This window comes from Nasonia vitripennis, chromosome 4 (genome assembly GCF_009193385.2).
Source record: "Nasonia vitripennis strain AsymCx chromosome 4, Nvit_psr_1.1, whole genome shotgun sequence".
In the NCBI taxonomy this organism is placed as follows: Eukaryota; Metazoa; Arthropoda; class Insecta; order Hymenoptera; family Pteromalidae; genus Nasonia; species Nasonia vitripennis.
In genome coordinates this window covers 3,876,932-4,156,276 of record NC_045760.1, presented here as the reverse complement: position 1 = coordinate 4,156,276, position 279,345 = coordinate 3,876,932, and the positions used below count along the sequence as shown (strand labels likewise).

Sequence of the window (279,345 nt, the reverse complement as noted above, 5' to 3'; positions counted from 1 at the left end):
AATAATCTGTTGAGCAATTGGAGGCGACATGGCTACTGCATAAGTGTGCGCGTGACTGTATACTCTTAGATGATTAATTAAAGCCTAAATTAAAATAAAGTCGAGTTAGTTATTGCAATTATTCAAACGCAGTCTTTTTTTCGATAGATACCTTTGTTCCTGCAATGTAACCACCAGCTGAACCAAAACTCTTGGTAAATGTTCCCATGAGAATGTCGACATCACGCGGATCAACACCGTAATAATCACACACTCCTCGTCCACGTTTGCCCATTGCTCCTGTACTGTGCGCTTCGTCCAGATAAAGGTAGGCCTACAAAATAAACGTATTTATTATTAGGTATATTGCTCAACATTTATTTATTAATAGTTGATAGAAGATTTCCTCACCTTATACTTTTGCTTAAGCTTTATTATTTCTGGAAGATGTACAATAGATCCTTCCATTGAGTAAATACCTTCAACGACTATTACAATTTTTTTCCACGGCTCTCCAGTACCCGGCTGTCCGGATAAAATAGCCTTTTTCAAGCATTTTTCTAAATGCTCAACGTCTGCAATAAATCATATAACGGTTAATATTTATTGCATTTCAAAAATTACGTAAATACTTATGAACTTACTGTTGTGCTCGAAGACTCTAGTAGTAGCACCAGACAGTCGTAATCCTAGAATAAGCGAAGCGTGATTCTTTTCATCACTCAGGACGAGGCATCCTTTTGAGATTAACGACGGTAAATTTAAAGCATTCGTAGCAAAGCCCATTCCAAAAACTATGGCATCTTCTACACCCAGGAACCTGGCTGTTAACTTTTCTAATTCGTCATGTATGGGCATGTTTCCTACAAATACAATTCACGGATAAGACAGAGAAATTAATGTTAGTCTAGTTTTTGCTAAATACCAGTCGCAGATATGATTCTGAGACCTTTTACCTAATTCTAATCGGGGACTGCAACCGGCACACCCGAACTCCTTCAGAGTTTTTATGCTTTCTTGAGCGCATGCTCCCGATGACTCGGCAAATCCCAGGTAATTGTAGGAACCGAGGTTTATGCATTCCGTTGTTGTACCAGTAAATCTGTTGTCACCGTCATAAATGTTCAACGTTTACTCGTAATAAATGGAGCATTTTTTAAAGAAATAATACCCACTCAAAAGTCCATCCATAGTCATGGGTCACTCTATCTTTGAGCGTGACAGTTCCTCCAGGTACTGAACAAATTGGTCTATTCCAGCAGTCTTTCAATCTTCTGTACACATACCTCAGGTAGAACTGCTCGAAACTCTCGTAAAGCGGGGCATATCCCTAATAAAATTTCGTCAACATGAGCATTTCGTTAAGAAGAAAATAATACAATTCGCTTAATAATCTTCGACAAAGGCGCACCTTTCTCTTTCGTTCCTTGGCGACGTTCGGAGTGAAGAGCAGCTGGTTGATGAAGCCCAAGAACATAAGTATATAAAATCCAAAATGCGTGAGAGCTGCTGTTATGAATGGCACTTTTTCAAAGGACTCCTTGTACCTGGACGACTTGGGTGGCAGGTTTCTGTTGTTCTTGCCATCGCCGATAAACTGAAAGACATAATAAGAGGTCGTTTACAATTTCGCATAGACTGCGTGCGCTAATTAGGTATTATTCTGAGCTTCCATTGCATAATACGAGAGGCGCATGCTGCCAAATCGCGAGAAAATTTTGCAAGTTCGAATTAATCAAGCCGACGCTCCGGAATAAAACAGCGTCGTGCTTCGTGCACGCAACGTCCGAATTTTAAAGGCGCGCCTGAGCCGGGCCGCCGTTTGATAAATAATCAGAATCGTCCGATGTGTATACGTATTACATTACGACAGCTCGACCGGCGAGACTGTCAGCCGGTATAGCCAAGCAGCCGTAGCTCGTTAATTCTCTCTTTCGCATTCAATCAATCTGGCTCTCGAGGGTCTCTCGCTTATCAAATGAAACCAACTGGCTCGAATCGTCTTCGTGCGCCCTATAACTCTCGTACATCCGCAGCCGAGTAACCAAATTCAAGGCGAAATTCCGAAAAAGTACGACGGCCTGCTCGTAAAATCTCCCGTATCCACGTGAGTATAGCCTATACCTATACGTAATATGGTCCGCCGGTCGTTCATTTGGAAGAGGGGGCAACGCCATCAGACAACTGGTCCCTGCGCAGAGCACGCGATTCTCGCGTGAACTCTTCCTTCTCTCTTTTTCTCTCTCTCTCTCTCTCTCTCTCTTGGAATTTCTGCGCGGCAGAAACGCAGGCGTGTTCGCGGCGACCCTTTTCTCTTTCCTGATATGCGCGCCTCTGTATACTTATACTGTTACACTGACCGCGCGGTTCGAGCGAGTGCAGGTGCACCGAGGACTGCAGCGGCGCGAGCCGCAACGTGTATACGCTGCACGTCATCCTTATATCAGTTCTCTCGTCTCGCCGCACATTCGCGACGATCCTCTACCAGCGCGCTTTTCCTTCAGCACACGAGAGCACGTGTTTTTCACGCGACGAGATGGACGTAACCCACAGCTTGGATTATAAGTATAACACGAGGAGAGTAACAACAGAAGAGACACGGAAAAAGAGAGTAAGCTGAGTCGGATCGATCGATCGAACAAACAAAACGCACATGAGAGAAAGAGAGAGAGAGAGAGAGCCGAAGGTCGATGCTAGCATAGACCCATTATACTCGCGAGTCGAAATTCAAAAGAGGCACAACGGAGCCACGCAGACTTACCGACGCGTGTCCGTTGAGAGTCTTGGAGTAGCCGTTGCGACGGCGCGTCCCGCCCTCGACGTGCTGCTGCTTATTGTTCCTGTCGTCGGTCTCGGTGATGGTCGTCCCGACGCTGCAGCTCACCGTCGTCGCCATTTCTCGATCACGCACCGCACGCACTTCCTATATGTACTCGCGGCGAGGACTGCTGTAGCACACGGGGACGGTTCGGAGAGTCTGCACTGCAGAGAGAAACGGGAGGGCTCCTGTCACACGGAAAGAGCGCGCGAAAAGAGGCTCGAGCAGCGCGCCACTCTGCCCGCGCCTATAGAGTAGTGTGTTCTGCTGCTGATGTTATACTGCTGTGTGTGCTGCGGCTCCGGGGAGGGAGAACGAGTCGTCGGGTTGGACGCCTGGCTTTGTAGTAGTGTGTACGATCGGGTGGCGCGACTCTTCGACGTGCTGTGTGTGTGTGTATGTGCGTGAGCGAAAGAGAGCCTGCGCGTCGCCGCTGCTGCTGCCGGGCGGCTTTCTTCTTCTTTTTCTCTCGGCTTTTCTTCTATTTTTCTCCGACGATGCTCCTCGTCCGCGGCCTTGGCACCTGCAATGAGATAGAACTTTTGGAGAGGGGCTGATACTTTTGACTTTCTTCGTCGTGTATGTGTAGAGAGAGGGGCGCGAGCATGTGTGCGTCAAGTATGTAGTACCTGCTGTGTAACGCATACGAAGAAAGATAGAGAGAGAGAGAGAGGGGGGGGAGAACGTTTTTACGCGGAAAAGGCCGGGTTTCAGTATATTTACGATTGTTTCGCGGTACGCACTTTGGTTTTTTTTTTACGGCTCCACGTTGAACCCTCGCTACAATTTCTATTGTCGGTAATTGTTCAGCCTGCATTATTCATTTGCCGCATCGCGGAGAGCTTTTTCAACGGTTTCGCGTTTATTTTAGTTCGAAGCTTTGAATGATTCACCATTGACGCGATTAGAATCGCTTATCAGTGAGCTTCCTACGTAGGTATGCATACGCGTACGTATACTGCTGATTAATTTTCGCTTGGAATACCACCTGTGTGTAACAGTGTTTGATAGGCGTGTCTCGTGAAATATCGATTGAATTGCGACTTTTTTTACACATATGCTATTTTAAGTCTGTGAAGACGTTCCTAAAGCCGTTGGTTTCAATGCGATCAATTTTTTAAATACTTAAACTTATGTATAAAAAACTTTTAATTCAGGCATTTATAGTAGCTGCAGCATAAAGAACCGCGGGTATAGCAAAAAACTAGATCGTAAAAGTACGCACAGACAGTCGTCGACGAAAGCTCGTGCGTTCAAAGTGTCCAATTATACGGGTACATCAATAATTCATCTTTTTTCGCGGTCATTCTTACGTACCGGCAAAAAATACGTCGACGCGCAGCTATCGTCGGGTTTTCCCGCGTGTTTTCACTAGTATAATTCACCCAAACACTGTGGAAAGTAATCAGTTACAACATCGACAAACGATTCCCAGATAAAAAACATCGGGAGATCGTCGATCTTTCCTGGTACTCGTCGTCGTTATCCGACGATGAATCATACGATAGAGCCAACGAACGTACCGCTGAGATTCGCACAGCGAAAATGAGATAAGTGGCCGAGTCTATGTACTCGTACGTTGGCCGTCGTCAGCTGATCGGTATATGATTGAACCGGTATTCTAATACGCCGGCCGGCGAGAGATTCGAATCTTATTATTTTGGCTGTAATCGATTGTTTTACGATTGCGTGACTCGGAGATTCAAGCCATAGTTGGAGTTATTTCTTGCGACCGACTTTTTTTCCCTGGCCTGGACCGTTAGTTGATCTCTATCTGACGAAGACTCGAAAAACGGCACGTGCGCGACCGGAGAGGTGTTATTGATTCTGTTAAGTCGCTGAACTGTTGTAGAATTTAAATTATATAACGTTAGTGTAATGTATTATAGCGAGAACACGTGTGCACTGTAATCAATGTTAATAATCGAGCAATTGGAGCTGTTTTTATCTAGTCTCCAGTAGCTGGTCATTTGAGTTGTCGAATCGATATAGAAGCCAAATGAATATTTAGCAAAAAACTTCACCTACTTTCTCAAAAGCCAGAAAAAAAATTCCCTTTTGTGAAAGCTCGCGGCGAGTAAACATTTGAGTCCCACTGCAATCTCTATGCGGACGTTCTAGTTGTTTAGAATTCGTTCGAGAACTTCGAGATGTAGCAACTTTGTCTTTTGGAAGGTATAAAAGTTTTCTGAAATTTCACAGGTTTTCAACGAGAGTTTACTTTTCTTTGCATTCTTTAATCCCAACTTTCATTATGTATTGGTTGAAATGTAATACAACACCTCGGCAGTGTTAGGAAAAAGTATACCTATATGCACACAATAAGGTGGTCGGTAGCGTTTATTTGGTCGATATCCTATACAATTTCGCACGCTTCATTTTAGGATTTCCAAATGAAACATCTTATACGCGCATATAAATAATTCCGTTTCCTCCCAAATAATCGCGTATAAAAGTTATCGTTCGCGTCGCGCCGAGATAATAATTGCGCGCTATCTTCGCCGCTTCGACTTCCAAGCACGAATTCAAGAGCATTAAAATAGTCGTGTATACGCAGGCACAGCGAGAGAGTGCTTTACAGCCTTTACATTCGAAAGTGACCTTATTAAGCTCGGCGCGCTTCATTGCTCCAAAATGAAATGGCAAAGTGCTCGCGGCCATCCTTCGTATTATATGTACACTCGTTAATACGAGAATTGAAAGCCGCAAAAAAGCTCCTTTATTTTCGGTCTTCCCGAAGCCCATCTTTTTCGGGACTTTTTCAGAAGCCAGCCGCGGAGAGCAGCACTCCAGAGGCCGAAGAAAGCATCGCTCGTCGCTCCTTATGAAGTTCGGCCAGACAGAGTTGCGCACGAATAAGAGGGAGAGAGAGAGGGAAACACTCTCCCCTATGGCAGCCCAGACATCAGCCCCCCGCCTCCATCAGCAGCAGCAGCTGCGAGCGCACAGCACCGGAGCATGCGTAGTACACTCGCGGCTCTCCAGCAGCGAAGCTATAGCCTCGTCGTCGTCCTGCCACGTTGCGAACTCGGCTTGAGGTCCATCGCAGACACAAAGTATAGCTCGCCGTCTGCTCTCTTCTCTCTTCTCTCTCTCCGCACCACTACTCTTCCATCAGAGCTATAACGGAGCCTGTGCGCGCACATCCCCAAAGCAACGCGCCGCGAGCACGTACAAACACGCACACACCTACGCGCGGATCTTCGTATAACGCCGTCCTCTCCCTACTTCTCGCTGTCTTCGTTCGTTCGTCTTCTCTCGGCGCGGCGGACGCGACACGCACACGTCAGAAGCGTTGTATTCGCGCTTCTTCTTCAACGAGAGCCAGCCAGTGCAGCCGTCCCTCGTGTTCCGTTCGTACGTGCATACACGACACTCGGTGTATAAGTGGATTGGAGCTGCCGCGACGACGCACCTTATTCCAATAACTCGCTTGACAGCTGACTTGCAGTGCGGCAGTAGCAGCGGAGCGACAGAGAAGAGAAGAAAACACAGCGAGAGTGCGCGTGTACTTTATCTCACGCATTTGTTGTTGTGGCTTTTTTCAAATCAGCAGCCTATACACAGGCATACAGCGTCCGCAGTCTTCCGCCCCGCACCGGAGAGAAAGAGAGGCGTCGTCGTGTAGTCGTCGTGCAGTCGCCGCCACCGCCGACGACTTATTAGCGGGAGTGCGTGAATCATCGGCGTTTTTCCGAGGCGTATAGCGCGCTGCGGTAACCTTGATTCTGTCCAAGCGCGCGTGTGTGTCACTTGCGTGCTTCCGAGCTCTCTATTCAGCCGAGCAGGAGCAGCGACGACGGTCCTGCGCCGCTTTATTTTTAATACGCTCCTCCTTTTTCCCCCGACTACTTACTACTGCGTGCTTTCCACGAACAGAGGCCAAAGTTTTTAATACAACGTATTAGACCGTGTGCTCGTGTACCAGGCTTCCAAGTTTTTATCCCGGCAAGTACAAAGAGTGCCAAAGTTTCAAGTTCGACGAGTAAAGTTCTACTGTGCGCGTTCGAACGGTGCCTGTTCCCGGCGCGCGAATAGAGAGGAAAACAAAGAGTAAAACGAGAGAAAGGATGTCGGACTTTTTGGAGCAGCACCAGCCCCCGGCGCCGCTGAAGCGCGAGCACGACTCAACCGACGACTTCGAGCACCTGGAGCACGAACTCCACCAGCAGCAGCCGCAGAGCCAGAACCTCCTGGACCTGTCGAACCCGCTGGGCGACTTCGGCGAGCAGCAGCCGCATAATCTCATCGACGGACTGCCGGATCACCACTCGGCCAGGAACGACCTGCTGGACACGAGCGTGCCGGCGAGTAACAGCGCCGAGTGCGACCTGAAGCCGGTCCCGGCCACTCCGCCACCTTCCGCGGATTTCAACAAGTTCGAGGGGGGCGCGCGCCACCAAGCCGAAGTGGCCTCCTTCGGCACTGGCCAGCAGAAGGACGAGCTCGAAGCTAGGATCAGGCAGCAACTGCAGGACCCCAAAGCCGCGACGATGGCCTTTATGGAGACGGAGAAATCGCCCTACGGCTTCGCCAAGGACTTTGAGGTTAGGTCCGAGGAGGCCAACGATTTCGGCATCAAGCAGCCGATCATCAGCCGCGACGACGACATGTTCGGATTGCAGAGAGACGCGGCCGACAACGACAGTGCTGACGAGGACGACAACACCGAGCCCGAGCGCAGCGAGCCAAGCGAGCCCATTCTGCGAGCCCCTCCAGCTCCGGCAGCCAGCGATGCGGCCAAGAAGGCCGACAGCAATCTGCTCGACGACGACGACATGTTCGCGCACGAGGAGTTGAGCTCGCTGAAGGAGCGCGAGCAGCCACCGAGCAGTCTCTACGCCTTCGAGAAGGACGACTTCATGGGCGAGATCAAGTCGTCGACTCTGCCGGAGCCCGAGAAGTCGCCCGAGCTCGACTTCGTCAAGGACGAGATTATCGTGCACGAGGCCACCAAGGAGAAGCCAAAGAAGCCCGAAGACGAGCTCTGGAACGTCCTGGAGAAGAGTGGCAATGACAGGTTCGAGGAGAGGGAGGTGCTGCACGATGAGCCACCCACCAAGCCCCTGCCACCGCTGCCCAAGGGTGCTGAGCATGATGCTTTCGATGACTTTGAGAAGGACAAGGGCCACGACAAGTTTGAGATGTCCAACGAGTTCCTGTTGGCAGAGTCCAAGTCTAATAAAGCACAACTAAGCGGAGGTGAGACTGGGGATTCCGAGTTTGAATCTGAGCCAGAGCCATCGCCTGCCAAGACTGCACCCAAGCCTGCTCCTGCTAGAGCTGAACTGGGTGATGCTGCGGAGAGGAAGTTCTTCTGTCAGAAGCCGAACAAGAACAGGGACATCGATGAGATTGCACCCAAGGAGATCTGGAGACACATTGGAATAGGTGAGTCGAAGCTACGCTTTGGTGTTTTATTGCTGATCTTGGCGTGTACCAGGTAACAAAGACACTGCTTTGCAAGTTCAATTCAAACTTGTCTCTAACAATCACAATGGAACGATGATATGCACTTTTTGTTTGTTTGTATTAATGAAATAACATTTTGCATAGCACAAGGGTAAATTTCTGTAGAAAATCAATAGGATTTTAGAGTAGAATTTTCTCTACACAAGTCGAATAAGCAGAATCTCGAGGAAGAAAGCTCTTAAACAAAACAATCCGACAGCCGAATACTTTCATCTCCTTACAAAGCAAAACTAGACGAGCGCATCGCCAGTACCGAACGAAGTCCCTAACGAGCCTCTTGGAAGATTCAAACTCATCTTCATTTCCATAGTCCCGGGCGTCAAAGTCTCCCGGCCTCTGCTAAATAGCGCGTCTAATGACGCGAATTTCAAGCCTCGGCCGACTGCTCCAGCGCGTCTGAGAAACCGCCCACCATCCACAGGAAAAACACAACGCGGCATTCTTCACCGCAGCAGTAGCAGCAGCAACAGCATCCTCCTCGTGTTTTCCGGCTTCTGCTGAAAATAAACCGTCGACGAGGCGATCTCTCGTCCGTTGCACCCGTCTCAGCTTCTCCTACACATGCAGCGATATCGCGCCAATAATTTTCGACCTCGTAAAGCCCTCGAGCTTGACGGCACCGCGGAGTCGAGAGCCTCTCTAGTGCTCTCTTACTCTCTCGCACTTCTCGTTTGCCATCAGGGCAGTCTGTTGCGCAGCGCGTTGTGCCTTTTTTCCGGAGTCTAGCTTTGGCCTGGTGAAATCGTTCGCTCGTGCGCTGCTATACACGACTGCGTTCCGTCTGCAGTGTTTCGTTTTTTCCTCTCTCTCTCTCTCTCTCCTGCTCGACGCGGCTTTTTCTGTGCAGCGATAATAAAGTTAGAGCTCACTACCGTTTCCACGAGCGGACGCGGACATTCCTTTGAGATTACGGACGCGCCGACTTCGAGATTCGGTTTACGTTGGCAACTCGACAATCAAAGTTTTTCTCGCAGGATTCTGCGAAAGGCTTGAATAAATGATTGTAATAAGCTGTAAACTTTTCGCGCTCGAGTGTAAAAATTTCGCCAAATTAATAAGGCTCGCGCGTGTCGAGCATAAAAAATGCTCATCAGTCTAATGGCGCGAATATTATAATTAGAAAAATTAAATTTCATACCTTGCATTATTCAAATTAGTATATTATTCGCGGAATGCGCGCTAGTCGCGTCGTAATGCCATGTACGAATCGAGCGCCGGTACAAGGATGATTCATCGTTAGGAAGTATAGATGTACTGAGGAGAATGTATAAAGGTGCTCTTTGGTATACTTATCTCGTACGTCGAACTATCGCCTTTTGGGCTCGTGCGGGCCGGATGGCCGAATATGATCAAAATTTAAATCGTTTGAAAGTTTTAGAAGGGATCGAACGAACGCGCGGCTCTTCCTTTTTGGCTCTGTATAGCTCGGCTCTCGGACCTTTTGATAATTCCCAGCGCCCGAGTGTTATCAACGCGGGTCATGATTTGGCGATAATGAATAATGGAAAGTCTGGGGAAGCGTTTGTTTATTCGTATACTGCAGACTGAGAAGCTTAAAGGCTTGTTTTATCGCGCTATAATGTTTAATTAGCGCCGCTCGATTGTCGCCTGTAAGATTTGCGGCGCGAATTTGCGCGTCAAAATTGGATCAAGTGAGATTAAAATTTCGCAATCGGCAGGCAGATGCTGCGCATCGAATTATCGGAATATTTTATATTTTCGTTACGTAAAAATAAGTCTCTCGCGTACAATTTAAACGCGTTCCAAAATACGTTTACCGACTAATGAAAGCTTGAAACAAGATCCGCAACTATCTCGCGAGCGAAAAGGATTCCGTCAATTTCTGCAATTACACGCGTGACTCGTCTCGCAGCGTTCACAGGCTTTGAACTATTTTTACGCCGCACTATAAATAATAATGTATTTTTTTCCTCTATTTAACGCGCAGCGACTACTTTGTCTTCGACTTTCTCGCAGCAGCGCCGGTAATTCCGCTATCCACGCTGTGACGTCGTCCGTCTTTTTTTGCCATGCTAATTTAAAACCGCAACGTTCGCGAGCAAGGTTAGCGATCGCTTTTTACCCCCTTTCGGACATTCCTGCTCTCGAGCTCTTTTTCTCTTATCGATCGTCCGCAATGCACCCGATGAACCGACGATAGGAATTTTTGGAAGTCGCCGACTCTCGAAGGCACGAGGAGAATGTTTAGGCTGCTGCTGCTGCTCGTCCGTAAAAATAGAAAGTCGTTTTTTCGCGCGGATGCTGAGGTTTCTGCGGTGTGCTGCGAGCCGTCTATTAATAGAGATTAAATCACGCTGACATCGAGAAATATTCGAGTGAATCAGAGATCTGTTTCCGAGGCGACTTTATGAGATGTGTATTGCATGCATTAGTGATACGCGATACTTCGTCTATGAATCACGCGCATCTCGCGCTTTTTTAAGATCAACCGAATGATGCAACTAAATAGTAGTTGAAAAGTGGAAACTTCGACCGTTACTTCGAAATTTCCCCGAGCCGCCATATATTTCTATCATCGAGCTGTCTCCCTTGTATACAAACGTATATAGGCTTTGGCCACAGATATCGGTTAATAAAAATAAAAACACAGGTGCGCCGCGTCGCAGTCTATACATCGACACAAGTGTGTAGAAAGAGAGATGTGCCATACTCCATCGTGCGAACAAACAAAAAAAAAGTCACCAGTATCGCGTTACAGCAACCCACCTGCCCTTTTTGCCTGTCCCAGTTATCTCTTAGAAAACAGTAGACGAGGAGAAAGGCTCGAATCAAAACATAAAATTTCCCGGAGAGAAAAGTACTCGCGGCTGTTGTGTTCCAGCTCATCGATTCGCGGATCCGACGATTGTCGTCGCCGCTCTTAAACGGCTCGCTTTGAAAAAGCGGGGAATCGTCATTTCCGCAAGACAATGGAGTTTAACGATTCCTCATTCAGAAGCTGATAAAAAAACTCGTATACACAGCGACGGAGAGAGGAGGAAGTGCTGTTATAATCGGGCGAGTTCGAAATTATCGTATGGCATATATAGGTGAGCTCGGGCGTGGAAGCACATCCGCCTGGCTACAATGCGCCGAAGAAAGTATATGTGAGGGTACACGTGTACGCGGATGCTTTTTTCGATGCCATATACGCCGGGATTTATGTTGTCGTTACTGCTGACCTCAAGTCTGACGGGATTATGCATTGCTCGTGTACATGCATTGAAATCAGTATTATTCAGTATTATACAGGATTCATGTTGTCCGTGAAAATGCAGACGTTGCATAGTTCATACACAATTACACGCGTATAATGCTCTCGTATGATGATTGTTTAAATTATACCGGCTGTGTCGAGTCCGCCAAACGGGTGTGATAATTTTTCGATTTATAATCTTCATACGTATTCAAGAGTTGCATGCTTACACAATGTACCGTTATAATCGCAAGAATGAAAAAAACTTTTAAAAAATTCGACGTTATTATGCGCGTTCGTTACTCGCGTTTATTTTTAGCCTCCAACGTGATTGTTCCAATCCATTGTTATGTGAAATAGCTCAAACGGCGGTACGATGCTCTTCGCGTGTATTAATAGCTTCGCGTCGCATATTTGCCTAGCGTGGCAACGACAAACGTTTCAATTATCTCCGCAATCGCAGCGCCGAGCTAATGCTATATCATCAACGACGAGCTTTTTTTCGCACGCTCTCGTGCGGCAAACGCCGGTATTATCCGTAATAACCGTCATATCCCAGCATTCCACACCTTTGAAACGCCGAATCGAACTTTTGTAAAAAAACAGAAAGGAGAGTAGCAGAAAAAAAAGAGCAGCAGCAGAAAGTAGGACATCGAAGTGACCGAGGCTATAAGAGTAAGGGGTGTCCTCGGGGGGGGGGGGGGGATCGTCGGCACACACAACACGCACTGCGTGTAATGTACCTTTCCAAATGTATCCGCAAGCTGCCGGGGAGTGTTATATCGATCGGCGTCGCGTCGAGGGTAGGAGAGACCTTTTAAGCACAGACCCCTTCCTCCCCCGCCCCTTATACCGCTGCTTTTCACGTGGTATACACGCACACATCCGAGTGCTTTGTCTCTCGTTGTATATCATCAAGAAAGTCCCGTTATCGTCAAGGGGAGCTCGCGCGCGCACGTGTATGCACACACATAAGTTCAAGCTCATAAATATAGATGGGGGGGGGGGGCGATTTCGTGCTGCCGGTTCGATTCGCAGATGAGTCGGTTTTTTTTTTGTTTCGCGATTTTCTACGATATACTTGATCATTACGCGAGAAATAACGCTACTATTCGCGCGTTATCGTATATAACGCGGGAAGCGCGTTGCCAAGTGTCATGCCTCGTATAATGAACGTATGGAGCTTTACGAGGCAGTAAAGGCTGATTAAGCACGCGCGCGATGCGAATTTTGATAATCTCTCCTGGTATGCGGTGTATTACGCGTCGATTTCCCGTCGAGTCGCTATATCATACACACACGCGCGTAATGCTGCGCATTCTCTCGGGTAATGGGTCACACTCGGTGTTACCCTCATTTTTCTCGGTTTTCCACGCGAGGAGTCGAAGAATAGAGCGACGCGATTATAGACTGACTTTTCTCTTTCTTTTTCTCTCTTTCTCGCGGCTTTACGAGCTCATTGTATACGACGGAGCTTTAACAAGGAGGCCGACTCCATTATGCCGCGGATTTATTCTCGTGACGCGAAATTATCCTTGAGATTTTTGCATAATTGAAAATTTTTTTGCTTCTTTTTTTTGAGTGTTTCGATTAGCTCGATTTTCCAACGACGATTACCGCGCGGTTTACGCAATTCGCGATAAAATAGGGTGAACACTCGGTTTGAAATTCATCTCGGAGAATCATGTGCGACAGGGCAGTATGCACATGTCGTAGAAAGCCCATATGCGCACAACACTGCAGGGCGTATATACGTAAATTCGATTTCCTGCGAGAGAGAGAGAGAGAGAGAGAGAGAGAGAGCATGCAGGCAGTTCTGTACGGTATTATATAGGCCAGCGGACTCCTGCAGCTGAGCTTCTGCTCCAGCGAACACGTGCGCCGGGTTGCGGCTCTCGCAGGCGTGCTATAATTATAATTTTCAAAGCGCTTTCTCTCTGCTCTCCGGGAGCATTTCGAAAACGTGCCCTTTCTATGAGTGAGGATTTATTTTGAAACGTTTTAAAATGTTTTTTTCGAAGCTGTGCAAGCTCATTTACGCTGCGTTATTTTAACGCGATTAGCTGGCAAGTATGCGAATTCGAAAGGAAGCATCACGCCATAGATCATGAGATTAATAGGGAGGATTCGAGTGAACGAAGATCCACCGACCAAGTTTGAATTTTATTAGAGCGATAAAGATAAGGACTAATACGGCCTTGAAATATGTAGGAACGATAGGTCGTAATTATTAGTTCGCGCTGGATTGATCAAAGCACACTCATTACGTTTAATTCGCTTCCACTCCTCCTCGATCATTACCCGATATGTCCGCGCAATCAAAACCAAAGCCTCTACCCCACACACGACTTCATTGTTTGAATACACACGTTATTCCGCGTCCCAAAGCTCTCTCACCTCACGATTCGAAGCACTCTCGACACTTATAAAATCGTCGCATCTCGCTTCCGTACCTCAACTCTCCAGCTCTCGAGTTAATCCAACAACAACAGCGGTGACCCGAGACATCGGCGTATTATACACAGTCACAGCCCAGGGGGTGACGATCGTTATACGGCTTCCTTCCGCGACTCTGCACAGTATAGACGTCCGAGTCAAAAGTACACACAACACCACAGAGCTCGAGTCTTCGCGAGCCTGCACTCGTCGCTCCATCGAATGCACTGACTCTTGCCGGTGTACTTGCGCGAGCTTGTCCGCGAAGAGATATGCCGCGATGGCCGGTTATTATTGCGAGTACACATGAGGAGCTCGATTGGATACATGTCGCGTTCGAGTTTTTATTGGATGATGTAGAAATGAGCTGGACTGATGACAGCGTTTTTTTTTTGTCCATTACGCACTGAATGGCAGGGGATTTATCGGACGGTTATCTGCATCGAATCATACGGCTTTCCCGATGTTCCAACACATCATCTTGTATACTTATACTCTTATCGCGGCTTTTGTGGATTTTCGCTTTACGACGCTCCGTTGGATTTTTTACTCGATATTATAGAAGGATATCGCTTTCATTGCTCCGCTTTCGATTTTTTTTCCTACGAAGAAACAAGCTTTTTGAAATTTTCATTCTTACCTCGAGATATCGCACGGTCGGTATTTTAAAATTTCAAGTGCAGCGCGGCATATTCAATCGATACTTATCAATTGATACTTCGACTATATAGGTATATAAAACGCATATTACGTCATCCGGATTACACTCGCAGCGTCTTATTCAACATTCCCGCGTAGAGGAGAAACGAACGCGAATTAATTATTATATGCGACGCGCGAAAATTTACATACTAATCAACAAAAAAGTCGCTCGCTCGCGGTCAATGAATTTTCCATCGTAATAGACGCGACCGCGTTAATGTTGTTTTGCGCACGCGCGCGGTGATGCTCGCTAATTAGTTCAGCGGGTGTACATAACTACCTCGAACGTCGCCGGTAATCGTGCTAATGAGCCAAGACGCTACATAGCGAGACGCCTTGTCGACGGCCGCAGAGATTTTCCTTGTAGCGAATGGCTGTTTCTGTACAGAGGAGCTTCGGGTCGAGCTTAACTTGAATTAATCGCGAGCGCGGATAGATCGTTTCTGACCGACTTCCAGCTTCTGGGTGGGTTGCTGGACGTTTCGCTGTGATAAGATAAGTGTTCGCTGATAAGCGTTTAACCTTTCGCTGCAGACGGTGCTGCGCCATTTTTTAAGCTTCTAGAATAAAAGAAACTTATAGCGACATTTCTTATCTAGATCTATTTAAAGAACTGGTTAATGACTATACAAGCGTCGTATTCAAAGTTGCGCTTAAGGATTACCGATGAGCCAAGTGCAAAGTTAAAGTAAAACCACACCGAGACGACGCTGCAATTCGTTTTAGGTCTCGTTAGGCGGAAACTCGGAAGCTTCGAGCTTCGTTTTGCGCAGAAAGTCGCCGTGGTCTCAAAAATCCCACCGGGAAAATGTTAATAATTGGGGCAGCCTCGGCTCAGGTTGGGTCGCGCGCTCGTATAGAAACTGCGCACCATTTCGCGATAATCAAACAGACCTTATACGACCCTCGTAATTTTCCGTTTATTTCACTACGCGGTGCCGCAGAAGAGCAGACAACAATGGGTGAGAGCGTTGTAAAAGTCGATCGTTATTCTCAAGCGATTTCGATGGGATTGAAATAAAAAGTTTCTTTCAGCTCAAAGTTAATATCTATAAATCGTTCTTCATCGCGTTCCCGAGTTCCATAAAAAGCTCTCGTACACCAAAGATCATTCTTCTAAGGCGATAATTAATTTTTCGAAAAAGAGACCAAGGCGTGCAGGAATTGGACGAAGAAAGCCGTTATACGCACACCCCACACGAATAGACTAATTCGTTTGATTAATCGTCCCGCTGTAGCGAGAAGCGAAAGCTCCGCGCGAGACAGTCGTTTCGCTCGGGACGAGTGTGTTTGTGAGTATTGATCGCCACACGCGGCTACTCCGCGCTGCATCCAGTGCAGCAGTCGCTACGTTCGACGGCTCGTCACGTTTAAACGTTCGTATAAATAAAAATTTAAAAATACAATGTCGTCGGCGCGCGAAACTGCTCGCCATTGTTCCTCCGCTCTCGGAGTATATACGCGTTAAATAAATAATGCCTCGGAGCCCCTGAAGGTTGATTGAAAGTCTACCTATTAATTCAGTGTACACACGGAGTAATAAGAAGATCGCGAAAATAAAAAGGTGGATGATAAAAAAAAACTGTTCTATTATTCTGGGTTAATGATAGGTGGATTGAAATCAAGATTCGCACAATGGTATAGTAGGCTGTCGAAAACGACGCGTCAGTAATGCGACAGTCGACGGGGCCCGTTGCAGTCTTATCTTGCGCACTTAGACAAATTGGCATAGACATATTAAGGCTTGGTGCATAATTAAGCTGTTAGTTTTCTAATTATACTCGTTCGAAATTATGGTGTTGTTACGTATTCTAATAAGAGCGACGACAATGTCTCGGTTTGCGATCTCTTATGAACCAGAGTGGTCATTACCAAATGAGCTAGATTCAGCACTGCTTACGGCGCACTTTTAAATGCACGAGTTTATACTGAAATCTCATTCGCATCACGCAATGTTTACTGTTGTTATCACTCCGACTACAAAGTACTTCCTTACCGGCAACTAAATCCCGGCGCCGATAAGTTATCGGCCAGCAGTCTGCGCAGCGCTTGCGCCGTCAAAGCTCTGAAAAGATGTCGCCACACGACACTGCACCCAGTTGTTCAGCAACAATTAAAATAAAATTAACACTGAATATACACGATTGTCATCTACGATACAAAATCGACCTTGAAAATCAACTCGACTCGAAATTATTAAACGATTTTATTTTAAGATACTATATCCTTCGCAGTAGTACCAGCCTCACGGATGAAAAAAGTATTGCATTTCGAAAAGCAAACTTACGTAAGATCAGATTTTACGTAACTTTGTAGCAGCAGCAGCGGCAGAGGCGCGATCGAAGACTGCACGGGCCGATACAGAAAATTGTACTTTTTTATCGCACTGGCTCGATGTGGAAAAGCGCCAGTATGGAGACTCGCCAGTCTAAATTGTATTTAAGTCGATTGCATTATTCCCATTTGGGCTGCAAGCCAGGCCCGGTATACGATTCTCGAGTAGGACTGTGTGTGCTTGTCCGCGGCACATACAATGTCCCTGTATCGTTTTTCCTGACCCACGTATCAGTGATCGATGCGTCCTTTAAAACCAGCCATTACCCCGGGAGGAGTAAAAGTTTCCAAAGCCATATCGGCGGAAACTCGCCGATATAAATCCAATAATTATACCCCCGTAAAATGTAATTTTACGAGCTCCCATTAGCGTCCGAAGTTCACCCTCTACGCGAGTTCCCGGAAAACGCCTCGAAAATCCATAATACAGCACGGGCTGCACTGTATACGCAAATTACGCGTATGAAAAAAAAGAACAGCGTAGTTTCCCCTTCGCGGATATCGATCACGTTTTCCCTTTGTGTGTATCACAGAGCCAAGCAATGAACCCTATATGGAAGTAATACCGCGACACGCAAGTGTCTATACCCCATAGACGGACTGCACACACGAGACGCTTTATTATTACCTGCAGCTACCGCCGCGATGATATCTATAGCGCTCTGTAATGCCCGGTATCGCTGCAGCGCGCGAGGGTCGCGTGGGCGCCGTCGAGTCTGCGGCCGGCGTCTTTCTCTCCCCGAGGCTCAGGTGTGCCCGCGTAAATACGGCTATAGCACAGCAGACGCCTTTTTTCTTCAATTATTCAGATGAGCCGTGTGCGTTGGGCGGCTTTTTATTGTGTTTTTCGGGTGAAGCTGGGGTCGCGCCCCGAGGAGAGCGACTTTAAGTATTCAGTGCAGCTCGGGATTGAATTGGCAGACTGTTGGGTTGGACACGCGATTTTTTATTTCCCGAGTTGCACTGGATTAATTTAGAAGACAGGGAGTCGGAAATTGAATGGGTGTCTCGGTGAATATGTATTTTCACGCAGCTTCGAATTGTAAATTTGGAAAAATATTTTATTTCGATTGCAAAGCAGATAAGGAGCTGCGCGCGACCGGCGATGCTAAAGGTCAAAACAAAGGTCGTCTCGATTTTCTCTTAAGAGCCTCTTTCTAACTTCGCATTTTTGCAGTACTAATAAAAACGAAGCGCGCGGCGCGATTCATTGCCCTCCTGACCATGGTACACTTTTCCTACGACAATAGTTTCACAAGTCGAGGCTGAAAAAGCGCAAAAATTTATCGTCCAACAATCGATATCCAATAGCATATACCTATCATATACTCTCGGTATTAAATGTCGCGAAATATGCGCTTTTATTCAATGTCCGCGAGCAAGGTTAGACGCTTGGCGCGTTACGCAATGCGAATTCCTATTTTGTTGTACAGAGAGTCGCAGCAGGTGCCGTTCACGATTTTTTTTTTTTCGTGATCGTGCAGCTTTTCAATTGAGGCTCTCGGCTCTTTGTCATTGGATTCTTATTGCCTTTTCTTTGTCTGTTTTTCTGCTGACTTGACTTAGGCTCCCGTCTCGTAGATAGATAATTCTCGAATCAACAGTTTTTCTAGCTAACTCATATATTTTTGCTTCGAGATTCGAGCCGAATACAATGTTACTCACAGGATAGTCTGCATACGTCAGGCAGTGTTTTCCATAGCTTTCTCCCTAATATGCCTCCCACCCGATTAGTCACTGTAACGTGTTTACTCTCGACCTTTAAACGCTTTATCCGCGCTCAATAGGCAACTTAAGTGTACACAATCGGCGCTCATAGGCTCGTCTGGCTGGCTCTCTTTAGACGCGTTGCGAAACCCCACAATGCAGAGACGCTCGACTGCTTATCTCTCAGTCTACGTACAATTTCTTTTCGAATCCGCGGAAATGGAAAGTCCCTACGAAGTGACTTTTACCTTCCGAGATTTGCGAGCTTGAAAGCGTGAGCTAAGAATAACCGTTTCCTCTGGTGACAGCATCGTCTTCAATCGTTTTCAATTATTCAATTACACCGAGGTGTTAATTGATCGCAGCGAGGTTGAACTGAAAGCAATGCATAGGTATATTTTTCAGACGAGCTGTTCGCGTTTTATTGGCCGCGACGCTCTCCGCTAATTATTCCTCGATCGAGCAGCTGATGCAGTGCGCGAGCGACGACAGACTACCAGAGTCGTCCGGTCTGAGCTAATGAAAATAGCGAAGGTCCGAGCTTAGCTCCCGAACACTTTTGTCCCGAAAAAGAGGCTGCGCTAGCTGCAGTGGCCTGCCAATTTCTAAGGTGCGCCCGCTATGAGCCATTCTCCTCTGTTATGCTGTCTTCTCGCGCAGGTGTATATGTATTTATTTATAAAAAGTAGCTCGACAGCGACGACACGCCCGGAAAGTTTCCATTGATTTCTCGGATTTTTCTGTTACCACTGTTTACCTTCCATTTTCTGGTAATGCGGGTCGTACACATCGCTTCGACCTCCAAATCGCGTTTACATCGCGCCCTCCGCGAATTCAGCTTTCGGCTTTTTCCCACGTACGAGTGTGTGCGTATACACGCACATGACACACCGAGTCGGCGCATCACAAACACGCGTATTACATCGGCAATAGCGTATATCCACGTCGCAGTGCACACAACACACACACACACACACACACAGCGAGGCAACGCAGGGCCCCGTCACACAGACTGGACATAACAACAACGATGAGTCATGCGCGCAGCAGTAGCGTACCTCGGGCATCGGAGCATCAGCATCACACACAGAGCCTGAGCATCGTGTGGAGGGGAACAGCTCGTCGCTGCGATTGCCCGCACGTAGGTATAGCAAGCCGACGGCGGCGCGAGCCTTCCCCCGGGTCGATAGAGCCGCGCAGCAGTCCTCCTTTCGACGCGCCACGAGACTGCTCGCTCTTTCTCTCTCACTCGCGTGCAGCGCACACATACGCTTTTCCCCGTTTGTTGTCGCTCTCTCTCTCTCTTTCACCGCCATAGAGAACCTTTGGAAACACTACGCGTAGTAGCTTGTACCGCGGGGGAAAGTCAAGAGGCTATCGCATCAGTGCTGTGTGTGTACAGAGAGAGAGAGAGAGAGAGAGAGAGAGAGAGAGCGCACGAGTCGCTCCTGTGAACGCGTTATCAGCGAGCCGACTCTCCCTCTCTCTCGCGCGCGGTGTATCTCGTCGAGAGAAGGCTGCAGCTAGGAGAGTGAGAGAGACAGATCTCAGTCGGCAGTGGGCTTCTGCGCGGAGACGACCATCGCTCTCGCTCCTACGTACGCAGTGTGCTTCATCTCTCTCGTATATACCAAGTGCGCCGGGGGTGTGTTGTATTCACGCACGGATCAGAATAATAGTGCTGCATAGCGTTGTGTGCCAGGACGACGACGAAGACGAGGCTCGTACAAGCGTAGCATAGTATATATACCTAGTATACCCGAGATCATGGACGGACCGGCGTGCACCAAGGATGCCAACTCCTGCAAGAGGCCCGTCGGAGCCTCGCTCTGGACCATCTTCCTGCCCTGTAAGGATACCTCTACACTCATTACGATATACGCGGTGCAGTGTAACACACGTCGCAGCGATCACTCAGCGCGCGATCTCTAGCTCTCGGCGTTGACAAACGAGCGGAATATTTCGTCTTTTCGCTGCATAGAAAGCGGCTCGTTTTTGCATCGTTCGCTCGATACCGAGACTTCGTTGTAAACCCGGGCCACTTCTCCGGGTCAGGTTCATTGCGGCATCGCCGCCCGCGCATGCAAGCCGGGGGAGAGTCCATTCTCTCGTACCCGATGCGACGCGCGAAAAGCTCGACTTGCGCCTTTTCTACCTCTCGGTGTGTTTGTGCCTTTTACATCTTATTTCGACGATGGTGAAAGGGCCTCGTTTCTACTAGGTATAGAAGCGCGGAAAATACATGCTTTCCGAACGCTCGCGCGCGAGGCTTTACGCCATTCTGGATGTTGTACATGGCGGGAGGAGGAGGTGGTTGGGTTATACGCGGCGCCGCAAGTTTCGATCGTTGCGCAGAAAATATAGGTTATCCGCGACGCCGTTAGGTGTGGCTAACGTTGGCGAATACTTTTTTTTTCTCGAAATTTACGAATTTATAGTGGAAACGTTTCTGTACACCAATTCCGAGCGTAGACGAACACTGTAGATGCCGTTACGTTTGAGATTCTCTCTTTTCACGGTCGACTTGAATTAATGGCTGGACTTTAGGTATTCGATCGTAAAACTTTCCAGCGCGCCTAGGATCACTTCCACTGCTCTCTCGATCGGAAATCCACGTACTTACAAGCGTGTATGTGTGTGGGGCTTTGTTTCGTGTGATAACCGCAGACCAAAACACAACGCGCGTGTCTACGTCTCTGGAAAATTAAAATTCACGCACTACACGTAGACGCGGTACTGCAGAGCGTCGAGGGGACATTAATAAAACTCCGAGAATAGGAAAAGCGCGGCTCTATCGATTCTCGTTACTTCCACGGACAAAGAAACCAATCCATCGCGCGGCGCATCAGCAAAACGCTTATCCATCAGTGGTTTAGCTTCTGCTTGCAAATTTCTCTGCGGCAGCTTCTCTCTCTCTCTCTCTCTTTCTCTCTCGGGCTGTATAATCCGGAGATTCAGCGGTGGCAAATCGCGCGGCTGAAAATCAATAGGCTGACGCCACAGAGAGCTCGTCGTCGAAGCTTAGCTAAATAAATCGGCCCTAACGAGCTTACGAGCGCCGGCAATCGTTTCGCGCGCTCGCGGATTATGAAGAATTCAAGTGCACCGCAGCTCCTGGCTTTTCTTCTTTCTTTCGCTCTACACCTGTGTGTGTGCGGATGGAACGTGTATAGGCTTATGTAGGCATGTAAAGACGCGGAATATAGAGAGAGCTTTTTCCACGTCGAGCGACGAAGGGTCAACGACCCCCGGTCGGCCTTCCCCCGACCGCGAGAGTCGCTGCGGTTCTGTATTATAGGTATAGTGCACTAGACTACGTGACCCGGAAACTACCGGAGTCACATAGCTTCTTCCCAAGTCGGATGCGATTCAAGAGAGATGATGTTGATCGCTTTTTGAGTGGCTTTTGTTTCGTCAAGTTGGTGGAAATTTTTCTTATTTTCAATGTTTGTTGATTTCCTCTCAAGGGGATGTATGCGACTCGGATTCAGGTCGAAGCATTATATTACAGTCGCTTGAGATTTTGATCGTCCTCGGGGATTTTACGCGGGAGCTGCTGTTCTTCGTTTCGTGGTTTATTCAGTGAACAATGACTAAAACGTGGATATTACGTAATTAATGAGTCGTTACATTTTTCAGAGCGTACACTAGGGAATTACCGGTTTGAGAGTCTCGTTTCAACGTCACAGATTTTTCTTTTATCTCGCGAGTATGACTGAGATAAGGTCAGATTCGTAGACACGGAAATCTAGAATCCGTCTTTGAACCAAATTTTCTCCAAAGAATCGTAGTTCTCTTAAAATTGACCACGTTCAGTAACTCCATGAAATAAAACTTCCAGCTTACTTCTCAAGTGCTGAAGAATTATCACGGGCTGTCACACGCCGAAATTAATTTATCTTATACCTGATGTCACTCTTCGTACCGATATTCAATACTTTATCCTTTTATACGCTCGTCGAGCAGTGCGGTGCTGCCCGCTTCGATTGCGCAACACGCTTGCGCCGTGGACTTTGATTATGAATGTCATTGAACTAACGAGATAAAAAAAGGGCAACCGCATCGTCCATTCCCCTCGGTTATAGTATACTTTCGATGAGCTCCTCGCGCGTAAGTACTCGTGAAAAACTTGCTCGAACGAATGCAATTATGTCTATAGACCGTTAATTGCTTGCTAAAATAGATTCTTTGTTGCGAAATTAGCTCTTGTGCCGTTTGACGACGTCGCTGATAAGATACTTTTTTTATGTGCCAGTATTACTTGGACTTAACGTAAAAATTTTTTAACTTACATTCAGCTGAATTTATTATAATCATGAATCAAGTTGTCTCAGAACTACCGAAAGTAATCAATCATCTAGGTTTATTTCTCTTTATTATCTCCGAAAACGTATATGTCACGTAGAGCTCGCGTAATATACTAGGATCGATAGCGTATGTTTGATTTCTGCTAGACTAAGCGGTACAGGGCTTGAGCTCTCACTTCTACCGCTGACAATGGTCGGATTTTACGCCTCTTCGGAAACAGCAGAGATCATATCGGCCGACTATGGACTTTTATTTCGAGAGAATAGAAAATCGAAGTGGACCTTTGTCGAACATTATTGATGCAGAAATATTTAACGAGTGTTCGGTATTCGATAACGAATTCGGATTCTTACATTAGAAATCAGATGATGCGATAGGTTGTTGTTTAACGATCCACGTACGCATAGATATGTATCTACATCCTCAAGATGCTACAGCACTTAACCTTGAATTATGTCAAGATGCTTTTGTACATTTTTCAAAATTTTCAAGTTCTCAAATAAATAATCACATCTTTCATCCAACATGGAATTGACTAACAGAGATCCACGTGATTCACGTATGTAAAAATAAGTTGTTCCTTAAAAATGAGTGGTTGCACAACGCTGAAGTTAAGTTCATTTATTTTTCATTAAGTTAACGATTTCACTAACGAAACGTCAAATCACTCGATTACCAATCTTGAATAGGTATTATCAAAATTATTTTGCATCCGTGATATCAGAGCGGACACGATTACCACTTTCGAGGTTAGTCGATGAAAGATACGAACTTCATCCAATGATACCTTGTCAATAAATTAACATTATTTTTGAACGAGAAAAATTATTTTCAAACTGTAACATATTTTTTGGAGATTTCAACAAGCACACATTTCTGAAATATCAAGCCATTGTTGCATGCATCGCTACTGCTGCTGTTAGTCGAATCTTCATCACGCCATTTATGCAAATTCGTTCACGCAAATTATGCAAAGCATCCTCATGTCTGATCGAATCACCTCTTTTCGTTTACACTACACCGGAACCAATTTTTGCTTCTCACACTTTGCGTACAATTGAGTATTCATCAACAAACATTATTTGCCTCTACAAAAAGAAACAACTAAAATTTTGAAGATGTATCTTACGAAAGAAAAATTTGATAATTCCTGTCAATGAATATTCAAACACTGCACAAAAACCACCTCTTTTATTATCTACATGTGTAACGAAGTGAATGTCGTGAAAAATCTCATGCGTAATATTTCAAAATGAAATTATTACGATTGGCTGCTGAACAGCTATTGTACAAAGTATATCTCTAGCAGAGTACAAAGTAATGATGAAAATGACGCTAGAAATTGGCAGAGTCACTTCACGCTGCCGCCTCACGCACGCATACACGTACTCAATCTTGTACACCGACCTGCAGCATACGAACACACAACTACTGCGTACTTGACACAGTCAGTGCAGCAGTCGTGACGTCCCTGAACAATGTGAGCAGGAGAATATTGATTCCTTCTCTCTCTCTCTCTCTCTCTCTCTCTCTCTCTCTCTCTCTCTCTCTCTCGCTCCTTTTCAGCGCTTTGTCTCACTTATTCTCTTTCCTCGGATCTCCTCCCCACCAGCCTCTCGCGGTATTTAGAGCCGCCGCCTCTGCCAACATATATGTATTACGTCTATATAGGTACAAGCTTCATCTAATAGTCATCCGGCAGAGTATTTCCACGTTGTGCACTGCACCGCAACAAGCTTCAATGGATCACGGCTGTACTCATTATCTTCCGTTTTACGCTGCGAGTTCCTGGGAGAGAAAGACGAGGCTCGATCTCCGCAAAAATTAGCCGAGATGCCTGGAGAAAGATATCGAGTTTATGCGTTTTTGTTTTTGCATCTCAATTAAAAGTTTTCGCTCGAGAATCGCGTAACGAGTTCGCGAAAACTTGCTGGAGATTTCTTTTGTTGAGTCAAGGGCGTTGCATAGAGGGAAGCTTCTGAGTAATTTATTGCTCACTTCTTTTATCAAAAAATAGCCGCGCACCAAGTTTTACGCGCGATGTTATATATGGAGATATTTTGTTGCGATATAACGCGAAATTATCCATGCAGTCACTGAGTAGGGCAAAAAAAAAATTTGAACTGTTCTATTTTGGTTTTAACGATTCGCAAATATTGCTCTAATAAAGCCAGATGCGCAGACGACTTTGCTGAGGTGGAATATGTTATATAAAGAATTTTGAAATCGAAATTCAATGCAGTTTATTTATGTAACCAGATAAAGAGTTCGAGCTTTATCATTGCTGGTTACAAAACCGACTCTTTAAGATTAGTAGACTGACACACGATCGAGCTTAAGATGCCAGTGCTGCTAATCACCGCACGTGCGTCTGAAATAATTTTTACTCTCTTCGGGTACAATGTAGCTATCTATGCATGATCGAATTACTGATATACTGAACAAAGTTCTTCTCGAAACGTTTAATTTACCAATACCTTTTTCTTTTTTCTTTTTTTAACGTCCCTTTATGGCGCACTTTTTATTAAAAATTTACGAGCAAGCTTGATGTTGGTGCTGGATGTTAACACTAACTTTCTTTCTTTGTGTTCTTTACAGATGCATGGTTTAACCCAGAAAGACTGAATCCAAAAGGTGAGTCTAACGACTAATTTATTGCATTTTCACTAAAAATTAAACGAGATTTGCCTAACAAAATATAATCCAACTTGATTGGTAACGATCAGTCATCTCGTTTGATTATTAAAAGATTTGCGATGAAACGCGAATCAAACGCTCGAATCGAGTCAAAGGACGATCAGATTGTCGAACACGTTATTACTGTTTCGCACATGTACAAACAACACGCTCGCCTTGATTGTGCTTAATTCGTAGGTTATTCAAGCAATCGCGATCAATTATCTCTTGTCGCTTTCTCTTTTCCGCACTACTTGCTCTTGAACGCGCAATTTATTTAAAAAAAAAAAATGTAAAAAGTCCCATTGACCGATGCGAAACAGAACATTGTATGCACTCGAGGGAGTTTTTTCTTTTGAATCCCCTGGTACGATGAATATCTCCACGATCGGCCAGCTGACAAGCGTATTTTACAATCAGTTCCATAAACGTATCTGAACAAGCGCGATTGTAACTCTGATAAATCAAACTCCAGATATATGAGGAAGAAGATCGTTTTGAATATCAAAGAAATCATTGTCACCGTTCCTTACTAGGTCAGCGCAGAGATTATAGCACATTCAGCGCCGACTAATACCACCTGTCTCTGACGTCCGAGACCGCGTCTATTTCCATCTATCTCTTGTACTTTCTCTTTCCTCGACGCAAATTCTGCTTTCCACTCGGTTATCCTTAAAAATTCGCTAAATAAATTCGAACAGCCCCGTGCCTGCGCCTGACCTACAGTCACCCACTGGGTTTTCCCCAAGCCAACGACTCGCTTTCTTTCTTTTTCCTCGTGGCCGTATTTTCTTTGTGCCATACGCTTTCTCTCTCCTCCCCTACATTTCCCACTGGCTTATTGCGTCTCTTTAAATTTTCCGTCTCTCTCTCTCTCTCTCTCGCATCCCCGCAGCACGAAACTCTACAGGGCTTCCCTTCCCCTTGTCGCCAGGCGGGATCAGTCGGAATACGCACTCCGAAAGATCCCGCCGCCGTACACAGTGTATCCAACCTTCGAAAAAGCCCGAGAATTCTCTCTCTCCCTCTCTCCCTCTAGGCTTCTTTCATCGTCATCGTTGTCGACTCTCTTCCGCCGTTCAGTGTCTCGCAGCTACTCCCGGAGAGCGAAACTCCAGGAATCGTCGCGCAATTTATTCAGTACTTTTACAAAGACTCTCGAGGTCTTTATCGTCGCGTGTTACTACGCGTGTGTGTTAGAACACTTGCGAGCGCGTGCACTTAACTATTCACTTCCTTCCGACCCTCACGCGCCCCTTCGATCGATTCGACTGAGAAAAGAGAGTAAGGCTGGCGTATTTTTTTTTTTTTTTGTTCGTTTGGCTTTTTTCCGAGCAGAAGCAGAACCACGCGCAGTAGAGCTTGAATTTCGTTTCCATCGATGGTGGTTGTGCTTCTGCTCGGCGACTAACTCTCGAGCTGGTGTGAAAAGAACGAGGTGCGGAGAGAATTTTCGAAGCGAGTCTAAAAATACGTCATTCAGGGCGTTCCCACGTAATCTTCTCTCGAAGGATGCGCTCCATAACCTCAAAGCATCAATCACAACCCTCTCCCAAAAATATCGCTCCCCCGGCGATACATCCACAAGCCATCTCGTGAAAATCAAAGCAGTGCCTCCGTTTGAATAAAAAATACGCGCGAAGCGTTTCGCTTTTCTCGAAAATCTCCACCGAGAGAATCGAGCGAGCTCTACAACGCGTATACACCGAGATGCAGGAGGAGCCGCGCGAAACGAGAGTAATGTCCGTCTCGCCGTTGCGGCGGCGGCGGCGCACGCACTCGTCTTCCAATACTAAATATAACGTCCAGCCAGGTTCTCCTGGTGCTTTGCCAGCAAAAGAGGCGGCTCGCAGTGCCGCGAGGCGAGCAACGGCCAGTTCCTCTCTCGCTCGCTCGCCTGCGTGCGCGACCCTTGCACGCGCGCATTCTCTTTCTTCTTCCTTCTTTCTTTCTTTCTTTCTTTCTTTCTTTCTTACTTACTCTTCGCTCCTCTTTATCGACGGCATTCTTCGCCGCCTTCCTCCGCGTCTCCGGCGTACACACACTCTACGAGCGATCGTTACCCCGCACAGTTGAGTATTTTCAAGAGTATTGCGCCGATTATACAGTGAAAGTTTTCATCGCGACGGAAGTATAGCAAAATTTAACGTTTCGGAGCAGTAGCAGACGCTAATCCTACTCCGACCTTGAACCGAGCCGCGCGTGTCTTCCTTTTACGCATCGATCCTTCGACCCTACTCGGAGAGCGCACGCAAACATCACTGATGCCGCGGGATAAGTAGTCGCCTCTATTCCTGGAAAATATTCAACTGTGCGTGACGTTTCAGTATCCCTCGGACTGCAGGCTGCGAAGGAAGTGCGTATATAAGTGCGTCGCGAGCAAGAGCCGGTTCTCTTCGGTATAATAATACCTGCGCGCTTTTTCAAAAAAAGTCGCGGCATTTAACTCTGTGCAGCGTGTGCGTGGTATATAGTGCTGGTGACTGTGTTCTGCTGCTGCTACTGCTGCGAAAATGGCCATCACGAGGCAGGAACGTGAGTAGTACCGGCATCACACTACACATATCTCTGCGGCTAATTTGCGCCGCTTTGCGATGATAAAATCGCGTCGCGAGTATACGCAACGGGGAGGGATGTGCGAATTTCTTTTATTTTTGTCGCGGGAGATTGTTTGTCTGGAAAAGTGCTCTCGGAGATTGACTGCGCGCGTTAGTCATGAGAGATAAATACGCGCGGAGTGGAATCGTTTGTAGGAGGATCAGAGGACGTTTGATTTTGTACTGAAAATAATCCGAGCGCGTTCGGATCGCTGTATTTACGAGTGTTAGGAGATTATTAACGTTAATAAATGCTTCGGGACGAAAATAGCTGCTGCATATTTCGAGGTGCTCGATAAATGCTTTACCGGCAGTTTATGCATACTTCTCGACGCACTGGCGGATCGATGAGTCGATACTGTATGATATTTTTGAGCGCTTCGCGAGATTAATTCGCTTACACGGTATCTCAATGAATATTACGACGTAAACATACTCAATGGCTTTGTCTCTTCGACTGCCGAGCGTCTTGTGGTTAAAATCGATTCTGACGTTAGCCTTTGCTCACGAGAATTTCAAAGACATCCGAAGGAAGCTCTCCTTGTTATGATGCGCGTTTGCCCTTATCGTATATCAGTACGTCGAAAGTGTGTCGTCGTCGTACACTCGGCTCTACGAATTATCAATGTCAGCATTGTTTCTAGAATAACTATATAATCAAGACTAAAACTCCTCGAAATGGTCAGTACGCAGTTTAAAAAGTAACGACCCATAAAATCCTGCCGTGTTTCTAAAACCGTTCGCGCGTAAGAAATCCTTTGCATAAACGCGGGGGCAATTTGCACGTGAAAATGATTTTTAAAATACATGGAATTTTAATGAATGAAGCTCCACCTGTACGGCAATAGCCGTAACTGTCACTCGGACACTTTTCCCTCGTCGTGTATACATACTGAAGTTACAAGAGAGAATTTACTAGCACTCGCTATTACACCCCTCTCGCGATGTATAGATATTTCTTGGCAAAATCTACTGGCGCACAATCCGCATTGTCGCGCAGGAAGAAAAAATCAACAAATTTCTCCGCTTAATCTAGAGCCGACTAATGTTGTAATCCCGATCTGTCAATTATTATCCTGTACACAGACTTGGCACCGAGGATAAAGCTTCGCCCGTCGCGCATGCGCTTTCTTTTCCTTTCCGGCGTCATACGTCTCTTTGTTTACGCGGGCGCATTCGTGACACAGAGGGTGCGAGGGGGTGACTGTATAGGTGTTATGTCAGGGATGACTCACGTGTATGTGCGGCGCCCTTTCTTTCTGAGCAGTCGCCTCGCGGCCTACTGACACCGCGTTATACGCCCGCACAAAGCTCGATCCTTCCGTTTCCGTACGTGCGGCTCGGGTCTATACGATCCTTTGTGTACATCACGCGTGTCGTCGAGGATCAGCGACGAGGGTCCTGAATTCGGTCAATCGCACGAACCAGAGCTTGTGTGTAGAACGCGCTGATTTCATCCAGAGAATTTTCATTTCAATTTTTCGAAACGACATCCGATGAGAGCTGTCAACGTCTATCAAACTTATGCGAAAGCCCGGTGTGGGTCTAGAGTTCAAGATCAACACACACGTACATACGGACAAAGCATCGCCTGTTGAAGCTTCCCGAAAAACAAAGTCCAGTGCACGTCCGAACAAAGGAAAAAACCTGGCATCGGTCGAAAAAAGCTTTGAAAAATTCCGCGGAGAAGCTCTGACGTATATAGTATACAGCCGCGTCGTCGTCGGCTCTTCTGCATGCAGCGGCTTTTTTCACGGAGGCACGCTCCGTTTATTTCGGTGATCCACCGACGAGAGGGTCACACACACGCACACGCGCGCAAGCGAGATTACGTAAGACGATATAGCCGAGCTTCTTTGGCTCGGGAATCGCGCTTAATTCACTCGTGTGTCACCGCAGCGAGTGGCTCTCTCTTTCTCTGTCTTTGTCGCCGTGCAGAACTCCGAAATATACCTGCGCTCGCGGAGGTATTGTGGATTATGCATCCGCGAGAGTTATTGCTCTTGAGAGCATTGTGTGACGGAAACGAAATGCTCGCTGTGCGGAAGGTTTCTGAAAAATTGCAGGTCTTTCAGCGTTATTCGTCGTTGCATAGAAAATTTTCCTGACTACACTCAGAGTCACGACACCCAAGCTCGTATTATTGAGATGCAAAACTGGCCGTAGCCTCGAAATCTTCAATTATAAACCGGCGAAAAGCAGAATCGAATTCTCGTCTCCCTGCCAAAATAAACCGATCGATCGAACGCGTGTTAATTGCCTGCGAGGGAATAATTGATCGGCGATTATCGTCGCGCAGAATCGGCCTTGGCTGCTGCCTCCAATAATAGCCTCTCGCGCGTGTACTGCTGGACGTATCTCTGTACAACGGAAGCGAACGCATCCAACCTTGTAGCCGTAACCCGCAACCGTAACCTTCCGCAAGGTGCATTCTTTCCTATTGTCTCGCTCGCGGCCATTGTACATCTCTCTGCAGTGACGATGACGAGCAAACGACGTGTGTATACGAATTAAAATCGATCGATTCTGTCACAATGGTTCAACTGGAGCGGCGAACATTTTTCACGATTCTTCTATATCAAAGTCCGGGTCGTCTCGCGGCGATAATCACTCACTCTATCGGTTTATCTGGAGCAAAGCCAGCCGAGTGCACTTGAATGTCTATGAAATTCAGCGCGCTGTGGCTTGTAGCGCTAGTGTAGCGAGGGATGAGCCGTAATTGCGTGTATTATTAGAGAGAGAGAGAGAGAGAGAGAGAGAGAGAGAGAGAGAGAGAGAGAGAGAGAGAGAGAGAGAGAGAGGAGAGAGAGAGAGAGAGAGAGAGAGAGAGAGAGAGAGAGAGAGAGAGAGAGAGAGAGAGAGAGAGAGAGAGAGAAGAGAGAGAGAGAGAGAGAGAGAGAGAGAGAGAGAGAGAGAGAGGAGAGAGAGAGAGAGAGAGAGAGAGAGAGAGAGAGAGAGAGAGAGAGAGAGAGAGAGAGAGAGAGAGAGAGAGAGATAAGCCTGCTAGTGCAGATTCGCTCTGGAGTTATTTTTATAGGTCAGATAGTTTTTCGATACCTGCGTCATTTTCAAAGAGTAAAAACGCACAATACCCTATTTTAAAGCCTCAAAGGCCTCGCGCACGATTCTAATTAAAGCTGAAGAACCAGCCGAGTCTTAAAACTGAGCCAAAAGCCTTTCTTTTTTTCTTCCGACGTGGCAGCTGTCAAAGACAGCTTGAAACTTTTCGCGCGAGCTGAAAACTCGAGGGCGAGTTTCTCAATGTTTCGGGAGGGCGATGTACCCGGCGCGTCGTTTATCTCTCACTCTGCAGACACGGCGGGATGGCGGAGAATCGATTTTGCTGTCCCCTGAGTTCACACTGCGCCGGCTGGGCAGTAGCCGATACTCTCTCAACCCTTGCCTAATTTTCGTACACAAACACTAGCACGTGTGTGCCAAGTTTGCACTGTGTTGGTACAGGCCTGTAGAAGAAAGAGCCTGGCCTTCGCGTTGTGTTTAGATTAATTTTACGGCTTTATTGATTTTGGCTATTTTCTTAGAATGAAAATCTCAGTATTCAGTAGCAGTAAAATTATTGTTCCAATAACATATTATTCATCTCTTCCCACAGTGCAAGCAGCGAATAACTGTTTGGTCACTGTTAAGCAGCAAGTTCAACCGTTGCACGTAACTGCTCCAACGAACTCGATTACAAAGTGCATTTGGGTACAGAACACGACCGTGTATAATATCGTCTGCTCTCTGAAAGAGAAGAAAACGCGCGCGGGCGAGGGAGCAGTCAGGCTGCTCCGGAGCATGTCTGACGTGTCGAACAAAATCAATAGCTAGGAGCGTCGTTTACGTGGCCTGTACACGTTCTATACGAGCAAAGCTCTCTGCCTCTCTTTTGTTTTATTTTTTCTCCAATTACTCTTTCTATTTTAGTATCGAGCCTTATCAATGTGCTCTGAAAAAAAGATAGTCGTGTTGTGCGCAGACTGATAATGATACCCTGCGTGGAATAATTCTGTATCCGAATGCTGCATTGCTGCGAAAGATGTGCTTGCGCGCTGGCAGTCGCGATGCTAATCTATTTTTGATCGTCGACGGAATTTACCGTTATCCAGTGTATTCGAGTTCCGAGTATCTTTTATTCAGCGATTGATTGTCAAAGCTTTCAACACGCACAGCGAATAATTCAATGATGCTCTTCATCGAAAATTCAGCTTTCCTTCTTTCATTAAGTATATTACGCGATTTTCGATTCTCTTACGTGCAATACACCTTCGAATGCAAAAAGCTACAGTTTCTTTTCTCGCTAAAAACTTCGCAAGGCTCGATCGACCCAGCCCAGCTGGAATGGCGGACTTATCGCCGGGTCGTATCAGCGAAGCTCGACCCGCGCAAAAAAGCACAGCCACATACGGTAGAAGTACACCTCGTATCCGATGGTCGGGGGAACGAGCGAGCCGCACGCAACTTTACCGATATAGCCTACCGCGATGCCGCCACTCGGCGCCCACGTGTATTAACGAGAGCTGAACTCGACGACGAGCGACCAGCCCTCGGTAATGACATCACTTGCCTTCGCTATACCGCTGATGTTCGCAGGGAGGGGGGGGGGGGGATGCGGTTTATTGCGATAGGTGTGGCGTAGGGTGATGCACTACTGAAATTACTACACTCGTTTAAAGGTGTATAAATATTTATTGTGGATTATGTCCTAAAAAAGAAGAAACATTTGAACAATCGTGGTTCGATAATTGAGCGGATGTCGTAGCTTAATTACAACGGCGACAATCTGCGCCACATCGAAGCGTCATTATGCTCAATCACGCGCTTACATAATCGCCGATCAAAATGTTAATGTCTCGAAACGGCCGCGGCTTGCTGGAACAATTACAAAGGGAAGCGGCGATTAAATTCAAATGAAAAACGCTATTATTTGCCGAGCGAGCACGTCGAACGCGGAAACACTTGTCGACCGGTGCTGCCACCTCCCGACGCTGTACTCCTCTTCCGCTACTCTTTTTTTTCTCTCTCTCTCTCTCTCTCTCTCTCCACCTACACGCATACTCACAAGCTGGCTTCTCTCGGTTCTCCGAGTTTAGTCATCTTTGCGAGCGTTTAATGTCTAAAAATCTATAAATTTAGTAGGGTGACGTAACGCGAGTTGCATCGGCTCTCGGAATAATCGTTACGTCAACGGTCAACTCCCCTAGAGCAGCGTTTCAATGTCTAGGCTACTGGATCGGCAACATCCTCCTTTCCGGGAGTAACAATCTCTCTCCTATATACACAAGCGATGCACGCGCTGCAACAATGTCTCTCTCCCTCCCGTTCGCATATTCTCGGTCGACTTTCTCGCGTTCCTCTTTCCCGCTGTTCCGCCTCTGCATCAACGCGATGTTCCCTTCACTCTCCCTCGCGTCTCTCTCTCTCTCTCTCTCTCTCTCTCTTTTATCTCTTCCTACGTTTGCCACGGCTACATCTTTCTCATGGCCAGCACCTCCACTTTCCACGGCGAGATTTTTTCACCGCCGTGCACCTTCATCTCGCCGTTCGGTTCCCCTCGTGCCCTCCATATTCTCTCTTCTTCCCCTCCACTGTTGTACAACGTAGCAGCTCGTGCTTTCTCTCTCTCTCTCTCTCTCTCTCTTCGTCGGCGTCGGACGCGCCGAGAACGCGCAGGTTACAGTCGCGCTGCGCTTCCAGAGAAGACTCTCTCTCTCTCTCTCTCTCTCTCTCTCTCTCTCTATCTCCGTCGCTGTTTCTTTGCCCTCGCTCGGTTGCGCGCGTGAAAAAAAGAGCAGGTCAGTCTGTGCGCGAGTGCCGCATGTAACAACCACGCGCGCTACACGACTCTCGCTCCTCTTGTGCTTGCTATATACCTGACGGAGAGTAGACAACGATCGTCACGATGGTGCGCAGAAATAACTCGAGGCAGCCCGTCGAGGAACTGCCCGAACGGGGACCTGGTGAGTTTTCGGCTGCGCGCGGGTTATATTTACGGCTCTGGGAGTCGGATAAGCCTCGCTCGTAGTTGACGCTTTGCTGTATATAGGATAGCCGAACATATGGTTCACGCGCACGCGTTCTGTACGCGACACGTGTGGGCTCGTGGCTTTTTAAATCGACGAGACTCCGCTTCTTTTCGAGCCTTTTAAAGTTTAAATGGATGCTGATGCGCCTCGGACTCGCCATTATTATTCGCCTCGCTCCTACCCTGAACTCGAGGACTCCGAGCGCGTACGCTATGGATTTTTCATTACCCTTCCGGCTATCGATAATTCTCTTTTCGCACCTTCCGCTTTCGTGGAATATTTTTAGCATAGACTACTGACGCTTCTGCCTGTATAGGATATACCTGCACACTGTATCGCGTTAGCCGCTCGGTGATTCGATTAAAACGCAAGCGGCTTATATTTTCTCCGAGCTCGCTTCGACAGATATAGGAAAGAGAGCGTGAAACAAACTCTCCGCTGTATTCCTCTCGAAAATGCACGATCGATGCGCTATTTTTCATTCATAAACACGGCCTGTCCACGACGCAAACAAGCCACCATCTGTTCTCTCGGAAACGAAAGCTGTACGCTCCGCTCCTTCGACCAATCGACTGCTCCGATCTTCGAATCCATCATCGTCATCCACGTACACCTACTCTCGAAAAACCTGAAATCGATATCCCGACGAAAATCCAGAACGTGGCTGCTGCAGCGCATATAATCGATCCCATACGTATGTGTGCGTGCACCTACGTATACCGGTTTCTCAGATATACTCGTTTGACATCAGATATACGGCCAGAGTGAACGGGACCACTGCTGCTACTGCTATATACGTCGCTGTTCCCTTCCTTTGTTCCCTTAGGGTGTTTCTATACACGTACGCTGTTGTTGTTTCGCCATTTTCTCACGAGCTGTATTAACGGGCTGTTTTATATCACTATTTTTACTCGCAGCAGCCTCATCATCAACGAGACTCTGTATTATTAATGAACGTTTCTTTTTACACAATCGATACACGGGTCGAGAATATAGAGCTTAACTGCCGACCCACGACATTGGTTTATTCTCGTCGAGCCGATAACGTGCGTGTACCGCCTATCAATAAATAGTATATGCGTCATCGAACCTCCTGTAAAAAAAAAAAAAAAAATTCACCCGCTGCCACAAATCTGTTGGTCCCGCTAAAATCAGCCACGTGCACGATACTTCTCTATACATCCAGCCACGCATCGCGTAATCAGCGCAGGTGTTCGCGGTGGCGGCAGCGCTGCAGGGTCGACGTTCGGAAATTTTCACGCGTCGGCGCCGCGACTTTTTTTTCGTGATTTCGCGGGCGAAATATCGCAGCGTGTGCACGTATCTAAACAAGGTCGCGCTGGCGCGCGCACAGCCGGTGTAGCGTGCCACGACGACGACGTGGATGCTCCACAAGTGCTTCGTCGGTATAGTGGCTCTCAGTCTGTACGCTTTTGTTCCGATAATTTATACGTATTTGATGCTCTGAATTTTGATATTACTCGCTACAGCACACTGATTATAAATTCATAATTATAGATGAATTTGTAATCAGAGATTGGCGTTAATGTGCGAGAAGAGGCTTTAGCGATAAGGTATTGGATTTCTGCTAATAAACGTTGTTGCAACGTTATCGCTCTGCAAATATAAAAGACGTTGAATTGAGAAAAAAGTCGATAATACACTGTTGAATCACTGCTTTAATCGCGCGCGTAAAGGATTCATACTTCTTTTTCTTCATCTGCGCGAATTTCTATTCTTAGTAAGCCGGATTCGATCTTACGTGGATTCGTCCGAGTCGCTATTTGGGACGAGCGACTCCAAAACGTTAAAATAGCAATAGCCCGCGCATACGCGGCTTCTTCGTTCATAATATTCGAGCGCATTTGTTGGTTTACTTCAGCAAACAGCTTAATTGACTTGATTTCCCTTCATTTTTCACAAAATTCATTAACTAAATGGTCGCTATCTAATACAGTCATCTCCGTTGTAACATTTACCCTCCCCAGACTAAAAAGCGTTTCCACCATTAATCAAATTAAAAGAATACACACACGCGCTCGCCGCTGAAATTCGTTGGACGAAAGCGTCGTTCTGATCGAATATAAAAAGTAGGCTACTCATAACGTCATTTTTAGCTGACCCGCCTTAAGAATACCTGAATTACGAAATACAGAATCCCCCAGCCCAACTCGTGCGCATTTTTCCATCGATATATCAAATCCTTATCTCGAACTCGGCGATTCATCCGTAACCTTGCAACTCTCTAACGGCGTGTCAATGTCAATGCCCCTGTGGCGCAAAAAACCTCGGCGCATTAGCGTCACGTAGGCAAAAAATTTCGCGTTCCCTATACGCACCGGAAGCATCGCATACGGTTCTCTGAGGTAATATCGAATACGGGAGCTTATAATTTGTTACCAGGTGAGCTTTGCTCGCCGGGGCACAACGCTGATGATGTCAGCTCGACGCGATTTTCATACTAATGAATTTTTCGTGCATGCGTGCATATGGGGTTATAGCCGCCGCCTACGCCAGCCGGTCAGTCGCCTTCGAGCTTACGCAGCGTCAGGACGTTCTGATACTCTTAGGACGAGAGTTTGTTAAAAAGTAGGTTGTGGGATGAGTGCTTTTAGGACTTTCTAAAGTCGATTATAGAGGCGGTTGGCCTGTGCGAGCGTTTTGTGAAAATTAAATATAGCAGTAGAGACGATGAATATTATAGTGGTGATATTCGTGCGAAAGAGGCTAACGAAAAAATGTTTTTATTTGCAGTGGCAGCGCTGATCTACTGGCGCGATCCCAAGAAGTCGGGAATCGTCTTTGGTGCAACACTCGGAGTGCTTTTGTCGCTGGCCTACTTCAGTCTGATCAGCGTGCTGGCTTACATATCCCTCCTCACTCTAACCTTCACCGTCGCTTTCCGCATCTACAAAACTGTCCTCCAGGCCATTCAGAAGACCTCCGATGGACACCCATTCAAGTGAGTTTTCCTTTCAAGCTTTCTCTCTTTCTCTTTCATACGCTGCTGAACTCTTAAAACCGACCAGACGGCGCATATGCTCTTTCATACGCAGAGACATGTATTAAGGCATCATTTTTAATGGCTCTTGTGACCTTGCAGAGACATCCTCGAGATTGACCTGACGCTGCCCGCCGAGAAGGTGCACGAAGTCGCTGACATCGCCGTTGCGAACGCCAATGCCGCCGTCAGCGAGCTGCGCAGGCTCTTCTTGGTCGAGGACATCGTCGACTCGCTCAAGTTCGGAATCGTTCTCTGGTCTCTCACGTACCTTGGCGCATGGTTCAACGGCATGACGCTCATCATCATCGGTTGGTATCTCGCTTCTCTCTATATAACACATTACGTCTTCTCGAGCTGCGACGACTAACGATCGTTTGTTTCACAGGTGTTGTCGCCCTCTTCTCGTTGCCCAAGGTGTACGAAACGAACAAGACGCAAATCGACCAAAACCTCGCTCTGGTCCAGGCTAAACTCAACGAAATCACGGCCAAGTAAGTTTGATTCTTCGATTTTGCCGCTCTACATCTCACCAAGTGAGGTCGATTATTAATCGCATTGTTCCGTTAATTTACAGAGTAAAGGCTGCGATGCCCCTTGGCAAGAAGGCCGAGCCTGCGAAGGAAGAGTAAATGAGGGTCGAAAAGAGGCGTTTAATCGTTGCAGAGCCGTGCAGGGAAGGACGAAATGAGAGACGGAACGACGTATTCTAGAATGAGAGAAAGAGTGATGATGGCAAAAAAAAAAAAGGATATCGGGGTAGCGCGTGAGCCGAGAAGGCACAAACACATACACTGACACACATTACAGCATCGCCGACAATTAACTGAACTGACCTGATGAAAATTACGAGTTGACGAGAGAGTAACCGATACAGAGATTGTAAATAACGGACCACTGTTTTACTTCGGATAAATGTTGGATATCGATCGACTGACACGAGGCAAGCTTGGTGTGATATATGATGGTTCGCTGTGTGTCGAAATATGTATTGTAAAGACCGTGTTAGCGAGGCGGTTGACAGAATAAAAATATGATAATCGATTACGAGAGCTCGGTCTCGGGTAAAAAATCACAAAATCTCGAGGCCGAGTGATCATAAACACGCGCATCCATTATTTAAAATATATATATAAAATGAAATGAAAATCGAGATATCCTTTTGAAGTAAGAGAAATAAAAAGAATGCAGAAGTAACACTTAGCGATTAATTGTTCGTTATTGCGATACGATGATGACGAATTCATTTAGTGAGCAACAAGAGAAAGTGCGACGGAACGAAATGTTTACAGTAAAACTGGCAACAGCAAGAATATGAAGTAACTTACAACTATTAATAAAAAAAACAAAGAAAAACTTAAACTATCGTTCTGTGTTTGTCGCGCAAATTAAACGACCGAGACAATTATTATGCAATTGTCGCGACCATGACCTTGCGCACTTTGGGTGTTCCCCGATAACTGCACACACACTTAAAAGAAAGCGTGTCTATTCCCATCTTTATCCCCTTTGAAAAATGTGCAATCACATTCATAATCCTTTTTGAAATAAAAAGAAACGAAAACATACATGAAGTACATAAGGAAATGAAAAAAAAATTATTAATCCAGTAATGACGTAATATAAATGACGATGAAGAGTATCTTAGACATTAAACGCATTACACCGTTCACCCGCATTCTATCGCATCATCTCGTTTGCTACTTGATCACTCATCGTAACGAAGAGTCTATCCTTTTTTAAATGTAGAAAACGTTGTTGAGGTAATCATTAATCAATCAGGTTACGCGCGATAAATATGGCCAAGGCAATCGATGTGAAAATGTCTATTGTATGTATAGACAGTGCTTATTGAGAGTTGAGAAAAGAAGGCAAAGCGGAGAGAAGGTGAGAAGGAGGAAATGAAGGTACGAAAATGGAGCGGGTTATGCTGGAGGAAGTGCTTGTCGAAATTGTTTCTTTTTTATCGTTAGATCTTAAGATGTAATGTCTAATAACCAGCGATCCCTCGTGTTTTAGTTGTTATAATGCGGAAAATAAATATGAGAATTAATGGAGAATTAATAAAGTGATTATTACTTATTGTATCTGTCTCTTTAAACGGCGTTGAGGATTGCAAAATATTATTGCTATTACATTGATATTATTATTGTAATTATATAGCTAATATATAAAAGAAGTATATATATAAAATTATTGAAAAAATACATCGGTTTATATTACGCAAAGTTGAAAAAAAACGAAGAGAAAAATTGGCTTATGGCGATGCAATGGCAATGGATTTAAAAAATACATCACTTGATCGACTTGATCCGATAAATCAGAACATGAAGATGCAACTTAATATTATATTATACACATTCTTAATATCTATCTGTAGCTACGTGAATTCACGTGTTTTTATCTCAGAAAATGTGGTAAAAGTGTTAAGAGAATATGTGACTTGTAATACGCGTATCGCTTCTTGACGTTTTCATTATTGCATCTGCATTCGCACGATTAATTTATAAATAAACGATATCAATAAGACACAAAATGTCGATAATTCTGTTTTTATAAATGTCAATATTACGTTATTATTAGTAAGATTTTGTCTTTATTTGTCTATCTACTTTCAACATTTATTTGACGCACACTTTCTTCTTGTTCTGTGAATCGAAAAACCTTTGATCCTTTTTTTTCTCTTTCAATCCACTTTTAATTTTGTCTGATAATGTCGCGAAGCCAGTAATTTTATTTTAATTTTATTTTGGCTTCGAAAGCAGAAGAAAACTGGCACATGAGATATGAAGCGGTAAGTATAAAATCTCTGTACGCCGCGCCAGTTCAAATCGTCCCGCGCTAATAGTGATCTGACTCGTCACCGAAACCATCAGAGACCGTCGCCCTGCTTTCAATGATAATCATCCATTTCAACAACAATATGCTTTATTGAACAAATTGATCCGACCGGATAACTCGACGCGCCGCGACGACCAGTCCGTGCTTAGATTCCCAAGAATAGTAATAAATTCTGCCGACCTCGTATTCGTTTGAAAAACAGAGCTGCCAGCAATTCGTCACAAATAATCATTGCTTCGAAATAATTAAACAAAGAGCAAACCCAATGAACCCGAAAAATCCTTTGCGCCGAAGTATCATCTCTGCGCGATAATCGCGCATCTCGAGCCGATCATTCAGTGCGCACGCGTGACCTTTCCAAGGTGACAGCGGCGGCGCAGGCAGTCTGCGACGGGTCTTACTCTACCGCTGTTGCTCCCCCCTCTCCCCCCCCCCCCGCGCGAGACTACCGCGCCGACCGCTTGCTTGCCGGACTTTCGCCCGCTGCAGCATCAGTACGCACATCTCCGCCGCTCTGAGCGAGTGTCGTCGGTCCGTTTTTAATTTCTTCTTTTCTGGCATAAGTAAGAGTAGTCAACGGTACTAGATTCAGGATGTCGGTGAGCGACGCCGATCACGAGAAGAGGAAGCAGATCTCGGTGCGGGGCATCGTCGACGTCGAGAACGTCGCCAATTTCAAGAAGACCTTCAACAGGCATCTCCACTACACCCTCGTGAAAGATCGTAACGTAGCAACATCGCGCGACTACTACTTCGCCCTCGCCCACAGCGTCAAGGACAATCTCGTCTCAAGGTGGATCCGTACTCAGCAGTATTACTACGAGAATGATCCCAAGGTATGGCATACAACTTTTTCCGTCTTCTCTGAAAGTAATATACTTACCTCTATACTCGACTCGTGTATCTCTTCTTTTTTTTTCGCGTCTTCTCCGTGTTTACTTTTTCTCATTTTGCCTAACTTAATTATAGCCGCGATCGTGTTTCGTCTTCTGCATCCCATTCTTACTCCACACACACAAACACAAGTGCATTTGTTTGGAACGCGCTGCAGGTTCGAAATGGAAAAACCTAACCTTTCTTTTCCGCTCGTAGCCCCGGGTTCGATTTTGTAATGAACCCGTCGAGCGGGGCGGGGGGGGGGGGGGGGGGGGGGGGAGGGCGGATTATAACACAGCCGAGCGTCTCGGCTTGTTGATTTGGCCTTAACATTCGTTTTCTAACGAGCTGCCAATATTTTTGGCACGGCTAGTTTCTCCTCTAATTTTCGGCGTGCTCGTAGCGCTTCAGCACGTGCAAGTATTTCGGAGCGCGGTGTTTTCGTCGCTGACCGTCCCTATACTGTTACGCCAGGTATACAGTCGTATAGTTAGCGGCCGATGCAGCTGCAGTCGAACCGGCTTGGGATCGGAGGGCTGCCCTTTCATATACCTGCTCGCAAATCCCTCCCTTCCGATGACGATAACGCATCGTGTTTATTTTCGCGTATACGAGTAGTTATCAGCTGTAGAGCTCCATAATAGGCGTCGAATCTACGATTATTCGTTGAGACGTTCTAGATTTTCGACAAAAACAACTATTCGTCGTCTTTTTTCCCTTCAATTATCGACGCGTACGTATACTCTTATGTCATGCTTACGGCCGAATAAAAGTTATCTGTCTAGGCTGTTTGTCAATGCAAATAGGAGCAAGCCGCGGCCTTGCTCCCGATACCTTCAAACGCTCGAGTCAATAATTCTTTTGGCTATTTAGCGCGTGCGACGTGATCCGAAATTCGTGATGCAGAGATAGACGAACTTAGAGATTCGGGACAATCGCGAGAGTTAACGAACTTTTGGCTTCTTTTCCACGTGTTTTTGCTAATAAGTTTTTCTCAATTTTTTCATTTTCGAAATATTTGGTAGATTTATCAAGCATAAAAAAATGGCATAAAAAAATTGATAAAACGTCGTACTTATGTTTCTATTAGTGGGTATTCAACTTTCACTTGTACAAAAAATAAATATTCCGGACAGCCTTATCGCACAGCTGAAAAGAATGTGGGCTAGCGTGTAAGAAGAAAGCGAATGTGATTTCCTCGTTTCGTAGATCGATCTCTGACCAGTTGTATGAATAAAATATCGTTGGGGACATAAACATCTAATCGCATTGAATTTTATTATCGCATAAAATGTATTCAGTAGTTCTAAACAAAAGTTCATTTTTTATCACGTCTACTACCTCCGGCTGAGCGGGTTATATCTAGACACTCGAAAATATACATGTCGCACGGATTCTCGTTATTCCGTTTATTTAGTAAACGCTTAAAAATTCTGTAAGCATCGCATTATTTCACTGTTGTAAACTACTTATGGACCTAATAAATTAAAAAATTTATTCAACCTTAATACCAGCTTTTACTCGTTACAAAAAACACGTTAAAAAATCACGCGTACGAGGCTCCAGAAATAACTCCAACGCTCAACAAAATCTCGATCCTCAAAAATAACTAATTACGTGATCTCGCTTCTCATCGTCAAGTGTAAAGATAAAAAAACCCACTTCAATAGCTCTCAAAAAACTACACGATAAACTTCGCTAACTTTTGTTCTCTCTCCCGTCGCCAAAAAATCTACGTCGATCGCGAGAGCGGGGAAAGCCACTTAATTCGTGACCTCATAAAAACGGGTGGACATGTGACGAACGCGAGGCACTCGTGCATAAGTATTACAATGTACTAGCTCAAGAGGAGAAGATCCGAGAAGGAAACAAAGAGCGGGTCAGATCGAGCTGAAAATATTTTATCTCCCTCGGCCTTCATCTTATACGCACACAGTCCCCTAAGCGCTCCCTTATCTCTCGTTTATGCGGATCCGTCAGGGAATTTCGCCGACGTCGCATTGTCCCATATTAATCGCGTGGATCTTTTTCTTCTGGACTCGACGCGGAAATTTATCGCTGGAAAATTTTGTTGGTTCGCGAAAATTCGATAATTATACTCCACTTACTCGAAATTTCGATGCGAGCTGATTACAATCGCGACGAGACGGCAAAAACGTGTGTTATCGTGGCGAAACGCGCGCGACTGTCATTGAGTGAAGTAGCCGGCGCCTTCGGAGGTTACTTAGTTTGTTAAGTAATAACGCGATGCTTTTCTATAATCGAGCAGATAAGAGCCGACTTTTAATCGTTTTGTAACGATGTTACACAGACGATAACTATTTTCGTAGCCGCTAATATATACTCGGGGCGTTATTAGTCATCGTCGTACGTATAGATGCGCGATTGATTTTGGCTGCGATGTTATGCAGTGGTTTAGCGCCTTTTTTTCGCGACTAATGTCTCGCTATTATCTCTGTTTACCGGAATGATCGTTACGTCTCCAAACAGTTTTATGAATCATAATCGTAATCCGACAAAAAAACAACAACAACAAAGGACACCTTCGATATTTCTAGAATATCACGTCTCTTCGGATGCCACAGAGTTTATTAATGCTTGCTTCTCTATAATCGAGTGATACCAGCTTTTCTTTTTTAATCGTTTTGCAACGATGTTATGCGCGCAGACGATAATTATTTTCGTGGAAGTTAATACGGGAATCGTTAGTCACATAAATGCAATTTTTTTCGACAGCGTGATGAACTGTTATGTAGAGCACTATACACACTTTCCGCGATAACTGTTTACCGGAACGATCGTTACGTCTCGTTATTCCACTTACTGTCGGATGATCAGTCGTAATCTTCATATCCATCGACAAAAAACTATGTTCCTCGATCGAAGCTTCTCTTCAGAGCCGGATAGGAAACTCACTCGAGCTTCCATATCACAACTCGTCTTTCCGACTTGTAAACGACACCTCCGACATTTTTAGAATATCGCGCGTTATAAATACACACACACAAACACACAGTTTTATGATACGAATCAGCTCGAGAATATTCCGACAATCGCGTGTCCGCACTATTAATAAATCGTAATCAAAGCGTTGGATAATCCGCATTCCACGCGCGCGCATACAGGCCACATAATAAACAACAATTAAATATATACAATGTAAAAAGACAGAGTGCAGATAATGATATAGAGCAAGTGTCGAAGGACACATCCGAACGCGCTGCTAAATTTACATCTATTAAGCGACGTGAGCTCGGCTGCCTCGCGATGAAAATTCACGTGCCTAAAGGCCCAACTGTCTCGCTCATCTCTCGCTCTCGGTCAATTCGAGCTGCGATGACGAGTGGAAAAATAGTGGCCGAACCGAGCTTGATCGCCGCTCGCCTAAAGATACTTTTTATAGGAGATCCTAATTTCTTCGCTGAGAGTATAGCTTTGGAATATTAGCTTATAAGAGATCTGAACGGATTTTTGTAATTTCCCGCTTTTCCGACTACTGTCATCCGGATCTGCGCGCGACTATCCCTTGGAAGACTTCCCAAAGTCGAGAAAGCCTGGCACCAGTTCGTTTTAATACTACGCTTTGTATTTTCGAACCTTGGAGGGGATATTCTACCTTAATTACGTCTCGTTTATTTAGAATTTTTGTTCTGACAAAATACGTTACGTAAGCCCCAAATGCGGATCGTTCTAGCGACGATTCTTCGGTTTGATCCGGATTTGATGCAATTACATGCATTCCGAAATGATCGCTCGCAAGAGATAATCTATGACCTTACGATAAACAAGTAGGTTCGTGTAAGCGTTGCAGAGAAAAACTCTGCTATCGCGAGGCTCCTCGTCTATGTAAATATTTGTCTTCGGACGATTGTTTGAAACATTTTACTTATTGCGAATTTTTTTTGTTCACGTTACAGAGATGCTACTATCTGTCCCTCGAGTATTACATGGGAAGAACCCTGCAGAACACGATGATCAATTTGGGCATCCAGGGCGCCTGCGATGAAGCCATGTACCAAGTGAGTCTGCCTTATTGGATATTATTAGAAACAATAAAACGCTTTGCAAAAAGCTGCGCGATACGAGATGTGCAGAACAGCGATTCCGTCACTCCAACTGTGTCATAACAATGCTGATACACGTCGAACGAGCGTTGTTTATGCAATATGTCACTTTCTTGAGGGAGCGTGTAGATTATTTTATTGCAAAATATGAAACAATTAATCTTATTGCGAGAGAAATAAATTAGTCTGACACGACTGTTAGTCGTTCGGAACGAGCGACATGAAAATAACATTTCTTCATATCTGTAGATGGGTCTGGACATCGAGGAGCTCGAGGATCTCGAAGAGGACGCCGGTCTTGGCAACGGTGGTCTCGGTCGTCTGGCCGCCTGTTTCCTAGACAGTATGGCAACTCTGGGTCTGGCCGCCTACGGCTACGGTATCCGTTATGAATACGGTATCTTTGCGCAGAAGATCAAGAACGGCGAGCAGGTCGAGGAGCCCGACGATTGGCTCAGGTATGGCAACCCCTGGGAGAAGGCCAGGCCCGAGTTCATGCTGCCCGTTAACTTCTACGGACACGTCATCGACACACCCGAGGGCAAGAAGTGGGTCAACACGCAGGTCGTCTTCGCCATGCCCTACGACAACCCTATTCCTGGATACAAGAACAACGTTGTCAATACCCTGAGGCTCTGGTCAGCCAAGTCCCCGGTTGAGTTCAATCTCAAGTTCTGTGAGTTATCTAGCTTGTGTTATCCGTTTTTCTTATTGGAGCACTTATTTTCGAATACGTTTACTAATGGATTTGCTGGTTTTGGATTTCAGTCAACGACGGTGACTACATCCAAGCTGTGATCGATAGGAATCTCGCTGAGAACATCACCCGAGTTCTCTATCCGAACGACAACTTCTTCGAGGGCAAGGAGTTGCGCCTGAAGCAGGAATACTTCATGGTAGCCGCTACCCTTCAGGACATCATTCGTCGTTACAAGTCTAGCAAGTTTGGTTCTCGGGAGCACCACAGAACCGACTTCGACTCTTTCCCCGACAAAGTGGCTATCCAGCTCAACGATACGCATCCATCCCTCGCTATTCCTGAGCTCATGAGAATCCTTATTGATATCGAGGGTCTTTCTTGGGATAAGGTTGGTACAGCTAGCATGTGAATAATGTAACGTACTGAATTTACATTTTTCACTCTTTAATTCACTTTTTTAAGGCATGGGACATCACGGTTCGCACTTGCGCGTACACGAACCACACTGTACTGCCAGAGGCTTTGGAAAGGTGGCCAACAAGCATGTTGGACAGTATTCTGCCGAGACATCTCCAGATCATATATCACATCAACTTCCTGCATCTTAAGCAAGTCGAGGCTAAGTTCCCAGGTGATCTCGACCGACTTCGGCGTATGTCTCTGATTGAGGAAGAAGGCGAGAAGAGAGTGAACATGGCGCATTTGTCCATTGTCGGTAGCCACGCTGTCAATGGTGTTGCCAGAATTCACTCTGAAATCTTGAAAGACTCTGTGTAAGTTAACATCCAAGTATTTCAATTCAATTAAACATTCCGATAGGACGAATTATAATTTTACATTGATATGTTTGATAGCTTCCGTGATTTCTATGAACATACCCCGGAGAAATTCCAAAACAAAACAAATGGTATCACTCCTAGAAGGTGGCTGCTCTTGTGTAACCCCAACCTTTCTGATGTCATTGAAGAGGTTCGTAGACGATCTATTTTTCTAAACTACGATATTTAAAGGATTTAGTTTTAATTATCTTTCTTTAACGATAGAAAATTGGAAGCGATTGGACCGTTCACTTGGAGCAGCTCGCTCAGCTGAAGCAGTGGGCTAAGGATCCATCATTCCAACGCACCATAGTCAAAGTTAAGCAAGAGAACAAAATGAAATTGGCCGAGATTCTCGAGCGTGACTACGGTGTCAAAATCAACCCGTCGTCGATCTTCGACATCCAGGTTAAGCGTATTCACGAGTACAAGCGCCAGCTGCTCAACTGCTTGCACGTCATCACGCTCTTCAATCGCATCAAAAAGAATCCGAATGCGCCTGTGGTGCCACGTACCGTCATGATTGGTGGCAAAGCCGCGCCTGGTTATCATCTCGCTAAAAAAATCATCAAGCTCATCTGCAGCGTAGCGAACGTTGTCAACAATGATCCCATCGTAGGCGACAAGCTGAAGTTCATTTTCTTAGAAAACTACAGAGTCACTCTGGCTGAGAAGATCATTCCAGCTGCTGACCTCAGTGAGCAGATCTCAACTGCCGGTACTGAAGCGTCAGGAACCGGTAACATGAAATTCATGGTATGTATTTTCATTACAAAAATTCCTACACAAAGTGCTTCTTTCTACTAAGTATTCTATTGCAGTTGAACGGAGCATTGACCATTGGTACCCTTGACGGAGCTAATGTGGAGATGGCCGAGGAAATGGGTAATGAAAACATCTTCATTTTCGGTATGACCGTTGATGAAGTAGAAGCTTTGAAGAAGCGAGGCTACAATGCTTACGATTATTACAATAAACTGCCGGAAGCGAAACAGTGCATCGACCAAATCCAAGGAGGATTCTTCAGTCCAAACAATCCCAATGAGTTCCAAGATATCGTGGACGTTTTGATGAAGTGGGACCGATACTATCTCTTGGCTGATTATGAAAGCTACATCAACTGCCAGGATCAAGTATCCAAGACTTACTTGGTAGGTTGAACTTTTAAATTTAGCCTCCTGATATGACAGGCAAACAATATTAATGCTTTTTTCTTTATGCAGGATGAATCGAAATGGGTGGAAATGGCTATTCACAACATTGCCTCGTCTGGTAAATTCTCATCGGACAGAACGATCGCCGAATACGCTAGGGAAATTTGGGGTGTAGAGCCGAACTGGCAGAAACTCCCTGACCCTCATGAGCCCCGTGATATTTAAGTCTACTAATGATTCTCAACGTTTTAATATAAGAATTGGCGTCACTTGTCGCGCGCCAGTCAGGCGAGATGTCTCATATATATATGTAATAATGTTTCTTGAAATTCGAATCACGCAGTTACGCTTATCCATTATTCGTTTATACGTAAAAAGCGCTTGATTTTATTTCGAGTCGATTGACATCGTGATGGCATGTGCACTTTGATATTGGCAAAACTTTAATTTTTAAGTGAAAGATGTTTTAAAGAAAAAAATTAAGTGAAAAAGTCTATAGTATTAAGAAAGTGTATAAGCTGACGCGCGAGGCGTTTTTAAAAACTTTTGTTCAACTGTTTTACCACACAATCATACGCCTTTATTTGATTTAGTTTATAATCACATTTAAAGACTTTGTCATTTGAATTTTATATACGTGTACGTCTTATACTTTCTTTATTTTATTTTATTTTATTTTTTGAAACTGCTCTAGTCTGTGAAAAACGTGACAGAACTATCTTTTTTCTCGAACAAATTGTATACGTTAATTATGATCTTTTCGTTTGATACGATAGATTTCAGATTGAGAGTTAGCAAATTTTTTTAGCCTTTAGCGAACATCGACGTTTTTGTTGTTATCAAAGGCGAATTGATATTCTGCTTATACCTATTGTATAGAATTATTGTTAACAATTTTAACCTCTAGCTCGTGTGTGTTCCAAAGATTTTTCCAGAAAAAAAGTTTGCTACTGTGTTCGCTAGCGAATCGCGCCAGAGATATTTTCACGTAGCAACGATATTGGCTGCGTCCTCCAGTTCCTTCGTCAGAGCAAATCCAATGTCACGTACAAGTTCAACAAACAAAAGTTCGATAAAAAAGCCCAACGAATATCATAATCACATTTACAAACGACAATTAAACGCACAATGAAATACCTACTGTTGATAATTTTTACAAATTTTACGCAGTTTTACACGAATAATGAAAATATATACCGAGACAAGATTTTTATGAAAAGTTGTTGTACAGTTGTTGATCGTTAAAGCGTAAAAAATACTCAAACAAATAGAAGAATAAAGGCTGGCCTATTTTCGTAATAAACAAACTGAAAATTTATCTGTGTGATTCGGACTTTGTTACTTAAGCAATACGTCTCAATATCACAGCACGATGAACTGATAAATGTGAAAAAATCTATATATACATAAAAAGAAAAAAATAAAATAAAAACTCCATTGCTGTAAAAATCGACTCTCAAGACTTCTATCATTGTTCTCTCCGCTTAATATCCTATTATATTCGCGTAAATTATCATCGATCCGCGACAATGACTCACCGCTCAGTGTCCCCTCGATCATCGAGTTTAATAAACAAACAAGCGATAATAGTCATCGCCAAACTACCGCCTGCGAAAATCAGTGCCTCGCTCGCACACCGGCCAATCGTTTCTCCTTTTATACTTACATACATACACGCGCGTATAGAGAGTAGTGCGCGCGCGCGCGCGCGCTACGCAACAATACACAGCGCGCTCAGTGCGTTTTCTCCGATGACGGATCGACGACAAGACGATCATGTCTCGCGAGTGGCTGCGAGCCGTAGTGGCTCGTAGGAACGAGGCCTTCAACAACTTCCAGCACGTCGATCCCGAGGCTGTGGCGGTGGTGAGTTTTGTCTTTTCGCGCCTCGCCTTGATTCTATAGCCCGGGCCCTTGTTTGGTAACGTCTGAAATTGTTTTTTCTGCCGCGAGTGCAGATCCCAGCGGGTTTGGTTCCCGAGACGTATATATAGTCGCTGCAGTGTGTTGTGTATACTACGTGCATCGAACGCTTTCGCTGGAGGCGCGAACATTTTGAATTCGATTGAGATGCGGCTATTTTTAGAGGAGCGAGTTTCTTGTGTTTTTTTTTTTTTTTTTGGGCTTCGCAAAAGTAAACGGTTGAAATTGATAGACGCGCCAATGCCAAGAATTAACGTTCGAACTTTGGCATCCATCTATAGGGTTTGAACATTGGGTTATCGTCGTTAGGATTGCAACGTTGATAAATCAAGCTTATGAATTGCGTATTTCTGTTGCAGAATGTATCAACGATTCACAAATTGAACGAGTTAAAGCCAACATCGGCGATCATCGTAACGGGCTATATTCCAATTGAAGCCATAAGGTGATTTTAAAAATCTATTGCGATCATTAATATTCCCGATTAGTTCAACAAAAGAGTAAAACAATCCTTGGCTTCATCTTGTTTGTTTACACAAACGTCAGTTCGACGACGAACGAACTTGCAAGAACAAACGAAAGCTCTCGAGGGTCGTTGCCAAGGCCACCGCGAAATCAAAGTCTTCACCACTGGTATAAAACGCAAGTCCAGCGGTGCATTTCACTTTACACCAACAGCCTCGTCTGGATCGAAGCCTCAAAATTCGGCATCTTTATATCGGCGTCATGTCCTTGAAAATTGTCACAGGCAGTGTGTGTCTTGTTCTCCAGGTTCTCGATAAATCTGAAATGTAAGACGTCGGGAAACATCGCCCTGCACTTCAACCCTCGCCTCGACCGGGGCTACGTCGTCCGGAACAGCAAGTTCAAGGGATGCTGGGATGTCGAGGAGACCTGCTCACCAGCTGGCTCTCGGGGCTATGTCTTCCGCAGGAATTCCTTCTTTCACCTCACGATCTTCTGCACGATCAATGAATTTCAGGTAGGTCTGCTCATTGTTTTTTTCGAGTCGATAGAAATTGTCGAGGTTTGATTTATCGTGCGGCAGATTGCGATCGATGGAGAACACTTTTGTGCCTTCGCCTACCGAATGCCCCTCGAAGAGATCGTCGGCATCGAGTTCAACGACGACGTCGAGGAGCCGAAGGTCAGGCAGACGAACATTTCGATGTACCCGGATCCGCAAATCTGCAAGCCGACCAGAATACTCGAGTTGCTCGACGACAAGCCTCTGGACTCGAATCTAGTGAGTATTTTTTAATGTTTGATACGGGCGCTCTCGAAGCTCGCGGTAATTACAAAAATTATTCCAGGAGTTGCCGATCGTCGTGGACCTTCCAAAGGGTTTTGGAATCGGCGCAAAATTACTCATGAAAGGAAGATTGAAGCTTCTACCTCACTCGTGAGTCTATAACCGATTGAACGATCATTGTCCGAAAATTCACCGCTCGATTCCGCTTTCAGATTCTACATAAACCTGCAAAAGGGAAAAATGATCTATCCTCATCCAGCGATAGCGCTTCACCTGAATCCTCGCTATCACTACGGCAACCAGCCCTCCTGTTTGGTAATGAACTGCTGGAACAACGGAAAGTGGGATCGGGAGGAGCGTCACGACGGGCAGACCTGGTGCCCAGGCCGGGAATTCTTACTAACGTAAATTCTTATCTGTCTCTTACTTATATATATATATATATATTTTTATTAAAAATACACTTTTATCTCGATGCAATTTATACAACGCGTACAAGGTAAATAAATAACGTAACGCGCGCACGACTTTCAGGATCCGCTGCGAGTACGAGGGCTACGTGATCTGGCTGAACGACCGGATGATCGGCGAATTCAAGCACAGACTGCAGCCGTCCGTCATCGACACCATCCGCATCACCGGGGATCTCGTGGTATACGAGATGCTCGTCTCTTACAGCTAATCCGCCAGACGCGCCTTCCAATTATACTCGCGTACAAAGCAGCTGCCTTAGAACACGTCAAACTCGCCAACTCACATTGGGAGAGAGACACTTCCGACAAGATCATTCCGAGGGCGGTTTATCACTTCTTTTTTTTTTTTTTTTGCTTTCTCTCTCAAGTCAAGCGCCATTCAAGTTATAGTAATCTTCGCTCTGGGCGAGGGGATTTTTGTATGTATATTTTTTTTTCCTTATTATTGTGCGCGACGAATGCATCTTGTCGGAATGCCTCTCGGCGAGCTATTCGCCAACTTAGACAATACGTACTGCCTTAAATTAATCTATAGACTTGAAATTGCCAATATCTCGAAGTTTTCGTGCTAGTTTTAGTTTGTTCTTTATTTTCTTTCTTTTTTTTTTTTTTTTTTTTTTGGAAAAGTCGTCCGAGAAGAAAAACGGGTTTTCGAGTGTTTCCGCGAGACTACACGAAAATAACAAAGGATTATTTCGTATGTTTGTACAATCGCTTTATATAATAATTTGTTAGCAATATTTGTATGTACACGTAGCGTATTTATGAAACTAAACGTATGAAGGTTTGTAGCGTAAAAATGGCATTTCCAAATGTAATAAAAAGTGCTTCATACAACCCGATCGTTATTCTTTTTTCTACGTATTTTCTTCGCGAATTGGTCCTAGATTAGCACTTGTTCCGGAACTCGGAACTCTCTCGTCAAAATTCAGACAACGCCGAGGAGAGGAACCTCGCGCGTTCGAGTGAAAAATGGTCAACTATGTGTGCCAGTAGGGAATGTTGTCGCTGGAGAAGGTGAATCTCTTGATGCGGACGCAGGCTATCGCCATACCGATGAAGACGATGCAGAAGATGAAAAAGACCAGACGGTCTATCGCCGTCGCGAGAAGAGTCCACTCCAGGTTGGCGATCGTCCTACTGGACGACGGCGTTGTCAGCGTCTGTTGACTGTTGTTGAAGCTGGCGAAGGACGTCGTCGACATCGACATGTCCATCAGGTGGTTCTCGCACATCTCCTGCTCCGCCGCCGATTTCTGCGACTCGATCTGCGATTTTTCCATCGATTCGAAGTTAATATGGTTTTTAGTAATATCTGAATTTTTGTACGTCCGTTGTACCGACCTCCTGGACGATGTGGCCGAGGCCCAAGTACCTTCCGCCTCTCCCCAGCAGGAAGCGCCTTATCGGCCGGGGGATGGAAGTGTAGTAGGAGAATTTATTGATGTTTATCACGAGAATCGATATGATCATCGACAGTGTCGCCTGATAAAGGCAGCCGCTGTAGAACCTGACTGAAACAGCGTATAGTAAATGAATAGTAATTTGCATAAAATCGTGCGTCGCACGCGAACGCGCGATCGATAAATCATTGTTTCTTTGTGAATGAATTCGCCAAACGTTATCGGATGACGTGTGCGCGTTCGCCGAAAGGAGTTTTATTGGAAATTCGTATTACCGATAATAGGCATGCTGTCGAATCTTGGCGGCACTTTGTAGCCGAAGTAGATGAGGTAGAGCACGACGACGAGGACTATGCAGGCGTTTATGATGAGCTTGATCTCGCTGTGGGGCCGCAGCCAGAAGGTGATCAGCGACAGGAACACGATGGCTTGAAATATAACGATCGCGAAAAAATTTATGCTGCGGTCATTTGTAGATTGTAAGGAGCAGAGTAGGTGCGAAACACTCACGAACGGTAGGGATGAAGATGATGTGGTAGTAAAGCTCGGAGGAGCGGGAAAGCTCGAATTCAAAATCCAAGCTGACGTAGGGCTCGGGACAGCAGTCGAACACCTCCTCCCTGCGACTGGCCGTGATGTTCTGGACGATCCACTCGTTTATGGCGACGTAATCGTCTAGCTGCGAGGAAACTTGAAGTTTTAGTGTTTGAGTGACTTCTCCAAGCTATATACTGCGATTATCAATTTGATCTTTTTTTTTGTCTTTCGTTTGAATGAAAAATTCGTCAGTCGACGAAACACGTGCCGAGCAATCCTCGTACAGAGCGAGAGAGAGAGAGAGAGAGAGAGAGAGAGAGAGAGAGAGAGAGAGAGAGAGAGAGAGAGAGAGAGATCATAGGTACATAATACTCGTCGAGCAGAGCGTATACTTACATCGACGCCGGAAGTGAGCAATTTGAGGTCCACTTGCGTGCCGTCGTACGTCCAAGAGCTCAAGCTCAGCCTGCATGTGTTCATCTCGAAGGGCCAGAAGGTGAAGTCCAAGTGGCAGTAGCCGTGGAATATCGTCGGCGTGACCCACAGCACTACGCCCTGCTCGCTAACGACGCAGTGCCGGTCGCCGTAGTACTCCATGCCGTGGGCCGCGCTGCAATGCATTTTTCAAATTTTACAAATTTTTCAAATTTTTCATTACAATCGACGCGTCTTAGTGAATACAATGATATCCCGCGCACACCTGTTCAGAAGATAGATGTCGGGCAGCCAGATCTCGTGGGCGCCCAGGTTCACCTGCTTCAAGCCGCTGTACTCCGAGGAGTTCCACGTCAGCTTGTCGTCGTTCCACGTCTGCGTACATAAAAGCGAATAAATTACAATGGGAAGCTCGAGTGGCCGCGTAATAGGCTCTACAGAGTCGTCTATGTATATAGTTACCATCACAACCCAGACATTAGCAGCCATGACGTTGGTCATGTCATCCTAGAAACATACAGAATTTCCGCGCGGTAAACAACTGGGGAGTACGGTAGGTAATACAAGGTCGCTTACCACCTCGACGGTCTGAACGTTGAGCTTAACGCTGACCGTCGTGGTGTTCCAGTGCTGCGCGGGCCTCGCGAACTTGTCGTACTTGGCCAGCAGGTGCTGCTTCAGCCGATCCGTCCATGTCTCGTTCCAGGCCGGGTAATCTAGACGACAGAGAGTTCTATTTTCAAAGCATCGCTTTTCCAGCGCAGGAGGAGAGAACGACGTGACAAAGGGTCGAAAAAACGTATGGGAGCCAGTCTCGAAATGTCGAGAGATAGAGAGAGAGAGAGACTCGAAGACAAAAGTGAGGGACAGAGAGCGACAATTGTCAGCTCGGCACGCACATTGCAGATTCGAAGCGAATGGGGCCCTAAGTGGATAAACGTCTCTAATGCATTAGGTCAGCTAAGCCTGGGCATGGAAATTTAAAAATATGTATAGAGGTCAGGAAACACGCTTCTGGCTCCGTTTCCTCGCTGCGCGTGTACAGAGCGCTGCTCTTATTTGGACTTGATCGACAGCGGAATATTCGTGAATGGCCGCGCGTTCGATCGAGCGTTTCGAATAACGATTGTTTGATCAACCACCGCGAGCTTCGCGAACGATCTGCAAATATTTTATCTACACAACATTTTAAAATAACCGAACAAACGCCATCACGAATTCGCGCTACGACGACGCGAAAGCCCTCGACTGCGCAGCGCACATCGGCCTCGTTATATCCGTCCCACATACGGCAATCCGGTAAATCACACGCATGTCCCGTGCGGCAGAGCTTACGCTAAGTATAGGAGTATCGTAAAAGACGAAAACAAAAAAAAACAAAAAAAAAAAAATTGAAACAGGTCAGGCAACGACTTACTACTGCTCTTGGAGAGGGTGAGGTTGGCTGCTCGGCTCTGGGCCGCGAATAGCTGGAGCAGCGCGCACAGGCAGAGCAGCACTCGTCGCGGGATCATTGGGTGGCCGACTACTGTCCAGCAGCGCTATATGCGCTATACTGCTTGGCTTCTGATGGCGATGGTCAGTCGCGTAGATATAAGCTCAAAGTGGCGGGGATAAACTGTTGGGGATCAGAGCATGTGTGCGCGCAGAGCATGTGTGTGCTTTCGAGAAGTGCGTCTGTACGTAGAGTTTTAGGGATTCTTATGCGGTTATACGTTGGTAAATTATTTGGTTATCTATCTAAATCGTTGCAGATCTGGAATTTCCTAGTAGGCAAGCATCGATTATATATCGATATTTACCGAATGACGAAGCTTTCGCACCTGTGAATGAACTCGTCGCTTATCAACGTAAAAGGTCTGTACTGCGTATTAGCAGATCGTTAATTTCAAAGTGTTTCGATTGTACGGATACAGATAATGGAAATTAGCATTAGCAGAAATCGCAAACACCGGAGCGCGATAGATGAGCTGCTGATAAGATAAAGCACGCGCCGATCTCTTCAATTAGCAAACTCTCTCTACTTTTCGATTCTGAATCATTAACGGAAATTCTCAAGCCCCGTGATCTATCGCTTCGGCATGATGTACGGCTTGGAGTTAATTTTGAAAATCGTATCGCAATGCGTCAAAGCCTGACGGTAAGGGATCGAGCTCAAAAGATCGAACATTTTCGGTAACAAAAAGTTTATTAAAAAATCAACAACGAAACAGTTAAAAGTTCAGAGCCTACTCGATGGCGATGTCCGAGCAGGTTCTCCAGTGCTCTTGGGGTCCGCAGCCCATGCCTTCCCGGCCACCTCCGCACTGGCCCCAGTTGTTGGCGACTTTCCAGTGCCATCTGAACACGCAGTGCTCGCAGGTCAGACCCTCGGGGAGAACGAGATCGATGTTCACGTCTCCGGTGACTCCAGCCTTCAGTTGGAACTGATCCGAGCCGTCGGCAAGCTTGAGGGGGTGCTTGTCGAAGCACTCCTCGGTCTCGAGCTCGTCGGGCCTGGATAGCGGGCAGACGGAGAAGCGGAAGTAGCCCAGGTGGTTGGCGTCGATGTAGACAGTCGCGGTGAACTTCTGGCCGGACTTGTAGCTGCGGAATTCGTTAGATCGTTATAGTTTCGGGAAGGAATGTTTTAGGCTACGGGCAATGTTAAAGGAGACTCACGTCTCGACGATGGTGCCAGTTCCGTACTCTCCGCCGTTCTCGTTCGGTCTTGGTCGGTTCAGGGCGTAGTTGTCACCGCAGACGCCGCATTTGCCACCGTTTTGCTCGTGTTGTACCTGTGGAATGGAATTTCAATGTCAGTTTTTCCGTTTATTCGTGGAAAACCTTCGTTTTCGTTTTTGCTACTCACACTGATACCACCGCAGTAGATCTCGTTGTCGTCGTAGTTGACTGGCGTCTTGAATCCCTTCTTCCAGGCACTCGACCTGTTCACGGGGTCCATGACCATACCGTGACCGTAGATCACCTGCAGACCAGCCACCAAAACGGCCGAGGCCAAAAGAAGCTTGACTATTGCCATCGTTTTGCGTTGTTCTTCCGCTGTGTGTCTCGAGGAGCTTGACATCGAGTACCAAGCGTGGCTCAGTTTTTATACTCTCTCGACTAGCTGTTTGCCGTTATCAATCAAAAAAGCTTGTCTTAATTCGTTTACCCATTGACGACACAATTCGTGCAGAAGTCAAAAGGAACCAGTATAAATATTTATATCGGAATGCTGGAATCTCTTATTGGATGATCGAAGTTCATCCGATCGATAATGCGCTAATCAGCCGTTGTGAATTTGGGGGGGGAACGATGATAGTTTGGACGGGTGGATTGTCGTCATTTGAAAGCCCCGACAGACGCGCGATCAATCACTCGAGCGATTGATTTGCGCTCGAAGGCTGCGAAGGTGGAAATGAATTGTCTGTTTGAATTAGGATCATAAAGCTTCCACTTACTACGCGAACGTTGTGTCGCACTGGTGACGCTACGTGACGTATAGGAACTGCTAACTTTCGAGGCCTGCCTGCTGAATCATGATGAATTTGAAATTCGAAGGGCTGAAATTAAAGCTCTTATCAAAAATTTTTCGAGCATACTTGTAATGCTTTACGAAACGTAATTTTCCATAGATAAAATGACTTTCAAATTTGTATCTCAATACCACGAAATCTGATCTCCTTAGTATTCGTCATCGAAGACAAATACTCTTCCGCACGTCATGAAAACGTCACAAACAGGTAATTGATTAAACAGACCATTCAACTAGACTATACCTGCCTATATGAATTTTGACAACAAAGACTTTCTTTCTCGAAATACATATAATGTTGTTAAGTTAAGCAGAATCTATTATCTTGTTATTGATGCAGATCCCTGCGCTGCAACAGCATCTCATTAATAATGGTTCATTACGTTCTTTCTCAATCACAACAAAAATATATGTGCTCATCACCCTTTTCGATATTATTTTTTTCAATTTAATTTTCATAATCGTGGACATCAGCCTAAAGTTTAACTACTTAAGTTCCATTAATCCATAAAATATTGAAAGGATCATTAGAAACTTGTACGAAAAAGCAAATAAGAATTAATATTAATAGTGCGTACGTAACAATGTATCCAGTAAATCGAATATTTTCCTGAAAAAATATTTTTTTTAGAGATTATTGATTTTTAACATAATGTTTTGTTTGGTAATCGGCTGCTTCAAATTTGAGTTATGATCAGGAAACTTTGAATCTATACCAATTAGGGGGTCCCAAGTATTAGACAAATAAAGCTCTCGTCGTGATTCATCTGATGAAATTTACGAAAAATTCACACTTTTACGCCGAAAAATTGAGTCAATTGTCAATTGTCAATCGAACCAATTATGAAAAATGACAGAAAAATTTGAAAATTCAGAAAGTCTCGTGATACCATAGGATATAATCCTATAAAGATTGTAATAAGTTTTCGTTTAGATTTCGTCATGCGATCGATCATGTTGGTTTAGTTATACAAGGGAGCTCATCATACAACAAGACATACGCCAAAGATTTAACAATAAAATAATTTATTCAAATATAACATCTAACAATACAACATTTAACAAAAAACTTCAACAATTTATCGACCGATGCGGCTAAAGTCTATAGCCAAATCTTTACTGGATGGTGATGTCAGAACAGCTTCTGAAGGTTTCCTGGGGTCCACAGCCAAGCGCTCCTTTGCCGTTCTCGCACATTCCCCAGGTGTTGCCGGTACGGTAGTGCCACCTGAAGGTGCAGTGCTCGCAGGTCAGACCAGTCGGCAGAACTACGTCGATGCTGAAGTCACCGTTGACGCCACTCTTTACGGGGAACTTGTCGGAACCGTTGGCTAGCATGACTGGGTACTTGTCGAAACACTCCTCGGTCTCGATGTCGTTGGCTCCCTTGAGTGGGCAGACAGCGAACTGGAAGTAGCCCATGTGGTTGGCAGACAGGTTCACGACGATGGTTGTGCGCTGGCCCTTCTGGTAGCTGTTCGGATCGATTTGAAAATTTGGTTTTATGCACAGAGTACCGTTGTACCGAAGGTCGAGACTGATGGGATACTCACGTCTTAACGATGGTGCCAGTTCCGTAGACTCCTCCGTTCTCGTTCTTTCTCGGCTGAGGCTCGCGGTAGTTGTCTCCGCAAGGTCCGCATTTGCCTCCGTTCTGATTCTGGACCTTTAAAAGTGAAAAACCGAAAACCATTGTAAGTACACTTCACCAATAGCATTTAATAAAAATTCTCAGTGAAATCTTCACTTACTCCTAAGCCGCCGCAGAAGTTCTCGTTGTCGGTGTAGTTCGGCGGGGTCTTGTATCCCTTCCTCCAGGCGCTGGACCTGTTCACCGGCTCCATGAGCTTTCCGTGTCCGTGGATTTCTTGGAATACGACGACGAGAAGTGCCGCGCCGAGAACGAACTTGATGCCTGCCATTTTTTGTCGGAATTGCTTGATCCGTTTGTGGAACCGAAGAAGAGGCGAATGCTGCTGTTTCGCCCGATAATCCTTCTATTTATACGAAATTCCTTCAATTTGATGGTCGCCGCGAGAATAATTAATGACTTCCTAAAGTGTATCCCGAATTCCGCACATTGTAGAGGGGGAGGCTATCACGTTATCGTCGGTTGGACGCTTTGTTTCAGCCTCTTCGTTTCGTCGATACTACGTCAGTCGATGTTTGCTTTGTATTTGCCAACTTGACGTGTTTGCGGAAACGAAATTTTTTCTTTATTTGTAGATCGTCGATTGCCTGCAATTTGAGATAGTTCCAGTGTTCCAGTGAGTTGTAATTTTTTCGTTTACATTGCAACAAAACTTTTCCACTGTGGTACGAGCATGTGACCAAATCGCTATAGGCACGTTAACGATATCGAAGTTTGCTGGGACCCTAGCGACACCGTACGAAGACTAGCGCAGTTGAAATTTCCAAACGAAAACTAGCACAACTCACGATTTGCCGCGAAAAGTAGCACAGTTCAGAAATGCGGTCAAGAGTGGCACAACTCGCGAAGTTCATGAAAACCTTGGACAAAGACAGACAAACCTCAAAGTTTAAAAGGATTTCGGAAAATTTGGAAGGTTTCTATAAAAAGTGAATAATTAAAAAAAATATTTGTAAACAATTATTGTATTTGTGCGAACAATTTTAAATTCGGTAAAAAGTTGTAAATTGTGAATATTTAAAAATGTAAAGTCTTCGCGGGAAATTTTGAGTTGTGCCACTTATGACGGGAAGTTTTGCATAAATTTTAATACATTGCGTGCAGTCGCCGGAGCTTTTAGCTACGATTAATTTTTTTACATTATTGAACAAAAAAACTTGTCTATTCCTTTCATTACGACGAAATACGCACATTTTGTAAATAAAGAACTACCAGAATCGGCAATTGCGCATTTGACATTTTTTTCTATAATACACTCGAATGAACGACAAAGTGAATTTAATATCTGCGTAGTCATATTTGAAGTAGAAAATTTCTTCTTCACTGACCAATGTTTTCGTAACGAAAGTTTGAAAAACATTATGCGCAACTGGAGTGAGAAATTTCGTCTAACTTGTACCTTATCGCCTGTTATTGCAGCTTTGTACCTGACTTAATAACAACAAAATTCGTAAAAATGTATCGAGTTATCGATTTTACATAATTTTCACTCTCGAAAATTTGTTTCATACGCAATCAGCGAACAATCATTTTACAATTCGTTGATAATCGAATTTCGCGGAGAATTCCCGAGAGGATCGAAGGAGGTCGATTAAAAGCACTTTACCGAATAATTTTCATTTTGTTAAAAAATTTATTGTAAAAAATCATTCATACAAACTTAAAACAACAAGCAACAGTAACGTAAAAATAACAACGAAAAACAAGTCCAACAACTGAATTTGTCATCGGTGAATGCTAACATCGGCACAGCTACGGAACGTCTCCTGAGGTCCGCAGCCCATCCTGCCCTCGAGAGTCTTCTGATTGCAAAATCCCCAGTTGTTGCCGGCTGAGTAGTGCCACCTGAAAACGCAGCGCTCGCACTTGAGGCTCTTGGGCAGCTCTACCTCGAGCTCGATGTCACCGTTCTGGCCAGCGATAATCGGATGTCTGTCGACGAGCTCGCCGCTCTTGTCGACGATCTTCAGGGGATTCTTGTCGAAGCACTCCTCGGTCTCGACGTCGTTGTTGTTCTTCAGCTCGCAGATCGAGAACTGGAAGAAGCCCAGGTGGTTGGCGCTCAGGTCGACGACTACCTTGACGCGCTGACCGGCTTGGTATCTGCGGAAGAGATAATGTTTTCGGAGTTGGAATCTTTTTTTGGGTAATTAAAGTGATTTTTGGATGCTTACCTCCTGACGATGTGTCCTTCGCCGTAGATTCCGCCGTTCTCGTTGTTCCTTGGGACCGGATCGACGTAGTTGTCGCCGCAGGGTCCGCAGTTGCCGCCGTTTTCATTGTGCTGCACCTGAAAGAATGACAATTCTTGTTTTAGGCGTTTCCGAACCGATCACACAAGGCAAAAAAGACTCTTACCGCATAACCACCGCAGAAGTTCTCGTTGTCCTCGTTGTTAACGAGCACTTTGGCGAATCGGTTGAGCCTCCAGACGCTGGACCGGTTCATGGGATCGGTCATCTTTCCGTGTCCGTAAATCTGCTGGACGCCGACGACGAACAGCGCGATAACCAGGGCGAATCTAGCGGCGGTCATCTCGAGAGATTTCAACACGTGAACAGATTATGATTATACCGTTCTGACGAAGACGTGGTGCGATTGGTAGCGTCGATTTATTGTCTTATATATGGATCGACCTCCTATCTATACTAGTATACGCATACAACATTACAATAGAATACTTACGCTAGCACGTGTGTTTGCCCAGGTTTGTTATATTTTTTAATCGTGCATTCCGATAGAGCAGTTGGCCTGCTGAGTTTACTTTGACGTATGATACACGGCTTCCATGGGAGTCTTTCATTATTTTTTCTTCTCACTTGAATTCCAGTATAAATAATAAATCACGTCTCACGGCATAGCTGTGAATCAAACGCGAATTACGCTCTCGCTTCGGTTAACACTGTTCCTCGGATGCTTTATGGATTGCTCTTTGAAGTTGAAAGATGATGTATCGAGATTTTGAAAATCTCCAAGTATCGTGTTCGGCGGAAGATCGGTTCGATTGGAATTTGCTTCGGACGAGACCGCGACGCGCGAGATAAAAGCTCGAGAATTTTCTCGAAATTTGATGAATTATAGCAAGTCATGAATGATTGTCAATTCCCACGCTCGACGTCGCTGTTTTATCTTGAAGCTTGCTGAGCAAATTTGAATTTACAAAAGGTCTCTTGCAGAGATCACGATTCTGGTACCTCTATGTACTGCTTACACAGAACGTGCTTGTGCAAAGGTCTCAAATTATCCGGAATTTTATGATCATTTGCGATGACAATGTACAAATCGTTTATGAAATCTAAAGTAACGATTAACGCGGTTAAGAGCCTGCGACTTAACACATTTGAATGAAATTATCTAAAGAATTAGATCAGTTTTGCATTTCAAAATGAACAATTTCAATCTAGGATCAATCGCGCGTAATTTGTAACTTTGCAATTCATTCCGGTAATTAAAATTCGTTTTTACATATATAACTGTACGTTAAAATCCAAAACGCATAAATTTCACATCGAAGGGTTTAGAAAAGGCTGACGATTTCATCGTGCGATGCGCACGTCAAACAGTGAGGCATCTGTATTTGCCAAGAAGTGAACTTTATTGAATGATAATATCAAGTGGATACAGAAGACCTGCCGTTTCATTCAACAGTAACGAATACGTCAGACACGTGTTGACGAGATATTCTCATTATTGTTAGTATAATGAAAATACAATGAAGCTACGTCAAATGTACGTATCGCGCTGTGAATTATTTTCATTCAAATTATGCAAATCGCTTATTACTCCTCATTCAAATACACGTGCGTATGAAACATCGAATCTCGCGCTCCTCTGCAGAAATGTGCTTATCGCATTATTCTTGGGCTATGGTTCGACTATTTGTCATGGAGCGTGACCGTATAATGGGACAATAGTTACGTAGTTTTCCGCGCTTTTGTTTAGCATATATCGATTTTTCTTTGAATTATTCGCATATTTGAATGAGATCAATTACACTCCAAAAACCTATGACCTGATAAACATCTGTATTTATATTCTACATGATACGCGTGTCAAGGATATTTTATTATGTTTACATGTTACTATCTCATAGAATTCGAGAACATACCATTCTATTGACTTGATTGAAAATTACCCAAAGCTTAAGTGGTTTCTGCTATATCGACAGGTGAATAAAACTCTCGCTTATTTTTACCGGCAAAACTGACATTTCATAAGTATATAGGTCAGTTTGAATCTCCCGCGCAAGCACGCGGTACCGCAGTGACATCTGGAGAGCAGGACTTGCAACAACGCAGCTTATCTACTGCAGATATTATTCATATTTTTACTCCTATTATTTATTTGCAAATTCATTTTCACGAATAAACTGTGATTGCGTTCGATCGAACAAATCGAGAGCATTGACGTAGTCCACTCTATTTTCCACTATTACTTGAAAAAAATCAGAATTCAAAAATCTTCTCGCAATGAAAACTTAGTTCGATACCTCAGAAATGAAAAAACAAGCTAAATTTTACCAAACAGACTCGAAAAGAGCATTAAATGTTGAACAAATCTCTGTATCCAGACTCGAATAAATGTGCTTTTCGAATGTTGGACTACGAACTTCCACCGAGCAGCTGCGTTCCGTTGCTCCGTTCAACCCAGCCATACCCTCCTCAAAGAAAACATTATCAGACACTCGCATCAGTGTATAGTATCTCCTTAGTCCTTCGTCGCACGCGCGGAGAGTAAGTAGTGACAAATGGATAAAAATAGTTGTAAATAGCGTGTGCGCTTTAGCCGAACGTCCGGCTCTACACTTCTCTATCCCGGGGAAGATGCGGAGGATCCGTGTCTCCAGCTCCGCAGCTCTCAGATCGGAGCTACGTCACAGTTGAGGTATTTCATTGTTCGGCTTTCCCGAGTGGTCCCCTGACAGGGCCCGGAGGACACCGACGAGATGCTCTCCCGTAAGAACAAGGATCTGCGCACCATAAAGGAGGGTGTCGTTGGGAAGTATGTCAAGAAGGATACCCCGCCGGAGATGCCCAGTGAGTTTGTTGACCTGCTTGTTTGTTTTGGTTTGGAGTTTTGTTTTGATTTCTGTTTTTCAAAGTCGCGTTTTACTTGCTAATCCAGTGGGTTCATTGCTTGCGCGCTTGTCATTATTATGCGTGAGAGGAGAAAGTCGTATTCGTTTTGTATCGATACAATTCATTCGCATTCTTTTTCGCTCTGTTTGACATCTGGTGAAAGTTGTTATAATCAACGTTTGTGTAACACGCGCATGGTTACTTGCTTAATACACATTTTTTTCTTCAAAAGGCATATTTTGTGTGATAAGACTTTGAGCACCTGTTATCAAGTTTATGTAATTTTTGTTTTCATATTATATAAGTATACCTTATTTTGTTTCTCAATATTACATTTAGGATTATTCTTGATACAGATTAACACAACAAGGTGTTTTTACATTCCAGTTATCAATGTCTGGACTACAGAACCAAACAGGAGGGGGCGAAGACTAAACCAACCAGCAATCACTTCATCTATGCCCATAAGTTCACAACAACCAACTATGGTACAAAAATTTGGTAACACTAAGTCCACATTAAGTGCTGTCGGCTTGGGCAGTCATGAAGGAAAATACACGCCAAATAGTTCAGTCCCTGACTTGGCACAGAGGTATGTTCTACTCTTTTTCAAATTTGAATGAATAACAAGTTAAAAATGAATTCTAAACTAAGCGGAACATTGGATTGGTACAGATTTGCCAGCCTGTCCATGAACTCTGCTTCAAGCGATGGGATGCCTTCGCGTACAGCAACACCATTGTATCAGCCAAGTCTGTCGCCAGCTATGTCTCACACATATGTCAATCAGTATGCAGGTTCAGAATATCACTTGGATAGAGATCAACAAACACCACAATTGCCTTATTCTTATGATATTGACAGTGGATATGATGATTATAATTCACAAACTCAATATAGACAAAATCCAGGGTGCAGTAGCTATGCTTTTACATATGTATACATGTATTTAAATATTCTATCAATGGCTATAATATAAATTACACTTTTGTTTTTAAAATTTAGATATAGCCATGCAGTATCAGAAAGACCTAGCTCAAGAAATGAGCAATCAGAGGAATTACCTTTACCACTAGGTTGGTCAGTTTATTTTACTCTGCGTGGGAGAAAGTATTATGTTGACCATAATACGAGAACCACTCATTGGTCTCATCCACTGGAAAAAGAAGGATTACCGACTGGTTGGGAACGAATAGATTCACAAGAATATGGAGTGTATTATGTAAAGTGAGTGATGCAATGCTTGGAATTTTCTTTTCTGCTTTATCCGTATTCTATAAAATGACATTCTTTTTCAGTCATATAACAAGACAAGCACAGTATCAACATCCTTGCTATCCATCAGAGATGCAAGCTGTCAGAGTTGTGCCTCCACCGCAGCATACAAATTTCCATTCACACAGTGTCTTAGTACCAGCTAATCCATACATCAACGAAGAGATTCCTCGTTGGTTGTATGTTTACAGTAGAGCTTCAGTAGATTTAGATCGTAAGTTAATATGGGAAATGTTTCGTTTACCTGAACTTGAGTGTTTTAATGCAATGTTAATAAGACTGTTCACGCAAGAAGTAAGAGAAATCGTTATGCGATACGAAAAATATAGGTAAGACATAAGACTTTATTCAACATTTGAGATTATTTAGAAATTCCCTTTGTTCATTAACTGATATTTTCAGAAATGCTCTTCGATATGAGATAGAACAAAGATCAAAAGAAATGAATGAAGAAGAATCCACTAATTCAAACACAAGGGCTATTTGTACCGAGATGTTTTGAGCAGAATTAATTGACTGATGTGACTATTTTTAGACATGCATACAATTTACAAAAAATATTTTTTGTATAGACTATATTGTTAAATATTATATTATACAATATTAACAATTTTATCAATGTAAATTTTTAAACAATTATAAAAATCAATTATTTACGATTCAATCCTCTTTTTCGCTCTCTCAGCATCAACCCCTCTCCTATTCCAATAGCCAGTTGATGGCACAACACTATTTTGTGCTTTTTCTATTTTTTCTTCCATGTGTTTATAATATTCATCAAAGTCTTCGTCATTTAATTTAAGATCATATTCATCGGTTTTTTTTGTACCAGTAATTTTTATAACATGTGCTTCTGTAACTCCTAATAATTTAGCATAGTCAGAACCTAGAATAATATTGATTGAAAATTATTATCAAATTGAATCTACATTATAGATATTATGCAATAGAGATACTGTACTGGTAGGATTGTCAGGGGTATTCTGTTTCAATATTGTATACATAGCAGCTCCTAAAAGTTGCCATCCTATGAATGCATAAATGATTGAAAGCTTCGTTTTCCATTTCCAAGCCACTTCTGGCTTAATAGGAAGTGTACGTTGACGAATATAATGTCTTAGCCATTGGAACATCTTTCTGCCTAAATAACAAGCCAACAAACCTGGTATTAAAATGTGTGCGTACAAACATTTAGAATCACATCATTGAAGTAAAATACAATGAAATGTTATGTAAGAATATTATACATCCTAAAAAGCTAACTTCTGCATGTTATATCAGTTTAATGCATTTTTTATATTATTAGTATTATACATTAAATTAATGAGAATGTGATACGTACTTTTTTGGAGGAGTTATTGTTGGAAGTCTGAATGATGTTACAAATTATTTCTAAAAAATTGATGATACCGAAATTGTCATTTCATCGTTTACGTCTGTCCCGTCATCTAACGTTTCCTACAACAACATATTAATTTGAATTTTGCAGGATACTATGTCAACTTGGATTTTCAATGGAAAGTGTGTGGACTCATGCATTGGAGCATGCTTACGCGACCAGGCCGACTGGGAGGCTATAAGGAATCTAGTGATATTCTCATGATACTGGTAAAATAAGTGTAGACAACCTTATAGATACTAAACTTACTATTTACTAAGCAGCATTGCCATTAGTTGAAAAGAAGCAGTGAAACCGGTCGATTTAAAAAAACGTGAATGCTCTCGCAACATATTATTATTATTGACGGTTCTGACGAAAATAGCGTTGAAAAAATTCTCCAGAACGTGTTTTGCAAAGTGTAACTACTATTTAAAGAAAGAACGATTCTTTGCCTGAGATGGAAAATGTCGATACTTGCGTGTCGTTGCTTCGTTTTTGTTTCGGTTTACTCGAATTCATTTAGCGAGAGATTCAATCTATCGTTTGAAAAACTAAATCGAATCTTATCAGATAGCAATTAAATCTAATATCAATACTCTATACACGGCAAAGTGATTGGCTAGGCAGGGGAGGAGGAGAAATACGACAAGAATACGACGGTGCAGGAGCAGGTCGTCAGACTTCGTATCTGCTTCGCGTAAATTGACGAGTCGTTGACTGTCTTCCATTTCAACATCAACAATACTTCTGCCAAAATTATGAATATCTTCTTAAGCGATCACAATATGTTGAACGTCGAACGGCGTTGATTAAATTTTTCACAGAATATATTCATCCTGTGGCAACACTAAGCACCTGAAACGCATGATTCAGTTGGCAGATAGCGATTTTAAAAATAAGGGATCTGTTTACTGAAAGTCAGCCCATTCGCTCTCTTATAGATAATAAGCACTATTGCAACAGCAGCGTCTCCTGACCGTCACCGCGTATACGACTCCGAACCAAACCATCTCTCTTCCTTCCCCCATCCTCTTATCGCCGGCGTATAAGAGACCTCGTCTCCCGACTCCACGCACTGCACACACACACACATACGCAAAGCCCGGCATATGCAGTATGGATTCACCGGCTCACATAAACATAAGTGGCTTCTTAGGCACACGTGTGTGCGTGAGTCGAGCGAGTAGGGAGTAGTGTATACGCGCTGCAGCGGGTTCTCGCGTCGTACACCGAGTGTGCCGAGCAGAGTATTACCGGCTCTAATAGAAGCATCTTCGTCGAGAGGCTATATTCTGCACACGGAGCCGTGCGAAAATGTCCGTCATCGGAAAGGTGAGTGTGGGGCGCTCTCCGAATGCTCGCGTATGCGCTCGTGCCGGCTTTGCTCTCTTCGCGGGGATGCGGTGCGCTGTACCTATGTGACTTGTTGTATATTGCACTTACCCACTACCTATCCCCTTTTGTCTGCTGGCTTGCGCGAGGGATGGCTCTCGTTTGCCAGAGCAGTTTGCTTGTTTATCGCTGTTCGAACCTCTTTTTTATACGCGTAAAAACTCTACCCGTGCAAACATCAGGCATCAGGCTATTCACATCTCTAATCGCTAACTAAACAAACTCTGCCCGACGCCGTATGCATACTTAGGCATGCCGCGTATCAATTTTTTATGTATTGTCCGCTTTTTCGAATTTCGACGACTCAATCGCGTTGTCCGTGTAACCTGTGAACATTTTCGTAAAGAGCAGGATTTTATTGGAAGAACGCGCTCGGGGATTCGATAGATGCTGCTGATGCTGGATTCCTGCCGGGCCGGTATTCCGGTTTTTCCTGTGCTGACCTTGCGCTTACTATATTACGTATCTTTTAGATTCTAGCGCGATGAGATTCCTCTTTTTTCTCTTAGTTTTAATGCCGTCTATGATACTCGAATACCTATAGCTGATGTTTATCGATTCGGCGTAAATAATATGCTAATAGGATCTGGGGGCTTGTCGACTGGATTTATAAAACGCCTATTTCATCTATTTTGTTGATCGAACATTTCTATACTGTACTTACTTGTTTTCGGCTATTCATGCTGAATCACGACGTGGTTTTCTTTCGATCTTCTGAAATATTTTAACATTCAATTTCGACAAGTTATATTTAAAAAGAACTTTAAAATATGTTTTTTTTTATTTTCAGCCTATCTTGTATTCGTATTGGAGGAGTTCGTGTTCGTGGCGAGTTCGAATCGGTAAGGACAGACAATTACAGGGATATAAGATAGGAATAATAATAAATAACAATTTTTTTTTTGTAAAATATATATTTATATTTTATATTCAAAATAAACTTTATATTAATATATAATATACTTATATTTCCTCTTTTCATTTGTACAGCTTTGAACCTCAAGGAGATTCCGTATGACATAAAACCTATCAGCTTGGTGAAAAATGGTGGTGAACAGCATAGCAATGAATTCCGCGAGATCAATCCGATGGAACAGGTCCCGGCACTCCATATCGACAATCATACATTAATTGAATCTGTAAGAAAAATGTTTACACGTGTTTACTCAAAACCACCTCTCGTGCGCATGCTTCGTGAAATAAAAGATGCGGTGCGATGAATATGTTTTTTTTTTTCGTAAATATATATGCAGTATAAGAGAAGAAAGTATAAATGAGAAAGAAAGAAACGAGTTATACAGGTGATTTGTGTATGTGTGTGAGCGAGCGTGGATTCGGTCGATGAAATGAGATTTTTTCATGAATATTTCATACATCAGGCGTGTATACGTGAAGTAACATAAATTACGCGCATTAACGGCCAAACGAAATTTAAATTGTAAAAATGGGCGTGTATACATACATGGGTTGTTTAAAAATTAAAAAAAAAAATAGAATGCATGGCTTAGATGGGGTGCGGAGAGTTGCTCATAGTCATAACGTTAGCAAAATGTGAGGTAAAAAAAAAATCGAAAAATGTGCGCTAACTACAGAAAAAAAAGATCGTCTAATTAATGAGAAATCGTTTTGCAGCTAAATATTTTACTGTACTTGGAGGAGACGAGACCGCATCGTCCGTTAATGCCAGTAGATCCGGTGAAAAGAGCCAGAGTCAGGGAAATTTGCGAGGTGATCGCATCTGGAATCCAACCTCTACAGAACCTCATTGTTCTCATTTACGTCGGAGAGGAGCGCAAGAAAGAGTGGGCGCAACACTGGATTACTCGAGGCTTAAAGGGTACGTCTATACTCTCTCTCTCTCTCTCTCTCTCTCTCTCTCTCTCTCTCTCTCTCTCTCTCTCTCTCTATACCAATACATAAAACACAGCCATAAAAAATTAACTTTTTTCTACTCTAATATTGATCGCATGCTAAAACAACAATTTATCAACCATGATCTTTCAGCGGTGGAAAAGCTGCTGTCAGCGAGCGCCGGCAAGTACTGCGTGGGCGACGAGATTACGCTAGCCGACTGCTGCCTGGTGCCGCAGATATTCAACGCGCGAAGGTTTCACGTCGACCTGAGACCGTTTCCCACCATCTTGAGAGTCGATCGTCACCTAGAGAACCACCCGGCTTTCACCGCGGCTCACCCCAATAACCAGCCCGACTGTCCACCCGAGGCTACTAAATAGCAAGCAAGACAGACCACCCTGTTTCTATTCTAAGAGAAAACGGGCTGGTCTCAGACTGGGCTTATCGTGACCCATGCCTCTTATTTTTTTATTATTAAAATTTTTATTTTAATCAGTGTTTTAGTCCGAATTGTTGGTTAGGGGATGTCGAAGCTACATTTATATAAAGATGACTTAGTTTTATTTAAGTTTGTTGTTTTTATTCGATTATCATTGTGGTAGATCAAAATTGGACGATTTTTTTTCTTTTTAATTTATTAATCTATATTGCAAATAGGTCCTGTTATTTCAAATTCAGAATTTACTTTTTTACAATTATTGTATACACGATGATCTTTCGCGAATAGGAAGAAGATCACATTTCTGTGAACGTTATTTTTTGCAAAGAAAGAAAACTGAAAGTGAGTAATCGTTACACACAACAATAATACATAGCGTGTCTACTGACAAAAGACAGAACGCGATAACACAAACATGCTGTTCTTAAACCATGCGATGATATTCAACGGATAATAAAGAGTACAAAACAAATTGGGTTTTACATCATAATAGCGATGTAGTTCACTATACTTCCGACGATAATAAAAGAAAGAAATATTTTCAACTGATTATAAAAAATGAAAGAGTTTTATGCGTAAATCTAAGATAAATGCAAAGTATATACGTTGACACACATTACAATTTCATCGATTATCCCTTTGTTTGCGCACAAATGCTTATAATTCCAATCCTAAAAGATGCAATTTCGATTTAGGACTTTCAATGTCAAATCAAATTTCATGAAACACAGTCACTACGTATTGTACGCGATTGCTATTTTCAACCAACGATAATACATTGCAGCAGTCTATTATATAGTCTTGCGTTAGCATATAGTACCCGTCAAGTCGTAACTTATATAACAGTCATGCGATATCATTGCCAAGCAAATCATGAATTAATATTTTCCTACTATTCAGATTTTGTTCCACTTACGACTGCGTCTAGTGAAACTCGTAATAGAATCTATTAGTAAGGACAAAATAAAAAACTAACAACTACTGACAAACGATATTTTGTATGTTAGTGTAAGATATAGAATTCGCATATGCCTACTTGAAGAACTTCCAGATCGATCCTGCTCAATTTTGTGTATTTTTCAAAGAAACTATACTCGCATAGAAAGACATTATTTTTTCTGAGCTAGTTTTATACAAAGTAACTGTTTTCCAGTACATTCTTAAACAAAAAACTGTGGTATCAAACTAAAAGCGAAGCATAGACTGCTATCTGTAATGGCTTAACAAAAGAATAAGCCATTTTTCAGATTATCGAAGCGATAGCTATAACGTAAGTAGATTTTATAGATAGAAATGATCCGAATGATGATTTACGAGGATGCGCAAGAATACGTTCTAAGGAATTACGAGTAAGCTTGTACCATAAAAATATAAGTTAGCTACGAATATACTTACAAGTTTAAATGCAGTACGTTTTTATAAGCATAGATAGACATATAGATATTTTATAAGTGAAAGTGATCGTGTATGTTTATTGCTTAGAGGAAATAATAAATTTTGTGTCATACTACAGTGCCAATTCATTAAAACTGTTTTTAATTATGTTCTATTTTGACAATTGTACACATTTCTCTCTAAAATTATAGCTTTTCTAAGATTTTTCGTTATACATGTTTTTTTACAAGATTTCTGTTCCGTTTTGTATCTTTGAAAAGTGGGTTTTCTTCTAAAAATACGCCGACCTGTCACTTCATCAAAAAAGAAATACTCACCGATTGGTATTTTCTTCGATCTTCGATATTTCATTGATGAATTTACAATAAAAATATCGTCACTAACAAGCAAAAAACACCTGAAAAGTCGAGAAATAATCGAAAGTATCACTTGAAATGTCACAGTAGACTTTGAAGTTTCTCAACAGTTTTGTTTTGTTTTTAAATCATTGGCATCTCGTCGTTCGTTAAATAAATGTCTTTATTTTGAAAGTTTCTTTTGTTTTCCCTTATAAAAAATACATACACTTAGCTATATTGACTAGTCGAAAGACAGTACCTTTTGTGAAACATTATTCAATTCGGATACCGACCGAATGCAAGCTCGAACCACGAACTTGTGTGTTTGTTTATAATTATTATTTTTTATTCTCTCACTTATTTTGCTCTCACTTTGTATCTCGATTACAACAATATGTATATCTATCAACAACGCGCGAAACTTCCAATTCGCGATCGAACTCCGCTTATCAATAAATTCGTCATTTTCAGCGCCAAGAAAGATTTTTATTGATTATATTTATATACGTAGGCAAGAATCTATCGACGCGACAATTAAAAGAGAAAGGGTCGAGCTTTGCAATCGGCATCCCGATGTCGTTGGTAATTATTTATTCACTTCATCATTTATTACTAGCATATTGTATTGATAGTAGTTCAAAGGGAAGAATAAAGTCATTAAAAGTGCAGCGCGAGAAGAGCGGGAAGAAAAATCAACGCTTACGAACTAAATAATCTGTACAATATTTTGTATGCTAGTGCTCGACCCGTTGTAGGTCCTTCTTCATTTTTTCTTACATTAATTAGTAATATACTTATATACTCTTTGATCTTCGCACTTTTGTTTTTGTCACGCTTTATACTTGACACGCCTTTTACTGCCTCGTCTCGTCCAAATTGGGAATATCAGCAGTAATAGTATAATTTGCATTTGCTCATTTAGGTTCACGTTTATCACCCAAAATACGATGTATTGTACATTACTTTATAGGCCGTTTATTTTCGTTTATTTTATCTTTACTTTTGTTCGTGTTCCCAATTTGAACAAAATTCGACGCTTGACATATAATATATTTCTTTTGCAATAGAAATGAAAAATCGATAGTCTTTTTGCAGATAATACGCTTAACAGTTGAACAATAACAACGGTGACATCAACATTCCGTTTCCTCTTTTAATCTTTTCGTATATTTGCCGATAGAATAATAATAAAATTTAATGAACGAATGGTGTTGTTCACACTTTGCGGATAATGTAATATTTACAAAATGAATTGATTTTTTTTATTCTCATATAAAAAAAGAGATATAGGCAAGGCAACTCTGCTGAAAAAGTCAAGAGTTAAATATATTAAATATAATATAAAAAATATATAAAAATATATATTATTTGTACAATAATATCATAGTACACGGAAATTTAGTAAGACAATGATATGTATATAAAGCTGATAATATGTTAAACTCGATTTAACTAAACGCTAAACAAAGTAATTTGAGTATATGCAATCGTTAGTATAATTTACGCGTTTAATAAGTGTCAATGAAATAATAAAATTTACAATCATATAATTTATCTTTATGTGTCCATAAATTAAAAGAAAAAGCAGCTTTAAAAAGTCGACACTATTTTTCGAAAATATATATACTCAATTATATTATTCAATTAATACTTAAACATTTCTACTATAACTTAAGGCGATACATTAATGAAATGGATCAAGCGTTACACATGTTATTGCTTAAATGTTCTTTGCTTTTTGAGTAAAATGAGTTATGCGTGAATTATTGTTATATTTCGACAAATTTGATTTCAATTCGCATATGAAGCAGTCTATACTTGATATTTTGAAATGAGAGTGGTATCAAGTAACGTTATCCGTATAGTTTTTTGAAAAAAATGTAAAATGATTTATATACCAAATGAGTTGTCCAATGAGTTGGCAATTGATACTTTGTACAAAAAAATATAATTTAAAAAATTCCTGCTTCTTATAAAAAAAGAGTATAAAATGTTGCTTTTTTGTAAAAAAAAAACAAACATAACATTATCAAAAATAATACGTTTGCGCGGGACGCATCTCATTTTTAAACCTAAAGATTGGAACGCTATCTAAATCACGTTACAATTTCACAATCGTATCGCCTTAATTCTCAACCAAACAAACAGAGACAAACGAAAAAAGAGCTACAAAATATTGGAATCCGGTGTGTAGTACATTCAAATAATTCAAGTGTGAATTAATAGTACAGTCTCGAAGCTGTAAACGTATGCATCAGCAGAAGAGGTTCGTAGAATCGAGAAAATAATAAGAACGAATATATAAGGTGTGGATAACAAAAAATCGAAAACAGAAATTCTTGTTACTCTCAATACACGCGATGATGTCCTCGACGTTATATTATAGACTCGTGGTACTTTTCCACGACGCATTATTACGCATATCGACACGCGAGAGACTTTTCCCAGACAGAGATGTATGTATAATAATATAAGCTACTTTTTGCTTTTTTCTACTGTCTTATATACTATAAATAATTCTTAGTAATAAGAGAGGCGCGTACGTCGAATGAGCGGAGATTAATGCGCATTTACGTATGAGAGTACAAGTAACTGATGAGGCTGGTTTAAAACTATAAGATTATTTAGAAGAAGAATTATAAAGAAGTAGTAGTAGTAGTAGTAGAAGATAGAAGAGAAGAAAGGCGCGGCGAACATAATGAAGAAGAGTAGTAGTATATAGTACATAATATATATTTATATTAACTAATATACATATGGATTTCTTTATGGCATTGGATGGCTTCTGGATGGATGGACACGTTGTTGGTGTTTGTGGCCAAGGTCGTGAAATGAAGAAACAACAGAATGCATTTAATGAGCGATTGTTTATTATGCTCTTATGATCACTTGTCATACAGGTAACGATGCTTTTCTCATGAATGAAAATAGTTAATATATTATGTTTATTTTTTGTTTGTTTATAATTATTTAACATTGAAATGGAATAAAACGGATGATGAAAGAATAACAATCTGTGGATGCAAATAAATGTGGTTAGAATGTCGGATTCTCTCTATCTATCAATCAATCAATCTATATATATATATATATATATATATATATATATATATATATATGTATGTATATATATATATATATATATATATATATATATATATATATATATATATATATATATATATATATATGTATATATCAAAGACTCGTTCTTCGACTCTTTTTCCTCTCATCTTTCTCATTATACTTTTCCATCTTTCTCCGTTTTAAACGTTGTCGGATATATATAATTTACACAACTTCCTTCTATAATATACTCATTTTTTTATCCCTCACTTTTTTGTTTGTTTGTCTAATCATCGGTGCGATTCGTCTGATAAACTTTGTTTTCGTCCTCGAACGTCTTTCTTTATGTACTAATATATGGTTTATAGTTTTTGCTTTCTGTTTGCCACGCTCTCGTTAAATCCTACGGATTTATGATAAACGGTACTTTGGACTTGGTTGCTTCCCTCTCGTGTATATTTATAATCCTAACCATCCGGCGTTTGACATAATCTGACCGAGGAAAAATTCATTAAAATATAAAAGAACAGCGATTTAATGGTTGTATATTTATATATAGCGTCCCTCATCTCAAGTGTATATATAATATATATATAATTACAACAAACGAGCTTCGCTTTCGTTAAATTTTCATGTTTTCCCTCGCTCTCTATAGACGCAAATTAAAATGTTCACAATGTGTGTATAATGTGTATGTATGCGTTTGGCAGATGAAACTAACAAATATAGAGATTTTTTCCACTTTTCTTTATTATTTTTTTTTTATCTTTATCATTAATTACTCTTATAACTTTTTTTGTTAAATATCCTCTATTTATCGTATCTCCGTACGCGCGCCATCTAATAAATAGAAACTCTGTATCTTTCTTTCTCTCGCTCGCTCTCCCTCTCTTTCTTTCTCCCTAAATAGAGCCTTGTGCCGTGCGATGCATTTTTCTTTATACAGCCTTTTACAACGTGGGTGTGAGTGTCGCGTGTAGGTGTGAGTGGGTCACACTTGTTTTTTTTGTTATCGTTCGCGTGTGTGGATGCAAAATCGAGCTCCCTCTTCTAGCCTTCTCTCTCTCTCTCTCTCTCTCTCTCTCTCTCTCTCTCTCGCTCGCTCGCTCGCTTTCATCTCGAAGCAGAAAAAAAGCAGCGGCGGCGCTGCTCAAAAGTAACGAGCTCGACGCACTTCGCGCTCGCGTGGACGAGCAGGCCGAACGAACGAGGTTCTGTGCGCGGAGGGAAAAATCTCAACGGTAATTCACCCTTAAAAAACGTCGTCGCGCCAAGACAAACAAAGTGTGTCAGCGCTCGCGCGCACGACTTGAAATCTTCCGCGAGGCTAACTCCATCCTTTGCTGATGCGCGTGTGTGGTATATAAAGTGTGTACCGAACACGCGCATCAGTGAATTTCGAGTCTATTCAATTCCTAGGTAAAATAATGATGACTTTTTTTTGAAATACACCGCGCGGAAGTAAAAAGCTGAAAGCTCCGAGTCGTTGGGATTTCCCGAAGAACTTCTCGCTACCTTCTCCGCCCTTACGTGTATATAGATATCGAAAACGGCGAGGAGAGACGGAAGGCAAAAGAGGAACGTCGTCTTGACTCGCCGAGTCGGTGGCGGTCGCGGCGTGTGGTGTGTTTCGCGCGCGCGCGAAAAAAGAAGAAGAAAAAAAGGGAAGAATGGCTGAGGGTGAAAAGGTAGACGCGTGTTATTTCTCTCTTTCTTTCGCTTTTTGTTTTGCCGGTATGTGTGTGAGAAGAAAAACCAAGCTTCGTATACGGAGGGGCCAGTGGTGCGGGGGTAGTATAGTCTCTTAAACATTACGTTATAGCCAAAGGAATGTATATGGTACAATACTTCATCGTACTCCACCAGCGAAGAAAGACTATGATAATTAATTAATTAATCTGTTTGTTTATGTCATTTGCAGCCAGCTGCTTACATTTATTAGAAATATCGTGGAAGTTCCTAAGTTTTATCAACTATTCCCTCTCTCGTCCCTTTATTTCTTTCCTGTCGCATTACAACGAGCTTCCTGCCAACGATTCCTTCAATAAACAACTATTTCAACCTATGTAAAACCGCGATGGCATGTAGATAGTATGATATATGTGTATGTTGTGTAACCGTTAAACATATCCCCAACATAACGCGTCCTGATGCGAACGACGACACCTTATATGTATAATCTGTCTCTCGCGACGGCACGAAAAATCCGTCCCTTGTATCATCGATCAATCCACAGCGCATTTTTCGCGCTCGATTACTTTACCTATTAACTTTTCCGCGCGAGAATTCTCTAGGTTTTATGCTTTATACTTTATTTTGTTTGCACACAGAGGCATGAGGTCGATATTACACAAATGTCTATTCTTTGTTTATTTATAGTGTACAGTGTGTGTGTGTGTGTGTGTGTGTGTGTGAGGTGTGACTTTTTCTTTATATAACACGCTAACTGCACGCGGTGAGACGCTCGGAAAAACGCTGGCGAGAAAAGCTCGACACCCGCTGAATAATAATCTCACAACAATTTTTTCTCGCCATTAAACTATGTCAAAGTCATCGAACAGCTTTTTTTCAATATAGAATGTCGTTTACAGGTCTCTCGAAATTTCATATGTAAGCGCGCGACGTCGAGCTTTCTCTCCTTAATTATAATGGTAACGTATCTCGCTCTCCACGTTTTTCCAAGCGTCGGGTATATTTCTCTCTCTCTTTTTCTATATATAGTAATATTCACTTTGCTATATATGTAACTCCGCTTCTTTAAAATCGTAATGATGCGAGTGATCCGCGATTGACGCGCGACGACTTGGCGATAGAATTCTTTGTTTTACCTACTTATACTCAACAAGGTACTTTAATTTTCTTTCATCATTTATTTTTCCGCCCTCTCTTTTAGCTCCGGTTTCATTAGGCAGAGAGAGAGAGAGAGAGAGAGAGAGAGAGAGCCTCTCTCTCCGACTCGCTTCTTCTTGTAATATTTAATACGCTCGTTTTAATGAATACAGCACCAGAGCTTCTAGAGGAGCTTTTTCTACGTGTTTCTTTTAATCCTACCGTTTAACAACAACGAATTTTTCCTTCACCTCGTTCTCGACTCGCTCTTTGTATACTGTATACACGCGACGGCGGCGTCGTCAGCTCTCTTTTTAGCCTTTCTTTTCGAGTTTAGGACGAACGAACGAAAAATAGGACAGCGCGTTATGCTTGGAACGGCCTAATGCCTACCTACTGCTCCCTTTCTTTCTCTTCAGGCAAAAACAGCACTTTGCGCTCTTTCTTTCTTCCGCGTCTCGCGACGGCCTATACAATACGTCGCTCGCGGGATAACTATATCTGGACGAACATTCAAGCTTGCCTAAACCAAATTTCATTGATTTGCAGAATTTAGTGTCTCTAGGCGAGAGTTTATGTATATATCACTTTACTTTGTTTTTATTCCCTTTTGCCGGAATCTTCTAGGGGACCTAGAAAGATAGAAAATCATACAGCGCGGAAAGTAGAAAAAATGATTCTTTTTTTGTGAACATGTGGAGATTATGCAAACAATGATTATTGTACTCAAATGAAGTTTTACACAACAACGTGATGATTCTCGTTAAACTGGCAAAACAATAAAATATGCCAAGGCACTTGAACCTTCTCTTCCAATTTGTCTTTGAATGTTCGTGATCGAAAGATGGACAGACGTAAGCGATGAGATGCGTGCGAAAAAAGAACTTTATCGTCCGATATGAATTATATTCCAGACCCACCGACCTGATGCAAGACAACCGTGCCCGTAAAAAACGCTTCGTTTTTTTTTACCTAAATTTAATAATGTCCGATAATAATTATACACATTTCATGATTTCGACGATAATGTCACGACGAGTTAGTAGTTATGATAATATAAATGTAAACAAATGGAAAACAAGAGGAACAAAAATCGCGTCCGCCGATGAAACCGATCGGAATTTCGTCCACAGAACCGAGCACCTTTATATTCATTTTTCAAATTTGAATTACGAATGTAAATATAATATATACTTAATTTTAAAGTGTAAAATTTTTCACCCCTAACGATATATAATATTGACGTCTCATATAATTATATCATATACTTAATATACCCAAATATACTCAAACACGAGTTATAATGACCTAGCTATATAATTCACTTCTTTACCCTTCCCTGCACAACGAACACTTTTATATCGTCACAAAAATTCAACGGAGATACTCGAGGTGATCGTCGACCCGTGATATGCCACGGGAGACTTTCGGAAAAGCGCACGCGCGCGCGCGCGACTCTGGAATACAGTTCAATTCCCGTGTAATAAGAGCGACGAGATACAATCGTCAGGCGAGCGATGGTGACGAGGAACGAAACCGACGCGAAAGAACAAACGACCGACCCGACGTACGCACGTCAACCTTCTCGTTCTCTATTGTCGATCAATATATATATATATATATATATATCATACTCATATGTCTGTATATCGTACACATCTATATAATTCTCTGACGCAGTGGCATAGGACAGCAATTTGATTATTCTTTCATGTCTGTGTCTGCGAGATGTACGAGTGCGTGAAGTGCAGCGAACGAGACGCGAGTTCTCTTGTTCTCTTCCACACCACGATGAATTTCACGCCCGCGAGGCGTTCTTCGCTTACAGGGTATACTTTTGATTTGTCTCCGGCTCGTTTCTGATCTTCTCGGGTGGAGAACCTCGCGGGCGAACGCAACGATGAAAGGATATCTTTATGGCACTGTGCGAGAGCTCTTTCATCGAACGCGCGCGATTCGCACGAAAAATAACGAAAATCAGGTGTTTACAATAAAATGAGAAATTTATTTTTAGTAATATTGAAAATTAAACGCTCATCGTGGTATATAATATAATCGATTCGACGGTGCTTTGAGCACCTCGACAATCCCTCGAGTGTGGTTCGCAATAACATGATCGCACGACAACGCAGAGCGGCTGGACAGAGATGCGTGAAAAACAATGCGTATAGGGTAACTAGAGATTCGCGGAACAAAACTAGAAAAAAGAAAACAACGGCGCGTACTCGCCAGCGAACGCGTCGAACAATCGCAACAACAAACAAACGCGATCACTGCTTACTATATCACTCTCTGTTTGTATATATAATATAATATAATATATTTTTCATTTATCTATCGCGAACGTTGCGTGAAATTCCTCGTGTGAGCGTAGTGAATAATCGTACAATAATCAATCAATCAAACGATGAGAGTATAGCGAAGAGAACGCAGTTGAACAAAAAAATACGGAGAGGTGAGATGGAACGTGCCTGACGACGCTGATGATTTATAATAATTATATACGGTGAATATGCTCGTCTCTCTCTCTCTCTCTCTCTCTCTCTCTCTCTTAATAATCGCACACAGCCATCAGGTTCCGATGCGCCCTCGCGCGCGCATTCGGTAATTACAAATCTCGCGTATAACAGTGAGCTTCTGCGCCAATCGGCACGACGGTATACAATTCCTGTTTATTCCGCGCGTTTCTATGCCAGACGAGCTTGCGATTTTACAACTTCTTGACAAATATCGCTCGCGATCGTGCCTCGATTTTCTACGTACTCGCTTCTCCATATGCTCTTCTCTCGTCGAATGGCTTGAATGTGTATATGGCAATCCGCGTGAAAGCTTGCGAGATGGTATGTTTTTGAACGCTCCGCGTCTAATGTCCAATGCTTTAGAATTTCGAGCGAGTTCTCTCCGAGTGTAAATAAAAATGGAACAGAAACAAAAAAATGAGAAAAGAATAACTCGACGACTCGTAGGCATATATAGCGCGTGTGTCTTTGGCCCTGTTTTCACGTCGCAAAGAGAAGAAACGGTCGGTGCATGTAACAGCGGATCGGAGAAACAAAAAGAAAAAAAATTATGAAATAATAATAAGAACGAAAGAGAAAAGAAAATGGGTTACTCTTATGTACGGAAGGTACACGCTTTGGCAGACGTAAAAGAGGCTCGCTCTGTCTCTCGCTATACTTTGCTTTTTTTCTATATAATCCCTCTCTCACTCTTTCTCTCCTACTCTCCGCAAGCTCCTGATTAGTCCTTGCTCTTGCTCGTCGAAGCTTTCCTGGCGCCATCTCTCATCATCTTTTTCTCCTGCACAAAACAATAATAGTCCTGCATGTTTTTTTGTCTCTTTCTTTCTCTCTCTCTCTCTCTCTCTCTCTCTCTCTCTCTCTCTCTCATACTCTGTTTTAATATCGCTCGTCATCTCTCTGATCTTGGTGGGTGTGTGTGTGTGTGTATGAAACCCCCATGAGTTATTTGGTTTTTTGGCAAATCTTTGTTTTGTTTTACAAAAGTTAGACATATAATCCCCAATTAGTTTTATACACATTATTATTAATAATTATTATTCAAATGGCAGAAAAGAATCGCGACAGCGTTGACAACAATAGTTAGAAACTTGGTATGCAGTAATAAAGTAAGTATGTGTGAGTGTGTGAAATTTTTCTTTGCCGTCATTCACTTCCATTCTTTAATTCCATCACAGCTGGCGTTAAGGTACGTTATACATATTTCATATATATATATATATATGTGTATATATATATATATATATTTTTTTTTAAGGGAATGTATGTACAGAGTCGCGCGACGGCCGCGTGTCGCGCAGCCGCCGTTAGTTTGTCTCTCTCTCTCCCGATCAACCCAATTATCTCTCTGTCTCTGTCTGCGTCGTAAAAGTGCCACCCGCGAGTTTTACCACGACCTCGATCTACTTATGTCTGTGTGTATGTGTGTACGGATAAAAGAGGAGCGCGACGCGCAGCCCTGCACTCGACCCTCGAAAACGAAACGTCTGATATAAGGGCGAACGAGAGGAGACGCGCTGCAGAGCTGATGTAGAAGGCGATTCCCTAGAAAATTCCGCGGATAACCGAGGAGCTTTTATCGGGACTCCCTTCTAATTGTCCCTGATTTCTTCCCTGCAGCTATCGTCTCCTCGTCGTTCTATTCTGAGATAAATGGAAAATCCAACAACGTCTGCAATGGAGAGGATGAAAGGAGCGATAAAAGCACGATCGAAAAATTCCTATTAGGTGTGAGTCCCGCGCGAGTAGTGATGCTGATATTTTGGGTACATGAGCGATGTGCAGAGTAGTTAGAACGCGCGTCTCGATCTCGCCTCTGATTACATACTCTAACAACGGACGACAGGTGCGCGTGTGCGCGTCTCCTCTAAAACGAAACCCATTTCGATCGCTTTTTTTTAAATGGTTTTAGATTATTATTATACGTTTTGCATTATTTAGAATCGAACCTATCTTATAAGTCTTCGCCTAACGCTAGAGCTGTTCTGCGCTGATCTTTGTATGGTATCTGCCGAGACTTGCAATGTACTTTAATATTTAATATAATATAGATGTATATATCTATTTTTGTTTTCTTTACTCAATGTCAATGTGTGTGTGTGTATATGTGTGTGTATGTGTGTACGTGAGAAATGCACGCAGCTGTGTGAGTGTCGTTATGTCGTATAGGGTATATAACACGGCCGAGTTTTACTCCCGCCCCTTTCTATTATATTCTCATAAAATTTATGGATAAACGTAAAACTCCCTATCTCTCCCATCTCTCACTGTATCCTATAGCTTTCGCGGACGCAAGTGTTGTCTTGATTCATCGTAATTATAACCCCCCTTCCCAATTCATCTTTTTTTTCCTAAACTCGTACCTTTCTCTCCCTCTCTTTCTCTCGTCAACAGTATTTATATATAATATCAATCCATCTCTTAGAATTATTTATATTTATTTATAATATTTATATATATATATATATATATATATATATTATGTTTTGTTTTTCTCATTATATATACTCATATATATATATTTTATATCTCATTCTTTTTTGTTATACTCGTCGGATAATATGAATTCTCTTTTCATAATAATCTAGTTCAACGGTTCTTTCTCCACCACACATCAGCTCGGATTTATACGTGCCTCCTTTTCCGCCCCGTCACGGTGTACTTAATCGTTTGTTGTATATCTCGGCTTTTTTATTTCGACCCTCGTTTCGCTTTCCGCAGCGCTCGCGACGCTGGCACGCGAGCTCTTTTGCCCGGGTTTTCGCGCAGTCGCGGGCCGCATCGACGCGCGCATGTATGATTGTGTATATATACATCTGAATGCATATATATATATACGTGTACCATATATATTTATCTCGCGTACATATCAATTATATATATATTATCGTTAATAATATGCTATGTAATATTTATAAATATACAAGTCATTTTTTGTTTGTTTTAAAGAGCGGGGAGCCAGCGTCTCTTTAAGCTGTACTCGTTTAATTGTACTCAAGTGAAGTGGTTATAACTGAATTTCCGTTATTCATTTATTATATTTAATCGTTTTGCTGCCGTTTGGATCTTTGTTGTTTAGCAGTTATATCAACCACGTTTTAATTTAAACTTCTATGTGTTACCTCTCCGCATGCGTGTGTAAATGTACGTGTGAGCTTTTGTTAAATCGGTTATCCAGCTACTTATACGGTTCTGTTATTTATACTTATTCATACTTATAACTTTTATTTATTATACCTAGCTAAATATGTATAACGACGTATCTCTGTATATGTTGTATGTGTCCGAACGCGTCGCGCGTTCGTCATTTTCATTATTTCTTTAAATATATATCTATCTGAATCTACCCTGAACGAACAATGATTTTTGTCTTTTATTACAATATTATAGCGGGAACAATTGTCAGAAGCCCGCATCCCCGCGCTCTTATGCTTCTCGGACGAGCAAATGTGTGTATGTGTGTGTCTCTGTGGAGTGTGTTCATGTTCGCTTTCTTTCTCACAATCGAACCATGCGAAATATTCTTAATAATATATATATATATATATATATATATATATATATATATATATATATATATATATATATATATATATATATATTTATTTATTTATTTATAGTGTCCTTTGTCGTTCGTAAAAACTAGATATACAGGTATATCAATTCTGTATATAAAAAATCAAAGAAAAACTCAACATGAGAAGAAAATCTGAGACTAATAACCATGATTCGTTTATTTTGAACGCTGCGATGAACAAAAAAGTTGTTTGGATCATAATTATACGGGAGACGAAGAGCGAAAAATATCGAACAATTTCTCGCCCCATGGTTCCCTGCAAAATAAAGTAATAATGTTTATCATGTGTGTATATATATATATATAGATTTGTCTGTCTGTGTATATATAATAGATAGCTAAAACGTAACATACGTTCGAAAACAAAACCTCCTTTCCCTTTTGAACAAATCTGAGTGTCCTTCGCAGTGACTGTCACTTATAATTTTAATCGTTTTCGTCAAACATCGCGCGTGAATTTCTTAATCTATAACTCTATGCCCGCGAGCGAGCGACTGCTAATGGAAACTTGCTCGTCGCGCGCTCGCTTTTTTTTTGTATGTGTATATATATTTTTTTGTTATTCATTAGAGGAGAAAAACGAACGACGTTTCTTTCTTTGTTATCTTATATATTTTTTTGTTTGTTTTATTTTTTCAGTTTGTTTTCAGTATACGCTAGGCAAACACGACAACTTTAGGCTCTCCGTAGCGCGGATTTGATTGTTCGGCGCGAGAAGAGAGAAACTGGTTCATCATCGAACAGATTTTGGAAAATCGACTGATCATCGTTGGCAATGTCCGAGCAAGTTACAGGCAGATCGAAGAGTAAACGTATGCAACGTCGAGAGTTTACAGAGTTTACAGGAAGGATCGGGGGACTGGATGAATAACAATGATGATATAAAACTCTTTAGATATACCTCTATAAAATATACTCCAACTAAAAAGCTAGTCAAGGATTGTACAACGGTATGATAAAATATATGAGAAACGCGGGATGGTGTGTGATATAGCAAAGACGGAATGATTAGTTCTCTGGGACCGGACCAGCCAGGTCGCCACGATAGAGCGTAGAAACAATATATAATTAATAACATAAGCTTTGTAAATAAAGTGCTTTCGATCTGCGTGTTAACGAGTATATCTTTGGTATTAACGAACTGTAACCTCTGCTCTCTCGTGCGCGACGGGAAAGAAGCCCATGATTGGTAACGTTAACTCTGCTTTGCTAAACTTCGTTTTGAATCCGATCTGCAAATTTCGCGGCGCCTCATCGCGAACAGTCAAATACGATTACTTTGGCCAAAGTGTTATTTCAACAAATAAACTCCGTCAAGGTACGTCGATCGAGTACCTTCAATATTTATATATATATATATATAATTTATCTCTCTCTTGCCGCCTTCGAATCGATAATCGATCGAATTTTGATTATTCATAAACTTTGTTTCATTCAAACGTAAATATACAAATTCCTGTTGCGCGTATCCTCTGAGGAACTCGGTGGTGATAATAACCAAAGACGAGAGTCGTCTAAAGCACTGCTCTAACCAACGCTTTACTTTTCTCTATATATTATAAATTCATTATAATTCAGTTTATTTTTCCTCGGGGGAGACTGGCGCGCAGCTCGAGGCCCGAGGAGTCCTTTCGCTTGATGCATCGCTTAAAACAAGTTCAAACAATAATAGGGAAAACAACAACGTTTAAAAAGTAAATCTGCGTCCGGTCGAACGGGGAGAGCGTCGTTGAAACTCTACTGAACGATTCGCACTTAATTTCGCATTACATGACGAAAGTAAGCGCTAACACGAGTCTCGCCGCTCTTCCGATTCGGCGTCGTTTAAAATCCTCCTCTTAAAAATCCCCTCGTAAAAATCACAGGAAAGAATCGTCGAGGCCTCGAGCGACGGCTCGGCTCGCCTCCCGCGACTTCTCGACAGTTTCACTGCATCATTTCTCGAATAAACCTACTTAAATTTTCTTTAAATCCGTACAACTAGATGTATATATATATATATCGCATTAAAATGTGGCTCCAATGATTTAATGAACAAGTGTTTTTTCTCATATATATATAACGTGTTCTCGTGTGTATGTGATAAAGCCCCGTAACGTGGTGTATCACAGAACAATTGTAGTAGTTTATACTTTTCTTTCTCTCTATATAACATGTAATATTTATATATAAGAATTCTTAAAAAGTAGAATCAATCGTTTAACGAGCCGTGATGGATGAAAATGAATGGTGATGTAGATAGTAGTAGTAGTAGTAGTAGTAGTAGAAGTAGTGGTAGCAATGCAGGCGCTATAGTGATGCTGCGATAAGGTGACGACGGGTGTCGGGAATTAGCTCTTATGCTTTTTCGCACATCGTCGTCTTTTATCAAGAATTTCAAGCGGGCATATATCGAATGCGTGCGAACGAAGTGCGTGCCGTGCCGTGCCGCGAGTCAAGATTCGTCGAGCCCAGACGAACGCTTATCCGTTATATTCTTGAACACACTTTGACGGCCTCGAAAACGGCTCCTTTATCTCGTAATCGAATAAATATTTATCTGCTGCGCGCATTCGTCTGCATTCGACGGATCGACCACTCCGACGCGACAACGGTGACTTGGACTCTCCCGAGAGAATCGTCGAGACTAAAACGTGTGAAGGAGGAGTTGCATGTTCATCGATTTTTGGATGGCTCGTCCTAATATGCGTACTCGTACAATAATGTAACTCGTGTTCAACGGGGGGAGGGAGGTAATAACGAAGCTACGTGAAAGAGTATGCCTGTGTGGTGGAGGTGACGATGACATATGTGTGTGGAGAAGGTTTCAACAAATAACGAGAATAAGGCTGGCCGCTCAGAATGCTGTATAATACGACGCCGCGCACGTGTACTCGTGGTAATTGCTCGAGACGTTCGTCGTCCAGCGGCGTGCGCAGCGCCCGAACCGAATCACGCGCTCTGCCTCGTTCGCCACGTCTGCCAATGTATTGATTGTACGCGCGTTGAAGTAACGCGCGGATACTGCGGAGCAGCGGACTACCGCACGTCGTGCTCGTCATAGATACAATCGACGAGGCGCGGCTGTGACGAAGGAAGCACGATCCGAGAAGTTAAACAAGTTAGGAATGAAAAATAGAGAAAACAATTAGACGAGCAGCCAGCCCTGGTTATGAATTGTGGTGGTGGTAGTGGTGGTGGGTAATGCCGAGGAGCCCGATCAATGAATCATGCCGGTAATGGTATTGTGGCGCGCTCGCTTCGCCTCCTCCTCGCTGATCCTGTGCTCGATCAGGTAGTGAGCGGTTCTTATCGCATCGGGGAATCCCGTGATCGTGACAATGCGGTTTCTGGTACCGGGGGCGAAGATGCCCTTCTTCGAGATCTGTATGTTCGCGCCGCTGAGGTGCTGTATCTCAATGAGATTCCGACCGCCGGGTCCCAATATTGCTCCCACTATAACCTCTGCAATCTCAATGTCTTTCTTGCCCTCCTTGATGCCGGCGGCTGCGGCGGCGGCCGCGGCGCTCGCCGCGTCCACCTGGCCGGTGGGGCTCTTACTTACGAGTGACAACTGGTTCGTGCCGAGGCCGAACGAATTGTTGTTGAGGTTGATGGCGGCCGCGGCCGCAGCGGCGGCGCTGCTGTTCTGCCGGAAGGGGTCGACGAAGGGCTCGTAGCGGTCGAGGGCCGACCTGGGTGTGGGCGAGCTCGAGCCGAGGGTCGGTACGGTGCCGATGGGTCCAAAGACGCCGCCGTTGTTGTTCGAGCCGTTGGCCACCGTCGTCTGCGAGTCCATGGCGTTGCTGATGTACGAGACGGACGAGGGCATGCCGATGCCCATTCCGAGCACGTTGTACTTGACGAGGGTCGCCACTGCCTGGAGAATCTCGCTGGCGGCGGGCTCGCCAAAGCCGGTGCTGCGCAGCGACAGCTTTATGTGCTCGAGCAGTTGGCTCGTTGTTGTCCCGGGCGCCGCGCCGGCGGTCAGCGCCGCACCCAGATTTAGGTTCAGGCTCAGTCCGGCTCCATTCAGGATGCTCACTGCTTTGGACAGAAAAATGTTCAATCAGTATAACGTTCCTTTTGTTTTCTCATTTTACTTCGCAACTTGGTCAGTAGGGCAGCGGCTATCGACCGTTTCTGCTCGCGACAATGCCACCGCGTCCCGATCAAAGTTGTAAAACAAATTTAGCTCAGCGCGTGCGTTATGGGTTATTAAATTAGGAATCACTATAAATGAAAGAGAAAATAGGTTGCTGTATTTCGACTGCGACCGCGTCGACTCCATTATTCATCCGTAGTTAAAGCGAATGTGATTTGCGAGGAGAATATATACATCCGAGAAATGAATAATTAAATCACGATCGCGTTATCGGCTGAAATCCTGAAAATCCGCACGAAAATCCCGTGTGAAAAGTTGCGGCAAACGGGGCAAACGGGGAATCACAGTGACGCTGAGTGACGCGCGTTAAAATAGTTAATATCCCCACTTGACGTACGTGTATTATAGTCGCTCTAATGAAACGCACGACGCGAGGCGGTCGGGAAGTTATCCTTGACATTTCCTGATTATCGATTCAATGCATTAATTAATGCATGGTGTAGCGGCCCACCAGCAGCATAGCCTACCCATCATCGTGGATGCGAGCAGTGTATATGGGATGGCATCCAAAATGCAGAGTGTGCGAGGGGATTTGAGTTAGAAATAGGACGAAGTGTCTATTAGCGAGCCATGTACGATGGGATCGAGGGAAGTTGAATTTCTAACCAGTGTGAACGAGTATGTAATCTCGTGTAGCTTTATAAATATGCGAAATTTGTTTACACTCGTGAACAGCCGAGCGATAGGATCAAAGTGAGTTAATCGTCGTTTTTGCACGTACTATATCTCTATCGTATTAAGCTCTCGAGGCGATCGCGGCAATTTAATTTAATTCAGATCGAAATCTTATTATTCATGTTTTATGCGCGAGTCCTTGAAACTTCAGGCGTGCGCTTATACTGCAATTTAGTATAGGTATATATGAAGAAAAGAGCGAGCGTTTTTCCACTATGCGACGGCGCAAAAAAGCCAATCCATCAATTCTTTTTTTGTCTTCAATCGATCGTAATTAAATCGGCCAACTCTAAGCGCAATCCAGCGAAAGCGATGTTTACGGGCGGCTTTCATTAATTTCCCGTGCATCGACATTTCGCGTCAGCGCTCGTCAAGTCCTCATGACCGTGTAAAACAAAGAGGATGGACGAACGCGCGGAATAGCTACCTGTATTGATGCCGGCAGTGGAGGTGTAGGTTGGCGTAGTCGTGGGCGCCTGTGCATACGGGCTGCCGGTCGGGTTGTAGTTGGCTACGGGTCCGCTGACGTCGGCGTAGCTGACGTTGAGACAGGTGCCGCTCTGAGGATCGTCGGCCACCTTAGCCAGGATCATGAGCAAGGCGTTACGGTTGTTCTCCTTCTCGCCGATCACGGTTATGCAGCGTTCCTGCAGCGACACGTCCTTGGCCTTCTGCGAGATCTGCACGTACGAGCCGGACTCCTCCTTGATTTGCTTGATGTAGTTGCCGGCCTTGCCGATTATCATGCCCGCCGTGCTGTTCGGCACCAGGATTTTCACCTAGATGAAAAATCATACCGAGTTAGAGAAATGTGTTTATCATCGCGACAAGTGCCTCGGTTCTCAGCCATCTTAGAAGATGAAGAAAGAGAGGAAAAAAAAACAAACAAGAAGAAAACTCGACGCGTGCATAAATTCAAAGGCTATAGAGCAAAAACTCGCTCGCTCGGAGCGCGCGCTTTATTTCTCCACCATCGACGCGTTCTAAAAATACACCTCTCCCTCTACTCTCGCTATATAGCACGTTCGCGAGTCAGCCGCGTGAGGCTTCAACAATTAAATCACTGCTTATCGACGTGTTTGTAAGCGCATGCAGCCCCCTTCCCTGTTCCCCTCGGCAAGCACTCGCGCAAATTAAACGGCATAGAGCGGTTCTCTCTGATTGGCAATGAAACCTCTCAGCAGTCCGTGCGTAACGCGTTTCTTAAAGGGGAAGAGAGGTCAGCTCTTCTCTCGGTGCGGAGCTGAAAAGCGCATGCCAAAACGACTCGAGGGAGAGACAGATAGAGAGAGAGAGAGAGAGATCAATGCCGAGCGAGAGGAAAAATCGTGTCATAGAAGGATGGACCTTTTCCAAGCGAGCGCAAGAAATCGCTGCGAGCGCGCGCAAGCGAGCGATTCGGATCGCTAGCCATAAAGGCAGCTGCGCTGCTGCACACGCTTTCCTAACTGGGTCATTGCTAACAAGCCCCGGCCGCGAGCGAGCTATAGCCAGAGCTCACTCGGCGTTATACTGCAGTCGAGCTTAATTCGCCATGACTTTTGCATGATAAGGAAGGCGGTATAACAGCGGAGTGCAGCTATATGGATCGCGAAGCTTGCGCGACAAGCCAGAAGAATGGCTTATTGATGAGGTCGTTGCGAGACTCGCGGTATTATACAGCGAATAGCTCTCTTTCTCGCGTGGGTCGGCTCTGCGCTCTCTCTATTTCGGGAGCGAATGTGCTTTCTCGCGCGCGCTTTAGGCTTTTAAATGGGTTATGCTTTTGAGATTTTTTTTTTCACGAGGCCCTAGCTGCGCTGCTATTAATAAGAAGATTTTTTGCTCATTACGGCGAGGCGCTGGAATTTTAAATTCCGAGAGCTCTGAAGACCGAGTCGCCGGAGGTGTTCCATTAGCGCGCGGATTTTTATTAATGCACGGCCGAAAAACCGAGTTTAATTGGATTAGCTGAGAAGCGTATTTTATTCACACGGCTGAGAACACGAGAGTCTATACACACACGCCTGTGCGCGTATAAATGGGACAGCAATTTTTTTTTTCACCCGCCGATAAGGCGTGTTCGCGCGAGCGCGCGAGAAAAAAAGTTCATTAGTATACAGCCCGCTAACGTGGAAATGCTCTCTCATTATTCGCGTATCGAGTAATTATACACTTAGGAGAGCGTATAACGCGTGCGCGCGCTTCGAACCGCGCACTCTGCCCTTCGTTTATTAATAGACCTTCTGCGCAACGGAATTAGAAGCCATTAGTTTTAAAAAAAGGTTAATTCAGCGCGGATGACCTAATTAACCCACTAGGCGATTTCATTTCGCTACGCACACTGTACGTGTGTATACGCGATTTAGCTTACGTTTTTTCTCTTCCCAACGAGGGAAGTTAACGAACGCGTTAAAGTAACGCGAACGCGCGCCCTTTGTTCGGCTTGCAAAGCGGAATATAAAATGTAACGCGAGCGTATTAACCTTGTCTGCGCCGACATCGCGCTTAAAGCTACCAGTACAGCACACTTTTACAACGACGAGAAAAACAAAATCACCTGCTTGTCCCTCTCCGCGGTCGCCTTGCCGGAATCAAAGTCCACCGTCGTCTTCGTCGTGAGATCAGGCTTCTCGCGGATCTTCTCCATGATGAAGTCCATCACCGCCATTATGGCGTCGACGCTGCCCGTTATCAGGCAAACGCGCTCGGTCGTTCCTAAAAAAGCAGAGAAGAATCAAGCTCACATTCGAGAACGTAAAAAAAAAAAATCAGTCCTCCCCGCGTCATCGTGTTAGAAGCATCAGCGAGCGAGCGAGCGACAATAGAGAACAGGCTCCGGTGCATTAATTGCGAGATTACGTAAGACCTGCTCGCTGCTGCTGGAAATGACGCGCAGCCAAGGACGCCCAGAGATAAAATTACGTCACGCGAGCGTGTTTGCGTGTATCATAGGCGCAGTATACATAGCATATAGTTACCTGGATAAAAGTCGTGGGACTTGGACATTTTGACCCTCGCCCCCGTGTCTTTCTGCAGCTGGGCGATGGTCTCGCCGCCCTTGCCGATGATGGCGCCGGCAGCCACTCCGGGCACCAGAACCTTGAGGTGGTACGTGCCATCGCCTCCTGGAAAATCGAAAATAATCACACTGTTAGTTCACGTCTCAGCTGAATTTTCGCTTTCCAGCGCGGTGACGTAACACGGCCGCATGCATCGATCGCTGCAGTGTTGCGAGTTTGCGATTTCAGTATTTATCTGTGGGTAAGCCATACATCGCACTCTGGTTCTGCAATTAAAATCCACTCGACTCTCCACGTGTTACTTATAGCTAATCTTTAACATAGCCGCACACGGGTGGGGTTTAAATTATTCCGTCAGCTTTCAGGAAGCGACGAGATTATGTTACACGCGTTAGACAACTTTTTAATAAAGTGTCGAGTTTGAAGCCTATTTCATACAGTGTATGTAGTTAATTAATAAACTCGAATACATTACATGTACACTAAGAATTGCAAAGTGCGGTCGAGGCGAAGCTTTTCCGTTAACTCTCGAGAGTCATGAGATTAAGATTTCTGCGCTGTCATCGACGACGTTACAGTTCCAATTGTGTGCGCGACTCTCTAACCGCATCAAACGTGCATTTTCAAGTCTTCCGATGCATTTGTAGGAAGATTCGATCGATGCAGTCGATACGAAAATAGAGAAGGAAAATATCAGCCTGTGCCGGAGTTATCAAGAGCGCGAGAATTTCGCAACGTCTCTCGGGGGAATAATCGTCGCCTCGATTGAAGCTTTTAGCGCCTAGCGGAGAAAACAAGGCAATAGTCTATAATTTTCACGCTTTTATTTGACTCAAAACTTCGCGCGCGCGCATGTAGTTAGAGTCTAAAAAAAAACCTTAAGGCGCACTGCACGCAACCTCGCGCAGCTTGTGCAAGGTGGGGATGTAGTCGCCTTGCGAGAAGTATGCAATTGAAATCGATAAGCTAAGTCAAGGACGGGAGGTTTCGCGTTGCGGCGCATTGTTTACTCCCGGATGGGAGCAGCAGCTGTGCGTCTATTTCAGCGAGAGAACATTTAGGACCTCGCGCGAAACAATCGTTGGCGAGGAAACAAAAAACGAACGTATAATAATCACTCGCGTGAGACGCGAGATAAGTTACAGCCCTGTCATGTTATAACCTCGATAGCCGAACTTTGCACTGCATCGCTCGCTATCTCGAGAGGACGAAAATCCGCAAAGGTGAAAACATCGAATAACGTCCGATAACTGCGAGACGTATATATTTATAATTCTCGGATTACCGCAGCGCGGAAAGAGCCGGATGAGATAATGCAGTATTTTTACACCGACTACATCGGTTTCTCTCTCTCGCGCGTTCTACACACTCGCGGTTCGATACACTTTGAACTTTCACTCCTAACCAATTCCCAGTCTAATTCGTTCCAACGTACTAGCAGACGATGTTTGAAGAAGCGTTGCGTAACCTAGCCGCAACTTTCCAAATTGGAAAACGTCGAGATTCCAGACTTTCATCTGAGAGAGAGAGAGAGAGAGAGAGAGAGAGAGAGAGAGAGAGAGGAGGATCCAGCCCGGCGTCGCTGCACTTTGATCAAAAGGAGCGTTCATGAATTTCGAGGCGCGGGAGCTCGAGGAATTCAAATGCCGAATTCTCTCTCTCTCTCTCTCTCTCTCTCTCTCTCTCCCGCGGGATGTGCAGCTCTTCCGAGGGAATCGAGTTCAAAGCCAAAGCTCGCTCGCACATAAATATTTGGCCTACTTCCGAAGCTATTTCATGAGGCTCTCGCAATTATACGCGTTACGCCGCTGCTCCGAGGGATGAGAGAGAGAGAGAGAGAGAGAGAGAGAGAGAGAGAGAGAGAGAGAGAGAATCTATACACCCGCGCGTCTCCGCAAGCGATATACCTATACAACGCACACATCGAGCGTGAAAAATCCGCGAAGGAGAAACTGGGTCAAAAGCACCCCATGTCGTAGCGCGCGCTGCCGGAAGAAGAAGAAGAGCCACCCTCCCGCCCGCTCTGGTATACGTTATATACAGCTCCGCTCGATCGTCGACTAACCTCCTTCTGGAATTTCAAAGAGAACTAGAGAGAGAGAGAGAGAGAGAGAGAGAGAGAAAGAGGAAAAAAAAGGAGAGAACAGAGCGCGGCGCTCGCGTCGACGACGCCCAGAGCGAATCAGGAAATGGGCAAGGCTTCAAACAGCTGTTCGTGTTACACGTATGCGCGAGAGAGCGCGCGCTGAAGAGAGTATATTATAGAGAGCATCAGCAGGCCGGCCAAGAGCCGCAAGAGAGAAGAAGCTTCGTCTATTCTGTCGTCCGTTTCTTCTTCGTCGTCTTCTCTGGCGCATAGCAGCGGACAGCAGCGACGACCTTGACCCGCGACCTCGAGATGAGTAGGAGGAGCCGCCGAGCGAGTTAAATAAATACACCGCACACACACATACACAGAGAGGGATGCACGAAACTACTGCAGCCAGCAGCAGCTCACTCACCGACGTGCCACATCACGCGGGCAGAGATGCAGAGAAGAGCAGCGCGGGTCAGCTCGTCCTCGGCGTAAGACTGCGGGCCCGAGAGAGAGACTTTTATCCGCCTGTGCGGACAGCTACACACGTCGCCTCGCGCGCGCGCACACACACACACACACACACACACTCACGTATACACTCGCGCACACCGAGAGCAAGAGAGGCGATTTTTTTCTTCTCTCTCCTTTGCGGAGCGCGTGCAGTGGTTCCCCTCCTCCAGTTCTCCGGACGAGGACGACACTTTCCTACGCGCCACTGCCTTACCGACCATAGAGCTCCGTGCCGCGTGTGTGTGAGCTTTTTTTCGTAAACTTTTTAAAGCTCGATTAACGATGCATACGCGATAGTTTAATCCAAGCTTTAAGAGAGCGATTCCGAGCGATGCAGCGGTCCACATTTTTTTAACGATCGAACGCGTATATTTAGGTCCGAGAGCGCGGGGGGTCAACGACCTTTTGACGCGAGCGATTCGTCCGCGCAATAAAAGTCTGCGCGCGCAAAACCGGAATGCTGCAGCCCTCGCGCGCGCGTGTCTTGCGGTTTCCGTAAATACCATTGTACTTAAACGCGCGACTTCGTATAAAGGTCTCTTTCTCGAGGCGAAGCAGACCGATACTGTTGTGCTCTTTTTTCTTTTTTTGCTTCGCTCGAAATTCTTTCTTCTTCGAACCGAGAGTAGAAAGTTAAAAAGACGAGCTGTTTGTTTTGAAACAATATTACGCTGTACGTGAGCGCGCGCTCGAAAACAGTAATTTTTGCCGCGATAATACCGGGGTATTTAAGATTAGCCAGAGCGACTCGTTCCATAGGCCTTGTTACGCCTAGTTAAGCGCCCCCCGCGCGCACAGCCTTTCTTCAAAAAGAGACTGATTAAGAAAATTTCCGCATCGAGTTTCCGTACTGCGCCTTATTAATTACATACTTTAGCTGCGTTGAAGAAAAAAAAAAGCCGAAGAAGAAAAGAAAACGTCAAGCTCGACAATGGCCATTATACGAAACTGTCGAGTTCCTCCAAGGAGTCCTAGCACTCGTGAGGATCAACAGAGAGCGAGAGAGAGAGAGAGAGAGAGAAAAGTCAGCCCTCTACGTTTATTACTCCTCATCCTATAAAACACGAGCCGCGGGGTGAGAGGCAAACACGACACGCGCCGGAGATTGAAAAGTCCCTCCGCTGGAGCTTTTATCAGCCAATAAAGCCCGCGAAATCACCCGCTGCGAGACGTATAAACGAACGAAAAGCCGCGTCGAGGTGTGCAGCGATGAAAATAAAAAGGAGCTATGGCGTGTCCGCTTCGGATTCAAAAAACGCGCGCGGATGAACTTCTTTCCCACCTCTGCGCAGCTCTTTCGGCCCCGCGCGACACGTAGTAGCGCACGGGACTCCCCACCGGTGCGCTCCTCGACGACGTGGCATCAGCAGCAACAGCGAGGATGTGCTGCATAATACAAGCGCTCGAGTCTATACTCGGATATGGTCCTATTATGGCGCTGCTGAAAAGTCCACTCCAAATTCGACGGTTTAAAACGCGCGCGCGCGCGCGCAAGTGTGCATTGCCTCATGTGCGTTTTTACGACATATAATTGCACACGCGCGCAATCTCCCGAGGGGCTACACGCTAATCATGCTAATTAGCGTTCTTTTGATTTTCCGATGAGACAGGCATTCCTACCAACAGCGGCGAACGTGCGCTTTTTTTCTTCGACGCGTGCGACACGGCTTTTGATAAATCAATTCGTAACGAGTCGTACGCACGCGCTCTCGGTGCACTGTCGTACGTTTGATAGGCTGTAAAACGCGGCCCGAATCTCCGGAGAGATAAGAGCGTCGTGGATGCGTGCGTTTCTTTTTCTATCCATCCATCCATCTCTCTCTCTCTCTCTCTCTTTTGCTCCATAATAAAACGAGCCTGGCTTTATTGTCGAGTGCAACGAGAGCTTTTTCTCGCTGCGCGCGACGCGTCAATCTTGATTTTTGCACCGCAGCGAATGATGATGGACGAGCGCGTACGTGCGTGTATTTATAGAATTTTTTTTTTCAAGTAGCTGCGTGTAGGAAGAGTCGATTGTGCTCCGGCGTATATAGGTATATACCTATACAGAGAGTATCAAGCTGATGATGATGATGATGAAAAATTAGAGGTGGAAGCGGTGTAGGGGTCCGAGCGTTATTAAACTGGTCCAGTTCTCTAAGACATGATTGATCGACACAGGGTTTAATTGCTGAATCTTGTCCCGAACATCGGCTGCATATCCGATATAAATACGTAACACGGATCGTTCTCCCAGCTCTTATTGAGAAACTTTTCGCGCTGCGCCTTGTACGGAGACTTGCAAGCATGCAGAGCTTGCCACTCGAGCAATTCGCGTGGAAATAGAATTAAAACGACACTTGTAAGCGTTTTATGCTCAATTTGCCGCTATCACTGGCTGTTTGCATAACGTTCGACCATGAAAGTGTTATTGTATATGTGTATGTGTATAGGTGTACGTAGCAATTTGCCGGTATGAAATTAAAAAGCGTGACCGTAACACACAGAGACACACATCGGTTGCTAAACACGAGGAGAGGGAGACTCGTTCGCCGTTTATACGCGATAACAATGAAATCCGCCGTAACCGAATATACGATGCGGTTTCGTCAATAGATATACATAGACGTGGTGCACTTGAATTTCGAATAACAAGAGAGGATGAAATATTATTGAAAATTTGTTTTTGTCCGCAGAGGATAAGGAAGGTATGCGCCTCGGCTTGATTAATCGTCATTCGTTGAAGTATTCGCGATTGCACAAGAGCTTCGAGAAACAAAAACTACAAGCGTCGGCGGCTCACTAAAATTTTCACGACCTACTCCTATACTTTTTTGCTCTTCGCTACACCGAGCTTAGAAAAACATCGGCGTGCGGTCTAGTTCTTTATCGACGCTCGACGTGTCAATACTGCGAATTTCCAAACTCACGCACGAAAGAATTACGAGGCACTTAAAATTGATAAAACAGCTTTTGCAATCCCAAAGCAGTTTCAAAACCTGAGCCACTTTGCGAAGAATTCGGGCTGTTTGGTAAACAGCGATGGATTCCGCGAGATGCCGAATACAACAAATCGCGCAGAAATGATTAATAATGTCTCCTTGCAAGTTCGACGAGCAGAGAAAGTTCCGAAGAAGCGAGTTTCACAGTAATAACTGTAACGTAACCGTGAGGTGTACACGAAATTGCAGCCGCGTTTGCAATTATTAGGGGTTACAACATAATAATAGAACACAGCGGCGAAGAGCCAACCGACAGGAAGTCTATAGTGCCGAGCCGTTTAATTATTTTGATAATAAAGAAAGCTCGAGAGAATGCAACGAAAACAAAACTCGGGGGCGTTTACTTCTTTTTCTTTCCGATTTCTCCTCGATGAACAGACGCGAGGAGATTGCCGCGGTATTATTTATATTCAGGCATTAATTTAATTTATTTTCGCTCCAACCTACTCTCTATCTCCCGGTCTTTAATAACGCTTTTACGCTTTTAACAGTTTTACGCCACCGCGAGCGAATTCTAAATAAAAACAGGGTCGAGTTTAAATAGGAAAAAAAAGAAAGAAAGCACCTGCAGTCGATCGAGCTGCATATTATATTGCAGACGTTTATCGCAAGATCAAAGCAGCGCGTGTATGAAATAGTTACAATCGGACGGTGAATTATCGAGCAGCGGGCTGTGCAACGTTCGCGGGGAAAGCTAAAATAGACGGCCTACGCGCATCGCAGAGGCGAATATGCATATGCATACCGCGGCGGACGATTGAAAAATAAATGGTCCGCTTTATTGGCGCTAACCCCGATCCCATCTATAGAATCTTCAAAAGACTTATAAGATCCGAGGTTCGAGTTTCATTATACGAGAGACTTTCCATCCCGTCGGTATCGCGGAGATTCATCAATAACCCAGGAGCTATCGGCCTGAAAAACACACTCCCCCTCTTCACCTACAAACCCTCGAGCGCGTGCGCGCGCGCGAAAGCTCTCTCGCGCGAAAACTCGGCTACCCCACTGACCTTCATTCCGAACTTCCGACCCGCGCGCGCACTCTTAATGCACGCAGAGCATCGAGTCTATACCTATACGCCACTCGTACAGTCGTCCCCTCGCGCGCATGTACACACACACACACACACACACACGGAGAGAAAGCCCTCCCCGCGGCATTACTCTTTAGCACGAAGCTGCCGCGCGAGGAAAAAATCGATAGGACTCGCCGCGCGCTAGCTACATAATTTCGAATCTTCGCTCTCGTTCGTTCGACCAGTGCATCGTACCTACGAGTGCGATGCCTGCTGATGCACAATAGACTTCGCCGAGAGAGTCTCGAGTATGATGTCAATACACAGTCGAGCGGCAGCGAGAGAAAAAGAGAACACAGCAAAAGCCCGATGGAATAGAGAGAAAAAGGAGAGACGAAATGTCGCGCAAGGTTGTGCGCGCGCGACGTCGCGCGGGGGGGGGGGGTGAGAAGGGGGAGGCGATTCTCCGTCTCGCTCAACAGCAGCTCTCGCAATCAGCGCGACACTCACCCACATTTCCGAGCGCGCGAGACTCTTGTCCTGCTGCTGCTGCAGTGTGTATGTGTGTATATAGCAGAGTTGCTTGCTTTACGAATACACTCGGCTGCTATTAACCCGGGAATTCGTGGCTCGATTTTTCGGATCGATGGGAGATGACGACGATTCCCTCCTCTCTTATAGAATCGAGTTAGAGAGAGGGGGAGTTCACGAAGATGACGGATGATTCTCGGGCGCGCAATAAACGACGAGTTGCGCAAGAGCAAATCCGAGAGGAAAAGTGTGCGTGTGTATACATCGCATGCCTCTATACACCTCTCCGTACGCTCGTAGGGGGGGGGGGGGAGAGGCTAGATTTCATTCTCGCTGGCGAGCGCGCTCGCGCGCACGCGAGAGAGAGAGAGAGAGAGAGAGACAACTTTTTATCGGAGCGAGAGAGAAGGAAAAGAAGCAGCTTTTAGGTCGTCGTCGACGAGGCGAACGTGTCCGTCGGGCTGGTGGAGAAGTGGCCATTAGGTGGTCCTCTCCACGTACACTGGCACGAGCGAATGATAGAGAGAGGAGGCGAAATAGCCGAGAAAAAAGTGAAAACACACACTGCTCTGTCGTCGCAAAGAGACGTCTTCGTCTCGCGGATGCACCGCTGATATATCTGTACATCGCGGAGATGACAACGACGCTGCTGGAGCAGCCGTGTGTAGAAACGCGGTGGATAGAGGATAGAGAAAGAGAGAGAGAGAGAGAGAGAGAGAGAGAGAGAGAGAGAGAGAGAGAGAGAGAGAGCGAGAGGGAGGAACCACTATGCGCGCGATGCAGCAGCAGAAAACGGAGCCAGCGAGCGAAGTGGTTCGTCCCTAACCTCAAACTCTGGGGAGCAGCAGTAACGAGGCCGGGGTGAAGGACGGGGCGGATGATAGAAGCAATGCTGTATAGTGGCCTACCTGTGCCGTAGTGCGAGCGCTTGGTGGCGCCGTTCTCGACGTCGCAGTCGAGCGGTCGCTTCCTGGAGTCCGCGATCTCCGGGGAGGGACACGTCTCCATTCCCGAGTCGGCCGCCATCTTGCCCACTGGCAGCTCGCTCTCTCGCTCTGTCTCACTCGCTCGCTCTACGCCGGGGCCCGTCTCCGTGACGAGTGTGCGCGCTGCCGCGGCTATTGCTGCTCTACTGCTGCTGCTGCTGCTGCTGCTGCTGCTGCTGCTCACTGCTGCTGCTGGCACCGTCCGCTCGACTCGCTCCCTCTAGTCCGTACGGAAAGAGAGAGAGAGAGAGAGAGAGAGAGAGAGACGGAAGACTCGACTGTTTTCCTTCCTTCTGCTCGCGATGTTTCTTCGTCTGCTCCGTATCGCCGCGGCTTTTCTGCGCAGGGCCGCGCGAAAGCTCCGTTTCTTCTGCTGCCGCTGCTTCTTCGCGTTATTACGACACGCGCTGCTGCTGGCTTTCGTCGATTATGCGACACACATGCGCGTCGCTGATGCTGGCCTTTGACGTTTTCCTGTTTTCACACTTGTTCGAAGAGAAAGAGCGATACAACGGACTCACTGCTCTGCGGAGATAGAGCACACGCGCGCACTCACGACACACTGCTGCCGACGTATTACGTGCGCGCACACGCGGATCCTCGTCTTCTTCGCCGCTCGGCGACGTGTAATTCTCACTACAGCACGGCACTTGTCATGTACCACGACGATCACAGCTCGTCAAACGAACGGGAGAAATTGATAGAGAGAGAGAGAGAGTGAGAGAGGCGACGGCGGCAGGCGGATGGAAGCAGTGGTTGATGTTGTCGATGTATATATATATATCGCGAGGCTGTGTGCGTATGGCGCGAGTGTTATTATGATCGGAGAACGAGAGAGAGAGAGAGAGAGAGAGAGGGGTGACGACGCACGTGCGAAGACGAAACTGCTCGCTCCGCGAGCGCACTCAGCACTGCGGTGAGATATCTCTCGATGCTCTCTGCGCTACCTGCGCTCTTGCTTGTACAACATGGGATGCATGAGTGATGCAGCTCGCGCGACGACGAGGATGAACCGATGATGCGAAGGAGCCGCGCGCGCGCACGATATATGAGGTCGTGTTATAATAACAAGAGGCGAGCGAATGCACTGATATATCGATCTATATGTGTATTGCTATCTACGTCGTATTATTTTGTTGGAACAACAGCAATAACAACAACAACAACATGTATACTTTCGAATACGTTTCCATAGAAGACGGTGAGAGAGAGAGAGAGAGAGAGAAGAAGAGGTAGCAGGAGATCGAGCCTCTGACTGACACTTGTCGGCGATGTCCACACTAACGCGCAGCACACACTCGCTCGCTCTCCTGTGCGCGAACTGCCGCGTCTCACTGGCGACTGCTGCAGTTGCGCTAGCTGCTGCTGGTACGGGGATACACCACGTCTCTGTCTCTTTCTCTCCGATGCTGCTGTGCCCGCTCCCTTGCCAACCAGCTGCTTTTCGGGCTCTTCTGCGCAGGAGTCGCGCCGCCGCAGCCGCCGTCACCTCGTGGCAGGGCTGACTCGCTGCCTCGACCAATCGACGCTCGCCTTTGTCGCGAGTTTCTCTCTCTCTCTCTCTCTCTCTCTCTCTCTCTCTCTCTCTCTCGCGCGCGCACTCGCTCTGTGTGTGTTTGTGTGCCTGCCTCGGGTCGAGTTATTAGACGTGTACGACTCGATGTTGCTATCTGTCAGGGCCGTACAGGCCGCGACTCGGGAGCCCGGGCTTCGGATGCGCCTGGGATTTCTCTCGGATATTTCGAATTCTTTTCGCGGATGCGGCTGGTTATATTGCTGTACGAGTATGTATAGCGCGTCGCCAGTGCGGCCATTAAGGAAAGGCCGTAAAGCGAGTCAATTGATAAAACTATTGTCTGCTCCACATTATGCATTTTAAATTACCAAAGTAGTGGTGATTTCGTAATACGCATCTAATGGGCTCGCAAAGCGGACGAGGTTGTGTAATGTACAAGTACGTCGTTTACATCTAATGCTGTTGAGATGTGTGGGCGTAATCGATTTTTTATTATTTCATTGCGACGCGCGTCATACATTGTGATTGATGAAAAACATAAATATACGTTTTCCAGTTCGAGCTATACTATATATTACACTCGTTCATACAGAGAGCCAGACTGCAGTATCGCGTCTGTGTTTGTAGGGAATGGTAAACGGGTTATCTTATCTCGAGATAAGAGATGCCATCGAATCATGAGTTATATGGGATATTTTCGTTCGAGACGTACATGTAGCAACACGTTTACCAGAGCAGCGGGAAAGATAAAAATTCGACATCGATCTTCGTTCGAAAGTGAGTCGTGCTGCAGCGATGATAAATTATTTTCGGGGAATGTTATTTACTTACGCCTATACCAAATATAGTCGAGCGCACCTCGCATATTACAGAATAGAAATTGCGCAGGATTTGGAACGCTTTAAACGAGACAATTTTTCAGATGAAAATAAAGTAGGATTTAATTTAATAAGCGTTCGAGGACCCAAAGTTTCGCCAGCGAGTCCCCTATAGATCTCGTTAATAAACGTGGAATATTGAATTTTGAAATTTCCGAGGTGTATAAAACACTCCGTTAACCATGAGTCAATTTTCATCGCACTTCCCGTTACACGCAGATTTCATCGATAATAGGACGGAAAGGCATATATATATATATATATATATATATATGCCCTTCGTTCAAAAATACGCGTACAGCGGCACGTTACGTTTCAGAAGTTCGTTAAATCCTTTTTGTTTTACATTCAGCCCCGCGAAAAGTATAAAGTTGCACGCGAGTACTCCCGTTACGCCGACTTCCAGGTCTAAATCAACTCTTAAATCGCAGTCCTAGGATTTCCATACGGGCGGAAAATTAATACGAATTTAAGACAAGTTAAAAATCACATCAGCTCGCCTAATACGGCAGCGGAATCGAAAGTGACCTACAACCAGGGGCAAACAATCAATTTCCCTGCGCCGACACACACACACACAGCCTCCCCCTTTCGCGCAAGCTCTGAGCTTTCGCGCGCAGCGGCTGCATATCCGGGGGCTGCGCAGGGCCGGCTCTCGCGGACGCGTAACCTTAGCCCTCTTTCTCGCGCTCTCGCCTCGCCGTCTTCTTCCACATACGCTATACGCGTGCTATCGACGAGGCGGCTAAGTATCCTTAATGCGATTTAATGGCCTGGAATGTCAGGTGGGATTCGATTGCTCGTCGCCGGCAGTGCTGTTATACGCGAGCGAGAACACCTCGCGTGTCTCTGAATATTCGCGGCGAAGTGTATGTATGAGTTGCGCAAGCTCTTCTTTTTTTTTTTTTTCTCGTACAACCGCGCGCGGCTTTGGAGGCAGCGCGAAATACATCACCTCTATTTTCGCGAGCCGACTTGAAGAGAAACATTTTCCACGCGGGCTTCCGCGTTTTCCTCACGCGCGCACGTTCTGGCTTTATCTTTTAATACAGTGCGCCCGCGAGCGCTCTTTCAATAATTCTCGCTCTCTTTCTGGCTTTATAACGCGATAGCGGCGGTAAATTATCCGGGAAAAAAAATCGAACTTCTTTTCGTCCCAACGGTCGCGCGAGCCGAGAGGATAAAGCAGGCACGCGCGCGAGCGCGAATCTAATTACGATACAGCCATTTTATTACACAAGGATTAATCAAGTACAATGTCAAAGCGAGTCGAGCGAAATTGAAGCGCGACACTCGCATAGCGCGCGGCTAGATTCGTAATGAAAATAGCCTTCGCTATAGCGCTCTGGCGCTGAATATTTATGCATGCGCATATTTCTTTTTTGCTCTGCGGCTGCATACACGGCTCGTCTATTCTGTAGAATACGCTTTTTTTCTTTCTCACTATGCGGCGATCGTTGGCCGTATATTCGAGGAGAGAAAAATCGCGTGGGTGTGTGCAGTATATGGAACCGTTCCGAGCTCAACGATCAAATCCGAGTCGTCTTGGTGAGAGAGGGCGACCTTCGAACGATATAATTTATGTTGCTATGCGCTGGCGGATGCATCGGAATGGATGAGCGCCAGCGCAGGTCGATGCATATTTTTCTGCGCCGACGGATGATTTTCGTCGTATACGACATAAAGTGGCTTGTTGCTGTCGACGTTTAATTTTTTTTTTTTTCTTTTAAGACGACGATGATAATACTAATGAGGCGGAAAACTGGTTTTCAGAAGAGCTTATATACGCTTACGTAAGCCCTCATGCACTGCACACGATGGCGAATAATGGTACAGTCGACGACTATAATCGACGCGTGTATAACAAGACTTTCCAGGTGCCCGTCAATCTCCCGTCGCTGCGGACCTCCCGAGAGCTTGATCGAAAAAACCTCGGTCGAGCGTAGAGGGAAGAAAGTTTGGGAAAAAGTCGATATGAGGCAATGCGGGGGAATCGATTTTTTCGGCTCGACTTTATACGAACGAATTGTTTCGGATGGAGTGTCTCGGCGACGCGAGTACATGTGCGGGGCTGCGGTGTATGTATATCGCCCGCATCGCTTTTCATCCTTATATATATAGACGTACGCGCGAGTGAAACTGTACGAGGGAGAGGCAGGAAGTAGTGCGAGGAAAGAGACTGCGTTACGCGAGATAAGAAAACCGAGGAAAATGGAAACCGGCGCGCGGATTATAAGGTGGAAAAATGTGAATCAAAATTTCAAGTCCCTCTCGGCAACCAATCGAGACGAACGAGTACACACGTATAGAATCTCGAGAATAACACCCGAGCGCTGAGAAAGAGAGACTCGTAGCTAAAGCTAGATAAGAATTAGAGAGACGAGCGCACGGAGAAAGATATAGGCGCCGCATGCGGCGATAAGACGAAAAAAGGGGGATAGGGAAACGAGGCGCACAGCCGGGACGATAAAGCCCGGCTATACTGGCAGGCTCTGCAATTTCTCCGGTCGTGCAGCTGCAGTAAATAATAGCGGCTTTCACGCGCCGAGAGGAATTTTGCTCTTTGCTTTTGTGCCGCCGGGTATAATCGTCGCGAGCAAAGGGCGGCGACACTTCTGCCTTTTTCGAGAGACGCGGAACTTGTGTAATTACACGCCGATGTGTACTTTGAGCTGTCGAGGGGGCGGGTATAGAGCGAGGATTTCTATTTTCCAACGGGGAATGTCGAAAAGAGTGTCTGGATTTGTGGCCGATATGCGATGGGATTGCTTTCGGTTTTTAGCTCTTATCTGAATCAAGAGGTTGTTTTTTTTTTATCGGGAGGAGCTGTGTCTGTTAGACACAGTATACGCGAAAGAGTCTCGATGACTATTTTACGCGGAGCATTTTTTTGTCTCCGAAGCCTGCAAGAGTTACGGGAAATAAAATCGATCAAAGCTATATCGCTTGCACACGACAACAATACCGGCGCTGCGGTACTATATAGACTTCCTCTCTCCCACTTCGGAAATATCGTGATCCCAACGGTTCGTAAATTTTTTCGAACCTCACGAATAGTAAAAATAACACTATGAGAAATTCCTCTCTGAAGACGATTATACACAGTCGTATATATTTGTGTACACCTACGTAGCATAAAGGCATCATTGACTCATCGTATTCTATATCTTTCCGGAGTAGTATATACACACGACGAACTTTGTATAAATAGCGCGGCAACATTTCGGCACTATACTGCTGCCGAGCGCGTTACACATAGATTAGGCTTATCTCACGACGAGGAGCGTTTCTCTCCTTCTCCAAACGATAATACACACACAGAGCGCACATCAAGCGTTTATACGTCTATACGTGTTTGGGAAGAAGACTCGTAAATAATTACTCACCGTACGCGTCCTGCTTTTCGCCTGTGTCACTGCCTCGGACGCAGCAGAATTTACTGAACAACGGCATTTCGCGCTATTGTTCCCGCGACGCTAGTATCGCAGAGAGAGGCTTTCGAGATATGCGGAAGGAAAACGAATGACTATTGCTTTGGCTAATTTTTTTTTTTTTTTTTTTTTGCAAGGCGTGTGATTCGTCAGCGACGATCGAGGTGACACTGATTGCACGCGAAGATCCGACCCGCGGAAATTAATCGAGTCGCGAAAAACACGCTATCGCATCTCGATCCTATCCAGATACGCATTCGGAAGGTCATCGCGAAAGAACGACGACGACGACAACAACAACAACAACAACAAATCTCGGACAGACGTCGCCGAAAATAAGACTTAATACTGCGCAGGGATTACAGCACAAGCCAAGCGCTAACGACCTTACATTACCCGCGCGCTTACACCTTAATAGTGTATTCCATTCATCTCTCTCTCTCGTGCTATATACACACACAAGCGAATCGGGAAAGTCAGACCCCCGTGGGGGGGGGGGGGGGGCTCTCGTCTAATAAAATCGTCGGCTGGCATCGGACGGCCTGACTGAACGCGCGCTTGCGCTAATAACACGCGTAATTAAGGCGCGCCGGATACAGCGATTAGGGCCCCGACATCGTGCACCTATGGAAGTGCCCGTGCACGCGCTCGATATATACCTTTGTAACTTTGGTACGCGCTTGCAGGCGCGCGGTTAAGTGGCTTTTTAATGTGCGTGTACGTCACGGGCCGCTGAGGTGATAATACGATGCAGTTATGTGTGTGTATGAGTGGTTGGGCTTTTGCGAATCGCGTGATTGAAAACGATATTATGAGGGAAACTGATGCCTTGACGCGAGCGCGTCCGTTGTTGATTATAGCTGCGACATCATGGTTGTACTGCGATTTTCGTAATCACTCGATCCATTGTTGCGACGAGATTATACGCGGAAGCTTACTTACAGCCAAAACGAAAACTCGAGACTCGTCAGGCTGACTGATGTGTGGTAAAATGAATTCGGGATCCAGTTCGCTCTGAATTAACTGTTTGGTTTTGCGTTTTTCGAATTTCGTCTGATTTCGAAGACCAGCAATAATATTATCGTTGCGCAATCATCGTCAGTACTTGATTTTTCACTTGTAAGAAGAAGCCGCGGCAAAAATGTTTTGAAGAAACCGCATGAACGAGGAACAGGAAGAGATGCGACGCGATATTGGACTGCGCGTGCGCGTGATGGAAAAACAAAGAGGAAGATCGAGGCTATTAAGCGAGACTTGTGCAACGAGCAATTATGCCAATCCTCTACACACTCGCCTTGTATTCGTATATTATCGAAATGGACGCATACACGTAAATACGCCCATAATCTCGTTTCATTTCCTCTTTTTTCCTCTCTCAAAAAAATCGACAGAGTTTTCCCTCTCGATCTCGCGTATACGAGCTTCATTTTCCCAAGAGTTTTGCTTTCACTTCTATTTTTAGAGTCGACGCAGGAGAGACGACTGGCCGCCGGTACTTACTCGTCGCTTCGCACTCGGACATTATCGTTAAATATTTATCTATACATTATTTCCATATTCATGAGCATAGCCGAGCCTGAGCTGAAACTGCATGACGAGAGCATTGTTTTCGCGTCTCGTCATGACCGATTTTCGCTATTATTGAACTGTAGCGCTTCTGCTATGGTGTCGAGAAGACACCTGTTAGTCCGCGGCTATTCTCAGCGAAGGTTTGCGAGGGAATCGGCGTCGTGATGGATTGCGTAAACTTTGATGCAATAATCGCTGGCTCTGAGAATTCAACGGAGTTGTTTCAAATTACAAGCGACCCACATGAGTATTTGTTAAATTGAAAAAGTCGACACAGAGCAATCCGCCGATTTCTCACAATTATGACTTCCCCGCGCGCGAACCTGAGACACACAGAGCACAGAGGGTAGTCTACTTTCGCGTTGGAAGCCCTTTTCACTCAGCCGTTTTCTTTTCGTCCAAGTTTTTCAATTTTTCTCTCTCCCTCGACGCGAAGCCGTTTCATGATCCCTTTGTGTGCGGTGCTTCTCCTTTTTTCGCGCGCTTGGCCCACTTGACTTCGTACGAGCTTTTCTTCGTTTTCGCTGCAGCAGCGGCATTGTATGCAAGAGGTCTTCTTAGTTCGGGCGTCGAACGTTGTTTTTTCGTTGCTGAAAGAGAGTTTGGCGAGAAGAGAAAAAATTAGAAAGATCGTACGCGATGAATCATGGACCGCTTTCGATCACAATATTTTCTACTAAATAATGATGAAGCTACAGACGACGACTGCAAACGCGTAGAGAGAAAGGAATCCGAGAGAATGACGCTCTCGGATATCTGGCTGCATATTAGTCAGTATTACGTATACTTTCAAAAATTCTCGACGCGCCGGGACGAAATTTTCGAAAGTGGAAAGTTCGTAGCTTGTTATATTCGGAAGCGATAACGCGACGTGTGTGTGTGGAAACGAAATTTTATTCGACTTATCGCTCGTATCTTATAATGAGCCCGTACACGAGTATACATCCTTATCTCGTCTCCGTCATTAGAACGACGATATACAGGTATACAAGCCACCGGTTACACTATCTCTCCTCGCGCTGCTCGAACGAGAAACCCAGCGCGTGCGAAGCGATTTGATTTATTAACGTCCATGTGTAATAAAACATTCATCGAATGTATAAACTCCCCGAGATCGTTACATTCAATCAGCAGTGGCTCGACAATAACGTCGGATAGTACATACGCGTACACATAGAGCGAAATCCATTGAGTCGAAACGCGGGCGCGCAAGAAAAAATCCAGCAAAAGTCAGTGCGCTCGCACATTGATGTGTGCGTGAAACGCCGGCGACAGTCAGCTATGTAGGGTAAAAACGGAAAAATGCCCATAATCGTCGGCGAAATCGACGATTGCTTTGTGCGCTGCATGTGTACGCGTTCTTGGCTTCTCAAAGTTTTCACGCGGAACGATGCTGTTCACTCATAGCTCTCGTATTTATTCGCTCGTAATTCTTCATTTTCGAGCACTTGATTCTAACGGCTTTTCCCGAAATATCGTATACACCTTCAGAGGAAACAAGGTTGGAAGCGTATATTGTATCGATTTCCGCGTAGGAAGCCCTATATAAATACACACACGCAGTCACATCCGAAAAAGCTGAGCTTTCCAATTTCCCGGGGAAACCCAAAACACATCGCTGCGTATCCTGCACCGAAGACCCGAACAATCGCCGAACCTTGGCATAGCATATATAGGTATAGAGTATAGCACCCCCCGCCCTCGTCGAATCAATAAAACCGCATCGCACGCACCTCTCGTCATCTCGACAGCGGACGTCCCCCCATATATAGCAGATCCAGCCGCAGATCCGCTTCTTTCTACACATCGCCTCTTGTAATATCGCTTACACCTCGCTCGAATTTCCAGCCGCTCTATTAACTATAAAACTCGGCTGCGACGCGGATAAATTAGCCCAATGAGGCCAGTGGCAAATGTGTTTATATCGCAAAAATACATGACCCTGACACGAATCGAGTTTATTTTATGTAACAGCTGCTGCAACGCGCGACGACGACGAGACGCGTATACTACTAGAGAGAAAGATTTCGCGAAGAGAGAGAGAGAGAGAGGGATTATTGCGCACAGCTTTTGAACGCGGCGCGCGAAGCGGCTATTAGGCGTGGTTTGAGGTGCTGGAGATGTTGCGGCTTGTGCGATGGTTCGGATTATAGTTTTCCGTTAATGCCGAGCTAGAGTGGCCGGTTAAGCTAAAGGAGGCCGATATATAGCGTCGATTGAAAATTCGAATTTCGCGCCATTCAACGCAATTACATCCTTTTAACGATCGAGTCGTCGATGGGTGATAACTCGATTCCGAATATTACTCGCCCAATTAAACGTATACAGCGAGCAATCGTCCAGTTTTTATTCAATCGTTTCTCTTTGATAAGACACGCATTCACCGAGGGTATATCGCATGCGGAAATTTTATTCGCCGCGTTGAATGTATTATCGGCGAATCAGACGCGTCGTTCGATGTATCGACTCTCCGACCGAATATAATAACTCTATACGTATCGAATGCTTTGAATATTGTGTGAATTGAAAAATTGATTAAAAACACTTGCCGCCGTTCGATAAGGGAAAACAAGGCGAAGCGAGCACTGCACGTAATCGGCAGTTGTTCTATAATCGATCACAAGGCGCCTATAGGTGCCCGCAAGGAGCCAATTATATAACGCTGACGAACGCGAGCCTTGATAGCCAATCTCAGGGTGAGCGACCTATATACACCGCGAAAATTCAAAGAGACCATTCGAATCGCGACTCGTTACGCTCAAACGGCTCTAATCAGCCGAATACGTCGCGGACAAAAAAAATAACGAAGCCACTCGAGGTATCCCGGCAATTTCGAAAATTACTCCCTCATCAGCCTCCGAAAATAGCGACGGCAACTGAGGTCGGCCTCGGTAGAAAAAAAAAAAAAAAAAAAAAGAAACTGGAACGTCAAACATCGCCGCGAAAGGAAAAGCGGCGTTAAAAATTCTTTCGATTTTCCACAGCCGCGACACTTGAACTTGCGCTTTGTGTTCGTTTATAAGCCCTATACTATACTGCGGTGTATAATTTACGAGTTTACACTCGCTAGAAATCATCGCGGATTTTTCTTCCTTCCGCAGCAACGTCTCCTTCCACTCGCTCCATTTATACAGGAGGATCGATCCGCGGAATTTCGGCGCAATCTCGAGCGGGGATCGACGAGTCGTCATTAACCTGCTTCGAGGCGATTGTTTTCTGTGGGTCATCAGCTTCTCTGTTTGCTGAGCTTGCGATCCCGCTTTTTTCTCTGATGCATACAACAACATTCACTGCGTGTTGTTGAGTAAATATGCCGTTAATATTACTGGATTCTCCGTCGCCGGTATTAGGATCGCCGTAAACAAAGGATTATACGGGCGACGAAAGACGCGCTGTTTATAGGCGGAAAGCTCTCGGCTTTAGAGGCTCAAATTCGAGATACGGCTGCTGCTGCATATCCTCCTACGTTAATTAGGACGCGGTGACAGGGAAAGCATCGCGTAACCAGCTATACCCTTTACTGGCTTACACGGCCCGTTTCTAAACTGCTCTCTGTATATACGTATACACGCCGCAGGTGCTAAGCTAGGCTCGAATTAAAATATACGGGCCAGTGCATGCGCGCATGCGAATTGCGAGTGTGAGGATGCGTAGGTATTTTTTTTTTCCGCGAAAATGAAATTTTCAGAAGCCCGAGCGCAGAAGAAATTAAACGCGCTTATACTGCCGTCACACGAGCTCGAGCGGCTGTTTTATGGGACGTAAAAAAAATTTACCTCAGTAACGCTGGCAGCGTCTCAAGTGCGGTTTGCGCGTCGCGAATCGATGATTAAAACTTGGAAATAACGCGCGATTTTTGTCTTTGGTTTAGCTCGTATAAGACTGCACGGAACCGCAGCTATTGATCAGCTTGAAATGTAGGCTGTACTATCCTTATCTATATACATTAAGCCATATACATATGTGATGTTCTGAATTAAAGCGCGCGAAAACTTTGCGCGACTTGCGTATACTTATACTCAAATATAAATACCGAAGCTTTAATAAACAATAAAAATAGCACACATCAACCTCGAGAGCTTCCCTCATCATTATTTCACGAGCCATTAGCGCATTATAAAGCGCTATTTACACACACACACGTGCGCGGCACACGAGCCCCCGGCGCCTTTTAATAAAAAATGCCCGATATATCGACATACCTGGCTGCAAGCGCCGGGCTGTATTATGCAAAGAAGCCACGGGAAGTATAATACGCGCACGTGTGTGTGTCTGTACGAAGCAAAAATTTGGCTTGATGCAGGGAGTCGTGGGTATTTTTGGGTCGCAAGACGATATATGCAATATTTGCCGCGTGTAATGAGAGGGAAGGGGGAGAGCTTGATTTTCGCATGCGCGCGGATTCGGGATATAGGCCGTGCGCGAGCTTATTATTGTGAAAGGGAAATTCGGTCTATTCGGGGCTCTTTTGGATGATGCGCGGTCGGCATTCCACGGTGTATTATGCTTTTTGAAACAGTAGAGCGAATTTTACGCTTCATCGTATACAGGCTTGCGTAGAAGAGAGAGAGAGAGAGAGAGAGAGAGAGAGAGAGAGAGAGAGAGAGAGAGAGAGAGAGAGTACGAAGAGAAATATTGTTTTTCTCATCTAAGCGGCTTACGCGAGTCATTTTTCTTCTCATTCTTGTATATTGGCGCCTATTAAAGTGTTTGTCGGCCTCGTCTCCGCGGACTGTAATAAACTGTGAAAAATCACACCCGCAACTAGGTCCAGTACAGTGGTGAGAATAATCTGCATCACAGGCTCGAGAAAAAGAGCCTACGTCAGCCGAGCACACATCGAACGAATGCAAATAACATGCACGCGCGCGCAATCCACTCAAGGCTCTCTCTCTCTCACACCTACACACCGGCGCCATCAGTCTCTCTCCCCGAAGCATCAGCAGTGCCGGCAGTTTTTCCATCTCAGACTACACCGGCAGCTAACAACCTGTCGATCGGAAGCCCTCGTGTTATTACTATATGCAGACGAGGTGGCGCTTCGATTTTCCTCCGTCTCCCCCCAAAAGGTCAAACCGACTGTATACGTAATACCACATAGTGTATGCGCTATGCGCGTCAAAAGTGACGTATACTGCCACGTGTGTGAGGTGTCGCGCGAAAAACTGCGTGACAGGCGCGGCCGCATGATGCATCCGATCTATAGCGTGTGCCTGGAATATAAAGCTCTCCCGCGATGGAATTACGCACGCGATAATATATATATATGTATGAGAGGTCCTCGAACTTTTGGGGGGAGGTATATCGAGCGTAGGCTGCTTCGATCGTTTTGAATTTCCTTAGAGGTTGGATCGTGATTTTTATCTATGCATCGGCGGGACGGTATAGGGGACGACGATTATTTTGGAAATTATCGACTGCGCCCGTCGTCGATGTCGGGGAGAGATTATATTGTTATTCGGCCTGTGTCGAGGGGTGCGCTTGCATCGTCTCGTAACGAAAATAAATATATACTATATAAGGCGTACAAAAAACATCGGCAAGAGCGTAAGTTATGCGGGAGTATTATTCAGCGCGATTATTAATGGAGATGCGGAAGATACGAGCTTTTGAATATTCATCGGCTGATTACAAAAAAGCATATCCGCGCGAAACTTTGCGCCGCGAAGCGCGAAAACTCTTCTCTCTCTCTCTCTCTTCGCTTTGGCCTGTTCGACACAAGTTGAAACTGGCCCGGAATATTTTAAATTTAAATGTGTACCACTCTTGGCAATATAAGCAAACTATAAAAGTTTTAACGTCACGGGGTGGCTGGAGTCGTTCATCTCCCTTATACTGAGAAAATATATTTTAGCTCGAGGTATACGACTCGTGCCGCGGTCACGAAGTGAATTAAACTCGACTATATATATACGTATACTTTTTGCATACATTCCGCTAATGCAGCTAGTTTGAAATCCGGGCTAATTTAGAATATGTATTCGATGCCGAGGGAAGATTGCGCGAGGGACGGTCGATATTTGCGAGGCAGTTTCACGAGGTTCCCGGAGAAAATAGCCTTTTTGAGGGAAGATATAACCACTTTGACGACGCGCCGCTATGCGGAAGCTTCTACCTCAAAGCTTTTTCATGTCACAAATTTTCCGAATATTCCTCGCCCCGTTCTAGTGTGTGCGGTTGGTTTTTTTTTCGTCGCTGTATGTGTGTAATAGGTAATTTGCATTTTTCAAGGATTAAAAACTCGCGCATAAGCATTAGGACGAACTTTTTTCTCGCTGTGGACTTGTCAGTAACATCGACTTGTTTTTTTTTTCTATCTCGACGAGATTATAAAGTTTGGGATAAAATTTTCAGAAGAGATTAAAGAGCTCGTGCAGTATACCGAGAGACATTGCGACCGGAAAACTTAGAAATTCAATAACTTTTGATGGAAGTTTTTAAAAGCGCACTCGTGTATCTTTACAAATCTTCTTTTTTTCTCGTACTGACTCGAGGGTCTGTAAATACAAACGAATCCTTCCCGCGCAATTTGAAAAAAAAAACGTTGCATGCGCATCGAAGCTCGTCCGTGTAATAGCATAAACCACGTACAGCGCGTGACATTTGCCGTAATGCGCGCTGGAGCCGCTCGAGAAATCAATAGTATCGGTTTCTCTTGGCCTTAATAGCGTCTCTTTTTAAATATTTGATCCGAACTTGCTGAAAATGGAAAAATGTTCTCCGCGCACACGTACGCGCGCTCCCCTTCCCCCTAAAAGGTCGAGAGCTACTGTATTATATACACATAACGTTCTTGCTCGTCATGCAGATCTCGCGACCGCGAATTTGCACAATGCAATTATGGCGCGAAATTTAATTTATGTAATCAAGCGGAGAATAGCTTTTCATCACACGCGCAGCGCCTATGTGTATATATATATATATATATATATATATATATATATATATATATATATATATATATATATATATATATATATATATATATATATATATATATGAGTGTAATTCTTCAGGCGGTGAGGTAAGTTAAGTCGGTCTTCCGCGAAAAAAGGAGTGTCGATTGTTATTTGCCTTGATGACTTTAATCTCCATAATAGACTTTTCTAGGGCAGTAACGCGCTTCAAAGCGGATTTCTTAAGAGTAGGCAGCTCTCCTTTTGAGCAGTTAGATTTAGTTTAAAAAATATAACTATACCGCTGCAGTGGAGCCTTGAATTAACGCTCGCGCCTATGACGGCTCTGCACAAATGCGATTTTCAGTATACCTCTGAGTGCTTTGGAAATATCGTTCGAAAATATATAACACCAGAGGCGAGAACAATGGGCTCGAATAGAAAAATACGAGCGAGAGAAGAAGAGAGCGAGAAATATGGAAATTCCGACGCCGACGAGGGGCATCATCATCGCCGGCATAATGGAATAATATGCGCGACTCTGTTTTGAAAGTAAATGAAGTGCCTTTTATACACTCGGCGATTAAAATTTGTGCGCTTATTCCATTCAAATGTATATCCCGGCGCGTCAGAGAGAGAGAGAGAGAGAGAGTTATTTGAATTCTTATTACAATAAGGCGTCACTGGCCCGAAGGAATGACGCGATTTTCTATATGTGAAGGAAGAAAGGCAGCCCCCGTGACAAAAGGCTTTTTCTAGGCCAGGAAATTGTCCGATGCATACGGGCCGCGCGCGCGCACACACACACACACACGTACGTATTATACTCCACATGTCAGAGACAGCACGCATGATGGGTTTTATTTACGAACCAAGTGCCGCATTGTGTCGGCGAATTTGGGGTAAAACAGCGTTAATCGCTGGAAACTCACGGATGCGTGTAATTAATTGCGCATACTCGTCTCTGCCGCGCCGCATTGTCTCTCGCTTTGGACTTTTCGATTCGTTTCTTCTTCGAAGATGAATGAGTACGCGTATAAAAGAGACTCTTGCATAAGCGGAGCGTACGATGCTTTTGAGCGTAACTTTATTGCGAACTAAAGATAACGCGATTATAGGAATTTTTCACGCTGCAGTGCGTGTGATGGAGACGTTAAGTAGAAAAGAGACAGAGAGAATAACGAGTTTGTTTTTGTTGTGAATTCGTCTCTAATATACAAGCTCGTACGTATACGGAGTGCGTCGACTTTTTAATAGCCGCTGTGCAAGGTTCAGCGATTGCTCAATAGACGCGCTTTAATCGCGCGCGGCATGTCTGTTTCTTTGCTCACATCGCATACAGCTCTATACCTATAACGCAAGAAGCGCCAAAAGAAGTCCGCGTTTCTTCAGTTCGCAACACGTGTATGTGCGCGAGTATACAGTATACAACAGTACTCCTATAATTCTCAACAGGACGAATTCGATTTTTCGAAACAATACCGCGAACCTCGAGCCATAGCTAACCCACATATCCCAAGTTCAAAATCACACCTCACTACCTACATGAAACTCGACGACGTCGACTCACGGAACGGCCGCATTGCTTAGTCTCGAGGCTGCGCTGGCGTTAGAGGGACGTTATGAGAAGAAGAAAAAAAAAAGAAAACTGAGCAAGACGGAGTTGGTGTATAATGCCTGTACGACGCACACAAACACACACACGCACACACACAAGTGGGGAGCCGAGTCCGTTTAAAGGCGCAAGCCGTCCTTGCCCCACAGCAGCCGCCGAGTCGATCGAGCTCGACGATAGTGCAGCGGTGCAGCAGGCATATAAGTACCGCACGCTATACGTAACATTCTTTTTCGTCGAGCGTTTCTGTATGGGTGAGAGAGGCTCGAACGGCGTATACATATTCCGAAGACGATTATCGGCCGGATGGGCGGTGTTTGATTAGATATGGATTTTTTGGAATCGGGACCCTCGAGATACTGTTTTTAAACGCTCGGATGCGTATCGTGATTTTTAACTTTGAATATAATCGAAATCGCGGATAGGCTTTTTATTCGTTTTTCAAATTTTCAAGCGTCACTCGCCACTCAACACCGTAATAATCCTCGCAGCGCTCAATCCCAATAAAAGTGTCACCTTATACCTCGGCACTGCTGCAGTCGCGCTCACTTTCCGGTCCAATAAACCGGTCCCTGTTTTGACTATCCGGAGGCTAACGAACCTAATCCTCCCAGCCTAAAATCCTCCGCCGTATAGATATATACACAGGCCTACCGTTAACTCTTCTCTCTCTCTCTCTCTCTCTCTCTCTCGTGCGGCATTTCCTGGGGGCGACAAATCGTCGACTGTATACAAAAGTGCGCCGCTGCGGTCGACACGAAGACACACTTCACGCACTTCCGCAGCTATAATCGCGGCTGTAAAATAACGCTCCGCTGTGGAGTCTCGCTGTTTGCTTTGGCTGTGCTCGCGGATCGTATAACGCGTCGCTGCTGCGAAAATTTATGCGGCAAAAGACTCCCGCGCGCTGATTAATGCCGCGCTGAAGATTGCTACGGAGTAAGTTTGGAATTGGGCGAGCCTCGCGCTCTTTGACGCCGGAGAATACGCGCGGCTGGCTTTTGTCGAGCGAGCGGAATTGAAATTCTGAAGTTTTCTATATATACGTTATTATATCGCTTGATGAAATCCGCGCGACTAGATCTTTTGCTGAAAAAGCTTTATTGTTTGGTCAATGCCGAGCCTATTTCGATGGAGCCCGGATATAAGGTAGCTGACGTTACGGCTGCATCGAAATCCATACAGCGACGCGATACGCAGAAGTGACGGTATAATTCCAGAGTAGCTCTGTATTGAGGAAATACACATACGCAGTCGCGCCAAAGCGTTCGATTGCAGTAGCCGATGCGATGCACCTTGAAATTAGTTACCGTTGCGGTTTTCTTCCTGGATATGCGCGAAAGACGCGCACTCGAAGCTATTGGGTCACATCGGACACATGCTTTTTTTTTTCTTTCGTTCACCTATCATTCGTGCTCGCAGCGCCGTGTACGGGTTAGTCCAAGTTATTCATGCGTAATATGTATTCTCGCGTGAATGGTACATTTGAATTTCGTGCGCAGCGGCAGCTCATTTGAAAATATAATCCGGAGTGTATATAAGGGACGCGTCGTCGTCGTCGTCGTAGGGTTTATTAGACGGTGAATTAAGCAAACTGCGTTAAGCCTCTTTTTTTCGTACGAGCTGATCAGAAAGTTTATTATATGAATTTTTTTTACATTTTCAGCCGAGGACGCATGCCGAATGTAGCGCGAAACGTTCCCCCGATTCGCATGAATATTTATGGAATTTCAGGAATCACCGCGTATGCATTACAATAACGTATTTCTCTTTTGCGGAGAGAGAGAGAGAGAGAGAGAGAGAGAGAGAGAGAGATAGTGAGAGAGAGAGAGAGAGAGTCGAAAAACAGACAGAAATATAAGGGGGATAGTACGTGTGTACGAGCCGAGAGTGCACGTGTACTGTATATAAGCGCGACGAGAGAGCCGAGTCGCTCTATAGCTGCAAGGATGTGTTAAATCGATGCCCCCGCGTGTTCCACATAGAATCGTGTGTACCATCAAAATCTCATTTTCGGTTTTTACGGGTCAGGAGATTCCGAGCGGCTATGAGCTTAACGCGGTTTTCCGCGAATCTCAAATATGCGCTTGACGTGTGTAATTTCGATTATCTCGGTTATGCCGGATTGTTATATTCCAGAAATACTCGTTTAAAAAAAAATCTATTATTGTAATCGAAAAGCAGAGTATGCAACGTATGAAAAATACGATCGCAAAAGTCGTAAGGTCAAACGTGCTCAGATTTACTCTAAAAAGCCCGATGTGGTCATTGCTTCACGTGAAAGCTGAACAAATGCACCGGCGCACTAAAAAAAAAAAAAAAAAAAAAACTCGGCTTACTCGTCGCGGTCGATTTCCTGCGAAAATATTTGCGAAAGCAACTTTTGAGTATACAAAACAGAATCCTCGCTCGTCCCGAAAATGCATTTTTCAAAAATAGCCCTGGCGGAAACGAAACAAACAGAGGCGGTAAACCTCGGGTTTCAAAATGAATAAAAAAAGAACCAACGTCAAACTAGAAAAATCACATCTCACCGCGACGCGACGGGTAATAACCGGCGCATAACGAGCTATAAAGCTCGCTCTAAGCTCTCAGCTCTGGCGTTGCCCAATCAAGTTTTTCTCCCGACGCCTCGATCCACCTTGCACTATATACATATATATATATATATATATGTATACCCCATGCGTGCATTGCAACAGCGCATAAATCGCGCGTCCGAGAGGGAGAGATGCGTGCGCCGCAGCTCAATCGCATATTGATTATTCGCTGAATTAGCTCTCGGCCGCGATGAGTTCTTTGTTTATTATAGCACAGACCCTATACTTCGACATCATATAGTGAGCCGGTCGGTGCAGCGAGTTTATACAGATCAAACTACACCGAGGGGTACTGTATTTATGTATAGAGTATATGTATAGTAGTGCGAGGGAGGGAAGGGATATGCGCTTATTAGGAGGGTATTAGGGAAGAAGGTGAACGGAGGATCGATAGCCCCTCGGCTTGTATATATAGGTCTACGAGAGACGTTTGCGGACGGGCGGGATGTTTGCTCGCGATGATCCTACGGATTATGATGCTCTCGACCGATAGTTTTGAGTTTTCTATTAATGCGTGCGTTAATAACTTGAGAGCGTCGTCGTTGCGCGCATATTACGTGATTAGATGTGTCGCAACCTCAGCGCCGAATGAAGCGCGTATATGCAATTATTAAACCGTATATAGCGACTCATAGAGACGCACACACGCGTATAATACGCATCGCACGGCTATTCGGAAATATACACTGCAGCTATTTTTCTCGATATAAAACAAGCGCGCGAGACGCCACTGACCTAATTCTGAATTCCCAGAGCGGAGAGTGAGGATTCTAATGAATCGGACTAGACCGCCGGCTCTCTGGATTATTTATCATTATTTTTTCCCATGCGTATGCAGAGGCCTAAATTTAGAACGTTAACACATCATCTTTTTGGCAGCTCGCGAGCGATTCAAGAGAGAGAGAGAGAGAGAGCCGCGTATAAAGGCGCAATGCGACGCTTATCGTTTCAATTCGCTGCAGATGATATACCCATAACACACATACCCGCGGAGTAAAATTTTATATGCTATGCATAAAATACTCTCCTCCCCCGAGCTATCCTCAGATATTACAAAGCCGTCGGCGGCTAGTGCGCGCGCGAGTCCAGCTAAACAAGTCATCGATCCAGTGCTGCTGCCGCGGGGCTCTGAAATTCATCCGGAAGAAAGCAGCCACCCCCGCGAAATTCACATACCCGAAAAGAACGCGTGTACGTGCGGGTCTCCGTGTAAACGTGAAGCTCTTTCTCTCTCTGTACAGCCGAGCGTATGTGTGTATATATATATATATATATATATATATATATATATATATATATATATATATATATATATATTCGTCGCTTTTCACAAATTCCCGATAAAAAGCTGCATGCAAATGAGGAAAATGGGATCGAGGGGCGTCGCTGGTACCTCTCTCTCTCTCTCGTCGCCACGTCCCGGCTGCAGCTAGAGAGAGAGAGAGAGAGAGAGAGAGAGAGAGAGAGAGAGAGAGAGAGAGAGAGAGAGAGAGAGAGAGACTAGATCTCGAACGTGTGGATATACGTGTGTATATATAGCTATATACATGCTCGGGCTGCTGCGCCACGCTCGGCGACGTGACCCTATTTCTACTGCTGACCCCATTTACTGCGCCGCGCCGTCGCGCAGACGACGACGACGTCGACGGGCTGCTGGCGCTGCCGAGCTCTCTCTCTCTCTCTCTCTCTCTCTCTCTCTCTCTCTCTCTTCCAACAGGTGACTGCGTCATCACTGCTGGGCTCGTGCGAGAGAAGGAATTTTCTTGCCGTATGCTCGTCCGCGAGCATTAATCAAAGAGAGTTTTTAAATAACGAAAATGCTTTTATCCGTTAGTTAAAAGTTTTTAATCGAGTGCCTGTTCTCTTTTTTTTACAAATTCAATGTATTTATACACTAGTGGCAGAAATAAAAGAGTTGGGAAAAAATTAAACCTCGTGATGGTATTATTGATCGATCTTCTTGACAATGAGATTGATTAGATAGTACGAATCGCGATGATAAACGCGCTTGCGATTACGCGTGAAAATACTAAATTCAAATGTTCGCGCGGTGTACTACGCGAGTCGAGCGATAAGAGCGATCTGAAGTTGTGCGCTTCGAAGTTCGTCGAGCTTTAGAAGCGCGAGTTTTCAAAAGACGTAAGTACGTACAATAAATTTTTACAAAAGCCACAGCAGCTTACGACGTTCGAAAAAGAGTCAATTGCCGTCGTTTTCCAAAGCAAGCCAAACGAGCTGGCCCGATGCAGGATTTTTAATTAGAAAATAATGTCCGAAGCGGCCGTTAATTACGGTAAGGTAAAACTCGGCATTGCGGCATCAAGCAAAACACCATTACACGCACACTGCACAGCCACATATTGCGCACATTACGATCTACGAAACGAGCGGCATCTCTCGGCCGAAGTGCAAACAAGGCCGTTATAATTGAATTAAAAGTCTAGACGCGGCCGCGCAAGGAGCCAAAATTTCGTAACGATTAACTTGTCTACCCCAAGCTGATAGTCAAGGAGCTACGACGAATTATGCCATATACATGGAACCGGCCGCCAGCACCGAAAAGATCAGCCCCACCGACGACGCCCACCGCAAAACCCCAACAATCGCTCTGGAGAGGGAGACCGAAGACACCGGCAGACATGTTATCAGACTCTGCAGTCGGTGCTATCGGGCCCAGACTAGAGACTCATTTTAGACGGGCCCGGAATTTCGCACGCCCAGACAATAAACGAGAAAGAGTGAGAGACGGGGCCAGGGTAATGGACACCTCGGCGGCGGTCCACTGATTAAAATGCAATTAGGCTGGCGAACGACGAGCCGCTTGTCTCTCTCTCTCTCTCTCTCTCTCTCTCTTCCTATCGCGCGCACGCGCCTGTGTGTACGCTAAGCGCCCGCACTTATATTGCTTGTAATTTGTTTTGCGGTAAAGACGAGAAGTTCCCAGTACGCGGATATCGATCATCACGTACTGGAGCGATTGCGATCGTTGCGGGAAATTTTAGTGGTTTAATATAATGTGTCATGCAATTTTTCCGGGGGACATTAGTGTGATATGGGAGCGATATGTGCGCTAGGGACATTACGAGAGCTTGCGCTGCGTGGGAATGCACAGCCAGACGGAAAAAGATCGGCGACGGCGATTGCTTCGCTTATCATCTTTTCGCTCTATTTTATTTTATTTTTTTTTTTAATTTGCCCTGATAATGGGCTTTTATATATGATTTTGGAAAGATCATATCTGAGCATTCACTACGAAAACGCACCGTGCACTAATATGTTGCTATTTATTTATTAATTAATTCATTATTTAATAGCCTTTCAAAATACAAGTACAGTGTGCATCGTAAATGTTGTTTATAAAATGCGCTGCAAATGTCAAGAATCATCCTGCAAAGTCTAACTTTCTTTCAACAGTCGAGACAACGTTTATCCAAACTCCCGTAATTAGAGCGATTGGCGGCGCCAAGAGTTCTGTCTCTATCTAAGATAGCCGGGAACCTCATTAGCCCCTCCCCCGTCCTCCCTCCTCAGAGCATACCGATTCAAGGGTGGCGCTTGCCGGCCGAGGATACTTAAGGAAATCGCTCTGAGTGCCGAAAATTCATTTCACCCTCGATCGTCGACCGCGCAAGAGAGCCTTCAGATCGGAGTGCTTGCGTAACCAAGTCCAGTGTTGTGTTTATTTACAAACAAGTGTCATTCAGTGTGCGTACCTCGTGACGATCGCGCATTGCCACGCAGCCTTGCGAGCCTTTCAAAATCAAAGTGTCGACCACGTTAGGATGGTGAACAAAAGCGTCTCTCAGCCGATGAGCATCGATCCTTACGAGGGCGAGAGCACGATGTACGTGGACGAATACGAGGAGCCGGCGAAGAACCAGGTCGATCAGCGCAGATTCTCCTACGAGGAGCACCAGCTTCTCAGCTCGTTCCTCCTGTCGAGCATCGAGGTGCGCGACTCCAACTACCAGACAGCTCTGCACCTGGCCTGCCAGTGCGGACGGCACGAGATGATCGAGTTCCTGCTGGCCCACGGCGCCCAGGTTAACGCCGTCGATGTCTGCGGCAGGACAGCGTTGCACTTGGCGGCGGAGAGACGGGACGTCCGCGCCGTCGAACTGTTGATCGGTGGTGGCGCTAATCCCAGAATGACCACTCTGTCCGGATACAGCCCGCTTCTGCTCGCCGTGCAAGCCGGCTGCACCGTAATCGTCGAGATCCTCCTGAGCTACGGCTGCGACGTCAACGAGCTCGTCCTCGACCAGGACATCGGTACGAAGTACACGTGTCTGCACACAGCCGTCGAGAGAAACTTCACTGCGGTGAGTATTGCAAGCTATTGTTTCGCTTAGATTCTGCTAAAGTAACTAAATGGCTCTCGATCTTTTCAGATGGTCGAAACTCTCCTGCGCTGCAATGCCGACGTGAACAAGCGCGACGGCTACGGGCACACGTCGCTGCACTCCGCCGCTCGCCTCGGCCGCCTGGAAATCAGCCGTCTCCTGCTGGCCTACGGCGCCGGAGTCCACGAGCGAGACAACAATCAGCGCACCGCTCTGTACTTCGCCGTAGAAGCTGGCCACCGACACCTCTTCGACCTGCTCCTTCTCCACGGCGCCGACCTGCACGATCGCGGCGTCTCCGGCACCAGCCTGCTCCACCTCGCCGTCAGGCGCGGCGACCTCGAATTCGTGGACTTCCTGCTGGCGAACGGCCTCGACGTCAACGCGGCCACCAAGTTCGGCCAGAGCCCAGTCCACTGGGCGATCGTCGAGAGGAGGTGGACCGGCCTGGAGCTTCTGCTCAGCCGCGGCGCGAACGTCAACCAGCGCGAGCACTGCGGCAAGACGCCGCTTCATTCCGCCATCGAGTTCGGCAGGAAGGAGGCCTTCGAGATCCTGCTCAGATACAACGCCGACACCAACGCCCAGGACAACCTGCTCCAGACCCCTCTGCACGCCGCCGCCAGGGAGAACTGGCCCGAAACCGTGCAGTTGCTGCTGCAGCGCGGCGCGGACCTCGATGCCAAGGACGGCAACGGACAGACGCCTCTGGACATCGTCAGCGACAGGGCGAAACTCTGCAACTCGGAAACCATCAGGACGATGCTGAGAATACTCGCGCAAAACATGCTGAAGAGGAGCGTCGCGGGATTCCGCGTCGACGATAGCGCCAAGGTCAAAGACCTGATGCAGCGGGAAGAAGCCGCAGGCTTTAGGGAACAGTGCGCCGACGAGATCAAGAGAATGTCCGAGTCCAGGATGTTCGGGGACGTGACGTACTACGACTTTTTCAAGGGCAACAGGCGCAGCCTCGTCTGCTTCGTGAAGAACAAGGAGGTCGACGCGGTGTTCGAGCAGCACGTACAGAAATCGGCGTTCCCGATCTACGCGGACGTGCTCGAGCAGAACTACGCGATCGGCAAGAAGTTCAAGACGATCCTGGAAGACGCGACGGAGAGACTCAGTGCAGTGTGTGGGCACAGGCTTCCGCGCGTGCCCGTGGAGAGGATCGCGAGCTACATGAACGCCGCGGACATGAAGAACCTGCTGTTAGCGATACCTGAGTTACCGATCGCTTTCGCGAAACAGGAGTGATGAGAGCGATTATTCGATGAATGATGTTAATCTATGTTTATAGGAGTATATATACATGCACAGATGCGAAGCGAAAGTTATTCATTGAGCAGAAGGGATTTTCTAAAACGTACGCTTTGAGTCATGTATATAAACAATACGATGTTGGCAAAATCCAAAGAACCGATCTATTGCGATAAGTCAAAGTATGTACATATTATGTAATATTCGGACTGTAAATAGCACGCTGCTTACCAAAATAATATATTAAATTAAATAATTATACAAGTTGCATTGGTTTCTCGCGAAAATCCTATACCATCCCCACCATCTGGATTAATGAAATGAATAACACTCAACCCACTCTGGCTTTTGCAGCGATAATTCGAAATCAGATTTAACGCAAGAAATTAGCTATGCATAATGCGGCCGTACACAGGCTCAAAGAGGACGGACAAATACGCAAAATTAGCTAGGGTGGAACCTTGGGCAGTCGCTGCTAAGGGCCCAAACATCGGCTTGTATCCGACCTCGAAAACCGCTGAATTACGGCTGTCGCTTATCGGGCTATTTTTCTCGATATATTCTAAGATAATCAATTCCCGTTACAATTAGTAGAACTACGATCAATCGACATCTAAATACTATCTTGCAGTGGCTTATGCAGCGTTCGCACACTTGTTCATGCCTAATTGCCTACATGCACATTGCACACACGCTCGTCACGCTTACCTATAGCGAATTTCAAAGAGTCCGCCTCGGTATTACTGCAACGTGAAGTTGGCACAGCAGCAGTTACCTCTCCTTGCGCGCTCGCCGTCCTCACGGTCAATATAACCTATACAATATTCGAAGAAAACATAAGTGGCCTGCACATTACAACGTTGCACACCGCAACTAAATACCTACATTCTCTTATGCAGATATAAGTATACACGTATTACCTCCCTGTCAGTCGAGGAGCCTCTCACCTCCCTCTCTTACGTAAGCTTCTGTGGACGAGATAACGATGTGGTCGTTAGGCCAGAGGCAGCGGCAGCAGCATAAGCGAAGTAGAGTAGCAGCCGCGAGCTGTCGGAGAGATGAGCAGCAGTGTCGGCGAGATCGCACGGGTCCGTGTCCTCTTCTTCGCGAAAGCACGTGAGTTGGCCGGTATCAAGGAGTCCGAGCTCGTCCTGCCCAAGACCCTGTCGTCCGGAGAGTTGAAGGAGCGCCTTGTGAGGGACTTTTGCCTGGAGAGTATACGGGACGTTTTTATACTCGCGCTGAACGAGGAGTTTCTCGAGACCGACGTGAAACTCTGTCTCTGCGAGCGGGACGAAATTGCTGTTATTCCACCGCTCAGTGGAGGTAACGATCCTGCAACAATAAATAATTAGCATGTTTTGATGACTACACATTTATTGTGGGGATCATTATATTATATGTGGTTCGTTTTGGGGTGGTATCCGAGTGCGATGAAGTGACATTTCTGTTTAAGGGTAACGCAATGGCAGAAGTCAAAGATTTTGTCGGGCTTCGGTCGAGCCAGTTGAACGTAAACGACATAATCCAGATTGTCATATCTCCAAGCTGTGGGGCTGTGTCCACCTTCATCGGAACCACAAGAGATAATTTTGAACAGAAAAAGGTATGCTCGATAAGAAATATTTCTCTAGGTAGATAACTTTGCTTTTGAGAAGATTAGATTATTTTTTATCTATGAAAATTCAACATTATTAGGTTGTCAAACTGGAATACGAGGCTTATGAACCAATGGCCGTCAAAGAGATGCAATCTGTTTGCAACAAGATTCGCTCTCAGTGGAATGTTGAGAAGATAGCCATTTATCATCGTCTAGGTGAAGTTCCCGTCACAGAGGCTAGTATTGTTATTGCTATTTCATCACCACATAGGCAGGAGTCCCTGCAAGCTGTGCAGTTTGCTATAGATGCAGTGAAAACTTCTGTACCTATATGGAAAAAAGAAATATACGAGAATGATGAGCCACAATGGAAAGAGAACAAGGAGTGTTCTTGGGCATCAAGTAAATAGTTTATTTGCTTGTTTTGCAGAGAAAATTTATATTCCAAAATGATATAAAACAAAAGTTATTAATTTTTCATGACTTGTTGCATTTCAAATAACTACTCTGAAACTATGACAGTATTGTTGTTGTTGTTGCTGTTGTACTTATGTTACGAATCATACTTGAAAATTGCATAATATATCTACGTACAAATAGTTTATATAAGATCAAGATATCTGGATATCAAACTTATTACAATGTGCAATATATTTAGACTTTTGTTTTACAATTTACAAAATCAATAAATTTTTTCATGAAATGAGTGCGATTAGATTCAAAACCTTTCCACTTTGATCTGTTTAGATGTTGCTCAAATTAAGGAAGTGGAACCGATCCACAGTGCAATGAAGAAAGATCATCATCTTGATAGAGCAGACGTTACTGTGGATGACGTGGAAATAGATATTGATAATGTGTGTGGTACTGTAGAGATCAATTCTGAATTGACTAGTGAATTTGACAGCATCGACCAATACAGTGATACCAGCAAACCAGAAGACTCTTCAATCGATCCTGATCAAATTCAAATAAAAGCTGATGCTGTAGAGCTTAACCGTAGAATAGAATCTTTCATCTCGCGCAAGCGAGAACAAGTAAACATGGTAAATATTCAAGAATTTTGTACATACAGGTTAGTTATTTTGTTCACGAAAAAATTTGTTCACGAATCTTAAGATAGTGCTGTTGATAACGTAAATTTCTTTTATCAGTACCCAAATGCAAGACGACAGCGATGATGGAACATGTGCCAGAGTAAATGCAATCTTGATAAGACGAAAAGACTCTAAAAGTCATGTAAAAGGTAAAGATGTCTGCCACATTTAACAATATATCAAAAATAAATATCAATTTTATTACCACTGAATTTATTGATGATTTAGTTCACAGAGTGTACAACCAGTGGAGTCAACAAAACGTTAAGCCAACAATGCCAATTAAGTCTGAGAAGGAATCAAGTGACTTTCCTCCAGCTCTTGAAGAGCGATTATCTACAACTGAAAAAATATTAGGTATTAATAAGCCAGTGCCACGTGATGTCTACGAAAGAATAAAAAAGATAGAAGATCGTTTGTTATTTTTGGAAAGCATATCTCCTGAATACAAAGATTTATGGGTAACTTGCAATTCGACTTATCTTTTTTTTGAAAAATCTTACTTTAACATTTATTTATCTGTTAATTTTAAAGGCCATTGATGATGACTGTGATAGTATTAAAAGCTACGATAATAATTCAGATGAAAAAGTAGAAGACAAGCCAAACGATAAACCAATAAGAAAAAGGGTAAGTTCATCACTGAAAATTATTAAGATTCAACTGCTCATCAAGTGACATGTAATATTTTTAATTTATCCGTATTTTTTAGACCTATTCGTCAGCAGAACTAGACACAAAATTACATGAATTTGAGACTAGGTATGGCAAGAAAGCTAAATAATGCTTTATCAAGAAAAGTCATCACAAAGCACTGCAAATGCTTTATTCAAACATGATTCTTTTCATTAATAATAAGGCACGTTAAACTTTATTTATCACATTGCTGCGTAGGTACAAAGTTTAGAAAGATGATTCAATCGTGCTTTTTGAACGAGTTTGTGTAAAAAATATTAACTATTTATAGTTTTATCCTAAGTTTACAGTCGACTTATAAAATTTGCTTTTTAGATTTTTATACGAGAATCAAAAGATTTTTTTATTTTTGTAAGCATTTAGATCGTTAAGATGTATTATATTTTTCTAAGAATAAATTTATCGTTATAGAATCAAAGAAAAACCATATTAAGGCTTGTACAATGATTTTCTTTTTATTAGTCTAGCTCTGCGATCTCCAAAGTATGCTTCTTTAATTACTTTTCAATATTTCTGGATGCTTTTTGACAATCTTTCTATAAACAATTTTTAGATGACATATCATCGTATTTTATACTGTAATGCCTTTCGTTTACCCTATCATAGAAACTATTGAATCAAAACAACGTAAAACTTATTCTGGCTGCGCTTAGCTGTTTAAAGCATGTCACAATGTCGCCTCGACGCCATCTACGATCGGTAACCAAATGGAAAGCGCTCGAAGCGCGGTTTTCGAATACTCGCGATCAAGACGAAAAGTTGTTCATTTTTTTCTGTCCAAGCTCTAATGATTACACTAACTTTAGCAGATTCCTAGGATAAGTACCCCCGAATCGAATAGACGAATTTACAACTCTTTTATCATCGCATGATGGACTAGCCGACTACATCGATTCCTACAATCATACAGCTACGAATACTATCATTAAGACAGCCGTGCACACAGCTATAACCATCTGCGACAGAAAACAAAATGTTCATTAGCAGAGCCTTATCAAAGGTCCTGCGACACGCCTCCTTAATCTGTCTGCACATGCGAGGACCTCGTCCCAAGCGCATCTTCGTGTAAAGGGCGTAAACCCGATGCGACATGGATCTAATCTCCATCGCTCGTATACACACACGCCCAAGCATAGACGCCTCTCTCTGCGCTATGCAGCGGCGAAATTCAAATCGTCCGAGCGGAGGTGTGTCAAGTCCGAGGGCGGCTGCATGTCGTGACGTAACTTTACAGCTTGTTCAATTTACATAGTTACTCGTTATTCTGATAGCCGCGTGTTTCTCATAGACGCCCGATAGAAAGCGACTGTAAACGTCTGGAGCGTTTTTTATAAAACAGCCCACGCACTCGAGCAGCCACTGCCCAGGCAGCAATTTATACATCGTTGCTCCGAAAATTGCGCTATCAGCGTTCTCATATATGTGCGCATACGTGTACAGCCGCCTACTCGAATATTATAGGAGTGTCCCTGCGGCGGACAGTGACAGAACGAGCGGAAAAATGCACTCGACGAGGCCGGTCGGCTCGATATTTAATATACGCGGCTGTATACGACGGGTGTAACGCGAGTTCGCCTCTACTTACTCGCGTGTGCGTGTGCCTGTATGCGTATATACCTGCGTATAAACGAATACGCATAGAGGATGTATTAAACGGGTTGGCGATGTGGGTATTCGAAACCCGCCTGCGCGAGCGAGCGGCTAATTAATATGCGAGACGGCTGCGTTGCATTCGTATTGACCTAACACATTAAAGTGTATATATATAGCGGCACGCCGAGCTTGACGCGCCATGAGGGGCGGCTTGTTCGACGCGTGTGGGTGTCCGTTTTCCAAAGTTGGCTCGTTATAACTTCAAAGTCTGTAGGTCGTACATGCTTAAATATTTTTTCGTTATCGACTTTGAACAACGAGTATTTTTTGTTTTGAGCTGCGGAGGAACATATGATAATTGCGAACTTTCTAAGCTAGAAAGTGTGAATTTTCGAATTAATGCAGGCATACGGTTTCACTTGGAAAAGTGCACGCGATGAATTTCGATAAAGTCGGAGGAAAAAGCGTGTCTACGATTCGTTTATGAATATTCATCGCTTAGAAAATGAAAAAAACAGCAGGTAGGTAGTTCAGTCCAGAATATCACTGTCTGCCGTGCAACGTAAACATCGAGTCTTCGAAATAACACGTTTCGTGTACTGATCCATATAGCGGCAGGGCGAAGCACAGCTTTAAAAATATACGCGGCAGCAAGGAGAAGCGCTAAGCCCCAAAGCCTAAAAAAAGAGCCTAATCGAAGGCAATTACACTGCTGTTACCGCTTCTCTGTCCAAGTGCAGCCGTACACATGACAGAAATTATTACCGTCTATACCTTGTTCTAAACAGGGTCGTCCCCCCTTTTTAGCGGCTCTTTTGCATTTGAAACTCAATAGGCTCGTTTGGTCGTGTGGTAACCGATACACGTCTGAGCTCGTCGAATTGGCCGTTTTTTCCGGCAAGCCGGCACAGCAATTTAACCTATATAAGCTCGGCCGACCGTGAGTAGTAACCTGTCAAGAAGCCGGTGAACGTAAAAAAAATTAAGCGAAAAACGTACACTCTCTTCTCCAGCAGCATCTTCCTCGAAGAGTCTTCACGGCGAGTGTCTTCTCATCGGCGTCCCCGAGCTCTCCCGCGCGAATCATACAAAACTAAACTATACATCGACGCCGCCGCGAAACTCGAAAGACAGTTCTCTCGCGTTTTAGTTCCGCCCTCGGCAACCAGACGGCAGTAGTCCTCGCGGCGCGCACACACGGACGGCGATATACATGGCCGAGACAGCGGCTGCTGCTGCTGCTGCTGCTGCTGCTGCTGCTCTCAGCTGCGCCTGCTCGCGCTCAGTCAATCCGGCATCAGCAGCATATAAGAACGAAATACCCGCAAGGATGCCGCAGCCGCCGGCAGCAGTAACGCGCCTCTAGACCCCCTTTTCTCCGCCGTGTTATATACTCTCTTCTGTATCATCGAGGACGTATAACAGTGAGAGAATCAGAGAAGTGCCGTGTGTGTTGTGCGCGTTGTTGTATCAGCAGCGAGAGGCGACGACGGTTTGTTGACGACCAGGAGGAGACCAGGGCGACGGTGAGTCAGGCTATATCTCTATACTCCTTCTCTCGCGCAACGCGACAGATTTTATACGTATATGTATGCATACTTACCGCAGCGGCGCAACCCTCGCGGTCCAGCGCCTCTCTGTTGTGTGAAAATTCGCCGAAACGACTCGAGGGGATTCAAGGTCCTCGGGACTGTAAACAAACGATCTTCTGCTAGGCTGTTTCTAACCTTAATCTCCGGCGAGTTGTCCGAATATTTTCGGGGAGGACGCGGACGAGAGAGAGAGAGAGAGAGAGAGAGAGGAAAGTGTCGCGCGAGTGTGCTGGCTAGAGAGGGAGAGAGGAGGCATGTATAGCTATACGACACGCGGACGGCGGCACGTCGTCTGCCACTCGCACGACAGAGGCTCGACTCTTCCTTGTGTGTGTGTGTGTGTGTGTGTGTCATGCCGCATCACGCTTTTTTCTCGCCTTTTTCGGACCTCGACTCGATGAAAGTCCTCTCCTCGCGCTTGTGGCTTTCTTCGGCTCTGTACAAGTATATAGATTCACGCTCCGAATCGCGGAAAGAGAGAGAGATAGAGAGAGAGAGAGAGAAAACTACATCGCGTATAATGTATACGCGCGCCGCATGGAAACGAGCTGAACGGCCGGCCGTTAGAGTAACTGAATTTTTCTCTCGCTCTATCTCTCTCGTGCGGCACGTGCTGACCGGCACCCGTGTCGCTGAAATTTTCTTCCTTCCACCGGATGAAAATTTAAAGGGCCGCCGCGTCGATATTCGGCTTATACGCAGCCCCTGTACACGTATGTACATGTGGGCAAGCGCGTGTGCGCGAATGACTGGTGGAGGGAGAAAGGAATTACAGTCGCGAGGGGGAGAGTTTGTGCGAGGGCCGTGAAAACGTCAACGACGCCGGTCGCCGGTTTTGCTTAGCTGTATCTTGGACCGGTGAAATAAATGTTTTTCTTCGGCTTTTATTCAGGGAGTGCAGTATACAGGCGATAAAAGAAAGACCGCACGGAAATCGCGCGTATACTTTGAACTTTTATTACTCAGCCATGTGCGGCTCTGTATTTTTAGACGCTAAAACATTTATCGGGCATTTTCTCAAATTAAACTCGTACGCGCGGTTACTAACTCGGGCAATTACGCTAATAGCGGATTATCGGGGCGATTTGCATAGCTATCTGACGCGCTTGATATCTAAGAGTACGCGGACTCCTCTTATACCTCTTATACCATTATCGCGTCTTATTCGAGAATCGAATTACTTTCGAGCGCTGGTGATTCACGGCGTACGCATGCTTTTACAAGTGCCGAGTTTATTTTGATTTCAAGCCGAGTAAAACTGTCAAGGTTGCTGTACGTGTGCATTTTCAATGTTTGTATCGATCTGACTGTGTGTAGGTACTCGCGCTGTCTGTCTGTCTGTCGCTCGACCCGTCATACGCTCTTATTGATTCGAGGCGTAATTACTTTTAATGCACTGTCTATTACGGCTAATCAATCGATTATGTAATCCGATGGAAGATCGCTGATTCTCGAATCTTTCTGTTTTTTTTTTGTTTTCGTTGACTAATTGGATGATTAACGCGGTAATTCATTGTTTGTAAATATGCCTTCGATCAGTTCGATTCAAAGCCAGTGGACGAGCCTTCATTTTAGGTTTTCTCTCGCCGTGTTCAAACAGAGGAGAGTCAGTCACGCCTAAAATGCCATCATCTCGCTGATCTGTACAAATAATGAGAAACCAAATAAGCCGTCGGCTTCTCTTTTCACTGTTATCAGAGCGCAACCGCCGGCGCCAGTTTTCTGCTTATGTAAAGTCGATTTGTGGGACATAACTATCGAGAGCCGCGTTGACCCTCCCACTTTTCGTCAATAAAATAGCGTTTACACACTTTTCTGCACACTGCATATCTAACGAAAAGTCATAGACGATATACGTTTCAATTATACAGCTATTTCCACCGTCTGAGCCGATAAGCATTGACACATGTTTCCCGGCACGCGATGACGGATAGACTTTACAGACACGTCAGGCGCAACTATAACTCTCCCAAAAAGCGAGCTTCTCTCCGATCGAACGGCTGCATCATATCGAAATTTTCATTTCCACGAAAAAGACCAACATCCTCTTCGTCCACTTTCAATATCGCTAAAAGCCTTCCCATACTCGTGTACGCGGAACTCGAGTGCATCGGACGATCATCGAAGCAGCGCAGCTCAGCCGAGCGTCGAGTGGGTATACACACGTACGCACACACACACACAGAGCCTCCTGCTAATATTACGGCGACGCCGCACGTGAGAATGAACAGCTGTGCTCGCGCGCGCTATCGCCTCTCGGCATTTATATTCGGGACTTTGGGAGAGTTCTCGTCTATTTTTGCGCTCGCGGTGTATATAAGACAAGGCTCTTTATTGCGAGGCTGAGTTGCTGCTGCTGTGGGAGAGATTTTCGGATGTACGCGCGATTATTAGGGAGACGATGAGGAATTCGGGGTATATCGGGGGAGGAGAAAGAGGATGTGCGCTGATTCACGGGATATTATTAGAGCTTTCGACTGACAGGCTCGGTAAACGTTCGTTCGCCCGGGACGAGTATATGAACGGAGTCGCGGGCACTTTTCTCCGAGTCTTGCGAAACTCGGTTTTTAATTTTATTAGACGAAATCGTTGATCGATCGCTCAAACGTGCTAGTTGGGAAACTAATATAAGTGATCGTCGTTGCGCAACCGACTAACCACAAAAAAAGCTACTTTCAGATGTTAGCGACCTTTTACGCTTCGGATTTCAGTCTCTGTATAAAAAAACCGCATCACCAAAGCCGCGAAATCCGAGCGCGTGGAATCAACAGTTTTTTTCTCATTATAATTCACTCGGGAAAAAAAAACTGGAACAGCGCGATTACGCAACAATAAAATCAGCCCGAAAAATAAGGACCAGTCATCGCGGATCAATCGGCCCAAAAAGAAAATCAGATATAAGCGTTATAATTCAGCGGCGTCTGCAGAGCACTGTTCGAACGGTCTAATTCACGGGCCATATCGATTAGGAAACTTCCAAGTTTAGCGCTTCCGGTTTCGCCATGGCGCCCGCATAATTGCCCAGTTTCTAATTTTCAATCGCGAGAACACCACCGGAGCCTCGTAACGATCGTCCGGAGGAAGAGATTAAGCGCTGCACGTGCGCGCCGAGGTGGATTAAAAAAAAAAAAAGTTGTTACGAACTCTGAGTATAGACCAGTATGCGCGAGGTTATTGCCAGACTATAGGCTTTGTCAATGGGCCGGCTGTTGTAGGCGTGCATAAGTAGGAATGTGTGTGATTATGCCTGTGCGCGAGAATTTCAATTAGTGTGGGGATAAGTAAGTGGATAATTTTACGAGCGCGCGTATTTTTAAAACCGATTAGATTGACAGTGTGCTTTTTTAAGATTCGTTTATCCCTCCCACAACAGCGCAAAAACTGATCAATGAGTCACGTCGAGATGAGGAAAGAAATATCGGTCGTCGAACCGCTCGATAACAAATCCTTCCTCGCGGAAGGATAACCGATGCGTTTTGTCGCGGTTCGACGTTTTAAAAGAAAATCCGTGTCACTGGAGCGCGCGATGGGCTTCTCGATTGATTGTGTTAAACGAAAACGATTAAGCCCTGACCTTTTTTTTTCCTTGTTCGAGCTCGCGGGCGCGCTTCCTTCCGCTTTCTTGGCAGCAACTCTGTGCTCTTTATACTTTATCTTATCCAATTGCCTAGACGCTTTCTCCGTCCATTGTATTTGTATCGTAGTTGAGGTTTCTTGCGGCTTTTTTTGTCCCCCGATGGAATGCCGATTGCGTTACGGCTGTCCGTTGCGAATTTCGTATAGAAATTTTTATCGACGGACTGCTGGAAATCTCTATTGTAGAGTTTGCTGTTTAGTAGGCTTTGTTATATTATTATCAGTTATGAAAGCGTCAACTTGCAAGGTAAAAACTGTCCGATGTACAGCTGGTTTACGTATAGGAAATTCAACTGTCTCTGCTCGATGCTAACTAATAATTCCTCGCTGATGTGATATATTATTACTCGTCGGACACATGTACGCGCATCGAGGTTTTTCAGAAAAATTAATAACGCTCACTTTTCTTCCAACCGCCGAGTGATATAAGAAGTAACTTGAAAGTAGGAACATTTATGTATAAATAATCGCTTCGCCAACCGATACCATCTCGTGTTCGCGCTTTGCTGGCCATTTGTAACGATTCTCCAGCCACTGTGTGCAATAGAGAAAAATAATTAGTCCGCAATTTGTTTATTCATGAATCGCTCACCCACGCATCCTTCTGGCTTCTCTCGACCTCTCCAAACTCGGAGTGGCTCGTGCTACAAATCTCATTCGACGAAAGAAAGCGAGTTCGAGCTTTTTTCGAATGAAACTCACCCCCTCGGCTTACGCAATCAACCGAATATCTGCGCGCGAAAAGGTTTCCAATTATACTCAGCGAAACGAGAGCCAAGTTTTACAGCTTCGAAAAAGTTAGCCTCCATCCAATGCCTCACGTCGTCATCATCGAGTGTGGTGCTCCGCTTTGGCCCGAACATTTCTCCGGGGAAATGAGGCTCCATAAACTTGTACCTTCCGCGCGCATTATACTCCGAACTTCGATTTCTCGGCTGGATCCTCTGCTCCCTGAGGAATCCTTCGACAAGCTCCTCGAGAAGGCAGCTTTCGAGCTTCGTTTATTTTTAATCAGGAGGACTGGTTACGCTCGGTATAAGCGTATAATGCGCCGAAACTCAGGCGGGAATATATGGCAAACACCTTGGGGGGTTGGTGGCGACCCCGATTTTTCTCCTCTTTGCTTTTACATCGTCGCCTTGAAGACGAAGGCAAATGCTAAATGATTCGACGAGTCGACGTAGAGCTGCTGTCTCTGCCGATGGTCATTCGTCTGCTATGTATACGTGTACTCACCCTTTAATTTGTCTTTATTGCGACTGCTGAGGTCTTTGTACATAGTTTTACGAGTCTTTCTACATTCGCCAGAAGAGAAAGACGACCGAAAAACGTATCGAATTACAAGGTGTCAAAGTCCAGCGGTTATAGCTCTTACTTCATCGCACTCGTAACGATTTCCTTCTTAAACAAGAAATTGAAACAAAAAAAAAAAAAAAAAAAAAAAACAACTTCACCGCAAACTTTCTCAACATCGGTTTGCCCGACACCTGCAGGCTGCTCCCACCGGAGATAGGAGTATAAGAAAAAAAGCACCCCCGCGTCCATGAATAAGTCGGTTAGCGCTCCCCCACCTGACCCTCCAGCACGACAACTCGGCGGCATTATTTCAGTCAAGTTTACGGCCGCGGTCGATCACATCCCGCGCTGCCGCCGCCGGCTAAAACAAACTTTCGCGGTATGCGCCGCCCCCGCGACGACAAGACTATACCATACCTCCTCGCAGGGAGAGAGACACGGCAAACGTCGAGCGGCCGCCGCGAGCTGCAGTTCTCTGCTCTCTCGTGCTTATATCGTTAGTTCTGTACACGTGTGTTGAGCTCTGGATTTTGAAATCGGCAGTTACTCTTACCGATCTACCGAAGGGTTTGTGCGCGGGTGTGTGTGCGTGTGTCTGTGAATTTTTTTGTCACCATGAGTGCGACCATGATCGAGTGGCGACCGCTGGATTACCACAAGAAGATGCGCAAACCGACGATTAAGATAGTCCGTATCAAAGTCAAGTAAGTCGCCGATCCTCCGCTTCTATACATAACGTATTCAAATCGAATGAAAAGAACAACGCCGCATTAATCCTCCAGCACGTTGATGTAAGGCAATATTCAATTTGAATTCCGGCGCGCGAGATCGCGTGACATAATCTCGCGCTCCTTAGCATTCTCTTCGTGCGCAATCGATCCTCTCTTGTGATTATAGAGAGAAACTTGGCTCATCGGTATAATGCATATCCCGCTCGAACTGTCCGAAGGAATCATACTCTTTTCCAACAGTAACTCGAATTTTGGTGTACAAGTTCTACTTAGTACACGTTAAACGAAGGCCGCCCTGGTGTAAGTTTTGATCCTCGAAGTTAAGTGTTCTGTAACGAGATCGCTACCTAGCGGAGGATAGAGCAAATTGATTTTCCGAGGAAAAGCGCTTTATACCCCGGTGCAGGTGAAATTGGCAGCTGGTCACCTGATGCTTCTACATCGATTATCCTCGATTCGCCCTACTATAGAGACATAATCCGTCGAATTGCACTCCGGTCATTCATTCGGCAGCGATTGCCCTTTCGTTATATTTCCGTCAGTCTCTGGCGATGATCCGAGCGAGCGTAAAATCGATTCGCGTCAAAGCTCACGTACCGCACGCGATCATGCCTGCGCTGCTCGTTTCTAGCTCGTGTCCACACACACACACACGCGCGCGCGCGAGAACGAGAGAGTTGACAAATAGCCTTAGGACCGTTTAAGGCTCTCCACCTATGTGTGAGCAACGGAGAAACTCTCGGGGAGAGAGACCTGTTGTGTTGCCGCTGAATGAAGACGCCGGATCCGGCGCATTTGCATAGATAGCGGCGGAGGCGTTCGCGCTTGAAACGACGCTGCTGCACACACAGAGCGATGATTAGGCGCAGGAAGTGATATTTTTTTTTTTTCTATGCAATTTCTTCTCGATTGAATCACGAGCGTCGCCGTCTTGTTTCAGGCTCTCGCGCGTGGGCGTCGTAGGCGCGATAAAAAGTGTACACTCGACGAAATTACAAAGCAAGCAATTGGGTTAACGCTCGCTGCGTTGTAATCTCGGCGCAGCATCGAGGTGAACGTATACAGGATCATTAATAGCGATTAGGCCGCTGTATCAACTTAATCGGTTGCTCGCAAGCGCACACCTCGGTGGACTTTGATTATAAAAGGAAAAATAAATAATCAATAGTGTCTTTAAATCTCATAGAGCGCGAGCCGCCCCGTAAATAAACCGCGGCTCGCAAATATTTCCGCCGGCGCTATGCAAACCTCCGGCTGGCAATCTGGACTGCCGATCTTTCCGGCGTCCGGCCATTAGACGAAAACGAAAAGCGATTCCGCACGAGCTCGAGCGAAGATAGATTATATCCATCCGCGGCTTGCACCACCTGTAAGCTCCGGGCGCATGAAAACCAGGCCAGATAAGTGTTTATCAGCCCGCCACGACTCGTGCAGGCTCTTATCCGTTATATTATAGTGTGTGTGTGTGCACCCTGTATACGCCCGCATGCAAGGGTGTGTGTGTGTGTGTACGTGCGATAGATACGGAGAAGGAGAAACTATAACGGTTATATGTAAGCGAGACTTTTCTCGCGTGTGTCTCGAGACCCGATTATTGTTATGAGGCGACGCTGCACCGGAAGTGTATTGAGAGAAGATCGTCGCTGCGGCGTTCGATCGAAAGTTTATGTTTCTGTCGAGTTGGCTTAAGAGACGGTTTATGCATTATCGAGTTCTGTCTATTTTAATGCAAAGCGCGAACAAGGCCACTAGATTAACGTTGCACGTTGCGACAATGTCGCCCTTGAAAGTCGCCGCGATTTTATCAGAAAATCGCACGTACCCTTTTTTTCATTTTAATTATTCACTCGAACGTTTTACACTTCCATCGCGAAAATCACATCACGGCTTACATCCGACGTTTCCGATTACAAATTCCGCATCCATCAAAGCCCAATCGATACCCCGATGCTTCGCCAAGAAAGAACTGGTTATTACAAATCGCAGACTCTAGACCAGATCGATATCGGCTTTTCAGAAATCCCCCTCGATCGGCGTGTCCAAAAACCAGCTCTCTCTCTCTCTCTCTCTCTCTCTCTCTCTCTCTCTTTCGAGAGAGAAAAGTCCCGAAGGCGTTGGAGATAGGCATCGCACGCCTATCCCATAAACTCCCACGTCTCGAAATTCAGACAACCCACGTGTCTATCTAAGCCCACACATAGACTCGCGGATGTTATTCGCCTCTCCCTGTAGACACACACACACCTATAATAACGGCAACGCGCAAAAACGTTCGTGATCGCCATGCCGATCATCGTCGCGTGCGACCGATTATTGCCCCGCGATAAGCGCGCCCCCTCTCCGCGTTTATACTCTCTGACGTGCTACAACAGTTCCATTGGCTTAATTACCCTCAGCAGAAGCTTGTGGACGATACAGTGTATACGCGGGCGGCCCTTTTTTCCGTTTCTGCGCTATAGGCCCGGCTTTAATTAGCGGGGAAAAAGTATAATTAACGAGCTAGATACACGCTGAGCCGGATCGGCTTTCTTTTTTTGTTTCGAAGAGCGTTTTTGCGAGAGATGGCTTATCGCACGACGGGAATATCGGCTTGTCATATTCGCGATACTCGAGTTTACATCTTCGAGAATAGCTGCGACTTGAGAGTTCAAAGAACTATCGATTCGAAGGAGCCGTGCTGAGGATTGTAAGATACGGCGGTCTGCGAACTTGGTTGTGATGTGTATACTAGTGAGCGATTTCTAACGTGTCGTCAATCATCGTCGTAGTGCTTCGCGGTACGGCATATAATCCAATCATCGAAATCCATATTTTCCACGTATCCAACATCAATTATATCTATCCCTCCCGCGGTGTGCATTTACATAATAACACGGTACATCTGAAAAGTAGGCTTCAAAGCACACACAACGATCTCCCCCGAACTTTCTTACATCACGACAGCAGCAGCAGCAGCAGCAGTAGCAGAGCAGCTAACGATGGCCAAAGTGTAACAGCTCCTTGTACACGCGAACGGCTTGTATACACACACACACACACACACGCACACATAAGATCTCTCGAGCTCAACGCGAGAATTATACCGGCAAACACAGACAAACACGGCTGCAGTTGCGAGAAAAGCGAAAAAAGAAAGCAACATCGATCGTGTAAACGTCAGCGAGATCCACGTCGCGATTGCGCCAATTAATTCGGAATTACAAGCTATACGCAAACACGAGAGAGCTCTACCTAGTTGCGCGATAAAGTTCTTATATCCTTTGGAAAGTTCGACTACTCGCGCGGATTACGCAATAGCGAGGAAATAATAGAGCCGCTTCGACTTTTAATCAGCGCGACGACGGATTGAAAATTCGCGCGCTATTATAGTCGACTAATTAATGACGTCGCGTTTCGAGGTCCTATTTTTAAATACGCATAAAAAAAAAACGTCTACTGCATAGCAGCGCGGGAAATTTGAATAAAAAAGCGACGACTTTTGCGGTGGCACGCGCCATTCACCTCCCTCGGGCTGCTGTTATGATGCTCTAGGCGCGCAAAAGTTCAGACGGTCGCATTTGCATGAAAAAGTTATGCTCGTTGCAGCCGACGCTTTGGAAATGATTTCTCTCCTCGCGGATCGTTTGTCACCCTCGATTCTCTCTCTGATGCGAGGAAATTCAAAGCTTGCGTTTTTTCGCTAACGAGATTTACTACTGCTAATACGGCTTTTTATACACGGCATCCTTTGGCATCAAACGTGAAAATTCGTAGCCTGGACGTTATTCATCCTCCAGAAAAAGGTGGAGGTGCGGATGTACAAAGGAAAATCGTGAACTAGATCGCGGACGACTGCCGTGGCTTTTTAGGTTGAGAGAATCTGCAGCGTAACGCCGCCTCGGTTTCTTCTTTAATCCTAGTACAAATATTGGCCGATGAAAATTGATATCGATCGATCGCGCACCGCACCTCCACGTTGTACAGGTTGCAAATTATACGAAGTGAATATAAGTGCTTCGAGAATTTCGGATATTTGTATATACACCGAAGTATATTGATTTGTTAGCTCGAGAAAGGAGAAAAGTAAATATTCGCTGTAATGGATACGTATACGCGAGCGGCTGTGCGGAACAGGCAAGCTTCCAACAGATATATATATATATATATATATATATATATCCCTATGGTCTCAAAGCGCTGACGTCGGCTGGTACAGCGCCAAGCGAGTAAAAACGTGCATAAATTATCCTCGTTTTATCGAAAACAGAAAGAAACTGTCGCGGACTAGTTTGGCTCCATTCAGACCTCAGGGATTTTCGATTGAAAAACGTGCGAATAGCTCAGTCCAACGAGTGTGTATTTACAAAGACGGTAACGTTGCACACAGTACACAGCCCTGATACAGCGACAGGAGCGTGTCCTGCTTCTCGACGACGAAGTCGAAGCTGGTGCACAGGCTGAGCGTGCCATCGCGGAACGTCTGCCTCGCGCACTCGAGATACGTCTCGAATCTGCAACGAGCGATTTTTTCCTGTTATATACGGCATCTTTGTACATATAGTCGAGGAGAGCCTCACTTGAGAGAGTAAGGACAATCAGCCGACTCGACGACAGTCCTGCTCTCGATCTGTCGGACGAAGGCGGCGAGCTGATTGTAGCGGATGTTGTCGACGTGAAACTCGCGCAGCTGAGGTACGGCCGCGCCGAGGAGTCGGTAAAACTTGACGCCGCAGAAGTAGACGCCTTTTAATCGAAAGCTCCGGAGCTTGAGGCAGCGCTCGAGTATGCGCGTGAGGTACCCCGAGGCCAGGTTTACCCTGCCGTCGCCCGTACAGTCGATCACGACGAGATGCTCCACGCGCTTGTTAGACACCGAGATCTGCCGGAGAATCAGGTCGCAGGAGACTCGGTTCCGGATGCTGATCGAGCGCAGCAACGGCATCCGCTTCAGGTCCTCCATCACCTCAGCCGTGCTCAGGTCGTTCATCCAGATCTGTTGGCGAACGCGAATATCGTATCGTAGAAGTGATTCTTTTGAAATGTCTGTATGTTGAACCTCGTAAGCCTTCCAGATCGTCCGGTTCCGCAGCAGTTTCTCGAATCCTTTGGAGAGCTTCCGGAGAACTAGCAGGTCGCGAGGGCCCAGGTATTTCAGGATCTCCAGCTGGACGTCCAGCGGTAGACCGAGGAAGCTCATCTCCGAGCTATCCGCGTTCCGTTCTATCGTTTGGACCTCTTTACTCGAAGTCTGGACAACAGATCTCATAACGCGTTTATTGCGACGGGGTCGCAGCACCCAAGGCAACTTATTCGCGGGATGGAGCTCCATTCTCGATGCCACGAGGCATTTCTCTTTTATACTCGGCGTCAAATTTTTCCGGCAAGGTCGGATGCTTACGGAGTCTGGGCAATTTTCAAACTTGTTTACCCTTGATTTTTAGGTTGGCTTCGCGACAGACTGACGAGAGCTACAGAGACACGCGTGAATTTCGCCGCGGATTGTCGAACGGTACTATCGGCGGTCTTTTTTCGCATTTCAGATTCATTAAAATTCATAGAAACGCCAGCAGCGCGTCTGATTCATTCGCCCCGATGCGGACTGTGTATAATTAAGGCCGGTGTTGTATGTGTTTCGCGTGCGGCATCGAAAATGCGGCCGTGTTAACTTATGTACTCTCCTTTGCGGCGGAAACAATTGGGGGAGCGCTTTTCGAATCGGACTCTCGCGTGGACTGTATAATACCTGTCCGCGGCTTCGTTGACTCAACGTGTGGAGGGAAAAAAATAGCGGTTCGCCAAGGTTTCGATTAAAATTTTATCGCCGCGTCTATTTATTGCAGCTATAAACGTCGTGTATAATACGATTAGCCGCATCGGACTCGTTGTCATGCGCGCAAATAAAGAGCGACGGCCTTATATACGCGCGCACTCGGGAAATTGATTTCGCGAAAAGTAGTCCAAGCATTATTCAATGCCATCGTTCAACGATCTTCAATCGCTTTCGTGCAACTTTTATGATATGCACGCGGTGCAATTACGCTGAAACCATATAGGAGACACAATGTGTGCGCAATTGTCTGCCTAACCTCGAGAAAAATTCATCATCGCTTTGTTGCTATAGTCTAGCTCTCGTTATTTTTACGATTTTAACACACCCCATGAATTTCGGCTTTTAACCCGGCACGCACGAGTCACCCATCAATTTCAGATAAACTCGCGGCGATACTCACCTGCTGGCCTGCAAACGAGAGAGAGAGAGAGAGAAAAAGTAGCCCATGAGAAAATTAGCGGAACCGGGCTAGGAAGACACAGGAGGAAAAATTGTAAACACGAAGCCCCCCATAGCCGTATCGATCGCCCGGAGAAACTCTCAACCCGAGCCTCTCGCACGCGTGTAAAACGAGAGGGTGCTAACACCGCGTGTCGTTAAGCGGACGTGCGAAAAAAAAAAAAATTAAAATTACACGCACGAGCCGATGGCCGCGACTTATACCCTCGCGACCTTTGTCGAGATCGGCGAGCTTGACCGAGTTTCACCTTATGGATGTGTATCGTACTATGTAGATACAGAGACTGTCACTCTTAGCATGAAGAGAAAGTATCGGAATCGGTCGATTTTTCCTCGATTTCTTTTGTTTCCCATGTACGTGAAAAAAAAATACCTCCCATAAACGACTTCGAAAGTCGAGGAATTACATCAGAGCTGAGCTTTTCAAACCACAATTCACCGGGACACCTTGCTTACTCTCCAATCAAATCCAATTAAAGCTACGCCCGTTCGATCAAACGCACTATCCGAAGAATCGTGATTAATTATACAGTATAGTGACCAGCGGTGTGTGTATAAAACGTCGCGCGTCCATCAACGTCACAGCTCGAAACAAAGAAAAAGAGGCGAGTTTTATGGGCTGGCCGTTTCATGCGAAACGATGCCGAATTGATAAGTCAATTTATGTAATTCACGGGCTGGACCGGCAGTAAATGTATACACTCCGCACACGGCCTTGGTATCCCGATACGTATCGCTACACTGGACGATATATGCAAAGCAGTCGGCTTTTGCGTAGGCGGAGATATCCGTCTTTTGCGCTCGACTGGATTTATTGTCGCTTTATACTTATTTTGAAAGCCGATTTTTCGAATCTTTTTTTCAAGATAGCTCTTGCGCTTGCTGATTACAGGTGCAGAATGCTGTCGCAGATGAAGAGCATAACGGTGGGCAAGCTCGAGGGCAACAAGCGCTCGAAGCAGCTGATGTCATCGTCCAGCCTCTCCGGCATGTCGCAACTGTCCAACAGCAGCGAGGAGGCTTTCGAGCCGCTTGTTCACAAACCGCACAATTCGGATAAATCGGAAAGGTAAATACTTGCGCTGCTCTGATGCACGATTCTCGATGCCAGAGTTCGTTATACTCTGCTGCTTCTGTCTTATCGACTGTGTCTAAACCTTATTGTCGGATTGTGAAATTCGTTGTTTATGCAAATATACTTAACCGCGTCGACCGCATGCTTTCTCAATCTTACACGCGGTGGTGTGTTACGTAAAGTGTTTAATGGCATTTTGCAACGGCCGGCCGATGCATATAAACATCGATCTTTATGTCATAATTAAATACCTATATGTATACAGGATTCCGTGTGCTTGAAAACGGGTTCTTCTACATATGCTCGCGTTCGCGAGTGAATTAGAAGTTGTATACACACTCGCGGAAGTGTATAAAAATTCGTCTTGCTCAATTCGCATCGTTCGATTCCGATAAAACGCGCAACTGGTCTGCGCGAGATTTATTCGCTCCGATCGCTCGTTAATTCATCGGCGGAGCTTAGAAGAGGTAAACAAGCCTTATCGCGTTAACCTAAATCACACGTTTGTTACATCCTAAAAGCTAATCAAAGAAAGCATAGCACTCGAGCAGCGCTTTAAAAAGTTTCTCGATCTCTGCACGTTATACTCACGCACCGGAACCACTTGCCGACTCGAGATCGATCACCCTCGCAACAGCGCTGCCAGTTGCATTCCTCACGGTCAGGAAATCGAAAAAAAAATCGTGAAAACTACGTCGAATAACACGCGATCTCGCCATACCTCATTTTCGCAATTTCCCGCGCCGATCGTTCCCCTTACACGCATCGCTTCGCAGTTCCCTGCCTTACCGACCGCCTGGTGGCGGCGCCAGCTCTCGGCTCCACGGCTCTTTTAACGAACCGGCGAGACGTACCTATATCGATTGCGGAGCGTAATGACGATTCTCTGCATTACCCGGTGCGACGACTTTTGAAAGTGTTTGTGCAAGTCGAGGCTGTCTTTAGCGGGGGATAATTCGTGGGATTAAAAGACGTCGGTGTGGGTACATACTTTTTTTTTTTTAAAGGCGACTTTTAGAAAGTGGAAGTGTTTACGGGCTGGAAATGACGGCTCTCTCTCTCTCTCTCTCTCTCGCGGGCGCGAGTTTTTAAAGAGCGTTAATTTCAAAAGTTATCGGCTTGAGGTTGCGCCGCGGTAACACTGTATTAATGACTTGATTTCTCGCGGGACTGGTTGCGCGCTACTCTGTACTGTCGCCGAGAATGTTTATGTACTCTCGATCGAGGATAGTGCGTCGTTTTAAATAAATTCATACATAGCTAGGGATTTTACATGCCTAGATTAAGCAAGCTACGAAATTTAAATTTCCGATAAGCCGCGTAACATGACGTCGGAAGAAGACAGCGCGAAATTAGTTGTCTATTCAGCTCGAGTAAAAAAGGTCGGCAAACGGCCGATTAGCGGAGCGCTGTCGTAAATTCGCTCGCGGTTACGTATTTTTTTTTTCTTTCCTCTCTTTCTTTCGACGCATAAGTATACCTATATACAATTCGCGGGCCATTAACATTTCGCGCGGCGCCTTTCCGCGTTTCGACGCGCGAAGACCTTCGCCGTATATGCAAAACGCGACGGCCAGCGTTTTGCTTCCGTAAAAGCCTCTCTTCCTTTTTACGGGCCGCGCGAGCTTCGTTTCTAGAAAGCCTTTGCGCGCGAGATGTCTCTTTGTGTTATAATAATAATGTATATACTCATCAGCGTTGAATCGTCGATTCTCTTTGTTGCAGCACACCGAAGGACCGAAAGGCGCAGCCGAGCGACTGGCTGCTGAGCAGCCCGAACGGCAGCAAGACGCCGATGTTGCGGTTCAGGTGCGCGTTTTCTCCGGTTTACGATTTCTAAAAATGGAAAACCAACATCCAGCCCGATTTTTCCTTTTGCAGATGTTCAGCGCTGGCAGAGCCTCCGGAAGAGCCGCCGGCCAAGCAGCTGCACATGACGTACAAAATCTTCCAGACGGACACGAAGCTGATCAACGTCCTGCTGCAGTCGCACGGCCTAACGGAGGTGAGTGCGATAGTTTAAGGATGGAGAGGGATTTAGTGTATAGAGAAGCAAAATCGTCTGGTTGCTTATGTATTCATGTAGCTACGTATAGGATCACGTAGATACACGATTTCGATTTATTGTTATCATCAATTCATGCTCGTTATACAAGTATTATATACATACGAACTAGCGCATCTAGATACATACTAGATCGGTCAAAGCATAAGTCGTTGCGTGATATTAAGATATAAAGGATTCGCCTTAGACTCTATTATTCATATAACTCTAGTTATTCCTTAACGATATCGATGATATCGATGCGTATAGCTTATAATTATCGTCGCGCGGCGCGACTCCTCCTCGTTCTTCCTCACCACACTGGGTTCCCCCGAACAAAGTCGATAATACTGATAAATTTACAGTTCGCTGTGTGCGTGTACGTGCGTGTACGTGCGCACGTCTCTGTGTGCAACAATGCGGATACAGCGTGTAAACGATGATGGCGACAGAGAGAAGTATCGTATAATTATTATATATAGTACAGTGTACATCGAGAATGGCAGCTATGAGAATCGACGGCTCGCAAAAAAAGTGTACCGTGCTCGTCATCACGTCGAATTACACGCCGGCTTCGTTTCACTCGCGCGCAAAGTAGAACGAGAGCACGACGCCGCGCGCACTTTCTCACGACAGAGTTCCGATCTCGAGAGACCGTCGAAGCTTCTTCTTCTTCTTCTTCTTCTTCTTCTTCTTCTTCTTCATGAACGACGCGTCCGTCTTCGGGGGGACGAGTCGAGTCATCGCTATTGGATGCAGTCGCTCCAGAACCAGTGGGAGCCCGGGCAGAGGTCGACGTCGAGGTTGGCCTTGGCCAGGGTGTTCCTGAGAGTGCGTACGCCCTCGCAGTCGAGGCCCCAGTTGGCGAGGTTGCCGATCCTCCTGAGCTTGCCGCAGCTCTTGAACATGTTCAAGACGGTGGAAGCCGAGACCTTGCTCGCCTCGTAGATGTAGAAGCACTCGAGGTTCCTCACCAGGCTGTTGTGCTGGACAACCGCCTCGGAGCGCCTCAGTCCCAGGCCGTAGGATTTCACGGGCTTCGCCGGCTCCGTCAGCAGCTTCTCCAGCTGCTCGTTCGTCAGGTCGAAGCAGCTGTGCACGTGGAGAGCCGTGAGTTCCGGGGCGAGCGAGAGGATCTTGGTGATGGTGAGGGCGCTGACGGTCCTGCCGACCTGCACGCGTCTCAGGTGCTTGAGTACCGGGGGGTCTGGTCCCGCCGACCAGACCACGTTCGAGCCGTCCTTCGTGAAGGTGCGCAGGTTCGGACAGCAGAAGAAGATCTCCTTGAGGTCGATGTCGAGCGGCACCTCGCTCTGGGCTATGCGCAGCTCGAGCTCCTTCAGGTTCTGGCCGTTGGTGCGCAGGTAGCCGTAGAAGCCCTCGAGCCACTCCTTCTGTACGGGGATGCTGTGCACGCTGAGCGACGTGACGTAGGGGAAGAGCTGAAGCGCCTCCGGCGGGTGGTGGGGCTCGGCTATGTGCAGCTTCTCCAGCCTGGGGCAGGCCTGGGCGAGCAGTTCGAGCCTGGCCTGGGTCGTCCGGCAGCTGCGGGCCTGCGTCAGGCTGAAGGGCGCCTTGAAGTCCATCACGCCGCGGTTCATGATCTCGACGACTCGGCCCATGTGGCTGTACTCCGCGAGCGACTCGAGCTGCGGCACGTGCATCAGCGCGAGAAGGACGCCCGTGCTGGTGACTCCCGTGTTGGCGACGTTCAGCACTCGCAGCGTGTCGCAGAGAAAGTTCCGGCTCTCGCAGTGGTCCAGGAGCACCTGCTTCTCCCGCTTCTCGGACTTGGGTCCGCGCATCTTCAGCTTGGCCAGGAGGCCCTTGAGTCTGGACCAGCTGGTCGAGGACTCCTGGCTGGCGGGGTTGGGTATCCTGTCGCGGAACTCGACGTGGAGCAGGAGCTGCTTGAGCCCTACGTCGGTGACCTGCCTGGAGCAGGCGACGTCGAGGATGATGAGCTTGGGACAGGCCTTGCCGACGACCTGGAGCACGGCGTCGCTGGCGATGTTGCGCAGCGTCAGTCTTTGGAGGTTCTTCATGTTGAGCAGCGCCGATCTGAGGAGCTTGCAGTCGAGTCTGAGCAGGGCCGACCTGGCCAGCTCGAGGGACTCGAGACCCACGCCCTCGGTGGCCAGGAGCTTGAGCAGCGAGGTCTGGTGGCTGCAGCCGTAGTAGCAGCAGAGGTTCACCTTCAGCCGCTTGATGTCGTGCCCCAGCAGCAGCGCCAGGAGGTACAGCGGCGCCGGTCCGGAGATCAGGGTCGAGCCGTCGGTCGACGGGCCGTAGAGCATCCGCGAGGTCTCCTCGATCACTTGGGAGCGCAGCCTGGCGGTCAGCGCGTTGGCGTAGTACGGCCGGATCGTCTGCTTGGCGTAGGCGAGCACCTGGGCCGCCGAGGACTCCTGCGAGAGCACCTGCAGTCGTCGGCAGGTGCCGTCCAGGAGCTGGCAGACGCGGCCCAGGGCGAGACCCTCCAGGGAGTTGGGCTGTCGGTGTCCGGGCATCTCGCCTTGTTCATCCGCTGAAACAGGTCAGAGGAAGCTCGGTTAGACGGCGCGTTTCACTGCAGTGTACACGTAGAGAGGGAAATTCAACAGCTCTTCGTCTTTCCTTTTTGAGCGTTTGTGTAAGAGGATTTGGCTCGAGGGCTCGATCCGACCGGGCTTTGGGGATTGCATCAGTTGCGTTAGAGATAGAGGATTATCGATTGCCCAGAGCTCGGCTTCAAGTTTTTCACTCTTGCGCAAGAAGCTTCGGAAGCTGCTCAAAGAGACCGTCATCGTCATCGTCATCAGCGAGAAGTTGGAAAAATCGCTCCGATCTCCCCGTCAAAATAGCTCTGATTGAATAAGCGAAGTTAGCAGCGCCGCGTTAATTTTGCCACTTATTCAAATGACTTTCTTGCTTCATTTTACGCCGATTAAGCGCGAAGACACTCCCGCGAGGCCTTGAACCTAAATTGATGCAGTTTTTTGATCTCCTCTCAATTTGTCATCGCCTATTGAGATATTTCGAAACGTCGCCGTGCACACGCTCGGTTTTTCTCTTTCGCTTATGAAATTCTTGCGTGAGTCTAACGATGACCAAGCGGGATTAATTAAAGCTCGCTCGAAAAAGCTCGGGAGGAGACGAAGCGAGTTCTTCTTCTTTTTCTCTGTCGGCGGCAAAAGGTCGAATCGCGAGTGAAACGGAAAGCTGCTTTTCGTGCAATTACGCTAAAACTGATATCGTTTTAATGACGACAGTAGGCAACCTTCCATCACGCTAACGCGACCGCTGGTAAAAATAACAATTACGTCCTGCAGGAGCAATTACTCGGCGGTAAACATATTAACTCCGTTGTTGCTCGATTAGCGAAAAAAAAGGGGGAAAAAAAAATGAAGAAGGTGCATAATCCTCTCCATCTGGATCATTATCTCTAAGTGCTCTAACCTCTGTGTGCACCGGACGATGCGGAACACGTGCGTATATATGCGAAATCGAAAAACACGCGAATATAATCTGGCCGAAAATAGAAGGATCCAATCAACAAGTTCGACTATGGAAGCATCGGGATGTTTTCGATTACGCGGACGGTAGCTATTACGCCACGGCGTTTCGGCATCTCTCTCTCTCTCTCTCTCTCTCTCTCACTCGCGGTTCGTTACCGTAACCGTACGGGCTCTTCTTCTCCTCTCGATCGCCGAAAGAGGACCTGTATATTTACGACCGCGACCTTCCACGGGATATAGCCGATCTCCCAATGCGCTGCTGCAGCGGCTCGAACGACAAAAAAAAAGGCGACGGCAACTATAATACACACTCACAGGTTCACGTGGATCGGCAACGTGCGTTTAGGCGACGACGATCGGTAGTTTCCTATAAGTGCGGTTTGCTAATTGACTTCTTTTTTCGCGCGCGCGTGTGGACTGCTTTTCCGCGAATCGATGCGTCTCGGATTATAATAACGTTTTCCTCTTGGCGGCGAGAAAACGAGCATCGCGTGTAAAGCTACGGTGTGAACGAACTGCTTTATCACGTATGTATATGCATAGAGTTTCTTTTGTTCATGCAGCGGACTATTAGAAACAAAAGCAACTCGACTCGTCTGCGAGTCTCTATGTTTGAAAATATGCAAATATTCGCGGATAAACAGCTGGTGTGAATCACAGCAGAAGCACCCGATGCTCGTTTATTATTTTATTTATACGCAATTTTCAGCGAAGCGACAACGCGATTTGTACTTCCTGGTCGTAAATTAGCCTCTATCCCCCGTGCATAAATTAAAATAATTCCCGATCTCCGCTCCATGCAAATATCCGCGCGAGTCTTGATTGCCGCCTGTATATGTATATGTCGCGCACGAAGGAAACAAAAAGAAATAAATATTTATCAACTTCCCGTTCTCCAACACACTCACACATGTACGCGAAAATAACGTCTTTCTCGCTAATTATCGGAGACACATCCCCCGGTACCGGCATTGTCGCTACTAAACAGAGGCATATAAATAACATTTTTGCTTAATTGCTACCCCACACTCTCGGCCCATGAATAATTCATACGTTTATATACACGCTCGCGCCTACATCTCGCCGAGAAGCGTCTGGCATATGCGTGAGTGCGTATGTATACTATATATCGATTAGCAGAGCGTTCACCTCTTTTTGTCACGCGCTGAAACGGCCACAGGATATCCTTCCCTTTTCTCGGCTCGATATTTGCATTTTCGCCAAGATGCGACGAGAGAAAGAGAGAGATGCTCGTTTCTGAGCTTTATATAGATGTAAAGATCGAAATTCTCGTGTCTGTCGCCGATAATTTTCCTGCTACGTATACATAAAGTTTCCACGCGATCTTCAATCGAATTATTCCGAGGCACGTTATACGTTTCTGCGGATCGTCTGTTCTTACGCGTTTCGAGTATATACACAAAGTTCGACCGTAATAAGCATATGATATCAGGCCAATTATCGAATGCTCGACTTCCTATACCGAACAAGGAAGTACATCTATATACCCATCAGGCGAATTCGCGACGCTCAATTAGGCCCACGTGTCTCTCGTCATCCTCGTTATTCGTACGAAAAAAATAGCGCGCGGAAAAGCACCAGATCGTCACGCGTCGCGTTTAGCTCGACTGTCCGCGCAGCCGGCGCTAATTCGCAATCTACATATCGCGCGAGCTTTATTAAACCGGCGTCGCCTGCGAATTACGCAAGCGCGTACGCGCCGAGAGCCAGGGACGAAAATAAAAAATAACACACATACACACACACAACAGAATATGCACGTGCGCGCCTACATCTTCCGTTTGCATGCGTTCATGCGATGCTTATCTCGCGATAGACCGAATACGCGAGGAGGGGAACTGGTCGATCGCGTGGATAGTGCTCGGGATGAATATTTAACCGAGAGCTTTTTACCGCGCGGTCATCGTCATCGATCTCGTCGACGTGTGTGCAGCTATACGCAGAAAAGTGCGCGAACGAGTCGTACCGATAGCCGTTGACACCTCCTGCACTTCCGTCTGTCGTAACGTAAAGCGTCGTCTGCTGTCGATTGTGTAATCGCGTTCGATTTAAAATCCAAAGCTCGTCCCGTTCGAAAGCTCCAATACACCCCAAACAAAAAAGATTATACGGTGTAATTCCTCGTTTTTTATTCCCTCCCGCGAGACCTTAGCATTTCCATCGGCGATAATAAACCAGCGCTTTTTAGTCTCACCTCGTGCGCGTGTACACTTTCACTTCTTTCCGCGCGCTGCTGCTGTGTTTGGGTTCGCGAGAGGATAAGTAGCGGAGAAAAAAGCCGCACGGACGCGACTCCGATTCGAGAAAAGTCGAACGACTGCAGAGGAATGCGAGGCTGAATTTGTCAAGTGCAAGCGAGGGAAAACGGCTGTTTGCGCAGCTTAGGTGTCGAGGGTATACGCTATAGCACTTAAGTGCTCAGTTCCTTATTAGCTTGTTGCGGTTTTCGCCTCTTTTTTTTTTTTTTTTGCAGTTTCGAGAATTTTTAATTCCGGCTCCGGGCGTTTTCTTCTAGTTTGCATGCGATTGGAAAAGCTCGCACGGGTTACGTAAAGTTGGCAATTCTGTACGCGTTCTAATATACACGCGGCGCGTTGTGAATCAGTCAATTTATTCCATAGACGATATCGATCCCCGCGTCGGACGGCTTTTAAAAAGATAAATAGAACCTGATTGCGAAATTCGGACATTGAAATCCCAGCAAGCGCGTGTGCGTCGTATTCGAAAAACCGCTCGATTTTCGCGCACGCACGCCTCAAAAACAACGGCATGTCGGAGCTTTTGGAAGCCGGCCAAAATTCCTCGGCGCGTCCTCGGGGCAGTGCATATACGAGTATACGTATACGTATAGTGAGTCGCGGTGCGCCACTTTTGCACGCGAGACGATTTATCGTATTATATGCGCCGGCGACCCCTTCTCGAGAAACGCGCGAGAGAGAGAGAGAAGGTGATACGCGAGGTGAGCCGCTGCAAAAAAGAGGCGCACGAGTGAGGCTCGTTTGTTGTTTATCTTCTTTCTTGCTCCTTCGCCTCTGTGTGTGTGTATTCGCGTGCGCAAAACGGAGAGAGAGAGAGAGAGAGAGAGAGAGAGGATTGTTTATCTCGGGCGGACACGACCGGTTAAAATGAGTCCTGCTTTATTTTCGATTTTACATCGTTTTCGCTCGATAGAATTATAACGGTCTAGTTTAGCGATTTATCTCCTCATCTTTAATCTGCCGTATAACAGCGTCGCACAGACGCACGCATTTCTCGGTTATGCAATTAACGCGAGCTCGCACGCCGATTACATAAAAGACCAGTATTTCGAGGGGCAATTTTGACTTTTATTTCGGGACGCGCGCTGGGCTCTTGCCCCCCCCCCCCCCCGACTACTATACCGGCTCGTTACACGCACACACAGTCGCGGATCGGTCAAGGATACAGGCGGTATCGTTATAATTATCGGTCTATCGGCCAACACTGCAGTCGCGACCGTTACGAGCGCACCGATTTCGTCAGCGGCACACACACTACCTACATCTGTCTTTTCGGAGCATCGCGCTCTATACTTTCTTCCCGCCGGCGTATACGTTACACACGTATGTAAGCCGCACAGTCTCACTCGGTTAATACACTCGCTCGTATAAACAAAACTCTCGGCTCGATCGTCGCTCCTTCTCTCTCGGCGCATCGACCCGCGCGCGCACGGCTCTCTCGATGTACAGAGAGAGAGAGAGAGAGAGAGAGAGAGAGAGAGAGAGGATCACTGATCGCGCTGCGGAGAAGCTTCGCCGGAAAAGCGGAGAAAGCCGCGTTCGAAAAGAGAAAAATGAGGAAAGGAGGGTACACGCTTTTTTTTTTTTTTTGTTTTCATTTCTGTGCGCAGCAGCAGCAACTTGCCTGTCTTCGTGGGTAAACAGTAGCTTGACACTGATGCGGCGTCGACGTGCCAGCCTCCTGAGTTATATGTGTGTGTGCTCTTTTCGGTTTACAACTCGACGTACGATACACAGGGTGAAACTGTAGTATACTATGCAGGATATAGACTGGTGAACGAGTAAAGAAACCGACGGAGGGGGGAGAGAGAGCGAGAGCCGCGTCTCTCCTGAGCAGCGGCTCGTGCTAGACTGACTGCCGAGCTCTCGGCTCTGCCGCGCGCAAGCGTCGAGGAGGAGGAGGAGGAGCTGGTAGTAGTGGTGGTAGTGTAGTAGTGTGTATATAGTAGTCTCGTGCGCGGTGCGCGCTCTCGCGCGACCTCGTCATCCCGCGCGCGCGCGCGCGCGCGAGAGAGCACGTGTACGTGTGTGTGTGTGTGTGTGTCTGTTTGCGTGTGCTTATATACGCGCCTTCTCTTTCTTCCTCGAGCAGCCGGTTGCAGCGGCGCTCGCCGGTTCTTCGCCGATGGCAGCGTGTGTCTATACGGCGGACGATAAGCCGATGCGTATTAGTCGCCTCTCGCGAAATCCGCTCTACTACTGATTTTATTTTCTCAAGCTTACTATAATTGGCGATCTGACCTTTACGCCGCAAGGCACAAAGGAGACGCAGCAGCTTGTTAATCCAATTTTTCGAGAGGGCGCGGCGAAAAGTCTCAAGGCGACGCGTGTATAATTAAAATTTGCTTTTATCCGCGTCTTACCTATATTCGGTTTTCTATTTTCTCCTTTATCGGGCCGACGGAATGTGGGACGAGTTTTTAATTGGTCGAGCACAACGGAGGAGAACCGTGTCAGGAGGATGCTTCTTTACTCGCACTTGTTTAACGCCGTGAGAGAGAGAGAGAGAGAAACAATGAGATTTCGAGATGACGCGCTTTGCCGTCCCGAATTAGAACACAGAGAGGTGGAGGCTGCTGGTCCCACCAAACGCATCTGTTACTACTGGCGATCGCGTCGACGGTTTCGCTGTAGGAAAACTATCTTTTTCCCCCTCGATCTTCCATACACTATCGCGCATTAGCATAAGGCGCAGAGAGACTGGAATAAAACTGTTTACACGTCGGCTCACGTTCTGCCAGTTCGCGTGACTGCGGATCCCGTCGCTCGAGCTCGGGGCTCTCTGATCCACGTGCGCGCGACAAAAACGCTATAAAAATTCATTCATTCCGCGCGCATAGTATACGCACACATATACATACGCGCCGAGTTACGCAGCGAACTACGCACAAGCCCCACTCGCGTGTACGCGAGTCTTATCGATGATACACAAGGAAGTGTTCCGGCACGGCTGTACCTTTTTCTTTCCTTCTCGCTTTGTCTAGTCTATGTATTATACGCGCAATCGCGACGACAGCGGAGGTGTGAGCTGGTTCTCTAAGCTGTACCTCGTGACGTACGAGGATGACGCGCACTGGATTTCGATCGAAAGCGATGATCGAGATGAAAGACGGTCTTTTTTTTTATTTCTCTTTCGATTTCTCGAAATGCCATTTCATTTATTCAACGGTGCCGGTGTTATTGCCGGCGATGCACATCAGCCGTCGAGAGGTGAGCCGAGCGTCGACCCCGAGACTCTGCCGACGCCCGCGTGTATTTTCAATCGGCGTTAAAAACCCAGGCCGTCGCGAATATAGCTCGATAATGGCTAATTACGGTTGCGCTCGCTCAAGTCGAGTTTATGAATAGATATGCGCTCTCGAGCGAGGAGCTATAATAGGCCTTTTCGGTCCTTTTATCGAGGTTTATTAACGAGGGGAGGACCTTTGAGCTTGCGCTGTGTTTATTTTTTCTTCCTCTTCTAGGGGAGCTTCTTTGACGGTGATTCCCTGGGGGATTTTGTAAAAATAAGCGCTTCCTAAAATTCAGTTGGACGCGCGCGGAAAACCAGACGAATCCCGTCCGCGTCAGTTGACGATAAATAATAATAACCGGCCGATGCAAGAACGATGATCGATTCCGATAAAGCCTCGTCATTGAAAACACTTATCGTCGACTCTACTATCATTGTCTGCATCGCAGAGTCTTCCCGCGGTGGCTTTCGGTTTTCCCACGCTAAGCCGCGATTATCTCGGCCGACACAGGTGGAATTCCCGAGATAAGCTCGTTGCTGCTGTGCACCTCAATTTCTCCGCGACGTCGGCGACCCCGCGCGAAAATCAATGTCGGGTATGTGATTTAAACGACTCCCGGTCGATTTTGAATAATCGCGCTGTAAAAAGCTTACGACTCTACACAGACACGTGAGACGGCGCATGTAATTGCACGCGTGCGTGAGGTAGTTTCTCGGAGGAGAAACGCGGCGAGTGGAGATTAAATGTGAAAAAGAATATGTATTAGTGTGCGAGACCCGTTGATTGCAGCGAAAATATACACTAAATTCGGATCCAAACACATTGATCGGGAGAGATAGAGCTCGAAAAATATTTGCGCTCAGCTCGTCAACGGGGAAATTTCGCGGGTTCGATTAATCTCGCTTGCGAAAACACAGCGGCGCGCCGGACTGCGCGGGATTATCGAATTTATTATTCTCTCTCGATGGGAGTCGAGTTGTTTATTTCTATAAACAAGCGGTCGAAATAACCAACGCGAGCGTGCGGTGCAATAAAGCGATCGGAAAATCCTTGAAACAAAGCCCGCCGCGTATACACCGCAAGATATGATCTCGAAAAAGAGGCAAATTGGAAAAGTCGTACACCTACGCGCGATATCACATATACAGCGAGAGAATTTCGCGAATCTCCCCTGGAAATCTCGAGCGCGCGCCTACGCTCTAAAAGCATATGTGTATGTGTGAGTCAACGCCGGCGAAGAAAGGAGTCGCATCGATTCCTCTCCTCTTCTCTCTCGTCAATCGTGATTCCCTCGAGGTCTCTCTTTCTCCGCTCACTCGCTCGCTCGCCTCGTGATCTCTCTCTCTCTCTCTCGTTATCCTTGATTCGCAATGCGATACACACGCGCGAGTAACTCGCGCGCGGCTCTTTTATTTTCCGCGTCATCGTCTGCGCCGCGTATATCGTATGTTTCTTCTTCGTTTTCTCGGAGGGGGAGATTTTCGGTCGGTTCGATTTAATTGACGCCGAGACAATGGGTTTTGTTCGCGGGTTTATTAGCCAGGCGATGCGCGTGGAATTATTTTTCGGCTTCTTGGATTGCTTTTCGCGAGGATGACCGCGAGGCGATCGAGAGCGGACGATTCCATTGTGGATTGCTGCGATGCTCGTCGGAAAGATTTTGATTCTTCCTTTCTCCCATTCATGCAGCGATAGTTCACGTACGTTATTTCATTTCGAAAACAAAGCGCGAATGAGACAATATCGTATCGACGAGTCTTCCCCTCTCCCTGGGCTATTCAATCCACCTTCCCATTTCTGGCTCTATCTTATCACTACTCGCGCCAGATGGAATCGGCCGGCAGATTGCGAATCTGTAATTCGAGCTCTATGCACACACTGCGTGCTGTAGCTTTCGCGATGTATTCTCTCGTGAAATGGAACAACTGACCGGCTCCTATAACGCGAAATCTCAAAGCACACGTGTGCACCATTACAATTCCATCGCAACCGCGCGCAATCTTCCTTAATCCTTAATAAAATCCTTATTTATCATTCTAAAACGCTCGTATTCCTCTGATTCATTACACATGTAGACACTTTTTTTCTCAGCTCTCTAGCTAGCGGCGATTACGTGCCGTAATCGCTCGCGTAATAAGTCGTCGCACGCGTATATACGTACGGCAAATCGATTGATCATATATATACAGCGACGTGATCCTCTATTACTCGCTCCGCGGAGATTTCTCGTCGATTACTCGAGAACTGAATTGAAAAAACAATCTTTATTCATCGAAAGTCCAAGGCAATCCTTTTAACGGACGTAATTGCAGCTTTTTTCTCTTCGCGTGCATAGGCCCGAGTTTCATCATACGTCCATCGGGATGACGCGTCGGTAATCGTCGCTCGCGAGACAGAGAGAGAGAGAGAGAGAGAAAAATAAGCGTACACACATCGATATGCTCATCGGGGGACGCGTATATACGCGACCGAGTTTTCCGAGACGAAAATTCTCGGGAAAAGCAATCTGCGATAAGCGAGAGAGCTCCATTTTGCCGCGATTAAAATCTTACATCGACGCGCGCGCTCATAATTGCGGGAAGAAGAGAAAAAAACGCAGCGCTGTAGGAAGGAAGGCAATTTCGCGACAATCTCTCGCTCTCGTCGTATATCTCTCAGAGGAGAGAGAAACCGCGAGGTTGCAGTCGATTGGGATTCTCTCCGAGTAGGCTCGAGAGACGCGCGATAGATCGATGCGGACTTTCACGCGTTGCTGCGCTCGAACGACGCCGTTATGGCTGCTGGGAGACAGTGAGGAATTAGCGCGACGCTGTTGAAGAAAGTGAGGTCGCGAAGCTCGTCAGTAACGTAGTAAATCTTGTCGAAGCGATTACTTTTCAAGTTTTAGAATCGGATCGGAGCTCCTCTATCAAAGTCGGCCTTCCTCGACGACACTCACGCATTGCGTAATACGTCGTAAGTTTTGCATATTACGACGATCATCTCTGTTCTCTCTCACGCACGCAGGCGCATAGTGTCAATGACAAACGGCGATTAATCAAGTGTAACGTAAAACTCAAGCCTCGTTTTTTGCTCGTCGAGTGTATAATTGCTCAATCTCGCGGAAGAAGAAAAAAAAAACGCGAGGCGTTTGCGAAAATCCACAATGGAATAAATCTCAATCTTCGCGAAACGTCACCTAACTGTGATATTCCAGAAGTATCCAGAGTCGCGTGTATACGCTTCTTATACACTTTCCGACGTCAGTCGCACGCGCGATTCTATAAAAGAATTCCTCTACCGGATCCGAGACACGCATCGGGTGCAGAGGGTGTATTGTCCCGTGCGTCTCTCTCACTGAACGTTTCAGCCCGCGGGAGACAGCGCGAGAGGAAAGTTCGAGCTTTCCTCGAGACGTACACCCTATTTTTACGATGGGATGTTACGTGCGCGGGTGTGTGTGTGTGTGTTGAGATTTGCCTGACCATTTTTCATCGTCGCGAAAATTGCAGCGAACTACCGTTTCAGCACTTTTTAGTTACATAAAATTTGATTACATTTTATTACGTGCAGCAACTGGCTCGACTCGCTCTAGAGAGATACATTTTATGTAACGGCACACACACACACACACAGAGGCGTTTGTTTAAAAACTCGCGAGAGACTCTCCGCTTTTCCTATACGCACGCGCGCGTGTGTCTCGTTTTAAAACTTTCCGAACAACGAAAGCCTAAATAATTCCGCGATCCGCCTCGTAAATAATGGTAAAGCCGCACTGCGCACTTTGAAAAGCCGACGCGCGGCGATAAATATGAAATTTCAAACTCTCTCGCGCGCATTTTACCGGATGCATTTTCGCGCTTCCGCGAGAGCCAGCAACCTGTCTTCCCGCCTATGCCTATACGTATGGGTGTGTGTGTGTGTGTATGTGCGTGCGTGTGTAGGCAATAGCGTAGGCTAGACGAGGCTTTTTCCCAAACCCGTTTCACAGCGATGTGTGTACGTGTGCGACTGCACGTGTACATGCGAGGCGTCGACGAACTCTCGTGGGCGATGAGAAGCGAGAGATATTTTAGAGTGTTTTGAAGGTGCAACGATCTTTTATTGCTGATCGCGGCGATGATTCGAGAATAAAGATGACAAGAAGGGAGTGTCTCTACGATGTTTTCGGATACGCTGAGTCATATGTGCGTGTAATTTTCGGTATATTTAGCCGCCGATTGGGAATTTACGAACGACTTTTGTACCGGCTCGTTCGGCTGTCTAAAATTAGCATAACGAGTTGAAAACGCTAGTAAGTGACCAATCCGCACCCGAGCGAGGAAAAAAGCTTTCTAGTTTCGGTTTTACTTTTGTTCGCGGGAATGCGAGCTTCGTTTTTGCGCTCGAGGGAATCATTGCGTAACTCTCGCGGGGTTGCGTGTGTGTAGTGCGGATGGAATTAGAATTTCTGCTGCAGCATCGGGAGAGAAAAACGCGATTTCAGAGATGATTGAGTAACGACGGGGATTTGGTGGAGTACAAGCGTTAGGTCTTAGCACTTTGGACTCGTTCTACTGATCGCGTGCGGAAACTTCCCGCGTTATCCAATATCTGCCTTTCGACTTTTTTTCAAGGATTTCGGAATAATACACTACTCGTACTCGCACCGAAAATCCCATCGAACGCACGCACCTTTCAATTTCTCTATAGTCTCGTGCAAACGCTCTCCTTGTGCAAATATGTCTGAAATATTCATAAAGCAATCATGTATCTATCTACTGCCGAGCTTCTCTCTTTCTAGGTATTTCCTAGACTAAAAAGGTACAAGATCCTTTCCAAATTGGTAAGCAAAAATAAAGAAACTCATCATCTAGCAGCACGTAAATACCTCATAAGCAATCCTCACGATTTTTCTGCGAAAGAAAAAATCTCAGCATATCAGAATTATTGAAGCACACGGCCACTTATAATACTTATAAACCACTCTACTCTCCGCAGTTGCGCACAGGCATTAATACCGTTTCAGGCTCTCCTCGCGTTCGTTACTCGCCTGAGAGAGAGAGAGAGAAAAGGCCACCGCCGTGTCGGGAGGCAGAGACAAAAGAACGACTACGACGACGTCTCGCGAGCGCAATAAGAAAAAAAGTAGCCTACGCCGCCCGGCTTTAGTCCGAACAAAGAACTTCCGAATGCTCTTCTCTCGCGCGCGGTGATTATCCCGCGGAATTAGCGCTCGTCGTTAAATTCATCGGGAGCAACGATTGGATCCAGAACTTGGCGTGTACAAGTACACGCATATACACGCCACTCGCAGCTCCTCCCGGTGATCACTCGCGCGCAGGTGGCCCGCGGCGAAGGTGGGAGTGGATGACCTTAGGAGATCCGTGACTGAAAAGCCAAGAGACCGGCTGTACACTCGTATGCTCTCTCGTCGGCCGCGCAGGAAAGCCGATTCTCGTCGCTGTATACAGTATACGACATGAGAGAGAGAGAGAGAGAGAGAGAGAGAGAGAACGTAGCGTGTATACTATACATAGCGAGAGCATACGTACGTACACTGGGTTTCCGCATCGCGCGCTACTCTTCTCCCGGATATGGCGACAATTTCCGACCGAGTGGTGAGCTGCTGCGGTTTCGTGCACTCCTATCTCGTGGCTGCGATCTGTTTGCTGATTGGATGCTTCTTTCTCTATCTTCTGCGATATGACTGTGCCGCAGCGTTGGCCTAATTATCGGATATCTGACTACGCTTGTATCTCATGCGCTGCTCTCGCATTGTTTTCCCATACGCCGATGTATCGAGAAACTCGGTATAGTTCCGAACTGCGACCGTTACGGGAGCTCGGGATCCAGAACGCTTTGCACATATACAGGTATACACAGCATCCGGCAGAAATCTGGTTTCAGCCGGATTCGTCTGGGAAGAAGTGTAATAATACCGGTATACGCACTTTACGCTTCAAAATTCACCGAACATTCACTTCCATCGCTGTCCATCGATTATCACACGCCCCATTAATCAGCCGCGCGAATTATCACGTTTAACAATTAAACTCCAATCGATTTTACGATTCAGCGGATAATCGTCTTTACGCAAAGCTGCAGCCTTTGATGCAAGCCCGCTAATTGAACAACGTGCGTAGAGATTCTAAAGATTCTTGTGCACACGCGAATACATTTTTCAAGCGCGCGAGCTTTCTTCGACGCGTCGGCTCATTATCACGTGAATTCGCGGCGCGGCGACGTCTCTGCTTGAAAAAAGTCTCTTTGAATAAATTTCATTCGACCGCAAAAAATCGCTCCTCTCGATTTCCATAAATTGCTAGCTAGTAGTGTGTGTATTCTGTTTACGTTTCGCCGCGAATAACAATGGGAGATAAAAAAAAAAAAAAAAAAACGTACACACGTGCGCTCGCGCAGTGTATTCACGCATAATATCGTCGAAACTGCGCTCGCGCCGATTTTTTTCGCCGCATCGTCACGCACCCGCGAGCTTGTTTATGTCCAGAGTCCTTATAAAGCGTTACACGAGTGTATCTCGTGCTAATTTTAGCAGTTCGCGCGCTTTACGAAAAGAGGAGGGTTTAGATAGGATCACAGTATAACGATTTTCCCGAAAAAAAAAAAATAAAAACTCTCCACGTGCGCACGCTCGCGTACATTTCGGAATCGAGTTTAATTGCGCCGCTAATTATGAGTCACTCGGAACTTTTCGACTTTGTATATATTATAGCGAGTCGAGAGCTGGATGTTGATAGTTAATCGGCACAGGATGACAGATTCCGTGTTTACAAACGGAAGCTTATCGCTTTAGACTTTAGAGACGCGCAGTTTAATGCTTACGCGCTGCACACGCGACAGGTCATTTTTTGTAATAACACACGGTCTACTATCGCGCGGTGATAAGTTAAAAATAGTGTCCGTTGCATAAAAGTGAGCGCATCTGCAGATGTGTTCTTTGTGCGTTGTACTCGCGATTAGGATTCTTCGAGAAAGAGCTACAGTACGCATTGTAATGGTAATCGGGAACTGATTACATTGTAAGTTTATATACATATCTTACACTCCTGCGATGATTAATTCCTGGGTAAAGCTCGAGTTTCGTTAAAAGAGTCGGAACTATATCAGAATTCTGAAATTCACTTGACTACGCTCAATCAACGTTTGAACTTGAGTTCAACGTCATCGGTGAAAACATACGTATATAAATTTAATGCGTTTCTTCACGTGTGCGCATACGGACTCTCTCGATATTCCTTGACACGTACGGCACAATTGACAGATCGTATATCGCTCTCGCGTATTTATCGCTCTATAACTATGCAAATGACGATCGTAAATAAAAGGAAAAAAACGTTCCTCCCAGCTCCGATGCGCGCATATGCGTGAGTGAGACATGATCATCGTTTGTTGCAATAGGTCTATATCTTGTACATGAAGTATACTTTTTACTCCCGCATTATTTCATTCTGAAAATCGTAAAAGCGCGCGCTTTTAATTGCCCTTTTGAAAAAACAGTTTTCCATTTATGCGTATGACCCAATATCCCGCGACGGCTTTTCCTCTTAGACACTTTACTGCGTGAGAATCGACTAGTACACTAGAGTTATTCGAAAATCAGCTACGACACCTCGATCTCGTTTCTTTTTTATCATCACCCCGGCTCGTCACGTGTCTCGGACAAACGCTTACGTAAAAAGCGACGCACCATTATACGAATCGGCGCAAAAAAAAAACGTGATCCGCGCCGCGCGCGTACACGTGTCCTTGAAAGTCTCCGGAGCGTAAATACCAATGAACCCGCCGTCCGTCTTCCTGCAGTCTCCGCATTGGTCTAGTGACGGAGATATCGAGACAAAAACGCGGAAATCCATCATCGAATCGATCGAGATTCCGCGTCAAATGACGCTAGTAGCTGTTGCAGCTGAGAGAAATCGAGTCACGCGCAAGAGATGAAAAGTCAATGAGCTTTGTTTTCTCTCTGTATATGTAGGATTATGTATATAGGTGTACGTCTTGGGCGTAATGAGCACTTTCTTATGCGGTCCAGTCGCTCATGCTCTGATGTGTATCTTTCACTCGGCCGGCTTGATATTCCTCGAAAGCAAGCACGGCATATCCCAATGCAAATATCGCACTGCGCCCATTGTCTGTTATTGTAATGATACGTCGGTCTCTGTAGGTTTATGTTTATGTACCTGGTGTTGTTCGCGCAGATGAGTGTTTGTTTGAGATCCGGCTCTTTTTTGCTCTGTATAGACGGTTCCGACTCGGAGAAATCGCGAGTTTTGACGTTCTTAGATTCGGAATAATGATTCATGAAAAATCGAGAGCATCGATAACAATAACAGGCCACTATATTAGCTCTCTCGGCGTGAAATACGTCACGTGCTCGATGCAGCAGCGTTCGAATCACGCATACTCGGGGCAATCAAAAAGTAATCGCGCTCAAGTAGCCTAATCACAGGCGCGAAAATTATTACGCCAGTATAGGCGACGACGAGTGTGTCAATCGGTGTCGCTTATACGTACGTCGCCTCATAAAACGCCAATTGCGGATTATTAAGCACGGATGTATCGCGCGATGCGTTATCACGTGAGAGCGAGAATTGCAAATTTATTGGACGCTGTCGTCGCGATGAATCGACGAGTCTGGCCTGGTAATCTCTATCGAGATACACGTAGATCTTCTTATTTTGTCTCTGCAGTGATTTATATAATCCATGTACGAGGAGAGGAGGAGCTGATCAATTTTTGCGAGTGGGAAATTTCGTTATCGATGACGTCGACGACTGGCTCGAGAGGAAACGATAACGATCGACGTGTCTAATCAATGTTCGATATCGCGCCTCTAGATCCGAGTGTAACGATGCAAGGAGCAATAGATCAAGCGAAACGACCCGACGTATAATACAGCTCGATCCGAACTTCCGTTATCCATTAATCATCGCCGACGACGACTCTGTAAGCGCGTAGTTTCTAATTTACATGGAACTGCTACTTACGCGTATACATCGTTCCGCTCGAATTTCCCGCGAACTTCACTCGAAACTCGCGGAATAGCGAAGACTTCTAGCTCTCGGTTATTTCGCAAACTTTAAGCAGGTTATTGAAATTCAATTTATTCCGCGAATAAAGTAGATCAAAGCCGCTTGAAATAGTGCAGCTCGCTCGCGCCAAGACGCGATCGAGTTTCCGAATGAATTTGGCACAATTGTCCGGAATTGTGCGAATCTTTGGGACGAAAAAAAAAAGTCGCAGCGTACATATAGCTGAACGCGGAAACGCGCCGAGTACTTTATATTTCCCTCTTTCGAAAAGCCAAGTAGCGGAACGCGCGGATAAGAGCAAAAGTAAAAACCGTAAGCAATTACGGGTCTCTCTTGCTCCGCCTTCCTCAATAAAATATTGATTACCCAATTTTCGCAGCGAAGGCCGGGGAGATGGCTTAGAAGTGTACGAGGCGAAAAAGGAGGACGAGCGTATAACGAAGTGGCGTATAGTTTTTTCATCAATCGTGTATAACGTATATACGCGAGCTGTATGATTAACATCGGTCGTTCGCAGCTTTCAGTTCAAAAACCTCGTTGAATAGCCGCTTTAAATCCTCTCCAGGGCCGGCGCTGCGGTTGTTTTACAAACGCGATTATAACTATCCCATTCGATTCAGTCGAATGTACTCGGCAACGAGTATGTATATACCGGAACAAAAGAGGCGGACCGCTTGAGACTGAAAAAAAAGAGAGCACATAACGCAACAACGGGCCGACCTACGCAAGGAAAGAAAGTAAAGAGCAAAGCGCATGCAATTAACGAAAGAGAGAGTGCCGGCTAAAAGTACGACGGAAGAGCGCTGAGCAGCGAAAGGGGCCTCTCTCGACCGCCTCTATCGGCTCTTACGCGTTATACTTACTTACGCACAATCGCCTCTAAAAGACGCGTTAGAATGCGCGACGTCGAGGTGTGCCTTGTATATACACAGCAGCCTTGAAGTACACTGTACGCCGATCGCTCGCGTTATACCGCGGAAATACAAACGAGCGCCGTTATGATGACGCGCGCGAGAGAGAGAGAGAGAGAGCGATTAGCCCACTCGGAAGAAGCGAACGTTCGCTCGCGCGCCCTTGTACACCAGGCGGAGGGACGAGCGCGGATGTGCTTTTTTTTTCTCTCTGACGCAAGCGCCTTATGCTGCGCACGATCGTTTCAAGAGAATCCGCACAGGCTGTGACCCTTGAACCGATGCAGGAAGCTCCCGTTTTTTATTTTCTTGCTGACGTATTCCGAGAAGATCCTTTGTTCAACCCTTTTTCTCTCTCTATCTCTGGAGAAATCGAGCCGTGGATCTTTCAAGCTTGGAGATGCAAAAACTGCGACACAAGGCTGCGACCGCTATAGCGCGGTGTTTATGAAATTGTTGAAGTAACCGCGTCGCATAATCGCTCGAAAAAGCAGCAGCTTTTCATACGGAGATTCTTCGCGAGTCGAGTGTGTAGAGCTACTAATGAAAACATTTATGCGCCGTCGCTCGTATTTAGTCTTTAAAAAGCCAACGCGGTGACAAGGCCGTCGTCGTCATCGCGGTTAAATCGTGCCGCTCTCGTATATGGGTATATGTATGGAGGAGAGATGGTGTGTGTGCGAGAAAAAAAAATCGCGATTTATGACGTAAAAACGATACTATCGACCTTATTTCATTACGCGACTGAGTGAAATCGATTATACCGAGATCGGTTTCTAATAAATTTTAACTCCTTTGCTATATTTTCCAGGTTTCCATGAACGAGAGCACCTTCAACATCCTGTGGATGGGCAACCATCCAAAGCCCGATGTTCTCCGTAATCTGCTGCCTTATCAAAAGGTTAACCACTTTCCGAGGTATGTATAGGTTCGCTTTAATTAAATTAAGCTAATTAATCACCGCCTTGCCGGGATCCAAGAATCAACGAGGTATTCTTTGAGCCAGCCGCGTATAACACTCGAGAATATAAACCGGCGCCAGAGGATAAACACGTTCGTTTGGAATACTCCACTTTGTTTGAGAGACTGAGAGAGAAGTTTACGGGCGACGTTAAAAAGCGAATTACTCGTCATCTCTCGCGTCTTTTTCGCGCTCTCGCTGGATTTTAACGAAACGGAGAGAAAAAAAAACTTATACCAACAGTCGTATAAAAGAGAATCGAGGTATTACCTCCACGGGTTTATTGTGCGTTACGCGAACTCTGTTTTCAATTTCGTACGAAACGACACACACCCACAGAATTTCAGTAGGGCTCGGTAATATTGTTCCGAAAAGATTGGAATTCGCATATTAAATTCGCGAAGCATTGAATGTTGCCAAACAATTTTCCACGCAAAAACTCGCCGAGAAAATGAACGTCGCTCTATATACGACTAAAAATAAAACGAAGCGAAAGAAAGAGATGCGATGGCATCTCTCGCTCGACACCTCGCGAGAGGGACACACAAACATAAACCCGTCGTCGTGTCTCGTCCGCAGATCGTACGAGATAACGCGCAAGGACCGGCTGTACAAGAACATCGAGGCGATGCAGCGTAGCAAGGGTGTGCGCAATCTCGACTTCATACCGCAGACCTTCTTGCTGCCGAACGAGTCGCGAGAGCTGCAGACGGCGCACTTCAGGTACCGCGGACCCTGGATCGTCAAGCCCAAGGCTAGCTCGCGCGGACGAGGCATTTACATCGTCAACAGTGTGAGTCTGCTTGGACTTATTCGTCTATTGAAGAAAAAATATTGCGCAATTGTTTGGATAACGTCGCGACCTCGTAATTTCAGTAAATTTTAACACGACTATACGTTCGAGGCTGAATACCTATACACTGCAGCGGAGTGTCGATTGGAAATGTATATAATGTATATAGTGTGTTTTTCCACTAGCTTCCGGGGAAAAAAAAAATGAACTCTATACCCTCGTACAAACGAACGCTGTAGTATGTGCAACGCGTTATTTATCTTTATTACCTTTTCAACTGTGCATTATCTCTAATTGAAGGTTTTTTCGTTTACCGCGCGGCCGAGAGGTGTATTGAGTAAGAATTAAGCGCTTAATTACGGCTCTGGTAGTAATGAGAAAATTAACGACTTGGGGAGAGCCGAATTCGCTTCCTCGGTAATTTATCGGCGGTTTATTCGAAATTGCACATTGTATGTCTACGCCTATGACGTATATTGTATACGGTGCTTTCACATCGGTTTTCTCGTAAAACGTTTAACGCGCAATATATTTCTCTCGATGACGATTCGCTCGAAAACCCACAGCCGGAGAAAATCCTGACGGACGAGTCGGTCATCGTCGCCCAGTACATCAACAACCCTCTGCTGGTCGACGGGCACAAATGCGACCTGCGGCTCTACGTGGCGGTGACGAACTACGACCCGCTGCTGATCTATCTCTACGAGGAGGGTCTGGTGCGATTCGCCACAGTCAAGTACGACGGGGACAATCAGTACGTCTGGAACCCGTGTATGCACCTCTGCAACTACAGCATCAACAAGTTCCACGTGGACTACGTCAAGTGAGCACATTACAGCGCATCTCTTTATACTTACCGAAAATAGACTGGCCGTTAATTAATAATTCATCATTCAGAAGCGAAGATCCCGACGCGGAAGACGTCGGCCACAAGTGGACCCTGTCGGCTTTGCTGAGGCATCTCCGATCGATCGGTCAGGACACCGAGCTGCTGATGCAGCGGATCGAAGACATCATTATAAAATCAATTCTCGCCACCGCATCCGGAATAATAAGCGGCATCAAGCAGTTCGTTAAGCATCCCGACACTTGTTTCGGTAACATACCCACACACACACACACCTTTCTCTCCTCACCCGTCGCGGAATACCTAATGATTCGCGTGAATCACCCGACTCTTATCCACGCGGAATCGCGAAAAGGAAGTTGCTTTTTTTTTTTTGTCAGAAAATTCCACTCGCTCTGTAACCGCACACATTTTATAGTCCTGCTTCTCGATTTTAATAAACCGATTATTGAATAATGCAACGGCTTTTATATCTTCGACAGAGCTCTTCGGCTTCGACATCCTCATCGACGACACGTTGAAGCCCTGGCTACTGGAGGTGAATCTGACGCCGTCCCTCGGCTGCGACTCTCCTCTGGACGTGAGATTGAAGTCTGCCCTCATAGCCGACTTGTTGACTCTCGTGGGCGTCCCGGCCGTCGATCCCATTCTCCGGCCGAAGAGCTCGCACCCTCACAGATCCGTCAATCCCGCCAAGCGAATGACCAGTGTGAGTATTTTTCTTTTGCGCGAGGCTATAAAAGGTGCGCCGCCTGTATATATGAGGTTTAACGGTGTACGGACCGTGTGTGAATCACCCCATGATTCATGTCCTCTGCTGGAAGGTTTCTGACTTTTTTTCTTGTTATACGGATCGCTGCCTTTTTGGAGGATCTAAAATTTGTTTATCACTTCGGGCCGTTCGCTTGAAGTGCGAATGGCCTTTTTTGGGAGGATGTGTTGTGACTGGAGATTTTACGATGTTTGGCAATTTTTTAATTTATTTATTTTTTTTTTTTTTTTTGCTCGACTGAGGTTTTATTTAGTGGAATTGTGAGGAACCGAAATAAACCGCGCGATTCGCTGGAGGAAGCGGAATCGCGAGAATACACTCGATGCGATTAAATTTTAATGTAATTCTGGAGAAGCTTCTTCGACGTTCCATATGCCGCTGAATTGTAAAAATTATGATTTTGAGGAAACACATATTTATTTCGAGACGCCGCTCTTCCTTCCGCAAAAATAAAACGTCCATTAAAATGTTAACGACCGAACGATTCTGTATTCCAGTGCAGAAGAGTCCACTCGGCGGAGACGCTAAATCAGAAGAAGAAGACTGCCAGTAAAACCAGTATTAATAAGTCCGGCCTCAGCTCCGAGCAGCAGAGAATATTAGCATCCGCCAGGGCGCAATTCGAGCGCCGAGGTGGATTCGTGCTCATATTTCCTAGTCCCAAGTCGTGGGAGTTGTATTCTCAGTATTTAGGTAATTCTTATTCTTTTCTCATCAGGCGCACTCGAGTTTTATCGATATTTTACTTACAATCGATTCGCAGATCCATCAACTGGCATTCCAGTCGTGACGGATCCTCTGGGGCCCGGAAGAGTCCAGCACACGTCGAGTACCAATCACAACTTGATGCTGCACGAGCAACTGTTTCCGGCAGCTAGTCGCACGCCGGGTTTCATAATTCCTGAAGTCAAGCTGGATCGATTGTCGAGGTAATCGAATTTCTCGTTTCTCTGCACAACTGTATAATCATCCGCGTGCAAGAAGCCGTTGCGAGGTATTTCACGCATTCGATCGGCTTTACAGGTTCGAAAGGTACGAGAGGGCTTTGGTCAAGGGCCACAAGCAGAGTTTGGATCGGAACGATAGCAAGGAAAATTTGGATATCGATACGCACAAGTACAAAGCTCAAGTCATGCAGATGATGCACGAAGGGAATAAATTGAGGTTGTTACATGCTCCTTGAGTGTATTCTTATCGGATTATCAATATTAAAGAATCTATTCGTTTTAGTCACGGAGAAGCCAGGAAAGCCTTCGGTTTGTATTTAGGTCACATTCTGCGTAAAATATCGTCGCAAAATCCCGATCCCGTTTGTTGCGATCTCGTGACCAAGTTTCTGCAACAATCCGCTAGTAACTTAAGGACACCCTTCTTGTTCACCGTTAGTATTCATTTTTTACGCGACCCCTTGGTTATTCCAGTAACTAAACGACAAAAATTGATTCCAGTTGCCAAGTAGTAAATTGGGAGATAAGGATAGAGCCGCAATAACAGCCAAGCAATTGTCCGATTTTCTATCACTTTACAATAGAGAGACCGACCTCTACGCCGATACGGTCGATAGACCAAGAACCGTGCCGAACAGACTTTTCCAAAAATTCCTCTTAGCTGCCAGGTGAATTACTTTTATATACGTTTTTATACACGCCAAGACTCAAATTTCGAATTGTTAACTAAATTTCTGTTTCCAGTGAGGAAGACCTCGATAGCGTACTGTTACTGCAAACCAACCTCTACAACTGCGCCCACACGTTTCTGGGGCGCAGCGGCTTTGTCAGTAGTCTTCGAGGGTCTAATCTTTTAAGCCTCCTGCCACATATCACCTCGAGGGTACACAATAATGCAAATATCACGGAGCAATGCAAATGCAACCAGTCAAACAACCGAACGAGAAAGGCGCCTAGAACATAGTTCGAGTACTTTCAAGTCATTGTTTACTTCTGAATTCGTCGATTTTGGCCAAATGATAAAAAATTTTAACTTACTAACGTAATAGCGCACTGCGCCGGATTAGTTTTTGTTGTACAATAAACTTGTTCACGCTGTGCGTACTGAAGTACAATGTTGCGCTAGCAGTTTCAAGAATTAGCGGGCTATACGAGCCCTCTCGAAAACTTACTCTTTCGAATTCTTATTACGCGACGTGCGAATTTTCGTTAGACAAAAATTTACTTGGTTATGAGTTTTTAAGCGAAAAAATTTTGCGTACTATTTGTTGTCGTTGGTGTTTTTAAGATGTTCTAATATATTCATAAGCAAATTCTAAATTTTAGCGTAACCAAACGGTGCTTGCTTCAACTTATTCCTTTAAATTTAGCGCGGTACTCAAGAAGCAGACAAAAAAATTATATTTTTATTTAGGCATTGTTGATTGTTTTCAATTTTTTCTTAAATGTCTACGAATTTATCGTATTCGTTACAGCATTCAATAACGTTCCTACTTGCAATCTTCTTCCGCTTGAACTTGGCATACATACGTAAAACGAATCTTATTAATATCAGGTTGTATCAGATAGTAGAACTTTAAAAGACGTTTCTACACTATGTAAAAGTCTCTTCTAAACATTTGATAAACTAACGTTTGCGAAACAATCTCTAGTACATTTCGAAACTGCGTAATGAAATCGTTGTAATTATTCAAGTAACAAAAATTAATGATAACGTAGAGGACAATTATACTGGCTCAGGTAACTTGATCGATCTCATCGATGTCGAACAAGCCAAGGTAGAGTAAGAAAATAAGCGAGGTCTTTTATCGCATTTTAAGACGTGAAGTCAAGGATCTAAAATTTAATATAAATCGCTTTTTACCGATACACTTATATATAGTGCACCACACACGACTTTTCACGCTTTTTGAACTTAGAAAAAAGAAAAGGAAATCCGTAAGCGAGCTCTTTTCTTTGCAACGCGGCTCATAAAATAACGCACATCTGATAGCTGGATTGGCAGGTACCAATTCAGCCAAGTTGAGATTCCAGAACGAAAATCACCTCCATCCAGTTCATTCCGTCTAGATTTTCATTCGCGCATCCTCGGCCGACAACTCTAATTAACGACATTAAAAACTTTTATAAGATCGTTGATTAGTTTAGCCAGGTCCGAGCAGTATTTTTGAAACGAGCGATCATTCACCGCGTCGATTAGCGAACGCTGCCGCACAACGGCACCATGTGTACCACACCGCTTCTTATGCCGTACCGATTCATTGAATTATCGCGTTCTGTGATATTAAATACGTCGTTTGCACGTGAATGTATAAGCTCGCTACTCGGCCAATGTACAACGTACGTTTAATTTCTTGTATAGCACGCACATCTGTTTTGTAATTTTAAATCTCTACTGTTCAGAAGTGAAGTATTTTGCGCACGGAGCTTTCAAGCTTGTAATATCGTAACTAGAGATAACATCGTGAGTATAAAATATCATTATAATCTTTTTACAACGAACACGCTTAAACGTAGAAGTAACGAAAGAATTGAAGGAAAATAAGTGACGATCAATAAAAGTTAAACAAATTGTCTTATACACTTTTATTTTATACGAGTTAATAAGTACTTAAACGTTTGAATAACTCTGATGCTTCCAAGTTTGAATCTTGAAAGCCGGAGAAACGCTTATCGAGCTAGAGAAGGCGTTGAATCGACTTTTACTATAAGAAACCAGTGAAATTGGCTTAATGCTTAGCTTGGTCTAGAAATCGCGCGCGCACCCGAATAGGCGTTTAATAGCATTTTTCACGAGTACCTCGCAACGGAGTGCAATAATTTAAATACAAGATGTCAAACTCTTGAAAAGTTTCGATGGCGTTATAACGCCGCGAGGAGGGCCTGAATGCGTATATAGTATATACGTAATATGCATGTACGAGTATTAATGCCTGCGAATGTATGTCTAATAAAAAAAGAAGGTGAAAGAGCCCGTGGTCATTTTTCACGTGTAAGGATATTTTGTATAAATTGTATGTGATCGATGAGCACTGATTATTGTCCGGATATTGTGTACCGCCGTTATGAACGCTGCGAATTGTTTGCGTTTTGTTTTTCTTTGTTTTTTAACCGAAGTGACGAGGAGCGAGACTGCACGATATAGGGCTTGTTCTAATTCTTCGTCTAGTTAACTTATTTATTATTGTATGGCAAAGTAATATATGTGCTGTTTGCGTTTCGTCGTCAAATCGCAAGATATTTTTTATATTCATTAACAAGGAAACATTATTGCTCTTAATATTAACTATTGTATTCATAGTTTGCTCGCACGAGGAAGTTTTTTTAACGCTGTATGTCTTTGTTGTGATCTTCGGGAGAGAAGCCGAAGAGGTGTCTATTAGGTTAATCGCGTACACGTTTAAAGTTCTACGAAATGCTTGATCGACTATAAAGAGATCATTTTTTACGATGGGTATCATGAAAAATCAAGTTGTGTCGAAATGTTCGTTGAGGCTTCAACGGAGATGGTGTTTTTTTAAACTGCCGCCTACCGTCGACGTGTATATTATACAATAACGCTCTCATACTCTGTAACGATGCATTTCCCTTATTTATTCTGTCTCCTCGGAATCTACTCTTCGCGTAGTGAGAGATAATGAGTGAGAGAGTCTCGAGAACTGCCTTTGCGAGAACCAGTTGATCTGCAAACATTATACGCTTCGATTGCGTAACTCAGTGTTCATTTAATTTTACTAGCGATGCTGCTGATCAACCAATTAATTATCCCGCATCTCGTCGTTAACGATAAAAATCGCCAGCTCAGTGCTCAATACGTTCATATCAAGGCTCATTAATTTTTGCGATCTGGCGCTGAGAAACTCGCCGTTTCGTTCGAATCCAATAAGCAATGGCATGTGATTGAGATTAACGGTGAACAAATTAAAAGTAAGAGGAGACAAAATGGTGCTGAACGATGAGAAGGCAAAGATCGTCGACGTTGTGGATAAAATTAGTAAGCTTGAATGGAAAAATGCGTATATCGAATACATATACCTCAGCACAGGCGGCCTACTCAGGGCAGCTGTACAGCAAGCGGGGCGACGATTATTTCCATTTTACCTGTGATCTTTTGAAGATGTGAAAGAAAAAAAATAAGAATTTTTGCTAGTCAACGTTCGAGGAATATTGTACAGTCTTGCGAATGTAATAGAAGCGCCGACGTTCGCAGTTTACGAGTCACCAATGATGGCAATCAGCGCGCCTAATGTTTTAATTTAGGCTACGCGTTATTATCCAAGTTGAACTATAGAGCGTTTTGCGATATTTGCCTACGATGAAGAATCCAGTTGCAATCGTTACCGAATCGTAGTATAACTATTTTAATTATGCGCATCTTTTTTGAAATCGTGTGTTCTCGTTATTACGATCGATTTATATTTGTCGTTGTGACTGGATTTTTCGCTCAGTGTCCTTAGGATCTATTATAAGCATTGATTGTCAGCGCCTAATATTAAAACATATTTTCCCAATGTAATATACATAACTTGTATGCATCATATTTTAAACGATGAAAATAAATTGAGCGAGCAGAAAAGACTCAAATTTGTATTCGATAAATGAAAAACCGAACCACTTCCAGTAAGAACCGGCTATTTTTTACACGCGGATTTGCAAAGGTAATGAAAACACAGAAACAGTCGTTTACAATCGTTTATTCATTTGTGCTTTCGTAGTTCCATACAAACGTGGGATATTTCCTCGCGCGTGTCGTCGTTAGACTCATGCGCCATGTAACACGTATACACATTATACATATATGTCGCCCACAATCCAGCGAATCTGAATATACGATTTATTATACAGCCAAATCCGCTCGACAACACCCCCTCACAGCCCATGTCATCCACATGCGTACGTTACCTTCGCTACATATTCTCTTATTTTTTTGACGTTTATAGTATCGATTTCATACAAAATTACCTTACTTGAAAAAATGTTGTGTTCGGTATATATATATATATATATATGCGTTTTTATTTATTTATGTCGTGAGATGGCTTGTTTTGGTGAACATCATCGCTTTCTCGATTGATTTGTCACTCACGATAAATGAAAATCATCTGTTCTCTCTCTTTGACATTGTTGCAACAAGGTGCCATCATTCGTTCTTCAATGCCTGCGTTGTCTTGTCAGAATGTGAATGAGAGTTTTATTACGCATCTCGATGATTATAAATTCGCCATATAAAACGATGTTTTTATTAATTTTTTTATATCATGATGATTTTTGTTTTGTTTTCTTAAAACGCAGGTCCACGCTTCTGTGTGTATAACTACATACACGAACACGAGAATTGTTTTTTTATCTTAACAGTATGTATAGATATAAACTATGATGTATATTATATATTGATGTATGTGTACGTAATTACAAGCGCGCAATCAGCGGACAATCACGACATTTACAGTTAGCTTCATTATTAATATCATTATAATATTATTATTATTAGCATTGTTATTAGTTCATAAATGTTTATTATAATCGTTACGATCATTTTGTTTCTCTTCAATAGTTACATTTATTTCGTATTATTTTAGTGTGATTTTCATATGGATATACTTTACTCGTTAAACGCTATTTTATTTTATACATGTACAGAGCTGCAGGTCGATAATGGATGACCTTACTCGTGATCATCGTGTACCGATGTGTTTCATACCTCGTCACTCGCACCCTTTGATCTTGTTTTGTTGAACAAATTTGTTAATCGCAAAATAAAATGTCCCCGCGATTGTGTTGTCTATAGTCTATATAGGCTGAACGCGATTTCAGTTCGTTTTCGTTACTTACTCTCGTATTATTTATTCGTCGATCAGTTCACAAAGCCGTCCGTAATTGACATTGTATAGATTCAACTTTGTGTGTACATGAGTATGTGGTGTGTATAGTGATGCGTGAGTGACACCAAGAGGGAACATTTTCCTTGGCGTTAGCAAACTTTTCTATCTTATAACTACTTCATTTTATACGACGTTTCGCAATTTTATACACGTCTCTACGCACAGGTGTCGTGGTATATTTTCATATATTCTTTATTTTATATACTCAACTAAATTGATAAAATTTTCAATTTCGATAAAACTTATTTGATATATAACTCTCGGCGGGCGTGATTGATACACTGCACTGTAAAATAGAATCTCTCGACAATTTTTTTATATATACCTCTTTTTTTAATCTTTATACTTTTTTTGTACAAACAAATTTATTTACACAATATCATCAATTGAACTATTTGATACTCTCTCAACGCTTTACGGCTATCACATTAATAATTATACCAACTAAATTGACTCGATTTAATAAAAGATACGTTATGCCACTGCTTCACGTTTCAGAAGTAGAGCAAGTTTTTCTCATATCTATGATAATAAATTGATTAGTGGTATACGATAATAACATAACACGCAGTAACTAAAGTCGTTTGTCATACAACAATAGATACGAATAATTTCTCAATAACTCGGTGCAATTCGATTCTCGCAACAGCCGTACCTTAAAAGTATAACTTGTATAAACCTGCTCTCGAGCTCAATACAACGTCGTTTTAGAAAAGAAAAATCGATCAAGTTCGCAGTCGAAAGTCGCGCGCAAAAGTTTAACAAAATCGCTCGGCGAAGAATTTCGACGCTTCGAGCTATAACTATACGTCTCACGACCGTTTAAACTTCGCAAAAGTCTTTGTTCTTAGCGCCGTAAATTTCCTCAGCTTATTTTCGTTGCTCCGCGCGCTCTTCTCCGTCTCAAAAATTTTTTGCTCTCTGCTGCCTCTTCTCTGTTTTCACAATAAACGAGTGTCCGACACAGATCGATTATTCGGCTTCGCGATCCGTTTCGTTATTGTATGTTTCATGTGTCTTCTTAGATTATTATTTATCGTTATATTTGTTCTCGTCGTCGTCTTTCGCGACGTGGCTAAAATCTGCGCAGTGCGTTGTGTGCACGGCGCTATAGCTATATTTTGCTCTTTTTCTCCGCTTTTTGTGTCACTCGGAAAATATAAATCAGACGCGCAATAATACAACGTGTACAATATTTCAAGAGGGTGTGTATAACACGAGTATAGTCGCTGCTCTCGTCATCGCGCGACTGTCTACGGAAAATTATATCGTATTCGCGCCTAAGGAGAAGCAAATGCTCAGGCAGCCAGTGATTGGTCTCGAGAGTATTGCAAGCTTTTTCGTGTCTGTGTGTATTTTTTTTTTTTTTTTTCGTTCACCAGAGGCTTCTTTTTTTGCAGAATATACATCCTGTGACGTCGTGGGTTTTGTTGTTCTTCTTAAGAGTACGATCACATATTTGGTACATATAGAAACGGAGGATGTGGAGAAACTTTTCCTATATTTGCTTTCCGAGTGATGCGAGTCACTCATACTTTATTTATGAGGCTTGGCTCTTTCGCGTTAGATTGCACAATACGTCGGAATATCGGAGGAATTTCGAAAATAAAACGGAGAAAACACATGGAAACGTGCACGGTATAGAGTATAGAGATGTTGTTTTTTCTTTGTCTTTCGTTATACAGCTAAATTCTGTAGCGTTGTGTGTGTACTTATCATAAAAAAAGGTTGATTGCCTACTCTCGAAGATGCGTCGGTTTATACGAAAAAGCACAGGCGTCTCTCGGCAACGTGTAAGTATCTAAAGTGATTGGCTCTATGGCAGCGTCGAGGCTAAATCGTTGGATTCGATGTTTTATAGACAGTCGCTGTCTCTTTGCTGCTTTTTTCCCTCAATTTCTCCCGCAGTCGTCCTACATTAATGCATCGACGATTCGCCTCGATCATTCAATTTGTTTGTTTATATTTATTTACGTATAACACTTTATCTACAGACAAGTGGAGGGACGTTATATGAGAGAGTCTTTTGCTATTATTTATCATCGCGGACCTAAGGTCGCGCTCGTTTAGTCTGGCTAGTTGGAAAACTCTTTCGGCTATAGAATTACAAACTTGTAATATGAGATACCTGGACTTGGACAAATTTTTTTTCAAATGTACAACAACGTGATTACGCCGATAAAAAATCGTTGAGATCGTGTGTGTTGAGAAAAATCAATATGTAGAGTAAAAAAAAAAAGAAGATTTCCGAAAAGATCGCATAGGCGACGAAACATAGTCTTGTATCGAATTGACTATTACTGGTGATGCATGCGTATGAATAGAGTTCTCTTTTACAATTCCAATTGTCTGCGGCGGCTTCGCGGATACGAAGCATTTACTTATAACGTTTTGGTTCTCAGTACAAAGGTTTCGAATATAACTGCAGCTTTCGGTAAATTATTTGTCTTCTTTCTCTCTATAAGTCAACGTAGCTATAATCTACTGCCTATATTTGAAAACAAAAACAGAGAAGCAATAAAATGCAAAATTACGCAACTCTCTCGTCTGTTATACGCTCGATTTCGGAAGCAATAATAAAGAGGATTTTGATTTTCAAGCGGGGATATAATGAAAAGTGCGCAGAAAGCTTCGTAAAATGAATCATAAATCATAAAGGTGCGGTAAAATATAATTTCAGTATAATTTATTGGATTAAACATAATATGCCATTACTCTCGTAATAATAATTAACTAAAATGTGACAGCTTGGCGTGAGTAGAAAATAAAAAAAAGTCGACGACATATACGTAGGCGCTAAAAGTTTGCTCCCCTCGTAAAATGGCTCGCCTACATTATTGCGTATATAATTGAGGTGCGCAATACGTACATAATGTGGAAAAATTGATAAAAACGTTCTCGGTTTACACGAAAATCTCTAACTATACGACGAATCGGGAGAAAATAAACAGTAAAGTATATACCCATTCGAACGTAATGTAATGTAACGGCGCTGCACCGATATACAAAATTTTGATGATGGCAAAGTACGATTTCCCTTCGTCCTGTGCAGAATAAAACTAAAAATCGAACGGCGCACACGATTCTTTCGTTACTATTCTTTCCTTATATTACACGGAATACATATCAGTTCGCTCGGTCAACTCGCGGTAAACGTTCAACTGAACATTCGCATCATCATATCAGCACCCATACGCGTTTGTGTATATATTGCGTTGCACAGTCTATATGTGTATATAACGTAGATCATATACATAGAATCATCTCGTAGAAATCAATTACTCGCGCACGCGTATAAGAATTCAATTGTTTACACGTATGCTGAACAGGACGAAGAAGCGCCTTGTCATTATCACAAAAATTTTTTTCACTTATCGTCTATAATATAACATATGCGTACGCGCAAGTCGACACTCGTGCGGCAATGAGAGGCACCGACTCGGAGTGCGTATATTCCACTTCGTATCGTATATAATATTTATATAATAATCGTAGTAATAATGTGTATACTTAAAATCATACATGCATAGCATAGCAATGTAATGTAATAATTGTCCCCTTAACTACGGTATAAAAAAACAATAAAGTATATATACTTCGAATACATACAACGTATCCCTAAATGTATTATATATATATATATATATATATATATATATATATATATATATATATATAGCGATAGTACCACAAAAACTAAGGCAACTTTACGCTACGATACTTTCGAGTCGACATACGTTGATACAATATTTTTTTTTCTTTTCTGCTTCGTTTTTCTCGCTTTCTCTCGCTATTACAACTTTCCCTCTGGGTTCGTTCTATTGTTTATATAAAAGACATAGCGCGTCGGCTTCGACTACGCGCGCATCATATTACAGCGTGGTTGTACATACGTCGACGAAGCGACTTGAAAACTAGCGTAAAAACTATCGGTATACATCGCGCGCGAGTCCGTGTGAGTGTGTGAATGTGTGAGAGTGTAAAGTGTGATAATCGTGAATCGTCCTGTTCGTATGGTTATTTCGTCATTTTTATTATACACTTTGTTCCTATTACAGCGTACGCGAACGACAGCGCGATTGTGGCGGTCGACTCGTCGCTCGTCCCCTCGAGATCATAATATTTCGTTTTAGTACAATTTTTCCCCTTCATCTCTATTATATTATATTATAAGTAAAAAAAGATGTTCGGCCGTCGAGACAGCGCGAAATCTACGTCGGGTATATTCGATTATAATATAATAAATTACGTTATCTTTCTGAAGTCATTAGCCCACGCGAGCTCTATAATGCCAACAACGCTTCATTCATCTTTGTTCTGCGTGTACAATGTGTATAATAATACTATTGCAGAAGGAGGAAATAATTATCCTAGAGGTAATACAATGAGTGCGCTTTTGAAAAAAAAAATGATGATGTAATAAGAATGACGCGACGCGACGAGCAAGTCGTTGGCACTATACAAAAGAAACGCGCGAAAGAACGTTCGGCAGTACTGCATCGGGGAGTATTATAATACATAGCCCTCTGTACAATAAGAACCGATTCGGCGCTGTCTCGCGCGTCGTGTGTAATAAATTGAGAGTCTGATCTCTCTTACCTCCGACATCATTATTGTCTATATGTATAAGTCGGTGTGCGGAGGCTGAAAATACGCGGCTGGCGAAACGATACCTATATAAGAGAGAATAATGTCCGTTGTCGCGCTTTAGCGCAGCGAGCGCAGCTTGAGCCTGAGCACGAAGTAGGCGACGACGCGCAGGGCTATGAGGAAACTGATGAGGGCGACCGCGTCGATCCAGTAGACGGCCTTGTCCATCGACATGTCGTTGAGGAACTTGCGCGGCGACTTGTACAGGCAGAAGTCCTCGCTGCACTTGAGCGACTTGCGGTTGTAGCCGTAGACGCTGATCATCGCGCCCTCGAAGCCGTAGCGAACGTACGAGACGTACGGGAGATATCTCAGGTAGGCCGGCACCGCGTTGAAGTTGACGAAGAAGCCGGAGAACAGGATTATCGGCACCGACGTCACCGGACCTATGAACACGCCGCTCTGCACACGCGCGTTTTCATTAGTCCTTGTTAAACGATGTTGATATGTATGGATTAATATAAACAAGAGAATGAATCTCACCTCGACGCTCATCGCTGCGCCTATCAGCAGACCGATCGACTGGGCGACCAGTGATGTCAAAATGCAAATGTTGAGGAACATGAGAAACCTGTCGATCTCCAGCGGCTGCGACGTCATGAAGTAGACTATTATGACGTAAGCCACCGAGTAGACGATCTGCAACGCATACAAGAGAGTCATGCATCGTTCGACAATCAATCGTCGTCCGCCGATTATTTGCGATCGTCGGAAACGGAATCCGATAACTCACCTGAAATGGTATGTCAGCCAAGGATCTCGCCAGGTAGAAAGCCTTGAGAGAGTACCAGTAGTTCAGGTGCTCCCTCACGAACACGGCCATTTCCACGGGAACTGCGAGCATACGGAAAGCGATACATTAGAGAGAGAGAGAGAGAGAGAGAGATACATTAGATGTGATCGATCGAAATCGAGATTCTGAAACTCACAGGTGAGAATCGTAGGCATCATGGCGGTGAACATGATGAACATGACGGTAAAAAAGACGCAACCAGCGTTGCTCATTGCCTTGGAGGCGTCGTTGCCAATGTCGTAGTAAATTGCGCCAATAAGAAAACCAACTATAATATGTGAAATCAGCCTTAGCCTCGTTAACGTCTGCAACAAAGAGAGATTACGCCAAGCGTGAGTATACGAGCTCGTTAATCTTAATCATCGTTCGTTCAACGATATTCAACTCACCATATCTCGAATCTGGGAAAGAAAGGTCCTCTTCAAGAGGATCCAGAACTGTATCCAGCCGTTGGTGGGAAAGCCGACCTTCTGCTCGATGCTCTCGGCGCTGTCGAGCAGCGAGGTTGTGCAGGACACGGGCATGTTGAGGACGGTGGCATTGCCGTTGCCGTTGCTGCTGCCGTTCGTCGTCGCGTTACCGGCCGGGGCTGGCTTGGCCACGCCGTTCGGCACGAGGCTCGCCATTTCGGCCTTGCCGCCGGCCTCGTGCTCCTGGGGCGGCGACTGCTTGGCGATGTCGTTCGAGACCGTCTGGGCCGCTTGGAGGGCCGCCTGGTGGTGCTGGTAGTTGTTGCACTTGCCGTTGTTCACCGCGCAGACGAGCTTGTGCACGCACTCGCCGTGCTCTCCGCAGGCCACTTCCATCACTGTGGTTTGGCAAAGAAATAAAAAATGTCGATTAGAATTCGAGAAAAGGAAGAACGAGCGAAGCGAAACGGGCCAATTGATCGGGTGTAATACCGTAGTCGGCAGGATTGTGGTAGCCGGGACAGTCGAGGCACATCGAGGAGAGGAAGGGCACGAGTCCGCCCACGTTGCCTTGATAGATGCACTGGCCTTCGGCTAAAATGTACAGGTGATCGAACATCTCGAACAGCCTCGCGCTTGGTTGATGGATCGTGCAGATGATTGTTCTTCCTGAAATCGCAGCGAGGAACGCGTGTTTTATCATGTGCGCGGCTTCGGAGAAAATTATCAATGACAGACAATGGACTGCACGAACCTCCTCTGCTCAACGACTTGAGCAAGTTGAGGCATTGGAAGCAGGAAGAGCTGTCGAGGCCGGAAGTAGGCTCGTCGAAGAACATGACCGGTGGATTGTTCACCATCTCCAACGCGATCGACAATCGCTTCCTCTGGCCGCCGCTGAGACAATGGGTTTGCGTATTACTCGCGTCGCTTAGGCCGAGCGTTTCAATGATTTCTTCGATCTGCAATAGGGACGCGAAGATTAGCTTTTCATTCTCTTCTCTTTTCATCATCATCGTTAAAATAGCGTAGGCCTATAGGTACTCACCACAATTTTTTTCGCCTCAGCGCTTATGTCCTTGCCGAGCTTGAGGTTCGCCGAGACCGTCATCGCCTCGTAGACGGTCAGATGTGGCAGAAGCCGATCGTCCTGCATGATGTAGCAGGACATCTTTCGAAACCTCCGAAGATTCCTGTCCTTTCCGTTGATCAGCACCGAGCCGCTGAGATTCGACGTTCTGAAACGAGGATATTTCGTCATGATACACCTGCAGCGTCAATTAAATAAACAACGAGCGTCAGAGCTCAATCCCTCGATCCGCACAGAGTATAGGTAGCGCGCAACCCCGGCGAAAACTGGATCAGGTCAGTCGAGCCGGCTATCGCAGCCTCTTCAATAATTCACAAAGATCATCGTTACGGCTGCGAGAAGTCTCTCGGCATTCTTTCAGTCGAAACTGGGCCGAAATCGAGGGCGCCTAGCAATCAACGACGCGTCCTTCGAGTCGTTGAACTCTCGTCGATGTGGGGGATGGAATCGATGCGTAAAATGGGAGGCATAAGGGATACATACGAAAATAGCCGCGGCGAGCGGTTCTTCGAATATTTTTACGAAGAGCTAAAGTTCCAGCATTGATCATCGAAAAGTTCGAGGCGTATTTTAATCGCGAGTAAAAACAAGTCGCGCTGCAATTTCGTTACGAATTCGATAAGGCCATTCGCGGAAACGCTCGGCAATATCGGAGGATGTGCAATATCAGTGCAGGGTAATATCGTACGGAGAGCGAATGAAAATTTAACGAGAAAACTCGAAAGCTCGAATAGAAGACCTCGTTATAAAGTGATTTTGAAACAATGCGTAATTCACGATGTTACGCTTTATCGAATTAAAGACGCGCAGCGCAGTGTCGCATTGCGGCTTTTCCAGTATATACACTATATAATATAGAGCACGCGACGATTTCGTAATGCGCGTGCAATTTCATTAGAGACTGAATTTTCGACTTCGTATGCATATATAGTGTATAACCGCCCAGGGGTGTGTCGACTGTTCCGGTGAGTTGACGTGCACGCGGGCGGAATTGTCGGAATGCGCGAGATTGAATCTAGGAGCTATGACGCGCTCGAGTCGAGTTCACGAAGAATAAACTCGAAGCGGAGTTTCGTGCGCGGAACTTGCCCGAGTGCAAAGTTGCTTATGATTTCGACTCTCTAGAGCGGACGGCGAGAGGCATTTATTATTGAGAGCCAAAGTTGCTTGTTTGGCGAGTTATTAATATGTATTAACTGAGGGAAAAATTAATCGTAATTACTTGTATCCAGCGAGAACGTTCATGAGCGTGCTCTTCCCCGCGCCGGAAGGGCCCATTATGGCAGTCAGCTCTCCGGATCTGAATTTCCCCTGCACGCATTTCAGTATAGTCTTGTAGCCTGGAACAGCAGAAAAACAACAGTTTATAACACATTCGTCGCCGTCTGTATTTTTGAGCCGAGAGAGACGCCTTGGTCATAGGTCAGGCCGCGATGATATTTTTTTAATTAGGCCACGTCACGAATCGTCCGATACTGTCTCTGTCTTGTCTTCTCTCCTCTGCGTGAAAACGCGATCATTTCGGTTGGCAAACAGCTATTAACTTGCCGGCCGTGACCATACGCTTTTATTATACCGTTTACGCGTATGTGTGTGGAGCAAACTGTATACGCGAAGCGAGTTACAATGAGACGCTGATGTTTCCGCTCGACTCGCGGTTAATAACTGTTAATACCGCGGAGTTGTTATTACGGGCCCGTAATAACAACTCCGCGAGCCATATAAGGAGTAATTTAAAAGAGAAACGCTCGGGTGAGATAAAGTTCAAGATAAATAAACCGATCGTCCATCGGATTTTTCAGTGCAGGTCGCCTCGAAAACCCGGGCTTGCTCTCGTTACGTAACAAAAACGGAGCAGCCGAGCCTACGAGTACATACTCTCTCCAGAACAAGCAACGATCCCACCTAGATCCAGCAGTACAATCGTCGCATCCCGAAAGCTCCATTCACCGAGGCCCGGAAGTCAAGAGGTGCATCTCGGGTGCATCCGCACCGACGCACGCGCAGGCGTCCTACCTCCGTACATTTCTATCGATCCGTCCGCGCTCGGCAAGTATTATGCAGTACGCGCACGGGGTCGTTCACTCGGCCGAGTGCGCGAGGCAACGGCCAGTGCAACGGAGCTATAACGAAAACTCCAATAGGGTTTTGGCTCTTGAGATTGATTCGTTCAAGCGCACCTCTTTGTCTGCCCTCGGAAACGCTGTAGGCGAGATCCTTGAACTCGATGTCGACGGGCGGCCGTTTCGGCAGGTGGGTCAGCGAGACACCGGGCTTCTTGTAGGGCTGACCCGGACTGGCGCCACTGTGGTTCGGCACCTTGCGCGCCAGAACTCCGCTGTTGCAGTTCGAGCCAGCCGTGCCGTTGGTCGCCGCGCCGTTGCACGCGCACTGGGGGTTGTTCTGCGAGCCCCTGAAAACAAATCGATGTATGTTAGCGTTGTCAGACGTAATCTTCCGAGATTTCCGAAAAACGTATACGTTATCATATCGCACGGTCAAGTGCATCAGCGGCAGAAGAGGCTCGACTCGGGTTTCGCGAACTTGAACCGAGGCCAACGATCGTATAAACGTATAAATATATACGCGGCTTATCTGTGCAGTATGAAAACGTGCCGCTGATGATAAATAATATTTTCCGTAACGACGATCGGTGGGAATCGCGATTAACGCGAGGAAAGCTTGGGTTTCCGACAAAGTAAGCTCTCTGCTGACGTTCAGCGGCGGTACGAAAATAGAGAGCTTCGGCGAACAATTCCAATTTCTCGGTGTAACTGCTATTAATAGGCGTCTAGCCATACGGACAATCGTTATTTTTTCCACAAAAGTGCTCAATCGACGCTCATGGAATTACTCTTCCCCGCAGCAGTCCTCGCTGAACTTTAAAAACTCAACCGGTTGCACCGGTGTAACTATAAGCTCCGCGTCAAAACGCGCACGTCTCGTCCCAAGTGCCTGTATTATAGGAAGATTTATCTACTTTCGAGTAAAAAAACTAGTCCGTCATCGCAGGACTCGGTGTTTGTTTTTGCATGTAAGATTTTTTTCCTCTCTCGAGAGTGGATATGTCACGCGTCGGAAGAGAGCGTCCTTGAGCAGGAAACACGTGGACGCAGAGCATAGATTGAAGATCACGATTCGAAAAAGGCTGCCGAGTCATGCCGGCGAATGGCTAATATTTCGCGATATTAAAAGCAGCTTCTTCGAGGGTTTAGCCTTTTTATTATACAAAAAACGTCATAGTCGTCGGATGCACTCGAGGCGAATAAAATTTTAATAACGCGCACGAGGCTAATTCGAACGTGCGCACATGTGGGTCTTATTGCAGTACTCGATTTTATACGAAAAGGTACTGTAGGTCAAAAGCGCGCAAAGTCATCGAACACACGCGTCATGAAATCACGCGCAGATTCGCTAGAAGACAACGGGAGGTCCGAACCCGCGCGTGTCTGATTGGCGCGTATAATTTCGTCATTTTCGTCCGGGGGGTGGGTTAACGAGCCTCGGACGCTCATTTTTTTTTTCTCTTTTTTTCGCGCGCACGTCTCGCGATCGATTCTATGCGCTCTTCCTTCGTTGGACGATAGAAACAGTTGTGTGTGTGTGTGTGCTGGCGTTGCTTTGGAGGGCGGATGTTTAATTAGCGCGACGCATTTGCCGCGAGGGGAAATTAGGGTAGTGTACTGTGTGTGTGTATGTGTGAGCGGCGAGAAAAAATTTAATCTCGCGCACCGGTGAGTTCAAGGGAAAGGTCGTCGATGTTGACGAGATAACGCCTGTGCATGTACACTTTGCATAATAGATGAGCTATGTTCGAGTTGTGTGTATATGTGGAGAAATTCAATTTCACTTTTCAGAGTGTGCTGTCGCGTGTGAGGGAACCGACGAAATTAGCTCGGATAGAAATATACATGAGCTAGAGAAACCCTTGAGAAAACGCGCGCGCTTTTATAATCGCCGGGGATATTATCCAGGTTTGACGCCATCGCCTGTCGATGACCGCGACATTTGGCGGGTGTCCAAGTGTGCACTAGGAAACGGCATTTTTTCACCTCGTCTCTCTCTCTCTCTCTCTCTCTCTCTCTCGCGGATATTTATATAATTAAAAGCTGCACCACGAGCAGATCGTCATCTCGAGCTAATTGAAAATTTCAAGAATCATCAGCACGAATACTCGACGCTGCGTAAATCGTTGGAAATGCACCTTCGAAACTCTCTACTCGCAAGAGAACTAAGTTATGACTCGGCGTTAAATAATAAATTGGAGCGGCGCGACTCGGACATTTAATGCAAAATCGATAGCGCGGCATACGTATGCGCGAGTTTTGTCTTTAAACCTCCTACGCGTGTACGACCAAGCAACTTTACCGTAACGTTTCACTCGCGAAGTATCTGATTTTAAAAGCGCGCGATTGTTGATAAATTCACGGGTGTCAACCGAGGCACTTCAACAAGTGCACGTATTATCTGTACCAGAGAATACATACATGTACAGCCGAGATAATTCCGGCTTTTAGGTGCCGCGCGCGGTGAAGGTCGTCCGGAAGCGATGATCAATTTGTGCTCGAGTCAAGTTCCCGCTCTTCTCTGCGCCGCGACGCTCGCACAAAGATCTCTCGACACTGTGTGTCGCGCGATTTTTCTGTTCGCGACTTTTGGAGATTTTCGAGCGATCGATCCTCGCGATGCAGCGCTAATATGCTCGGATTCAGCGATATCGAGGCCTTGATTTTAGCGACTTGTTCACGCGTGCGATGCATATACGGATGTTTGCTAATTTTCGAGCGAACGTTATTAAGGTTCGAAATTCAATGCGCAGAAGAAAAATATCGCAAGTGCACAAGGTCGAGCTTCTCTCCTTGGGCTGGTAGCATCCAGCTGGAGTTGCAGAATTTTCCCGCCAGTTTCGCGAATTAATCCTCCGAGACGACGATGATCGTCGAGGAAAAGTGCGCCGCTGGCGCTCGGGGGAGGTTGAATGGGTGAAAGAGCTGGAATTCGGGTCAAAAAGCGAGCTGCGATATCGACGACACCTACGACCCGTTATACGCTGACGTGTGGGCGCGGATACGCAAATACTGAAAAGCACCGTTGAGCTTTCTTATGTAAATTCGGGGCTGCTACTGCTGCTGCTGCTGCAGATCCATCGATTCCGTGAGTTTTCGGAGCGGGGGTGGTTAAGTGCCGCTTAACCGTCGATACTCTGACTTAAACCCGATGTAGAGAAAAGTTTCGAGGTTTGGAATCGTAACCGGTGGGTGTAGTTTTATGTAACAAACGTTTCACGCGAGATCGGCACTCTTGCAGCTTCTAAGTAATCCTATACGTATAAGAGAAAGAATTATTCACAGTGTCGCTGACGAAATCGCTGCAAATTCAAATAACAAACCGCTAAATTATCGACGAACGCGCTCGCGACTGCGGAGAAAGTTAAGTGCGCACGGCCATATCGTTAGTTATTTCCGGCGCGATGAATCGATCTCCCGGCGTTTTTTTTTTCCCCGCACTTTATCATCGAAAGGACAAATAAGCCGACCTTGCGCGCGTCCGATTCCTTCAATTACATCCAATCGTAATCCATTATCGGAATTATCCACTGGCCTAGATGCACGCGAGATAAGGCGCGACCTATATAATATGCATTGTTTAAGTTTGCACCCGGTTAATTAATCTGAACTTACGGATAATCGAGGCGGATACTTTGTATCTTAAGGTGCACACATACCGTACATTGGGTTCAATTGAGCCTCGAACGTGATTCAATCGTGTATAGGCCGAATAGTGCGGACATCGGGTTATATTGAGAGATATCGCCGAGTGCGCGGTTGAAATTGAGGATTATATTCGTCCTAATACATCGATCGCGTGCGAGTAATATATTTAACCCGAGAGAGAGAGAGAGAGTCGATTAAGCGTATCGCACGGAAGGCGCGAAGAATAGTGCGCGCGTAATTAGCTCGAGGAATAATGCAAGAGTCGTCGGTTCGGGATCATCGAGCATTATTATTTCGAAAGCGCGAGTTGAAGGAGAGATAGATCGTACGAAAGGTCAAGGGTTCTGGATATCTGTGGCAGACTACTTTTTTGGCGGAGGATTGCGATAGACACACCGGCTTATTGTTCGATATTCGGGGGAGCAAAAAACCTCGTTTGCACGTGATTAATCGTCGAACAATGAAAATATCTTGCGACACTTCGTTCGCTACTATACACACGAAATATAGATATGAATAATTAATTACGTGCGAAAGCGTTATTACTCTCTCGAGCAATCGATATACTTTTGCTTATTCACGCAAGAAGTTCCTGTACCGCGATGTTTCTGCAACGACACTTTTCGATCGTGAATCAAGTTGCTCGTTACGGAAACTCCCGTAGCGCAAAAATCGATTCCGTATAGCATACGATCACAAACGAGCTACTCTCTCTCTCGAAAAAAAAGACACACTCACATACTAGAATGGTCGTAAAAGAGCTGGGACCAAAGGTAAAATCGATAAAAAAAAAAAATAGGCGCGTGTAATTACCCGAGGACAGCATTGTTGAGATTCTCGAGGTGAAGAGAGGGAGGTGGCGAGCGTATCGTCACCTGGTGACTTCCGCTCGGTATGAACTGGACCTGCTCGTCTCCGTTGTACCTCGAGCCAGTGCCAGCGCCGAGCGTCAGATTCTTCAGGTCTGCCATCCTCTAGCGCCGCACCTTCCTGAAAAAAAAATTTCAAAATTACAATTGCGCTCGCTCGTCTTTCACAGCCCTTGAAGTGGGTCTAAGCTCGACTTAACGCGTTCACGCGCGCCTTTTCACCGGCTTAGCGCCTGACTCACGCAGATTTTACCCTCGACTTCTTTTCGCTGTTTGTTTTTTCGATTAGCCGCGAGAGTCGAGGAGGTTTGTGTATCTCTTATCCGGCGTGAGATATGCGAAAAGTGTGTTGATTTTTATTACGATTGCGCGGATAATTGCGATTAGTCGTCGATTCTGGTTTATTGGACGTTTGCATAAAACTGCAATTATCCATTGTGTCCCGGTGCGACGATAATATTGAAACTACATTACGCTCGGCTTGTATCCTTCCTACGCAAGGATTGCGCTGAAATAATGTATAACGCAATAATAATTATGAATCTCGATTTCGCATATAACGAAGCGAAGGCGAGACGGGCCATTTCTTATTTACAGCAATAACACACGTATACAAGCACATATAGTAAATAAAGAAGCTTTCCCATGTCGACCCTGAGCTATTTTTACAATGGCACGATAGTGTGCAGCCGCTTATACTGATCCGATATGTATCTCCGCGAACTTTACTTACAGCCGGCATTATATATAGAGACAGTAGAGGGAGCAAGAAGAAGCAACACACACACACACGGCGATCGATCGGCTCTGCAGTTCCGATCTTGGACGTACTTTTCCGCCCTTTGTACTCGATCGTCGTTTGAAAATTTTATTTTCCCTAAAAGCCCACCAAAAAAGTATAAGCGAATTGCACTCTCGGCCCAAAGACTTCTCGAGAGACTCGCGCGCGACTCAAAGAGAAAGGGCAAACATAATAACGAGGAGTAGCAGTATTTTCACGGGCTAAGTCAGTCGCTCAGCGGAGGAGACAATAATATTTTCGAGTGTTCGAGGGAGTCTTTTTTTTTTTGCTAAGGAGAATGAAAAAAGACACAGATTTAACTGAGAGAGAGAGAGAGATAGATGTAATCTTCCCGCCGAGAACAATCATGCCTATGCGATTTTATTGTTCTTCGGATTTACGAATATTAAGAACCAATATACCACACGAGGATGATTAAGAGGATACAATTTGAAAAAAATAACGCACAACCGGTCTATCTCTCACAGCTATCAAGCTCTCTCGGACAGCGACTACACGTGACTAACATAACGAAACAAAGCGATGAGCTGTCGCCTTCCTTCAATTTCAAGTTCGAACAAACCCGTATTATGATTTCGCATCTCCAATCGCGCAGATCTTTTAGTCATCCAAATAGATCAAAGAAGTCTCGAGTCCGCGACAAAGAACCGACGTGTAATCGAGTCGATTATATTCCGAGTGCTTGAGCTGGAAAGCTCGCACAAGCGCTCGTTAACCATGCAAACTTCTAATCGTAAACAAACATCAATTGGCCGTAACGAGGTGTCTGGAATCTCCATCAGCGACACGTAACGTCCCTCGAGTTGAACTCTTGCACTTGCACGAGTGCATGATATAACATGTGACAGCGCGCAAGCGCGTGGGCGCGCCTGAGATATCCGCGTCGATCGTAAATGGCCGCGCGCGTAATAGCGCCGATCGTCTGTCCAGTGGACCTGGTGTAACGCTTTGTTTTTCGCTGATAATGCGCTAATTCGACGAGTGTCGATCGTTTGCATAAGTAATATTGTGAATGTTACTTTTAAAAACTTTTGCGTCTACGGATCGATACAACTGAACTTTTACGTTGGACGAAGAGGGCTGAATAAAATAGCTCGAGCGATTAGAGTAGAATAGGAAAGAGCGAACTTTTTAATGCATTTTTTAAGTTTCACTTGGCAAATTTGTCGGAACATCTTCGCTCCGTTTACCCTTAAAATTTTCCAAAAAAGAGTCGCTCCTCGTCGCGCATGACTAAGCGACGTAACAACCTCCGAGAAAAATCTTGTCCCGCAGATTAGAGCGAGAGCGAGAGCGAGAGAGAGAGAGAAAGAGAGCAAAGTATCGAGTAGACTGATTGGCGACAATTATACATGAGAGAGCTGCGCCGTATACACTGGCCGGTTGCCAGTAATCTTGCGCTACGACGACGAGGTTCCTTTTTTTCGCGCTGCTTGCACTCGATGGCCCGCATTCGGCGTTTATCCGCGAGAAAATCGGAGGGCTGCGTGCTCCCGCGCGATGGTAAGGGGGACTATTTTTACCGGCTCATTAAGTTATATAGTGCCTGATGAGTGTACTCGCGATGTAAGCTCGGAATTCTCGGCGATGAATTATTCATCAGCGGGCTATTTGGCCGATCACTTTATCGCGAAAGTTTAAAAAAAAAAAAAATGAAAAAATCGCACGTCGCAATCGATAGTTAATTAGCAGCCTACAGTGCAGTGTTTACGTTCGACTCAGATAACTCGCGAACGCCGCTCTCGCAAAGGAGGCTTATCTACGAGCGAGAGCGCACGTGTGCGCGTGTACACAAGAGTTAATAACAAAAAAAAAAAAGAAAAAAAAGATGAACTTGGCGCGCTCGTAGCATCGAAAAAATAACAGAGTTTTTAGAGGGATCTCAATCACAGCACCCTCGCTTACTTCCACGATTTCACAAGACCCTCTCTTTCTCAGCGCGAACAATGCAGCGCGCATCCATTCCTGCGTGACTCAGAGCAGCAGCAGCAGCAGCAGCAGCCTGATGTGTATATAATATCCCGTGTAGCCTTTTTCCTCTCTCTTCGCTTACTCTTCTCGTTCTTTCTTCCTCGCGGCTGCAACGCTGGAGCTTCTTTATTCGCTTTGTTGTGTGTGTGTGTGTGCTCCGGAGAACCTGAGATTCGAGTTCTTTCTTTTTCAGAAAAAGAACCATCACTCCCGTAATCGTTCCCGGATTCCCCCCCGTAATAAGTCGCGAGAGTAATTTCGATGCTGCATTCGGCTGGTTGTTAAAGTCCAGCTGAGGAACAGCTGTTTTCAACGCGAATAAAGAGCTGCTGCTGCTGCGCGATGCTCTCTAGCACGAGTCCTGACGCGATAGCGCCAATTTGTTTAGAGAGTTCAGCAGAGCGCGCCCGAGATAACAGCAGAGACAGTCTAATTTCCGTGCGCGATTTCGACAGCCTGCAACCGAGTTAGAGGAGGTTGTCGCTGCGCGGAGGTCGGAATCGATCGAAAAACCCGAGGGCTCGCTCTCTCTCTCTCTCTCTTTCTCTCGTCGAGTCGTTGCACGGGGTTGTGTCACTGACTCAGAGCCGCGCCGGAATCTTCCATTCCCTATAGAAGCGAAAGAGAACGAGGAACAACGAACTCACCAGTAGGCAACAACGTAACCTCGAGCAACGATCGAATCAGCAACAGCAACAGTAGCAGTTGGAGTCCGGCTCGGTTCGTCGATCCTTACTCCGCATGCCCCGCTGCTCCAGGAATCCCTCCTCGACACTGCTGCACACTTCACACCGACGACGCGACGATAATATACTCGATTATACTCGCTCCAGTCCGTCCGTGCACTATACTACGTAACGCTAGCGCTGTATATCCTAGCCCTCTGCACACGGACATGCAGGGGCCGCTTCGATTTTCCGCTGACACTCGCGCAACTACTCGCGTACTCGCGCACTGCTTATATACACGCTGATGTGTACTGATGTGCGTATATCCGAGGACGAGGAGCGTCGAAAACGGAAAATTGACGGAGGGCGACGACGCGCTGCAGTAGTTGCCTGGCAGTATATATAGAGGCGAGTAAAAACGGAGAGCCGTGCAGCGATCGACGCTGCCTCTCGCGCACTGTCCGCTGACGCCGCCGTCGCTGCGTTTATGTATATATACAGCGGTCTGACACACACGGGGGGAAAAGAGACGGAAGGAGTGAATGAGAGAGAGAGAGAGAGAGAGAGAGAGAGAGAGAGAAGGCGGGCGCGCGCTTACTCCCGTCAAAATCAGCTGTCCCGCAGCGCGCCCGTCGAAATAAACCGTGTCGACTGCGCGAGCTGAGCAAACTCTCCGCGACGCTGCGAGTCGCGAGCGAGTCTTTTCCCTCCGTGCGCGCGCGCGCGCGCGCGCACTAGCCAGGAGCGTAGCGACTTTGCGAGGGAATTGAGAACAGCTGTGCTTGCTGGAATTGGGGGACAAAGGAGCATTAGTTTATTGTCCCATATCGCGAGCGAAAGTATTACAATGGATAAACAAGACTAAAAAGTGAATACTCCGCGAGATAGCGTCGCTGGACTCGATCGAAAAGGATTACCTACGCAATCGTTCCTTACGAGTTATCCGACTTGACGATTCTTCCTGCTTCCTGCAGAACAGTCCGAGGACGGATGAATCGACGGCCGAGCGTCATACGCGCGTTTTTCTATCATTCCGGCCTGGAATGCTTTTCAAGTCTATAGAGGCTTTTCAATCAGCTTCTATAACCGGCATCAGCGTTATCTCGATCGTAACGCGGCCAGTTTTGCGAAGACGCAAAAAAGCTGCCACAAAGTCGTCAAATAATTATTCAAAAATGATCGGCTGAAAACTGATGCGCAATTCGTTCTTACTATAAACGTCGGACAATTAACGCGTGACATGACTCGCTGCTCGATCGAAGACGCAAGTCTCTTAGTCGGAATCGTTGACGGCAAAAAGCGTCGGCTGGAAAACACACTTTGCCGGCAAAGTGAGTATAGTGGAAAAAAAATAGAAAAACATCGTGTCTATGCAGATCCTGACATAGTTTAGGTCGAGTCTCGCTCTTTCAAAAGCTCTTACAGCTCTCGAGAACGGCTGATGTCAAAAAGTGTACCAGAGTGCAGCGCAGTCTAAATACAATAATTTCATCGCGAGGAAGTTGAGCTTTCGCAAGTCACAAAAACTCACCCCCTTTACACGATCCAAAATAACACTAAGAATCGCGAGCACGTGCAGCGGCACGACGAATCGGATCAAGTTCAAGGTTCCCAAACGTGCTATCCCCCCCGTTTCCCGACTAGATAAGCCACTCGCTACTGCACCGGCTTTCTCCGCGGGGAGCATTTTCCAGCGCGAATTCGCTCCTTATACCGCGTTCGCATTGTCTTTGCACACACACACGCGCGCGCGTACACTCGAAGCATGTACGGCTGAGAGCCGTAAGTGCGGAGAAAGGAGTGCAGCGCGCGAGATGAATGCCGATAGCTCGGTTCTGCGATGAAAATTCTTGGAAAAGCGCGCGCAGGCCTGTAATCACTGAGATCCAGGGACTAATGACGCGACTACGAGAGGCGCATTGCGCTGCTACGGGAGAGTGTTTTGCAATTCCGTACCCGCGTCCGCGAGAGAGCGATATTTTTCATATAGCTGTATCGGCGGAGAAATCGGTGTGCGCGCGATTTTCCGATGGGATTATTTATTGCATACATATAGTACTATCTCTGAGCGAGGACGTTTTCCGCGTATATTCGGTAAATCCGGGGGATTTAGAGCCAGTCACGATTAGCGCGCGTATATGCGATGTAACGTTTATACGAGTAGTTTTTTTTTTTCTGTGTAATTCGATGCCGCTGACGAAGTCGTCGCAAAAAGATTGCATGTTTTTTAAAGCGTCATCGTGGAGAATTAAAAAAAATTGGCAGTTGAACACTCGGTATATATAATGAGCTTCTTTTATTACAGAGGGAAAAGCTGTATTCCTCTTCTATAAAATCACGTGTTCGCGGGAAATTATAAAAAAAAAATATTTCTCATATCCGGAAAAATGAACCCGACGACTTTTCCGAAGCAACCTAGTTTCGATACCGAGTGTATCAGCAAGCTTCGCGCATCCCAAAATAAAGCTCCTTCGATCACTATACTCAAAGCTGGCGCACGCTACCAATTCAATGGCAAGCGAGCCAAAATCTCGAGCAAAAGAATTTACAACAACAAACTCGGGGCACCCCCGAGTCTACCTGCCGCACTGTGCGGCGTTCACCGCGCATGCACTCGCCGAGCGAGCTACTGGTATTATAGGCACAAAGGCCGCCAACGCGCAGAAGCTCGATTTTCCTCTGTCACGGTACGACTTACGGATACCAGCAGCTCTCGCGAGGCAAGAAAGAAAGAGTAGGAGGCAACGAACAGAGCGAGTGAGAAAGAGATGGTACAGCGGCAGCCTGTACACCATCGGGTCGATACTCTAGCACCGAGTCTCGCGAGTGCGCGTGCACTCGTCAGAGTGCACGCGAACTCGCGGGCAACTATCGAGCCAAGTGCATCCGAGAGGCGCTTGCACTCTAGCTATATACTCTATACGGATCAGCTGCTGGGAAAGGGTGATGCGCGCTAGCTGAGAGCGAGCCAGAAAGAAGAAGACGTCGAGTCGATGACGATAATAATACACACGTGAATAGAGCCTCCTCTCCAACGTCTTGCGACACCGAATGAAAGAGGGCTCGAACAAGGGCTCCATTGATTGTTGGCGCAGTTGGCGGAATTTCGATGAGATGGCCCTCTGCGCGCGGCTAATCGATTACGTCTATAAATCGATCGCTCGTATTGTGAGCGCAGTAGCGAACTTCGTGAATTATGAAAGAACGCGCTGGTACGTAATATAAGGTATACGGAAGGAACTTTTGGAATGTCGTACGGTAATGAATCCCTATATGCATCGAGAATAGAATACGAGATTCGAATGTTTAGCTTCGCATTTTATGCCGGTTGATTATTCCGCCAAGGAAAACAGAACGTGTACGCGCGCTTATTCAATTGGGAGATAAGCGAACTGCACGCGCAGCTGTAGAGAGAGAGAGAGAGAGAGAGAGAGAGAGAAAGATGCGACCAAACAAAGCCGTAAACGCGAAGCCAAACGTTAAAGGACTGCGCGTAAAAGGAAGATATAACGAGTGTGCCGGTACACGACGCAGTAACTGTACCGCGGCTCGGACATTATGAGTCATCAGCGATTGACTGACGGAAGAGTTCAAGACTCCGACGCCTCTTTTGTCATTGGGGCTAATTGCTCCAGAGCTGACTTTTTGGGTCAGAATCGAGTATAATGAGTTTATCAATCGTCACTTAAAAAAAAAAAAAAACACCACAACCGCGTTACGAGCCTCGGGCGCGATAAGATACGCAGTTTTCGCGCTGCGCGTGAAAATTTATCGCGCGCGAAAAACACACAGCTGCTGCAGCAACGATAACTCTCTCGTCGCGCAAACAATCCTAAACGCTGTGTGTACTGCGCGAAAACGCAGCATCGTCCAGTGTATAGAAGGAGATATCACAAAAAAAAAAAAAAAGAGCTCGAGCCGTTCTATACCGAGGAATCTCTCGCAGGAGGCGCTCGGTGCACGCGCACTCGAGAGGAGACAAAGAACAGGACGGCTCCGCAACCGCAGGGATGGGATAATCCGACGTATATAGCACACACACACACACACGCGCGCGCGCGGGAGTGGGAACAAGGATCGGGAAGGAATTTCTGCAGCTTCGGGAAAACTTGTATATTCTCTTATACATAGTGCAGATGATTTTTCGTTGATTGATTCGCATCAGCCTTGTTTTTCCTATTAGTATATCGGATACGCGAAGAGTTTGCGCTTTTTTCACGAGCAAAAGCCTTTGAGTCTCCGTTAGCCTAGTTTTCTCTTTCTCTCTCTCTCTCTCTCTCTCTTTCGTAGTTCTTTTAAGGCGAGAATGCTATACTCCGGTTTTTTAGATTGGAAAAGTTGGCCGCCGGTATATAATGGCACTCGCTGTTTAGAAAAGTTGAATTTTATCCTCGGTGTGTCGCGTGGAAACGTTCGGAAATGATAATAATCGCGGGACACTGGTGAATTAGGGTCAGTTAACGTCGGAGTGTGTATCAGTCATTTTTCCAACAACACTTTGCTCTCGATTCGCCGTTTTTTTTTTCGTCGGTCTCTCTTTATTATCACACGTAATGCGCTTTTAATTGACCGCCGCGTTGAGTTTTCAGAAGCAACGCGCGACGAGGAGACAAAGGCTGTCGTGTAATAAGATTTTTATGTGAAAGTAATTTCTCGCTTCGTTATCCGATGGAACAAAGTCGAGATAAGCAGGATTACGTACCAGTATGGATAACGCTAGCTCTATATCCTCCACTTGACCGAAATAAATAAAACGGACCATCGCCATCTCCCCCCTCAAAAAAAAAACATTCCACCCGCGCACCGTTACTTGTATACCAAGCAACGACGCAAACACACAACCCTTCGTCGCGCATCGAAACAAATCTAATCGCGCCTCTCCGGGCGTTTTTTCCTTCGTCGCGAAAAAAAAAAAGTGCTCGTCATCATCGGGAGCGCGCTTCCGGCGGAAACGCGAGTGCATAGCGTGGGTGCAGCCGCACTTTGCTCGCGCGCGCACTGTTTACAGCTGCGCGTCACGCAAAGCGAGTATGTAATGTATATATAGGTATATACAGGTGACTATACTGCGAGGCGCGTTAACCTTAAATTACGATGTCACGCACGGCTGCGAACGGTTGAGGATTTGTGTATAGGTATTGAGAAAAAATTTGTGATTGCGGATGTACTGGGATTTGGCGGGTATACGCTATATTTATAGTTGTGTATTTGCATAATTCATGAATTACTGCTTCGAATTGCCAGTCATTTTATTTACAGTTTACGGAATTATTCACTCATTGGGCTTTCCCGCCTTCGAGGTAGCGTATCTTGACACCTATAGTACGCGAATAATTAAATAAATCATGAACTGGCATACATACCTTTCCAACATGCAGAAATCTAAAATTACCCGATTACCCGATCCAATAAAGAAACATACGCTATACTGCAGTCATCCCTTTGAAGACACGCAAACTCGGAAAAGGCTCTCATCTCGAAAGCCCGCATAAACCTGCCGATAAAACAAGGAAGCGCATATACACTCGGCTCTTCTCCCAAAAATAAAGTTCGCCAGCACCGGGCCAGCGGCGATCCATCACTCTCTCGCCGGCAGTACACCACGCGCAACGCGATAATCCCTCTCGGGGAGCTTTGCCAGCATTTTCTCTCGGAATTCTCGAAACGTCGCGCGACTCCTGGCAGTCGTCGTCCTCACTCGGTATATACCGAATTAATTGCGTAATCGTCGGTGCGTCTATTTTCGGTACCGGTTCTGTGCTAATACATTATATACATAGTCCGGAAGATTTTCACACGAGTCGATTGGTATATCGAAACTTTTTCCTCAAAAATCCTCAAAACTTCATACGCTCACACACGATCCGAACCATCGAATTGCTTCGAATTCGCTGATACCGTCGCTTCGTTGTATATGGGATCAGAAAAAAAAAATCGATTCCAACTAACGGAATTATTATTCCGACGACTCGTAGATTAGGGAAAATAACCGGAGAGTATATGACACATACGCGCGCAGCATCTTTCCGCACGCGCTCGGTATGAATGCCCTCGCGGACGTTCTGAGTGCACGCGCACTCGGAAACGCGCGCCCGTTCAAACCAGTTACGCCATTTTCTGCTGAAAAACATGTGGCCGTATATTATTTAATGCCTCGTGTTTTCTCAGACTCTTTGCTCGACTACATTGTTATTTTGCCTTTTACCTGCGCTGCACTGCAGCGTTGGACGAAGGAATTATAATAACATACGTAATATTCTGCGAGATACGCCGATCGCGCTTTGTTTAACGCTGCGTTTCTAATTTTCCATTGCTATTGTACCATATATAATTATAAAATCCCTGCAAACTACGTTACACGCGATAATCGCGGCATTTGCATAGGGCCAATGCCGTCGGAGTGAGGCGTTTCACAAACTATCCCCGTAAATTCGAACAAAAAAAAAAAAGGCTCAAAAGGCACACGTCGATATCAATCCTCCTGTTACACTTACATTCTATATCCGACAAACGTTCAACCGTACTTACCTGCAGCAAAATGCATCTCTCTAAGCACACGTACGTCCTAGAAGCCGAGTGAAAGAATGAAAAAGAAGGCGCACAGGAGTGACCTCGCGCGCAGGAGTTGTAAACGGCCGCTGTGTGCCTTTCATCGATCATTACATAGCGGTATCATGCGCACCTGACGTTGATACTTCACTTTGCCGATGATATTTTTCGAAAGAGAAAACTCGTTGTTGCGTATAATTGCGGAGGACGCGGTATACCGCGCGAAAGTGCAAACCGTTTTTACGGTATAGAAAGCGCGCCGTTGCTGTCAATTTTTTTATCGCTGCCGCGAGCGGATGATTTTTACAACGCACTTTTGCTCGAGAGGAATAAAGTTATCACTCGTGCGTGAAAAGTTTACCGACTCGACTTTTCCTTTACAGAAGGGTTCTGCTTCGTAAATCCGAAAACTTGGATACATCGCGTCACTCCTGACATTTAACAAACGCTAAACGATATGAAATCGCAATTTTAAAATGCATACACTTCCCGCGCAATGAATACCAACTCGATATTATTCCGCAGCGAGATGTCCAGTTTCCTGCAAAGCTTCGCTTCAACTCAGCAGGTATAAATGCACAATACGGCCGAGAAAAAGCGAGCAGCGCGAAGGCATAATTGCTAGATTGCAAGCCTTCTTCTTTTTTTTTTTTTTTTTTTTTCAAACGAGAAGCCTGTTCCAGTATAATCTATACACACAGCACGCCGGTATAATAACCCGTTCGATGGGTTTTCTCTCGGCGGAATATAGCATCTGAAAATACAGATATGCGTCGTTGCAGAGTCGATTGATGCGCGTATAAACAGGGAAAACCACAGGATGGACTAATTCAGGCGTATCTCTAATAAACGTCGGAACGAAAACGCATCCTCCACGAAAATAGCGACGAAATTATACCGACCGCGGTAGCATGCTATTCGTGCTGATAAAAGCCGCGAAAATAACGTCGCGTGTATATGCTTAAACGAAATGGAAGGGGAAGAATGTTTGTGAATTTACCCTCTGACCGCGTGACGAATGACATCGTGGGCAATTAATTTTGATTAGTCGATCGATGCATATAGTGTAGTTTTGATCGAACGCGTGCGATGGACTGATTTATATACTAAACGTATTTAGTATACGCTGAGTAACTCGTTTTATGCAAAAGTTTCGGTGATACATGTCTCGCTTTATTCTCGGTTGCGAAATCTCAATTGGGCGGTCGAAGCAGCTCGGTATTAGAGGAAAATAGCTTCTCGTTGCGATTTTCAGATCCTTCCAAGAATTTCCTTACGCTTTTCGCTTCCGACGGTTTATGCAACGTTTCTCGAATACTCGTTATCGAAATCCAAGCTGAAAACGACGAGTATTGTCATGAGAAAAAAAAAAAAAATGTTACTTCGCGCCGCGTGTTTAGCGACAATTACCCGCCTTACTTCAGGGAAAACGAGTACAGTCGCACTTAAACTATATCTGCATACACGGCATGTAGGAGCGGAAAAAAAAAATAAGGAGCACAACACGGCGGCAAATAGCCTCAGTGGAGCGTCCGACTGTGTCGAGTAGTGCGCGGTGTCGACGTCCTCTCAAGACTCGAGAGGCGAGTCACTATCGCTTCGAGGCCTTATACAACATTCTAATTTTTTTCCCCTCCAGGGCATTATTTTTAAGGACTGAAAAATTTTGGAACAGCGTCGGTAAACCGACATTAAAACTATAGATAAATTCAACACCGACTATAGCTCCCTGATGTTACACACACACACAGTCGTCCATCTGTTCTGCTCTCATATATTCAACATCAGCGGAAACCGCATCTGTTCGGTACAGTCGCACTGCTGGGCCTCTATCTCGTAAACCCGCAAAAACTGGAGCCTATAGCGCTCCGCCGAGCGTTACGGACAAAGAAAGCGAACTTTATTAGTCATTAACGCGAGCTCAGCTGTGTACATATTATACACGTGCGCATGTCTGTGTGTGTGTGTGTGTGTGTGTGTGTAGTCGAGGCACATAGTTGCACAAGGCGATTTATATATACGCCTTTCGCGCGCGGCTATAGGTTTTTCTCACTCTGCGCTTTGTGCGCAGGCGTGCAGTGCTGCTATAACAGCATGCGCGGACGTTGTCGAGTTCTTTAATGAAATTGGGCTAGAAATGGTTGTCATTATTTTTCGACCTATTATCACGCTGTCCGATAAGTCAGGTCACTTTTTCAAATATCAAACCGTCATCAATAACAGTAAAGTTTTAGCCTACCGATGCGCGTTAAAAATCCTCTCTCAAAAACGCGATTTGCATAATTGTCGAATCATGCAATTTATTATCGATGACGCGCGATGCCGTCTGTTCGCTCGAAAAAAAGCGACGCGATCCAGCAAGAAATTGTTTATAACGCATAAATCACGTTGATCCGTGCAAAATTCCCGCGCGTTGTAAATCAATCAAATTCGAATTTCTGGACTCGAGCTTCTTCGTCTCTCGATCGATTTTAAATAGCCGCTATCACCGAGACGGCTGTTCGAACAATCGAGTTAAAGTTATTTTACAACTGACCAGTGGACAATTTTTAATGTGGATCAAGTGCTCCTTGTCGCTTCTCGGAATACGTAATGCAAGATCAAATGAATGAATGGCGCCTCTTATACAGTATTTATGGTTCAATGATCCGAAACCGCTTGCGTCAACCCAACGATTTGTCATTATGCGAACTCGACTCGCGAGATATATACATGACGTTATTGCACTTATTAGCTGGACTTATGATCGACGATGCATAAACTTGATTGGATTGACATATTTTTCGTTTGATTGAACGTGCCTAATTCGAGCGTTAAACTTGCTTTACTCATATTTAAATCATGCAGTGAATTTCGAATGTCTACTTTCGAAACTGGCGCCATCTATCGGTTCAAGCTTCGACCAATAAAAAAAGCTCTTAAGCTCGCTTGAAGGTAGACGGACGACGGAAAGTGGTATCTTATTGGGCGAAGTGTCCACTTAGCAGATGCGACTGTGGAATCAGCTGTAAGCACATCAGCTGATCGTTCTATATTCTTTGTACGCGTATCGCGAGCTGTCAGTAATCGCTGTGTATATATAAAATAACATCTTTAAGGCTTAATATCTTTTGTGAACATTATAACTATTTATTGTAAGTGCATGAACTATTTCTTCGGAAGAAAATCCATAACCATTTATTTTTGATTTTTCCAAAACACTATTTACAGAACAGAGTAAAATGGCAACAGCAAGTGAAATAAGCAAGGAAAAAATGCAAGGAGATCAAGTTTCTACAGATACACAGGAAGCAGATTCACACTTGAGATGTGAGTCTCCTAAACGAGGAACCACTCTATCCACAAGCACGAGTAGTTTCGAAGCCCTGGATCCACATGATCCTAATCTCAGTCGCCTTGCTAATACCATGTTTCAAAAAACCAGTGAATACTTGCAAGAAGAACTCACGGCTACGCATGCGGATTACAGACTTCTAGAGCGAATGAACAAGGAAACCATAGCAAAGTACGCTGAACTAAAAACCATATCATCTAATGTTTCTCAGTCATTAGATCTACTCAACCAAAAGTACAAAAAGCTACAGCCTGTCTTGGACAATATAAACCAAATAGACGATAGTGTGACAAAATTGGAGCAAGCGGCTTACAAACTTTTAGCATACTCCAATAGACTGGAAGCCAAATTTAAAGACATTGAAAAAGAAGGTAAAAAGTGAAGGTGGAGATCACCAATAGATTGGATTATTTTCAATATCATGAGAAGAGCCCAGCGCTCTGGCTAATACATTCTTTTGAACAATGTTCAAAACAATGCCTGTGATTTCACTGAAACTAAGTAAAATTATTTGTATTTATAAGTTATGTACAAATTAAAAAATGCATTTTAATCATCTAGTTCAGATCTCATTGTGTAAAAAAATGATCTGTTTATTTTGAAGAAAAATTGAAATTCAATGTGTTGAAAAATATTTTTAATGATTTTTGTTGTAATCAATGATGTAACTACTTTTTGCAATAGTAGGACATAAAATAAAAAGAATAAATATTTTTCAAAGATTAATATTTATTATTAGCTGTTTAAATCATATATGGGGTACGAATTATTATCCTCAATATTTCACTGTCTATTTAACTATGATTCAAATAACAATAATTTAATACTTCAAACAAAACAAGGTGTACAAAAAATTATTTAAAAATTATATAGTTTTTTATGCAAATTGCATTCCTAATTTCTCTGACTACACTCTTTAGCTAATTTATGGTAATACAATAGAAATTCCTTAATATGCTATAGTTCAGACCTTTCATTCATTTCACATTCCTAACATGTTATGTTTTTGTTATATAGCATTTTCAAGACACTGTACGGTATACGCATAAGTATCAGTTAATCAGGGGAACACAAAAGTGAGGCATGACTAATCTGTCACTATTTTTGTCTGATTCTCTAATTAATTAGAAACCTCAAAAGACTAAAATGTACATATACTTGTTAAACAAAAATAAAATACATAAACCATATTAATTAGTTCTGCAAAAAGATGAATTGATTAGTTATTTCGTTGGCTTATATTTTGTTCTAAGCTAAAAGTGAAGGGATTCATTCTACTGTTCTGTACTAATTATAACATGCACCAAAATTTAATTTTTTTTCAAGTCTGTATAAATGTTTTAGCTATTATATAAGTGTCAATCAACTTTTGAAAAAAGATCATTTTAAAGGTATTTAATTGAAAAAGGAATAATTTTTACATATTCAACACGAAGAGCTTGTTACATAAATGTAAAAAATAAAACGTACAATTTACAATAAATTTTTGTTAATACGAAAGTGATGTCAGGCTCTCTTTCTTTTTTATGAAAACGATTGCAAACATTATTAACGCAAGGTACGACTATTTTCAATGTACATACAAAAGAGGTTTTATGCATCCATGATTTGAAATTTTACCTACAATTCTTCTAACAATTTCTTTCTGGGAAATAATATTAACGTCTATTTAAGATTTAAAAGGTTTTCTAACTAAGCTGTTTTAATGAGCAAAAAGCAGGTGAAAACTACCAAGAAAACGGTTAAAATTATTTACTTGTTATAAGTCAATTTGTTCTCATAAATGGTTGAAATATTTGTAATTATCAAGTAATACGTATATCATTTAATAATATGTGACATAGAGTTTTATGTTATCAGCAGATGGACATTTTGCATTGATGCATTTTACTGCCCTTGTAAAATTTTAGTTCTTACAATTGAACAGACTATAATCTCTCTTGGTTATCGACCTACATCTTTACGTAAAATAGTCTATCCGTAAGGTAAGAATTGAATTGTATCTATATCAACGTCCATATTTTATCTGCGGTATAAGAGAAATTAATTAAACCTGAGTTTTACTTTGTGGTAAAAATTGGTTTATCACCAAGAGATACATATTTCTTCTCATATAAAGTAGAGTGATAAATCCTGAGTAAACAATGCTTCCTTGCAGTGCTTTCATTTTCTGCTTATCTTCCAAAACAACATACTTATTGAAGTTTAACAATCCAAGAAATTTCCAGCCATCAACAGTTCCAGAGCTATTTCTGGTGCAATAGGAAATTCTGGGATCTCTGTACTGCTGTTAGTGTACCGAACTTTGTATGTAAAGTACATACAAACTTTTTGCAGAACATGTGATCTGTAAACATTTGCAAATTAAATATACTATTTCTCTAAAATTTTATACCGCGAGCCGAAAAGATCTTTCTAAATTAACTGATTCATCCTTTAATATTTTAGAATGTAATAATACTTACGGTATTTCTCTAAAGTTAACCTCGTTAGCTTCATTTTCAGCAAATTGACCAGGACCACTCAACATTGCCTTTATAGTACCACTAGTTAAAGCATGCTCCCGTTTAACAATAAATTCGTGACCATCGCTGCTCACCAATTTGACGTACATAGCATCAGGTCCTTCACACCCACCATATACTGGTCCAGATTCCTGTTAAACAGAGATACATATACCAAAGACTATTGCATTTCTATCGGCATATTTATCAAATATGAGCATACCCTATCTCCTTGCATGTTCACGTCTCCAGACATTTTGTGTTGTTTATATTCTATTTAACCTAGAAAACAAACAATAAATAAGAAAACTCATATTCAAACGTAAACGGTAGGGTCAATCGATTTTAACCTCGAAAAATATTCTTAATCTGCAAATAAGCACAAATGTATTCAATTATCCAACGAAAAATTCAAAATAAAGGGGTGTAAAATACATTCCAAAAAGCCAATTTTAGACTATTTTAAAAAATGTTGATTCCAAAGTTAACAATAACACTTGCGAATGTATATGTATGCTTTTAGCATCATACACGAATTCACTCAAAACAGAAGATAACGCTTCTTAGTTTCCCGTGCATCGAAAAATTAACGAAAAAACTCTTACCTATAAGTGAGAATAACGAACTGCAATAAATTAGAGTTTCGTCAAACTCCAATGATAATGTTAATTTTCAAGGATAAATAAATATGACCAGCAATAACAGGAATGGAGTTTCAGTCACTGACGGGTAAAGTCATGAAGTTTGCAACGATTGGTACGATTTCGATCGTGAAGAGCTTGCGCCTTACTTCACACGGTAGATAAACGCGCGAAACCAACATAAAGGAATAGTTTTGTAATTGTTATCAAATTCATTTTATTTGCTGTATATATTGCTTGAATATTTTGATATATTGTAGAATTTGGACGAATTGAAAATCTATTGAAAGTATAGATTAACGATGTTACATTTTTCTTAAAGCTTCTTTTGTGATATAATAATAGATAACCTGTTTAAACATTATTTACATCGTTCTTTATTCTAAATAATTATGGATAGTGATAATGAAAAAGAAGCTCCCTTGAACATAAGTAACGAAAATGATTCAGGAATGTAAGTACAAAAAAATTAAAAACATTATTTAAGCATAAAATATTCAATTACATTTTTGATTAATTTTTTGCAGACAACGACTGAAGCCAGAAGAAATAGAAGAATTATTTAAATTGGCCAACATTGATAGTTCAGAAGTATATCCAATAGTTCAAAGTCTTTATTCTTCGGTGCCAGTAGATAAAGATACTGATGAGTATAAAATTTTGGAGCTCGATCATCATTTGATAGAGGCTTTAAAAATTGGAGATACGTAAGTAACTATTTGTTTGCATCATTCTTCTATGATGTTAAAAATTCAATTATGATAGTAGCAAAAAATTTGACATTTTTACCAATTTAATTTAGGCTTACTTTTCGGGGAGATGAAAATGAACCTGCGGTACTGTGCAGCAGTACTAGAACATATGAAGTCAAAGAAGCTGAAACATCAAACACATGCCTGCTAGTGCCTAACTTGAAATGTGCAGATGACATGAAGGATGAGGATATTGAAGGGCACATTGCTGAATCAGTTGAAGTAAAAGGTGTATACAGTAAATATCTTGAAGTAAGTTCCTACTTATCAGAATTTAAATGAATTTATTAGTAATTCAGTTTAAGAATTATGAATTATTCTAACAAATATTACCGTTTATAGGTACGGGAAATAAGCCCAAAATTAAGTAAACTTCAGACTTTATTAGAACCATCCTCGTTCAAAGGGATGGAGTATGAAAAGTTAATAGACAAGTCAACTCTTTATGACTGGGAAAGAATTCAGGATAATGTTCAAGCCAGCGATGGAGAAATATTAAAAGCTCTCCCAGAACTTTTAATAGCCCAAATGGATGGTACCTTCTTTCAACAATTTGATTTATTTTACTATTATAAAACTGATTACTACGTTTAGAAAAATATTTCAGGCTACTATCGGCTTATTTCTTTTGAGTTTGAAGCCAAAGCTGTACCACTCATGCTGGATTTAATGGAAGAAAATTCATGGGAGATTGATGAAGTAGATAAAGAAGTTTCATATGAATCTTTAAGTGAAATTATTCCAGAACCAATTTTCGAGCTACTTTTCAAAAAATATACAGAATCAAGTACAAAAACAAACAAAAATGGAACTCAATTGTACAAGTACGATGAAGCAAAGTCAAGCAGACTATTGGCCCAAATATTATTGACTGCTTGCCCAACAAATAGCTACAGCGATTTTATGGAAGCCTGGAAAATTGGAAGTCCTGACAGTATACAACCAAAAGAAGAATATCTTTATGGTGTAGCTATTGTAGTTAATAATAGTCAAACAATGAGAAAGGAAGTCATCCTGTATCCTGAGTCAAATTTGTCTGATGATATTCAGAAAAGGTTGAATGAACTTTTTAAAGTAAAGGAAAAATGGACAGTAAAAGAAATTGCTCCTTACATATCGTAAGTCACCGATTTCTTAGTTTTTACAAAAAAGCATAATAAAAAATTAATATTTAATTACGCTATATTACAGAAAATTCACCACGAGAAAGCAAGATGTAAATGCTATTTTGACCAAACATGCAAGACCATCCACAGTAAATGGTGTAAAATATTACAGTTCTAAGCATGGCAAATGATAGAAAGTAAAAATAATTTCGAACAAGAAGTTAACACAGAATGGTACGTTACATACAGAATGTATATTTATGTGAATAAAGCAATTTTATATCTTTTCATAAATCATTCTGGTAATTCATTATTAAAACATATGTTATTACATTTGTTTATGGGTGAATTGAGAATTAGTAGTTCTTTTTATAGGGTACAATAGGTTGAAATAACAGAAATTTTATTTAAAATCAGAAGTGTCATTTATTTACTGATATATTATAATTAATAATTGTTATAATCATACATCATTACATTTACACAAATTTACAAATACCTTTAAACGAGATGACAATATTTTTTTAGTTTCTCTATCACGATTAATAAAATGAGTATTAAACTGTAAATTTTATAAATGCATTCATTTGAATAATTAATATATACCTGGAATCATATAGAACCTATAGTTGCATATGTCAATTATCAGATAGAAAGTTAATAATTAACAGTGCTGTACTTTGAAGAGTAGTTTCTTTCAATGCAGTTTATTGTGTCATTATTGTGTATACTAAGTTATATACTTGTTTATTTTTTTCTTTTTTTTCCTAAATGTTGTCTCTCGTTCTCGGCAAAAATATTGCTTTGCATAATTCATCGATGGCAAAGCGCCTTAATATTGCATATGAGCTAATTAGATGATGCTATTCCGTCGCAAGGGATGAGAATTTGTAAAACGTGTGCCTTTGATAGGAACTGATGCATACCACCAAAGATGACTGATCGTTTCTGTTTTTTTTATTTCCTCATACTTTATATAAAACGTCACAAGCCAGTACGAATCGCTAATTGATTACTTAAGTAGAAATAGAACATTCAGTCGCACTCTTTACATCATGTATATAATCGATTTTGCACAGCGCGTATTTAATTATTTTTTTCTATACGTCTATGTAATATTTATGTGCGCATATGCGTACATGATTAGGAAATAGACTATCGAATTACGAACTCGTTTTTAAAAAAACAATCTGTCGTAAAGTTATCGACTCTACAATATTATAAAGAACTAAATTCTGATCACATAGTCGTAATAGCGAACGCCTCGTCTTTTGTTTTAAATATACAAATACAGATTTATACAATATAACTTCGTACATATATAATAATATTTAACTGACTACCAACGACAGGTGACGCGAGGTAACAAATGACCGCGACTGAAAGTCAATCAAATACGTATTAGCGAATAATGCGACTATAGGTACATCAACGTCTTTAGTGATTATAATTTTATATTTGCATCGAGGATAGAAAATAAAAAAGAGGATTATAAAAAATAAACACGTTCAAACTAAATATGTTATACGTCACCTTATAATTGATGTCGTTATGTATATAATTTATGTATAACAAATATCGCAACGGTAATTCTAAAGCTTTGGAGTAGCGATTTCGATATAATAGTATCCGTGACTTAAATTATTTTTATCGATGTAACTATCGCTAGTGAATACTGTCCTATGTATAAGTACGTTTTTTTCTTTTTCTTTTAGATAGAGAGATAAAATTTTGTCCGGCTGACAAATCAAACAAATCGTGATCAATATATAGATGACTGGAGAACAAATGCGAGCGTCAAGAACCGTACGCTCTTTGCCGAAAATGCGATAAGGTAACTTTTCGCTCGGTTTATAATATTTACAACGTACGCTGTCAACGAAATCAAATACAAAAATCGATTGGAGTATTTGAAAATACATTAGAATAATGAAAGAAAAAAAAAGTGAAATACGAATAAAAAGAAAAAATTTTAAGATAAATGTTTGGAATCGCATCTCAAAAATTTAGTAAGTTTCTGCATGTCTCAACATTAATCTAATGCATTTCTCATCACTTTCGAAACATGAAGTTCCATCGACAGATCTGTCACTTTCCACGTCAATCATTTGAGCTTGACGATTTTACTAGACAAGTGAGGTCACCTCATCGTTAGCTGTCGTTTGACTGGACCTCTTTGCCCAGTTTATTGTTAAAAACAGAAGATTGGCTGATGTCGGTCGCCATAGACGTTTGGTGTTGATGAATGATTGGCGTCTTGGTCTGGACGATGCTGCAGGTGACCGGTACAACAGGTGGAAGATTCATAGAGTTCCCGCTATTGCAGGAGAGCGACGGTCTCTTTCGCTCGAGACTGTTGGTGGCCATTTGGCGCCTAGTCGTTGAATTACGCTCGAGGCTGTTAACCATGTGATGCCGTCGCTCCAAACTCGATATCGTGCTACCATCCGGCTGGCTAGCCTACGATTTGAAATTAATTTATTTAGTCAGAAACATACTTACATCGGTAGAGAAATACGTAAAAACGAAATTACTTGAGAGCCTCGATCGACGGATTGTCCCATTCTATGCAAAAGATCTCCGCTCTGACTCTGTCTGAAGCCAGGATTCTGCTGCCTCTCGCTGGATTGACTTCTCCTAAGCAACTGTTCACCCGACTGGCTCGAGCGCATGCGACTCTCTTGTCCAGAGTTTCGAGAGTTAGACATCTCATTGTGCCTTTGGCAAATCTGACTATCCACGTAGGGGAATCGAATGCGAATTGAATCTATTACGTCTAGTAGATTCTTAGCATCCATCGCCAGGATATGAGCGGCTGATAGCATACCCCTGTAAAAAATATACACATTTTATAAACGACTATTGGTGAAGATATTTTTGCCTTAATACATTAAAAAGGCCATAGTACATACTTGCGATATTCAGCATCAAGGGTCGTGGCGCTGTAGTTTTGTGCCAGCTTCATGGCAGTGACGAGCTCGCCCATATCCTTGCTGAGCACCTTGTGTGCCATCTCGACTTCTCGGTGAGCGGTCACGGGGAGTATCTCGACGAGAGCATCGACCGACGAGAGAAGTGCTCGTAGCTCAATACCGACTCGCCTTACGAGATCTAGGTACTGGGCAGCTTGACTCTGCTGAACACCTTGTGATAAAGACATCACGGCTCGAACAACACTGGTCGTGCAATCGTAGACTCGGTCGTTCGTTCTGTCGAGGTCTGCTGTGGGTGTCGGTTCCATTTTCTGCAATAAATAAACCAGATGAATCAAGAATTTTTTTAACGATCATAAACGATAGAGTTATACATTAAAGATGATTTACCTTGACTACGATAATTTTATCGGATCCTTTGTCAGAGCCGAGAGATCCTGTATTGGTGGTGTGAGGTTCGTGATTCGGTGATTGCGTGACAGACCGTGGGATAGGCGGGCTCGCGCTCTCGTCACCGCTCGTTGCGATTGAGAGACGTTTCTTGAGAAGAAAAGGTAAGGTAAGTAAATGTCGTACGGAATATTTTGATAAACCTTAAAAATAAGTAAGGATAGTTTACCTCTTCTCGTGCAAGCCATCGGCTATCCTCTTCGGACTGACGCTGCTGCTCAAGCAAACGTTTCTCCAAAAACTGCTGTTCGTCTTCGACACGTGGATTAAAATCGCCTGTGCTCTCAAACATTTGAGATTGTGCATTTCTCTGTAATCAAAAGAAGAATAGATATAGAAACGTATAAGTACGCAGATTAACCGCTTAAATGGCATTACATCTAAATAAAACTGAAACATTATTTGCAATAAACTGTACAATATGACTTAAATTATAGGATTAAATAACTAAACATTGTATGTACAAAATTTGAAAATAAATTAGAGGGATGCATATAACTTCTCGCAAAAGCATTTAACATCCAAATAATATTTCACATAATAATATCTTCTTGTGCATGCAGGTGTATGAACATTATATGTAAAATCTTTGCGAGTTTTACGTAAACTATACGGTGCTATATAAACCATTATCAATCTTCATGCCATCTCTCAATTATATTGAAAAAATAAACTGCATGTAACTTTATAATTCTATTAGTAAATTATATAAAAATAATCGTTAGTACACAATCATAACTAAAGAACTTAAATAAACAGCATATAAGTAAACCTGTTTCCAAATCTCCTTATAAAACTAAAAAGTGAGAGCCTCAGAAAGTATATGTGTACGGAACAAAAAAAAAACCAAAGCAAATTAAACAACCTGAGTACTCAAGTGTTATAAAAAAAAAGATAATAAACGATGAACCAAGACCAAACTCAAGAAAAAAAGGGTATGTGTTGCCAGAAGGCGAAAACAAAATCACCGCTAAGAAAACTAAAACAAAAAAGGATAAAACGTCAACCCGGTCAGAGTGCAAATCTACAATACATTGCTTGCATGTATCCTGGTCCGAAAATCCAATTTCCAGCCGCTAAGGAGGTAGCAACTCAGCCAATGTTCTCCAACCAGGGTAGCAACAATAAACCAACGACATAAAAAAACGACAGCAACCAGTGACTACGGAGCTCGCATTCCCGAAGCTCGACATCGCCATTCCAAACCGACAAACAGAGAAGAGCCACTGCAAACCTGCTGCTGCTGCTCGTGCTGCTGTTGTGCCGCCTCCTCAAACGTGCCCTCGCCAAACCCGTTACTATCCTTTCCGTTCTCCCCAGCAGCACAACCTTGCGAGCTTGCATTCACAGCTGTTGCATTGGCCACGAAGACCTTGCCCACCTGAGGCATAGCGGACTGCCTCGTCTGTGCGGCATAATGAGTCTGCACAACTGGGTGGTGGGCGTAGCTCGTGCACTGTTGCTGCTGATGCTGCTGCTGCTGCTGTTGCTGCAGCTTCTGGGCTTGCACGACAGAAGTAGGGGTCGCGTGGACCGTATAGATCGGAGCAGCCGAGCTCTGCATCGAATTCTGTCGTTGATAATTTTGCGAGAACTGCGAGTACTGAGAGACGTTCGAGTATATCTGTTGCTGCTGCTGGTAGTTTTGGGGATACATAGATTGCGACTGATAGACTGGTGCCGCAGCGCCACTCATATAGCTCACACCCCGAGCGTTCTGCATGTAGCCACCGCTTTGTTCGGAGACCGCGGCTGTCTGTGCGCGGAACTTCATCACCGGCCCGTAGAGGTTCTCCGGGGTAGCAGCTGTTGTGCTGGAGGAGGAAGAGGAGGTGGCCGCGGCAGAGCTGCTGCTGGGGCAAGAAGACTGACCGAAATCGAGGCTCGACGGACCAAAGTTCTGCTCAGCCGGGCAAGCTTCGGCAAAATTGCCTGCCAAACTCGGGCTTTGACTGAGATTACCCACGATAACCGAGCTCTGACTGAAATTTGCCACGGGCCCATATATCTCTTGTGCCTGTGCAGCACATGACGAAGCCATTGAGAACTTCTGCACAGGCGAGTACAGGTCTCCCGTGATACTACCGACTGTCGCTTTCTGACCGGGATATAAACTACCCTGTTGCAGGTCTTTGACCTGCTGATTGGGCTGTGACTGTTTGCGAGCAACGTTGGGAGACTGGCTCTGGCTCTGAACCGACTCGGAGATACTGAGATTCGACAGGAAGGAGGAGATGGTGTCGGAGGACTCAATCGAGTCAAGGTTGGACTCGGATAGGGTAGCCGAGTGATCGGAGGTCAGGGAAGTCTGAGCCTCGGAACTGGGTACGAGCGCCTCGGCGAAGGGCAGATCGGATACGATGGCCGTGGTCAGGACCTTATCCTCGTCCTGAAACTGCACGGCCAGCGAGTTGAAGGGGGTCGCGGGGGTCGTGTACACCGAGGGACATACCCCTCGTGCCTGGCTCTCCTTCATCAGTTGGGCGAGCACCTCCGGACTCTGGGCGACGATGTACGTGGACACCGGGGCGGACAGATCCGACTGGTCTGGCGTCGTGCTGGAACTCTGGCGACTCAAGCCGGCGGATTTCGTACCAGCTGGCTGGACTTCGTCACCTCCCACTGAAAATTGTCCCTTGTTATTCAAGAACCGTCAAGATAATGTCTATGCTTGCAGATGAGCTGACATCCTTACCCCATGACATAGCCTGAACTCTACGGGTTTCCCTGCGAACACTCTCCTGCTGCTGATGTCGTTCCTCAATGAGAATTTCACTGAAAAGACACAACGATATTGTAGCGAATCTCGTGATCCGTGCATTTCAAATAAAAGATAGTGTACGAGGCTCACTGTAAATTTTCTCGAATGTCTTTGAAAGTCGGCCTCTTGCTTGGTTCATAGCTCCAACACTGGGACATGAGCGAGTACAGCCTTGGGGGACAATGACTTGGCAAAGCTAATCTCTCTCCGTTCTCCAATTTACCGATGACTTCGTTATTCTTCACCCCCTGGAAGGGTTTAACGCCAAACATCAGTATCTCCCACATGCAGACACCTGTGAAAAAAGATAAAAATTAAAAATCAGTAAACGAAAATTATAGCATACCAAGTAAAGTAAAGGCTACAACGACTCACCGAACATCCAGACGTCGGATGAGGTAGTGAATCTGCGAAAATTGATGCTCTCGGGCGCCATCCACTTGATGGGAAGCTTGCACTTGCTGGCGGTGTAGTAGCTTTGGTCCTCGACCCAACGACTGAGACCGAAGTCGGCGAGCTTGACACAGTTGTGCGCGGAGACGAGGACGTTACGCGCGGCGATGTCCCGGTGCACGAACTTCTTGCTCTCAAGGTAAGATAGGGCGGTGCTCAGCTGGAACGTGTAGAGGAGAAGCGTCGCGAGATCTAGTCGGTGCTTGTTGGACTGGAGATATGCGCGCATCTCGCCGAGCTTCGCCAGTTCCATCACCAACCAGATCGGCGCCTCCGAGCATACGCCTATCAGACGGATGATGTGCTGGTGCTCGAACTGCTGCATTATGTCTGAAGAACAAGACAAACGTAAAATGACGTAAAGTATAAAGCTGTTAGCAAAAAACGTAGAGAATAATACTTACAAGCTTCTTCAAGAAATTTTTCTGACGTAGCGAGATCTGCATCAACTTTGCAAGTTTTAACAGCCACTTGTATGGTTTGACCATCCCGCCCCTTGTAGGAGCCTTTGTGAACATTTCCAAATTGTCCTTCTCCAATTATTTCTCCCAACTCAACTTGATTCCTGACTATTTCATAATCTCGAGCTAAAAGTTAAAAATCGTGTAAATAGCAATTCATGTATCGTGTATGATAGAAATCACGAAACTTACTCGCCGGTGTAGAATAGTCTCCCTCTTCGTCGACTATTTCTGCATAATCTTCAGATAATATTGTTCCAGTCTTTCCAGCATTCTTTTCTGGACTTTCAGTACCATCTTGCCTGTACTTTGGTGGATGGGCATCTACGAGAAAATAAAAAGCCAGTTAGCGCTGGATTGGCAGCGAAAATTTAACGTGCAGTAGACAGATTAAAAAGATTACAAACCTTTGCAAGGACAGGGATAGTTTTTCCAAGAAGCAGCTTAAAGCGTAAACAATTGGACTTAGTAGTGTTAAATAATAATTAGATTTTGAAAAAATGAAATATTAGAGTTCATTTTTAGTAGGTTTAGTATCGTCAAAGAACAATTTCATCCTGAGAAGAGTCATCCCCTTGTTAAATAATCTCGGGTAATCACCTTTTCTATTCCATAGCGAAGTGTTGCTTCCTGTCATCAATCTGCAGTATCCATCTATCAAATCAGCCAGGCTCTCAGCCTGATCGAGACTCGAACAAATAATACTGAGGGTTTCGGAGGCACCGGCTACTCTGAGCTTGATGCACGCCTTAGCATGCTCCTTACAGTCAGAGACGAGCGTTTGGATCGACTGGATTTTCGTGAATTCCGCCATCCTCGTTGGCTGTCAAAAGTAAAATTATACGTTTACAGACCAGCGTACATTATATTCTTCGAAGAATAAAATAACGTTTGTGAAAAACGTCGTCATACTTACAACCGATCCACCACGATGAGCCATACACGATATGCCGAGATCCGGACCAATGACTAGTTCTACAGGAATAGACCAACTCGTCTGAAAACAATAGGCACATATTAAAGCTCGGCATACTTTTGCGGTCGATTCAACAGCGGAAAAGTTAAAGATAATAGGCTCACCCCCAAGGCGCAGATAAACCTCTCCTGATCGAACCTGTAGTGGGCTCGGAGAAGATCGAAAAACTTGTACATGCACTCGAGCTCGGAGAGCGCGGCGACTTTCTTAAAGTGCTGCTGTATGAGCTTGCGCAGAGCTTTCGGCTTCATGCCGTTCAGTACCGAGCGCGGCAAGAATTTGTGCAGGCCCACCTGTGAATCAAGCGGTTAGACATAGGTATGAATGAGTCAAGGGTCTTCGAGTCACGAGTTTGACTGTTATACGTATGTGGCGGGTATACCTCTCGTTCCAAATACTCCAAATTGCTCTTCTTGTCGAGAGCTATCTGCGGCATGTCTTTGAAGAAGTATCGGATTTCCAAGCAGCACAGCTGAACTGCCACCTCCTGGTCCAGCGTCGCGTGGTTCGCGGTCAAGTAGTCGTTTCGCACCTAAGGGAGAGAGCGTTATGTTAGATCGAAGGTATTTCGTTGAGTGTAATCGTGCGGAACGAGGATTTTTACCTGATCGTAGTAGTAGTAAAACGTCACTTTGTCCTTCTCGTAGAGATCGTTCAGATTCTGCGGCAGATAGCGCACTCTCAGTTCGTACCTCCACTCGCTGTGGGGGTGTTTCTTCTCGTACTTCTCTTGCACCTAAAACAATTTTAAAAAGATTAATAAATATAGGCCATAGAATATTAACGGGAGGAAAAATAGAAAGTATCAAATGGTACACGTGCCTGGTACATAGTCGTGTCTTGGTGCAGCCAGTAGCTCTCCCCGGAGCCCGGATGGTGTAGCCTCATGGCGTAGAGGTTCCTGTAGTGCCTCGTGCCAGCTGCCAGTCTGCTGGTGACCAGCGATATGATCCCCTTGACGTCGATGGCGTCGCCGAATTTGACCACGTTGAAGCCGCCTGCGATAAAAAATTCATCTTCGGTTGTACGTCGGTAAAAATTTACGCGGAAAAGCGTAACATTGTTTGATATTAATTAGCATCGCCTTCGCTATTGAATCGAAGACTCGTTCCTCTCTCTCTCTCTCTCTATTGACATTTATGCAGCTGTACATCAAATTATCAAGGGGATAAGTGCACGTGATTCATTATTCAGCGGTGTATAGTTGCGAGGTTGCGTACACACTCTGCAACTTTCCTCGACTCGTGTACGATGCTCGAGAGCAATTGAAAACCGATAAATTAACGCTCGCTCGTATATTATAAGTGCTATTCATAGTTGAAAAGTTATTATGTCTACAGATGGAGGATCGAATCCCGGTCTACTTTTCACAATATGATCCAAGGACGTTACTTATTTTTCAATAAAATCCGAAGCTACCCCAGAGCACCAAATATCACGCATCTCTCTACGCAAGTAAATCCCCAGTAATTGATTTGGCTGATTTTACTCCTGTGTCTCGGCAATACAAATAGGGGGATAATATCTCGATGCACGAGATTATAAATGAGAGCGAAACGCAGTTATACGTACCATTGGGAAGGTGAACCTTGAGGGTCGCTTTGTCCATGGGGGTGGGCGATCCATGGGGAGGTGTGTTCCTGCCGCCCTGTACCCCGCCGAGACCACCACCGCCGCCGCTGCCATCGCCTCCAGCGCTCATCCCCTCATGACTGAAAAGAAGAATGGCCCTTTTAATCAAACAATTTTTTCACTCGCTCGATAAACACAATTATTAAAAATTGCAATCGTAAAACCCCTTCGGTCAAATCCAAACTGACGTACTATAAAATAAAGGGACAGTGCATCTCCCCATCAGCGACGTCGATTATTCATCGCGCGTGCATGTAATAAACACACGCGTCGCTCGACCTCCGCCATAAAATACGCTTTTGTTCAACGAGGAAACGCTGCAGAGAGAGAGAGAGAGAGAGAGAGAGAGAGAGAGAGAGAGAGAGAGAAATGCCCTCGAATATTACCGGGGAAAAAAAGCACTGCAGCAGCACCGATGACTCGTCGTGCACTGCTGCAATCTCGAGCCGGCGACGAAGGACAATGCGCGAGCGAGCCCTGACGTCAGAGTCGATGATCTAACGCCTGGTGGTGCGGTATATGCTCAAATCTCCTTAGCGTTGCTGTAAATCTGTGCATTTGGATTGCACGTGTGGGAGTTTAGTTTTGTGTGGTAAAGTAATTCACGGTCTTTTTTGCGCTCGCGTTTGACGCTTGCGGTTTGAATCGTCGGATAGAGCGATGATGTCGGCGGCTCACATAATATTGCGATTACGAGGATCGTACCGAGGATTTAATGGTCTGAGGTTGAAGAAAAGTGGCGGTAATGAGGATGAATACAGAATGGTTGTATTGTGTAAGGTTGAAAAAAAAAGCATTATTACTGTATTTAAGAGCTTGCAAAAAAGGGCAATCACCGCCATCGTAAGACTCACCGGCTAATTAATCATCAATTTTGGATGTTTAACGAGTTTGAAATTGATTTAAAAATTATGCAAATCAGCGATAAGGACCGCTAGTGCGGAATAATTCAAAGCTGCGGCTCGGATGAATTTCAATGGCCGGCAAACGATGACACATCGGGGACATATACTTTAGTCGGTTATCGAACCTGCATTACTCACTCTCGCACATCGAGTGCAATTAACCACTTAGTTATTCCTCCGCTGTATCCAAGGAGTCACTTTACGTTTAACGAGCTTATAAATCCACGCGCAATTAGGTATATATGTATAATACACCCGAGACCCACGAAGACGCATATAAACCACAGCGAGAAAACTTATTCACGAAAATTAAAAACCGAGATAGACGGAAAATCTCCGGACAAACAAACGAGCTCTTCCGTGAAACTCAAGCCGCGTCGTCCTCTCGAAAAGCCATGCGGCTGCAGAAAATACATACAGGCAGAGGAGAGCATCACTTTATACACACATTCGCGAGTCATTAGCGAGACACGCGAACGCGGCTCTGCTCACCGAGAGAAAAGCTGCTCTCGCACACCTGCTGCGCAAGCGCAATTACGCGACGACTGTGGATTATTTATGTGTTATATATGTACAAGGCACGTGTGTGTGTGCGAGAGCGAAGGGCATCGATCCGAGTGCGTCAGCTTAATTGAGGAGGAGTTTGACGGTCTAATTTTGCTCTTTACTTTTTTTTCGGTTTTACGAGGCCGTTATATAGGCGCTTTTTCTTCGGCTGTGTTTTCGAGCAATTGGACTTTTAGTAAATAAGAGAGCTCCGAAGCCTAATCAAACGGTTTTAGAAAAATCCAAGCGGAGAAAAAAGTACCCGCACATCCGGAAGGCGGGCATATCGCGGCTATATACAATAGTCCGGCCCTTCAGGCCGTTGCACCGCAACGATGCTGATGGAACACCGGCAGCGTGACGTGCGCGCACTCGGTATATCGTTATGCGGTTTCGCGCAATCGCGATGCGGGCTTTTCTTCTCTCTTCGAGGCGCTGAACTCTTTCGCGAGTATAAGGGCGTGAGTTTCGAAAATTTTGTTTTAGACTCGTTGTAAACATCGACCGCTCAAATCCAGACTACACACGTTACACAGGATAATTTTGACGGATTTACAAAACAAGCGTTCGGCTCGTAAACATCCGACGCTCTCTCTCTCTCTCTCTCTCTTTCCAGGTCAATGTCTCGAACAATCACCGAGTAGAGGCAGTTTAAGTCTCATGACTCGCTATACTGCAGCGCTGCTAACTCCGGCACAATACCAACACAGCCCATTGACTCTCATTCGCGCGCACGAGTGAAATATATATATATATATACTCGCCTGTCTCTTGCTTTCGTCAAAAGCGCGCTTATTCTTGTGCAAACGCGAACGGCCTTCACACTCGAGCACAGATGTATGTAGCTCTCTGCACACGGGACAATTATATTATAATCGCGTATTCGCGGACTTGCGCAATACAGTCGCCATGGGAAAACAACGTCGATCAGCTGAGCCGCACTTGAGGGCTTGGGAAAGTTTATGCGCGTGAGAAGAAAGGCATCCCTTTTAGATAATAATAAACGTTCATTTAGTTTCGCAAAATCACGTCCCGCTATATGAAAAGATAGAGAAGCGCTCGCCAACTGTTCTGATGGCACAATGCGCGCGAGCGCACTCGCCGCTGCACTCCGAAGGTTGCGCGAAGAAAAGCTTCTCATTGACAATCGAGCCACAGCGGACTAAGTAGCGCAATTGTCGATGCCGCGGCAGCTCGCGGCGACGTGTGATTTCTTTTTAACTCGCTGCTCGCGTCAAAGCTGTATTATACGTCCGTGAGTAAATAGAACGTCTCTTTCTCCTGGACGCGAATTGAATGGCTTTATTACTGCGAGAAGAAAAGGGAGAGTCGAGATTCGCAGTAAACGTCAAAAGCGCGGGGCTCTCGATTGAAAATTAATTGGTTGGTTTTACGTAAATGTATAGTGTATAGCTGCATGCGGGCTTATTAAAACCGTGCGCGCGCGTTTTATAATTCAAGGGGGATAACGAGCGAGATGCAGGTGTCGAGTGGAAGTGGGTGTAATGGAATTGACTTTTATATTATATTCGAGAAATCACTTAAGAGAGGCTCTGTATCGCTATTGTTATCGGGGAGAATTCCAAAGAAGACAACGAGGGCAGTTCCAGTCGAATTAAGAGCGAGAGAGCGGCGACAGAGGCACATTTGTCGCGACGCCTTCGGTATCTCGTCGAAGCAGCTGATGTCACGAATATCCTCGCGACGCGACGTCTGACGCCTATATAGTGTCGATGGCGGCAATCGATCCACACACAGACGCGACATCCGATACGCGCATCGCTGCGAAAATCTTGAGAACCTGTCAAACACCGACTCCTTATACACGTGGGTATCCTTCTCCTGACTTTTGAAAAAGAGTAGGTGAGAGGCTCTGGCGCGGTGCGTTGCCGGAAATTGTGGTGCGGGCTTTGTGCGGTGCCGATTGTTCAGCGTTTCATAAAAGAAAAACTCAACACACTACTTCGCAACACACTTCAAACCGGATTTCATCTCGCGTGTATCACCTGCAGCGAAATCCTATCTTTCGGTTGGGAAGATTTGCCGTTTCTGCTCTAATGGCGCAGTTCGTTCATTTCCACTATGTAGATGGAATTACACTCGACTGCATCGGCTGTGTATGTTGCAAACGTAACGTTACACCGAAATAAATATAACGATGCGAGTTTTATATCGATAAGAAATCTCATAATTACACCGATGCTCGCTCTATACGCACCAGAAAATCGTGTAACGTTACTCTCGCGTGCTTTATTCGTATTTTTCAGATATTATAATAACGCATCTCTCGTCGAGAAATTAAATCAGATTAGACGCACTATGCGGTCTTTACGTGGATCGCGCGTGCATGAAAACATCGCACGAAGTGCAATAATTACGATCGATCACACGCTCGCGCATAATGCAACGACGTGTTCTATCCGACAATTGGCCATTAAAGCGTCGAGTGATCGGACTCAATGAAAGGTGCACTCTCTCGTTTAATTATATCCTACTACCCCGGCGAGCAAGAGAAAAGCCGTTACACAAACCCCCGAATAACAGCCCAGCGAGCGATAGGTACATCTGCCTGAAAAAAAAGCTCCGCTATACACATCCACACTTAGCGAGCAATTAGCGGTGCCGCCGCGTCGATTTAACGAGCTCGTGATGCAGCAGTAGCTACGATCGTGTCGAAAGCAGAGTTTCCCGGCACAAAGACGTGACCGGCCAGGATCCGTCTAGTTAGAGTAGACGCTATCTCCGAGGTGTACACACAAGCGCACAGGTGCCCACGCCTTATACCCTTTCACCGTGAGACTTTCTCCATCGCAACGAGACGAGAGAGAGAGAGAGAGATATATACACTCATTGTAGCGGCACGTTCCTTCTCTCCGATAATCTCCGCTAATCGCTGAACAAACAGACGTCCGCGAGCTACCGAGAGGTTTTCCGCTATTCTACTAATATCGTGAGCTTCGGATGCGTTTTCTTTCGAGTAGCTAAGATGTACTCGATTTTGGAGACGCCGCCGCCGCAAAAAAACAAAGAGTATACAACCGCACACCTGTCGTCGGCGCGACGTCATGCTGTTACGTAATTACCTATATAATGACTTAATGCCAGCACACGTCCGATTCCAAAGAGTCAGCAAGCTGCTTTATATCAAAGCCGATAAATCAAAGAAGAGCCGTCGTTCCCAATGCCATCGCGCGAGTCGATATAAATTACCTGGCGCGCGATACGCGATGAAACTTCCAGGTGCCGATCGTGTCGGGAGTGTAATAGTCCTCGCAGCCACCGAGAGAGCACAGCAGGCCTCTGCTGCTTCTTCTCACCCACTGTTGCTCGGCTCCGGCTCTCTTCCCCGCCGCGGGCTTTCTTCTCGCGAGCTGCTCCTTACCCAAATTTTTATTATCCTTATTACCAGCACTCGGCTGCGGAGTAGCCCTCGGCCACGAAATTCCGCCAGCCTTACGCTCCACGAGCTCTAGCATCCTTTCTCTCTCGTCTCGCTTCCCGTTTTTTCTCTCTTCGCAGCTCTCTTACTGGCGTAGCGGTGATGGCATGTTGTAGGTGCAGCGCGTGTATCTCGCTTTGTTGGCCTTTTTTTCACGGCTTTTCGGACGGTTCGTGTTGCAGCGGCGCCGAGAGCCCTTTGTGCTCTGGGATAATTGAATGAAGAGCGAGAGCGATGATTGCGCGGCTTTTCTCGGAATATAAGCTGTAACGATTCGATTCCTCGTTGCTGTATGCGATATGCGTTCGATAAACCGAATGTAGAATTGTAAGTATCGTGGAAGAGCCGACCACCTCCGAGAACAAACGACGCCCTGATAACCCCTTCTTCCTCGAAGGAACGAGAAGAGAGAGAGAGAGAGAGAGAGAGACTTTAATTAGCCGCGAAGCTCTTCTCGCGCGCTTTCATTTCGAGTTTTTGGCGTCGGCGAGACGCGACTCTTTCGGATATATAACCCGTCACAAGTGCCCGGCGCGCACTCGAGAGGGAGATTATATTGATACCGAGACGATATGAACTCGGAGAGAGGAGGAGTTTTATCGGCTGCTCTCGGGGGATGAGCTTCCGAGAATATTGATGATTAATTGTTATCGGTCGAGTTTTGTTGCACGACTATCGCTCTGTATTTATTGCGGTTATTAATTCGTCAAATCGCGCTTTAATTTTTTTAACGTTTCTTGCACGTTCTCTCGTTTCCCGAGAAATCAGCGCGCAAATCGTCTGCCGTAAAAATGAGCGCGTATAACGGCTCTATTCAGCGCGCGTCTAATTACAAAAGATTAACAAAACAAAATCTTCCGAGCAATCAATCACGCGGTTTACAGTGACAGTCCAAAAGCAAATCCGCTATATTTAGCCGCATACGCGCGCGCCCACTAAATCACCGTATTACCGGCCAAATTTACGATACACTGTAAACCTCGCTCGCGGTATGTATTCAAGTGCCGGGCTGCACCGGCTGCAGCAGCGGCCCGAGTAAATAAATTCGAGCCTACTCCTCCTCCTGAAAAACGGCGCGACACTACTCTTCTGCAAATAACTCGCGCATTTGAATTCTCAGTCTTGTCTCTGTCGCTCTGTTAAAAATTGAAATTCAAACTGCGCGCCGAAAAAAAGCACTGCATTGACATTCTCGAAAGAAACGCGCGCGACGTATTCTCACACTCCGTGTGTACGAAGGAAGATTCTCGCATAAATCGGCTGCGCGCGTAAACGTCGTCGTATATGCAAATCGTTGACGGCTCGATGTGTGCGCGCGAAAAAAGGAGTCGCTTCGTGATTCGCGCGTAAATTCGAAATTTTCTCCGATGACACACGGGCTCTTTCTAGGAAGACGCAGAGTTCTAAACGCCGCGGGGTGTCGTTGCGAGAGTGTCTTTCACTCTATTTTTCCGTTTGATACGTGAGTGGCATTCTCGGCTACTTTTTTTTTCAAACGAAAGTATGCTAACGCGGACAATGAAATTTCATGCATTGCAAATCGGCGTATGGTGCGTGAATATGATTCTTTATTGGTGATGCATTTGAAATTATAATCGACGGTTAGAGCAGCGCAATATACTCGGTGGGTCTGTATGATAAAAGTTTATGAGTAACGGAACAATCGATCGGCTGCTTATTTATTGCGCGCGCGTAAAAACGACAATATTCAAAGCTCCGCGCTATCTTTCTCTTAATGTGATGTGATTTATGGACGCGAACCTGCGCGATAAGAGCTTCGCGCATTCGTTGCACTGGATACATTATTGCCGCGTGTGTGAAAAAGTCCTATTGTTTTGAGAAAAAAAAAGCCCAGATAACAAACAGCCGAGTACACGGTAAATACGGCCGTAATGAGTTTCCTCGTAATCAATTACAGCAAATCAGTTTTTTAACGATTCTGCCCTGAATATCTTATAATCATCGCTCTGGCTCTCCACTCAATTCTCTCTTTGAACAACCCTCACTGCTCACCACAAATTTAGCACAACGATTCGCACGACAAGCGACACTCAGGACTGCACTGCGAGAGAGATCGGCTCGCGCGCGCTCGACAGACAACCTGCAACTGTTATATTCTCGCAGTGGCGCGCGCGGGAGAGCCGCGCTTCCCGCCACCACCGCCACCACCGCCGCCGCCGTTGCCGTCTCGCCGCACTTGCTCTCGGCGATGTGTATATATAGGTATACCCTATACGCGTGTGGGACGCGAGTGTACGAGCGAGATGGTGCTGGGTATGCGTTATGTACTTCGGTCGTTGTGTATTTTTTTCGACGAGACGATTTCGCGCGTGTAGATGTAGCTGAAATCGAAAATGTATGCGTAATTCCGAAAGGAAAGTAAAACCGTGGAAATTAACTATAGAAACTTCATCTCCTCAGGGGCTGCAGCATAGTCTCGCTTAACTAATCACGTTCGCTGCAGCGAATCTCCGCAGCGAGCTCGTAAATTCGATCGAAAGTGAGCTGCCAAAACCGCATAGTACACACGTATACAACGCGCTCACCGACTTGCAAATTGAGACGCCGCGTCGAGATCGTGTGGAAATTGGAGGTTGCGCAACGTACTTGCTGCCGCTCGTTTGATAATGACATCGAGGCGCGCAAATTCCCGGCTTGTGTTACACGCGCCTATTGCGCTTTTTTCATGGTATTATACTTATCGCGAAAAAAGGTACGTAATGAATGCATTGGGCGATCGTTCCCGCGATTGTAAACACGATAGAGAGAGAGAGAGAGAGAGAGAGAGAGAGAGAGAGAGAGAGAGAGAGAGAGAGAGAGAGAGAGAGAGAGAAGACCAATGATTTATACGCTTCGGATCTGCATTTATCGGAGGATCTCGCGAGGATAGCATGTTAATATTTTGCGCGCGCGAGAAATCAATCAGTATTCATGAACTCTTATACGCCGAAGCTCATTATTTATTGCTATATATGCGCGTATCGCTCGTTATACGAGACGAAAATAGAATACTCACGTGCTGCCGAAATTGTACAGTACAGCGAGCCTTGAGACTGACACAGACCAGAGCGCGGAGAAAAATCTCTCAGCTCGCACAAACAATGCCTATCTCTGAAAAAGAGCGGCCATATACACGCGTGCGATTAAAAACTCCTAAAAATACACACCCCGCAGAGCGCGTAAAAAGTACATAGGCGTGCGTGCAATCGGCTCTCTCTTTCTCTCTCTCTCTCTCTCTCTCTCTCTCTCTCTCCAACACTTCCTCAAAGCCCGCCTAATGGCGCTATCAAAGGCCTTTCAGTGCGCGGCGATCGCGCTCCCGATAGCAGCCTGAAAGAGAGGCAAAAACCGATCAGTCGTTGCTCGCCTTCGCTCGCGCCGAGCCGAAAGACACGAGAGAGAGAAAGGGAATAAGTAAATAGAAGATTCCAAGACGGTGTAATAGCTTCGACCTTCGAGATGACGATGATGACGGTGCTGCAGATGCTACTGTTCGCCGCCGCTGCCGCGACGATTTGGCTCACGTACGGACGCGTGGAGGGCCTGCCGATGAAGAGGAGCGACGACGCGCGCAGATTTTGGATAGCCAAGGCCGGGCCGATTCGCGAGGAACTGCTCGGCGTTCAGGCGATCGTCGTTAAGGACGAGGAAGTGCCGACTGGCGCCGCCGCCGAGTGCAAACCCAGGAACGCCGACGCTCGTTATTCGTGAGCGAGACACACGCACGCATTATGTTCTCTTTTTTTTGGCGGGTTTTTGGCTTTGTTCCTCTCTGCACACGAGAGATTTCCGATCTAGATGATCGCAGATTCTCGTCTCGCTCTGAGATCACCGATGTTAATTAACAGTCCGCGCTGTAATTCTCATATTTTCCTATTCCCGTGTGCGACGAACGCTGTAATTACACATCTCGAGATCTCATTGTCCGCGAAAAAAGAGGCTCGGCCGTGAACGTCTGCGTTACACACACACACACACATACACATTCGCGAAGCCAATATCCACGCACAATGACGTAACGCCGAGTTTTCGTCTGTTTGCGCATGTACACGCCGACAGGGACAGGAGATACCTTATGTGCGCCGGCTCGATACTGACCAGCCGCTACATCTTGACTTCCGCTTCCTGTATTCACGAAGCCACGCACATCAGGTGGGTTGATTGAAAGTTGCGCAACGCGCGCCGTTCCCCGCTCGGCTTCGCGCGTTCTGTGCCAAATTTTGCGCTGACGTGATTTTTTTCAATTATATTCGACGAATTATGATCTGTTTTCATTGTTCGTCTGCAGACACAATGTGAGGGCACCGCTGGCAGCGATGATCGCGCCATTTTCGGACACGGCCCAGGTCATCCGAATCGTGGAATACAACATTCACCCGGCCCACCAGGTGGATCCTCGGGAGGACGATTACGCGCTGCACAACGTCGCCATTGCCAGATTGGCTTGCAGGTATGATGGGACTTCATCACAAAAGAGCAGAACTTTATCGTGCGCGGGATAATTACACGATGGCGATTATTTAAACAAACCTAGTGACCGAGTATGCCGAGCACACGATTGCTTTGTGTATACGCGGAATAATAACTGTACGTCAGAGTTCATTTTAAAAACAATCAGATGCAAATTATCTTGTCGGACGCGTGACAGGACTAAGTGCGCTGTAGTTGCGTCACGCGCCTGCGTTGCGCTATTAATTTATAACGCGAGTGTAACTCAAAGCCATTATACCGTATGTTTTTTTTTTGCAGGATTTTGAAGCCCAACTTGAAGGAGATCGAATTGCCGGTTCAGCCCATCACCGAATACGCCGACGATGAGAGCTGCTTCGTCGCGATCATCAAAAAAATTGGTCCGGTAAGGTTTGAAGTTACTATTCGATTTTCTTTTCTGATTCATTGCACTACACTGTTTCAGACGTCCCACGCGATGTACGAAACTCAAGCGAAAAACGTAGCGGATGAAAGAGATAAGCGGGAACTGTCCGAGACTGCCGACGAGATTAAAGAAACTTCGGACAAAGTTTCTTTCAAGACAGACGAGGCGGGAAAAGTTCCCGATACTAATTGGAATAAATCTGCAAGTCGAGTGGCCGGGATATCGGAAAAAAGTAATAACGAAAGTGCCGAGAACAATAGGAAACTCAACTCGAAGATCGTTAGAAGTAAGTTTATAATAAATCTTATCCGAAGTAAGCTTGAAAATATCTGCTCTCATTTTCAGGCATAGGCGAAGGCAGAGATAAGAGTGGCGATAGATTTTCAAAAAACTCCTTGTCGCTGGACAAAAAGTTATCGGTCCGAGCGAGCGACGGCACGAAGGGCTGTGCGCAGACTGGATCCGCCGTAATGTGCGGCAAAATTCAAGTAAGGTCAACATTTTTAATAGAATTCCGCGTAGAACCATTCTTTATCTCACTTTATTGAAACGACAATTTCAGGCCAGCATAGTAGCAGCCTCGTGCGACGACCGACAGCCCGACACAACGTGGCGGTACACCGATGTGTACGACAATGTCGACTGGATAAACGAGATGCTGGGCAACTGGAAGCACAACAACCAGACGAGGTCGGGCATGTCCGTGGGAGGCTGCCAGACGTGTATCTACAATTTCTTCATCGACTACAGCTGCAAGGACAAGAGTATGTGCCGCAAGGAAGGTCCTTCCGGAAGCAATCAGAATCACGCCGATGACGTAAAGATACCCGGCATCGAGTTACCCAAGTGCACGAAGAATCATACCACCGGTGAGCAACACAGCAACGGCAACAGCAACAGCGACGTGAGAACGTCCTTCTTTAAGAACAAATCCAAGCTATCTCTCAATCTGGCCTATCTCAACGCGGTTAACGACATGTACTCGAACAAACGCCCGAGAAATGACGTCTCCGGAGATGACGATCAGAATGTGAGGACTGGCCTCCACGTCGCGGATGCTAATGAGAAGAGAGAAAAAAACGATACCGAATCGACCGTCGCTCGCGATATCGCCGGAAGTCTGATACCCCCGCCCTGGTTCCTGGAGGCTACTTCGGAGTCCGCGCCAAAGGAACCGATTCTCATGACGTGGAACAGCGAAACTGGTGGATCCGTTCATCGGAAACCCGACGCTTCGGATTTTAACGATTACTTCAGCGAGCTCGACGCGACTTATCGCGAGCCCAAGGCTATCGGTGGCGACAATGCGGAGAGAATAACTTTGAATTTTGCTGATAAATCGAGCGGAGGCAAAAAGGCGACTCTGGAAGATTTCTTCGGCGACGACAAGTACGAGGAGGCAGGTTTACCCGACGAGTATGCCACGCTTTACAGAAAGTTCCTGGAGATGAGCAGGAAGACGAGCAAAGTAAACACCGGTCGATCGTGATTGATTTGTATTCGAGAAAAAAAAAATGAAAAATACAATTTTTCTTCTAAACCTTCTAGTCTCATTCGTTTACCTTCCGTTATCGCGCAAACATCAAATTCCAACTCCTGTACTCACGCCAGCGAATCGCGGAAAAACGCCGCACTCGAAAGCCAAACTCGGCTGAATAATCGAAGTTTCAGAGAGCTCAGAGACTGCTCTCGGTTTAACGATCGGCCGATTAGCCGATCCTAATTGAGCGTGGCGATACCGCGAAGGGGGAGCCGCGTGCGCGCAAGGCAAATTTCCGAGTCGAAGAAGTCGTGCACTGTACGTCAGAGAGCTCGCACAGCGGCGATGCAGCACGCTTACTACTCCCCGCGGGGTCTTTGACTCTTTCCAGACGACTATTAAAAGCCCATCGTCATGCGAGTGAAAATAATGCTGCCGCTTCTCTGGCTGCTCGGCTACTGCGCCGATACGATTGCCGGGTCGGAAAGGGGTTCAAGGTCGTCATCGTCGACTGCAGCGCAAGCCGCGCCCGCGAGCCTAGCAAACCGCAGCCAGCAGCAGCAGGCTTCCGCCCGGGAACGTGACTTCCGGCCGTCTTCGCCTTGGCCAGATCCTACAGCTGTTTACAAGTCGGCCGATATCGGCGACGAGCATTTAATTGGAGGACGCGTAACCTTCTTCACGCCCGATGACTTGATATGGAAGAGGAGAAGCGTGGCAGCGGCGATAGGCAAGAGGAGGAAGAAGAAGTGGCCGAGGGAAAAGCCGATGAAGACGTGGAATAGCGAGACGAGGCCAGGTGGCCGAGTGTCGAGGAACAAGAGGTCGGCTGCCGATTGGATTGATGGAGACGTCGATCGGACCGAGGACTTTCTCAAGATGCACGCTCTCGTCGTGAGGGATGAGGACGTGCCCGACTGCGGCCACGCCGCCGACAAAGTTACGTAAGTCGCGCTAAGATGACACGCGAGATTAATGAGAGCTGGAAATGCTCAATGGAGGAGATGATGGTTTTATTTATCGCGCGCTCTAGACCCGCAGTAGTGTAGCTTCGCTTTCTTTGTCGAATTATCGACTGCTGCGTTGCGTTCGAGGGATTCTATTTTTAAAGAGAAAGGGCATATCGTAAGTCGCAGAGCAAATTAGAATTTTCGCTGTATTCGGAACGGCTTGGAACGCTATTAAAATGAAACCTGGGATTCGTTAGCATAAAGTTTTTATTTAACGCGCGGCCGTTAAACTTCCAAGTACAACTATATAACATATCGCAAAACGTCCGCAGGAAAACAAGGTATTTCATGTGCAGCGGAGTTATTTTAAACGAGAAGCACGTCCTGACGTCGGCCACGTGCATGAATCGAGCTCAAATCTACGAGTGAGTAATCAAAGTCATTTTACTTTTTTCTTTTGAAAAATACCGGGATGTAAAATTCGTTTTACTCGGCTCGCTAAATAAGGTAACCTGATATTTCTATCCTTTGCAGGCATCACATTGACGCAGAGCTCGCTGTGCTGATTGGAGCATTACAGGAGAACAGTTACGTTATCAAGATTGCGCACTACGAGATACATCCACATTACGTACCCGATCCTAATTCAATTCATCATGCGACATACAATGTCGCTGTTTTAACGCTCTCTTGCTCGTAAGCGTACATTTCAACGATTGAAAATTTTCTCGTTTGTTGTATTCACTTGTGATTCGTATTGATTTTTTACGTAGAATTCCCCGCAAGTCGGCGGTAATTCCAAAGTTGCCGTCCAACGCTTTCGACGACGTCGGACACATGTGCTGCCCCGATAGATGCAAGCTTCTGACGGTGATCGAGAATTCAAATGTAATTAATAGCATTCTGTGAAGGATCATTCTTTGAGTCGTTATTGCAATAGGAGTAATTCAAATTTTCAGAATCAACATGTCATAAAAAAATTACAATTGAAACACTTGCCATCGCCTAGACACATAGATGACGATGATCAGGATGACGGAAATGACGAGGAGTTCATGGTGAGGTCGTTCAAAAAGGGGCAGAAGAATAGAAATAACTCGAGAACTACTAAGCGACCAGTATCAAAACAATTAGGCAGAAAAGTTAGAAAACGTGACAAAACTCCTCCGCAATATTTCACCAAAGAAGTGGCGGACAAAAAGAAAGCCAAAGAACTGGAGACTAGTAAAAAAGAATCTAATAATGCCCACACGATAGCAGCATCGGGAAATGCAGGTAATTTTATGAGTTCTGACACATTCAAAGATTTTAATTTGCTGTAAATGTTCGCTCAATCGTTTTAGATATCGAGATAGATTGGGAACTAATTAAAAAGGAAATCATGGCAAATGATGTCGCAGCGGAGAACAAAGAAAAATTGTCAAATTTTATGAAAAACTCAATGAGCGATATCATAACGAAAATTTTAGAATCGATGACGCGGTATGTCGCTCGCATAGACAATACTTTTCCGTTTTTCAAAAATATTCTTAAAAAGAATACGCCATCTACGGACGATAAGATAAGCGAAAAAATATCTGACTTGATGGGCAAAAAAGTATTAAAGCTAGCTTTGAGAGAGCTGTACATCATACCTAAAGAAAATAATGATCCCGAAGATGAACATTTAAAAAACAAGGGCGATTTGCAATTGAAAGATAATCTAAGAAACATCAACACCGACAAAGACAATGCTGGAACAGATGCCAAAGTTGAGGATGACGAGGCTAAAGGAACAGACAGCAAAGTTGACGATGCCGATAGCAAGGCAGAAACGGACTCAAAAAATGATTTGACGAACGATGCAATTACTACTATCAAAAATGAGAAAGAGGTAACTACTAAAGAAAACCCAAGCAATATTGATAATGTGGAAAATCCAAACGATATTAGTGTTGATTACAAACCAAAAGAAAATTCGGAACCAGAATCGTTATTGGAAAAGAACGTATACTGTCCCCCGTTGGGATCACCGATAATATCAAATAATACTTTGGTAAGATAAAAATGACCCGTTGTATAACCCGCAATCTATATCGATACATTAATTCAATTCTAAAAAAAAACATTTCAGGTTGCACTGATTGCATACACGTGTGACGATGCGCAAAGTTGGGTCGAATGGAAATACTTCGACGTTATCGGTAGCATCAAATGGATTCGAACAGAAATGACAAAGGAGTACCTCGAATGACAATCGATACGAAATCCACAGTCACGTTACGCAATTCAAATGTATTCGAATGAAACTCTTTGTTACGAGATGCATCTCTATTGTGAAAAACTCCCGTTTTTGCGGAATCACCGCCAGCAATAAATCAATTTTGTCCAAACTCTCTTTACTCCACTATCCTAAGCGAATTATTCCGAACAAAATGGTAAAGTTGTCAACTCGCGGCTATGGCGCAACTCCATGCCGCAGCCCGATCGAAATCCGATGCTCTGCGCCATGGTGGACGACGTTTCTCCATGGAAACCCAGGGGCTGGCGCGCTACATCGACGAAACACGCGCTAACGGAATTTGCATATTCGATCTGTTGATAAGTGCACGAGTTGTGCGAGACTCGTGCAGGGGAATGCTGATAAGACGCAACATTTTTATTAGGGCTGATCATGTACGCTGGAATTCGGAAGCGCTCCAGCTGGGCGATGTTATATTGGGTACTTACTCGGTTTCGAGGTACTGGAAGACCCTGTAGACCGGCCGGCGGTACATAAAGAGGTGACCCTCGACGCGCTCCACCATCATCCTAAATAGCACTTCATTCGCGTGTGAACACTAAACACTGGGCAAGGAAGTCATTGTCGTGTGAAAAAGCTTGCTTCATTTCTTATGAAAAATCAATCTTTTACAATTTCAAAAAGAAATTTACGATTCTAAGTGAATAGCACATGTAACGAGCTTAAACGAGCGATTTCTCACAAAAATGACTACCTCCTTATTCACCGGTCACTCTGCTTCTTCGCACAGCCGTCACATCGGCGGAGCTCTTTTCTTCAGCAGCTTCGCTCCGTGTCGAGCCGTGAAAAATCGTCGCTGTCTTCGCCGTTCGCAAAAAGGAATTCCTCTTCGTCACCTCGCGGGAGCTTTTTACTCTGCCTCGGTGCGTAGTTACACGGTCAGTGCATCAGCAGTCGTCGCGGCAGAAGGATCGATTGGGTTGTTGCCGGCGAAAATCCAGCAGTAGCTCCCCTCTTCCGGAAAACCAGCAGTGGTGGCGACGAGACTTGCCTATACCTATATATATATATATATATATATATATATATATTTATTTCGCGATCCTGCAGCGCCGGCAGGAGCTACGGTAGTCCGCCATTTTTCGCCGATGGGTAATACCGTTATGCTGCGAACGTTCGTAAACGTCTAGTCGAGCTTCTTCTGATTGCTTGTTCCGATACTTCCTTTTTGGCTCAGCTGCATCTCGATCGATCTACAAGGTAAAGCAGACCAGACGCTAGGGTATATACACCTGCAGCAGTCAGTCATTCACCGCTAATACACTCAAGTGGAATTCAAAGTGTGTGTGTTCGCCGCGCACTATACCTAACAGTCAACAGCGAGAGAGCAACTTTCTCGCTGAGTGATTCAAACTATTCCGAGCACTCGCGCTTCGCATTTAAATAAAAGCTCGCTGTGTATAGTCGAGCACTTGTTTCGACGACTTCTCGGCTCCGCTTTTCCAGCCTGCAGCGGCGCTACATACCTTTCATCCCTTCCGTTTGCTTTCTCTCTCACTCGGCCTTCGCAGCCTTGAAAGCTCCACGCCGGGGCGACCACGAGCCTCCCCCCTTCGAGCTTTCGGCTTTAAAGCGAGAGAAGCCCGCAGAGGATGGATGGAAGAAAGGTGCTAACCGGCTGCCCTCGAGGCTTCGAGAGCTGCGCAAAGTGTCGGCGTTAACGAGTGCGCGAGGAGAAGGCGAGTATCACAGGTCCGCGACTGATGTCTAACGTCTAATATGTAAGTGTGTACTTTTACAGATGTCGGCTGGACGACGACCTTCGCGAGGACAAGGTCAGCGGCAAGGTCTGAGCTTTTGGCGGCGAAGGATGTGCAACTAAGCAGACAGCCGTCGAGAGGTATAGCGTCGCGAAACGACGTGGACGGACTGGAGCCGGCCGGCGGCGGTCCGGCAGCAGTAGCAGAGCACCTGGCAACACCGACGGTAGAGCGCCGACGCGAGGGCGAGTTGGAATACATACAGAGCTCGTCGAGAGAGCGACGCCTGCGCTGGGTGCGGCAGCAGCGCCAGCGTCCCCTTCGATCTACCCCTATACCACCCTCTCTTTCTCGCTCGCGACGCAGACTGTCTCGCTCTATGGTGTGTTTGCGCGATACGGGGGTTATTGGCCTGCGCTCTATGTGTCTGTGTGTATTTGGACAAATATTTGGATCGATCCTGGGAATTTTGGCTTATGGATTCGGGATTCTGGGGGAGAGGGGTAGTTACATTGTATTACGTCGCGTCAACGACGACGAGTGTTATTCTATTTTTAGGGGGGATTAAGGGACTGATACGAATGACTCGATACTTGAAGTAACAACATTTTTCGCTGAGCTACGCCGAGGCTCAGACGAGAGGATTTTCTCTCTTCAGCGACGGGTATAATCCGCTTTTAATTTGAAAACGAAGATTCCGTCGCGCGGCAGCGTTTAATACTCATTGTTTGGCAAAGGCTTTTCCCCTCATAAAACGCCCGGGACATACAAACTCGCTTTTACTCTAGCTCCGATGCAAAAAAACGAACGCGCAAACTTTCCATCCGCCTTGAAGGCAAATAAAAGAAAACGTGACCCATTTAAATCCCCCAGCACTCGTGAGAGAACATCCGAGCCCAATTTTTCAAACTCTCCGAAACGAAATTCGTTTCAAAGCGCGCGCACGTCTGCGGTCCAGATAAAGTGAATTTGAATAAAAATGACCTACATGACGTTCATCCCTTGCGCACACCCTCTGCATTATCCGTGTAGCATAATACAACGAGGCCGCGCATGTAAGAGCGTCACATGCACAGCCGCGAGGGGTGACGCAACGAACCAGTTCCCGACGCACGAAGGAGAGCGAGATTTTAATCGAGAGGGAGATGAGCACAAAGCAGGCGAAGATACTCACTGGGCTACTGGGCGAAATCGAGCTGGGGAGAGCAGTAGGGGCGCAGACGACGAGAGTCGAGTGTATTTAATGAAGAAAAAGCGAGCCGTACTGGAAATTCGCCCGGGAGTCGGGAAAAACGCGAGAGCAGGAGAGGGCACAACGAGCCGTGCGACGAGCTCTATGATCGATGAGAGAGCTTGTAATACAATGGGCTGTGTATTTGCGCGCTTTCGAGGACCGCGCGATGAATGCGGAATCGAGTTTTTATCTACCTCGAGAGAGCTCGCGCGTCATATATATGCATATAAAACAAGAACGAAATACAAACCTTAGCGCGCATACGCACCGGAACAAAGAAAACCCGCGCACGTATACGCGCAGTGCATTCGCCAACCGCCCTTTCCTCCCATATACCGACTCTCTCGCGTTCCGCGTCCTGCGTCCCGTTTTTTTCCCCTGTTGCTTTGCCGCGTACGCGCCGCATGACCAATGCGCAACGCAGCGGCCTGCACTTCCGGCCCCTCGCGTGTGTGTACGCGCACGACTTTTAATTGGGTGCTTTTCGAACGACTAATGCTCGCCGCGTTCGATGATTTTCAATTCCCTCGACACCTCTGAATGCGTCAGTGTACGTCATACTCGGGATGAAGTTTGCCCGTATTTTTTTTCCTTCTATTCGAGGGTACACGGCCGGACGATGGGGTGTGCAATGGAGCGGACAAGCATCGCGCGCGAGGGCCGATTTCTTTTGGCACACGTTGGATTAGGGGTTTTAGAGTGGCCCGGCCCATTAGCGAATATAGGAGATTAAAAGCTCGCTAATTTCGAGTGTTAATCGTGCGTCGAGAACCGAATGAAAGCGCAGCGAGTGTATGATGCATACTGATGCAGGAAAAATATAACTGTACGATAATCGTATTCATAAGGTACCCTCGTAACGGCGCAGGCGCACGCGACGAGCTATCTAATCGGCGGATGAAAGAGTATCGCGATAGTACAGTGTTTACTTTCGTTATAATGTAACCGCTAATAATTATGAAACAACACTGTCGCTGCACACTGTGAAATTTGCGAAACCGGGAGTCGACGAACAAAACGAACAGGTATCCATTTTCTTCGATGCGACGAGTGTAAATACTTATTTAGTCGACTAGTATAGCTCTCGGTGTAGAACAAGCGGTCACGACACAGGCAGGACATCCTTCCTGTGCAGCACATCGAGCGGTAGTCGCGTGACGCGGACTAGCTATTCAGTGAGTTGTTTCACTAGAGGAGGAAATCGTCTGCTTTTTTAGGAGTAGCTTTCGCTGTATAGCAAGATAAAACGCGATAGAGAACAAAGAGGCGAGTGTATTATAGCTGCGAGTCGTTGGGTTGAACGGCCCTCGTATTTTTGGAAATGCAGCTGTTCCGTAAATTCCGTCAAAACAATCTCCGAAGCCGTCTATTAATTCCGGCGATTGAGCGAAGAAAACGCTGATATTATACACGCCTCCATGGTTAATGAAAGCTCGGTACACCATGAGACATAACAGCTTAACAGTACACCGCGGCCGACAATAAAATTCCGTTCTATTTCGATCTTTTTCGCGCGCGAGGCATAATGGAATGCGCTCGCTCGGCCTCTCTTCTTCTCGAATAAACTTTTCATTACCGCAAATTACTTTCGAGCTGCAGCTGTATTTTATTATTTATTTCCTCGGCTCGCTCGCTCAGGCCCGTCTATATCGCGGAAGCATCGCTCGCGAGCGCCGTTAATGGTTACTCGTTAACCGGCGCGCGCGAGCGGCTTACCCCTCGACGCTTTTTTTCTCTCTCTCTCTCTCACTGTACGCGCTGATGGGCTCAGCTAAACTGATACGTGCGAAAACGCAATTTAACGGCTCTTCCGGAATCAATCTCGTGTATGAACGAACGGCTACCGCTAAACTACAGAGGTGTCAATGCGCATGCACGTGTTATCAGAGAAGAACAGCAGCGGCTCTTGGAAAATCGGGCGAGGGTTAGATTGATCAGAGACTGGGAACCGAGAGATAGAACACGCTCAAAGTCCGCATGCGAGTCTACTTAGTCTGGTGCAGAGAAGAGGTGCTACTATGTGTATGAAAAAGGTAAGGCGGGGAGAACACAAGAGAAGCGGTGTGTACAGAGCCCTTTTACTGGCAGTCGCGGCGTGTCTAGTAGACGACGAATTTCCTCGCTGGAAACTGGTTTATATCGAGCCGGAGAATATTCAACGCGGCTAATTATGCGGAAGAGGTTGGCTCTCTCTCTCTCTCTCTCTCTCTCTCTCTCTCTGTAGCAGCAGCGGTGGAAACGACAGCATCCCCGGCGTTATCGACCATTTCCCTCCCACTTCCATATCTCCCGCTCTCGTCTTTTCCGCAATATTCGCGCGCGCTGTGTGCGAGGGAAGCTGTCTGTCATACTTTTGCTCTCTCTTTGGCTCATCCCTTTGATTCGTCGACGTCGTCGTCGTGACGCGACGCCGCCTGAATAAGCCCCCAGTCCGGCTGACGACGTTTTTTATATTCGTATTCGAGGGACGTATATACATGTAGTCTCTATCTACGCCGAGGGTTATTAGCGACTATCTGATAATGGCTCGAGCTCTCCCGTATTTCAGATAAGCTGTAAGTATTTCGAGTAGCTTCTCGCGAACGTGAATTATTAATGGATAGAAGGTATACATGTATACAAGAAGTAATCAATTTCAACACCTGCGCGTATAAGGCGATGTGTGTATATATATATATAATTACGTTTCTCGCAATGTGTACAACGAGATATACGTAATCCGTATCGCAACTCTCTGATGGAAGTAGCGGCGCAATTTAACGGCCATCGAGCCACCGCGCGCGAACACCTGCATCGTTTAGATATTCCGCAGCGATCGAGTAAGCGATCAATTAAGCGCACTAACGTGTTCGAGCTTGATAAATCTCGTACAGAGACAACAAAGTATACATGTATACATGCAGCGAGACAACATCGATCCGCGAAGCTATCCCGAGCGTTAAATTATACAATTACACTCTACTCCCCCGCAGGACGACAATCCATTCCCTGGTTTCTACTCCTTTCTCGCTTCGTCCCTATCCGCCGTCGTCTCTCCGCACGGCGGTATATAAACACGAGGAGAAACGCGGCAGCGGATTATTTCGCCCGCGAAGGTATGTATACAATGTAGCTGGGAATAGGATTGCAGCACGCGACGTGAACCTAATCTTCGGCGACGTCTCTCCAGGCGACATCAACGCGAGCGCCGGAGATTATTTTTGGAACGAGCGCACGTGCCCGATGCAGCGAGGAATTGTAAATTCGCCGCGAGAAAACGGCCTTTTAACGCTCCGCTGAACTGCCGCTAATTAACGATATTGTTATACACTCGTGATCATAATATAGGTGAATTTTCCGCAAAAAAAGTGTCCAGGTCAAAGCCAATCAATCCCGGACAATGCGTTTATCGAGAAAATAAGCCGGAAAAGGGGCGTCTCGAGGCCGTGTCTCCCGAGTGCCTGAGGAACAGAAAAGCCTCCCGCGAGGCTTGGGAAAAAAGCCTTGAAATAAAGACACTTCCTGCGCCGTACTTGCCGCAGCAGAGCGAGCTTTGCCCTCGTAATTCAATCGGGCGTGTAGCCTTTGCTACGCAGTCGTCGAGTGTCGAGCTACTCTGGGAAAATAGTGCTGATGCTCGTCGTCGCGGATGTTGAGAGCAAAGTGACTCTCTCGTGCGGCAAAAAAGTCGGGATAGTAGTTTTGGATTTTTGCCCCGCGAGACGCTGTATCTATACAGCGCGTAACGGTAGTTCGAGAGACGATGAAGGATTTTAGGCGCGACGTCGCGGGATTGGATTCGGTTGTGTGGAGGGAGGGGATATCTATAAGAGCGCTACAATTGAGACAATTAGATTCAGTAAGAGATAACAATACATCTCAAAAGATTCTCGCGCGACCAGTAAACAAAATAATCGTGGCGTACAGCCGCGCTGGCAAATAGGCGCTTAATTAGCGCAAAAATAACGCGAGACGACTAATCGCCGATAAAAGCTCTCTCGTCTCTCTGTGAACTTGCCGGAGTTCAGCACTTATCGCGACCTTCCACGAACGACGCGGCATTTTTCGACGCGATCCAATCGCTTCTCTCTCGCTCGCGGCGGCGCCAAATAACCGCGGCGGATCGATACCAGAAACAATTCTTATCTCTGCAACGACCGGCTCCCCCGTCCATCTTACACACGGCGACACGACGATCAAGTCCGCGTCAGCCGCAGTATAGCGAATGGCCCGAAAAAGCAAACCGACGAGGGGTAACGCGGACGTGTCACGCGACTCGGCCGGATGATTGAAACCGGGCTTATTTCGTACAATTTTGAGTAAATCCAAGATTATCCTTCGCTAGACCTGAGAAAAACGAAAGAGGGCTTATTACACTCGCACGTATTTTCGAGAGCAAACATCCAAGCGCGCACCGCTCGTTTTATCGCGACTGCATCGGACTATCATCGGAGCTAATTATTTCATACACACAAGAAAGGGGACTGACCGCAAAGTGTCGGCGTGCAAGAAGCGTAAATTTATATAGAAAATCAAGAGAGCATACACCGAGCTGTATTTACACGAGGGCAACGCGGCAGGAGCCGTAAAAACGGAGCGAGGAGGCCTGGTGTTTGGTGTACCTGCACCGATATGCCTTCTCTCTCGTGCTTTATTATCCCAGCGGAATTATAGTCTGCGAATGGGAGGCTCTTGGTTAACGTCCTTGCGCTTACAGTTTTACGCCGAGAGGGAGCCGATCATCGCGAAAAAGTGGAGGCGGTGTGAAGCGCTTCGGCAAGAAGTTTTACGATTCCGAGCGTAGCTTTTGTCTCTTACACTTTTTACCGATATAGAGTCGACGGATACACGCCTATAACGAGATCCGACAGTCGCATCAGTACTGGTGATGGATCATTCGTCTTCGCGTGATATCGAGAGGAGAAGAGAAAAATTCGACGACGAACACAATTACATTCGTCAACGATAAGCGCAAACGTCTCTCTCGAGATAAGAGCGCGACTTTTCTCATGCTCGCGCCGCGGAGGAATAACAGAAGTCCCTCGCTCTTTCTCCCGCGAGCTTCCGCTTCTCATTGTCAATTTTGCCCCGTGACTCGTGGGATATGCCGCGCGCGAAATTACGAAATTACTCGAGTTGAATGACACACACACACACACACCGAGTGTGTATACATTATAGTACACGAGGTTACTGCTGCAGCTGCTGAGCGAGATAACGAAGCGAGAACGCTTTATCGAGTTAATAAGGGGGAACTATCTCTCTTCGCTCTTTCTCTCTGCGGACTGATAGGCAGATTTTTTAACGAGCATATCAATGGGCTAGTTGACAGAATTATGCCCCGTTGACGCTCTTTCTCTCTCCGCGCTAATGCTGCGCCGTAATCGCGTTATAATTCTCTATATATTGTCTAGAATGTATCGAAATATGCTCGTTACCCAGAAACCTCTTACAGCCGGTATAATTAACGCACAACCTGCTCGTCTCAATAATGCGCAGCAGTACCCAGCGTTAACTAATTGAAGAGGCTACCCTCTCACATCCTACTCTTCACGATCTTATCGCTTCCCGTCGAAGGAACATCGCGCGAGTGAGGAAAATGCGAGACGCGCGCGCCTGTCGCACCTGCGCAGTCCAATTGGTATGCCGCTCTGGCCTCGTGAGAATGGAAGTATATGGCTGTATATGGCTCGATTCGTCAGGATAATTTCCGCGCGTGAGAGACGTACGGGAGTTTGATTGCTCTACGGTGCTTCCAGACGTCGTCGCCGGTTTGTTTCAATTTCGTCGCAGTATAGCCGGGGGGGATAGGGTTGCCGATTCGACACGGTGCGTAAAGTGCGATAACTCGGCGCCGATTGCTCGCGCTAATGCGTTTGTTTGAATTCGATATATTTGGTCGATTGAAAAGTGTAAAACTGTAGCTGTGCAGGAACGGTTATTTCGAACGAAGATATAACGTGTATGTGTGCATTGAAGTTAAATGATCCGGATTTCATCTAAACCGTGTGTGTACGTGCAGTGTATTTAATCGCGGGACGAAGTAGTACGCGGCAGCTATCAAAATGAATGGATATTAGAAAATACGGATACGGTTTCATTTCCACAAAGAGATATCTGTGCGTGGCTTGTATTATTTATACATCTGCGATACTTTTATTAATGCGATCGACTGTGCCGAATGAATCACGCGATAAATTAATATAACACAAAAGCAGTGATTTGTTTCTGAAAACGACGTATCGAGAGCCAAACAACAAAGAAACGATAAACGGGACAACCTAATTTCATGAAACTACTCGCAAGCGAGATAAGCAGATGAAAAGAACGAGTCGCTCTCCCGACCAGATGTTTTATTTTCAGCGCGAATTTACGAGAGAAAGAGAGAGAGAGAGAGAGGAAGCAGATCAAAGAACGGAAAAGTCACGAGAGAATAAAATAGAAGCGCGATAACCAAAGCTCTTTCTCTCAGACGTCGAAAATCCTGTCAGTTATTCTACAGATAAAGTCCCGTAATTTTTCGCTTTATCACTGCAGCCTACTTTATATACTCATTTATATATTTATCTTTTTTTTGTCGACATAACGAATTGGCGACTCTTCGTAACAAACACACCGACGCGAAACGTGACCCTAATTTCCATCGCCTACGTTATATAAAGCAAAAGTAGCAACGAAACGAAACTGGAAACTTACGTCGACGCGAGTCATTTGTGAGAGAGCTATGCAGTTTCTGTGCCTCAGGTCGCTGCGCGATCTCTCGAATTAGCGATCTCGGCTCCAGAATCACGGAGTTTGTTGCTTGTTTTGCTACCGATTTAGAACGAGTGTAACGACGTAACCGACGGAGATGGAGACTGACTCTAGCCAGTTCGCATAGTAGAAATAGAGAGAAGAGGAGAAAAACAAGGGTTGAAGCAAAGCGGCCGTGTGTATACCTAAAAAATTCGAAATTGCGTCATGCCCGACAAACTTTGATAAACCAGCAAAAAAAGACATAATTTCTCAACTAACACAGCGCACAGTAGCAGCAGCAGCAGTAGAGTATACGATTAAAAGTGGATTCCCTCGTCGCTACGCGGCGGCAAAGACGTACTTACGGCGAAAACGCACGCGGCGCTTATAAATAGACACAGAGCAGCTAGGGTCGACGGACAGCAGGCCAAAGAGACGAGAGAGCGAAGCGTGAGAACGCCAAGGGGGATTCATTCACCTGCGTGCGATCGCAACGATTCGCGATTCGAAATATTTTTAAAAACCGCGCGCGCGACGTTGAAAAAGCTGGCGCCGTTTTTTTTTCTGAGAGATCAGAGAAGAGATCGGCTCGCTTTGTTAAAGACGATGCTTTTTCCGTCGATGCCTTCACCCGATGTTGTCGCGCTGCTGTGTAGACGCAAAATCCGAACCGCGACTTTGAGCAGTGTCGCGATGAAGTATGTGTGCACATCTTCATTAGGATGTACTGATCTGATTAAGAAGCGGCTATTTTCGGATTGCCTTGTTTGTCTTTTAATGATCGGCGCACGCGAGTGTGTTGGGAAACAAAGTTTTTCAAAATTTTTCAATGGGAAGAACTCACATTTCTCCTCTCGCCCACTTGGGAACATAACTATTGCTTCTGTGAATAATTCACGCGCAATTGCCTAAAAATATTGTAATCGCGCGAAATATCGAACGGTTTCGCATTATCGAGACCATTATAGCCGCGATTGTGAAAATATATTCACATTCCTGAAAACTGGTCACCTTTTATGCAAATTTCGCGATCGCCCGTATGTAATTTGTAAAAGCGGTGAAAAATAAAAAAAAAAATGAAAAAGTCGGGAGTCATTCGTTCGCTTATCTTCCCGATCACCGTTATAAAAGCCTCCTGCAGCGCTATTCACAGTGTCGTTTACAAAAAGCCGAGAACACTGCAGCGCTGGGCAAATTGACTCTCGTTTTCACATTAAATTAGTAAGATATCCTGTCTCTTATTTTTCATCCGAGCCGATGGGATCGACTCGGTCTTTCGATGCGTTTATGGAAATGCGTATAATAACCGCTTTTCTCCGGATAAATTTATCGTGTCCCATTCGCAGCGAAATAAAAACTATATACTCTTTATTTATCCAAAAGAGATACTCTCAGCAGCTACTTCGAAAGCGCCCGCAGTCCAAAAAAGAATCAAGCCCAAGGTGGCCGCGGCCCAAGGTATCCCTGGCTCGTGACAGAATCTCCTTCGCCACACACACGCACGCGCACACAGAGAGCAATCATCGGCACATCAATGGCCCGGATATTCGGAATCGTCGATCGTGCCATCCGGCCATGCCTCGGATTCCCGTTAGCCCGAGCGTCAATCAATGCGCAAGCGCGCGGCTTCTTAGCTCGTAATTATATCGGCCTACCGGTTCAGCTGTCCCAACGACGACGATTAGCACTCGAGGAGATTCTCTCTATTCGGCTTTCCTCTTATTCCGCGGTGACGAGATGATTCCCGAGCTCTTTGAATCCAAACGGCTTCTTCGCCGCGCGCGTCGCGGTAAAGTCTCGATTTGTCGCGCGCGGTGGTCGTCGGAGAGAGACGAACCGGCTCTTCGTTAATGCGATTTTCCGACCGACTTTCTTTCCCCCCCCCCCCCCCGCGATATCGTCGCCACTCTGAGATGCTGTAAACTCGTTATACCCGCGCGAGGATATTATACTTGTAAGCGGGGAATGAGCTAACCTTTTTCTTTTTTTCTTCAAATCCCCGACGAATTACCGTTTATCGATTACGGTTATTCGTACAAATCGGTTATAGCGAATGACGAGGACGACCTTAACGAAAACAGCCGCGAGTATAAATCCGCGCGCGGATTACGTCAAGGATGTGTGTGAGCAAGCGCGAGATGACGCGGCGCGATATCTCTCTTATACATACATGTATATAGCCCACGTGGACTGCTGCAGGTGTGGGCGGGTCTGGCTTCTCGCGAGATGTATATATACGATAATTGTCGCGCGCGGGTGTCCGTAATGTGCCTTTACGAATGGGAAATTGATTTCGCTACGCTGTACACGTGATGAACGACGTGTGTACAAAACGCGCTCGACGGAAATAAAATCGACTAGGTATAAATAAAAAAAAAAGTCGACGACCGATCGGTGCCAATTTTAACCACACCTATCTGCGCACGTTTCCTGCGGCCGGTGAAACGCGTTCTCCGAAAGTAATCAAAAACGCACTGTACATCTCACGAGAGACATATACACTCACACACGTAGACGGACATACAGCGATGCGGAAAGTTGGCGCGGCGGGACGATAAGGTGGTCCGCGACGGACGCATGTCGCCGCGCGGACTGCTGCTGCTGCTGCTATATAGGAAGTCGCGGCCTGCGCTTATCGTCCAAGTTTGCGGAAACCATGTGAACGCCGCTGCTTTCTGATTACGCGTATAGGCGATGCTGTTTTTTTTCTTTTTCATTCGGTTCGGCTTTTTTATCGGCGTAACCCACTTCGATGCGCTTATTATTGTCGGTTAATTTGCATTCGCCAAAAATAAATCCGCGGCGGTGTGAGATAATAAAGATGCTAATGAATTCCGATTGGCCAATGCAGACACACATATATACACCGGGAGAGCCTAAGGTCGCCGAACGAGTCATAAAGTATAAGAAGCACGATATCCCCCACTCGATCGCCCTCTCGGCTCTCGTAAACGGTCGAATTTGGAGAGGACGAGGCGCGATTGAAAAGACACATTCAGCGGCGCAATATAACCTGCTGCTGCAGTAGAAGCCGGCTTTCACGTGAGCATTTCCATATTCCAATATCGCCGAGAGCGAGCGTAGGTTAGCTTATGTCATATAGCCGTCGTCGTCTCGCGCGGCCCACGTTGTTTCCGGGCGTAGGTGCCGCGCAAATTATTACGAAAATGTCGCCGCGATGCTTTTTCGGCATCGCTCTTGCTCTCGCGTTTTTCAGACTCAGACCGAGAGAGATTCGCGGGGACATGGTGTGCGGCTGATGTGTGGATATAGCGCGGATATATCTCGTGGCAGGCGTGCAGAGAGCCGGCGGCGAGAGTAATGTTTTCGGTGAAGGTAAAAATACACGGGGTATTTTCGGAGACTACGAGAGAGTGCGCTCTCGGCTGCACGGTGCAATGGCACACGCGGGCCTCTCTCTCTCTCTCTATTTTCCACACTTTGAATTCCATTTTTAGCGGGGGCCGCTTTTTTCGCGAGAGCTGTTGCGATTTCTTCTTTTTTTTGCGCTCGGGTGAGCTTTCGAAGCGTTGATCGTTGGCTGACGCGTTGCGAGTTCGAAAGGGTAACAACACAGAGAGGAAAGTATAGACTACACTATGGAAAAGAAAAGAAAAAACGCAAACCTACGCGCGTTCCAGGCATATGGCAAAATCGATCTACGATCTAATCGGCAAACAAACAACGCATCGCAACAGCTCGCGGCGGCAATTCTCACTAATAAAGCGCATACATTATACGTACGTCGCGGTAGAGATGCACCTCCCGCCGAGGAACAGACCGGCCCAGTAATCCACCGAACAAGCCACTTTGCACCGCACAGAGACACACTCGCGATCCGGGGGGCTCGACTCGAAAAAAAGTATACAGTCTATGCAACGTATAACAGAGAGCTCGAACTCGAAGCAGCAGCAGCAGCCTCGACGATGCGAACGGGCTTGCGGCGAGGCAGCGACTAAACTGTCAGTAGGGAAGAGTCGTACGCACCGCCGCCCCGACTCTCTTTCTGCGTGTGTGAGTGAGCCCACTGACGTCTAGCGCGCTACTGCTCCTTTCCCCTCTCACCATTCTTTTCTCTCTCTCTTTCTTGATCTGCTGTATAGTTGTCCCCCTCCTGTACGCGTATAACACTCGAGAGCGCGTTTGGTCATCTAGTTTCGTTGGATTCTGGCCCCGTGTGTGTGTATGCGGGAGGACGATGCGTCACTACTTTACGCCTGTCGCGAGTTATCGTCAGCTTTCTTTCGCGATGCTTCTTTCGCTCGCGCAGTAGGGAAAATAAACAGGCTTCAGAGGGGCTACACTGGGCTTTTAAAGTCTGTGTTTTTTCGGAGCACGAGTCGATTAAACAGTTTGTTTTGGCTGCCGTGCCGAGAGGAGAGAGAGAGAGAGAGAGAGAGAGAGAGAGAGAGAGAGAGAGAGAGAGAGAGAGAGAGAGAGAGAGAGAGAGAGAGAGGATGGAATGCGCCGAAACATTGTTGTTGATTAGTTTACCGATCGATTGGGTAATTAATTATGCAAGTGTACGCGTTGGAGATGGAGATAAAGTTGTCGGATGCATCGTCGAAATATTTGCAGGCGATAAAGTCAGTTGGACGATTCAATTAGAGGAGGGAATTTATGCGATATTAGAAAGTCTGACGAAACATTCGAGAGAGAGAGAGAGAGATACGGCTCTTCCGCTCTAAGTGATGTAAAAACACTTTACGACTTTTTGATGGCTTATAAGTAAGTCGTTTGCATTTTATTGCAACTCCTCGCTGCGTCTGCATATTACACAAAGATGCGTAAAACATCGGATTTATCTCGGATTTCGTACAATTACACAAACAGCATTCTGCAGCTTGCACAACAACAAAATTACGCTGTATCGCGGAATAACTATGAATGAATTGTCGCTGTGATAATGCAGTAGACAAAGAGCATCTCAAAGTCTCTCCTCGAGAAGAATCGACAACGTCCTCGGGGGTAACGACCATTTAGCCGCTTATCGCGTTACAGATTTGCAGCGAAAGAAAATCGCATTAAATCAGCCCCCAGCGCTACACTGACCATCGGCCTATTCAGGGAACGGCGAGCGGTGTTATCTTCGCTTGACCCCGAGAAGGAGAGCTTTCGCGCGGTATTTCATCGGGCGGCACATCCTTTTTCGAGAGAAAGTGCAACGTAGAGTACCGTGTGAAATCGCCAGGCGAGTGCACTTGCGACGAGGCGAGCATGTGCCAGTGTTATGCTGTACGCGGCGAAATTTTTTTCATACACTTTAACGCTGCACTTCTTTCCTTTCCGTTTGCTCGTCGTTTCTGACACGCGAAGATGTATGTTCGCCAATTATTTCAAAGGAGTGCATAATTCAAAAACTTTGGGCGGCCAGTAAAAAATTGATAAGGCTTAGATGTTACATGCCGCCTCGCCAGTGTCATTAGCCGTAAGCACACAGCCTTTCTCTCTCTCTCTACTTCGTGGGTGTCGGATCGTACATGTTTATAAATATGACTCAGGGAGCGAGTACGGGTATATAGAGAGCAGCAGCCGCGCGCGAGGGTGATTCCAAGCACGTACGTAGCTGTGCCTGCGATTGTCGCGGAGATGAGAGGCACATGCTAGCTCGTATTATATACGAGAACGGTCTCGGTGACAATTAGATGAAAGAGCTCGAGTTATTGCGGTCTTTCTCTCTCTCTCTCTCTTGGATATCTGATTCAATTAGGGCCTTCTTTACGGCCCATTATCGTTTCTGCTGATCCTTTTCTTTTTTTTGTTGAGCTGGGCAATTTTAATTCGAGGGACTATTTTATAATTGGTGGGTTCTGGGACGCAGATGTTACAGTAACTCGTGAAATTTTGTGAAAGTGGGAGATATAAGGTTGCATTATGTTTGAACTTACGTTATACAGAAGATTTGTAGTAGTAAGTGTAGCTTGAAACTCACCTGTAACATAAAAAAACAAACGATCGTTTAATGCTTGCTGAAGCAGGTACGAATAAAAATATTAAAAAATATACTCGTAGCGCATTACATAATTCGCGAATATTTACAATCCGATAGCAATCTTGTTTTGATCGCAAATACTTGTCGGATGGTTATCTTCGAGTTCTGACGTTCAAACGCGGCGCGAGCTTGTTTTCATTAAATTACAAGATTGTGCAGTCGAGGAGTTTATTTATAATCTAGATTTCCGAGGTTAAATTTTCAATAAAACGTGCTAAGGTATCAAAAACGCCTGATAAGTGAACCCCATCTTGGCCCTTCGATCTACCCCACATATTTTTTCGCTCTCTTTATGCCTATAATAGGCGGGCTTTCATACCTCGGACGCATGTGCATTAAAAATACATGAGGAATAACTCACGCTTATTAATAAACTCATATTAATATCCAACGCGCTCGCACATAGAGACCATATCGCGATTATAGTATGTAGCATATCATATACCCTGGCATAATTATCCACTTGCATCAAGAAAGAAGAAAACTGTGCCACACCGATCGTTATCAAGCACTACTACTAATAAACACACCCAGAAGCCGACTCGGCAACAGCGAAATTCGACGCGTTCTCTCACACCCTCGCGCGGGGTAACCTACTTCTTATACGCAGTAGCCCCGCGATAAACACGAAAAACGCTCAGCCATCGAAACCATCCACGCGAACGCGTATATGTGTATATGCTTCCCATCGGACATTACATTGCATTAAAGGACTGTTACGAGCTGTATCAGAGGCGCGGCGTGTACATCGCGTGCGCGCAGCCCTGCTGTGCCGTCAGTGTAGGGTTACATCCTTGGCTTCGGCTCGCGTGTGAATGCACGCGAAACTTAGTCAAGCCTTTAACTTTGATCCTTCTTATTAACGCGTTGCGCTGCTCTACGGCCTGTGTTTTCATTGATCAGCGAGCGCTAAGCTCGTTATGCACCCTTTGTCAACCCTATACGTGTGTATTAACCGAAGAGAGGGTATTTTTAGAAAATTTTCTCGCTGTCTACGTCGGGGTCGTGAGCTGCGAATTATTGGCGCATGATGTCGCTCTTAAATATAGTTAAGTTTGATTATTTTCTGAAATTTTTACCTGGTAAAACACGTTATTGACAAGCCGAGCCTGTGAAGAAGCTTCGAGTCTATTTGGTGAAGGATCAAGCTTAAAAAATACGTTAGAAAAGTACACAGAGAAACTTGTGAATCACCTGGAGAATCCTCCTCTCTCTCTCTCTCTTCGAATATAATAAATCAATTTTCACACCAGCGGATAATCCTCTTAAACCAATCGACGGCTTTACAAGCCTTATATAATGCGACCTCACAAAAGAGCAAGGAACTATTTGTGAGAAACAAGTTTCTCGAGAGAAAAGTGCCCTTATATACCGGCTTCACCTCGCATCCGTTTCCATGTACCGGCTGCGTACAAAAAAAAAAGAAAAAGAACACGATGTACGGTTATATTCCGTGGATTCTCAAAAGAATACATCCGAGGGGGAAAAAAATCAAAGAATATGATGACTGTATACCCTGGACATAACTAACGTGAAATTTAATAAATAAGACGATGATCGTGAAATATTTCTACAATCGTCATCGAATTTATGCCAAGGCACAATTTCTAAACATCCAATCCCAGGTTTTCTCCTCTAATCAAAGCCTTCCACGCGACAAAGCCTCGCCAACCCCACTGGGAAGAATAAAAAAAAATGAAGCAGGAGAGGCAGACCGAGAAACGAAGAAGCGCTCGAATAAGGGCAAAAAACCATGCATCCCGCAGCAAAGCGTACGTACAACTACTACTCCTCCCAACTACCTCCTTACACATAAGCGCCCGCGTAGAACATAATAAGCGTCTCGGCGGCTCCGCGCAGCGAGAAAGAGCCGTGAATAGACTTCTGGCTCTGCACGACTGGCCTCTTGTTTTCTCTCGCTCGTTTTTCCCCCGAGTTGAGCCACGGAAAAGGCGAGAAAAGAATGTGCGCACGCCAGGAGAGAGATAGAGAGACTACCACGACGAGCACAATGAGAGCGAAGGTGGGGTGCCACATCCACGTATGCGTCGTGTCTATGCTCTCTCTCTCTCTCTCTCTCTCTCTCTCTCTCTCTCTCTCTCTCTCTCTCTCTCTCTCTCTCTCGCTTATGCGCGGGGTTACGAGGGCAAAATGCGATGAGACGATTTGCCTTCGCTCGCGTCGTTATCGTCAAGGAAGGCTGAGGTGAAAAAAGATGAGGATTTTAACGAGGCTCTGCGCAAATGCTCCATGTATGCGTGTAATTTTAACGATCGCGGACGCTTTTTCGAGCGAGTTCGCGACAAATCGGTGGCGCCAGAAAATTGCGAGGCTCGATAGGCTGGTATCGGAGATCGGTATCGTTCGAGGAAGTATTTTAGCTCGGGAAAATGGGTGAATTATTTTTAAACGATAGAATTATCGTGTGACCGGCTGGTAATCGTTAATTCAGTTAACTCCGTTAGCCATTGTGGTTTTTTAGGATGATTGCGCGAACAGTACACACTGTGATTTTTTTTTTTTGCATCTCGCTTGTATTGCAGCGCATGAATATTGATGAGTTCTGGCATTGCGGAACAAAAAATCCTACCAAGAGAATATACAGTTGGCCATTTTCTTCGCGATAATCATCTGGATAATTCATCATCGCTATACGCAGATATACGCACTCGCCACAGCGTTTTGAAGTCCTATTACCTCCGAGACGTGTAATTATTATCGAAGATAATATCTCGCTATTACAAGAGAGCTCATTAGAAGTTGAAAAACTAGATCGGCAAATAGTCCGGCCATTTTTTACACCCTCATTATTGAAAGCGCAATCGCGTTTCCTCCTACTACGAAAAAAATACCGGGAATTTATTCACTTTGCGGCTCTCGGATATATCCAGTATTTATCCGTCATAAATACCCGCAGATCTAAAGCTACATGTGTGTTTTTTTTCTCGCCGATCGATCTCTCTCTAAAACACTGTAAATCTCAATCACCCAACGCGCGACTACACATCAATAAATAGCAGAGGAATTAATTAACGATCCAGGAGATCGGTATCGATCGCTCTCGTAGACTCGTTCCTTCGCCGCCTGCACACTTGTAATAACGCAGATTTGTATCCGAGAGGTATACCCGTGCAGGAGAGAGATCGGCGACACATTCCTGCGAGATTTACGATAACAATAAAGATACATGAATTACGAGGGCCGATAAGCCAAAGGCCCGTCTGACAATTTGTCCGAGCCAGGGGGACACTTACTCGGGAGTAATTGCGACCGATCGTGCGGAGATCTCTTTCCGCGCGATGAACGCGAAAAACTCGTCGAGTTTTTCGTGTCTCTCTTTGAGAGCTGTTAGGGATCTCTCGCTGCAGGTTGTATACATGTCAATGTATACGTACACGAGAGTTTTGAGATAGGGAGAAAATCGTTTCGAGCTGTGTGTGTATACAGTGTAGTGAAAAAAAGGGAAAGTCGAGTTTTTAAGCTCTACGCTGTCGACGGAGTCACGCCGTATCTGATCGTGCTTTTATCTTTTTTGATCGGCATGCCAGCGTTTGCACTGTCTGGTATACGTTCAAAAATTGTTTCTTTCAGCTCGCATGTAAAACCCTTTCACCGAGACATTCTCACATCTTTCATCATTTTTACTTGTTATGCATTCGACCTGCTTCACTTTTGATACTAAACGTATACACCTGTACACCTCTATGATTCACGACGATGTAGTACATTACTCGCGAATGGAACACAGCTTCAAAGCCGACCACCGGACATTATTTAGCAAGCTATCGATGCCGCCGTAGATAAAACCAACGTCGTATTTGCTCTGACTGTGTTGGCTCAGCGTTCCCGAGAAAGAGATTTACGAGCTTCCGAGTGAAAATCCTTTCAGCGCGAAGCGGAAAAACTCCGCTGGCTTTTCGGCGGCGCGCACGCCAGCCTTTTTAAACGGAGGATAATGCAAAGTTTTACTGCATGCGCTTGGCCTCGCTTTTATTACCGATCTCTCGACGATTTATGGACCGATATTTCGCGCTAATGACTCTCGGGGGTGTTACACGGCCGAAAATAAGGTTTCACCGTCTGAGCGAGAGTTTTGAAAACAGGCTATAGCCTACATGTTGTGCGGGCGCGCACCTGCCGTCGCGCGTAAATAAATATTCGCTCAAAGTCTAACGTATTCCAACTTTTTGAGCAGCAGCGCGACATCGGCAATTCATGCGGGAACTGTAATGTCCCTATACGGAGAAACAATAAACGCCGTCCGCAGCTCCTTTCTTCTTTCCACGCGGGAAAAGCATAAATTGAATTTTCCTCTCCGCCTCGCGCCTATACTCGAAAGAACCTTTTGCATATTAAAATCCCCGGCGCTAAACACTCGCACTCCACCTCGCTCTTTTGTTCGAGTTCGCGCGTGCGCAGAAACGACTCGATGCTCGTTGCAGACAAACGAAATTTGCATGTGAAAATTATGAATCCAGGCGTTATTATAAAAGCTCGCTCGGTGGAGAGTATTATTCATCGAGCGAAGCTCACTCGGCAATTAGGCTCGTTTCTGTCTCACGAGTCGTGTGCAGGAGAGGGCTTTAATTACCGTGGTAAAATCACTGATATCATCGTCCCCTAAGCGCAGACGAGAGTCTCTCTCGTAGCATGTATAGTAAAGTTTTTCTTGGCGCGCGCGAGCGCGTCATTTCCACCGGAAGAGTACCGATACATTGCGTTCGTGTAAGAGCGTGTACTTGGACTGTGATTCGTGTGAGCGCGCGCGTGTGTGTGTGTGACAGATTGCGCGGAAAATGTATTTTTTTGGGAGGGTAAGTTATCGCCGCATTGTACGGATTCGTTGGTGGACATGTACTGTTACGGCGGGATGAATGAACTCCGGATCGCGAGGAGCGAGCGATCATTAAGTGATTATTTTATGAGAACGCTATGCGGAATTCTTCCAGCAGTGCGTGTCTGCGATACTGTAATTAGTCGAACTGTATAATGACTGATTCCTATACGCTTTTGAATTGCGTGAGTGGCAAGTAGCGAATTCTCGTTCGGCATACAAAAAATGACACTGTATACACGTGTTCTCGGTATTTAAAATTTCGACGAATTAACGAAGATGAAAGTTTCTGCAGAATCTTCGCGGAATATGTCAAACTCGAACCATCTGCTCTCGATAGAGCGCGATAAAGCAAACGCGCTGCAAGTGGTGTATGCGCAGTCACGGTGTGTGCCAACTCTTTACAGCGTGATTAATTAATCCAGCAAATTCAATCAGCGTTTATAAGCTAATTAATCATACGCAATCAAATTGCTTCGGCTAACCGAGCGACACTCTAATTACATCACATTCGTAGATATTCTCACGGCAAAAATTGTGATGTTACACAAAAAAGATAAATCCTCACGTGTACAAAAATAATCGAAAACCAATTTGTTAGCCATTATCCTACCCGCGATCTCTTGTTCTCCAGAGAGGAGAGCCTCAGAAGTATCACAACGATCGACTATAATATGATATATCGTCCCAATCGTCGATTGAAAGCAATCGCAGAGCCCGAGGCAGTCTTCGCTAATTTGCATCGTCAAACGGTATACGCTTGAAATAACCGTTCGACGGATCACGACTCGCTATATATTTATGATGAATTGTCTCTCGTGTCGAGTTGATTTTCGTGAGCGAAAGACTCGTTAGACCGAGTCTCGAAGGGTTCGAAGGTTTTTGTCGTCGCTGTTGCGGCACAGAGAGAATGTTATGCAAAAAGGAGTATGAGAAAATGCGGGGCAAACCGCGCGCGCGCGCGAGAGACAGAGCGAGAAAAGTCCAAACGATGACTGATGAAATCTCGCGGGGAGTTTGAAAAGTAAATTGAAATGCTAATTTAACGGATCGTAACGGCCTGTCAGTTTGACGACTCGGAGCGATTTTGAAGGATTTTTATCCCACTGACTTATTTCGCTCGACTTGCGGCTCTCGTGATCGTTAGAAAGCAGATTGTTCGAGCCCGCTGTGCAGCGGGTATACGCGCCGGTTATCATTTTTCAAGAGAAAGTAAACGCGCGTGATTTTTTTTATTCATACTAAATCTGTCCCAGAGTCTGTTGAATCACGTAGTAGCAGCACAGCCTTATCGCTTTCGTATTTGTAAAGACGATAATGAAGCTGAAGTGCCGCGAAGAAGTGAAATCATTCATTACGCGATCCTTATCTGTTACGAAAATCTCGAGCAGCGTCACGACCACGACGAATCCAGGGAAATTCCTATTGTACATCAGAGTCATCTTCCTGGATAATCATTTTCCCTTCAAGCTTCCCAAATCACTAAACCATCGTTACAACTCGATGCTGCAGTCATAAAAAGGAGCAAAGATTGCGCCTCCAGCCGCAGGGGCGTTTAAATTTTCGAGTCAATGTCGCTGCCTCCGCTGCTGTTGCTGCGCCCCGGAAAAGCGATAAGATAAAGAGCGAGCTATCGCCCGAGAGCAAACTATTCAACAGCAGCAGTGTCGTCGTCGTCGTCTACGTGCCTGCGCTCAAACACACGCGTGTACGGGAGAGGGCTTCCGTTCGTTGTCTGCGTATTTTTTTTTTCTTCTTCTCCTCTCGTTATTAGAGAGAGAGAGAGAGAGAGAGCATCTGTGCAAGCGTCTCTCGACAAAAGATCGCGTTGAAATTATGCGCATACGGGAGGTTGTTGTTGTGGATGTGTTGGGTAGCGGCGTGTATGCTGATCGATTAGGCCGTTCGATTCAGTGTGCTCAAGTTGTATATGCGCAGTCTTGTGGAATCGAATTGCGAACAACAATGCAGGGAGAATTTATTGAGTGAAATATGCCTCAGTGAGATAACACATCGTTATCTTATAATGTGCTCTCTTAAAATTTTCTATTACTGCACGCTCTAATGAATTAAAAGCCTACACTCCCATCGTAGCACTTCAAACATCTCTTAACGAAGCCCATAACGCTACTCCAAACAATTTAATCAACCCGACATTACCCGCGAAGGTTTTTCCACAAACGATCGACTCTCTCCAAAGTACACACACTTAAAAGAGTCGCCTATACATACACGCGCGGCATTCGTTCGCGCATGAATTCCCGATGGTCCTCAGTCTCTATGCCCTCGCGGCGACAATGACACTTAATTAAAGCGAGTGCGATCGCGTGACCGGAAGTACCCCGGCCTCGTACGTACACCTCGGAAGGAGGCGAAAAAAAGTGCGGCGACCGTTGCTCCGCGGGCTTTCGCGCGCTTTTTTATGAACCCTCATACCGTCGCTGCTGTGTACATGTGTACCAGCTGCTGCACTGTGCGAGCGTGTGCATAGGAGATAAAGTGCACTTTTAATCTGCCGACGTGCTGTCGCATCCTGAGTAAGCTGTTGAGACTCGCGTTTTTTCTTCTACGAAATTTGTTACTCGCTTGTAATTTCGCGAATACTAATAACGCAACAAAGAGACTCGCTAATTTTTCACGTGTAATATAGAGAGCCTCCGGAGTGCTTATCCATTTGATCCCTCTTGATAGCTGCTGCTCGCAAGGCTTAAGAGTGAAAAATGCGCATTCAAGTCCCTAATTCGATCCGAGACGTAAGGCTACTTATTTAATTGAAGTGGGGATTAAGATTAAGAACAAGTCCAGCGCGCGGATCGAAGAGAGGAAGGAAGTCAGCCGTCGCCTCTCTTTCTCGCCACCAGTGAGTCACTTTATATTTTTTATTATATAAATGTGCGGAGCCGTGACGGCGGTCGGTATATTATATTGTACTCGCCGCGCGTGTGCAAATAACCAACTAAAATAATTAACGTCTCGAGACCTTCCTACGCCAAATATGGCGGAGCGATCGACCCTCTGATTTCGCGTGGTTAACGAGTCGTGAATCGTTTTATGTATAAAATATTGAGCACATACACAAGGATCGATTAAATTTCTCTGTAAAAATTCTCACGCAACGATGGATAATGCAATTCAAGCAGACGATGCATTACGCCTATACCAGCGCGCGGATTTAGAGAGATAAATATTTATTTTTAGAATCGACAAAGCGCGAAGTTGACACAATGCAGGCATACTCGTGCCGCACTTGTCGCCTACTTTCAACTCGGCGAACGTCATGAAAGAAAAATGCCGAGAGTGTCACACGTTGCATTTTGTTTTTCATCCTCGGCGGCGGCGCAAGAATTTCATTGCCTCGACAAAAGTTCAGATTCGTATCTGATCTAAAGTGCTGCGGAGCTTGATTTTGCTTCGCGGAAACTGTACTTTTTTATCTTCGTTATATTTTTCATAATTCGAAAAATAAAACGTTCATCCCTAGCGAGACCTCTAAACCCTGCGCAACAAGAAACAAGCTGGCCCTTGCAACACTTACAGGCCGTCGTATAATTAGTCGGTCGCTATGCGCGCAGAGGGGAACAAAGGACTCTCGACGAGCTGCACACATATCCAGCCCGGCGTCGTGACGCACGGGGGCTAGATTGCATCCCCTCGAAAAGCCCATGCGCAGCTTTTTACATCCAAACTTTTGTTCTTCTCAAAGTTCCTACTGCTGCCGTTGGAGTAAATAAACGCAGAGAGAGGGAGAGAGAGAGAGAGAGAGAGAGAGAGAAAAAAAAGTTTCGCGAGATGCTATCGATTGCTCCATTCTCACCCCCCCCCCTTCCGAATCAATCAGCGAAGCATCTCTTTCGCCGTGTCTTTCCGTGAGATGTCGCCGGGTATAATACAGCCGGCTCTCGCCTCCATGCACACTGCAGAGCAGAGCATCGATCCTCGCGATACCACATTGTTCTTCTATCCTCTCTCGGGCCCCCGCGGATATGCCGGGAATTAGTTTCGATTAATATGCGTATGGATATCGATTACGCTCCGCGATATTATCTGTACAAGGTTAGGCTTTATCTTCTATACCATAGAGTGTTGGGTTACACTGTGTGCATAGAGAGAGAGAGAGAGAGAGAGAGAGGGAGAAATATTAACTTATCTGAGTGTCTAACCTTAGACAATATGTAATCAGGCCCCCGACGACAATGACCTTCGAACGAAATCTCGGATCGACGTTTTCCTCTCCGAAGGCACTTCATTAGCTGGAGACGCGTAAATAATAGAGGTAAAAAAAATTGAAGTATTTACGAGTATATTCGCGCCGCGCAGTGCTTATCAATATTCATCCGCGAACTTGGGCGCAGCGCGCGGACACGCGCGTCACGGCTATAAATATCCGGTGTATAATCTAAAAAGCAACGAAACGATAGCCGTCCTTTTGTCACTGATAAACCTAATGCACTCGGAACCTCGAATTCCCGGGCGTTTCGCAAGAAGCTCGATGCTCCTCCCGGAATCGGGTCAACCCGTCCGAGAATAATCACTCTCCAGCCGAATGATTATGGGTGTATGAAAGCTCGGGCTCGCGGGAGAAAAAAGGGAGGCTATATGGCCGGGGAATCGACCGACTTTTCCCCCCCGAACGCTCCCGATCTCTCCCCCGTCCAGTGGCATTGTACGCACGCACACGCACGACTCCCGTGCTGGGATCACTACAATGCTCGCGTGCGAGTGTGTGTAAGTAGCAGCGCGTGGCTCGATTCCTCTATATTACCAGATTCGTACACTTGGCTCGTGCCGGGCAGCGATAGTCTTGAAAATCTGCCAGCGAACGAAAACCAGAGCAGCAGTCGATGAATGGAAAAGTATGCGAAGGGCCGCCTGCGATAAGGCAGCCCGCGGGAGAAACCGTTTTATGTAATCCGAGCCTCGTGTGTAATCGGCTGCTGCTCTCTCTCTCTCTCTCTCTCTCTCTCGCGCGCGCGCATATTTTCTCTCTCCTCTCCCGAGTATACGTATATGCTCTGATGTATCAAGAGCCGGCTCTTCGACTTTCGCTCTCTTTCTCCCGGCCCCCGCGAGTAGATGACACGCGAGAGAGCAGTCTATCTCGCTCGCTCTGCTCTCTTATACACGGGAACAATCTCGAAGGCGGCCGCGAGTACGCGAAGCAGATATACACTCACGTTTTCGAGCCGATGATGATCTTCCGGCGCTACTGCTCCTGCGTTATCCTTCGGGCGCCCGTACACTGGACACTCGGCACTGCCTCCGCGAGTCACGTCCCCGTGTATGTACTTTTGTTCACACGCGCACTGGATTTACGCGACGCGAGAGCCTCGTTGGCGAGGAAACGAGAACGAGCGAGCAAAAGCTGACTCGTCGTTGTCGTCGCGAACCGCGGCTCGATGATCGGACGAGCGATCAGTTGTCGTAAACACTGGGCGCCATGCTGCTCGCGGAACACGGCACCTGTCAATAGGTTGACCCGCCGCAACGCTGTCGACACCTGGTGGATCGCTGGAGGAAGTTGAGCTCGATCGGCGATGCTGAGCTCGCGACATCTCGCGGTGTGGACTGGGGTAGGCGGTGGTCGGTAAGTCAGGAATGCTATGCTGTACCGAATGTGGAAAGTTACCAATAGATGAATACTCTACTGCGTGTGTGGCACTTACCAGGACCTGGTCAGGCTTCAGCTGGTCCCTGATGGCGATTGCGGTGTAGCCGGAGATCAGTATACGATTTGAGCAATCACGTTAAACGTCAACAGCCATACTACGCTGAATGCACCGGTTCTCGTCCGATCACCGAAGTTAAGCAGCGTTAGGCGCGGTTAGTACTTGGATGGGTGACCGCTTGGGAACCCCGCGTGCCGTTGATACCCTCTTTTTTTCATTTTTTTTTTAAGGCAATTGATTGAATGATTTATTTTCAAGCAAGCGGATGATATAAAATATAAGTTTATTAATATTACAAAAAAAATGAGCGTGTACAATACAGTATTAGTCTTACACTGAAACGATGCTCATACGGATATATGTCAGCTTGTTGACAATAAATTAACGATATGAGATGAGAGATAGGATTATTATCTTTTCGTAAAAAGTACAAACATTACATGTATAATATGATTAATGATAATCAAGGTTTTCACAATGAACACACATCACATATCTATGTTTGCAAGGTCAAAATAATGTTTATGATAAGGATTGAGCATCCATCCCTTCGTATATTACGATACAATAGAAAAAAATAACAGTAATGACATTGGGTGCTTTCGTATATAAAAATCTACAATAAATAATTAATCGTATACACCGCTACACGTCGAATCATCGAAGCGCTAAACGGACGCCCGGAAAGTTTGGAAAGTTTATCGGCCGCGCGCTCGCGCTCATGGTATACAAATTTCGCGTGATATCTTGGCACTTCGTGATTGTCCATCGCACGATGCCATAACGTCATTCCGCATCGATGATCTCTCTGCAATTTTGTCCGCAGTTCGCTACATAAATTAAATTACACGATATCGTATACGCGAAATAAATAAAAGAAAAAGAAGGACATAATATATCCAAGTCGCAAGCTCCTCGCGCCAAATACGAATAAGTCAGACTTCACAGCGCGGAGCTCGAAATTTCTTTGTAATTTAAAGCGTCGAATTTTCGTTTAAAAATTCGCAATTGACAGTCCTAATAAAGTTTCTCTTACTTGTACATTCTCGCTAATCTACCTCCATCTCTCTCTCTCTCTCTCTATCTCTCGACTCAGTAGAGATAGTTCTTGGGCTCCTCGGTGGGCTGTCCGCATAGTCCGTGGTACTTCTTGGTGACGTGATTTCGCGTGCGGCAGTTCTCGATCTCGAGGAAGCACTCGTTGCTGTAGGTCATGCCGTCGGTGCCGCAGACCGGGTCGTAATAAGGCGGGCAGATCTTCTGGCAGCCCCGGAACATGAAGCCCTGCACGCACCGCTTCATCGGCACGACGTACACGTGTTTGCTGCGCCGAGTGGATAGAGAAGGCAATTAGTGCATTTTTTTTTTTTTCCTCATTATCAATTACGGCTGATTAGAAGAATTACGCGCTCGTTAGAGGCGTCGGCTGCGCCGAGATTCCCTTTGAGATATAGCGCTGGTATAATTTATAATTTCAGAGTTGTTAGGTTGGATAATAAAACAAAGCTCACCCGCAGTTGTCCCTCTTCATCTCGCACTCGTTCCTGTAGAGCTTGTTGTCGGAGCCGCAGACGAACTGCCTCTCGCCGCTGCAGATCTGGTTGCAGAGGGCAGTGGTGCGGCAGTGCTGGGCCGGCACCTGGACAACTCGCTGGCCGCACGTCTCCTTCTGGAGCTGGCACAGCGACCTGTATGCGAATTTTCCATTAGAGCAACTTCTCGAGAATCCAGCGAGTCATCGCCGCTTTATTTATAGCGCGCAATTTTACAAGGGCCTACTTAAGCGCAACGCACGTAGTCGCTGCTAATTAAGCACGCGCGCGTTATAGCATCTGTGCTATATACGAACCGATAGACGTTGCCATCGCTGCCGCAAACTGGTTCCTCGGGCACGTCGTTGCAGTCCTCCGGGCAGTGTTCGCTCTCCTTCAAGGTCGTGCACTCGCCCACGTGAGCCAGCTGGATGCCTTTCCTGAAAAGCAAAACGAACGGAAGTGAGCTGTTTTGCTCGTGTGTGCGCGCAGTGTGGGAGTGTATGTATAAATCGGCTGCTTCCTTGGGCATATACGTAATGCGAGGGACTCCATTACGGTTTGTTGCACCGCCAGGAATGCGCAGGGGATGATCGTACTCGGCTAATTTTTCTCTCCCGTATAAGTAAACGGCTTATGCGAACGCGATAAATCGAAATTGCAGATCGACTAGTTTTCGGAAAGTAAGTACAAGCCTTACTGTATATATCAGCGGGAGTCCGTTAATCAGAGGATTACGCCATCCTGACGCGCGAGTATAAGGGTGTACGCAGTGAAATCGACTTACATGCAAATGGCGACATTCAAGTGACACTGGTTCGGATAGGTGTTGGCGTCGCTGCCGCAAACTGGATCGACGTCGGTGCCGCAGTGCTGCTGCTGCTTCGTGCACTTGGACAGGCGGTTTCGACACTTCTCAAAGTCCACTGCCGTCACCTTCCTCCTCGTGTTTCTGCAAAGAGGGATCGACTTTACCATAGAATCTCCATTTGCCTATATAATTATACACAGAATAGAGTAACGGATCGAACAACTCACCCGCAGTTGAGCATCTGCATCTCGCACTCGTTTCGGTAAATGCTCCCGTCGGAGCCGCAAACTGCGACTTCCGGCTCGTTCTTGCAGTCCAGGGGACAGGCCGTGGCCGCGCTGCCGGATGTCCTTTCGCGCGACACGCAGAAGGACATCGGTACCTCGAACACGTGCTTCCTGCGGGAGAAGTAGGTTTTTTTTAGCGCTGCACCGTTATGCAGTTTAATTCGGAGAAAAAAAAAATTCCACTACTGCAGCAGGATAAAACGTTTCGCCGCGCTGAATAGGAAGGGAAGAAAGGATCGGGGTTGAAAGCACAGCAGCGCAACCTACCCGCAGTTCTTCGCTCGCATTTTGCAGGTGTTCGCGTAGAGGATACCGTCGCTTCCACAGGCGGGCTTGGCTCCCCGCCAGCAGGACTCCCGGCAGTGTCTCGTCGTCTGGCAGTGCTTCTTGTTGGTCCTCACCACGCCCTGCCTGAAATTTCGCCAGAATTCATGGGGGAAACGGTACGATATGTTATCCAAAATAATTGACTCGTCGTCTAAAGCTCACGGGAGAGATTCTAATCAGCGCGAAGTGGGATATCGAGTACCCACTTCGAAAACACTCACCCGCAGGTAAGCAGTTTCATCTGACAGGTCGACTTGTAGACGTTGCCGTCGCTGCCGCAGACAGGTCCATCGAGCGGAGCGAAGTCACAGGAGACGGGACAGTTCTCCCGATGGGCCGAGATGTTGTTGCAAGGTCCGAGATGGGAAAGCTCGATGCCTACGCGGCATATCTCCACCCTGAGCATGCACTTGTTGAGGTAGGTGCGGCCGTCGGTACCGCAGACTGGGTCCTGGTCACCGGGACACCGATGCTCGCACTTGCTTCCGGAGGATCTCAGACAGGACGTCTTCTCCGTCGCTACGCTCACGCCTACGAGGGAAAGAAATCGTCGATCATTCGCTTCCTTCGTAATGGAGCCATTAGACTTTTTGCCTGCCCCCGCGCGGCGCGTTATTAATTAAGATTGCGCGGCGAAATTCGCAATTGATCAGATGAGCTGAGAAGAGCAAAGCGGCTTTTCACTCGCTTCCACTAGCTCCTTTCGTCCACATTCCCAGCTCGCTCTTTCACTCGGCGTTACACATTTGAATTAGCTGCGGCTTAACGTATAGAGGCACACATACGCGCGTACTCACCTTTACCGCAGGTCTTCTTCCGCATTTCACAGGAGGACGCGTAAATGACACCATCGCTGCCGCATACCGGCTCGCCGCTCGTCGGACAAATGCGCGGACACGAGCTGCTCGCGTACTCTGAAACGGATGGACAAAAAAAAAACAATCTCGTATTATTTTATAATGCAACACACGTGCACAGTTAGGATCATCATTAGAGCCTTCTTCGCTAATTAAACTCGGCGCGGACAAGGAACGTGCGCGCATGTGCGAAATTAACATCGTTTTGTCACGAGATACAGGATCGCGTGCCCGCAGCTCCTTTGCGCTGTGGGCGCGTGATTTTCCCCGACGTTCCACGCAGTCGTGATGAAACTGTTGCAATTAACTAACCGGGTTTACCGAATCTTTGAATAATCCCGTCGAAAATCTCAAGCACAGCCATTCTCGCATAATAATAACGAGCACAGCCGAAGAATTCCCACAGCTCGCGTAGCTCTCGTTTACGCGGTTCGCCTGTGTCGAAACTACGTTATAATCACTTCCGGCTGACCGGCTGCACTCTGTATACACGTGTGTATCCGCGAGCCGTAGAGCCCGAGCGCCTCGGTAGCGGTATAGAAGCTCGCGCGTCTCGGTCCAGCGAGTCTCTCGGTTCTCTCGGGTCAACAGCACTTTGAATTTAACAGTCGCTTCCGCGCGCATAATAAATAACGAATAATAAAATCGCCGAGCGAGCGACTGTTAAGCTTCTACACACGCGCGCCGCAGCGCGGAATTAATCGGGGATGTTCTCGCGCGCGCGCGCGCGCGTGGGTGAGAGAGACCTACGGAGTTGATCGCCGAGATAGCGAGCGACCGGCTATTTTTAGCGGGGAAAAAATTCAATTCGTGGATCGGGAAAAAATCGCAGAAAGGAGCTTTCGCCATCGGGCTCTCCTTTTTGCGCGGCATTACTCAGCGGCGAATAAGAAGAAGAGGAGAAGGTGGAGGAAGACTGTATAGGAAGGAGGTGTTCGTCACTCCCGCACGGATTCTTCATTTAAGTGAATCAATTATGCCAACGAGCGCTGCCGCGGCGAACAATGCGAATCGAATTATATGCACGTGGAATACGTTCGTACGTATACCGTCTCCGCATGCATTCCTCCGTATATGCGGGTCGTCGAACCGATGGTCGAATTTTTTTTCCATACAGCGCAAAGATTCTTTTTTTTTTTTTTTTTCGTCGCGAAACTGCGGGCTTTTGTTGCACAGAAGCCATATCCTCTATACGCGCTGAATGGATCGTTGGAAATTGAGTTTCATCGGGTTCGCCGAGCGCGAAACAAAGAGGCTAAATAATGGCAATACCTGCACGGACAATGCGACGCGCCGATTTTTCTATTTCCCTCTCGTCCCTTTCTTATAGCTACACGCATACACGCGCTAGCGAAAATTGGCTCTCGCGAGAGAGCTGGCATATCGCGAATAATCAGTTACGCGCGCGGCAGTTCCGAAAAGTAGCTTTATTATAAGGCTCTCTTCGTCTCCCGACACGTCGTCCTCGCTATCGCCTCCGCAGCATCTGGTTTCCCCGTATACAGCGCGAGCTATGCTATCCCGCTATACGGGTACCGTAGTGCAGCGAGCGACTACTATATACACATAGCCCTCTCTCTTTCTCTCTCTCCGAGCACTCTAGCATGATTTATGCTCGTTATCGCTCGGACGCGCGCGAGCGGCGCACGTGACAACTCTCATCGTCCAATTATCGTAATTGAAGCGAATTATGACGATCGTCGTGCGGTCGTTCGATCGAATCTTCGCTCTTTAATAGAGTCTTTATGGCGCGATATAGATACAACACAATGGGCGCTACTAGCGCGCGAATGTATAAATTTGAAATTCATCCGTGGAATGCTCGTAAATTCTTCGCGCGCAGCCGCGTGCGCCTAAGTGGACTACTGGGACGAAAACTATACCTCCCAGAGATTCTCTCTCTCTCGCGTTAGCTTTTTTCCTCGCAAGGCTCTTCTTATACAAGCCGCTGCTGCTTCTTCTTCGTCGTCATCGCTCTTGTATACAGTTTGACGCGCGGCCGTTCCACATTTATTTGTTTCTGTCTGTGGCTCTTATGCTCCTGTAATCGCGTCGCTTTTTGTAAACGCGTTCGAGCTTCTGTGTTGCGGCGATAAGCTCGACGGCCTGTGTGTGTGTGTGTGTGTGTATGGGTGTCCGTTAGGCCGAAGAAATTTCATCCGGCGACAAGATGCGGGGATATCGAAGCTCGCGTAAACCTTTTTGTTTCTCGCTCGATCTGTTCCCACGAGATTGATGTGGCCGTCTTTTTTGTACATTATACGAACTGCGATATGCGATAGTAGGTGTGCATCATGCATCGAGTGAATGCCGTTTTTCGAGTTTGCAGCGTGGAATTTACAGTTGAGTGTCGTCGATATTATATTCACGATCTATTTTACGCGTGTAAAAAGTGTAGCCGTCAATCACAGGCCGTCTAAACCGCGGAAAAAGTCGTAATAGTAGCCGTCAGTCCTCGATCACAACAGTCCGACAGGCTAATTACGGGTAATTAAACGCCGTTGCAGTCCGTCCGAACTAAAACCATCAGAGAAAAAAAGAAGAGGATTTCGGGACCGACCTATAAACGTATGAGAGGATACAGTTAGTCCATAATTTACGGTTCCTCCTCACTCACACACACACACACACACGCACACCGTCGGGATTTATTACCTGCCGTTCGGCCGTATAACGCAGCGACGTGAAACCCGACGAATTCGCGCGCGCAATCGTGTCTCTAGGAATTCCGATCGCGCGAGCATCGCAAACGGCGCATCGTATCTGGCGGGAATATCAATGATCCGCGCGCTATACATCTGGAGCACTTTTTTACCATCGTACATAGATTTTCGGTATATGTACCGTTTCGATCGCTCATCCATCTCGCCGACGTATAGATGCGAAGAGAGAGATTGCAGGCCTGTGTAAAAAAATCGTTAAAAATTGAACAGCCGCCGTCGGTTAGAAAATCACTGCTAGAGACGCACAGGCGTCGTAAATCGAAGGTACATACGCACGTCGAGAGGAGACTCGATTGGGATTCTTCGAGGCGCGCAAAAACTAGTTACATGTATTTTGTCTGAAAACAGCGGAGGCTCGATCTTTCGAATCAACGAGCGTAAATCAGTTATCCTAACAAGGAATCGCTCGAGTATAATTACAGAGCGAGGGAAGCATAGGAGAGAGCAGCAAAGGCAAACACTAGCCGTACTTGACGGATTATCGACAGGCCAGATGCTTGCGCTATCCATTAAGCGCTCGAGTTTGCTCTTCCTTCTCGCGGAGCCTCGATTGTGTGCAGCTGAGCGAAGGGCCGCCCCGTAGGGGCACATATTGATCGAGTGCACTTTTCGCAGAACTACTGCTCTGTTGATATTGCGCGCACTACTGCCGCGAGATTTGTGTGCGTTACGATTCATTATCCGTCCGAACGGCGAGTACCACAAGCCCGACTTCTCCCTATCTAAATCGAATCGCACAAATAAGCGAATTTTTAGATCGAATCGTTTCTTGCCGGACCAGTTTTCCTGTAGAAAAAAAAAAAAAAAAGAAAGAATCGCTCGCGAAAAGTCCACTCGAGTCGTCAGCTGAGCCGCGCCTATTCGCGTTCGAGGAAGCAAAAGTAATCTCGCTCGCTTGCGCGACTAGTAAAGAGAGAAAGCTCGCATGTACAGTTGCAGCTGTAGCCGAGGCGCCGGCCCTCGATAACGACAGCCTGCGGCTCACTCGTGCGCGGTACGCTGGCGAATACTACGTCTTGTTAGACGTATCGGTTTCACGCGTAGTGCACTTTCACGTCCAGCTGAAAAATTCAAATCGAGAGGGTAGCTCGTCGGAGATGTATATGACCTCGACCTCGCGGCCTCACCTCCATACCTACTTACCCAGAGCTACGGGGCATCAGACTGCTCTCACCCGCGCGTGAGATTCATATTGGCTTTCGCCGCGTCTGTTTTGCTAATGCGTATAGAGGTAGCCGTCGTCGAGAGTCCTTCGACGAGTGGAGAACGTATATTTTCCCAAAGAGTTTGAAGAAGCGCTATATTACACGGTAGCTTCTTTCATACGTTCTTTCTAATAAAGAGGGATAACCGCGCGGCTGATGAGCCTCTCTCTCTCTCTCTCTCTCACACACACACACACACTCGCTTCCCGTCGGCCTTTTCCTTTTTTATTCCGCCCCTCAGCCTTTACTTACAGCCGACTCTCCTATACTCTTCGTATTTTTCCGGAGTAATATGCGGTGGCTGGATTTTATTTTCCATCCGCGTTATTACACGTCTTCGTGGAAAAATCATCTCGTTCGTATAACGAGAGCAACAATCATATCGCTTGTAATATATCTGGGCCGAAAAATGGGCGAACTAGAAATCTCTCGACGAGATTAAAGAGAAATCGCGTAAAAAACGCGAGACGTGGTTAACGATTGGCGATCGTTCTTCTATCGTTGTGTATTTCCGAGGAAAAACTCGCGTATAGTCGGCCTTGAAAGTAAACACCGTAATATCGCGTAGACGCTCTGTTACGTTGTTAGGAGGATCGTATAATAAAGGAGAAATCAAAATATATATATATATATATATATATATATATATATATATATATATACGAGATGCCGATGAAGACTCGATTGATGCTTTCTCGGCGGAATCTGCAGTTGCACCTGCGTGTACCGTTTTTTTTTTATCTACGAAACGCGTTGGATGAGGTTCATTGTTCGCGATGAGAAAAAAAAGTGCTGTGTGTGGCTTTGAAAAAAAGTCGTGACGCGCGGTTGGGCGGGACGTGACACGCTTTTCAAACTTCGTCATCGTCGTTATACCCGTTTTACAAGGATTTTGCCCGAGTCTTTTCCGCAAAGTGCATGTTAGTCGGCCTCGCTATATCTGTATACGCACGTGTTCTCGCAGGCGAATGTCAAGTTCGGAGAAACGGCTTTATATCAAGCTTGATGAAAATAACATCGATTTAGACGTATACGCACTTGTCAGCTTTACTCCGTGAGTATGTAAAATCGTGTTGGAATTTCTAATACGAGGATTATGTACTTTCATTTTTAGGAGATTTGTATTGGATTTACGACTCGACTTTCAGTGAAGGTTTAGAAACTCGTAATGTTTTTTTTTCCAGTCTACTTAGCCGCGCGATTATGGATGATCGGTCTCTACCTCGGTCGGCCTACATTCGAAAAATACTTTCTTGAAAAGCGAGCCAATAAATACTCTCTTTTCACACAAACTCACTAGCGATCTTTATATCTGTACCAACGAAATCCACGCGAGCTTTTCCCTACCGAAAAAACCACAGCGACGACACACCTATACGACGACTAGATACCGCGTAGAACAAAGAAGCCACTCGCTGGAAGAGTATGGAAAAAGGGCGTCGTCTACCACTTAAAATTCAGCGTCACTACATCCTCCTCACTGGGTCTCGAGGTCAGTGAAGTAAGTCACAGGCGCGATATATCGACGCGATTACGTACATTGTGTGCACACATCAGCGGCGTGAGAAGAAACGCAGGTGTTTGCGGAATATCTATTCGCATCTCCTAACCGATTACCATACAGATTGGATGTACGTCAAATTCGAAAGTGTACTTGACAAAGCTTGATATCCCGAAAGGTACGAAGGTATAATATAACCCCGCGACATCTCCTCGGCAACATTTTGCCACCTGCGGTTAGCATAACACCTTCCTCCGCCACACACACACACACACACATAAGTAAGTTGGTTAGCCCAGACGAATCGCCTGGCGGGAATCCTTTCAATATATTCATACGAGAGCCGCGCGGCGACACAGCGCTAATTACGTTTGCGCCGATTATGGCCGGAGTGGTTTATGCTATATACGTGAGCTGTTTCTTTTTCCCTTTTTTTTATTCGGCAAAAGTGGGCGTCTTAAGTGCGCGTAATTGAGGAAACGTTTAGTTGCGGCTTGGCGCGAGAAAAAAAAAAAAGAAGGTAATGGGTAATGGGACGGCTCTCTCGGTTTACGTTTAGAGGAGATTGAAATTAACAATTAATTTTGTTTGCAGAAATCGGAATTTTTTTCCTCGCCGCAAACTACCGTTATACGGCTAATCAATCGCCGTGTCTCCGTTTACCCACGCGAAGCGCTGTTACGGATAATTGCTCTATTCAGGTCTCGGGCGTGTGCAGCTCCGCGCTTCTCGACTAATTAAGCAATTGTCGGGGATTTTCTCTCGGCTGACACGGTTTAGAGCGATCGCGACTTGGTTTCTTTTTGTTTAAGAGGCGTCGATTAATTGCTGGAAATCGACACCTGGATCGGCTCTCGTTCGGGGAAAAAAATTAGCGCGATTTACGAGTCGATTATCCTCGCGCGAGGATGACACGTGCAATCATCGACACGAGGATATAATGTAAGAGCTCTCGCGAAGAGGTTCATAAAGACGTCCGAGTGACGGAGCAGTTTGCTTTGAGAATCCCCGATGATGACCCGCGCGCGTCTGTATTACAGCTTGAAAGAGCCGGGGGTTTCGCTTTCCTTCCGCGTCTTCGAAGAAAGTGCTCGCGCGAGAATTGTACGATTTCGCACAATGGGCCACTTTCATTCGCGGACAATCGATACAGCACTTGTCAGAACAGAAACGTCGCTCTATAACATTTCCTGCAGTGTTTGCTCTCTGACACAGTTTATACGGCTTATTCGAACACTCGCTGCGCGAATCGGAGATCGGCAGACAATACCGATCCGTCGTTACACGCCGATGAGAACAGGATCAGTGGATCATCCGTCACGGGCCATCGGGCAGCGATTTCGAGGGAAGATAGGACTGACTCGACGGGACGAACATGTTATATACGCGTGTGTGTGTTTCTGTGGAGAAGTTCATGTGGCGGCATTCAGTGCAGGATAATATAATTGAATAACCGAAAACGCAATTGCAGCGCTGCAGGAAATGAAATGTGAAAAACACGCGGCGAGCGCGCGCACATCAGAGAGCGAAAGACTTTATTCTGATAAGAATTCAGCGCGTTGATTGGACAATGACTCGGGCTAATGGGGTAATTGCTTATTTGCACAGTGTGTGAATCGTTGAAAGGAGAGAGCGTTATTGGATTACAAGCATTCCTTCACGCGCATACAACGTCGAGCTTTTCAAAAATAAATAAGGGCCGAAAGATAACGAGCGCTCCGCGATTTTCAGCGCAACGCGTCAGCCGCGGCTATGAGGATGAGTTATGCGTACGCGCGCCCATCGGGCGATCGGTGATTTATACGCAGCCGATCCATCTTTATTAACCGTATACGCAGCGAGGCAAACCAGTTCCCGCTAGTTTGCATCCTACAAGCTTGCACTCTCCCTCTTGATGCCGCATCACAAAGCCTATGCGTGTAAATCAACGATTGGCTTTACGGGTATATTCACGAAAGTGGCATAATAGAGACACACGGCTCTTATTCTCGTTTTTACGCGAGCGTGGCGTTAGATTAATTTACGGCGCCGTCCGAGTAAATCCTGTGCGTTATAGTGTTGGGTAAGCGTGGAAACTGTTTTGATCGGCGAACGATCGGTAAGCGAGATTCAAATTTCCCGCGTAAACTCGTAAAACAGAATCCCTCTCTGCTCTCTCAGAGAATGATAAATGTTCTCTTCTCATCGTACGTGTCCGATCTGTATTTTTTAGCCCGCGAACGGGACATCTATTCGCCAGAGGAGGAGAAACTCGGAGAGCGATTCATCTGGTGACGCGCGGTGAATAATTTACAATTCCCAAGTCGCGTGCATGCGGATAGTACGACTCTCTCATACACACACGCGCGCGCGCGCGCGGGCGGTAGAGAGAGAGAGAGAGAGAAAACTATTTCGATACTATCTGCAGAGCGGCTAGGCTCTTCTTCTCGCTGCCCCGTATATAGCCGAGTGTTTGCGTGCATCTCGGCCTACGATTCTACGGCTGCTGCTGCTGTGGCTCGTTTTTATAGGCTCTATATCTCTCGCGATGTTTCTCTTTCTTCGCTATTCTGTGCTCGTATTCATTTCTCTTATGCCGAGCCGAGTATTCTGCGTAATGCCGGATTAGAAGCTCCGGCGAATATTTCAGTGCTGCACTGCAGCCGATTGATCCAAAAATGCGTAGAAAAAAGTTTAGATTTTACGGCAGTTATAACGCGAGCGACAGTTTTTGCATCGTACATAGCTGATGGAAGACGGCTGTGTGTATCCTTCTGCGCGCAGCTTGTAATGAGGGAAGCAAAGAGCCGATGCGCCACCTATATGCGCTAGCCGGAGACTATGGACGGCCAGTCCGAAAGTGTTTTACTATTTACTGCTACCAATATATTGGCTTGGAATTATGGCGGTTTTTAAGTATAGCTATCGTTACATGCCGTGTGCGACGACGACTACACACTGCACTCCGCAGCTGACCGTTCGTTCGGCTTCTCTCTCTCTCTCTCTCTCCTTATGGGAATGCTGTGCTACCGCGCATTGCTATCTCTCTTTCTCTCTCGCGGACATGCGGATAAAATCATCGCGCCTTTTCTCATATACATCGCACTTCGACTTTTACAACGAATTACATCAACAGGGCGAATCTCTTTGTGTGTATATTTCCGGTAGTTTTCGCACGAGCGGCGATGTGTGGCGTATGCTAATTTTAACCGTTATTATACAGCGAATTTCCCTGGCGCGCGCGCATAACTTGCAGAAATTCCGCGCGGCATCTCTTTGTATCCCACTATATACACCACAGCGTAAAATAATAACGTAATAACGCGAGAAAGTGAAATCGAACTGCAGCATCTCCGAATATAACGATCGACAGCTGATGCGTGTGTGTGTGTATACGTTTCAACTCCGTAAACGAACGAAGCACATGACGAAGCGAGGCTAAACAGTGGCATGTGCGCAAGCTTCCTCGTCCAGAACACGGCCGTAAACGCGCGAGCGGCTGGCGCGTAATGACTGGGCTGTGTATACGCGAGCGAGGAGAGCTGTAAGGAGCGAGAGATGCGGGAAAAACAATAAGCGAAGATGGAGATCGCGAGAAAGTGAGGATAGAGATGAACGTTATATATATATGGGCTGTGTTGTATCGATCGGCTGTAAATATGTGAAAAATTTCAGGCTACAGCTAAGTATAGAATATAATCTGACCTACTACCCGCGGTACGAGCTTTGAGCTCTTATCGGCGCGTAGTTTCGCGATTTTCGCACGAGACAAACGAGTCGAGGGTATACCGTTACGTAATGCGCTTATCGGGTGCATTTATGCGCGGCAACGTCGCTGGCTACCGGAAAATCTCTCTTGCCGCAGCCGAAACAATAGAGTCACGGGTGATTAAACCTCAAACTGTTTCTAAAAATAGCAAACGTCATTTTCATACATTACAACGTATAGTCGCAAGTGGAACACGACCGGATTTTTTTCTCACACTGCGGCGAACATCTTCCGCCGCGGACACAAAGGACTCGAGGAGAAAGTCACGTTGGCAAATTCGACGTCGAGTACGCGTATGTAATAACACGTCCCTTCGTTCGAGTGTCAAAGGCCTTTCTTCACCTCCGCCAGGCTTATATCGGAGGCCCGTATTGTTCTTCCGCGCAGCGCTGCCCAGTGGAGCGACAAAATACGCTTTGTTGAATATAATGAGCGCATTTCGTTGACTTTTTGCAAATCGGCGTTTACAACCGCGAGTCACTGAACCTGCCGCGCGAAAACGAAGCTTTGCACACGGCCGAATACCGAGAAATCGTCCTCGAGCGAAGAATGCGCCTCAACATTCACTTTTATAGTCGTGCGAAAAAAAAAATGGAAGGATGCTAAATCGCCTTCCCGTCATTCGACCGCTCTATGCAACTCGTCGTCGCTTCGTGATTTTAGGGGTTAATTGCTGTTATTCACACGGACGCTATCTCCGCGGCGACACTGACCCAGTTGTACACTTTAATTACCCTCTCGGCTAATTGCGCTCCTATGCAAAAGCGCGAACTGATTGATAACGTTATTCGCCTATCTGATTCCTCTCGACTAAATACACAGAGTTGAACATTAGCGATTTCATTAACGGCCGAGTTGGCAAAGAGTTGGACTCGCGCGAGTTGAGTTTCAAGTTTACAAGCGCATAGATTATACACGCGACGACCACAGAAAGTGGCACATTATTCGTCGGGTTATCTTTCCTCCCCGTCTCTCGAGCTTGCTCACTCGTGTGTGTGTGTGTGTGTTTTTCGAGCGATAAAGGCGCTTATTTTCGTTCTCGTTTGCATCGGTGCGCGTAATTAACGAATCAAGCTACCGAGACCATTCAAAATTTACCGGTTTAATGGCCACGGCCGGTCTGTTGTACTGTTTGCCCTCTCTCTCTCTCTCTCTTTCTCGGTCGTTACGCTTTGCACCTCTTACGGCGGCAGCGCACGTGTCGATGAGGCTCACTCGTGAATTCATTGTTCGATCGCGGTTACCGAGAAAAATCGAGCGCGCATCGCCGGGAAAAAATGTAATTCGATGTAATAGCCAGAGTGTATCCGCACGACTTAACCCAGTTGGACTAACGCGTTTCTAAAGGAGCAGCAGCAACGAGCGATCGATACTGCACAGTATAATCGCTGCAGGTTCTCCATCGAAGCGTGAGCTTGTATCCGGCGTATGTGGACCATGAAGATCGGGGAAAAATCGGCGCGAGAGAGAACAGGGCTTCTTCGCGGGACGAATCGTGATCTCGCGTGCAAGCTATCTTAATTAACGTATATTCGTTGTACGACTCTCGCACCGCAGAATGCATCTCCGCGAGCGGAAATTGCGGCCTAATTCAATTAAATCTGCGTGAGAGAAAGAGAGAAAGAGAGAAAGAGAGTCGGTTTGATTTAACGGCGGTGCGCCAGCGCTCGTGCTCGACTTATCACCTCTGCACTTGCACTCGCGCGCTTGCCATTGTCTCGACGCCTCGCAAATCTTGGAGCAGCTGACTTTTAGCTGTAATTCAGCCGGTTCCGACGCGTGAGCTCGAGGGAGAGGGTTTCAGACCGTTCCGGGTGTACACAGTGAGTCGGTTACAGGATAACGGGGCTCGGCTTGGTTTTTCAAAAACCTCCCTCGCACCGCAGCTCTTCGAAATATCTCAGCGATCTCATTCTTTTCCCCAGAAAGCTCATCCATAAATTTTTGAAAATCACCGATGGGAGAGAATCGCATCAAGGCAGTGAATAACGAATTTGTTTATAACACGGCGCGCGTGCACTCGACTCGATCAATTAAGCACTCCATGTGGGAAGGATCGAAGCGCACGCGCGCGCGCCGTGACAAAGGGCTGAAAGGCGTAATTAAATATTTATTCATCTGGCCGGCCGTGCTTCTATAAGGGATACATACGGGCGTTCCATCAAGACGCGCTGATCTCCGACCCCTCTCTCTCTCTCTCTCTCTCTCTCTCTCTCTCCGACTAGTGAAGCTCGCTGCATCGCCGATGCGATAATAGCGCAGCTGAGAGTTTTAGCTCGCTTTCAAAAGCGTCGCTTCTTCGATTTCACACGTATTGCGTATACCGGCGCTAATTAAACGACCTTTTAAACGCGGACTGAGAGGAAACGTTCCGCGCACACTTGTAATCATCGCATCCTCTGCGTTCGCGCAAACTGAAATCGGCATGTCTCGCGCGAATGAAGAGGAGTCGAATCAAGAGAGAGAGAGTGCAACAATAATCGTCATTACGACGCTCTTTATACGAGCGCGAAAATCACAGACGCGCCGAAACCAGTTTGCCCGCGTTTATAGTACGATTGACGGAATATACGTGTAATTTGCCGGCCGCGATAAAACTCTGTATAGTGCCTAAAAAAAAAGGCTCGCCAAAGTCGCATATTACGCGCGCGAGCGTTGAAAAGCAAAGAGGAGCCGACTTCGACGTAACCGCGCCGGCGAAAGTCTTTCTTATTTCGCGCGACACAGTTCTCGAATGAGTGTACCGCTAAAAAAGGGAATATTATACGAGTAAGCGACTTACCTTGAATGCAGCACAGCAGCACGATGCCGACGACGAAGTAGCAGTTCCGCATCCTTGCGGGAGCACCAATTCAGATCGGAATAAAAATCGAAGAAAAATCGACGATTACAAAGCCAGCAGCGGCTATAGATAGTAGTCTCCGTCGAGATATCACAAGAGCGACGACGGAGCGGAAGCGGCCGATTCGTCGCACGAACGGTCGGTGCAGGCGGTGTGTGTGTGTGTGTGTGTGTGTGGCGTGGCCAGTCGGATATCGTCGACTGAACCGCCGCGAGAGCACAGCGCGCAGCGAGCGAACGAGTGAAAAGAGAAAGAGCGCGCGGAAGGGAGGATAAGAGGGAGATATAGATAGATGTAGAGAGAGAGAGAGAGAATGCACCGAAAGGTCGAGAGAGCGGAGGAGGAAGTCTGTGCCCTCTTCGCCGACCTCTTTCGTCCTTCGAGGTCCACGAACGACTGAGACCGTCGGGCTGCCGGCGCGTCGGCTATAGCCTCCCCTTCCTACTTTCTATGGGCCGTGCTCTCAATTTCCACTCTGCACGCCGGCATGTCGCTCTCTGTGTGTACCTATACGCTACTCCACTGCCTTCTCTCTCTCTCTCTCTCTCTCTCTCTCTCTCTCTCTCACCGCGCTGCTGCGGGTGGAGGGGCATCATGTTGCTGCTGCTGCTCCTCTCCGAGCTTTGACAAACTGTCCGATCGATCGCTTCTGCGGGATCTCACCTGCAGCCACTAGGGCGTGTATAACGATCGAAAAATCGCGAAAGCATTATTGCTATATCTAGGCCACTGCGATCCTCCCGCGCGCCGATCCCCGTTCTTTTCACGCACGAGTCGCGCGACCGATCCTATCGGCCGAGAGATCGAACCGATTTTTCTCTCTTCTCGATCGCTTGTTCTATTTCCGATGGCTGTGCACGGATAGCGTAGAAAGAAAGAGAAAGGGATTTCTGGAGTAGTTCGCGTCGTGTACATCGAGGACGTGGCATGTCTCTGTTAGCCTGTGTATGTCCTGACTCGCCGATTGCCGTGTACCTATACTCACTTGGGTATGCGCTTTATACGCTAAATTTTTCATTCGAATGTAAGATCGATCCCGATTCGCGAGGTCGAATTATTCACGGCGGCGTTCGATTTTTTCCGCGGCCGTTGGCAAGAAGTTGTTCAAGAGCGGGAGGATCGATGGGAGCTTATAATTGCGCAGACGCGATAAACTGCACTTTTTAAGCCTAGTAGACACCGAGATGTAGCCGTTCTATGACGTGATTAATTAGAGGCTCTCTTATAGCGGAGGACGAGGATCTTTGGTAAACAAGAAGTGCGCTTTTTTGCCAATTATTCCCTTCGCGGGAAGAAGCCTCTCGTTAATAACGATTTAGCGCGAGAGAAATTTTAATTGAACGCTTCGTTTGCGCTACATTCCTCGGCTTGTTTATGTCGACGAGGAGAAGAAAAAAGTCGACTGGTGTGAGTCGCGATCGTTGTCCAAAAATTTATCCGCGTGAAAGCGCGAGATTAGAAATTATTGTTCCTCGCAAAAAGTTCGATGCCTATATAGAAGCGAGGAGGATTTCCAATCCGTTAACAGCCTGATTTATCAACTGGACGAGATAGAATCTCGAGCCATATAATGACCGATACTCGACACCTCCGCCCATTTCCCTATCTGTAAAATTACCATAACCCGTATGCGTAACATTATTTACGGGTGTACGCGTATGGTTAATCAAATTTATATACAGTTGCGCCACAAGCCGCGCGCTAATGCGCATGCTAATGAGCGGCTAATACCATAATTCAAATTTATCGACTTTCGTTCGATCGACCCGCGAAGAAAACGACAAAACCTGCTCCAAATGTACAAGCTGCTCCCGTCGGCTCACGAGCTCGTCCGCCGCGTCTAATGAGCCATAGGACGCGACCTTGCCTTAATAACTGTCGCATGACGAACGTACGTGCAAGACCTACAGTGCGCGTCTCAAGTGCAGCACAATACCTCCAGCTCGTTATTCAATATGTGCGGGCTGGATCGGCAAGACGTATACGGGCCTCCTGCGCTTTCTCGCGCGCGAGACGAAGGAAGAAAAAAAGAGGAGAGTTATTGTACCGTGCTGAAACAAAATTTATTAATCGACGGCAAAAACAATAAATCCAACGTCTCACTCTCTCTCTATCTCTCTCTCTCTCTCTCTCTCTCTCTCTCTCTCTCTCGCGGGTGGCAGAAATTTCATGCAAATGCGGCACGAGAGACCTCCGAACGAGCTCACGCATGTGCATATGTACCTCCACGCTGTGTATATATGCGCTATATATAGGTATAGACGAGCTCTCGGCCAGAAGCAAGTGGGTTAATGGCGAGCCTCCCGCGGGCTCTCGATCTTGACGAGAGATCTCTCGCACAGCACACAGATGATCGAGGCGAAAGGGGTTCAATCGGGGGCGACTGCATCACCTGCATCCGATTGCGGCTGCTCGACTCGCTCGCGCACTTTCTAAGCATTTTTCGAGGCTTATATATATACACGGCGGGAGAAAGGAGATTTTCCCCGCACGCAAGCATTGGAAATCGAGGATGTTATACACGCGTGCGGAGTGATGTTTCTCATTTTTCTTTCCCCGATGACCGCGCGCATATCATATATTCAAATCGCGCGCCGCAGTACACATACGCTCGTTAACGGATTTTTCGGGGCCTAATTAAAGCGAGAGCTGCGGCTGTTTTTTCATTATTCTTTTCTCGAGAGATCGAGCAGCCGTTACTCCGATAATTGGCCGTGGTTCTTCTTTTCCCTAATGCAAACACTCATTACACACCGCGTCGCTGCTGCTGCACTGTATAATTCCGTCAGTCGCGAATATGTGCTGAAAAATATCTTATATCCCCTATTTACGGCAAATCGCCGCGGCCTACAACAGCCGATCCGAAGAAAAGTATACTGCTAGCCCCTTTCGAAATAATTAGCGACGTCGTTATCGCCGCGACGTATATACATCTAGGGGAAAAGTGGAGCAGCTCGCTCCGTTTGAAATTTAAGCGTAAAAGACGAAAAAGCCTGTAGCTATTCCCCCAGCAATTGAAACTAATGAAGAATGGCAAAGAGCACAAAGCGAAAGCCTCGAGCGCTTCGGAGAGAGAGAGAGAGAGAGAGAGAGAGTTTTCCGCATGAATCTAATTAAGCTTATGCAAATCGTGTTTCAGCTGCAGCGCCGAGCGAATTAGATCGCTAAAGCCCCCCCCCCCCCCCCAAGAGACTAATGTCCGGGCTCATAATTGGAAAAGCGCCCGATCGAGCTCACTCGGCCAGTATGTGTGCTGCACGATGTGCGATCGTCGTTATTATGAAATTATATACGCGCTTTGGCTGTGTACCGTTTTGGATACAAATTGGCACAACTGAGAGAGAGAGAGAGCTCGATAACACGTGGGGCGGATGTAATCGCCGAATTAAACGGGTTATTCGCGGATGGCTTTGATCGGTGCGCGGGAAAAAAAAAAAAACATCGAGTATGAGGACGGGACCTGATTCTGTACGTCTGCGAGAGGAAAAGCCGCGCCGAGGCGAAATTTAGCACATCGAAGAAACCGCCTACATATACACGCATAATGTGAAACTTAATGAAAGTTCGATTTTTACGAGCTCGGAGAAAATTTACCTCTCGTCGCTCCGCTGTTTTCAGAGAAGAGAGACGCGTAACTGGTTTGATTATACGAACAGCGCATCCGCGGGCGTATGTGCGCGTATGTAGTCTAACCACGAAAGTTAATTGGAATTTTGAAAAAGCGTTTTATCATCCTCCGCACGCATAAGTGCTGGGGATACAGTGGATCATCAGCATATATAGCGAGGCGGACACGTGGGGAGAGAAATCCGGCTTGATGTAATTAAACTTATCTTAATAGACTTAGCAGTAAAAGCTGTTTAATCGTATACGATGAAATAGAAATTAGCTTCTGCGTCATGAATCTATGAGGCGTATCAAGTGAAAATTGATGAGTTATGATAGCGCCGAGCGAATTACGTACTACTTTCTACGAAAAGTTCTCTCTCGTCTTCTCGATATGCGAATTTTTCATTCCGAATACTTAATACAGTTATTGAGGATCGGCACGTATACGCATGTGTTAATGCATCAATCGCGATGGATAGAGTGCTCGCAATATGCCATAGCCAATTATATGGTTCAACGATTTACGTAATGCGGGTAACGGAATCGTTGACGCTAACAAATCGTGCTTATGTATAATCGAAAGAAATTTATCGGGAGATAATAATTGATTTAAATGAAGCCGATGACACTTCAGAATCGAGTATCCCGTTTCGCGATACGGAATATGTCTGTACGATTATATTTGCACTCATATAAGCGCACGTGACGAATTGGATAATCCGTTAACCTATTTTTCTCCACCGATTGGTATAATTGCGCGAGACGCGCGTTTTATCTGATGATAATAAGAAGATCGGTGTCCTTTGGTTCTATAAAACGGAAGTAAAAATCTATTTTGGTGCACACCTTTAAAATAGCCTCGCGCGCAAAACCCGTTCCATTAGAATAATGGACACTGTGTACATATAGCAGGATTAAAACTGTAAACGTGTTAATTCGCGTATAAATACCAAAATTTATTTCGCGAGGCGCGCCAGGAAACGCTAATTGAATCAAATGTACGCTCGAGAGCATCTGTACCAGCACTTTGCATAATCGTAATCGGTTAATTAATTTCCTCTCGCTTGATTTTAAAAATTCCCTACGAAATCCAAACAATCGCCACTAGATACCGCATTAGCATCCGCGAATTATCAGGTTGATGCTCTCTTCCGCGCAAGCTCAATTCCTTCCGCAATTAAAAGCCTGCCTACACAGCTAGTCCCTCAATGACTGCAACGGTAGTCTCGAGAAGAAACGAATCGTCCTCTCGGAAGTAGCAGCATCGGTGCGCAAATCTCTCTCTCTCTCTCTCTCTCTCTCGAGCCGCTCCTCGCTCGCGTGCGATTATCGAATCGCGACGCGTTCGCGGCTAATTTTTTCCCGCACCGGCATCTCTCCGGGAGCCAACGACCCTTGCTGCGGCGATGCTATCGTCTCTCAATATCATTACGCGAAAGCTTCGCCGTGAGAAGCCCTCTGCGCGTGTGCGGATGCAGCCGACTTATTTCCTTAAGGAACTTAGTCGCGCGAGCTACGCCAGGGATTAATCGGAGAGTTATCGCTTCTTTTGTTCGGGTATCGATGGCTGCGTTCGATCGCGATTTACGAGACGGCTTTGTTTCGATGAATTTATACGGGGGAGGGGTGGATCTATCGGTGCGTTGAGACGCGCGTTTTTGACGTATGAATGATTCCCGTCCATCAAGCATACAGTGATGAATCGCAGCCCAAAACAGCTTTCGGAATTTTTCGCTGTAGTTACACTCGTCATGAGTATAAACACAACTCATGATAAAAGGCCTGACAGAAAATTACGCTCGTACATCATCGAGCGATCATGCACGGCAGGATCGTTTAAGGTGAAATTGAATTCGAATGAGTAAAAGTTAACGAACTCCGCTCGCTACTATAAGGGCACTTATCGTTAGCCCGAGGCGTGAAAAAGACTCGCTTTTCACATTGGCTCTATCTAACCGTTAAGTGCTTATGTGCGTGGGTGTACGGATGAGTCTTATAGAAATCAGCATAACCGATTCGCGTATCTCCGCGGTAAACTGCCGATACAGATCCCTCGAAATTTCATATGCGAGAGCTGCTACTCCCATTATACACCTATATATATATACATAGCTCACGAATGAACGCGGGCGTGTACGGCCACGAGGATCGCCCAGCCAGCTAAAAATGTTTATTCGATGCAACCGAGAGGAGATCGCGACGAGATTGCGGAGTCTGAGGTAGAGCCCGGGTGTGTGCTGTTCTGAAAAGTTTGTCACAAATAGAGGCGTGGCCGATCGCGATTCTCTTATGCTCCTGCGCGAGAGGCTTAGCTTTGCATTTAAATGCCTGCGCTATATTGCGTTGGGATTAAATTTTCGTTCGATTCCATCAAGATACCCGGATTGTTGTTGTAATTTCGGTATTAGGAAACCGATTTGAAACCGAGCGCGCAATAAACGCAAGACACGTACGAACCTTTAAAAACAAATCGCATTCACAGCCGTAGGCGGATATAATTTAAGAGCCGATCAAACAGTAGTACAGTAGTATATACCCGTGCGCTGGAGCGGTGCACTGCAGGAAACTAGTATAGCGGTGTAGAACTCGTGGGACGGCTACACAGCAGCAGCAGATCAGTCGGAAGTAGGTGACTTGTGTGTGGTAATCCCGTTTACTCGCTAGGCGCACGCACACGAGCAGAGAGCGGGCCTTTATTCGAGAAGACGTCCTCTCGATATAAAGGCAATTTAAAAGAAACCGCTTTGCCCGCGGCAGCAGCCGATATAAGTTGCGCGACCGCTTGCCCCGTGTGTGTGTGTGTGTGTGCACAGAGAGGCGCGCGCGCATCGAGCGTGTAAAGACGAATTTTTATTATACGTACGCGAGCGCAAGACGTTTTCGCAATTACATATTTATACCTCTCTCGGACCGGCTGTGTACTCTCGTTTTATTGGCGAG

At 45.5% G+C, this 279,345-nt stretch overlaps 25 protein-coding genes, 1 long non-coding RNA gene and 1 other non-coding gene across 68 annotated transcripts in view; 13 read left to right on the top strand and 14 right to left on the bottom strand.

The window, feature by feature from the left end:
- LOC100117736 (serine palmitoyltransferase 2) overlaps positions 1 to 16,832 on the bottom strand; it is an 18,851-nt gene extending 2,019 nt beyond the window's left edge. Inside the window, exons 1-9 of one of the 2 annotated variants that reach the window (XM_016984875.3) lie at positions 13,919 to 16,832; positions 2,741 to 3,320; positions 1,391 to 1,576; positions 1,155 to 1,309; positions 936 to 1,081; positions 624 to 842; positions 391 to 554; positions 152 to 313; positions 1 to 84 (exon numbers count right to left, since the gene is read on the bottom strand). The exon at positions 1 to 84 is cut by the window's left edge and continues 179 nt beyond it. In XM_016984875.3, the coding sequence (XP_016840364.1) occupies positions 1 to 84; positions 152 to 313; positions 391 to 554; positions 624 to 842; positions 936 to 1,081; positions 1,155 to 1,309; positions 1,391 to 1,576; positions 2,741 to 2,875 (1,251 nt within the window). In that variant the 5' untranslated portion in view covers positions 2,876 to 3,320; positions 13,919 to 16,832. Of the gene's footprint in view, positions 85 to 151; positions 314 to 390; positions 555 to 623; positions 843 to 935; positions 1,082 to 1,154; positions 1,310 to 1,390; positions 1,577 to 2,740; positions 3,321 to 13,862 lie in introns of both variants that reach the window. The other variant, XM_032598954.1, reaches the window with a different exon arrangement.
- On the top strand, positions 5,765 to 39,335 carry LOC103316932 (reticulon-1-A). Of its 21 annotated transcripts, none has more exons than XM_031929909.2 (7): positions 5,846 to 7,344; positions 7,423 to 8,188; positions 25,551 to 25,586; positions 37,006 to 37,213; positions 37,355 to 37,563; positions 37,641 to 37,746; positions 37,830 to 38,598. In XM_031929909.2, exons 1-7 carry the CDS (start codon positions 6,868 to 6,870, stop codon positions 37,882 to 37,884), a joined length of 1,857 nt encoding a protein of 618 aa, XP_031785769.1. In that variant the 5' UTR covers positions 5,846 to 6,867; the 3' UTR covers positions 37,885 to 38,598. The 21 variants fall into 21 exon arrangements, with proteins under 21 accessions (XP_031785767.1, XP_031785768.1, XP_031785769.1 ...); XM_031929911.2 differs by having other exon boundaries at positions 6,714 to 6,718; positions 7,384 to 8,188; positions 37,830 to 38,820; XM_032598948.1 differs by lacking the exons at positions 5,846 to 7,344; positions 7,423 to 8,188; positions 25,551 to 25,586 and adding exons at positions 27,384 to 27,699; positions 27,956 to 27,984; positions 28,062 to 28,163 and having other exon boundaries at positions 37,830 to 39,335.
- On the top strand, positions 37,880 to 49,158 carry LOC100117812 (glycogen phosphorylase). The gene is made up of 9 exons (XM_008213092.4): positions 37,880 to 40,929; positions 44,887 to 44,988; positions 45,283 to 45,709; positions 45,802 to 46,121; positions 46,196 to 46,506; positions 46,588 to 46,702; positions 46,777 to 47,307; positions 47,373 to 47,702; positions 47,775 to 49,158. The coding sequence occupies exons 1-9, from the start codon at positions 40,687 to 40,689 to the stop codon at positions 47,928 to 47,930; spliced, it is 2,535 nt and encodes an 844-aa protein (XP_008211314.1). The 5' UTR covers positions 37,880 to 40,686; the 3' UTR covers positions 47,931 to 49,158.
- Positions 49,159 to 49,253: 95 nt separating this feature from the next.
- Positions 49,254 to 52,190, top strand: LOC100117850 (galectin-8). Of its 2 annotated transcripts, none has more exons than XM_031929922.2 (7): positions 49,254 to 49,571; positions 49,988 to 50,073; positions 50,400 to 50,610; positions 50,677 to 50,874; positions 50,942 to 51,030; positions 51,093 to 51,284; positions 51,415 to 52,190. In XM_031929922.2, exons 1-7 carry the CDS (start codon positions 49,482 to 49,484, stop codon positions 51,560 to 51,562), a joined length of 1,014 nt encoding a protein of 337 aa, XP_031785782.1. In that variant the 5' UTR covers positions 49,254 to 49,481; the 3' UTR covers positions 51,563 to 52,190. The 2 variants fall into 2 exon arrangements, with proteins under 2 accessions (XP_031785782.1, XP_008211704.2); XM_008213482.2 differs by lacking the exon at positions 49,254 to 49,571 and adding an exon at positions 49,854 to 49,910.
- A 143-nt stretch (positions 52,191 to 52,333) lies between these two features.
- nAChRa11 (nicotinic acetylcholine receptor alpha 11 subunit) lies at positions 52,334 to 55,242 on the bottom strand. The gene is made up of 9 exons (NM_001247967.1): positions 55,146 to 55,242; positions 54,305 to 54,444; positions 54,191 to 54,235; positions 53,994 to 54,103; positions 53,690 to 53,903; positions 53,267 to 53,435; positions 53,032 to 53,184; positions 52,698 to 52,867; positions 52,334 to 52,621 (listed from the first exon to the last, which is right to left on the bottom strand). The coding sequence occupies exons 1-9, from the start codon at positions 55,240 to 55,242 to the stop codon at positions 52,334 to 52,336; spliced, it is 1,386 nt and encodes a 461-aa protein (NP_001234896.1).
- Positions 55,243 to 55,897: 655 nt separating this feature from the next.
- Positions 55,898 to 57,064, bottom strand: LOC103316982. Its single transcript, XM_008213484.4, has 3 exons — positions 56,580 to 57,064; positions 56,390 to 56,505; positions 55,898 to 56,314 (listed from the first exon to the last, which is right to left on the bottom strand). Exons 1-3 carry the CDS (start codon positions 56,793 to 56,795, stop codon positions 55,957 to 55,959), a joined length of 690 nt encoding a protein of 229 aa, XP_008211706.2. The 5' UTR covers positions 56,796 to 57,064; the 3' UTR covers positions 55,898 to 55,956.
- Positions 57,065 to 58,254: 1,190 nt separating this feature from the next.
- LOC100117968 lies at positions 58,255 to 59,777 on the bottom strand. The gene is made up of 3 exons (XM_001602017.4): positions 58,997 to 59,777; positions 58,799 to 58,911; positions 58,255 to 58,719 (listed from the first exon to the last, which is right to left on the bottom strand). The coding sequence occupies exons 1-3, from the start codon at positions 59,165 to 59,167 to the stop codon at positions 58,362 to 58,364; spliced, it is 642 nt and encodes a 213-aa protein (XP_001602067.1). The 5' UTR covers positions 59,168 to 59,777; the 3' UTR covers positions 58,255 to 58,361.
- A 732-nt stretch (positions 59,778 to 60,509) lies between these two features.
- Positions 60,510 to 62,215, bottom strand: LOC100118004. Its single transcript, XM_001602043.4, has 3 exons — positions 61,255 to 62,215; positions 61,071 to 61,186; positions 60,510 to 60,999 (listed from the first exon to the last, which is right to left on the bottom strand). The coding sequence occupies exons 1-3, from the start codon at positions 61,429 to 61,431 to the stop codon at positions 60,621 to 60,623; spliced, it is 672 nt and encodes a 223-aa protein (XP_001602093.2). The 5' UTR covers positions 61,432 to 62,215; the 3' UTR covers positions 60,510 to 60,620.
- A 1,054-nt stretch (positions 62,216 to 63,269) lies between these two features.
- LOC100118038 (protein salvador homolog 1) lies at positions 63,270 to 65,911 on the top strand. 2 transcript variants are annotated; one of them, XM_001602069.4, is made up of 6 exons: positions 63,270 to 63,932; positions 64,362 to 64,566; positions 64,650 to 64,886; positions 64,980 to 65,201; positions 65,273 to 65,578; positions 65,652 to 65,911. In XM_001602069.4, exons 1-6 carry the CDS (start codon positions 63,842 to 63,844, stop codon positions 65,749 to 65,751), a joined length of 1,161 nt encoding a protein of 386 aa, XP_001602119.1. In that variant the 5' UTR covers positions 63,270 to 63,841; the 3' UTR covers positions 65,752 to 65,911. The 2 variants fall into 2 exon arrangements, with proteins under 2 accessions (XP_001602119.1, XP_008211319.1); XM_008213097.4 differs by lacking the exon at positions 63,270 to 63,932 and adding an exon at positions 64,095 to 64,252 and having other exon boundaries at positions 65,652 to 65,906.
- On the bottom strand, positions 65,809 to 66,814 carry LOC100233151 (uncharacterized). The gene is made up of 3 exons (NM_001142880.1): positions 66,592 to 66,814; positions 66,211 to 66,390; positions 65,809 to 66,135 (listed from the first exon to the last, which is right to left on the bottom strand). The coding sequence occupies exons 2-3, from the start codon at positions 66,380 to 66,382 to the stop codon at positions 65,903 to 65,905; spliced, it is 405 nt and encodes a 134-aa protein (NP_001136352.1). The 5' UTR covers positions 66,383 to 66,390; positions 66,592 to 66,814; the 3' UTR covers positions 65,809 to 65,902.
- Positions 66,815 to 67,836: 1,022 nt separating this feature from the next.
- Positions 67,837 to 71,844, top strand: GstZ1 (glutathione S-transferase Z1). Its single transcript, NM_001172460.1, has 5 exons — positions 67,837 to 67,962; positions 68,813 to 68,864; positions 69,013 to 69,161; positions 69,655 to 69,859; positions 70,027 to 71,844. Exons 1-5 carry the CDS (start codon positions 67,945 to 67,947, stop codon positions 70,254 to 70,256), a joined length of 654 nt encoding a protein of 217 aa, NP_001165931.1. The 5' UTR covers positions 67,837 to 67,944; the 3' UTR covers positions 70,257 to 71,844.
- Positions 71,845 to 74,896: 3,052 nt separating this feature from the next.
- Positions 74,897 to 102,584, bottom strand: LOC116417237. The gene is made up of 2 exons (XR_004227540.2): positions 101,222 to 102,584; positions 74,897 to 75,062 (listed from the first exon to the last, which is right to left on the bottom strand). It is a non-coding gene; the product is annotated as an uncharacterized LOC116417237 (long non-coding RNA).
- Positions 75,396 to 101,304, bottom strand: LOC100118119 (RNA-binding protein Nova-1). 4 transcript variants are annotated; one of them, XM_032598938.1, is made up of 6 exons: positions 99,884 to 101,304; positions 91,819 to 91,965; positions 91,398 to 91,555; positions 89,286 to 89,637; positions 87,584 to 88,062; positions 75,396 to 81,243 (listed from the first exon to the last, which is right to left on the bottom strand). In XM_032598938.1, exons 1-6 carry the CDS (start codon positions 99,999 to 100,001, stop codon positions 81,184 to 81,186), a joined length of 1,314 nt encoding a protein of 437 aa, XP_032454829.1. In that variant the 5' UTR covers positions 100,002 to 101,304; the 3' UTR covers positions 75,396 to 81,183. The 4 variants fall into 4 exon arrangements, with proteins under 4 accessions (XP_032454829.1, XP_031785217.1, XP_031785218.1 ...); XM_031929357.2 differs by having other exon boundaries at positions 87,584 to 88,065; positions 99,884 to 101,297; XM_031929358.2 differs by lacking the exon at positions 99,884 to 101,304 and adding an exon at positions 94,362 to 94,389 and having other exon boundaries at positions 87,584 to 88,065.
- A 19,055-nt stretch (positions 102,585 to 121,639) lies between the features above and the next one.
- On the top strand, positions 121,640 to 124,327 carry LOC100678575 (poly [ADP-ribose] polymerase tankyrase-1-like). Its single transcript, XM_003427451.5, has 2 exons — positions 121,640 to 122,788; positions 122,858 to 124,327. Exons 1-2 carry the CDS (start codon positions 122,249 to 122,251, stop codon positions 124,061 to 124,063), a joined length of 1,746 nt encoding a protein of 581 aa, XP_003427499.1. The 5' UTR covers positions 121,640 to 122,248; the 3' UTR covers positions 124,064 to 124,327.
- A 501-nt stretch (positions 124,328 to 124,828) lies between these two features.
- On the top strand, positions 124,829 to 127,888 carry LOC100118155 (molybdopterin synthase catalytic subunit). Its single transcript, XM_001602147.6, has 8 exons — positions 124,829 to 125,392; positions 125,523 to 125,672; positions 125,765 to 126,068; positions 126,414 to 126,741; positions 126,821 to 126,912; positions 126,992 to 127,224; positions 127,298 to 127,393; positions 127,476 to 127,888. The coding sequence occupies exons 2-8, from the start codon at positions 125,532 to 125,534 to the stop codon at positions 127,545 to 127,547; spliced, it is 1,266 nt and encodes a 421-aa protein (XP_001602197.2). The 5' UTR covers positions 124,829 to 125,392; positions 125,523 to 125,531; the 3' UTR covers positions 127,548 to 127,888.
- A 2,320-nt stretch (positions 127,889 to 130,208) lies between these two features.
- LOC100118299 (tubulin polyglutamylase TTLL5) lies at positions 130,209 to 173,529 on the top strand. Of its 4 annotated transcripts, none has more exons than XM_001602254.5 (15): positions 130,209 to 130,578; positions 143,468 to 143,644; positions 145,376 to 145,459; positions 145,532 to 145,655; positions 165,437 to 165,543; positions 166,166 to 166,379; positions 166,946 to 167,202; positions 167,277 to 167,476; positions 167,709 to 167,935; positions 168,496 to 168,691; positions 168,762 to 168,927; positions 169,022 to 169,162; positions 169,229 to 169,379; positions 169,447 to 169,613; positions 169,690 to 173,529. In XM_001602254.5, exons 2-15 carry the CDS (start codon positions 143,475 to 143,477, stop codon positions 169,907 to 169,909), a joined length of 2,424 nt encoding a protein of 807 aa, XP_001602304.2. In that variant the 5' UTR covers positions 130,209 to 130,578; positions 143,468 to 143,474; the 3' UTR covers positions 169,910 to 173,529. The 4 variants fall into 4 exon arrangements, with proteins under 4 accessions (XP_001602304.2, XP_031785525.1, XP_031785527.1 ...); XM_031929665.1 differs by lacking the exon at positions 130,209 to 130,578 and adding an exon at positions 136,177 to 136,280; XM_031929667.1 differs by lacking the exons at positions 130,209 to 130,578; positions 143,468 to 143,644; positions 145,376 to 145,459; positions 145,532 to 145,655 and adding an exon at positions 165,264 to 165,296.
- On the bottom strand, positions 140,623 to 141,935 carry LOC100678674. The gene is made up of 3 exons (XM_003427452.4): positions 141,343 to 141,935; positions 140,864 to 141,279; positions 140,623 to 140,797 (listed from the first exon to the last, which is right to left on the bottom strand). Exons 1-3 carry the CDS (start codon positions 141,613 to 141,615, stop codon positions 140,647 to 140,649), a joined length of 840 nt encoding a protein of 279 aa, XP_003427500.1. The 5' UTR covers positions 141,616 to 141,935; the 3' UTR covers positions 140,623 to 140,646.
- LOC107981049 lies at positions 145,712 to 153,338 on the bottom strand. The gene is made up of 2 exons (XM_016985155.3): positions 153,095 to 153,338; positions 145,712 to 148,221 (listed from the first exon to the last, which is right to left on the bottom strand). The coding sequence occupies exon 2, from the start codon at positions 148,202 to 148,204 to the stop codon at positions 146,441 to 146,443; it is 1,764 nt and encodes a 587-aa protein (XP_016840644.1). The 5' UTR covers positions 148,205 to 148,221; positions 153,095 to 153,338; the 3' UTR covers positions 145,712 to 146,440.
- Positions 173,530 to 178,548: 5,019 nt separating the features above from the next.
- On the bottom strand, positions 178,549 to 192,461 carry LOC100118336 (ATP-binding cassette sub-family G member 4). Its single transcript, XM_001602279.6, has 12 exons — positions 191,774 to 192,461; positions 188,298 to 188,474; positions 183,951 to 184,183; positions 182,993 to 183,110; positions 181,729 to 181,918; positions 181,435 to 181,642; positions 181,173 to 181,349; positions 180,660 to 181,078; positions 180,407 to 180,575; positions 180,211 to 180,311; positions 179,961 to 180,116; positions 178,549 to 179,879 (listed from the first exon to the last, which is right to left on the bottom strand). The coding sequence occupies exons 2-12, from the start codon at positions 188,453 to 188,455 to the stop codon at positions 179,535 to 179,537; spliced, it is 2,274 nt and encodes a 757-aa protein (XP_001602329.2). The 5' UTR covers positions 188,456 to 188,474; positions 191,774 to 192,461; the 3' UTR covers positions 178,549 to 179,534.
- Positions 192,462 to 200,770: 8,309 nt separating this feature from the next.
- LOC100118373 (biogenesis of lysosome-related organelles complex 1 subunit 2) lies at positions 200,771 to 202,862 on the top strand. Its single transcript, XM_003427454.5, has 2 exons — positions 200,771 to 201,477; positions 201,554 to 202,862. The coding sequence occupies exon 2, from the start codon at positions 201,565 to 201,567 to the stop codon at positions 202,057 to 202,059; it is 495 nt and encodes a 164-aa protein (XP_003427502.1). The 5' UTR covers positions 200,771 to 201,477; positions 201,554 to 201,564; the 3' UTR covers positions 202,060 to 202,862.
- On the bottom strand, positions 202,387 to 204,939 carry LOC100118407 (elongin-C). Of its 3 annotated transcripts, none has more exons than XM_003427453.4 (4): positions 204,787 to 204,939; positions 204,405 to 204,463; positions 204,143 to 204,333; positions 202,387 to 204,024 (listed from the first exon to the last, which is right to left on the bottom strand). In XM_003427453.4, exons 2-4 carry the CDS (start codon positions 204,435 to 204,437, stop codon positions 203,883 to 203,885), a joined length of 366 nt encoding a protein of 121 aa, XP_003427501.1. In that variant the 5' UTR covers positions 204,438 to 204,463; positions 204,787 to 204,939; the 3' UTR covers positions 202,387 to 203,882. The 3 variants fall into 3 exon arrangements, with proteins under 3 accessions (XP_003427501.1, XP_016840487.1, XP_008211322.1); XM_016984998.2 differs by having other exon boundaries at positions 204,405 to 204,466; positions 204,792 to 204,914; XM_008213100.4 differs by having other exon boundaries at positions 204,532 to 204,794.
- A 25-nt stretch (positions 204,940 to 204,964) lies between these two features.
- Positions 204,965 to 206,974, top strand: LOC100118445 (sister chromatid cohesion protein DCC1). Its single transcript, XM_001602361.4, has 6 exons — positions 204,965 to 205,276; positions 205,350 to 205,529; positions 205,625 to 205,826; positions 205,917 to 206,109; positions 206,182 to 206,692; positions 206,766 to 206,974. The coding sequence occupies exons 1-6, from the start codon at positions 205,215 to 205,217 to the stop codon at positions 206,869 to 206,871; spliced, it is 1,254 nt and encodes a 417-aa protein (XP_001602411.1). The 5' UTR covers positions 204,965 to 205,214; the 3' UTR covers positions 206,872 to 206,974.
- Positions 206,975 to 207,086: 112 nt separating this feature from the next.
- Positions 207,087 to 256,747, bottom strand: LOC100118485 (focal adhesion kinase 1). 10 transcript variants are annotated; one of them, XM_031929752.1, is made up of 21 exons: positions 231,518 to 231,815; positions 231,252 to 231,368; positions 216,287 to 216,426; positions 215,537 to 215,712; positions 215,319 to 215,450; positions 215,097 to 215,246; positions 214,819 to 215,007; positions 214,655 to 214,735; positions 214,339 to 214,561; positions 214,146 to 214,181; positions 213,931 to 214,062; positions 213,682 to 213,864; positions 213,200 to 213,607; positions 212,915 to 213,119; positions 212,759 to 212,838; positions 211,298 to 212,685; positions 210,233 to 210,376; positions 210,004 to 210,153; positions 209,593 to 209,924; positions 209,215 to 209,509; positions 207,087 to 209,140 (listed from the first exon to the last, which is right to left on the bottom strand). In XM_031929752.1, the coding sequence occupies exons 2-21, from the start codon at positions 231,329 to 231,331 to the stop codon at positions 208,832 to 208,834; spliced, it is 4,833 nt and encodes a 1,610-aa protein (XP_031785612.1). In that variant the 5' UTR covers positions 231,332 to 231,368; positions 231,518 to 231,815; the 3' UTR covers positions 207,087 to 208,831. The 10 variants fall into 10 exon arrangements, with proteins under 10 accessions (XP_031785612.1, XP_031785609.1, XP_031785614.1 ...); XM_031929749.1 differs by lacking the exons at positions 231,252 to 231,368; positions 231,518 to 231,815 and adding exons at positions 221,008 to 221,441; positions 223,250 to 223,337; XM_031929754.1 differs by lacking the exons at positions 231,252 to 231,368; positions 231,518 to 231,815 and adding an exon at positions 256,472 to 256,747.
- On the top strand, positions 224,533 to 227,648 carry LOC103316939. 2 transcript variants are annotated; one of them, XM_008213124.4, is made up of 7 exons: positions 224,533 to 224,943; positions 225,296 to 225,388; positions 225,525 to 225,686; positions 225,986 to 226,091; positions 226,152 to 226,398; positions 226,458 to 226,600; positions 226,675 to 227,648. In XM_008213124.4, exons 1-7 carry the CDS (start codon positions 224,696 to 224,698, stop codon positions 227,599 to 227,601), a joined length of 1,926 nt encoding a protein of 641 aa, XP_008211346.1. In that variant the 5' UTR covers positions 224,533 to 224,695; the 3' UTR covers positions 227,602 to 227,648. The 2 variants fall into 2 exon arrangements, with proteins under 2 accessions (XP_008211346.1, XP_016840484.1); XM_016984995.3 differs by having other exon boundaries at positions 224,541 to 224,943; positions 225,986 to 226,398.
- Positions 227,750 to 230,914, top strand: LOC100679922. The gene is made up of 7 exons (XM_008213123.4): positions 227,750 to 228,536; positions 228,875 to 228,967; positions 229,077 to 229,238; positions 229,316 to 229,430; positions 229,502 to 229,817; positions 229,886 to 230,577; positions 230,656 to 230,914. The coding sequence occupies exons 1-7, from the start codon at positions 228,007 to 228,009 to the stop codon at positions 230,773 to 230,775; spliced, it is 2,028 nt and encodes a 675-aa protein (XP_008211345.1). The 5' UTR covers positions 227,750 to 228,006; the 3' UTR covers positions 230,776 to 230,914.
- A 300-nt stretch (positions 256,748 to 257,047) lies between the features above and the next one.
- LOC116417293 lies at positions 257,048 to 257,166 on the top strand. Its single transcript, XR_004227597.1, has one exon. It is a non-coding gene; the product is annotated as a 5S ribosomal RNA (ribosomal RNA).
- A 61-nt stretch (positions 257,167 to 257,227) lies between these two features.
- Positions 257,228 to 273,207, bottom strand: LOC100118593 (serine protease inhibitor dipetalogastin). The gene is made up of 9 exons (XM_008213122.4): positions 272,737 to 273,207; positions 260,718 to 260,834; positions 260,142 to 260,451; positions 259,861 to 260,004; positions 259,534 to 259,704; positions 259,283 to 259,447; positions 258,813 to 258,935; positions 258,475 to 258,651; positions 257,228 to 258,287 (listed from the first exon to the last, which is right to left on the bottom strand). Exons 1-9 carry the CDS (start codon positions 272,786 to 272,788, stop codon positions 258,056 to 258,058), a joined length of 1,491 nt encoding a protein of 496 aa, XP_008211344.1. The 5' UTR covers positions 272,789 to 273,207; the 3' UTR covers positions 257,228 to 258,055.
- Between the last annotated feature and the right edge of the window lie 6,138 nt (positions 273,208 to 279,345).

Excerpts from the sequence above, each read along its gene's own strand:
- LOC103316932 (XM_031929907.2), top strand. The coding sequence starts at position 6,868 with ATGTCGGACTTTTTGGAGCAGCACCAGCCCCCGGCGCCGCTGAAGCGC. Across the intron at positions 8,189-25,550 it reads CTGGAGACACATTGGAATAG|ATGCATGGTTTAACCCAGAA; the intron begins GTGAGTCGAAGC and ends TGTTCTTTACAG. Across the intron at positions 37,747-37,829 it reads CTCAACGAAATCACGGCCAA|AGTAAAGGCTGCGATGCCCC; the intron begins GTAAGTTTGATT and ends GTTAATTTACAG.
- LOC100117812 (XM_008213092.4), top strand. The coding sequence starts at position 40,687 with ATGTCGGTGAGCGACGCCGATCACGAGAAGAGGAAGCAGATCTCGGTG. Across the intron at positions 40,930-44,886 it reads ACTACGAGAATGATCCCAAG|AGATGCTACTATCTGTCCCT; the intron begins GTATGGCATACA and ends TTCACGTTACAG. Across the intron at positions 47,703-47,774 it reads AAGTATCCAAGACTTACTTG|GATGAATCGAAATGGGTGGA; the intron begins GTAGGTTGAACT and ends TTCTTTATGCAG.
- LOC100117850 (XM_031929922.2), top strand. The coding sequence starts at position 49,482 with ATGTCTCGCGAGTGGCTGCGAGCCGTAGTGGCTCGTAGGAACGAGGCC. Across the intron at positions 50,074-50,399 it reads ATTCCAATTGAAGCCATAAG|GTTCTCGATAAATCTGAAAT; the intron begins GTGATTTTAAAA and ends CTTGTTCTCCAG. Across the intron at positions 51,031-51,092 it reads TTGAAGCTTCTACCTCACTC|ATTCTACATAAACCTGCAAA; the intron begins GTGAGTCTATAA and ends TTCCGCTTTCAG.
- nAChRa11 (NM_001247967.1), bottom strand. The coding sequence starts at position 55,242 with ATGATCCCGCGACGAGTGCTGCTCTGCCTGTGCGCGCTGCTCCAGCTA. Across the intron at positions 54,445-55,145 it reads CACCCTCTCCAAGAGCAGTA|ATTACCCGGCCTGGAACGAG; the intron begins GTAAGTCGTTGC and ends TCTGTCGTCTAG. Across the intron at positions 54,104-54,190 it reads CTAATGTCTGGGTTGTGATG|ACGTGGAACGACGACAAGCT; the intron begins GTAACTATATAC and ends TTATGTACGCAG.
- LOC103316982 (XM_008213484.4), bottom strand. The coding sequence starts at position 56,795 with ATGTCAAGCTCCTCGAGACACACAGCGGAAGAACAACGCAAAACGATG. Across the intron at positions 56,506-56,579 it reads TCTACTGCGGTGGTATCAGT|GTACAACACGAGCAAAACGG; the intron begins GTGAGTAGCAAA and ends TCCATTCCACAG. Across the intron at positions 56,315-56,389 it reads ACTGGCACCATCGTCGAGAC|CTACAAGTCCGGCCAGAAGT; the intron begins GTGAGTCTCCTT and ends CGAATTCCGCAG.
- LOC100117968 (XM_001602017.4), bottom strand. The coding sequence starts at position 59,167 with ATGGCAGGCATCAAGTTCGTTCTCGGCGCGGCACTTCTCGTCGTCGTA. Across the intron at positions 58,912-58,996 it reads ACTTCTGCGGCGGCTTAGGA|GTCCAGAATCAGAACGGAGG; the intron begins GTAAGTGAAGAT and ends TCACTTTTAAAG. Across the intron at positions 58,720-58,798 it reads ACTGGCACCATCGTTAAGAC|CTACCAGAAGGGCCAGCGCA; the intron begins GTGAGTATCCCA and ends CGATCCGAACAG.
- LOC100118004 (XM_001602043.4), bottom strand. The coding sequence starts at position 61,431 with ATGACCGCCGCTAGATTCGCCCTGGTTATCGCGCTGTTCGTCGTCGGC. Across the intron at positions 61,187-61,254 it reads ACTTCTGCGGTGGTTATGCG|GTGCAGCACAATGAAAACGG; the intron begins GTAAGAGTCTTT and ends TCATTCTTTCAG. Across the intron at positions 61,000-61,070 it reads GAAGGACACATCGTCAGGAG|ATACCAAGCCGGTCAGCGCG; the intron begins GTAAGCATCCAA and ends TCTCTTCCGCAG.
- LOC100118038 (XM_001602069.4), top strand. The coding sequence starts at position 63,842 with ATGCTCTCCCGTAAGAACAAGGATCTGCGCACCATAAAGGAGGGTGTC. Across the intron at positions 64,567-64,649 it reads GTCCCTGACTTGGCACAGAG|ATTTGCCAGCCTGTCCATGA; the intron begins GTATGTTCTACT and ends GGATTGGTACAG. Across the intron at positions 64,887-64,979 it reads CAATATAGACAAAATCCAGG|ATATAGCCATGCAGTATCAG; the intron begins GTGCAGTAGCTA and ends TTTAAAATTTAG.
- LOC100233151 (NM_001142880.1), bottom strand. The coding sequence starts at position 66,382 with ATGTTCCAATGGCTAAGACATTATATTCGTCAACGTACACTTCCTATT. Across the intron at positions 66,136-66,210 it reads TACCCCTGACAATCCTACCA|GTTCTGACTATGCTAAATTA; the intron begins GTACAGTATCTC and ends ATATTATTCTAG.
- GstZ1 (NM_001172460.1), top strand. Across the intron at positions 69,162-69,654 it reads ATCATACATTAATTGAATCT|CTAAATATTTTACTGTACTT; the intron begins GTAAGAAAAATG and ends ATCGTTTTGCAG. Across the intron at positions 69,860-70,026 it reads GATTACTCGAGGCTTAAAGG|CGGTGGAAAAGCTGCTGTCA; the intron begins GTACGTCTATAC and ends ATGATCTTTCAG.
- LOC100118119 (XM_008213096.4), bottom strand. The coding sequence starts at position 100,001 with ATGGCGGCCGACTCGGGAATGGAGACGTGTCCCTCCCCGGAGATCGCG. Across the intron at positions 91,556-91,818 it reads GTCCCACGACTTTTATCCAG|GAACGACCGAGCGCGTTTGC; the intron begins GTAACTATATGC and ends CTGCTTTTTTAG. Across the intron at positions 88,063-89,285 it reads CACTGCCGGCATCAATACAG|TGAGCATCCTGAATGGAGCC; the intron begins GTAGCTATTCCG and ends TGTCCAAAGCAG.
- LOC100678575 (XM_003427451.5), top strand. The coding sequence starts at position 122,249 with ATGGTGAACAAAAGCGTCTCTCAGCCGATGAGCATCGATCCTTACGAG. Across the intron at positions 122,789-122,857 it reads TCGAGAGAAACTTCACTGCG|ATGGTCGAAACTCTCCTGCG; the intron begins GTGAGTATTGCA and ends CGATCTTTTCAG.
- LOC100118155 (XM_001602147.6), top strand. The coding sequence starts at position 125,532 with ATGGCAGAAGTCAAAGATTTTGTCGGGCTTCGGTCGAGCCAGTTGAAC. Across the intron at positions 126,913-126,991 it reads CTCTAAAAGTCATGTAAAAG|TTCACAGAGTGTACAACCAG; the intron begins GTAAAGATGTCT and ends TTGATGATTTAG. Across the intron at positions 127,225-127,297 it reads CTGAATACAAAGATTTATGG|GCCATTGATGATGACTGTGA; the intron begins GTAACTTGCAAT and ends TTAATTTTAAAG.
- LOC100118299 (XM_031929665.1), top strand. The coding sequence starts at position 136,192 with ATGAGTGCGACCATGATCGAGTGGCGACCGCTGGATTACCACAAGAAG. Across the intron at positions 167,203-167,276 it reads TTCCACGTGGACTACGTCAA|AAGCGAAGATCCCGACGCGG; the intron begins GTGAGCACATTA and ends TTCATCATTCAG. Across the intron at positions 168,692-168,761 it reads GTTGTATTCTCAGTATTTAG|ATCCATCAACTGGCATTCCA; the intron begins GTAATTCTTATT and ends ATCGATTCGCAG.
- LOC100678674 (XM_003427452.4), bottom strand. The coding sequence starts at position 141,615 with ATGGAGCTCCATCCCGCGAATAAGTTGCCTTGGGTGCTGCGACCCCGT. Across the intron at positions 141,280-141,342 it reads CGATCTGGAAGGCTTACGAG|ATCTGGATGAACGACCTGAG; the intron begins GTTCAACATACA and ends GTTCGCCAACAG. Across the intron at positions 140,798-140,863 it reads GATTGTCCTTACTCTCTCAA|ATTCGAGACGTATCTCGAGT; the intron begins GTGAGGCTCTCC and ends CGCTCGTTGCAG.
- LOC107981049 (XM_016985155.3), bottom strand. The coding sequence starts at position 148,204 with ATGCCCGGACACCGACAGCCCAACTCCCTGGAGGGTCTCGCCCTGGGC.
- LOC100118336 (XM_001602279.6), bottom strand. The coding sequence starts at position 188,455 with ATGGCAGACCTGAAGAATCTGACGCTCGGCGCTGGCACTGGCTCGAGG. Across the intron at positions 181,079-181,172 it reads CCACAATCCTGCCGACTACG|TGATGGAAGTGGCCTGCGGA; the intron begins GTATTACACCCG and ends GCCAAACCACAG. Across the intron at positions 180,576-180,659 it reads TTTCCCAGATTCGAGATATG|ACGTTAACGAGGCTAAGGCT; the intron begins GTGAGTTGAATA and ends TCTTTGTTGCAG.
- LOC100118373 (XM_003427454.5), top strand. The coding sequence starts at position 201,565 with ATGGCAACAGCAAGTGAAATAAGCAAGGAAAAAATGCAAGGAGATCAA.
- LOC100118407 (XM_003427453.4), bottom strand. The coding sequence starts at position 204,437 with ATGTCTGGAGACGTGAACATGCAAGGAGATAGG. Across the intron at positions 204,334-204,404 it reads TGAACATGCAAGGAGATAGG|GAATCTGGACCAGTATATGG; the intron begins GTATGCTCATAT and ends TCTGTTTAACAG. Across the intron at positions 204,025-204,142 it reads GTTAACTTTAGAGAAATACC|ATCACATGTTCTGCAAAAAG; the intron begins GTAAGTATTATT and ends AAATGTTTACAG.
- LOC100118445 (XM_001602361.4), top strand. The coding sequence starts at position 205,215 with ATGGATAGTGATAATGAAAAAGAAGCTCCCTTGAACATAAGTAACGAA. Across the intron at positions 205,277-205,349 it reads AACGAAAATGATTCAGGAAT|ACAACGACTGAAGCCAGAAG; the intron begins GTAAGTACAAAA and ends AATTTTTTGCAG. Across the intron at positions 205,827-205,916 it reads TATACAGTAAATATCTTGAA|GTACGGGAAATAAGCCCAAA; the intron begins GTAAGTTCCTAC and ends TACCGTTTATAG.
- LOC100118485 (XM_031929748.2), bottom strand. The coding sequence starts at position 221,273 with ATGCTAGAGCTCGTGGAGCGTAAGGCTGGCGGAATTTCGTGGCCGAGG. Across the intron at positions 216,427-221,007 it reads CATCGCGTATCGCGCGCCAG|TCATGAGGGGATGAGCGCTG; the intron begins GTAATTTATATC and ends TCTTCTTTTCAG. Across the intron at positions 213,608-213,681 it reads AAAATTTCTTGAAGAAGCTT|ACATAATGCAGCAGTTCGAG; the intron begins GTAAGTATTATT and ends CTTGTTCTTCAG.
- LOC103316939 (XM_016984995.3), top strand. The coding sequence starts at position 224,696 with ATGACGATGATGACGGTGCTGCAGATGCTACTGTTCGCCGCCGCTGCC. Across the intron at positions 224,944-225,295 it reads AACGCCGACGCTCGTTATTC|GGACAGGAGATACCTTATGT; the intron begins GTGAGCGAGACA and ends ACACGCCGACAG. Across the intron at positions 226,399-226,457 it reads CAACTCGAAGATCGTTAGAA|GCATAGGCGAAGGCAGAGAT; the intron begins GTAAGTTTATAA and ends TCTCATTTTCAG.
- LOC100679922 (XM_008213123.4), top strand. The coding sequence starts at position 228,007 with ATGCGAGTGAAAATAATGCTGCCGCTTCTCTGGCTGCTCGGCTACTGC. Across the intron at positions 229,239-229,315 it reads GTTTTAACGCTCTCTTGCTC|AATTCCCCGCAAGTCGGCGG; the intron begins GTAAGCGTACAT and ends TTTTTTACGTAG. Across the intron at positions 230,578-230,655 it reads TAATATCAAATAATACTTTG|GTTGCACTGATTGCATACAC; the intron begins GTAAGATAAAAA and ends AAAACATTTCAG.
- LOC100118593 (XM_008213122.4), bottom strand. The coding sequence starts at position 272,788 with ATGCGGAACTGCTACTTCGTCGTCGGCATCGTGCTGCTGTGCTGCATT. Across the intron at positions 259,705-259,860 it reads ATGCGAGCGAAGAACTGCGG|GAAGCACGTGTTCGAGGTAC; the intron begins GTAGGTTGCGCT and ends CTTCTCCCGCAG. Across the intron at positions 258,652-258,812 it reads AGCGATGGCAACGTCTATCG|GTCGCTGTGCCAGCTCCAGA; the intron begins GTTCGTATATAG and ends ATTCGCATACAG.